The 270,061-nt window shown below is 43.3% G+C and overlaps 2 protein-coding genes across 2 annotated transcripts; one reads left to right on the top strand and one right to left on the bottom strand.

Annotated features, from left to right (window-relative positions):
• Window positions 1–7,501: 7,501 nt before the first annotated feature.
• LOC131592471 (coiled-coil domain-containing protein 3-like) lies at window positions 7,502–43,114 on the top strand (the record flags this gene model as incomplete). The annotated part of the gene is made up of 3 exons (XM_058864002.1): window positions 7,502–7,899; window positions 8,896–9,070; window positions 41,032–43,114. Coding segments are annotated over 3 exons (849 nt in total), but the record flags the coding sequence as incomplete, so codon positions are not given.
• A 16,267-nt stretch (window positions 43,115–59,381) lies between these two features.
• LOC131592469 (calcium/calmodulin-dependent protein kinase type 1D) lies at window positions 59,382–268,703 on the bottom strand. Its single transcript, XM_058863999.1, has 11 exons — window positions 268,376–268,703; window positions 177,523–177,654; window positions 138,276–138,350; window positions 98,694–98,832; window positions 94,737–94,863; window positions 87,680–87,755; window positions 79,463–79,575; window positions 77,648–77,726; window positions 68,676–68,763; window positions 68,026–68,164; window positions 59,382–64,647 (listed from the first exon to the last, which is right to left on the bottom strand). Exons 1-11 carry the CDS (start codon window positions 268,465–268,467, stop codon window positions 64,526–64,528), a joined length of 1,182 nt encoding a protein of 393 aa, XP_058719982.1. The 5' UTR covers window positions 268,468–268,703; the 3' UTR covers window positions 59,382–64,525.
• Window positions 268,704–270,061: the final 1,358 nt, after the last annotated feature.

The raw sequence follows: 270,061 nt of genomic DNA, 5'->3' as shown, positions 1-270,061 counted from the left end.
ATAATCAGGTACTCCATTGATTAGTGCAGTTTGAGAGAAGAGAATTGTGCTGAAACTTAAGCATCTGTTAGTTTATAATGGAAAAGATTTTAAACAAAAATGCTTTAAATTATATAGAGGTGTTTTGTAATAGAACTGTCATATACTATGAGACAACTTTACTGGAAAGAGCATCTGTAATGAGAAACAAATCACACTGACCTTTGCTATAGGGCTTGAAAGCAGGTTTCTTTGGGGTTGTGTGGACTCATTTGCCCTCCAGCAGTGGAAGAATTGAGATGTTATGTTTAACATAAACAAGAGAGGTTTAATCCCAAATCCTTGTGGGAGAGCACTTTGTGTTCTCTTAAAAGTTCAGTAATTCCATAAGCAAGATGGACAGTTGGGTTATTTTAGACTCAATGAAAGCAGGGGAGGGACAGAAGGGACGTCAAAGGGAATTAACTCATCAAAGTAAGAACCCAGTTGTGAAAACTGAGCAGAGTGAGTTCAATTGCATTAACCATCCATGGTGCCAAGGTCCCTCATTTTAAGATGCCCTTTTCCCCTTTTTGTTCTATCCAGCCAAACTGCAAGAAATGTTCATTTGTGTGGTATCATCCCAAGCTGGGGCTGGGCAGCCTCCTGTACACAAATGCCCATTGCTGTTCAGACAGTAATAGCATGAGGATAATGATTCTTATTTCCATTTGGGCTCTACACAAGACCCTCTGAGACCAGGTGCTGATTTCTGAGTAAAGAAGGAAGATAGGCTGCACAGGGATACTTGTCTCTGATGACCTGTTTCTGCTGGATCTACCTGCACATCTTCTCTGCACTCACAAAGACAGAGTGGGCTTTGTTTGGGAGCATCTTAGTCCTTTTGAAAGCAAACCCCTTCCACAGCTCTGGTGTGTCCTGCTTCTCTTCTGCTGGGGGCACAGAGGGAAGTCAGCTCCAGCAATCTGTTACCATTTAGGCACTAAATTCACTCTAGAAGAAAACTGTGTCAAACATGTTACCTCCAGCTGTGATTTGAAAACTGAAGAAAATTCAACTCTCAGGAAACATAGGAGGGACAAGATAAAAATCCAGAAAACTTGAGCAAAGACAAAACATTTCACATCTCTATCTTTTTATTTCTGGACAAGAAACCAAAATATTACAATATGACTGTTACATTAGGACTTAGATATGTAAGCATCACTTTCTTCATCACTCTCTTGTGCTGAAAAGAACCAGTGTGAGTGACTGGGTGCTGGAGGGATTATTGCCCTGGCTTAAAACCAGGCCAGAATTGCCTTCACTTGATAAGTGAAGCTTGGATTGAAGGGCAAGTTTTACTTTGCCAATACAATTTTTTCTTCAGGAGTGACAAATGAAAATTGTTCCATACTTGTGTAATGCTGGCTAGCAGAATAAATGTGGTTCTTGGATAAAAGAGCAGAAAACCAAATAGATGTGGTGATGCTGCTCTCTCCCTGGCTCTTTGGAGGCTAGGCTTGATTATTGAATTATAAATGCCAAAACTGGGTGAGAATTTCTAATAAGAGGAGTTTTTTTTTTCACATAGCAGATAACAGCATGGCATGAACCTATGGATGGAATCTGAAGCCAGGGAGATCCAGAAGGAGAAAAAGTATAAGATTTTAGCACTGGGACAACTGACCAAGGGATGACCTATCTTCTCTCTACCACCTGAGATTTTAAAGTGAGAGTTGTGTGTCTTCCACTTCCCTCTAAATTCAGTAATGATCATGACGCAGGAGTCCCTGGGTGACATCATCAGTGTGAACAGATTAGAGTTTCCTAGCAGTCCCTCTGCCTTCAAAACCTCTGATGCTTAAAAAGTGCATTTACCTGAGCCAGGGTTCACCCCAGGGACAGGGAAATTATGTGTCTTTATTCCTTTCTCCCCAGCTGTGGGAATGCTCTGTTTGGATGTCTTTCCCACCGCTGGTTGTGTCAGTGGTGTGTTATGCAGATGTGTGTCTACTGGGAGCTACATTCAGACAGCACATTTACACTGATTTATGAACAGACTTATGAGTGGAGCAACTTCTGGCCTCTCCTGACTTGGGCTGGAATCAGCTTGTATGTTGTTGCTATTCTTGTTCTTGGACCTGTAGTCACAGCTCACGATCCAGATGCTGCAGAAATGTGGAGCCAAGGAAGTCCTTGCCTCAGAGCTCTTCTGTAAACAGAGGGTGGAGGAGGTAGGTAGCCAAGGGAATCCAGGGAAAAGATGGGAGGTGAACATGCTCAGTCATGATGAGCTGGAAGAGGACTGGCTGTGGCAATTAGTTGGATAAACAGTGGTGGGCCAAGGCTGGATCTGCTCAGGAAAAGATGCTGCAGCATTCCAGGTATGAGGCAAAAAAGCATCTTTGTTTTGTGAGTGGCAGGAAAGGGAGAATGTCTGGGAGAGGCTACAGGGAAAGTGTCGACCTTGAGAATACAGAGGGAAGTCTAAAGTGAAGATGTCATCCAGGTTGTAAGTCCAAGTGGTAGATAAGAGAAAAACAGTTCCCCTTTAGACACAATGGATCTGAGATGAGGACCAGATGTCCTCAGATGTCAGGGAACCAGGCTAAGGTAGGAGCTAACAGGACAGAGGTCCAGATCCAAAGGAAACTGCATTTGAATTGGTGAGGTTTGTCAGAGATCAGGGAAAGGGAAAGGAGAGCAGGATTCAGTGACCACAGTGAGGGCAGAATGGAAAAGGGGAATTAGTTTCAAACTAAAAGTAGGTTTATATTAGCTATTAGGAAGAAACTCTTTACTGAGAGGTGATGAGGCACTGGAACAGGTTGCCCAGAGAAGTTGTGGATGCCCCATCCCTGAGCAGTGTCAGTGTTCAGTGTCAGGCTGGATGGGATTTTGAACAACTTGGTATAGTGTAAGATGTTCCTGCCCATGACAGGGAGGTTGGAACTAGGGAATCTTTTAAGGTCCCTTCCAACCCAACCCATTCTATGATTCTGTCTAGATGGACAGGGGAAAAGGTAAAGGCCAAAAGAGACAAGAAAGATACAGTGAAGGTATAACCAAAGACCTCCATCTATACCAACTACCTCATCCTTCTAATCACTTTTCCATTTGAATTCTCATTGATTCTACAGAAAGTCTTTTTACTGCTGTGCATAAAATAAATCTTTCCAAACTCTTTGAGACAACAGTGTATTCCCAGCTGATCCCCGAAGACAGGTCCAGTTTCTTCAATGTTGTGATTACTCTTCAAAAGAAAAAACATGAAGAACTATGGCCAGGGAATGTGATTTTTTTTTTTTTTAATAGGAATCAGCCAGCCTAGTGTTGGTACAAAAATAGTTAACTGCAATGGACCAAATGTCACACTGTGAGAAGAATGACTCAAATTAGAGAAGCATAGATAGAAGAAACTAACAAAAAACATCTCTTCCTGTGGGGACACTAGCACAGCCAAATACTCATCTTTGTAGGTTACCCAATTTAAAGAGTGGTGGGAGGGGGGAAAAAAATCTGAGTTTGATATTTTGTACCCTGGACTGCAAAGGAATCAGTGCAGATATATAAATAAAAGACAGCTGAGCTGAGGTTTCAGATCACCTATACCCACCAGAAAGGCAGGCAGACTGAGCACCATGCTCTCCAGTTTGATACCAGGACTAACACTCAACTCAGTCAATACTTTAGAGGCAAAGAGAGCAGAACAATGTTTTAATAAAAGGTTTCAATCATCCACATTGCCACAGAAACAGCAAAGAAAATTACATAGCCCAGGGAGAGAAACCTTTGATTTAAATATCTGTAAAAATGTGTGGAAAAAAATTGAAGAGCTCCTGCCTGGGAAAATCATGAGCCTGTCTCAAAGTCTAGAAGACTATCTAAGCAGAGGAAGTGAATGAATAACTGTGGCACATGCATGAGTGGCTGAAAGTGCAGCCTGAGCAGTAATTGGCTCTATTGGTGCTCCTCTGATTAGCTGGTTTTGGCTACAGCACTTGTCAGACCCATGCTGAGTTCACAGTACAAAATATTCACACTGCACTGAAGAATGTCTCAGATCAGCCGGTGGATCCCTGCAGAGAAACAGCAAACACAGATCTGAAAGATGTGGTCTCCAGGGAGGGCTTTAAATCCTTACTTCATGTCACTAATTCCTCGTTATCTAGAGCTGGAAGAGAAAGGACTCCTGGAACAGATTCAGATGCTCCTGTTACTTTTCACTACTTCAGAAATGAAGGAAGAGAGAAGAAAATTGATGATGCTTCTGTGGAGTGAAATTTAAGAACAAAATCACTGAATGTAGGTGGTTTGAACTCTTTATCAAAATATCCATCTGAAAGCTGCTAATGAACTGAAACAGCAAAGGGATTAGCTTGTTGGTATGGTCAGGAAAGGTTACACACTGATGAATCTCCAGAGAGACTCCTGACAGGGAGAGGTCTCAGCTGGAGACATGTCACAGAGGGCACAGGAGAAGATGAGTCACCTCATGTCCTTACAGTGACAGTGGCACAACATCAGCAAACATGAATGGAAGACACCAAGGAAATCAGGCATTTCCAAGGGAGAGGTATTTTTATGTGCAGACTTGCCCACCTACTGTGTCTGCTCCAGAGTTATGGCTAGAGCCCCCTTCATCTCATCCAGCTCTGAAATCAGCTCCATGGATGCCTGCTATATCCTCAAAATGCTGACATGACCACTCTGCAGAATGACAGAGAAATTCCACAGAACATTAATTATTTGCATCCACACTCTGGTGATCACCACCAAAAAGCAATTTGGAGACCATCAGCCAGCATCAGAGTATGCCAGCAAATGCTGTTGTGCTTTCTGAGCTGGCTCACTGATTCAAACACTCTGGTCAAATACAAGCAGTTTAGGCTATTAATAGTAGCATTAAGGAAAGACTTCCATATTTTGCTTGTGAGCTGCCTGTCCTTTCTCACCCTGTCTTCCCTCCCAGCTAAATTATATGGTAGCTAAATGAAATGTGAGGAACAGCAGAACAGATCACAGCTTAGATCAGATATTTCCAAAGTGGCTTGAGGACAGTTGACCATTACTTACTTGCAACACACAGTAAACAGAGATGAAGGTTAAATGTGAGGCTTTGCTAGCCAGAAGATATCAATCTTTTATGTATACACAGAGGAAATAGCAACTGCATTTCACACAAGCTGAGAATTTAGTTCCCAGGACAAAACCACCCAACCTATGGTTTCAAACATCTCTTCAGATTCTTAGAGCTCTGCCTCCAGAGCAATGGCACTGAAGTCATAAACACTCGCATGTTGCTGCCCACACTGAACACAAGATTTGTGTGGCTGAAGCTGCCAGGCTCTGACACCAGTCATAACACTTGGAAAGACATGGACAGACATGGAGAGAATGTCTTGGATGGGCTGAATGTCTCTCCCACCCCTTGCAGCACTTCTCTATTTATTCTTTGCCAGTATTTCAAGATACCATTTCTCAACAGAAACCTGAGGTTCATATCAAAGCCTCCATTTACACTGGATTGCACAAAATGCCTCCAAAACTGCCTCAGCTTTATCTGAAGTCAACATCAGCCTCAATTCTTTGTTTTACTCTTTATTCTTTATTTATTTATCTAAAACCTACTGAAAGAGCCTCTGAAACCTTGTGTACCAGTTTTGTCCCTTCAGGTTCCAAAGCAAAAAGCAGTTTTTCATAATAGTTAACGTTAAAGAAATACTGAGCCTGTTGGTCTTTTAGGATTTCTTGAGGGTATTTTCTTTAAAAAATTCAAAATTGTCCTTTAAACTTTTTCCTGAAAGTTGAAAGCAATTTGTTGACCTTTGAGAAACAGAGGAAAAATTTAGAAAAACTCTATCTACCATTCTGAATTTTTTTTTAGGGAAAAAAGTCAAAATCTGTTTCTCTTAGCAAGAACCAACTTTGCTGTTCATGCATAAAGCTATGATGAAATATATTGTAGCATCTTGCCATCATGAAATATGAATACTACTTTGTTAAACTCTTCAGCACACAGATGAGACTGATGACCAGAGGAAGTCACTTGTCACTGAAGATGTTTTGTCTCACTATTATGAAGTTGACTCATCAATATTCAACTGATGATTCATTATTTTGCATATTATTTCAAACCTCAGTCCTACACAAGGATCCTCCTATATCAGGTGCAGCATGAGCATAGAACAAAGAGCACCTCCTGCTTCCAAGAGCTCCTAGTCCTTGTAGAGGGCTGGAGAGGCAGATGGAGACAGATGGAGGGTGAGACTAAAGGAACCAACCAGGACATGCTGACAGACTTCAAGTAACCTTTACAGCCAGGGAGAGATTTTAACTGTGACTGTGCCTCCATGATACTCATACAAAAAATAAAGCTCCAAAAGATTTTAAGCATGCCCATTCCTGACTATTTTTCCAAGTAAGATCAGATGTGGGAAAAGGAGAATACTGAAATAAAAAGAGGTTGTTGGAGGCTATGAGTGGTGCAAGGCCCCCAGGGATCCTTGGGAGAAGCTCCACAGCAGTTTGTATGTGGGGAGAGGGTCAGTCTTTGAGCTATCTGCCAAAAAGCTGGAGAAGCCCTAAGCTGCATCAGACTGTTCTAGGACGAAGCAGTGGGAAGTAAAAATGTATTGAAACCTGGTCTTTTAGTTTTACCTTGCTCATCAGATGTATTTTGGAAAATGAATGCAGGCTGCCAGGAAGATCTGGTCTCTTACACTTGCAAGTTTTTCTCCAGCCTCATTTGAAGTGGGAGAAGTGGATGACTAGAGTTACAGGTTTCTACACAAACACATCTTAAGTTTCCCAGGATTTTCTTTCCCAGCGGAGCTGTGCACAGCCGCCTGCTCCACTGGGACCCTTGCACTTCTAAAACCCTACGCGCCACACCTTCACCTTCCAAAGCCCTGGGTGCCACCAAGTGCTCACCCCGGGCCCGGAGAGTGTTTGGCAGCAGCTGCCCTCACCCCGGACTGTGCCTGCCTTTCCTATCTCTGCTCTTCTACATCTTCCCTCTTTGCAGTCTCCGTCCTGTCCACCTCTTCCCTTTGCATTCCTCCTCTTTGCAACTCTGCCTTTGCATCCCTCCCCTTTGTATCCCTCCCTTTTCACCTCCCCCTTTGCACCTCTCTCACATACATCCCTCCCCTTTGCCTCTCTGCCCCCTTCTCATCTCTGCCTTTTCCCATCCCTCCCCTTTGCATCTCTACTCCTCGCATCTCTGCCCCGGTACATCCCCTGCCCCTCTGCATCTTCGCCCCCTCGCCCCCTTGTCTGCTCGGCTCTCAGCCCTCTGGGCATCTGCCCCTGGCGCCCTCCACTCCTCCCTCCCTCCCCTTTGCACCCCCAGCCCTTCCCATCTCCCCCTCGCTGCCTCCCTGCGCTCTCGCCCACCCCCGGTCCCCCGCAGCCTCCGGGGCAGCCCGCAGCCCCTCTGGGCCGTCCAGCCCCAGCTCCAACCCCCCTGACCCCCGGCCCGGAGCCGTCCGTGATGTCGCCTCTGCCGGTGCCGGTGCCGGTGCCGGTGCCGGTGCCGGTGCCGGTGCCGGTGCTGGTGCTGGGGCTGGTGCTGGTGCTGGGGGGCCGGGCGGGCGGCGGGGGGGGCTGTCAGCTGCCGGCAGAGTGGCGGCCGCTCAGCGAGGGCTGCCGGGCCGAGCTGGCCGCGATCATCGTGTACGCGCGGGTGCTGGCGCTGCACCCCGACCCCTACGGCGCCTACAACTACCTGCCCTGGCAGAGGGGACCCCCCGGTGGCCCCCAGCAGGGAGCCGGGGACCTCTTTTACTCGGCCGAGATCGAGCTGCTGTGCGACCAGGCGTGGGGCAGCATGCTGGAGGTGCCCGCCGGCTCCCGCCTCAACCTCACCGGCCTCGGCTACTTCTCCTGCCACTCGCACACCGTCATGCAGGGCTACGCTTATTTCTTCTTCCTCCGGTGAGTCCGGGGTAGGGGGGTCCGGGGAGGGATTGGGATGTCGCATCCCAGCTCCGGGGCATCTCTGCGGGCGGGGGATGCGCGCCCGCTCCTGCCCGCAGGGCTCGCTCCGTCCCGCTGCCGCGCTCCGCGCAGCGCCTTCTGCTTAGCGCTGCCACTCGCAGTTTCATAGGGAAAGAAAAACCCGAAACGCCAAACTCCCATAGTATTCCAGCGCTGTCGGCCAGCACATGCACAGGGAGCTGCTGTTGAGTAGCTCGCGAGTGCTGCTGCTTTTGTTTTTACGGCGGGACGGTCACAGAGCTGGAGAGAAGCCAGCGCCTGTTTGCCGAAGTTTGGCATGGGAGTTTAAAACCCATTCCCAAATACTCACCCGATAGCTTTCCATCGACTCTCCCGAGTCCCAGCCAAACCCTGACTTTGGGCTCATCGAAAGAATAAGAAAATAAACCACAATGTGGGAACAGAGCCATCACCATGACCTTTTAATTCAGGAGCATTTGCGAAATACTGCTCAGTGGCTTGTTTTGAAATACTTGGTATATCCTTACACTGGGTGCATAACAAAACTAATTTTGATGCTGTCTAGGGCTTAGTCTGCAGCAACATCTTTAAACACATTTTATTGACACAAGTTATTTATTGACTGCTTGAAGGAGTACCTAAACTCTGGGCTTAAGGGCAAAGTGATGCAAATTCAGTAGAAACTTTGGCCCAAAATACAGATTTGCTTCCTTCACCCCTTCCTTGGGGTTTCACAGGTGTCTACAGGGTGGAAGGAGCCTATTTGGTCCTTACTGCTGCTGCCTGATCTGGTCCTTGTGGTGGAAAAAGTCATTTTGGTGACTTATGTGCTAGGAGAGCTGAGAGCCACTTGCTGGCTAAAAGTCTGTGTGACTTTTTGTTGAGCCACACTGAAGCATGACGGGTGACTTCTGCAGGAGAGAGAGTGCTGTTCATTCTCACAGTGGGCTGCGCTTGCAATCTGTGTTCCAGAATGGATGAGAACTACATTCTTCTGCCACATGGAGTCAACTTCCAGGAGGCAATTTTCCCTGATACCCAGGAGAATAGAAGGATGTTTGCCAGCCTTTTCCAGTTTTCAAACTGCTCGCAGGCACAGCATGTGCTGAGTTTCTCCAGTGACTGGGAGATTCAAGAGGACAACCGGGTAAGGGATTCATTTGCTTTCCAGTCCTTGTTTTCAAAGTGAGCACAAGCATTTCCATGTCCCTTGTGGACATATGTATATGAATGCAGAGCAGTAGGTCCCTGATTTTCCCGTTCCTTGGGTAGTATCACTAGCAAAGTAACACACTGGTGAGGAAATATTAAACTGTTTTCAAAGTTGACCTCCACGTTAACCTCTTTAGCTTCCAGTGGATTTGAGCAAAGCTCGATATCAACTTGTTCATGAGCAATAGGTTGAAAATAGTATTACTTGTGATCCTGTCCTCCCCCACCCAGATCATTCCTGGGTTTGCTATCTCTAGACTTCATTTTTTAATTTCAGCTGAAATGTTCAGGAGCAGATCTTTGCTCTTGAACCCCTGTGTTCATCTCATGTAGCAAGAGCAGTGCCTGGACCATGATAGACTGTAAGGGATTATTCTTGCCTGACTCCACATAACAGCATAAACATCTACTGAACTAATCGCCCTGAGCTGCCTTTGTAGCAGCTGGGGAAAAATAGACTCTTGAGGGCATGTTTTATGTGAGTGATGAGGGTAGAGTTCCTTTGAGTGATGCCAGCACTTACTTCTGAACAAGACAGATGAAATGTGTCTTTCTCCTTTCAAGGAAGGCCACAGAAAGCAGTTCACCCTCTTGGCAATCCTCCCTTAAGAACGTATGTAAAGTCCAAAGAGGCCCACTGTTGGAGATTTCTGAGCCCCTTTATGGGATTGTAGTGTGTGTAATAAATGCAGGATTTTAATAAATGCTTATTTGGCAGAAAGGAACAACCTGTTGTCATGTGTGTGCATGTTCTGGATGTGCATATACTTTTGAAAAAGTGGAATTTGGAAAGCTGGTTTAGTGCCAAACCTTGTTTTGTGAGGCTGGTGGTTTCCCCTGGTAGCTGAGAACATTTTAAGCACTTCTGTAGGTCAGGATGGACAGGACAGGTATCATCACTTGTGTCTTCTGTGGATTCACCTGAGGTGTGATATTTATATGTGACAGCAGATGTATGAGTGGCTTGTTTGGGAGATGGATGCAGGGAATTCAGTAACTGGCTGAACCTTTTCCTTTCACCACCTGGCCAAATGCCAGCATACACAGTTTGAGCTGCTGTGTGGCCATCTGGCCAGTGACACAGCTCCTCTCCTTGGGATGCCCCATGAGCAAGTGTTTTCTTGCTACTGATATTTTGGGGAGGGAGTGTGGAATGGTGCTGTTCAAATATATGTGAGGGGACAGCAGCAGAAATTGATGTTTAAGAGGAAATTAATTATCCTACAATTAAATTGCAGAGCTGTAACCCTGTCTGGGCAAGAAGGGGGAGGTGGAGAGCTCTGGTCCCAGCCCTGCCTCCTCTCTCCCCCCTCCCCTGCTCCCCAGTTGTCCCTTGTTGCCACAAGCAACATACTTGGCAAGTAAAGGTGCTGCTGCTGCCAAATACACGGATTTTTGTCCAGGGTAGCAAAGTGGCATTGAGGGACCACCAGATCCAACTGCTAGTGTCTGCTTCTGATGCCTCTGCAATGTTTATTTCATCATGCTGAGCTAAATGCAGGGGATCTTGATGGGCTGGTGCTTGTTTATGCCAGCAGTGAATCTCACTGGTCAGCTTTAATGGAAATCAGCAGGCAGAAACCCCCAGGGTAAGTTGGGACAACCCTCAGCATATGTATCAAAAGTGCATTTCAGCTGTTGCACTCTTTGACCCACGCAGCTGTGAGCAGACTGGGGGGGATTAGGGCTGCTGGTCCCACAGACAGGGGCTGGGGGCTTTACATGCTTCAACCCCCACCCGTCAAGTGAACAAATTCAGCACAACTGATGGACACTTTGTTTCGCCTTCATAATGAAAAGTAAAAGCTTCCTCTGCACCAGTTAAAAATAGTTGGGGCTGACTGTGCTCCCATTCAGCTCCTGCATCTGTGTTTGCCCAGCCGAGCGCCGGCTCCCGGCGCCTGTGTCCCCCAGCCTGGGAAAGGGATGACATTTCTGGCTGCTGCAATATTAGAACTTTGTTCCTCAGCTCTTCCCAGGTACAGCTCTCTTTAGTGTTTCCCTTCTTTCTCTGCCTTGTTACATGTAGTGGTGGCTTTCCCAATTGTCACCATGTCTTCTCACATCCCGTCACAGGGTGAACAATTTGTTTCCAAATATGCTCAGCTGAGCTGCCCCATGCTGACTCCTAAGCTGCAATGTGTGGTGTGTGCCAGCTTCATGGCACAGACAGTGAACATAACTCAGAGCATTATTCTTGAAGTTTTTGAAAAATAACAAATATAATAACAAAATAAATGTTTGGGAGCCTGGGTACATCCAAAGCAGGGGTTCTGTGATGGTGTCAAGTTGGGAAGAGCTTGGACAGAGAATGAAGGGTTGTCTGATGAGGCTTATACTATAGTGAGGAGTCAGGGATCTCACTAGCTGCCATGTACTGATATAAATTGTTGCTTAAAATACATCATGGATGTTTTGTGCAGTCAGAGAGGAGAGGTGAGGAGAGATAGTCAGAGCAGAAGGCAGTTGGGATGAATGTCTCATTCCAGTTCATAGGTAGGGTCCTGCCTCCAGGTGTTGGAACAGCTGCATGCAGGGACAGCTTAGAAAGTAGTAGGCCAGAGGAGGTTTGGAATAAAGGAATAATGAAATTTTCTTTTTACAGCCAAATCTCATACTCTAGAAGTCTTTTGGAATCCTGCTCTTTACATATTTCTGGGGTGGACACTTTAAGGGAGATTTTGGTGCTAGAAGTATGTGCAATTGCAATGGATGATTTGTATTTGCAGCTCTGGCATGCTCAGCCAGAAAATCCCATGGTGGATGAATGTCTTTGCCTTATGTCACTCTACTCCAAGCAAGAGGTCCCTTCTGCAGGGTGTGCTTAAGCTGGCCATGGGGCAGGTGACCCAAAAGTGACCACTGACATTGTCTTCCTGCTTGATCTCTTCTGTCTGCAGTGCTCCTTGCATGCAGGCAGCCTTGTCTGGGCTGCCCAAGGGGTTAAACTAGGGAAACTGACAGCCTTTTCCTCCTTCTAGCAAATGTGTCTGGTGATGCAAAAGAGAGCAAAGAGATGTGCAGGAACTTTTTCATGCACTGGGATGTGCCACCTGCCTTTTCCATCACTGTAAAATGCTTTCAGCTTTTGGAAAGCCCCATGGCATGTGATGAAAAGAGGTCAGACCCAAGGCACATCTCATTGAGTATAATACTTCCCTCATCCTGGGCCTGCTGCTTTTGCTGTAAGCTAATTCCAGCTGCATTTTTAAGCCCCTTGCAATCTGGGCTAAGAGCCAAATACTGCTTTCCATAGTTTTCCAATAACCCCACAATCTCATAAATTCACTTAGGCGCTTGTTCTGGCCGTTTCAGAATGCAATGATAGCTCCTGCTGTTATTTCTTTAGGCACTTGCATTTTGGCCTCTGTGTTTGCAGAGGCAAATACTAATGTGGCTTCATCTTGACTTTTTCATCTTGTCTCAGCCCTTAGTGATGTTTGCAGGTCTCTTGCTTTAATCCAGCTTGTTATTACAGAGATTTCCACAAGCTTGTTTCTAAAACCAAGGGGTGTTACAGTACATGGTGTTTGAAATCTAGCCCCCTTGCAGAGTTTCACCATTTTAGTGCAAATATAGGAGCTGTAATTTCTCCTCCTGGCCTTCTGCAGGGTTGTGTGATCTCATAAAGAGGACCTTGTTGCTTTGTTTGCACACAAGGGATTGCACAAGAAGCGACTTGAGGTCTGGTGTCAGTAAGGACTGTAGAAATCTGTAGCAGCACTTGTATTTATTATTCAGAGGGGCTTGAACTGGTTTTGTCAACAGGTTGGTAAGGAAATTTGTTCTTTTGGCCTCCCCCATTATCTGTGCAGGAGAGCTGCAAAATGACCCCATGCACACCACAACAAGGGACTGGCCCAATTGTGAGCAACAGCAAGAGCACTGAGATAAAGCTCATGGAAATTAAGGAGTCTGATAACTTCAATTGAGCTCAGAGATTGCAGGAGGAGACTGTACCTTTTATTAAGCCTGTCTCCCTGCATTGACTCAAGCAGCAGACCCACAACCATGCTGTTACCTCAATTGATTTAGATGAATGGACTTGTCTTCTGAGAGACCACCAGAGCTTTTTCTGGGTAATAATAGAGCTTTCATGAGAGTAGTCAGTGTCCCAAATAAAAAGCAAGGTAATTAGTGGGGTAGCCTGGCAGTCTACAAGCATCTGTTTAGCATCTTTGGGTTTGGATCTTCTCTGGTGGCACCACGGCTGCTGTAACAGACTAATGACCTGACTGGGACACCTGGAAGACTTTGGAGCAGCAGAAAAGCTAGCTAGATAAGAAAAGCAATGTAATTGCATAAATGGCCTTGCCATTACTGTGCAAAGCAAAAATTAAATTAAATTACATTCTTCCTCTGTGGAAGTAGAGGACAGAGTTTCAGAATTATTTGTATTTTAGCAACTCCTGTGTGCATGTACTGGGACCCACTGAGTTGGGTGAATCCCTGAGTCCATCTGCAGGCAGCAGCACATCTGCTGGTCCCAGCCTGTCTCTTCCCTGATGCTCTCAACCAGGTCAATGCTAGAGGGTCTCCATCACTGACACTTCACGGCACCACGAGGGGACAAGGCACAGAGAAATAGCCGCTTGTACTAAAGCTCTTTGCCTACTAGAGAAGAGCTTGTTCACATGATGTTTGCTATGGGGACTTGTTTTCATCCATCTCTCAAATAACATGCCCCCAGAGATGATGAAGAAAGAAGGAAAGTTGGGGAAGTCCCCATAATTTTTCAGGCCAGCCTGCTTTTGGAAGTGATTAAATAGTATCATGTCCTGAGAGAGCCTCAGCTGCCTTGGATGCATGGGCCAGAGGTCTTCCTGTGGTAGCTGTGATGGACATTGCTGATGCCGAAAGTGACTCTGCTCTGTGAGTCTTGCAAATCCTGGCTACTAGGAAAAACAAGCTGAAAACTGTGCTATCCAGGATAATTAATGTTATCCACAAAATTAAAATGAAAAAGTAGTATTTTTTTCTCTTATTAAAGTTAAGAGCTTCTGTGCTTGCAGAGTTCCCTCTCTGCTCTGAGTTCTGGGAGATGAATTTAAAGACTGGAGAATGCTGGTCATAGAGTCCAGAGTCAGCAGTCTTAGGAGAAGAAGCAGTCTGAAAAAGAGCAGGTAGCATCTGGGCTTGGTGGAGACAGTTCTCTTTAATTCCCATGTCCCAAGTTTTTGTGTTTGCTTGTTGTATGATCTACATTAGACATTCTCCCTTCTCTGGTCTTAAGACACTAGGGAAATACAAAATAATCTCAGTTAAAAACAGTGCTACATGGCAAGGGAAGTACAAAAAGACCTCAAAATAGAATTAAAGTGAAGTCCAGTATCTGGAGGTTTGAAAATCTTCTTTTAAATGTGGTTTCTTGCCCTGGCATTGGTTAAAGAAGTTGTTTCTCCATGAGCCTAATAGCATGATAGAAAATGCCATCACTTCTGGATTGTTTTTGTAGTGATTTACAGTGCTTTTGTCTTCCTCCCAGAAACCCACCCAGGGCATATCCCCTCCCTATGATCTGTGTTTAATTTGAGTACATGTAAGCAATATCAGATGAAATGGAGAACTGCTGACGAGTGTCTGGGGCAAGGGAAGACCACGAGACAATTGATACACTTGGGTAACATCCCCAGGAGCCTTTTGGCACAGAAATTGCATTGATTCTTTTCTGAATTTTCACACCCAGGCTGTGATAGAGGACTCTTAGAGTTCTGATTGGCATATCCCTATCAGTTTTCTATTTTTCCACATGCATACAGGCTGATAAAATGCAGAGTAAAAGAGCACAAAGGAATACATAATAACATATCCACAGAATGTTTCTATAGCGTGTGGTCTTTATCATATTTTTAACACCCAGTAGGTGATCTGAGCAGTGCTTCCCAGGAGAAAAATAAGGTGATTTCTCTGGTTTTCAGTTGTTTATTAGAGGCACATTATTTCTGTTGGGGGTAGGTTGAATGGTTTTCATACACAATGCAGGGGGCATGATGCGGCATAACGGAGCCTTGGATTTGATATCATTTGTGAACAGTTAGAATTTAGGATTGAAAATGGAGCTTTTTCCCACCCATCTGAACTCTGGTCCCCATGGCAGCCGTGCTGGCGAGAAGGTGCCGAGGTGAGACCCCCACTCAGCACCCTCCTGGTACCAACAGGGGAGCCCCAATGTGTGCTACAGCTGCTGGTGAACGTGTCTGGACCAACTTGCTGCCTATCAGGCAATGTAGACTAGTCCAGAGCACAGCTCTCTCTGACTGTGTCTCAGGCACATCCAAGTACATAATATCCTTAAAAATATCCAGTTTCCAGCTTGCCAAGCAAGGAAATGCCAAAACAACCAGGGGTGTGGGGGTGTGTGTGTGTGTGTGTGTGTGTGTGTGTGTGTATGTACTGCTGCCTCCTCGAAGGGTGAAGCAGCAATCCTTCCAGGAATTGGCAGGGAAAGGAGACCCACATGGCTTCAGGCTGCTTTTAATTATCCAGAGTCACATTTTAATGAAGTTCTGCCAAACGCTCTAAATCATTCCATATTTTGTGGCACAAGGCTATCTACTGCTGTACTTGAACTTGGTGGCCAAGTTCAACTTGACATCTGACCCCAGCCCACAAGACACCTTTCAGGTTCTTCATTTGGCTGGTGGCCACAGAGACAGTTGATAGTTGTAGGCTGAGCTCTGCATGTTGAGAGACACAAAGGTGGGGCTGAAGAGACCTGGTTGTCCCTCCTCTGTTTCACATCCAAGGCTGTCTGCAGGGATGCCATACCCTTGGGCTTTCCAGCCCAGACATAGTTGAGAGACTTGCAGTGATGGATTTGGGCTGCTGGGCACAAATCCTGCTGCAGTGCTTTCTTAGCTGGATGGAGAGTTTTTTGGGAGCCCCTGACCTTTGGAAGCCTCTTAGCCAAGGGCAAAGGCACTGTGTAGGTAGGAGAAGTGGTCATGAGCTTTCACTGAGCTGGTCATGTTCCCTCTGTGCTAACACAGAAGTGGCTGAGGGGGCTGATACCTCCTTCAGAGGGGGCAGTGGGAAGGTTGAAGCCCACCCTGAGCATCCATATCTGAAGGTGGGCTGAGAATTGCAGCATTGTAGTGAGCAGTGGCCCTCTCATCCACCCCCTCTGGAGATGACACTGTCATGGGAAAAGTGGCAACTAGAAGATGTGAAGAGGCTGACTTCGGTCCACTGTCTCCTTCCCTGTGTGTGAGTGATACCTCTGCTTTCCTGCCCTCCTGTTCACAGCCTTCCCAGAGTGGGAAAGTGAGAAGGGACATCCCACCACATGTAGACTGTGAAAGATGAAGGGAGAGGTACAGGGAAAAGGTTGGTGGGGATCTGGACTGTGAAATTGAGTGGTGCTGGGCAATGGATGCTTGAGAGAGCTTGTGTTCACAGCCAAATCCCCTTCCTCGACAGTGATTTGTGTACTCAAGGTGCTCCTCAGATACCTGGGACATGTTCTCCAAGGAAAAGAGTGTTCTTAAGGTGGGTGTATCATTTTACTAACCCTAGGCAAAACAGAATGTGCCGTCCAAAGAAGCAGATCATGGGGTTTTGGGGGTTGTTTTTTTTGTTTAATTATGATTATGATTATGATTATGAATATTTATTAACTATTAAGTATCAATTATAAATATATTATTATTAATACTAATACTAATACTAATACCAATACTAATACTAATACTAATACTACTAATAATTTTTGGTGTTTTGTTTTGTTTTTTTTTAATACAGTCATGCTTGCAAGTCATACTTGTCCCATGACATTTCAGTCTCAGAGGGTGAAGGTACTGACTTTGCCTGGGAGCCACTGAAAGATGATTTGATGCTCAAATCTTAGTCCTGGCATCCTGATCACAGTAACACACTGTGGCTATTCCAGGGCTTTTGATTGGGTTGGGAGCAGGAGGGGAAAGCAAACATTATAGCTGGCTGCACATGGCTCTCCACCTGTTTGGATTTTCTTAGACCTTTCCTAGAGCCAGCTCTTGGGGAATGCATTCAGAATGAGTTTCAGGCGAGTTTTCTGGAACAAGATCTGCCAAAATTAATGATGGAAGTACACACGTTATGTGTTGTTCAACCCAGTTATGCAAGCCACCATGCCCTTCTGTAAATCTGTGAGTCTATAGATGAGTTGTGTGGTTTTTGTGTGCAAATTGATACTTTGTGTTGGTCAGCAGGTGGAAAGGATGATTCATGTAGTTCAGTAGTGTTGCACCAGGATCTCTCTTTGATGAATGTGATGCTCCTACAGGCACTGTGGGCAGACCTGTCCTTTGGTTTAGTTGCTGGATCCAGTTGACCTTGAATCAGGGAAAGTATTTTCTTTCAAATCCTCTTTCTCTCCTGACCCACCTGTGAGATAGATACAGAAAAAGATGGAGCAAAACATTTATTAAAATCAACGGCCACCAAAATCCAGCTGGCAGCTGGCAGACAGGACACCTGTGATGCTGTCTGTAACCAGATCAGCCATTGTGGCTTGAAGGGAGATCTTTTAATTTGGGACATATTTTCTCCCAGCCCATGCATTTTGATGTTTAGTTTCACAAATGACAAGCCAAGTTGGCTCTGAGGCAGCAGGAGTTCAAGTCCCTAATGGAAGCTGCAGATGGAACCTTTTAAACTGGTCCTGCCTCTACCAGCCAAGTACCTTTCCAAATTCCCCTGGAGAAGCGTCCTTGCCCTGTTGTGCTCAGCCAGGAGCAGCCATGTGGTGCCAGGCTTGGCTTGGCTGCTGGCCCTGGCAGCACTCAGCCCCTTGCAGCAGCTAATATGAAGTGACAAACCTGGTTTCAAGGGACTGGGAACATATGGTTTTGGTGGACCAATTGCAGCTGATTTCTGCACAAATCATTGCAGATGCCTCTGGCAGCTGATGCAGTGACTCCCTCCTCTTGCTGCCCCAGTCTGTCAACTTTTTTTGGAACAAGGCTGCTGCAACTGTTAGTCAAGTTATCTGTAAAAGGAATGACAGCAGGAGAAAATACACTGAGGGAGAAGCAAGTTTCCATGACACTGTAAAATACAAAAAGAAAATAATATGACAAAGGTCTAAATTTCTGCCCAAAAAATTTATGAGCAAGCAAGGAAAAACAGTATTTCCTGAGATCTGAAAGCACTTAATGGACTTTTTCTGCAGTATTTTTGCATTTCTTAGATCAGTAAGGAACCAGTAGCAACTGCAAGGGGGAATGTTGGTGCAATTTTTATATTGAGACAAGATGTGAGACTAAAATGCAAGCTGATATTTACATCCTCTATCCTCAAACTGACCTATCTTCTTCACTATGCAGGGGCAGCAGGAGAACTCTCCATTCTGCAGAGGTAAAAGCAAGGCAGGTGTGTTGGGCTCTGTGTCCCAGTCCAGTGGAGACAATTCTTTTTGATCCCAGATTCCTGCCCTCTGGGATTAGAAACAACTGTCTGAACTATTTTTTTGCTGGTAAACTTATTTGTTGAAATCCTGTGCCCTTCACCTCCCATGATTTCCAGCCTTATTGCACAGGTAGTGCTGTACTTTGAGTAGGGAGTTTTTTTCAGCTGGGTGACACATGAGAAGCTGGGGTTTGGTTGTTTATGCTCAAAAAGAGCATGTTGGTGGTATGAAGTCTGGCTTCCTTCTTCAGGTGAATAGTATCTCATATCCTCTTCATTTCCTCAAAATGCAATGAGTTTATTGCCTTCATTTGTCTTTGCTGTACACTCATTTCAGAGCACAATTGTTTGTTTGGCTTTCTTTATGTGTTTCCAGAGCCTTTAAACAGGGTACAAACACAAATATGTTCTTCTGGATGTTGTTTATTAGATTTTTTTATTGTGGAAAATGATTTAATTGCTTAACTAGATGGTGGCTGGGGAGTGAAAGGAGGGAAAGTCAAAGTGGAGGAACAGCTTGTATTGACAATGGCTCAAGATAGAAATGGAAATTCAGATGCTTTAAGTCCTGATTTCTCTTACATGGGGGAAGAAGGATATCCTGTTTCAGAGCCTTTGAAGCAAAAACACAGCAGCCACATCCACTCAAAATGTTCCATTTTGTTGCAGAGTGGGGAAGCTGTTTTCCACCTTTAAAGCAGCATCCTTATGTGTGGATGATGAGCAGTAATGAGGAAGGGGCTTAGTCACAGTAATCATAGGGCACCTTTGCCACATGCTCATACTTTAAAAGAGTTCTGAGTTCTGGGTTGGCTGGGAGAGAGTTTATTTATGATCTATAAATGTTGCCTTTAGTGAGAATATCTATGTACATGGCTTATCTAGGGGGAAAGAAACTTACTTAGTCTGTAAGTACCTCTGCTGGAGAGTTGTCTGTGAGTAGAGACAAAGCAAAAATAACAATGTAAATGAGAGGAAATTAAAATAACTCATGGAAATAGTAAATGAAGAAATAACCCACCAAAATGTGTGACCCACTGATGTGGTAAAATCTCCATTATTTACAAAGCTTGGGTCAAGCTGTGAGATTTAGGTGGGTCAGAAGAAGTCATTCCTCTCTGCTGTCTGCTTCTGGAGGAAGAGTCATTGCATGGCTCATGACATGGCTCTGGGAGGGGCTGTATAGGCTTTTAGAGCACCCTGTCCCTGTCCTGTTACTCTTGAAACTGGATGTCTGTGCTGCTCTCCTTGGAGAGGGTTTATTTCCCCCACTCTGAGCAGCTTCAGAAGGAACCAGGTAGCATCCAAAGCCCAACTCCATCAGCTGGATTAAAAAAGACAACCTGGAGTGAATATTTTTAAAAATCACTTCTAAGTTCTCTGTGCCATGCTGGACATGAGTGCTGGTGTTGTGGAAGCCTCTCAGGATTGGAAACAAACACTTAAAGAAGACTCTACAGAGGGGTTGTTACTACCATCAATGATTTGGTTTTTGTCCTTTTATACATTTTAAGTTCAGGCACGTTTTGTTTGGGTTGAGTGAACACTTCACAATCTGTCCCTTGAAATCCTAATGGAGCCTGTGTTTTCTTAAGCCTTGGTTTCAAAGGACAGAGGAACAAATGTGAGTCTTGATTCTTTTCCCAAAGGTGTAGAATCATCGATTAAATGTGTCCTGGAAATAATACTTTGTGCTCAAATCATGCCTGCTGTAATAAAAATGGCTCAAAACCACATCCAGTGACAAAATCCTCCTATATTTAACCCATATCTGAAAGCACCTGAACTACTGATGGGAAATGTCCTGGTGCTTCCAAATCAGCGGCACAGTGGAGCCACTGGAATGCATCTTGTCCTTACAGACAGTCATTGCTCATGAAACACATTACAGATGTTGAGGATATGAAGGAGCAGACACTTTCCATCAAAGCATCAGGACAGAGAAGGGCTAAAAACAAAATCCCAGACTGGATGCATTTGCCTGCCTGTTCTGTGTCCGGACATCAGGATTGACCTCTGGTTCCTGCTCATTGTCAGAAATGTCTGAAGCAGGAGAAGCCTCCTGTGGTCTCTGCTAACGAAGTGGTGTTTATCACGCTCTGGTAATTGCATTTGCTATGGTATTTACAGCATTTCCTATGTTTTGAAATGGAGAAATCTCAGGCTTGCCCAGGGCTCATTGTGTACTGTAATCTGCTCCTAAACCCACACGTATCTTTAAACATTAACTTACACATGGCAGTGTCCTGGGGCGGCCTCAACCCCACAGCTATCGAGCTGGGAATGTGGCTACTGAAGTGTTGATGTTCGCTCTCAATATTTATCAGACACAATATCCTTCCTCTTTTCCAGGTCCTAGGATTTTTCTTTTTCTTTTTCTTTTTCTTTTTCTTTTTCTTTTTCTTTTTCTTTTTCTTTTTCTTTTTCTTTTTCTTTTTCTTTTTCTTTTTCTTTTTCTTTTTCTTTTTCTTTTTCTTTTTTTTCTTTTTCTTTTTCTTTTTCTTTTTCTTTTTCTTTTTCTTTTTCTTTTTCTTTTTCTTTTTCTTTTTCTTTTTCTTTTTCTTTTTCTTTTTCTTTTCCTTTTCCTTTTCCTTTTCCTTTTCCTTTTCCTTTTCCTTTTCCTTTTCCTTTTCCTTTTCCTTTTCCTTTTCTTTTTCCTTTTCCTTTTTCCTTTTTCCTTTTTCCTTTTTCCTTTTCCTTCCCTTGCAGTTTCATCTGCAGTCAGTATTCCTGACATCTCTAAAGCAGCACAGGGATTTGGAAATCCTTGCCCAGCACAATATGGGAGTAGAAAGATCTCCTAATGTTGCACCCAGATGTTTTCAGATTCTGCTGGCTTTCAGGGCAAAAACAATATATCAGTTGCAGGAACAGAGGTCATTTGAGCTCAAATTGTGGTCTGGCCTTGGCCACATATGAACTTATTTGTGTCTAAAAGGGACTGACATGGTCCTGGGCCATTTATGCCACAACACCTTGACCACGACTGTGGCTCTGTCTTACTGGCTTCTTTTCCTGGGTATAGCAGTTCCAGTTTAGATTCAGTGGATGAGGAAAAATCCAGAACTTGAATCAAGCACTGCAGCATTCCTGGAGTCCTCCTTCTGTATCTGTTGCTGTGTGGAGCAGGTGGCTTGAATTTGGCTGGAGCTTATGATGCATTTTGGAGTCTTTATCTTCTAGCTTATAAAACCTTTTGGATAAAATTTGCTGAATGCATGAAGGATGTAGAGTTTTGTTTTGTGAATTTAAATCCAATCTTCTAAATTGTTTAAAGCAATTCCTTGTGTTTTGAAATTCTGAAACCTCTGTCTCCCCTTTTTTTAGGGCCTGTGGTCAATCACAAACTGATTTAGGAAATGGTGCAAAATGTGTAAAATAAATAAAAAACACTTTAAAAATAATGTTAGGAAAAGAAAAAAAAAAAAAAAAGAGAGGACACATATGTTGTCAATACCAAAAGGGAACATTGTCTCTGACACAGAAAGCCTTTAACTCTAAAGCTTGCAGAATAACTGGAATAATCTTTCTAATGCAGTCAACATTATTGGAGCAGTCATGAGGCTATTTGAATTAATTCAACATTTATTTTAGAGCTTTTTCTGTTTGAACTTCAAGTATACACTGTAGATGTGACTCTGGACATATTTCTCCTATGCATTTAATGATAAATATTCTGGCTTTGGATTGTCTTCTTGACTGGGTGTATTTAAGTATTAGCTGAATGGAGTTAAGGAGCTTGTCTACTTCAGTATTGATCTTACAATGTGAGGAAAGATTGAATTTCATTGCATACAACATGTATGTTGTATGTAATTCTTACAACAACTAGAGTGCTTCAGCCAGCAGTGGAGTGGGGTACAAGAGTCCCTTTGTTAGGTGCTTTATTGTCAGAAGTCCTGAACTGGTGCAAAATGGCAGTTTTCTGAGGAAGTAAAGTAAAAGGCTGTCAGCATTCTCCCATGTCCCAACCCCAAGACCCACAGTATGCCAAGAGATACCTAAGTCAGGTATCAATGGAAGCATACAGGAAGAGAGTTCTAGCTGACGCTCTCCCATTCTTCGGTGTTTTCAGGTAAAGAAGTCTCTGTGGTGAAGTGATTTCTATATATTTGTTTCTATAGATTCAATGACATCCAGTCAATTTAGCTCTCACAAAGCTGTCCAGCTTTTTCTTGAGAATCACAACTTTTTGATTGCCTTCAACCTGTTTCCTACTTTATTATCTGATACTCTCAGTTCTTCTGCTGGAAGATGTTATCAGTCTATATTGTCCCTTCATAGCATTCATGGTTGTGTAGACCTTTATCTTCCACCCTCTCACAGGACTCAAAATTACAGACCAAGCTTAATGTCTGAGCCTCAGAGAAGGTTGTTCCTCCCCTATTCTGGATAGGAATCAGGTACCACTAACACTCTGCAATGCAAGTTCTTGAGAAAAGAGCAAGTAAAACCCCTTCCCTGGCTGTCTGAGACCTCCCACTGCTATTGCCACAGGGAAATTTCAAAGTTTTGCCTAGACTGTTGGAAGTGCCAACAGGGAAAGCAAATATTTGTGTGTAAGACTTAACCCCAAGAAGATTAAATGCAGATGAATGTCAATAGTGCCAGCAACCTGTGAGAGAAAGTGAAAACTGAGAAGGATGTAAAAAAAAGAGCATGGTAAGGAAAAAAAAAAAAAAAGAGAGAGAGAGAAAAAGAAAGAATAAAATGCAAAACAGATTAGAAGCAAATCAGGGAGAAGGAAAATTTCAGTGGGACTTTTTGCTTTCCCAAAAAGGGTAACATGAGGACCAGCAAGACAAGAACTGCAACAGGGGCTCATCACTGTTAGCAGGTTGAGAAGTTCCAGGGGTGAGCACAAAGTAGGGAGGGGATAAAAATGAGGGATGCAGCTTGATGGGATGCTACATGGACATTAGATGCCTTTGGAAATTGGGATGTGAATATCTTGCATGGTCTTTAGTTCCTACCTCTTCAGTTCTGGAAGTTAATTGCTAGCTGGGGAAATGGTGATCCGTGGGAAGAGGTTTGGTTTTGTGAAGCTTGGCCCATGTTCTGTGGGAGGAGAGCTGTACTGTTTGGAAAGCATCCATCTCAGGAAAATCATAAGTGGTAGGACTGTCTAGACTAGTCTGGAAGGCGTGAACAAATAACCAGAGTAAAATTGAAGAAGAAGAGAAAAAGGTTTGATTCCTCACCTAGAATTAAATTAGGATGTCAGGAAGAAAAATGGCTCAAGGCTTCAAAGGATGCAAGCAGAAGATGTTCTTAACTGGCTTTACTCTAAGGTTAACAAGGAGAGGAAGTTAGACATGCTCATCTTTGGATTCACGTGTTACTGCTGGAAGCGGGTGGGGAGATGCGTGATAGGAATGCTACAATTAATTATAAATCTCTTTGTAACTACTGTGTGGGCAGCGTGCAGGTGTGTGTGAGGACCTTGGCAGCCTGACAAAAATGTAATTATTGGTTATGGAGGTAGCAGTGCTCACTCTTTGGCACTTTGTCAATCAGCAGAGTGGTAATTAGCCATTGCTAGAGGCCACTGTGTTTCTCTGAAGAGGAAAGTAGAACCTCCTCAAACACCTGGATGTGGTCTGGGTGAGAGCACAGGGGGGAAGTGTGTCTTACCTGGGAGACTGCAATTACAGCAAGGATTTCCTGACTCAGAAATCAAACCGGAACTATTCTGCCTTAAATATTTTTCTTTTTTGACCTGCAGCTTGAAACTGCGTCCATATAACCCAACCTAAATACAGTGGGGTTTTAAAGTGAAGTAGATCATTAATCTTTAGTTTGCCAGGGGTCATGATGGATTTTCTATCACTGAAAAATAGGCTGGATCTCTTTTCTAGGAAAGATATGCACCTGCTGAGGTCATTTGGTGAGCAAAAGGAATGACTTCCAACAATTTTATACAGGAAGTCTGATACAATCTGGTTTAAAGAGAATTGATTTTTTTTCCCCTCATTGCCTCATATTGGACAGTGGGTTATTTCCCAGTTTGTCTGGCAGGAAATATGGGGTTTGGGATTACATGTAATGGAGAATTCAGTGTCCTTGCCCCAAGCCCATTCTTAGGGATTTTCCTCCATGTGGGTCATAAGAAGTCATGTACAGCTATGTTTACAAAGAAATCTGAACCACGGGAGTGAATAAGAAGCAGCCTTGAGAGCAGGGTCAGAAGCTGTCCAAGGCACCATCTTTCCAATTTCTACTACAGCTGAGGAGTCAGGGTGAGAAAAAGCATTGCTGTGTGGAGCCTATTAAAGTTCCCCATCAAATGCAGTAAAACACACTATAGAGCAGCTTTAAAAACAAGGGGAAAACAAAGGCAAATAGATCTCTGACACAGCAGTGACAGCCAAGAGGAGCTTGTCAGGCCTGGGTTCCTTCAAAGATGTGCACTGAGCCCTTTCACACTCTTAGTGCTGTTTGCTGAAGTATTAAGGAAGTGGGAAGGCATCCAGAAAACTGGTTCAACTCAGCTGACATGGTGGAGTTTGAAAAGGAGCAGGAAGGAGATGTAGATCTACAGCACACTGCTGACCTGCCAGCAGCTGGGGACACAGTGATGCATCATGCTGGTCCTGCTGCTGCAGACTGTGCTTGGAAGTGTCCAGTAGTCGTTGAAAGGGATGACGGAATAACATCTTCACACAGCTGCTACAGGGTCAGGGTTTTTTGGTCCTGATGAAATAAGGAGACAGATTTTTGGGGTAGCCTTCAGGAAGCTCTTGACCCAGCTGGCTATAAGGAGTGAAAGTGCCCCACAATACTGTATTGCCCTGGAAGACATGGACAATCTGTAACAGTGACTTGATTGTAATTTGTCAGAGCTGATCAGAGCTGTGTCCTCTTCCTCTGAGCTTCTGCAAGCTTTGAAGATGCTGTGTGAGAATTCCTTGTGAGCCGTAATGCCTGTAGTGGTAAAACTCATAACAGGGTGAAGATTGAGGAGTGCTCATTTGTGGTTGCTACAGACATTCTTTGTCATGGCCATTACTGTAACTTTACTGTAATTTAACCACATTTGTCAAGTCCAGGCAACCCACAATTATAACCACTGTGTCACCACCCAATATTCAAAACTCAGCTCAGAATCAATGAGTTTATAACTGCATATAACCCCTTCCTGCAATTTAACACCAAGGGGAGCTGGCACAAGAAGACACTTACCTGTCTTCTCAGGTAATGCAGAATTTATTACAGCACCCCTCCCTTTCCTCTTCCCTTTTATGTGGTTTTGTATAGCTCTTACAAACTACAAGTTATACATGGAAAGTAAAGCAATAAATGAGTTTGGAATAGGAAACCACATTCAGAAATTTTTTGGATGAAAGTAGCTTTGTTAGTTTAGAGTATTGGTCTACTTTGAGAAGTGGTAGAGGTGGAACATTGCTTGTGAGATCTTCTTTCATCTGAACTTTGAGGGCTGAGCCCAGTAATTGAATCAACTCATGTTTAAGTTGAATTATCCCTATAATTTTTGTGTTTCTTTATTATTGTTTTGTATGCGTCAGTTCTAGTTGACTGAAAAGTTTTTCTAATAATTAAACTTTGAAATACCTCATAAATATTACCTCAGCAATCAAAGGATGTGGAATGCATTTTCAACAGTCTTCCTTAAATTTAAGTATTTAAGTCGTTAATGTAAAACATGATTTACACCTCCCCAGCAATGACACCACTGACTCCAAAAGGCATGACCGAGCTGTCATGAGCTGTTGGACAGATGGCAGCTTCTTTATCTGCTACCACATTACTTTTGGTCTCCTTTCTGTTGCCATATTCAGATTGCTGTCTGGTCATGTAAGCAAGTCTTGGACTCACAGCCTTGAGTCCTTAGTAAAGTGTCTTCTCCAGTCTGTCACTCTCCAGCCTCAAAAACAAAAGGTCAGCCACATTTCTTGATATTTTTTAGTGGATTTGAACATCTGGTGGAACTCAGTCCAGCTCCAGCCTCACAGTTGTTCTGGTGATATCTCAGCAACTCACTTCAGCAATTTTTACCTGGCTCTAAGGCATGGACAGTGATTAGCAGAACTGGGGGGCAATATCCTTGCATCTACTGAGTTCTTTTTGCTGCTAGACATCTGCCTTCCTTCCCACATAACTCTGAAACCAATATGCCTGTCTCTTTGCTTGTATTTCACATGTGGTATTGTGGAGAGAGTTCATTACAGACAACCTCAAGTGTAGCCAGCACTTAGTTGCAAGTACAAACATATCATAAATGTCTGTGTGGCATTAGGATCTTTCTAGAAGAATTGAAACAGCCAAGGTGGCTTCACAGGCTCAGTGTTCTCCCAGCACTTGTTCAACTGTTCTTAAAAAATGTAGGAGTTTGAGAGAGCATGGATGTCAGCACCAGTAAAGTTTTGTGGTGCATCAAGTGGCAGGAAATAGGTGAGCTGTTTTAGAGCTCAGCTAGCCTCCTCTTTGCTTGAGCCTTCTAGAGGGACTTCAGGGAGAGAAATGACCTGTGGTAGGAGATGACGCTGGGGAGCCACTAGCTGCTGTTTCTGAGTTATAATTGGATTTCACAATCCCAGAGCTTCACTGCACATCTATCCCCACCTCCCGTCCTCAAATGAGTTGTGAGGGGCCTCCACCCCAAACACCTCCAGAGCCTGGAGCTGGCCCATCAGGAAGGATGAGAGGCAAATGTGAAACCAGTTGCATTGCAGGTTTTGCAACGGTTGTGAGGTCTCCTGTTTGAAGTTTCCCAAGCCACGGAGCTCAGGCAAAACACCCGAGTGAACAAGAGCTGTTTTAGTTTGCCAGATGTGCCAAATCAGTGCAATCTCCATCATGACAGGGAATGGGTCTGGTGAGTAGGAGACACATAACTTTGCTTGACAACTGTTGGTTCAATTCACAGAGAGGTTTTGCTGCACAATGAGTAGATTCCTCCTGGGGGAAACACAGCCAGACTGCTCCTGATGCCTGTATGATGTGCACCAGCTCCTAAGGGGAACATGAGGGATCCACAGCTGGTCCTTCACAGACCTTCTGATGCCTTTCCCTGTCTGTTTGCTCACCCCAAACACATCTAGATTTTCAGTCTACAGATACATTCCTCTTGCTCAAATTAACTTGATCTTGTGGATGCAGCCGACAGTCCCAGTCTTTTTGGGGTGTCTCACCTGAGACCTTCATTTTTAGGCCAACAAGTCTCACTGTGGGTTTCTGGAACTTTCAGTTACTTGTCTCTTCTTCCTCTCTATTCTTTCCTTTAAGCCTGTCCACTGACACGTGTTCTGGCCACCTTACTGCTCAGACATAGGTCAGCCCATCAGGGTCTGACATGGCAAATGTGACAGAAGATGTGGAGAAGCAGAACATTATCCTTGGCTTAGTGAGGCGTTTCTGTGTCCTTTTGGTAGAAAACATGGCCATAATACCTTCCAGATGACCAGCACTGATTTTAATAATCTCAGGAATCTTTAGAGTATCACATCAAGTGTTTGATCTTGAATTTCCAAAAGCCTGATATCTTAGGCAAAACTCAGCTTTGTTTTGTCCACAGGCAAGTGCAACCTCTGCTTCACTCTCAGTTTGCATCCAAAGCACTAAAGAAACCTGGGTTTGTCAATAATGGTCATGAGTTTTTAGTAAACTGGGATTCTGCTTTCTGACAGCTCTGCTTAGGCTGACATATGTTCCTGCCCTTTCCTTCTGTGCAGGAATGTGTCTCTTCATTTCCATTAAAACCTCCATGGTGAGGAGTTTCTTTTTATTCCTGTACATATCCTGAATTGCTTCATAAAAGTCACTGACGATGAGAGCTGGAATTATCTTCAGATTTTATAACTTGGCTAAAAAAAAATCTGGCTGCAAGCTAAATCTTGACGCATAAATCTCAGCCAGGAAACAATTTTGTTTCTCTCCATCAAAACAGCAAACAACTCGGCCCACTCCAAAACAGTTGCAAACTTCTCAATGGTGAAAGAGTATTTTAGGAAGGGATTAAATAAAGAAATGTTACTAAGTGGCAGAGTCTCTAGGGTGGGGAGAATGTGAAAGGAAAAACTTTTGAAATTATGCAATTTCCTAGGATTCTTTTTGTTTGTTTGTTTTTCTAGACTTGAAATGCCTCACAAATATCTGGATGGAGCAGGATAGATCATCAGTTTAATTGGCTTTCAGTAACACTGACTGCCATGAGAAGTGCAGGTGCTGTATGCCAGTACAGGGATGTACTTATTAGCAGGATTAAACAGAGCAAGGCAGAACAGAGAAATCACCTGAATGGGGCTCAGATTAAACAAATTGGTCATCCAGTTTTATCAGCTGAGTTTGTGTTGCACTTTACATGTCCTAACCCTAAACCACATCTGGCTGATGAAGAGAGGCCTCAAATAGCTGCAGGAAAGGGTGCTTACCATTCCCTCCAGAGGCTTAGTGCCATGTTCTTGCTGTGCTGCTCCAGATTACCTCGCACACCCATTAATTTCTGACCGAGGTAATGGGTGAGAATAAAAGTTTTCTTTCATTCCTGTAAAAACCCCTAGTGTATTCTTCTGCTGGCTTTTCTGCTCGTTTACTGACCCTTAGGTCCAGAATGATAAGAGGAATGACCATTACTATGTTGTTGCCTAACCACTCACACCCATTTTGTTGGTGAACCGTGCCTAAGGAATAGTTTGTTTTGTTTTCCATGGCCCAATAAATGCAGTTGCTGGAAGTTGTCCCTTTGATCATACTTGAAATCTTGGTCTTGGGACCATGGACATTGCTCCTGTATCTGAGCCATATCTAAGCCATGTTCACAAAGCCTTTTTCCCCTTCTTGGATAATGTGAACTTAAATGCCTTGATCAATGACACAAAAAGATACAACTTTCATATTGCAAACTTGTATTGACTAAATCCCTCAATACTGAAAGTTGAATCTCTCACATGGTCCAGTGATGGGCAATTTGTCCAGGATCCTTACTGAACAATATGTTTCCAGATTGCAGGAAACAAGGCTGCTGTTACGGGCAATGCCTACCAACACTTAAGGAAAAACCTGGTTTCTGGGCTCATAGTCTGAATTTGCACAGAGAAGCACTGTGGCCATTCAGTATGCAAGTGAAATATCTGCCCATGAGTCCTGGCTCTGCTATTGCTCCTGTCCCATACACACTGCTCAGGCTTTGAATATGGACCTTTGTGGATTAGATTATAATGACTCAGAAACTCTATAAATCACAGATGTTCTGTAATCCCCATTTTTGGAGACAGGGAATCGAAGCACAGGGAAGCTATTTACTGGACTTAATATCCCCTAACTGGTTATTGCCCTCACTGTAGTGGAGACCTCCAGTCCCATTCCTCTGATAAGGAAGAGTGTTTTATCTGCCCTCTTTGATGAGGTGTGAAATGCACGTGCTGCTTAATGAGAGCAAGCTGTTCAGATAACACAGAATGATAGAGATTTTGTTCTTCCAACATTATAATTGCCAAAAGATGTCCTAATTATGGGGCTAGACTGGAGCCCAGGTCCTGAATTCCTCAGAGTGGGTTTGCTATCTTTTTTTGGGTTTGTTTTGTTTTGTTTTAAATTCTATCATGTTAGGCAATTTTTGTGGAGTTGTGTGGATGGTGACTGGTGTGGGTACTGTGATTGCTGCTGCAGGAGGGGTGTGAGGCAATACAGATCATCTGCTCTTCAAGGCTGTCCATTCCCTGGCCATTACTATTGCTAAAGTTATGCAATACAAAGCTGGTGAAAGTACAGATAACTTCTGTGTCAGAGAAATATGGAAAAAGCATAACAAATTCCACAGAAGAATTTTGGACTGATAGAGAAAATTAATTTCATAACCACAGTTAAAGTCCATGCATACACAAACAGTAATGCAGACTTACAGGCATTTGCTGTCTGTCCCTAAGTATTTGGCTAGGAACAATAGCAGATTTTACAGGTAAAAAGACATAACAGCAGGATATGATGAGATTTTTCAGACCTCAGTGCAGTTATTCACAAAAGAGCCAAACCCCAAGGTAGTGCATGATTGTACTGTAGCTCAAAGGTATCACCATGTGCTCACTGTGAAGTGGTGTGGCACTTACTATGTAATTATCTCTCTCCAGCACAATTATTAACATAGGATTAAACAGTTGAGAGCCACCACTGCAACATTAACTAGCAGTGGGATGCGTGCTCTATAATTTAGATGCTTGCAGGGAAGAGTTCACCACAGGGCATCCACCAGCCCTGTGGGCATTTTGTCCTGTGTAGCTGTGGCTGCAGACCTCCATCTCCTGAAATCAGGCTGGAAAGAGTGCTCCAGGCTTGTGTGTATGGGGAGGCCTGACTCATGCTTCCCTTATGACCTTACTTTCCATGGGCATTGTAGCCAGCCCTGTGTGAAAAGCTTTTCCTTGTATAAAGCAGTAAGATGTGCAGCACATGGTGGGAGTTTCTGGTGCTTCTGTGTCTGTATGAAGTGCAGCAAAGCAGCAGGGAGAAATTTTGGCCACTAAATACAACATTGGATTTAAAATATGACCTTGTATTTCCCTGACCCTGTGTTTCTGTTGAGAATTGAAATACTGGCCCAGGAATAGAACCTGATCTGAAGAATTATACTGGAGTGAAAACAGCTTTTGTCTCCTATAGAAATAGCCATTAGTGCCCCGAATGCTTAGGGCCATCTCAGTACATGCAAGCAGGAGGGTGGTCCTCTAAATATCGTATCTTTCCACCTTGAAAATTGTCTATTTGCCAAATCCTTCCATCTTCATAATACCCTGTTGCCCATTTATCTCACCCAGGGTGGTCTGGGGCCCTTTCAGGATTTATAGCCCACGCAGCAGCGGGAACAGTGGACAGCCTGCTCTGGGCTGCCTGGTGGGACAGGAATATCTGTGAGTAGCAGTGAGCTCCCGTCAGCCAGATGTTAGTACTTGGAGCTTGTTGTTCAGAGATGCTGATTAGTCTCTCAGGCACTTGGTCCCTTTCTCAACACTGACATTAGTCAGAGAGCCCCCACAGATCACAGATGTTTGTTTTTCCCTCCCTTTGTCTTTGCTTCTTCAACCTCACTGAGGCTTTTCCACTTCATGCTGTGGCAACCTGTGGTACTTCCATGTTTGAATAAGGGCTGGACCTGGTCCTCAGCCCTGCTGGCTCGGTCACCTCTCCCAAGGCTGCTGGCACAGGGCACAGCAAACAGCTCCTTGCTGAGGTCTCCTCTTTGCTCTGGGCTTGCAGAGCAGATGCAGACGCCCTTTGTCAAGCCTGTGTGTTTCACCCAGCCTGACTTCAATGCTGCTGCCATCACTTCCATTCAGGTTTCACAAATCCCTTACTGCTTGCAGGAAAAGGCTTCATTAGGGCCTCTTGTCCTGCTCCTGCCATCACAGGGGCATCTCCACCATGTGCGTAAGCACCGTGTTGGAGTTGTTTCCGTACTATTCAACTCGGCTTTAGTGCCTGATTCCCTGCTCTAAATTAATTCCTCTGACTCATCCTCCCAAGGAATTTCTATCTCTGTAAAGACTGTAGAAAAAGATCAGAAAGCCTGCTAAAATATGTAACCTCAGTCCTGAGTAGGAAACATTTCCACAGAAGGGACCCCCACCAAACAGAGATAAATACAAGTCTGAGTGTTGTCTTTTCAATTCCTGTGCTTTTCTGGACCCAAATAGACCCGGGAATTAAAGTGAAATGTCACCAGAAGTTCCTATGGATGCTCAGGAGAGATGTGAACATTCCCCCTCCCCAGTGGCACCGTGGGGCAGCAGGTTGCCATGGGGCACCTTCAATTTCTCTTTGAAATCCAGAAGCCGTGCACAGCAGCAGGGCACGCTCAGGGCTTCCAGCTGAGCCTTCAGCCAAGGAAATCCTATCTGTTTGTAAAGGCAGCTGAGCTGCAGCAGCTTGTGTGCAGTGTGAAGCCAACACATCCAGAGCGGAGGGATTTATAGGGGAACTTGACTTTTATAGATGTTGCATTAACTTTAAAGATTTGCCTTTCTCAGCATGGGTTCTGCCCCTGTGCATACAAACACCCCTGGGTATGATATATTTTCTGGGGAGGAGACATGGTCTCCAACTACAGTAAATGTCTATTTTTTTGCTTTCTTGAGAGGCAGCATTCAGTGCTTTGCAGTCACACTGTGGCCATTTGCCAGTACTCACCCACAGCCTGCTGGGATTTGCTTGGCTTCTCTCTTTCCCCATTTTGACTTATAGGTGACAGAGAAACAAAGGTTCTCTTCATATTATACATAACATTAATTTTGTTATATATTTACTGATCCAAATTCTTCCCTCCTCAGTGGCAGAGGATGTGGGCTCTGAACATTTGCACTCTGAACCTGCTGAGGGGTACAGGGAGGTCTGGCATGGCCTTACCCCCAGGTGGTTCTGAATTCCTTAAGAGCTTAATCAACCTTGTTTCCATGTGTCCCTTGTTTTCCCACAGTCCATGTCTCCCACCTGTTCTTTTGTACCCCTTACATCCATGTTTAAGTATACCTCAGCTTACAGGCATTCCTGCAGCACCTGCCACACCAAAACATCCGTCACCTCTGTCAGGACTGCCAGGGAACTAACTCTACAAGCTGTAATACATCAGGCTGAAATAAATCACACTTGATGTAAAGATCCCAGACCAGGTATAACGCTACATTAAACCAATGTTATTCTCATGCAAATTAATACTAATAAAGATAAATAATTTTCTTCACCATCTGATGCTGGTGCTCAGCTTCAGCTGCATCTGGGGATGGTATATTTGGATATCCTATACTTCCCTCACTGCTACAGTGCTATAAGGTGTATGCCCTCTTGTCGCTCTATTAGGAATGGCTGGGAAGAGGCGACACAGACTCTCTAGGAGTTACTCAGGAGAATTTCTTGTAGTTTATTACTTTAGCTCTGTTTTATAGACCGATACATGGAAAGTACAGAAAGGAAACTCTTATTGGTTAGTAAGCTACTACATTACCCATCATTGGTCAGTGGCACACTACCCCCTGGCCTTCTCCTGCAAAGAAAACAAGGGACAGACAAACAGCACTTGGCAAGGCTGTTTTCTGTCTGTGAGGATTGTTTTAAATCTTCCCCTGAATTTCTCAGGCTAGCTTCTCAGGCAAGACTGAGAAGCTATATGGCCTGCAGTTTCACAAGCTCTCTGTTACAGAGTTAGTATCTACATCCTCTACTTGACAGGACTACTAAAATAAAGGAGGTTTCTACAAGCTGTTGTAACGCAAGATAAAGGTCAGTTCATTAAAAAAAATTCAGTAAATAGGAGCAAATCACAAGATACTATGCTGCAGTGATCAGAAGTTTCTCCTTTCCCTGAGTTCCCACCAATGAAAAGAAAGGACACAATACACTTTGATTTTGGGTCTTGCTGGTTTTATCCCTTCCTTGGTATTTAATTAGCTCTCTGTGTGTATGCGTGTGGGGAATGGTGATCTAATCCTATTGAAATACAAGCCAAGTAAAACAAGTTTAGATGGAGCAACTTTCAGTTAGAGAACAATACACTTGGGCTAAGGTATATTAGCAAAGTAGTTTTAGGCATATCAGACCTAATTGGTTTTATTTTGACAATAGTAATACTAGGTGGGGAAAAGCTGAGTTGAAAATTAAAGTGGATAGCAAGTTTTGGTAATTTTAGTAGCTGTGGTAATGGAAAGGTTCTGTACATATTGTTGGGAAAAAAAGCCTCACACAGAGACTTCTGAAGCTCTGCTGAAACTGCAATCGGCTCTGAGACCAAAAAAAAAAAAAAAAAAGATTCTGTTATTTGGACATTTTCAGTGTTCAGGCAGAGCAAAATGCAGAAATCTCTGAAGCAGCCTGTCTTGTAAGGTAGACATAAACACACATTTTCCCATTGAAACTGTGGAGAAAATATTTTGTTTGTCCTTCCTCAAAACATTTTCATTTTAGCTCAGCTGGGTACTGCATTTTAACATTCAGAATCATTTACCTATAACCGAACAGCTTAATCCAGACCTGCCCCGTGTGCTCCTGACCAGAACAGGACAGAGGTGTACCGGGAATACCCACCAGCCACGCGTGGTGCTTATAAGGAGCGAAGGCAGAGGCTGCGTTTGCTTGGGTTGTGTTTCTGCCTGGCAAACAGCTGTGCTGCAGAGCTGTGAGCTCGCCGCCCTTGCAATGAGCTCTGTACATCCCCTGGAACAGGGGGGAGAGCCAGGAGTGGTGTCCCGGCTGCCGTCTCTGCTTTTGTACGCCACGGAGCCGTGTGCCACCCCACGGCTCCTTATTCCACTGGCCACGCTGAGAAGTTCTGGTGGAGGGAGTCCGAGGAGGGTGATGCGAGTCTAGGCAAAGAGGCTGGCAGAGTTGCACGGGGGTAAAGCCCTGTGAGGGCTCTAAGACTCTCTGCCTCCCCAGCCGTGGCCCATCTCAGCAGGTACACATTGCTGGGAAGCTCCTGGGAATGCAGAAGGCACAAGGGATGGGGCAGGTGGGGCTGAGCACGGAGCTCAGTCGTGGAGCAGGAGTTCGGCTACTCCTGTTAAACAGCTTAGACCGAGACTTCCCTGCAGATCCCCTCCCAGTTCACCACCGCATTCCTGCGGCATCCAGGGCGAATCGCTCGGAGGAACGTATTCAAAGGAAACAAGGCAAGAGCGGCGTTCCTCCGCCTCAGTGCCGGGGAAAAGCAGCGGGCTGGCTCCTGTGTGCCTCCCGTGCTGACTGCGTGCTCAGTGAGCCTAGGAAAGGAACTTGTTGATGCCCCAGAATGAGCTCGCACCCTCCTGATTTATTTTTCTCTTCCTGGAGACCTTCTGTCTCCCACTGCCTGGGCAGGGAATTTAGGGATTTACTGTCAGGACTGACTTATCTGCTCACTTGGCACGAGTGAGGTGCCTGTGGTAGGCAGTCTGGCTCATACCCTACACATTTTTTTTTCCCTCTTTCTTGTCTTCATGATTAGTGTGGTTTCTATACTTGCTAAACTATTGACTTTTATCCTACACAAGTATAGGGGATAAGGTGTTGATCCCTTCCTGGGCACTGGTGGTGACTGTGATGATGTATTCCCATCCCCATTTCCAGTCCTGGCAGAGGTGTCTTGATGCGACTGTCACTTGGTATCTTTGTTTCCATCCTCCCAGCAGCATCTCAGGCTTCAGGGCTCCAAGTGCCAGGGGAAAGCAATGCCTCAGGACAAGTTCTAGGTGTAGTTTTGGGGCCGGAGACCTCTCTTCAGGTACCTCCATGTCTGAAGCTCTTTTCACCAGTTCTCAAGTGCCCTGTAATGACTCTGCATCCTGTAAAACCACTGCCAGCCAGAACAGAGGTGTAAGGGCTGTGAGCTTGAAGGGGAAGTGTGGGGTTTTGCAATGGATGCCAGCAAAACCCACTGCAGGTGAGAGCCACCAGCAGTTCAAATACCTTCACACCAAGCAGTGGTTTGATGCAGATCAGAAAAAAGCTCGTTTTAAAGACCCCCAAGTGCCTATGGACATGGATTTGTGTCTGTTTCCAGGGGAAATTTCTCCAAACTCCAAGAAAATTATCTGTATCCTGCCCTTGCAGCCTGCCCTGGGAAGTCAGTGTCATTCAGATGGCATTTGATAGGACTCACAGTGACATGCATCCCACTCTGAGATAGTTATCTAGGCAGGAGTCTCCAAAGCTTGTCCACTGAATGGAAGTGTCTAAAGTGTGCAAGATACCTCCTCTAGGATGTGCCCATTCCTCTCTGATGACTGTTGAGAAAGATGACTTCCCTTGACTAGCTGCATCTAAGGAGCTTAAAGAGAAAATCTACTTTTAGTGAGGAGTGAAATGAGGAAGAAAAACAGTGCTGAGATACTTCTGGGTGGGTGTGGCCTGGCAGAGGCTTCCTGTAGGTAGTGTTTCATACCCCAAAGAAATTCCTATCTCTAATATTTTGAATGAACTGGAGAGTTGTGCTACAACCATTACATTTCTTGTGGCAAATGCTGACCCAGCACTCAGCAAGGTAACAACAGCCACAACAATTTCTTTCTCCATCCAGGAGATGGGATATGCATTTTGCTGATTCATATGAGCTCCTAGGATGAAATCCCAGCTCATGTCCATTAATGTCAGTGGTGCTGGATATGTCCTTGGGACCCCAATTCTGTACCTCTGAAAATGCATTTCTTGCAGCAAGCAAAGGTGGTTTAATTCACCACTGCCATGCCCCCAGCACTTCACCCAACACAAGGCTTTAACAGTGCTGACAGGGACTTTTCCACACTTCAGCACAAGTGTTAGTCTTGGCTGAAAAATCCCAGTAACTGGAGGTTAAGTCACTCCATCCCAAACCCAATACTCCCCTCTGCCAGACCTCTCCCATTATTCTTTGATTCCTTGTCTCTCTTTCCATGCAACACACTCACTCCCACAGGAAAGACTTTTAGGTAGTGGGACTCCAGTGGTTTTTAGCACTGTTGCCATAAGGAGCGTGCATGAGGAGATAGCTGGGACTCAACATGAGTCCCTTGGGTAAGTGAAGAGCAAGACTTGGGTGCCACTGCAGGGTTTTGAGTGACTTGAGTTCTGTAACACTAACTTCAACCACTTTTGGACATTTTGTGGTGGCTGAACACTACCATCACACCCTTATCCATGGCACCTTTATCCACTGGGCCACTCAAGCTTGTAGAAGACAAGTGTGTATCTGTCAATAAGTGTATATACATACACATATATATATATACACATATATACATATATACATATATACATATATACATATATACATATATACATATATACATATATACATATATACATATATATATACATATACACACACACATATCTATATCTATATCTATATCTATATCTATATCTATATCTATATCTATATCTATATCTATATCTATATCTATATCTATATCTATATCTATATCTATATCTATATCTATATCTATATCTATATCTATATCTATATCTATATCTATATCTATATCTATATCTATATCTATATCTATATCTATATCTATATCTATATCTATATATCTATATCTATATCTATATCTATATCTATATATATCTATCTATATATATATATCTCAGTTCAGGGTGTTTGGTAAGGGGCGCGCATGCCTCTAATGTGATGCTCCAAAATCAGTTTGTTAGATTAGTGATTGGACTGGATGATCTTGGAGGTCTTTTCTAACCTCAATGATTCTGTGATTCTATTCTATTTATTACATGCTGATTTCTTTGGCAGACTTTGTAAATCTCCTAGGTATGGTGAAACTTTAAACTCGGTAGATTTGTGATGTGGTCTCTCAGATGAATACTCAAATATATTTATAGGTGTTTCACAGCTGTAGATTGTCTGGGATAAATCCTCAGGATCTGTATGGTTCTTGTGCCACCTTTCTCATGACATCTCCTGGTACTGCTCTGAACCTGAGTGTACCACTGCTGAGGATGCCTTCCTAACAAAACTGTGGAACAAGGAGACATGCAGACAGATCTTCAGACCAAACAACTCTTCTGAATTATGGGTCATTAAGGGATTCAAATTTTGAAGGGAATTTGGAAAATTACCTATAAGGTTTGCCTTGTCCTTCTCTTCATTTCCCAAGCATCCAAGTAGCTACTTGGACTGCTTAACTTCTCACCAGCTTGTTCAGCAGCTGGGTTGGTTATCCAGGCTGTCCTGAGCTCTCAGCTGTCACAGTAACACAGTTCTCAGCATAAGTTTAAGGATAACTTGGTTGCAGTCAGGTGAATCCCAGCCCCAGGCAGTAACAGCAAAGACAGGACAGCAGTCACACTTAAACATCATCATCATTATCATCATCCTCATCATCATCTCCACTGCAGAGTCCTGTGAAAAATGCTGCGTGTAACCTGCCAGTGAGAATGAGAGGACTCCACCTTGTTATTTTTCCCCATGTAGAAGGAACAAAGTATTTATTTTCCAGCTGGTAGTGTTAGAGTTGCAGGCAGGCATCCAGTTATCAAGCTGGGCTCTTCTTATCACCTATCCTGTTGGCAAACAAAGCTGTGCATGTCACAGAGTACCTCTGTTTTTTAGAACTGTGCTGTTCCCGTGATGTCTCTGTATATCTCCAGATAATTTAAGCACTGAACTGTGTGTTTCAGACTGGAGAGTGAGGACTGTATAAAAACAGTATAAGCAAATGAGCTGGTTAGCTTTTTGATGGTGTTTGAGAAGTTTCTGAGTGGCTCTGTAGAGCAGTTCTACCTCTGCTGACAGAGGACCAACCTTAAAATGTTTGGGAGTGTCTCTGAGATGAGGATAATACCATCCCTGATGTTTGCTATTCCCCCATCAGCCAGCCCAGACAGAAATGCAGTTGGGTTCACACAACCTCCCACTTCAGCTGCATGAAGTGTTTGTTCCTCTGCACTGGACTCTGGCATAGGCCATACCTATCACTGCAGCCATGGAAAATACAGGAAATCACTTGAGAAGCAGAGTTTCCACCTCATGTCTTCCCAACAAACATATTTCCCTAACTCAGTGTCCTCCTTTATGGGGATTTAAATTCAAGAAGTGTTCTGCTTGAGGTTTTGCAAGGGTTTGGCAAACACAAAAGCCAAGATGTGCTGGCTGTTTTCAAAGAGCTCTTGGAATGAACTGTGATCAAAACCAAACTCTCCTTTTCAACACAATTCCTGGCCCTCTATCTGTGAGCTCCCCATCTCGCTAGCATTCATTTGTAAAAGAACCCTAGTGAGAGAACAGTTGGGATAAGAATTTGCCATATAGCAAAACCCTGCAGTGCTTTTGCTCAAGGAACAAGAGCTTCCAAGGGAGTGGAAGCAGTTGCTATTTTTGTGTTGACTGGCCATGGTTTCCCACTGCTGGGGGTTTCCAAAGCAAATGAAATGTTATTCATCAAGGCAGGCTCCCTCCCCAACTTTCAGTTGTTGAAAATACTACAAAGTAAGATGGAAAGAAACATGTAATCCTTCATCATCACAGTCAGGATTTACTTGTTTATTTAGATTCCCTGTCTGTTCCAAATGTTCTGCCAGAGAAAGCCCATCCAAACTCCAGGAGTGCTTGACACACATAGAAGAATTTCTAGACATATTTTGAAGATAAATCCAGCAGAATACTCTGCCTGTCCTCACAGTGCAGCAGCAAGATGAAAGTCCCACAGGCACAATAAAATATCTCAGGGTGTTTTTTGTAGGAAAAAAAAAAAGCAGGAGGCACCTGAGGAGAAATGAATTTTGATGTGGATCTTCTAAATCAGAAATTTTTTGGTGGAGCTGTCCTTGAGCTCATCTTTTTCTGCCTGGAAAATGTGTTCCAGGTAGAAAAAAATGGAACTTGGTGTCTTTGCGGTCAGTAAAAGGAGATGGTTGTGTTCAGAGGGTGATTCCTCCCTCTGCCCTAGAAGGTGCAAGTCAGCCCCTGGAAGGGTGTCTCTCCCTGCAGACATTACAGGGGAAAAATGCAAAGAGAGGAGCCCAGACCTGAGTCTCACTTTTAGCTGCTTAAGAGAAGGCAGCTGAATCCCATCCCAAGTGAGGCTGTGTGTCAGAAACTGAACTTATTTGAACTGAAACTATTCAGCAGCCCTTTGGCTGGTGTTTGTCATCCCACTCCTGTTGCTGCACCTACAAGCAGGAAACAAGTGAGACCATAAACATGCCCATGAGATAAGTGACATCTTTTGGGTCATCCTAGGATGAGGTAGTAGAAGATGAATACTTGTCCAACAGATCTTTTGCAATTGTACCATCACCCAACCCAGTGGATTTGAAAATGCCCTGTGAGGTATTCTTCTAGTGATGCCTTGGGGACAACATCTTTGAAACCACCTCTCTTTTTTATTTCGTATATAAGAGCCACTGGCATGAGTGAACATCAAGAACTTGATGTCCCTTCTGGGGGCAAGATTGCAGTAAGTTGTATAGGGTAGAGTGGAAGGGGAACTTTTCAGGCAATGACCCCCTAAATAATAACTTCTGTTAAAGTTCTGGGATCATGGATGCTCCTAGAGACTGCTGAGATCTTACCCTCTAGGGATTTTTCTTAAACAAGACAATGTAATGGGTTGTTGAAGATACCTCTGTTCTTGGAAAGGCAAAAGAACAAGTTCTGTGTTTGGCAGGTGTGGTTCTCATTTCACATGTTGACACAAAGAGCAACGGGCAGGCTCTCATCAGAGTCTGGGGTTTCTGAAGGGCTAATGAGCTGAATCAAAGCTAGTTTTCCAAAAGTGACACCTCTTTACCCAAGTTTAATACCAGGGCAGCCTTTCTTCATAAACTCAATGTAGCCTAAGTGCACTGGACAGGTCTGAAAAAACAGTTCATAAAAGTAATTTTGAATCACTGTTATCATTAAGATTTACAATTTTTGGTTTTAACTAAATCCATAAGTGAGAGAGAGGATTTTACTTAAAAATATATAAAAATAAAGTAAAAGTTACTCCAGATAAGCATTTTGTTTTTGAGAAGTTGTGAGGTGTTTTCTGCAGTGTCTGAATTAACCCTTGTTATGATAACTTTTTTGTGCAAAGCTCACCTCTGCTGTCCCCACAGCTCATGTGCTCCTCAGTGCAGAAGGCCCTGTTTGAGGAGGAGGATAGAGTGAAGAAGCTGCAGCAGAAAGTGGCATCGCTGGAGAAGCGCAACAAGCAGCTGCGGGATCGAGTGAAGAAAGTCAAGAGGTCTCTCCGGCAAGCCAGGAAAAACTCCAGGCACATGGAGCTGGTGAACCGAAAGCTCAGTGAGAAACTTTCCTCTGCAGGTGGTCAAATCCCCTATATTAACTCTTTGAAGCAGGAGAACTCCCATGGTACCTACCTTAAAGTATAATGCAAGGGTAAGTGCTCAGGCCAGTGGTAATGGTGAATTTTGTCTGCATTAGATCAGGGTCTGGCCCTCACACACTTTGTCTACGCTGTGCTTCAAACCTTGCATGGAAAATGAATCTGAACTTGCTTTAGACACGGTGCCAGTTTAAACAGGAATGCCATCTGGATTTGGAACTGCCCAAAGCCGTGTCCTCGCTGTTCTCAGTGGACACAGGACCAGACAGTCATCTGTGCTTCTCCTTCCTCACCCACCTCCACCTCCAACACCTCCAGGTTGTCTTTGATGGAAGTGCCAGCCCAGCCCTCTGGGCCATTGCAGGCACTTGACACAGGAGTTCTTCCTGCCAGTTTACCTCCTCCTCATGGGCTGGGCAAGCAAGGCTTGTGATCTAGGGATGAATGCGGTGGGAAGGAGGAAGGCATGGATGTCCTTTGCTCACCCCCAGGCTCTCAATCCTGCTTGAGCTTGACTGAAGTCTACATCCAGTGCCTGGGCATAGGCTACAACTGAGACTCAGGCAGTTTGTGCCTCTCTTCAGCACGAGGTATAGATGTGCCCAAACTGTCTTAAGACTGTTCCTGTATATCCTTAACTATTCTAAATCAAATATATAACAACTTTCATTTTTCCAAGAAGTGCCTCAAGGCTCTCAGTAACTCACTCAGGTGCCTTTATCATTGGTCAGCCAAGCAGGTTGGAAACTACATAATTTTGGGACTCTGTCTAAGACCTAATCCTGCAGTCAGGAGTGGACTTAGCCTATGAGTGGGTGCTGGATCAGGTCCAGCAGGAAATTTCAGATCCCATTCTCAAGCAGGTTTAAGTTACAGTGTGGACAAAGCTTCAAGTTTTGTAGTCACTGTTTGAGGTATAATTGAGGTTGCTGGGCAGCCTCACTTAGTTACACTTAAAACCTGTAGAGACCACATCAATATCAACAGGGCATTAAAAATTTAGGTAGTTTATATATGTATATATTTTAAAATCCTATAGAAAATATTTTTATTACACATTTGATATAGTTAATTTCTTAAAATATGAAGTAAAATCTGTTTCTTGATTATCTCATTAAAAAAGAAAAGTCCATCATATCCTTTATTAGGCATTTACAAACTGACTTCTGCTCAAGCAGTGGGGTTTTAGGCATCAGTATCCGTAGCTGATAATGTTAATGCTTGAAACTATCCCTGCACTTGGAAAAGCCCATATCAGCTTTCAAATGTGAGCTTCAGTCCAAGCAGAACACAGAAGCTGACTCTCACTACCTTCCACTCTTGGTCCTTTTGGAAATACATTTTTTTTTCCCCCTTTAGAAATAATGTTGGCATTTCTTAAGGTTCTGACTCCTCCATAAGCTCCACCAGTTTCAAAGGCTCTGCCTCCCACATCACCACAATTTGAATTGTTTTCTGCTGGAGTCAGCAATGCTGTTTCCTAAGAATTATTACAGAACTTAGGCTTCCCTAGAAGCCATCAAGAGATTTTTAACTCCAAAATTCAAATCCATAGGAAAGTAACTACTTTTTATTGGTTTATTTTCTGGTTTCTATAAATAAATGAACTGGTTTTCCTGGGATAGGTATTAAAAGCTTGTGTTTTAATTTTTTGTTTAGAAAAATATTCCCTCTGGTATTCATTCATGTTTTATAAGTGTTTGTATAAAGCTGAGAAAGTATAACTAATATAGTTACATCTTTGCTACTCTTAAAGATTTTCCAAACACAGTGTTGAATATATTTTTCTTTTGGCTGGTATTTTTGTTGCTTGATGAAAAGATTGGAATTTTCTTCCTGATTCCCCCTCTGTCTTCCTCAAAAAAAAAAAAAAAAAAAAAAAAAAAAGTAAAACATTTTGTTCTCCTTGTAAGTTTTGTGAGAATTTTGTTTATTCTGCAAAGAAAACAAAAAGAACCTCCCCAAATGCAACCCCAAATGGTATCACTGGGTGCAAAACCTAAAAAGATTGTTTCCTTTCATTCCTGCTTGGGTGTGGATCATTTCCAGAGATAAGGACTAGCAGTCAGATCAGGTCACAAGTTAACCCTCTCTACAAGTAACAGGGGATGCCAAACCTAAATAAAAATGCCATTAAAGCGTCAACATTGATTGCCTGTCCCTGCTGGTGACAGTATCCAGAGAGTGACCAGAAAGGCTGCACAGGCAGGAAACACAAGAGGAATGAGGAATTTGGGTTGTGTCTACCCAGGCTGGTACACGTCACACAGGGCCCACCTGACACATGCTATAATTTTTAGACCAGTCCATGGCAATTTCAGGGATCAGCTCATCTGGAGACCTGCAAAAAGGATAAAATTTCATGTCATTTCCAAGAGTAATGGGAAAGACATGATTGAGTATGTTCCTCTTGAAAAGCTATGAGGGAGAGACTGAGATGCAGAAATGAAGAGGTGGTTGGCATAGCTGGATGGGTTGTCAAGAGATGATATAGAAACCCAAAAAACATCCTGGTGAAAAACAGAAAGACAAAAAAAAAAAAATCCCCATTTGGTTAGAAACAACACTAAATGTGTCAGCCCCCCCTTGAGAAGTTCAAAGATGCTTTACAAATTAGTAACATCTGCTTTTGCAAAACATATCAGGATCTTGAAGGCTGCCAGAACTTCTGCAGGACCAGTGCTAGGGGTTTCCAGAGCAGCTGGACACAACTGGAGACAAGGATGGGAATTTTGGCATCTGTGTTCACTGTGGGGATGTTTTTGTGGACAAATAAATTTTTCCTAATGGATGCAGAGGATGACAAGAAGAAGTGAAAGAGCAAAACTCATAGTAACAGGATAGAGTAATTGTAAGAGAGGAGAAGTTCGGAGAGGAGAGGAGACTCGAGGAGAGGAGACTCGAGGAGAGGAGACTCGAGGAGAGGAGACTCGAGGAGAGGAGAGGAGAGGAGACTCGAGGAGAGGAGACTCGAGGAGAGGAGAGGAGAGGAGACTCGAGGAGAGGAGACTCGAGGAGAGGAGAGGAGAGGAGAGGAGAGGAGAGGAGAGGAGAGGAGAGGAGAGGAGAGGAGAGGAGAGGAGAGGAGAGGAGAGGAGAGGAGAGGAGAGGAGAGGAGAGGAGAGGAGAGGAGAGGAGAGGAGAGGAGAGGAGAGGAGAGGAGAGGAGAGGAGAGGAGAGGAGAGGAGAGGAGAGGAGAGGAGAGGAGAGGAGAGGAGAGGAGAGGAGAGGAGAGGAGAGGAGAGGAGAGGAGAGGAGAGGAGAGGAGAGGAGAGGAGAGGAGAGGAGAGGAGAGGAGAGGAGAGGAGAGGAGACTCGAGGAGAGGAGACTCGAGGAGAGGAGAGGAGAGGAGACTCGAGGAGAGGAGACTCGAGGAGAGGAGAGGAGAGGAGAGGAGAGGAGACTCGAGGAGAGGAGACTCGAGGAGAGGAGACTCGAGGAGAGGAGACTCGAGGAGAGGAGAGGAGAGGAGAGGAGAGGAGAGGAGAGGAGAGGAGAGGAGAGGAGACTCGAGGAGAGGAGACTCGAGGAGAGGAGAGGAGAGGAGAGGAGAGGAGAGGAGAGGAGAGGAGAGGAGAGGAGACTCGAGGAGAGGAGACTCGAGGAGAGGAGACTCGAGGAGAGGAGAGGAGAGGAGACTCGAGGAGAGGAGACTCGAGGAGAGGAGACTCGAGGAGAGGAGAGGAGAGGAGAGGAGAGGAGAGGAGAGGAGAGGAGAGGAGAGGAGAGGAGAGGAGAGGAGAGGAGAGGAGAGGAGAGGAGAGGAGAGGAGAGGAGAGGAGAGGAGAGGAGAGGAGAGGAGAGGAGAGGAGAGGAGAGGAGAGGAGAGGAGAGGAGAGGAGAGGAGAGGAGAGGAGAGGAGAGGAGAGGAGAGGAGAGGAGAGGAGAGGAGACTCGAGGAGAGGAGACTAGAGGAGAGGAGAGGAGACTCGAGGAGAGGAGACTCGAGGAGAGGAGACTCGAGGAGAGGAGACTCGAGGAGAGGAGAGGAGAGGAGAGGAGAGGAGAGGAGAGGAGAGGAGAGGAGAGGAGAGGAGAGGAGAGGAGAGGAGAGGAGAGGAGAGGAGAGGAGAGGAGAGGAGAGGAGAGGAGAGGAGAGGAGAGGAGAGGAGAGGAGAGGAGAGGAGAGGAGAGGAGAGGAGAGGAGAGGAGAGGAGACTCGAGGAGAGGAGAGGAGACTCGAGGAGAGGAGACTCGAGGAGAGGAGACTCGAGGAGAGGAGACTCGAGGAGACTCGAGGAGACTCGAGGAGAGGAGACTCGAGGAGACTCGAGGAGACTCGAGGAGACTCGAGGAGACTCGAGGAGACTCGAGGAGACTCGAGGAGAGGAGAGGAGAGGAGAGGAGAGGAGAGGAGAGGAGAGGAGAGGAGAGGAGAGGAGAGGAGAGGAGAGGAGAGGAGAGGAGAGGAGACTCGAGGAGAGGAGACTCGAGGAGAGGAGACTCGAGGAGAGGAGAGGAGAGGAGACTCGAGGAGAGGAGACTCGAGGAGAGGAGACTCGAGGAGAGGAGAGGAGAGGAGAGGAGAGGAGAGGAGAGGAGAGGAGAGGAGAGGAGAGGAGAGGAGAGGAGAGGAGAGGAGAGGAGAGGAGACTCGAGGAGAGGAGAGGAGAGGAGAGGAGAGGAGAGGAGAGGAGAGGAGAGGAGAGGAGAGGAGAGGAGAGGAGAGGAGAGGAGAGGAGAGGAGAGGAGAGGAGAGGAGAGGAGAGGAGAGGAGAGGAGAGGAGAGGAGAGGAGAGGAGAGGAGAGGAGAGGAGAGGAGAGGAGAGGAGAGGAGACTCGAGGAGAGGAGAGGAGACTCGAGGAGAGGAGAGGAGAGGAGAGGAGAGGAGAGGAGAGGAGAGGAGAGGAGAGGAGAGGAGAGGAGAGGAGAGGAGAGGAGAGGAGAGGAGAGGAGAGGAGAGGAGAGGAGAGGAGAGGAGAGGAGAGGAGAGGAGAGGAGAGGAGAGGAGAGGAGAGGAGAGGAGAGGAGAGGAGAGGAGAGGAGAGGAGAGGAGAGGAGAGGAGAGGAGAGGAGAGGAGAGGAGAGGAGAGGAGAGGAGAGGAGAGGAGAGGAGAGGAGAGGAAGGGAAATTGCTCTCTTAGGGATTGTCCTCTTTTAACCATCAACACATCTCTCTTGTACTACTTCTGTCACAACTTTTGTAGCGCTTGTATGCCTCACCAGAGCATAAGTGGATAATTCAGATGGTGATCTGCACCCAAAAACACCTTGCATTTTTAGACTTTACAACTGAATTTTTGGGGTTTTTTGAAAGTGGATGTTTATAGAACAAAATGCATCAAATAAATTATTCTCACAAATCCCAGTATCATCCTGATTAAAAACCCCTACCTGAATAATTGGGGAAAAACCACAAAGTGAGGGAGGATTTATGGGGAGCAGACACTGTTAGCAGCTCTCTTTGCTCCTTAACACCAAAACCATTGAGAAAAAAAAAATTACTTCCTTATGTTTGAATAATAATTTAGGGAAATAGACATGCTATTCTGCTTGGGTTTTGGCAGAAGGAGGTTTTGGAACTAAAGAGCACATCAGTGTTTCAGAGTTGTATCAGTAAAGCCCATTTCTAATACACAAAACCTCTTGCCAAGCTAGGTAATCTCCCATTAATGAGGCAAAGGAGCCCAAATTAATTTCTGAAAGTAGGAGAAAAACATAGAGGCAAAACTGTAGAAAGAAGATAAAACTGAAAACATATGTCATTCTTTCTTATAACAAATCCAAGTAATTGCAAGGAAATTTCATTTTCCTCCCTATTTAACCCCAATTATTTTCATTTAATCACAGAAATGTACCTATTTCCCTCCAAACCAGCCTGCTTTGCGTGTGAAATATCATTTCCAGCATGTGCTTGGGTTCAGGCATGTTTCTAGTCCCCTGAAACAAGCACAGAAAGCAGGACAGCACGTCCAGCACATGTGGCACTGCTGGGAGGGCTCACTGGCTGTGCAGGAAACCAGGCCAAGCCATCCCATCAGGGATGTCTGGGAAGGCAGGCACAACAGGGATTTGGTGGGGCAGGAGCAATGCTCTCTTTGTGAGGAGTCATCTTTTTGGGAGATCAAAATTTGGTGTAGATAATATCAAGCTGTGTGAGAGTTGAGAGTGTTGATTTGCTTGAGGGGGCTGAGGCCAATTGCATGAGATTAAATAAGGTGAAATCCTGCACTTCAATCTCAGCAACGCCATGCAGCACCACAGGCTGGGGGAAGAGCGGCTGGAAAGCTTTCCAGTGGAAAAGGACTTGGAGGTGCTGGTCAACAGTGACTGAATATGAGTCAGTGTCCAGGTGGGAAAAAAGGCCAACGGCACCTGACTTGTACCAGCAATAGCGTGGCCAGCAGGATAAGGGCAGTGATTTTGCCCCTGTGCTGGCCACTGGTGAGGCCACACCTTGAACCCTGGGTTCACTTTTGGGCCCCTCAATCACAGAAAGACCTTGAGGTACTGGAGTGTGTCCAGAGAGAGGAATGGAGCTTGGGAAGGGTCTGGAGCACAAGTTTAATGAGGAGAAGCTGAGGGAGCTGAGGGCCTCAGCCTGAGAAAAGGTAGTTCAGGGGACAGCTTATGGTTCTTTACAACATCCACAAAGGAGGCTATACAAAACTCTTCTTGCAGGTAACAAATGAGATTACAGGAGGAAACAGCCTGAAGTTGTGCCAGGGGAGATTTGGCTTGGATATAAGGACAAATTTCTTCACCACAATGGCAAAAAAAAGCTGCCCAGGGAGAGCAGAGTCACCGCGTCACACAGAGTGGTTGAGTCACTGTCACTGAGGGTATTTGTAAGATGTGTAGATGTGGTACTTGGGGACGGTTTAGTGGTGAACAAGGCAGTGCTGGTTTAACTGTTGAACTAAACATTCTTAAGGGTCTTTTACAACCTAAATTATTCAATGATTCTATTACTTGGTTTTCCATTATCTGGGTTTGGTGGCATCACACCACTTCTGAGGTGCCTGATGGTTTCTCCTGGTGAGAGTGTTCCAGCAATCGCTGGCTGCTTTGGTTAATGCTGATTGCATGCAATGGCATCTGTCTCTTTGGTTATCTGCCTATGGATAGTCATTTTTCTTTTTACTGAAATTTTCCACAAACACACAGCTATTTCTGAGAACAAGTTTTAGGTGGTAAATAATTGTTTTGCAATGTTAAAATATAAGCAGTGAAGTGACATTTTCATTGGCAAACTCCCACTTTGGAGTCATAACAAAATTTGACAGAAGTCCCTTCTATGTATCCCTTGCCCCAAGAAAAAATAAGCAGGAAGTCTTTGAAATGTTTTGGGTTAGCAATGCACACATGCTCAGCAAAAACTTGGTAGTGCTGCACAGCTGAAACCACAGCAAATGCACTAAATGAACCCTCCTGAACCTGTCCTTCCCTGGACAGTCCAGCTGCCATAGGTGGCAGCACAGACAGCCTTGCCAGGACTGATAAAAGCAGATCTTTATTGCATCTCAATCTCCTGGATGCCCAAGGGTTTGTGTATGTGCTAGGGGTGGTGCCGTAAGGATGAGAATGCTCCAATAAGCTCAGAAAGAACATGAGGAGTAGTTACAGGAGAGACACTGGAGCTGGGAACACTCAAAGGGCCAGAAATGCTCTTAGAGAAGTGGCCACCAGTACCTGGATTGGAGACATGGAAAAGGCCCTGGAAAAGGGACAGCCATTTGCTATGCACTGTCCATCAAGAGTCTGTGTAAAGGAGCCCAAGGGTCCCCACTGGAAGAAGAGACAGCCTCTGTCACTCGTGTTTTGTATCAGCAGATGGCCAGGAGCTGCACAGCTCAGCTTTAGCTCCAGGTAAAGGACCAGGTTGGAGAGCAGTGGATAAGTGATTCCTTCTGTGGTGGGAGCAGTTCAGGCAAGTTGCTGACCTAGAGACATCACTTTTGGGTGGCAACCTGGCAGCATGGTGAAGAATAGAGGTAAGCTCAAGCCATTGCTGTCAACATCCAGAGCACACAAAGTGGTCTGTCTCCTTTTCTTCATTTCTACTTACAGTCTCTTACAGACTCATGAGATCTTTTCTGCAAGAAAGGCAGTCAAAAGGAAACCGAAAGCCATGTGGTTTTGGAGGGTCACCAGCTGCCAATGTGCAGCCTATATATCACAGTCTGGGAACAAATGCAACAAAATACTTCATCCTTCTGCTGAGTACACTGCATCTTTAAAATGCTCTAAGCAAGACTTCGCATGATCCCTCTCCACTCAAAGTCAAGCAAAGGCATCAAGATGCATGTAAATCACTCAAGCCATAAAGCAGTTCAGTGGCAGGTCTGTATAAGAGAATTCAGGGGTCCTTGACTTTTTGCATCTGCTCCACTTTCTAGAACTGTCACCTTCTTGAGTGGGGACAGGAGGAGAGGTTCCCGCACATCAGAGATGTAGAGCCTTGCACAGTGTGAATCAGAGCAATCTGCATTAGGTGCCAAAACTTGGATTGTTTATTTAGACAGGAAAGCAAAAGGGAGGGGACAAATGTCCTCTTGGCTGGAGCAAAGCCCAGAGAGATCTCTTCTGTTTTCCAGTGTCAAGAGCTCTTTTGATGGCCTTTGACTATTCAAAGTTTTTACACTGTCCTTATATAGAACATGAGTCCTTCCCCAGGACTGCCATGATCTGGCACTTCTTACACACCCAGACTGCCTAGAAGAAGGCAAACTGGGAAATCCTTCCTGACAGGAACCATATAGCCATGCATGGAGGATGAGGAACACTTGGGCAGGAAAACCAGCACTCCAGATGGAGTTTTAGAACAGCTGACCAGAGGGGCAAAACCACTTCTTTTAACTTCCATAGCCCAATTTCTTCATCCCTTTCTCACCCAGAAGGTGAGAGTGAGACTGATGGGCAGATGCTCCCATGGGGTCACTTGGGAAGTGGTCAGAGGGATCCTTATGTTGACCTGTGCCAGGATCCACCAGGGAAGGGCTGGACCAACCAAGAAGGAGGAGGAAGGTGCAGACCAGCAGCTTGTTCCAGATGACATTTCTGTTCCACTTGCCCTGCCCAGAGAAAAGCAGAGAGCCTCCAAGGTCAAAGGCATTTATTTATCTGCCATGACAATAGACCCCAGGCAGATCACAGAGAGGATGAGCTGCCTGATCTCTGCTCACCATCCAAGGACAAACACATGGCCACATCAGAAGGGGTGCTTGCTTGAACTCTTCCCATGCATTTCCATGGGAACAGGGCCACTGTTTTGTTTTCCTCTCTTTAATACTTCTCTTATGATTATTTCTGAAATACTGTGCTTGCTGGAGACTTGGCCTAAAGAGATAAGGAAGAGAAAATGTCACAGACTGTTGTCAATGAATTATTTTTCCCATTTCTTGGTGCCAGAAAAAGCAGTTTTTTCTGTAGGAAAGCAGATCATGGGTTATGCTGTCTTCCAATTATTTGTTTCAGAGATGTTAGAAATTGCAATATGCACCTATAATTACAGTGTGTTAGTTGGAAGCTGGTAGCAGTGAAAACCATTTTTTTAGTGAAAAGAAAATATAACCTGATAACTCTTTTCTTGTCCGTACATAGGTGATTCAGGCTCATTTCAGGATTACAGTGTATTCTTTTTTACACATACAAAACATTTTGCTCCCCATGAACCCAAGATGAAGAGCTAACTCCCACCTTAGGAAATGTAACTTAAAATTGTGTCTGGAAGCAGCACTGCTCTCCAGGAGAGCAGGGCAGTTGTGACTTTACAACATTTTCAGTAGTGGTATTGACACTGTTCAGGTTGAAAGTTTCTGTGCTGTTGCTGGTCTCTGCTGCAGTGCATGGAAAAAGTATTTTCCAAGCTGTAAACTGTTTGCAACTGGAAAACATTTTCTTTTTCTCTAAATATCTAGTCTTTTACTTCTGTGGAAAATCCATTGCAATTCAGGCAGGTTACAATGAATGGCTGAAAATTCTTCAGCTGCAGACAGTCAGCCAAATCTCCTTTTAACCACTGGTCACTGGTGGATCCCCAGCACTGTACCATGGCTGGGTAGTACAGTGCAATGTGATGGTCCCAGGGCTGCCAATTGCTAACAGCCTCCACCAGAAATCACCATCTGTAGTCAAATCCTGATGTCACCTGGGAAGTTCATTCTGCAGCCACATATTTGATACCTCACCCTATAGAGACAAAACCCACCATCAATCTGAAATTGCTCCAAGACAGGGTGCATGAGAATGTACCAAAAAATAAGGAAGAAATTCTTTATTTGTGAGCTTAGTGACACATGGGCACAGGTTTCCCAGAGAAGCTGTGGATGCTCCATCCTTGGAAGTGTTAAAGGCCAGGTTGGATGGGACTTTGAGCAACCTGGTCTGGTGGAAGGTGTCCCTGCTCAGAGCAGAACTGGAAGTGCAGTCCAAGCTGTGGGTAGCCTGGGGACAGGTATTGGGATTCCAGATCCAGCCCTGATCAATGGAGAGTGGTTAGTGCTGCACTCGGAGCGCCTGTGACATGTACTTCATTCTGTGCACTCACTCGGGGGCTAAACAGGCTGGAGAAAGCAAAATGTAATCACAGTGTTTAATTAAAAGATAATGGAAGCTTTCCAGCCACATCATTACAGCCCATGCAGAGACAAAAATCCCTGTTCTCCTAGAGGGATAAAGTAAAATGCATTGTCACGCTGGGGATCAAGCTGATCTGAACTTCATATTCCTCATCTGCTGTATTCTTAATTCTCATTGCTTTTAATTGACTGCAGATTTTCTTTGGATTTGCAAATTCAGTTTTGAAATAGATTCTTTGTATTTATGGAACAGGCTTCAGGGTATATGAGCAGGGCTGGTGGGGGGCTTTGCACTGCTGGTAAGTAATGATATTTTCTCTGCAGCAGGAGCCAGGGTCAAGTGAGATGCAAAGCAGAGCGTTCACTGATGAGCAAGGAGCGGGAGGAAGCAGCATATTTCCATTCATAAACCAGGGGGACATTAAGAAGTTCCAGGCAGCTTTGGCAACACAGAGCTCATTAGCCCAGTGGGTAGAAAATGCATTGCAGATGCAGCAGCCTTGCTGGAAAACGAGAAGGGAAGAGGTGGAAAGGAACAGTGTGGGCAACAGACAGTTGTCAGTGGTGATGGAGGGCAGCCACACCCATGCTTCTCATAAATGTCACAGCACAAAATAGGGAGAAAATCTTCCTTCTCACAGGTAGTGCTGAGTCCTCTGCCTAAAATGTCCATCTGGGCACCAAACTGATAGCAAAGAGAATGGGGCATGAGTCAAAGTTTTGGGGACATGATGAAAGACTTCAAAATCCAGAGAAATTTGGTCTCTGAGAGTGGGAGAGATCCCAGCATGTACTCTAGCCACTGGGCTGAAGTTTAGTTTTGGGATATAAGTAGGTCTCTAGATCTTCTCCTAAATGACTTGCTTGCAAACTTAGAGGAAATCTGAGAAATGGGAACTGGAACCAGCTTTTAGCTTCACATTTGACTGTTTTCTTCTGCTTGTTCTTCCATGGGGATGTTTGCTGAGGTGCTGAGTTTTCTCCTTCTGAAAACATATATTTGGTGGAAGAGCCAAGGACACTGCAGATTGATTTTCTGTGTTTTGCTCAGACTCCATAATACAAGTGGCAGTTTAGTAGGATAAGCTCATTCGTTTTTTCACTTTTATGGATTTCATTAAGAAGCATGAACAGGCAAGAATTCCTCTAAGCAATCATATTACCAGCCTAATTTGCTAGACTTTAATTAAAGCAATTAAAGATAGAATGATGCAATGACCCAGCTCAGGACCCAATTAAGACTGAATCAATAAATCAGTAGGTTTAAATCACCACCATAAGGCCACAGATAATCAAAACAAGTTATGAGGCTGAAGCTGAACAGAATTACTGTATTACATTGCCATAGGAGAATTTAAGGAATTAAATACTTTGTAGTTGAGGTGCTCAGCTCATCTTACTACAACCAACTTAGCGGCAACAGGCACAACCTGGTACAGGTCCATCAGCTGCTGGGGACCATGGCCTGGGTGCACAGCACAACAGTCCTGCCAGGCCAGCCATAGCTGTAGGCATCCTTGGACATGGTGACTTCCAGGAACAGGTGTCAGGACCCTGTCCATCTGTTCAGCCACATTTGGTGCTAGATCACCTCATCAGTCTGTCACCACCTTCTTTGCACAGATAAGTGAAACCACCCAAGGTGTCCTGGTAAGAAACACAGCTCTTTCCTAAAAGTCTCTGACTTTCTTCCAGAGGAATTATTGGACCATTGGTTCTTTCCATACATTTAATGGGAACCATCAGTAAACTCAAGCACACGGTGTCCTCTGCATGCTGCAAATACTTAGAGAGTGAAGAAGTTCCTCAATTCAAGCCTCCAAGGTAATTGTCAGTGGACTCAGAACTGAACCTGATGTTTGGTGGCAGCAAAGATGCACATTGTCTTCAGAATTCAGCCCTAGTCTGATCACAGATGAATTTCCTCTTTAGATATTGTGACCAAAAGGTAATTGAAATACATGGTAAAATCCTATAATTTGAGTAGTGACAAGGCACAGCAGAATAGTACCAAACCTTCCATTAATGCCATGTTTTCCTCTGCTTTGGTCTGATAGAGACACTGTAATAATATAATACTGTATAATATAATACAGAAAATATAATACTGCATTCTATTGCATTGTATTACCATATAATATAATTCCAAGTGTGTGTCCATCATGTGCCTGTGTTCTATTTGTTGAGAACAGAAGTTCATCTGTCAGCTCCCGCTGAAGGTCAATATGGGCTCACCATGACTATAATTTTGTTTTTTCTTTGTAGTGGAACAGGGATCTGATCTAATTAGGTGCTACACAGAGCTGCATTGGGTCAAAGACTGGGAGGGAAGGTTACATTTCAGATGCTCCTTTGAACAAAATGCAAACTTGAAGATGTAATATGTGATTCTTAATATGGCTGGTACCTGCCCAGCTGGCCTGCAACAAAAAGAAGCTTTAGTTTGAGATTTATTATGCATTTCTGGTCACTGTTAGACTGCAAGCTGAGGCACAGATGTGAGCACAGCTCTTGCTTCTGCCCTAAAGAAAGAAAATGAAAAATATACAAGAGTCTATACGGCGCCAAGGAAAGCACAAAGTTCATGAGTTTGATGGGAACAACAAATTGCCTCTCAGCTCTATTATTATTAATTTCCCTAAACAAAACACTTTCATGAAGAAGGTAAATGAATTATTAATTGACCGTAACTTTATCAGCATATTGAAATTATAAAAAGAAAAATCCTAAAGATTAAAAAAGAAAAGAAACTCTTGAATTCAGGATAAGCAAACAAAGTTTGGAAGTCAGGAATTTATCCCAATATAATCCAGAAAGCCCAAATGCTGAACAATCTGGAAATACTCAGTTGAATACTTGTAGTGATAATCCAGATGGTTCCTCTTCCCCATCCCCATGGATATAAAAGATGTTTATCACCACAGTAATTCAGCATGGTTGAGAAGGCCCACCAAACAGGGACTCAGATGTGCTAGGCAGGGCACACACCAACAGTGATATAGGTGGATTTTCTCCCTGAGGGATGTCCAGAGCTGGAAGGAAGCATAACACGGTGGGAAGAGCATGTGTTCTTATCCATATCACAGCTTAGAGTGTCCTGGGATTGCTTTTGGGCAAGGCAGGCCCATGTTGTCTCCCCATGGAAAGCTGCCCAAAGGGATCCTCACAAGACCAATATGATTTTGTGGATTCGCAGAACTGGGAATGTTTGGCCTGAAGGAAGAGATTCCATGTGGCCATGATGAAAGAGGGTAGGACTGTTTACACTGCACAAGCACTGATTTTAAAGCTTTGCGCAGAACGTATCCTTCTAAGCATCACCTGCTCCTGAACCACAGGGGTCTGTCCTTACTCAGGTTGGATGGTCCTCAAAGTTGTGCACCTGCACTTTCTCTGCTTCAACAGGCATCACTCATTCAAAACTCCTCTTGGGTGCAAAAGAAGAGCTGTTACAGCCCACTGGAGCCTTGGTTCTGAGAAGGGGTCATTCTAGAGAGCAGGAAATGGTGTTGGTCTAGCACAAAGAAAGGTTGATGTATGGCATAAGCCAGACCTCAGTGCATACCAACACTCTGAAAGCCTTCAAAGGACAGTCCCCTTCCCTCCAGTGCAAACATAGTTGTGGATTTTGGCAAGGTTGCAAATAAAATATTTTCTACAGATGCATCTTGGTCTTGTCCCTCTGGCTTCTCTGTACTGATGTTTTATCTCCCTTGTTGCAAACAGCCAAGAATATGTGGCTGAGCACATAGCAGCAAAGAAAATGTACAAAGATTAAGTGAATATTGACATGACATCATCAGGATGTCACGCATGAGGATTTCAGTGGTCTTGGGGTGATATTCTGCCCAGTCTCACTGGGAGCTTGGAAGAGCCTGGTGCACTCTGAGTGACCACTGAACCTACACAGGAACCCATGACTTTAAAACCAAAACATGAGAAAGTTTTCCTGGCTGAGATTTCAATTCCATGGTAAAATGTGGCATAGACCTTTATCTACCGTAGGTGCCAAATTTGAGCTAAATCCAGATAACTTACACACAGGAGGGAGTGAGGTCCTTAATATGCAAGGAGTGTCAGAGTTCAGGCTTATGTCACCTGGGAAGACTGAAGTCTTTTTACAGGATCTGCTGCTCCTCCTCACATTGCAAATCATGTGTTTGTGCCTCAGTGTTACACACCACCTCCAAAAAACTTCCAGACAGCATTTTTGTACATAGATGTACCTTTCCAAAGACATATCTTGCCATGGATGTCCTTTTTCCAGTGCACAAATCAGGTTATCTCACCTGTCCTGGTACAACCCACCATCAGAACCTAATTCTGAGAACAGAGCTGCTCACCACAGCTTTCAAATACTTACCATGTTGGTTCTGGGGGTTGTTTCTTTGTTCACAAAATAAAAGCTTTATAAGTAATTTGCCTTTCTCTTTATATTGCTGTGAGTTGGCCATCATCACTGCTGTTTGTTTCAGCTCTCTTACTGAACCAGGTGTCTAAAACCTCCTAGCTCTAAAGCCTCAAGCACAGGCCCACCTCCCTGCTGAGCACATTGGTTTTGCCACCTATTTCAATGGGGAAGAATTTCTTGGGTGCCAGTGAGTGAAAACCAGAAAATAAGAAACAACAGTGGAGAAAAATAGAGGGAAAAAATTAAAAGCAAGTCATAACACACACCATCTGGAAGAAAATTAAGCCAATGATGGAGCACACTCAACAGCCTTTGGAGAGCACAGCTGACTGCAAAGGGACTCAGAAATTCTCACTGATGAAAATCCTCTCTCTGCTGATGATTCCCACCACAGAGTGTGTAAGTCACCAGGACCAATTCAAAGGTAAGCAGTCTCCAACAAGCACATGTCCTTTCCTGAGCCCTACACAGATATTCTCAGTGCCCAGGAGACAGCCATGTCTCCATATGTTGACATTCAACACCATTTGCATTGACAGCTTTGGGAAAAATCCGAAGGACAAATCATCCTTTTTATTAATTTCCCTATGGAGTAAGCTGGGGAAAAAGAAAATATTATTATTCTCCTTTGGGACATAAAGGAACATCATTGCATAAACCACAACAGGGCAGTGGAACAGCCGCAGAAATTATTCACTCCCTCTCTTGCATGTGGGTGGAGACTCATGCACTCAAAATCACCAGACTTCACATCAGGCCGATTTAATTGGATTTATTGGAGGAAAACAATTAGTCATCCCTTTAAATTGTCATTATGATAGAAATCTCGATATGTATACATGATTGTCAAGGCAAAGAACCACTTGCGATGTAGCCCCATTAACAATTTGCAGAACTGCAAACTCATTACGCAGATAAAACTTTTGCGATGCCTTAATACATGCATGGAGTAAATACACATTCTTCCTTCTTTTTGGACATGGATGCTGTTATGAACTTGTTATCAATCACAAGACCTGCAATATTAGGCACACTGACATTCCTTGATTAAGATTTAAGCCTTTGTAGAAAACATGCTTGCATTTTCATTAGAAGTCAACTGAGGGATGTTTTACAGTTGGGGATATTTGGGGAGTCACTGTTCTGGGCAGACTAGTGTTTTGGGTTTTTTTTTCCCACTGTTTTCTGACTCAAATAAAATATCAATCTAAAAAAAAGGCCCAAATGGGCCAAAGTATTGTTTCTCAGCTAGAGGTCAATGTACAGCAGGTCACTGATGTTGTGTTGACCAAAAACATGAGTCACACCAACTGAGCTGCAACCTTCCACACTCTTCACTTTGGGGGTCATGCTTGATCTAGTAAGACTCAGCATTTGTGATGCCATGCTGGGCTCAGGGGATGCAAGATGAGAGATGGAAAAGCTCAGAGCTGCTCTGAGCAACCCCCTAGGATCTCCCACCCACCAAGAACCACAGCACACACCCAGCTCCTCGTGGAGCCTTGCACCGTGTGCTGCCGCAGCAATCTGAACTCAGGCTGGTTTACGTCTGTAACTGATGATTTGTTGTGCTGCCATACAGTGATTCGCCAGTGGCACAGCCCTGGCCAAGCACCAGCCTTAAAGGGAGGCTCATGACTTCATGGCATTTTTGGCCACCATGGAGAATAATTTCCAAGGACTATGCCACCAGGATGGTGCTTCCACCCCAGGCCTGGCCTTGCCAGGAGCACAGAGCAATTTCCCAGTCCTTTCACACGACTCCGCTTTGAGTGTTGTGAACTTGAACATCTTCCACACAGCAGCCACTCAGGAGTTGGGACCAAAGCCTTGCTGATACCCACAAGAGGTTTGGGCTGGAGCTAATACAAGTACCATGGAGCCATCCTGTACCCTGCCTTGGAAAGAGCAGCACAGATGAAAATGGGTCAATGACTAAGGGAAGAGAAGGCAAGGGCATGATTTCCATGTGGAAGATGGAGAAGTACCACACCAAACTCTTCTGTGGATAAATGCTATTACTTGGAGGTTCAGGGATTAAATGGTAGTAGTTAGGTGGTGATGCTTTGGAAAGGATGGGATAATTTAGCTCAGCCCTCTGCCCTATTTTGTACAGGCAAAGAATCACAGCATCTTGGTCCCCAAAATGCAGTTCATTCTGCAACAGGTGAGAAAGAACTATCTTGTAGGAAGAGAAAAATACTAAGATTTTGAGTCAACCAATCTGAATTTTCACTAGGAAAAACAAACCAAAAGGAAAAAAGAAAAAAATAAAGAGACAATTTGCACAACAAAACCAATGTGTTCCTTGGTAGCTCTGAGCGTTAGTGACCCAGGGAAGGAATTTTTGATGCAGGTCAAAGTTGTAAGCATTGTATTAAGAAAGGGATTCTCACCTCCCCAGCTCCCTGCTTCTACACCTGTGTGACTGTTGCCTAATTTTAAGCTGCTCTGGATGGTGACTCTTCCTATACATGCTGCAGGGCACTCAACAGAAGGACAAAATACATTACCAGGCTTTGCAGTATCTTGTTTACAAAACATCAGCTTTTGCATTTACTTAAACTTAACAATGGATTTCGAGTTACAGATACATTGAGTCATTTAAAAGCAATACATAGAAGTAATTCCCTCAGAGAAAAGGTTGGGTTGAATGTGCATAAAGAAATGCTTGGGAAATACAGAAACAGTGAACAGCAGTTTAATACATGCAGTGCAGTATCATGCATTTATTGGACAGTTGATGCCATCATTAGTTCAGCAGTGTTTTTTCACAACATTTGTGAGCGCACATGCCCTGATTCCACTCTGGAGCATGGAAAGACTGTATGAGCCATTTGACTGACCTTAGCATTTATGAAGAGGAAGGGGGAAAAAAAAGCTACCTGGACAGATAAGTGGCACTATTTGTGGTGGTGAAGGGGACCTTGAAAACCAGAGTCCAGGCTAAAGAGCCTCCTGCACTACAAACACTATTTACACAGCTTTGACCCAACCGTGCAAAGTTAGACCAAAAATCCTGGACCAACTCCTGATCACCCACCAGAGGGATCTGCGATGCCTGGGACCACAACACGCCCGTGCACACACAAACACACACGTGTGTCACAGAGACCAGAGCACCTCGCAGACAGGGTGGGAAGGCAGGACCTGGCCTCAGGGATGTGAGGGAAAACAAAGGGTGAAACTTGCTGCTGGGCATGAAATATGGGATGACTGGTTAACCAGGGGAAGCAAGAGTTCATGCAGTGTTTGTGAGCGGGTTGCTGTTCCCTCACTCAGCCATTGCTGACAGAGATTTGCCAACTAATCCTCCCCTCTTGGTCTTGATGCTGTTTTCCTTGGATACTGTAATCTCCCTGTGTGTTTCTGCTTTTTACTTGAATGAGTGTTCAAGTTTCTGGTACAAATAAGCACAATATAGAAGGCAAAACTCCCTTCCCATTAATAATTTCTGGGATGCATTCAGGCCCAAATTCAGAGAGGTAAATATGCACAGGAGCTAGAACAGGAATAACTGCATCAAATGAGAATTTCCATATGCCAAATGGAATCTACTTCTGTACCTTGGGGCTCAGCCTAGAAACTTATTTTGCCAGTAGATTAATCCCCTGATTCTTTGGAAAGAGCAAAAGGAACAGGCTACAGCCTGCACGATCTTACTGGCAAAGTCAATCTGGTGTTTTTATCTGGTGCTCATTCAGTGCTGCTCAGGACTGGAGCTGCTATCACAGGAGGAAGTAATAGTGCAGGTTTCCCTAGAGCTGATCTTGTTAATGCCAAGTTCACATCAAAGGGCAGTATCCTCTCTGCTTGCCAATGGCTGAAAGCTATCTGGCTTTCTCTGGTGGATTGCTTCCCTAAAAATAGGAAGGGGACAACCTTGGGGCCAGCTGCAACTGCATTTCATGGCACCCTGGAGGCCCATGTTCTGGTATGCAGAGGGTTTGGGAAGAAAAGCCTGAGATCAGGGGTTATGCTGGCCCTGGGACAGAAAAAACCTTAGGACAAGACCTGAATTTCATCAGAACCAGGCAGGGACCCAAAACAATTGGTAATAAATAAAAATACTGTCAATAGTCATGGAGGTATGCAGGACACATGCACAGCAGAAACCCGTATCCAGTGCCTACTGTAGAACTATATGGAGATGTCTGCCAGTGGGATCACACCCCTCTTTGTGGTTTGATTCACATGAGGAATGAACCAAATTTCTTGGTTTTATTTCAGCACCACAACCATAACAGACACACAAAGCATAGGTAAAATCTTATTTTTTTTTCTTTTTTTTTTTGTACCCACTACTCTAATGGCACCTGTACAGCAGCAACCAGGACAGAAGAGACAGCAACAGCAGAGTGACACAGTCTCAGGAAAGCAACACTGCCAGGTTTTCCCCCACGCTCCTACTTCCCCACTAGCCGTGTTGCAGGGCCAATATCCATTTCATGCTGCAGAAGGGGTGATCCAGCAGAAAGTTAGGATGCACTGAGAATGAAGTCACATGCAAAATCATCAGCAGAAACCCTTGCCACTGCAATACTGACTTTCAGCTTGCAGAGTTCATGGGCAGCCTGTCCTCACAACTTCTTCTGCAGGCTAAGGGGCCAGCTGGAGCTTTTCTGGATTTTTTTTTGTTTTGTTTTGTTTTCCCAGCAAGAGCACTGATGTTGGCATCAGAGATGGCCTCTGTGACTCTGGAGGTAAAAATCAACAATCAAAGCTGCAAGCAAAGAAAAAGAAGGGGAAGGAGCTGAGGAAAACAATTTACAAAGGAAAAACACATTGGTACCAATAAGGTAAAGCAGGAAAGGGTAACAAACAGAGTCCAGGCTGAAGTCCTCATGCAAGCAGCAAATCACAGATTGTTTAGTGGGACAGTTCATTGGAAAAGAGCCCAGAGTGATTTTTCTACCTAGTCCTTCATGGCAAGGCCAGCTGGGGATTTGTTTTGAAGCTTCTACTGTGGGGCTATGTGGCCATTCCCCTCATGTCCACATTATTTATGTCACCTTTGCATTCTCCTGTGAGAGTGGCTGAGCAGAAGCAGGCTGGGGCAGAGGAAGGACATGCAAAAGCCACTGGAGCATCCCTGGCAAGCAAGGCTGGAGTGTTTGCCCTAACAGGCTGTGCTGCCAAGGGGCAAATGTCTCCAGCCCCCTCCCACAGATCTGGCCTGGCTGCTGCCAAGTCACCCCTGTTAACAGATTTACCCAGATTTAAACTGAGACATTTTAACCAAGTGATGCTTCAGGAGAGATTTTTAAGCATTTGGTGAACCTAGGTCAGGTCTCCAGCTGTGTTTCACTGATACCAAAGAAGAGCTCCCCACCACCAAAACTGCAGCAGAAAGAAACAATTTTGCTCTTAAGTGCTTCTGTTTCTTATCTTATGATCCCAGCAGTTGATAGCAAGCCAAAGAGAATGATAAATTACACAACCAAGGCAGAATATTACTTGCAGAAACAAAACCAAATCACACTAATTCCAAAAACGAAAGGAAAAATACCCCTCCCAACAAAAAAACCACAGAAAGCACCCAGCAAGGAGGGGCAGCCAGCTTATGGGAACCCCCCCATCTGCAGGACACCATGTCTGCTTTTGCTCCTGTCACTGCTCTTTGTTTTGGAGATGGAAATCCATTTGCTTGTCTTTTTTCTACAAGATTCATTTGGATGCTGTATTTTGATCAGTGGCCACAGCAACTGCTGAGGTCACGTTCAAACCAGACCTCAGGTTTCAGAAGAGGAGGCACAGAGGGAACACTTGAGCCCTAAACTTTAAAATTGCTCTACAGAGACAAAATTATTCCCTATTTTATTTTTTTTCCCCTAAATTATTCCAGAGACAATTACTCCCTAACTAAATCCTGCTTTTGGTTGCATGTGTGTAAATATGGGGAACTCCACTGATGCCAGACTGGGAGACTGTTTATTTACAACCTGCAACTGCAGCAGAATAGAGCCAACCGTGCTTATGAAATCACAGGGGTTTGAAATACCTTGAATTTCTTTGGGGTTGGAGTCTCTCAAAACTAAAACCTCCTTACTCAGGCTGGTCAAATAAAGTAGCCTTAGACTGAGTTTGAAATGTGTTCTATTCATGTTTTAATGCTTTTGCAGCAAGACATAAAGAGCTCAGATGCAAATGCTGATAAAAAGTGTATGATGGCAATGGCTGGGGTACAGGGACAGGAGTGTGATTTGCAGCAAGGAGATCCCCTGCCCTTCAGTCTGCCCAAATCTTGGTCAGGAGTCTTCACTGTGGAAATTATACGGAGTTTTGATATAAGTCCCCAACAATTCAGTATCTGCTATCTTTCCTAAAATGAGAAGTTGATATCTTTTCTGTGTGAGATCCACGGCAGCTGCAGCACCCGGGGCTCCCTCAGATGTGCCACAGCCCTCTGAAAACAGGGAGCAACTTAACACAGAGGAAACTAGAGATCTGGTGCAACAGCTCTAAGTGCCACTGGAGTGGCTACTTCAAACAGAGGCAGGGCTCACTGCCACCTGCTTTTCCAGGTTTCTTTTTTCCTTTTTTTTTTAGAAAGATGGATGAAATCCCGGCTCTGCTGTGTGAAGCCAACCAGCTAAAGCTGGAGCAGGATATAGAAATCTTGATGAAAAATACCTATCTTATGGCTTTTCCCAGCACAGGCACAATTGCCTGATACATTCAGCTCTGTCTGTGACTGGATTTCACAATTTCTTGTGCAGGACAAGTGAGGCAAGTGTGGCAACAGAGCACCCTGCAGGGAATTGTGCCTCTGGAAGGGATGGACCTGTCTGGGATGTGAGGGGCTCAGAGTGCCCAGTGAAGGGCATCTTCCTCTGCCACCTGGCTCCCCTCTCACCTCCTCAAAGCAAAATCAGATGGGAATTTCATTGAGGTAACCTGGAGGGAGCCTTTTAGCAAATTAGGAAAATTTGCTCTCTTCTCTGTTTCAAGCTGCTTTAATGCACAGCAGCACAACAGTTGTGGTGGCTATTCCTGAATGATGCACCAGCACAAAGAGCCTGGAAAGTGCATGCATTCAGTAATTAAAAAATTGGTAAAAATTTGGCTTCCTTTGGTATGAGTCTCTGGGGAGGAGGGAGAGCCAGTGCCACCCCTGCCACCAGCTGTGCCTGTGCCTTCCAGCAGGGTCCTGCTTTCCCAGTTCAGCACTCCTTGTCAGCCCTCAGCCTGATCATGATGGAGCTACACTACACCACATCCTGCAATTTGCACCCAAGAACCTGCCAGTGCTTTCCACAGGGCTTCAAGCACCACTCCTCTCCCCACTTTTGGCTACTCTGGGAGGTGCTGAGCATCAGCAATGCCAGGCAAAGCCCGAAGGAGCTGTGGGTGCTCAGAATCTCATGAAGCCCTTGGGCTGGATGCACCCTATGCCAGAGGCCACACTACAGGGAGGCTGGTGAATTAAATGTCTTGCTTGAGGGCAGCACAGCAAATCAGTGGCAGAAGATGATGATTCCCACCCCCGTATCTTCCTTTTCTTTCCCTCTGCTCACAACACACAGCAAGTCAAAGGAGATGGGAGCTGCAGGATGAGACTGTGCTATCATTTCCCTTGCACAGCTCTGGTCAGCTCCTGCCTGACTCCATCTCCCTGCCTCTCCTCTGAAACAAGGGTGCTGATCCCTAGCACAACAGGAATGAGGCCAAGGATGAGCTAACTCCCAGCTGGTGGCAATTTAATTCTCCCCATGGCTTTCAAGGAGGAGGATGGAGGGGAAAGCAGCAGTTTCTCAATCTGAGCAGTAACAGCTCTGCTAAAGCCAGACAGACTTGCAGTCCAATTTGAGGAGCAAGAAATGGCATGCCATTGAAATCCTCCCGTGTTGCAAAGTTAATGCCAATTCCTACCTACAGAAACAGCCTATCCCCCAGCAAACTGGAAGAGGGACATTACTTGAAGTAATTTTTAAAAGAAAAAAAAAATGCTCAGAAAAGTATTTCTATTTAAATAATCCAGTTGAGATGTTTGTAGTTAATGGAAAAAAATACAACATATACTGTTACCTACACTGAGAAGAGAGTAAATCACTGGGGGAAAGAATGAGTGTTCATTAGTTAGAACATTGCTAGACTCACATACATATATATATTTATATATATAGATATATATATATGTATATATATATGTACAGCACCAGAGACTGTTAGATTCCGTTCCTCCTGGAGTCATTGCAGTTTGTGATAAATGAAACATTTCAGAATTGCAGTATAAAATATGGCCATAAAAAAATCTTCTTTCTTCTAGTCCTTGGCCGAGCAGGGTGGGACGGCTCGAGGCCGCCTGCCCGCTCCTCGCCGCCCCGGCGCTCACTTGCTCCCTGTGTGCACTGTGGTCACTGTGGTGGGTCTGGGTCTCCGGTCCCCTCCTACCGCAGAAACGCCTGAAGAAGCAGATGAAACAAAACTACAGAGAGTGGATGGAGACATACCTAAAAGGAAAGCCAGAAACACAGTTAGAAATGTTATTTTTGGAGGCGGGAACTTGGGCAAAGCTGAGTTTGTTTCGGAGCACGCTATGGAGCAGAGAGGATTGCAGCTGGAGAAGGGGCTGCTGCTCTTCCTGAGGTGGTGGGTTGGCTGGGTACCTCCACAGGGCATCTTCTGCCCATGGTCATTCACCTACTGCCACCAGCAGCAGTGCACACACATCTCACAGGGACTCAAGGTCCAGTTTCAGAATGGGTTCGGCCACACCAATGCCACAGTTCCAGGGCTGAAGACAAAGAGTTGTGAGATTCAAAAATCCCTCCAGCATTGAACTTGGTCAGAATAATTTCCTCTTGGGCATCTTAAAGATGATTAAATGTCTCACCATGGCCATCTAGCTAAACCAACAGACTGCACTTGGGCTAAACATGGTTCCTCAGACATCTTGGGAAGCTGCTGATAAAGAGGTAGAGTGGGTCAAATTCAGTGCTGATTTCCAGTAAATCTAGAGGGAATGTAAATTTGTGTGACTTGGACATCACTCTAGTGACAGCTCACATTGCTGCAGGCTCTGCTGGGATGTCTCCAGGACTTCCAGTGAGGAGGTTGATGTGAGGTTGAGTATCTCTTGAGTACCAGTATTCTGGTGCATCAGAAGCTGTTAGGTGGGGACCCAGCATGGTCACCTTGCTCTGATAAGATGCAGGCTCAGAGTGATTAGAAATACAGTTCATTTTTCCAGGCTGGTGAATAAAGGATGGATGAAGCCTATATTAATATATTCTCAAACTGAAGTTTGACATGGCCTTTTGACTCTCCAGAATCATTTTGATACTTGTTAAGACTTTTGACTACTTTTCCATGTTTCAAGGAGGTATTTCAATCTCAAGGATGACTATGCTGTACGTATACTTGGCCACATTCCATTTCCCATTGACATTTGACAACTTGGCATCACACTGCAATTTATCTAGTATCTTAAAAATACAGAGCTCTAGGACCTAAATAATCTAGGCAGTCCAATCATGACTGAATTGAATAAACTAGCCATGGACTGAGAATCAGGCCAATACACTTGAGAAATCCTGACTGATTCCCTTAGGAATCCCTTCCTGTTTCCTGACAGGTAGCGTAATCCAGGCTAATGCCTGATCTCTGTTCTGCCCTGCTACAGAGGTTTCAGATGCAGCCTGACATAACCTACTCTCAGGTAAAGGCCGTACTTGTCTTCAGTGGTGTGAAATTGCTGCATTTGAAACAATTTGGAGAGTTCATAAAGTGATTAGTAATAGCATCAGGCAGCATTCTGTTGTGTAATGGTGGCACAGCTGGATCATGTAACTTGCTGCATTGGATCTTTCTCATGCAAGGAATCTGTTCCCAGAGAAAACTGCTGAGAAATAAAGAGGTAGGACAGAGATCTCAGAGATTTTCTTTTTCCTATCTGGAGATATTGGGTGAAATGGATATGATATGTCAGCTCCCTCTTAACTCCTTGTATTTGCTGCTGGCTCTCCTCATTGGTTCTCTGGGGCTCCAGCATCTCCTAACTCTTTAAATTATTTCTTTGAGGAAGGAAAGCTCTTCTGCATTGTCTGCCAAGCTAGACTTAACCTGGGATGCTTGGAATCTTACAGTATTTTTCTGCCTCATATTTCTGGCATGTAAAAATTCATCCTATTTTAACACATCTAGTTTAATCCTTCATGTCCTGGTTGACTGCACCACAGTAAAATATGGTTGGATTCTGCACAGGAACCTGCTGGTTCTGTAGTGGTTGAACAGCTTTCTTTCTCTTCTCACCCTTCCTGTTCACACATGTCTTAACACTTTTCAGACTACTAATTGCCTTTAATTAACACCATTTGAGATTAATCAAATGGATGGATGGAGATTAATCACCCACCAGTTTAACTGCATGAATCACCACTAGTTTAGCAGCAAAGAATTAATCAGATGCCCTAGACCTGACTGGGGTCCAGCACTGCCATAGTGCAACAGGCACCAAAATCAAGAGATATTTCTTCCATGCAAGAGGTTTTCTACATTGCTGCATGGCCAGTGCATGGTTGGAAGTGTTTTGAGGTTGGTCAGCAGCACTGCTTTGCAGGTGCCAGGTGTGTGCCAGGAGCACTGTGATGTTTTTTTGGCAGCAGCTATAGGATTTGGCACTGGGCATCACAAACTGGACACCACGTATGAATTCCCACCAGGCCCAGTATGCAGAGGGAAGGGGCTCTCCCCTGGCTCAGCCATAGCACAGGCTGAAAAATATCTCACAGTGTACCCAGAAGGCAGAAGCCACCCCACAGTTTGTGGGGGAAACCGTGCCCATGGCAGCAAGAGGAAACAGCTTCCACACAGAGCCATGGGGACTGTGGCTGGTGGCATGTCCTTGTCAAGGAGCAGGGGCAGGCAAGCAGGGGTGGCAGAAGCAGAGAGCAGCATTATCCAAAATCCATCCTAAAAGGTGCTTTCAGCTCCAGAATAATGCGAGGTACAGTCTAGAAATCACTACTTCATGTCCACAGCAAAGCATTCCTTTATAGTGCTGCATTTTAAAAGTAACCCCCTCAACTGTAAAGTCCACATCCCTCCACTGCAGGATACAAAATATCTTCAGATGGACAGGACAGAATAAAAGAAATGCTCAGAAGCCAGAGAATAAATAGGCTTTACTACAAAGGATGCATGTCTGTCTTCCAAATAATCCCTTTGCTGCCACATCTCCTTCCCTGGCATTGAGAAAAAATATATATCCCAAACATCTGAGTCCAGTGTGCAGCTTGCAAATATCAATTATAGCACAAAACAAACATGGCAGAGGGCCAAGTCCCGTGATGGTGTACAGAGTCTGAATCCCGCTCAGAGAAATCAACCTCTTTGTGCAGGAGCTTAACTTGGTCCAGGAAGAGAGAAGCTGGGTCTGACTGGCAGGATCAGTCTTCTCCATGGAAATGGAAAGGCAATTTTTACAGAAAAATTCCCTATCATAATACTGTAAACTCAAACATAAAAAAAACATTGAGTGAACTTTTTCAAATTTCAACCAAATGCAAAACTTTGTTACTGTGGAGGTCTGGATCTTTTTCCCAAGCAAAAGCCCTTTTTCTCCACAAGAAACTGTGGTTTTCTCTCAAAAATCACCAAGCTAAAACATCTCTTTTTTTTTTTAGCACATAGGCTTTTCCAATTGAAACACTATTTTCCCGGCCAGCCAAAAATGACGTCCAGTTTCAAATCCTAATTTTAAATGCCTGCTTGCACAAAGCCAAACCTATGCAGCGAGGACTGCAGCCTGGGGCCCAAGGGAAGACGGGGATCCCGTGGATTTGCTCGGCTGCCGTGGTGGGAGCTTTCCTGGGATGTTGGCTACTCACAATCTTTCCGTGTGGCTGCGTCGGGGAGTGGCGTGGCGAGGCTGAGGGTGCTGGACACGCTGGCACTGGCACTGTCCAGGCTGCTGCCGAGGTGTAGCCGCCTCATGTGCCGCACGACTGCCGTGGCATTGAACGCTTGCTGGAGAAAAACAGACAGAGAGAAATCGAGCATAAAAAAAAAACTGGAGATGGAAGGGTTATTTGTGCTCCTCTCCTGGCTGCTCAGAGTGTCAGAAGGGAATAAGCCTGTTATCTTTCAAATTTTTCCCAAATTCTGAACTAGAAAATGCATTATCAAACCTTTGCTCTCCTAATGCTCAGCTGGGATGCAGCAGCCTACAAGGAAGTTATATTTGACAAATCCATCCCTCTCCCAACATTTCTTCAAGTTCCTGTGTGGTGCTGACCCCACTCCACCAAAAACCACGGGTGCTTTAGCTATGAGCAGCCCTGGCCTCGTTTCTCACACTCCTTACATTTGGTGCTTGGCAAACACCATCCTGGATAACAGGCCCTGCAAGGTCATGTAACCTAAGCCTGGACCAACCATTTTGACCACAATTTTGGGCCACAAAAGCACCACCCTGCGGCAGGGCTGGCCTTATGGCAGAGCTGTGTGTTGGTGTCACCCCTCAGGACAGGTCACTTACTCTCCATTTGCTTTTTGCAAAGTTCTTCCGGATCTGAGCGCTGACCGACTCGTGGATGTTTTTGTTGAGTGCTGTATCTCCAGCGATCCTGAAATGAAAAGAACAGGCACATTTTAAGAAATCTTTTCGCTCTCTTAAATACTCTTACTTTTTCCTCTCAGCAGAGAGGCTGCTTCCAGGTGTGACTGCACCTGCAGTGACAATGATTTCATTCACAGACCGGCTCAAACTTCCCACGGCTGTCTCTGCTGGCAGCTGTGGTGGAAAATCTGGGGCAATAAAAGCCAGTGTAGATAAGGCCTGTAGGTCTGGCAGCTACACAGAGGTATGGGCTGATTTTGTTGGTGCATGGCTGCTTTCTATCACCACTACAGCCCCAGATGAAAACATTCTACCTTTTTTTTTTCTCTATATCCCAAGACTTAACATCAACAGGCTGAGACTACTTTTAGCCTCAGCTATGCAGAAGCTTCCAGAGCCACTCCAACCTGTCTGATTTCTGTCTGCACTGGAGATTCTCCTGTTACCCTGCAACGTACATAGCCATTTATCATGATTCATGTAGATTTACAGTAAAGCAGAGACATGGACACTCATTGAAGCAGCACAGGCTGCACAAAGAGCTTAAGCTGAGCAACACTTAACCTAAAATAATTGATTGATCTTGCATAGTTTCTTTAACAGATAAAGACGCACTCAAGTCTTCACTAAACTCCATTATACCAAGGGGATTTTATTGATTCATTTAACTCCTCAAGGCATGAGATCTGTTGGAAGAGCAGGCACTGCAGTGAACTGACATTGGGCCATGTGCTGGAGAAATGAGTGCTATCTAATGTAGGTGATGCAAGGAGCCAAAGATTACCTTGTATGTTGGATGTGATACTTTCAGAAATCAATTTTTTTAGCCACAGTTTAGAAAAACAGTGTGCATTAACAATAAAAAATTATAGGAAATGTAATAATCTACCAGGACCAGAGTCTCCAGTCTGGGGAGCTCCAACAGTATAATCAGAAGGTCTGGGGGACTCAGCAATCATCTAATCCTTCTGCCCACCCCAGCTCTGTTAAAACAATTTTGACAAATATTTGACAAACGAGTCCCTAAAGATCTCTGAAAGATGGAGACTCCTCAGGCAACTGATTCCAGTGCCTCACTATCTCCTAGAAGACATGGAAAATATTCCCTTTGTCTTTGAAGCATCCTTTCACATATTTGAAGACTGTTATCATGACTTCTCTCAGTCTTCTTTTCTCTAGACTAAACAAACTGATTCTTTCACTGTTTCTTCATAACTCATGTTTTCTAATCCTCTGATCTAGTGAGCTCCTCTGGATTTTCTCCAGCTAGTCCACATCTTCCTTCGAGGGCAGCACCCAAACTTTCTCTGTTTTCCAACTAAGGCAGCAGAATGGCAGCATTGCTTTGTGCTTTTAAAAGGCAAAACTCTGCTTACATACCCCAGCCTGCTGCTTCCATTTATGTGTCCCATGCATTGGAGACACCCCTTTTGCTTCATCCAGATCATTCCAAACTGTAACCCTGTTATTCTAAGGACATGCTGCTTTTTCTGCCTTCATGTCCTTGGCACATGTAAGAAGTGCTGAGACCAGCCTTCTCCAAATTGCTGTCTGCCTTCCAGCTGACAACAATCTCCCAGGATCTTCATCAGAGAGATGAGAGGAACGACTTACCCTTGGAAGGAAGGACTAAACCCTCATGTCCCAAGAGTGGAGACCAGCCAATCTCATCCTGTTGCAACTGAGCTCATCTCTATTGGGTTATTCAAGAGTGCTGGAGCCAGTAGGATTTTGGGCAGGAAGGAGCAGGGTTCTGCTCAGGGTAACTCTCACCCAGCTGGGAAGGGCCCTGTGTCACTGACACTGCCATGTAGCCTCTGCCTCAGGCAGACAGAACTGGGCAAAGCACAGCTCCCAGATGGCACCTGACTTCCTCTCCTGGGTCCCTGTGCTTTTGACAGAGAAGGGGAGGTGTTTGGCTGAGAACTGGATGATCTTCATATATTTCTTTGATGATTCCTTCTAATCACCTTTCCCACTGACAGTAAGGCATGTTGGATTTCCTGGATTTCCCACTGGGACCAGGTGACCAAAATCTTTGTGAGGCACTAACTGGGTTAAGCATCATGTTCACTGCTCAAGCCTCTGTCCTGCACAGTGAATTTTGCCAGGCTCAGCACAGGCCCTGATGGACCCCAAGCAGTCCACACTCCTGGACAAGCCCTAGCAGAGTTTCCTGGTGGGAATGCAAACTGCTCTTCAGAGTCACTCCAAAATGTCATGAGCATTCTGCTCTGTCCAAGAACATCTCCTTGGTGAAGGCAGGTGCCCTCAACACACACCAGCTGGGAGCACTGGCTGTCACACTGCAGATCTCAGAAGAAATTACAAGCCAAACCATCCCTTCAGGAACTGATCAAAGAGACAAAGACAGAAAATTCACTTACACTCTCATAGGACATTTTTCCACCAAAGCTAATGACGCATTTTGCTTTATAAACAAGTTGGTTAACAAACTCTGTAAGAAGAGATCCTGTTCCCCACCTGTCAAATCTTATTTGGGAACATAGATAGGAAAAGTTCTTGGGGCATGATGTCCTTGCCAGCTGTTCCAGAAAATTGTTCTTGCCAGTTTCCACAAGGATTTGAAAATACATTTTTGTCATATGAAGCTTTTGATTTGGTGTGTAGCTTCAATAGAGGCTATATTTTTTAATATTATTATTTTTAGTTTAGGGATCATTTTCTGAAATGCTGGTGGTTTCAATAAGAAACTGCTGGTTCCAATAGTTCACAACTCCCTGCTACCACCTCTAACTCTATGCTTGCTGTGCAATTCTTGCAATTCCAGGAAAAAAGTCTTGGTATTTGGGTGTTTTCCAGATAGGCAGAACAGTATTTGTTTACTTCACAAGGGAAGGACAGACATCCTGTGAAGCTCTCAGATGCTGCAGCAGTGGAACCATCCTACATCTTAGGGCTCTTCAGCAACATAAGCACCTTGCAGATGATATTTTCTAATCAGGGCAAAATAACAGCACTGCTGGGGCTAATTTAGTGTAGCAGGAGCTGTTCCAACACGTGCTGGTATGCTGAATGGTGTGGCTCAGAACGCAGCCCCAGCTGCCAAAGTCGGGAGCGGGATTGTTCTCCAAGCCGCCTTTGAAGAACCACCCTGTTAATCCTGTGATGCTGTAACACGAGCACTGAGCTTTCAGACTGCATTCTGCACTTGGAAGATTCTGTAACTTTTATGAAATACTCCTGGTGTTATAGTGTTTATAGTATAGTTTTACTTCTAGGAAAACGAGCAATGTTATCATCCCTTCGCTGTTGGTGCTGTGCTGGAGGTGGGGGGTTTCAGGACGTGGAAAAGGTGGAGATGAGCAGGGAGAACTCACATCCTTTGTACTCTCAACTAGATATGAAAAATGAGATATGCTTTGGGCACACAGATCTACTCTGTGGTGGTTATCATGAGCATCCTCACATTTATACCAAATGTATTTAATCATAAACTTTAGTTCCCTTGCTGAGAAGAGAAAAAATGAAATTACCAGAGACTGGTTTTAGTGCATTTATAATTTCCCACCCACATTTCCCTAACTCTCCAAATCCACAGGCTATAAACCATCTCATTTTTCCTTTTAGGACAAAAATACCTTAGTATCTTTGTTTTTTTTTTTCTTTCTCCCTCCCTGTCAAGCACAACATATACTTTGCCACTAGAAATCAGCTCCATTTTCACTGAGAAACTGCAATCAACTTGAGCTAATCAGACTGATGCTTATCTAGTCCTGAACAATAGTTTCTGCCTTTGCAGTTAACTTTGAAGTTAACTACGTCAGCACTGAATTTTTTTTTTACCAACTGTCCTACTTGGCCCAGTAAAAAACATTGCTTCTACCTACCACACACATATTAAAAAAAATACAATTAAACAAATCAGAATAGTGCATCATCTGTTATCCTGCTGAGCATCACCCGGAACCAAGCAAGGACTGATTAGTCTAAGTGGAACCTGGATTTTCTCTCAGGATTCCCATCTTGCAGCACCTGAAAGCAGCTGCACCCTAGCAATGCTTTGGGGAACTTCATGTTGAAGCTGGTTTTACATCCAGTTCTAAATATGTAACATCTCAATGCACAGAATTGGACACCAAGAGACCAAGAATGATGGCTCCCCATCCCAAACACATCCACTGAAGCTAAGGGTATTTCTCATGAATAACCATAACAAATCTAATCCTGCACATGAGAGGAATCTAATCTAATGATCAAATACTATTTCATAGTATCTAATTTATTTTAGCTCTCTAGCTGACTTCAGACTTATCACACCAATTTATCTGGCTATACCACTTCTAAGCTTTGAGAGGAACCTCCAACAAAGACTAAACCAGCAAATTTCCTTTTGGACAGTTCTTCATTAGCATGCTGCAAGCAAATGTCTCTCTCATCATCCCTGCCCACAACTGCAGGCAGAGCCTTTCATCTACCATTATTGTCTGAACCTTCCTTCTGAAGGCAGCCAACTCAAATGCTGTGCTGGCCAAAAAGTGCTTGGAAATACTCCTGAGTATGATGACAGGAAACATGGAGTTAGCTGTAATGGATAATGCTGAGGGATCATAACTCTTCTATATGTACACACACACACACACACACATATCCATGCATGTATATACATATATACACACACGGTATCAGTGATGTTCCAAAATAAATAGAGTGTGGGGATGAACTCAATAAGAGTTTGATTTAATATTGTAAACATCAGCAGTTCCCTTCAGGAAGGCCTTTTCACACTTCAAACAATATTGTCTGAGAACTGAGCTCTTTGTAAATCATGTCCTTTCCCTGTGTGGAAATTATTATCTGGCTTGTGCTCTCTGGCACATAATAAACACTTGGAGTCATGGTCACAATTTGCAGAGGCTCAGTCCTTGCCAGAGCTTTGTAATTCCTCAGCGTAGGTGTGGCTGGACGTTGGCACATCCCAAAGATCCTCTCTCCCTTTGCACAAGCAATGGGGAAAGGCCAGGACCACACTCCTACCTGCAGACACCTGGGTCTAACTGGTGCCACAAGCTCCTTTTCTCTTCTACAGTCTCTGTATTTACAGTCTCTATATGGAGGCAATTAATCCATCATCCTTTAATTTAGATGTCCCAAATTGCCTTTGATGCTATAAGTGCCTTCAGCACACTCAGCCTTAAATCCCATTTAAGTTCACTTGGTTAATGCATGATGGAGTGAATAAATTCATGGCAGCCCTTCTAACTTCTGTATTAGCTTCCTGACTGTTGGACTTTGTCCTCACCCTCTGAGCTGTTTTCTTTGCCTCTGATCTGAGACTGGAGGCTGAATTAGGCTCTGCAGGACCTAGTTTGACCTGATGGGGAGCACACTTTGATAATCCTTGTGGGTCCCTTCCACCTTGGGATATTCTATGTTTCTATGAATCTACTGGAAAAAACAGGTCCTCAAGTTTCTGCTGCTCCCCCCTAATCACTGCCCTAAACAGGATGTGAGCTCTGACATGGCAATATATTTAATAAACTTAATTGCTGTCTTTAATATGAGCCAGGGAAACATTAAAATGTACCAAGCTGCAGCAAAATCACCCCATTCTTTTGTTACTTTCATTTTCCATGTCCTTTCTGAAAAGTCACAGTGGGAAAAACTAAGCAGAACATTGCACTTTTGCAACACACCATAAACAGTGCAAACCTCACTGAAAAATACATTAAAAAATAAATAACTCTGCCAGTGGAAAGCATAAGTCACCTGTATGTTAAACTGGAGAAGTCTGTATAAATGGACACACAGGGGTGGAGTCATTATACCAAGTCTCACATATTGTACTGTTTCTACTAACATACTTCACTGCAATTATTAGCCTCCTTTTCTGCCAACTCCAAGTTGAACATACCATCCCCCTACCAAGGCCATTTGATTATAAATAGCAAGACATCACGTAAATGCAGGCATGTGGCGAGCAGATACACTGCAGAAAAGTGGGCCATTGGGAAGAAGTATTTACTTTTTTTAGGGTCTGATCCTGTGCAAACATTTAGTCATGCAAATAGCTGTCTATTCTGGAGCAATTTCCCAAAATTCAGAGATATTATTAACCTTAAAGGCACAAATAGAATATCTTGCAAGATCCAGTTCCTACAAGCTCTGTTTGGAAGGTTTTAATGAAAACATGGTGATTAAAATAAAAGGTATGTGTTTTAGAATCAGTTTGTTCTTCACAAATACTACATATTGAAACAACAAAAACTCATGGCCTGGTAGCCATATCATGCAGAGTTAACTACTTCCAGCACAATCAGATTATAAAATATATGTTAATTATTCATGATTCGATTGATTTCTTCCTAATTTGTGAAGATCCCAATGATCTGATACTGCAGTGGAAGATTTCACAGGAGGAAGAAAAAGGGAAGGCTGGAAAATGTTACTACATGGCACCACCTCACCATATATATATTAATTATTTACCATTTTCACAGCAACAGTGACCCAGGGAGGCCTGGGTTCTGCTGGTGAAACAAGGAGACAAACCCCAGCTCTCACTGAAATCTGGCAAAACTCCCATTAGCCTCAGTGGAATCAGGATTTCTCTTCATGAGAACTCTAGGGTTCAAAGATGCTTCTCCAGTCATGTTGCTTGTGCAGACAAGAAAAAAACCACTTTTTATGAGATGCCATCAAGGGCTGCTTGCATTGCAAGCACTCTGCAAAAGCATATAATTTATGGGACCACTTCAGCCTGCTCTGATCATCTCTTCCCACTAGGCCAACAGTCCCATGCACCTCTGTCCTTCTGAAAACACACAGAGAAATGCTCCCTTGGCACTATGGAAGGTGATGTAGCTGAGGGGGATTCGTGATCAAAAATCCATGCTCATCTGAAAAGGGGGTGTGGGATGATACAAAAGCTGTGGTAGCCTCTCTCTGCTGGCTGCACATGGGCACCCCTGTCTCCAGCTGCTGCAACACTGAATGCAACCATGAGAGAGAGGAACCCAGGCCTGGAGCTGTTGGAAACTTAAATATGCCCAAGGCTGAGAGGACACAGCTGACCACTGAGACAAAGCACAGAACCCTCTTCCTCCTCCACTGAAAAAGCCTTCCCTCCCTTCCAGGAGAAGAAAAGGATGTCACTTCCACAGATGAAATGACTAGAATGAGAAAAGAAACAGTAAAACCCTCACCATTTCCTGACATAAGGAATCTGGGTGGAAAATGCTCCTTGAGCAACGCTTTGGCAAAAGGAGGTCCTATCACTAACTCCAAAATAACATCTGGGTGAGCAGCCATGATTATCCAAAAAGGCATTTATCACTACAGGATCCAAACCTTCCAAAAAAAAAAACACTGCACAGCTCTCCAGAGAGGTCCATAACTGCAACATCCACGTTACAGGAAGCTTTTCAGAGCAAGGGGGAATGAGACATGGAATGTTGCTCAAGAGCACACTGGAGAGGGCAGAGGCAGATCTGAAGCCACAGCTTTGGAAACCTCCATGCTTGGCTTTCAGCACAACTGTCCTGTAATCCCCTGGCACATGCTGTCTCTGTGTCAAAGGGAGGTGGATTCAGGATGTGAAGTGGAAACATGGTGAATATTTTCAGCCTCCCTTCTGCAGTGCCATTTGCATGTCTGACATTTCAAATGCTGACCCTGAGCTGTGCTGGGAGCTGGGTCAGAACTTGAAGTCTTGAAAATGAACCACTTTGAACCACTTTCTGCCAGGCTGACTTTGATGGCAAAGTCAGCCTGGTGGAAGAAGACCCCCTGCCACAGAAATGGGGAAAAACCTTTTTGGGGGGTTGTTTTTAAATGGAAGATTGGATTCTGTGGAAAATAGTACGAATTATGTAGCAGTCTGTGAGTTTCCACTGGCCCTTGGCCATGACATGCAAAAGAAAAAAAACAAAACAAAAACCACACAAAGAAGGGAATGAAAACACTTTTTATCATTTTGTTCCTTTCAGAGGGCCCAGAAGCTCTGTGTGTTACAAGTGCCACGTTTCTTTGTTACACTCCAGCCACCAACAAAGACGTAGCAGGGCCAGGAGCTGGATGCTTACATTTTGTTTATATTGGATGTAAGGCTTTGGAGAATCTGTCTCTGAGTTGTACAAATGGTCACCTCACTCCCTGCTGGGAGTTGCACTCCCATTGTTTATTCTGTATTCCTAATACTGACTTGTTTAATTTCCTGAGGCTCAGGTCAGTATCATTAAGAACCAGTTTGGGATTCTTTTTCATCTCACAAAGAGGGATTTCATTTCTTAAATTTCCTTTTTGTCGCACAAACAATGAAAAAGGAAGTGGCATTTGGGGCAATTGTGATAGTATAAAAACAGAGTCTAATGCACACCTGGGGTGAAAATGTCATGCCATTAACTCTTTTCTGTTGCAGCAATTATAACAAAATAATAATACCTCACCTTGCTTATATAATGTCCTCTGCCCTAAAAGAGTTAAATTCATGTTAGAGCCCACATGTGGGTACAGCTGGTAGTGTGGGATGATGCTCTCAGTCACTCAGGGCTGGGCAAAAGTGCATGAGTCACCCTTGTTCCAGCTACACAAACCTTGGATAATGTTGGTGAAGTCACTCATATGCAAAGGCATCATTTAACTTAAAGCACTTTAATAATTTTGTACATCCCACTTCTGCACTACAGTCAGCATACAAAATTCAGCATTTTACTAATCTTTACACAGGTTGGTGCACGAGACTGAAGTCCATTACAGTTTTCCAGGAAAATCTGGAGGACAAAGGCAAGGGTTGTAAGAATAAAAGCAGAGAGTTATGTAGTAGAGGTCAGTATATATGACAATATATGACAGAAAAACCACTTCCACGCAGTAATGTAAAAAGGTGCTCTGTGTCCTGAGGGTTTCTCAGAGCAGTGAGTGCTGCTTACCAAGGGTGCCGTGCTGCCTGCTCACAGGTGTATCTTTTATTAGGGTCCTTCTCCATCAAATTCCGAATGAAGTCTTTAGCTGAAAAAAAAGAAAAAGAGGGAATTATTGAAAGCAATAGAGTTGATGCCCACTTCTACTGCCACATGATGAGCCAACAGCACTGATCAGCCTACCAAGTGCCATCTGGCCACAGCACAAGAAAATGGCCCTGGGCCATTTGCCATTTATTAGGATAGATAGAACCAAAGTGATTTAGGACCAAATCCAAGCTATTTAGTGTACCAGATAAAAGCTGAAGGCACATACTCCTGCAGGTATATTTAGGAGTGGGATGGATAATTCAGAATCAGCAGAGTACAACCCTGCCAGCTCCTGGGTCCCTGGTCAGCATGTGCTGCATCATCTTAGTGGTCTGAATGTGGCCACATCCACGGGATGTGCTGGTCTGGTCAGCTGAGTGGAGAGAGGGGAGGTCAGATGCCACCGTAAGAGGAGCTTCACATTGCTCATTCCAAGCAGTCTCACACACAGACAGCTGTAAGGACATGTTGCCTATTTAAGAGGAATTCAGCAAGGAAAATGGACTCCCTGGAGCAGGAGGCAGTGTGTTTTTAATCGACACTATAATGGAAGGAATGGAGATTGCAGCGTGGCATGCATCCAGCAGTTTCAGGACAGTGGAGCTGAAGGAGCCACAGCAAAGCCAAATATGGCAGGAAAATCTTTGTGCTGATTTAGGTGATGGACTTTCCCCCACAAGGCAGAAGGGTCTGCCAACAGACCTTCATATTTTCTCTGAAAATCCTTATTAGTTTAAAGAAACTTCTCATCACATATATTTTTGAGCAATCCATCACAATGATATCTGGACTGCAGATGTAAGCAGCATAAAATGTTGCTCTTCATGGAGATAAGAGAATATATAATCATCATTGTAATAGAAACACTCAATTTTTATCTCCCTTGCCTCAATCAGTAGCACTAATAAATCAGTAAACTGCATTTCTAGGGATATTTTTACAAGATGGAATATTCATAGAATTAATTTCTCCTTCTGCATGAAATAGCAGATGTTTTCCTGGGTTGGACAGAGCAAGGACACTGAGCTTGGGTGACCTCTTGGAGACTACACAGTGTGTCAGGGACACATGCAGGTGCAAGGCTGAATGTTCCCTGCTGTCACCCCTAGACACAGACCCACACTGGAGCCAGAAGCCCTTAGGAACATCTGCCTGTAACACATTTGGTGTACCTGCCCCTCTGCCAGGCTGACTGGGCCAGGTGGGTACTATGGGTTAAATGTCTCCTGCACTGGGTGGGGAACATCCACCCACATGGACAGTCCTTCCAGTTTCTTCACCTGCCTCATTTGAAAGCCATTAATTTCTTCGGGTTTTTTTGCTGCACAGACTGAGGCCTTGCTTTGGAGCTGCAGGGAAGTGTCAGCAAGAGTGCCAAACTTGTTTGCTGCTGATTATTAATGACACATTAACAATCTGCTTTTCATTTGGATACAATGAAGAAATTAAGCCGCTTTTTCTTCTTGGGACAGTCTTCTGCTGTCTTTAATCTGCTGTTTGAGCTATGTTTTAGTGCTTTGTGTGTGGCTGGACAGAATAGTACCTAATTTATCTCCTGCAGAAACAAACTCCCATGACTATTTGAGCCAAATGAAATGCACATTCCCACTGGTATTCAGTTAAAAGGATCTCTGCACATGATGGAGGCTGCATTTTCATGCCCCAGGGGGGATGCATGCAATAGGCACACGTGCATGTGTGGTTGTTGCAATTTAAAGAGCAGTAGCTACTTACCAGACTCGGAGATGTCATCCCAGTATGGAGAGTCAAACTCATATTCTGCCTTAAGGATCTGCTCAAAGAGTTTGGAGTCGTTTTCATCATAGAAAGGGGGATAACCACAGAGCCTAAGGAAGAGCAGGAAAAGAGAGAGGTGACTTCTCTGTCCATAAGGTAAGGAGGAGGGAGGGAGAAGAAGAAACTCTCACTTAAGGCTTGCCCCAGTAAGTTTTCAAGCAGGCAAGTGCTACCATGAGAGAAGTTTCTTCAGGGACATGTAAACCCACTTCTGAAGATTGACACTGTCCTGGACAAAGTGGAATTCTACCTGGAAACCTGGTGCTGTTGATCCCATTCTGACTCATGCAGATATCCTGGCCTTTCTCTGCATGCTTTTGAGTGCTTAACCAGAGGAACAGTTTTATTACACAGACATGACCCCTGCCATGATCTCCTGTACAAGTGCTAAGAGGAGATCTCATGAGCTAAACCCTACACCACAGAGCATCCATCCCTCTAATCCCTCAGCACATCCAGAAGACCTGGTGCAAAGCAGGACAAGGAGCCCTGCAGAGCTTTCAGGCAGAGGGTATAATGCATCTGCAGGATGTTCTGGGCTCTGTGTCCCCAGGCACAGTGAGGAGGATGCCCAGGAGCCCATCCACCTCTGTAGCAGAGCTTGCAAGGGCTGCACATGGACCTGCAGCAGACACAGGGAGAGCCTCTCCCTTTCTCTCTCCTGCAAGTGATTTTGCTGACCACATCCATTTGCCTGCCTTGCCTGAGGCTAACAACAGTCCTGTCCTGGTTTTCAGTGTTTATAATCAGACTTCTCAGAAAACCTAGCCCCAGGACAAGCAGGACATCGAAGGCATTATTTGCCTAGTTTGAGCTAACACATTCAGGGTGCACCTTCCCAGTGCTGCAGAGCAGGACAACCATGATGCTGAGGCAGGGCTGGATGTGGGAAAAGCACATCTAGCACTGCATTAAGCAAGTGCAGTGATAAAACTTGTGTGTCAGAGATCCCTCACACCCAGCTGGTGCTGCAGGCAGTATTCTGTCCCACTCTGCACAGACATGCCAGCAGAGACAACCCTTCTTCCAGCTTTAACACCAATATTGCAAAGTGCCAGATTTACCTCTGAGGCTGGCCCTAGGTTTTAGCAAACCCATCCTGTTCCCAGTTAAACAGACCTTCCTGCCTCTCTGTAGAGATGATACATTTTTTTTCCTCTTATTGTTGGTCTATGGTGTAAATCATTCTTTCACATACTTTGCTGGTATTGAAATGATATTTTTCCTACAGTTTTTTATAACTCTGAGTCAATCAACCTCAATAAAGCATTTAATTGCAGAGAGCCAGCTATTACAAACAGACTGTAGATCTAGCTTAGAAGTAAAAACAGAGCAAGGGGGGGAAACTGCAAGAAATTAAATACTTGAGTTATTTATAACCAAAGCCAGTCGGCTGCCCTGGAGGTTATTTGAACCAACTCAACACTTGAGGGTGAAAGGAGCAATGTTTTGTTAGCTCTGAAGAACCAGTGTGCTTGATAAATAATTTAAATACTGAGTGAGATGTTGATCTGCATCACATCCATGCTGACCTGGGAGAACTCTACTGAAATTTGCAGCATGATAATGGACCCTCTGTGGTTCAGCTGAACCTGAAATCTCTCTCTTTATTTCAGAGAGCAGATGAGCCAGTCCTCATTTGTGTCCCACTGGGTGACTGCCATTATCAAGACCAGTAAGATAACCTCATGCCAGACAAGCGTGTATGTCCAGAGCAGGACTGTGCAGCTCCTTAATGGGCATGTCCCTGTGCGTGGGGCTGGGTGCTCCTCTTTGAAACCCTGGGGTGCAGGTGGTGTATGAGAAGGGTCCTTAAAAATGCTTAAAAATGCCAAAAAGCCGCTATGTGCACCGACAACAGAGGAAAAACATCTGATAGCTTAATGAAGAAACTGGATCCGCAATCAGAGTCCAGCTCCACAGGTATTTGTGAAGTGCTTATAAATTACTTGTTTTGCTTTAATTATCAGTGCTCACATCCCTCAGTCTTGGGTTGGGATGTGCACAAAATGATTTTCACCTTCCTCCTCTTTTGTCACAACCTTCAAAATTTTGGGTGCTTTACTGAGGGGAAATGATGGAGCTGACAGCACCAGCACTGCAACTGGTAGGATGAGCACTGGTGTAGAGATGCACAGGCTGGAGTAAAAAAACAAAAGAGAAAAAACCCCCAAAAACCAACCAAACAAACAAAAAACACTTGAAGGCATTCCTCTGTCCCCTCTTCCCTGTGAGACTCAGGGGGCTGCATGTAAGAAGCCTGACAGCCCCTCATTAATTTTTTGCCTTCCTCAGCACTTTCCTTAGACAAGCCCAAAGTGCTCCAATAAAGCATTTTAAGGCGAGCAGACAGCACTGTGCATGCTGAGGCACTGGCAGGCTGCTCTGGAGAGAGAAATAACTCTCTTCAAATGTGCACTGTACTAATTACCTTGGCAAAGGTACAAGAGCTCAAGTTAGGACTGCTGTGATTTATACACACTTGTGGCAGCAAAAGGTAGGAGCAAACTGCTGAGCAGAACAGAGCTGGAGGGCAACAACCCTGCAAGGGGGGAGCACAGAGACATGAGTCCCAACAAGAGCCCCTCCAAAGACTTTCAATCCATCTCCTCTGCATGGCTTGAGTATCTGCACATCTGGGGAATCAGCTTCAGTGTCCAGGGGGTCACTGCAGCCACTGCGGATGCACAAGGAGAAACAGGGTCATGCAGGAGGGCACCAGAACTGCCAGGAGCTGCGCACAGGGCAGAAAACAGCCTCTTTTGGCACAGCTTTTCCCTTGTTAGGAAGAGGTTGAGAAGCGTTAGTTGCTACTACAGGTCATGAGATGCCCCAAATCATCCCCTTGCCTGAGAGCCGAATGAGCGCAGGGCAAGGGCTGATCCTGGCTTGGCCAGGGATAGGATGAATCTCCTGCACAGAGGGATTGAAGAACATTCCTCTGGGAGGCAAATCAATGAGGACCTACACCAGGAAGCACGTGAGAAGGGAGCAAGCCCTGTAGGTCAGAAGAGGTGGCATGTGGGGAGCGAACATCGGGGCACCCTGGCACATGGATGGGTTTTTGAGAGCCAAAATAAAGGCCCCTGTATTTTATGTACAGCCTTGCTGTTCTTTCCCTTAAAAACAGAGCTTAGGAAGACATGGAAGTTTTAATGTTCCTTAAGGTTTAACATGATTGTTCTTTGCAGAAAGGATGGGAAAGCCCCAGCACATCAGCCTATCTTGCAATTTATGGCTGGAGGAAATCTTGCTGGACTTCCAGCAACTGGGCCACTTTCCAAAGTCCATAATGAGTTTTTTGGTTAATTCTTACAGAATCAAAATCCCACCAACTTCATTTCCATCTGCTGGGACATTTCTGTGTGAAAAAAATGACCTCACTATCAGATGTTCTGCTGCTTTTCTTTAGATTTTTGCAGAAATGCAAAAATAACCCTTCTGTCTTCGATGTGAAAAAATCCTGCACTGTCCTGGGGGAGTTTCAGGCATCTATTAGTTGTCATCATTTTCTTGCAGTTTCACCAAATAAAAGGTTTTCAGAATTATTTAGCAACCTTATCACATAAGCAACAGATTTCCCCCTAAACTCCTATTCCCAGTCTTGCCTTAAAAATAATGGGATGCAGATAAGAAAAACACAGGTGGATGCACAAGAGAAAGATACTGCCAGAAGTAATTTCTAAAAGTGATCCTGAGAGCACAAGAGGAATAGCAGGAACATCTTGTCCTCACCAGGCAGAAAAAGCAAACCCCTCCAAGCTCCCATTACATATTGGGGGTGATACTAAAGGCCAAATAACTCATTCACATGGTCAGTGTCCAATTTGTGACAAAAGAGGCCCCAGGGTTAGTTTTACAAACAATTTTACAGTTAGATTAGAACAAAGAATTCAGTAAGTGCTCAAAGACCTGAGATGTATGATGTGGGAAGTCATCCAAGTGCTATTTATAGGGATAAACACATGTATTTCTTCTGTATATTTTGGGAACAGTCCTTCATATTGTCTGCCGCTGGTGCCCCCACAAAGCTGTGGACAAGGAATATGGGCATAGGGAATCACAGACAAATTAGGAAGCAAGCAATGAGGAATGATTATTTGGGGTTGTTTTCCCAATGTTAGCTGAGTTTTCCTGAGCAATCCAAAACGCTCGCCTGTGTCCTCTGCCACCGCTGTTTCTCCTTCCCGTGCCAAACAAGTAAGTTATTCCTCACTTTTTTGCTTAGGCTTGTGTGTGATGCCAAGCAGGCAAGATGACTGACCACTTTTTCCCAATGGATGGCTCCTAGGGTGATGGTGGAAACTTCTTTTGGCAGAATATACTTTGCACTGTCCCTGGTTAATCCTTCTCTACAAACATCACTGATGATTCATGCACATGTACTTGAAAATCAAAAGCAGCTCAGCAGCAAAGTGTGAAAGTATGATCCAAGATTTATCTCCAGATAGGTAATTGTTTATAGACAACAACAAACCAGTAACTCTCTGTCCAAACAGTGAATAGAAACAGAAGAAAATTCAAGGCAAAATGTGTTTGACCTATTGCAGAAGACTATGAATAACCAGAGCCTGACGCAGAGCATTCTCTGTCCCCAAGTTCTTTTCCAGCTTCAAAACATGATTTCCTATTTTTTGCATAAATTAACCTAATCTTCTCTATATAAGGTATGCATGTGATCAGTATTTAGTTCCCCAATCTTTTATAATCCCTTATCTGACCCAGAAAGGTCCCAAAACCAATTGCTGGGAATCCAGTGAAATCTCTTGCTCTTCTTATGCTTTATATTTTTAAGCTGGACACATTATCAAAACTACCTTGTGATAAGTGGGAGGCCAAGCTCAACAGTGAGGCTGTTTCAAATTGAGAAATACTACAACTGGAATAACAGGAAATTTCAGGCTCTAAAATTAGTTTTTGCGAATAACGACTTCTCATGCAAAACAGGTTTTGATAAAAACTCCTCTGGTGCGGCCTCTGCAATCTGGCTGTCATTAATGAGAAGCATTAGAGACTGGCACTGAAACAAAGGTATTCTTTCCCAAGACATCCTTGCATATCATGGAAACAAATATTTCTCTACAGCATTGGTGCCACAGAAACAGTTTGTTCTTCCAGTGTCATAAACTGAGGGCTCTCAAGTGAGACTGAGCTTGGGTCTGGAGGCACTCAAACCACTTGCAGTAATATTAGCTCAAAGCATCTTTAATTTATGCCTGGCTTCTGTGTTGGTTTCCTTTGAGTTTCCATCTTCTTAAATGATGACAGTCTGCCCAGAGTGGCAGTGAGGATCTGCAGGAGAGTTGAGGAGGTGAGGCAGGACATTGTGCTTGGATTGCCTTAGGCAAAAAGGCATCTCCAACTGGTTTAAGCATGTGCAGGTAGCTCCAGCTGTGCTGATTGTGGAGCTGGAAATGGCATATCCAAATGGGTACAGCTACATATTGGAGCTAGTAACTCCTGCTTAGGGCAGCTTTAACTCCCAGCATTTCACCAGGTCCTTGTGCTGCTGGTCCTTGTGGCAGCTCAGTGCCACGTCCCACTGGAAGCCCCTGCTGGCACTGCTACCTCTGGTGATGTGGCACTGCTGAGACCACAAACCCACGTGTGAAACCCGTGCCCATCACTGGTGGTATCAGACACCCCACCAGGGCTAATTCCCTCCAGCTTAGGGAAGGACCCTCCTCCTCTCTCTTTCTTAAGAGACCACATCTGCAACTTCTGGCTCTTCCTGGAAGCAAGGATGAGATCCAGCCCAAGACAAGGACACGCGGGTTTCTGAGATCACACTGCACTTAGCAGAGATGGAGTCAAGGGAGGCTGGAGAGTGACATAAATATACCACAAAGCAGATGAATTCACACTGTGAAAGCAGTGCTTTGAGCAGGGAGCAGGGTGTGATCCAGGCACCTCAGCATGAGCATCTGGTGCTATTTCACATAGTCCATTGTCTCCAACTTAGATCCATCTGCCTCTCCAGAAGGAAGGTCTCTTCAATGTATTGTATTTTCCAAATCCATGTGGCTGCCCTGGACCCCCCAGCATGGCACTAGATGTGCAAGTTTAGGCAACTGAACAGCCCACCCTGGTGAAATGGCTGCTTGCATACACTCAGGCTGGGCTGAGGTGCCCAGTGCCTCTGGAGAAGCTGGAGTGCACAGAGCCCCTGATGCCATGGGCTGTGGGGGGCTAACAAAAGGGAGCCCTGGAGTCCTGCTGACTGCTACAGGAGCTGAAGGATGTGGCTTACACATTGAAATAACTGGTTTGGTCTCAGACCCAATCCCACCCAAGCTGTAACAGTCTGGCAAAGACATTAACAGGCTCCTTCTACAGCAATGCTTTATTGCTGCTTATTTGGGCTGTACAAAATACAAATCAAGACCTTATTACCTGAAGCATAGAAACCCTGAAAAGGTTTCCTTGTCCTGCAAACAGGAATTCATAGAGGCTAATTCTTACTGAGATGATTTAAGCCTTCTGGGTTGGGAATTCCCTGTACAGCGAATAGGGACTTTAAATTTGAGGAGTGTGCATGCCGGGCTCGACAAGCTGAGGATATGCTGATTTGGAAAGCAGAGCAGGAAACAAGAGCTGAACCTTGCAGAAAGAGCAGCCTTGCTTAGGAAGGGGAAAAGATTATGGAGGTGATTAAAATCTTCCACCTGTTGAAGAAGTGTTGATAAACTGGGTGTGGAGGACACATTGCTTAGCACTGCCCCACTCCTATTCCTCAGTGAAAGCATCAAGTGAAATAAGACCACAGGTCTGCCAGCACAAAAGACCTTTGGTGTATGAGCCATTGACACATGGGACTGACAGCCTGGAGGAAAGCAGCTATCTCCAGGCAGCCAGATGCAACAGTTCACAGCCCACCCATGGGCTGCCAGATGGACACATTTTTTCATAGTAAATATTTGGCAATAAAGTGAAGCCAGGCAGTGGCTGAGCCTGGATGTGAGGCAGACTGGTGCTATCTCCTGCCTGCATCCTCCTTTTCCCACTCTCTGAAGCTGGTACTCAGCAAAGTGCTGAAAAAGCATCAGAAAAGATTCCAACTGTGTCCTGCAATGGCTGGCAAGGACTGACAATGTCAGAAAGCCCAACCCCTAGGACTTCCATATCAGATTTGTTTGGGAAAAAAGGTAACTTTGAGTCAGCACCATCCTCATCTAAAAGAGCACTAAGGAATGGTTTGTGAAGCAGCCTCCAAGGTATTTTGGCATGCCTGTGCTCCTCCTCACTGCTGTAGTAGGTCCTGCTGGGCTTTGAAACAAAGTCAGAATCAGGACTGTTGATTCTTGCTTTGTGTAGCAAAAGCTTTTTGCATCCTGCTACTGATGGCTGCTCCAAGAAAAATCTATTCCCATGTAAGTTTTGTACTCAACAAGTTTTCAAAAAAGTCAGCTATAAAACTTATGTTTTCAGGCAGGATTTTGGTTTAAATAAATAAACACACACTAAACAATGCTGCCTTCCTATACTATTTAATATAAAACCTTCCTGTTTTGGGTAGTGTATAAGTTATTCAAATTTAATGCAAATGTAAAGAATGAACATTGCACAAAGTGGATAGCACAGCAATGAGGTATGATCTGGCAAAAATAGTTTTACAGCACCATCAAAAAGTTATTCATGTTGACAAGCCATGAAATGTCTGCATAAGGAAAAGAGGAACAAAATGCTTTAATGCTGTGCTTCATTGGAGCTGCTTTTTCCTTCAGTCTTGTATAACTGTGACAGTTGTGTAAAAGGGAAAAGTAAAAAAAAAAAATTAAGCAGTGGTAATGTTGTCAAGTAAAGACATTTGTGGCAGCTCAGCTGGGCACAGCCAGATTTGTTTCTTCTCAAAGCCAATTTGAGCAGGGAACAACAAGAACTTCAATAATGTCACAACCTGGAGAAGCCCACACTACTGCACACAGTGTAGCTCTGGTGGGAGCAAAGATTTTGGCAGCTGAAGGGTAATGGTCCATTTCCTACCACTTTTGCTCAGATTTCAGCCTTTATGTATAGAGTACCTAAATGTACCCTGGAGGTGTCCAAGTGCCAGGAATTAGTTATTTTGCCCCAGGCTAAGATGGTAACTCCATGATGGGAGAGCAAGCTGCAGGTCTCAAAGCTGCCAGCATTGGAAACTGGAGAGGTACTCACAGGATGTAGGCGATGACCCCGATGGACCAGCAATCCACGGCTTTGCTGTAGGGCTTCTGGGCCAGCACTTCAGGAGCTGAAAATAAAAACCCAAACAAGCACATGTGTTAAGACCAAACATTTGAATATGGTCAAAAGGTAACTTGAAGACCCCCAAGACCTTGTTTTGCTCTCCACATAGAGCCCTTGTGTTTGCAAATGTGTCTTGAGTTTTTTGAAGGTCATATTCTCATGAGAAAGGATGACTCCTAAAGTAGAGTAAATTCACATTTTTTTTGTCTCCAGGCACAGAAAACAAAACAAAGCACAGAAAAATGCATGAGAGGCAGAGGGCCATCACCTCCCTGTTTAGAAGGAAAATGAGGCCAAGCTTTGCACTTTTCTCCCTGACAGCATCGCAGCTCCACCACATCGTGCTGCTGGAGAGGGAGTTCCAGAGGCAGCTCAGAAAGGGCAGCGAGTCAGGGAGGAGATAAGCTACATCTGCAGGAGAGGAAGGAGAGCAGTCACCACTTCTTTCAGCAGCTGCCTTCCAAAGCCTGCTGGATGTCAGAGTCAGAGGGTGTCATTTGTCCTTCTGCCTCTGGGAACACAGACACCTCCGAGGGAGAAGTGAAAAGCAGCAGGAACTGGATATGTGCACAAAGGAACTGAGCCTCCTGCCTTTATACAGCCACCATAGTCTGAATTTTGCTAGAAGCAAGAGCCTGGGAATTTATCAAAACTCTTTGTGGATCTGTTTTACTATCTTATACTACTGAGACTTTAAAAGATGTATTTTTTGTTTGGCATCCTGAAGTATTATGTTTTCCCTGTTGGGACCTTGCAGTGCAAATGCTTAAACGGAAATTTTAAAACCCTGTGACCCTAATCTTTTTGATGTAAAGAAGCTTTTGCCTTTTCAAAGCAAAACGTCCACAATAACACAAGAAATCACTGATTGTGGCATTCCTAAAGCAGACTTGCCATGCTGGGTTTTAAAAAGTATAGTATTTCTTTTGAGTAATTTCAAATTCAAATGCTGGGAAAAAAAGTAATGAAGTGACAAGTCCCAACAAAAATGTTTCTTGGGAGTCACACCTTCCTCTGCTAGGAGTCTCACCAACACCAAAACACTTTGCTACTTGAAGAAGGGCAAAAAAATTTTGAAGCACAGAGATGCATTCAAACTTGAGCCCCACATTTAGTTGCTACCTATCCTCTGTTGTACAGGTAGGACTCTTCAAAGACTTATCTTCTTAATCCAGACAAGCCAACAAAACTAAGGTCAATACTGCCAGCAAGGTATGGAACAAGAAGAATGTATATGAATTAGAAATTGGGACCACAGCATAAGAAATGAGACTTTTTGTTTTGTTACATCCTTTGTAACTCTCATTTTTGACAAAATATGAGGAAGAAGGGAGTTAATGTTCTCCTGTCTTTATGTGCTTAGATGCCTTCCAACTCTCCAGTTCTTCCAAATTTCCAGTATTTTATTCATATTCTCTTCTACCTTTGGCTGTCTGCATCTGTTTACATAACTTTCAAGACTGGTAAACATTACACATCTCATAGCTCCTAAAGAAAATATTATGCAAATAGCTGCTGTGCACCAGCGAGCTTCTGACATTATACAGATATGCCACATTAACATAACAGAAAACAATTCTGAGATGAGGGGATGTGAACTATATAAAGATTTTTCCCTCTTAAAACATCAAAGCTGTGCTGGGGCATCTCTGTTTTAAAGGAGTGAGCAGCACTGATAGCTCTGAAACAGGTAAGAACAATACAGGGTAAGCATTAGTGAAGAAAGGTAGGAGGTTTAAATATTTCTTTTAGGCCAAATGGCTGCTTTTGGGTTGTTTTTTTTTTTGTTGCAATAAGCAGACATGCAGCAGGAACAGGAGGACATAGCTCAGCATCATCTGGCTCTGATATACGGAAAAGACGGAAATATTTAATGAGCTGAAAAACAAGTCAGAGAAGCTCTCAGGAATGATGGCAGATCAGTGCCAAGAGGCAAAAGCAGGAGACACAACGAAAAGAATCCAGGAGCTGACAGCATTAAAGGATCAACACAGACAGCTGGGGAGACAAAACAGCAGAAAGGAGAAGGGGAAAGCCAAATCTCCCATTTCTGGTCCTGGGGAGATGGCAGCTGAACAGAGGCTTCCATGTTCACACATCCCCAGGGAGTCACCCTGGGCTCAAATCATATACAATGGTCATCCAGACAGGGAAATTAGTGCAATAAACCCAGACCCTTCCTTCACATCCAGGTAGGTGTTTCAGACCACATCAGCATTGCCACAGTGCTGGGTACAAGCTGGAAGCTCATTCCACCTTCAGGTGCATGAAGATGTTCCTAGGCCAGATGATCCTGATAGGTTTTTTTTGGTTATGTTTTACTTCTAATAAGAGAAAAAATCCAAAGGCTTGTTTCAAATGGAGGTTTTAAGAAAAAGTACAGACCAGACCATTTGGAACTCTTTCAGAACACTCTGCCATTACCCTCAGAAAGCACAGCTATGCTAATAAGCTCCCTAAAAATGCAGCTGCTGGGTGCCAAAAACAGCATGCCATGTTCCTGCAAAGAGCTCAGGTGATGGGGATTGCTCTGGCAATTTAAGCCTGTTGATCACACTGTACAAGTCATGAGGGTGCCTGTTCCCCATAACAGTATGTACTGCACACGAAGGGCCAACCCAGCCTCTTTCCTGAAGTCAAAATCTACAAAGTACCCTCCTCACAGAGCAAACAGGCTGAGCTGCACATGAAGCAGCCTCACCACAAGACCAGAGTCCTTCTTTCACTGACTCCTGGGGTAAAAACAACTTCTTTCCCATTTTTTCACACATTCCTCCAGTGTTCATCTTGTTCTGGTTGGCCAAGAATTTGAAGTGTGAGGCTGATTCTGAAGGAGAGCAGGGTTTTCAGTGCTGTATTGCTGACTTTCTGTGCTCCTGTTCTTATTTCATGTTGCTGAGTCAGATTTAGATATATGCCATGGGTAATAATGCAGTTTATGTTTAGCAGAGGGTAACACAACTCTGTCAGGATTCAGCAACAGAGCTGAGAAATTGCCTGTCACATGCTTCTGCCTGAGCAAACCCTGTTCAGAGTGATTCCCCTGCTTTATTTTTACTTGATTACTCATGATACTGCCTAAAAGCTCCTGAGGTAGCTTACTGCTAATAAGCATATTCTGAAGGCTTATTGAATATTTTCCAACCTTTGAATCAAAGGATACCAAATAGGTCAAAATTCAGCATGGAAATCTATTGCTTACTTAAATGCTGTGGTCTTGCACAGGGCTAAGAGTAACACATGGCTTTGGTGAGATCTGGAACTACTGGATTTTTGGCAGAGCAGAGATGAAAGTTGTGAAAACTTTCATAAAAGCACTACAGAAAATTAAAACAGTGAGTGAGGTGGGGTGTACAGGGACCAACCACATATCCAGGATCCAGCCCAATTTGTATGACAGGGAAGTACAAGAAAGTTTTACTTGAAGAGGGATTGGGACTCAGAGCAAGAATTTTAAATCTCAGTAGGATTAAGATATTAGTCAGCCACAAACACAGCTCATAATTCAGTGTTTCTGCAAAAGCAGAGCAGATTGCTGCTGCAGAAAGCAGAAAGGCTTTCTAACATTTTTTCCTGAATTTTCAAGCATCTCAAAAGTCCAAGTTCCATCGGCAGAAATAACAAAAGCTTTTGAGGGATCACCTCTCATGGAAAGTCACTCAGTGAGACCCAGTTCCCAAACATCCAAAATCTCTTTAGAAAAATCTGCTGAGTGTCTGGAGTCACCTCCTGGTATGTGCCCAGCTTCACACACCTCAGGGATGGCTCATTTTCAGGCAGGTTTGAACATCTCCTACATCAAAACTGAGTTATTATATAAGGTCAAGAGCTGTTTTGGGTCAGACCAAATCCATGATGTTTAAAATTATAAATCAATAATGGCTTATTGGGATCCTGCCCATAATCACACACATCATTCAGGGTTTTGAAAACACCACTTCTTCTCCACATTAGACAGTGGGTTCAGACCCATTCAGGTCAGTCCTCACACCTAATTTGCAGGGAAATGAGCCACACAAGCTGCCTCACCTTTCCCAGTTCAGGTGATATCTAAAAGTTAGTCTAGTCCCAGCTCACCACCCAGACTCTTTCCATAAGAAATGGGGATAAGAATGCTAAGCAGATAAGAAAATGCCAAGACCTTCTTAAAGAGGTTGTATTGACAGATCCCCTTTTCAGTAAGCAAACATTTTGATTGGCCTCTTAAGAAAAGTGTCTCAGATAATTGGGTTAAATTATCTTAACCATCAGCTTTTCATCACAAGTCCAAAATCTCTGAGAAAATTCCTGAAAAATATTAACTCGGAACTCTTGACAGTAATTTAATCTGTAAGGCAGAGCTTTAACAGCTGAAGTGCTAATGCACTATTGGTCATGCACAGTTTAGATACAGTCTAACTTGAGATGTAATATTTTGATTTTCAGAAAGAAAACTGATATTTGTTAAGGAGTTTAATTATAATTATACCCTTCCTTATTCAATAAATTTCCAGACCACATAAACAGTGTCATGGATACTACTGTTCTTTGCAGATGAAAATAAGAAAAATTGAGACAAAAAATGAAGCACAAGGAGTTGAAATGATATAATGATCAGGGAAATTAGACAGAAATGACAGGGGGGTTGCATCCTTGCAAATATTTGGGCAGCAGACATGAGTTAAGAGCAGGTCTGCTTCTGAGTCAGAAGCTTGTCCAGCACTTTGCAAAATGGAATCTGACTGGACCCATTTCTGGAGATAAAGTATAAATAGTAACAGATGCCAATGACTTCTTAACAGAGCCCTGAGTGCCTCTGACATGTGATATGTGCCTAAATCTCTTCCAGCAATTTAAAAGCAAAGTGGGGAAACTGATAAAAATAAACAATTCTAGTAAGATCTTAGAAAATAGGGTATTCTACCTATCTCTGTAGAAAAGCACCAGGAAATGAGTTTTAAGTGATGGATCTCTGAGTATTACTTAACCTGGGGAAGAAAAAGCAAAACACAAAAAGAGGAAGCAGACAGGGCACTTCATAGGTTGGGACTGTGGCATTTGCCTACCCATGCCAGGCTGAGGACTTTTATTTCTGCTGTGCCATTAGGAGGAATGACTCCTCCATTGATTTGAGGGCAGTTGGCAGGTGCTGCAAGGAGTGACACAGGAAGACATGAAAGCTTTTGGGTGTGGGCAAATTGCAGAGAACCACAACATCAGGTGTAACACTCAAGGAGGACCATTTGAACAGGACCAGCAACAAAAATATTCTCTGCTTGGAAAACATTGTTTGAACAACCTATTATCTTTTAAAAAAAGGGTACAGTACGAAAAGGGAGGTGAGCCCTGTGCAGGAAAAAGAAAAAAGAACAAATATTTAAAGCTGTTTTCTTTGTGAAGGAGGGGGAAAAGTCCTGTCAGCACTTCAGAAATAAGAGGCCATGACCTCTTGAACCAGGATGAATAAATCCTGTGCTCAGCAAGGTAACAACCTAGAGGAACTTGTGCAGCCATCAGAGGCCAGACCATGGGTAATGAGAGCTCTCAAACATCTCTCAAAGCACTACAGCTCCTGCCACAGGCTCCAAGAGCTTCCTCTACAAACCAGCAAATTTTCCAATGTAAATAACAACGATGAGAGGCTGCAGGAGATCACTTTGAGACAAAGCAGTCACTCCCTCATTTTCACCAGCACTTCAGCAAACATCATCTAAGCTCTCCTGTGTCTTGAGACTCATTCTAGTCAGTGCCCATTCCCGAGCAAAATAAAACATGCTTGATAAGGACAGAAGAGCTGACAGCAAAAGTTATGGAAATTGCTGTCTCAGCTCAATTCCTGCTACTGCTCTGGAAGAAGATTTCCGGTCTGGTGTGATTAAACAAGACTGCTACTCACAGTGCATCCTGGCCCATGTCTTAAAATAAAACAGTTATGGGCTGATGGCTCCACAACAGGAAAGCACAGAAATCTGTTCCTTTTCTCAATTTATTGGGATAGAGTGTGTCTGCACAGTGTGAAGATAATGCCCAGAAAAAAGTACCTGTGACAAATCCGTATCACTGTGTCATAATCACCTAATCTGAGTTGTTTACCATGATATCATCAGAACTACTGAAACAGGTGAGGTGGCAGCTGCAAAGAAAGAAGAGGTTCTGACAGCTGGAAAACATCCTCTCTTTTCTGCTGGAAAGATCTGAGACAAATCTATCCACTGTCAGTTTCATGGATTTCATGGATACCTCAGAGTTTAGTTTTCCCAGCTCAGCTGATGATCCTGGAGTGGCAGGAGGCACAGGTTTGCTGGATGTCTCATACACAAAAGGAGCCTTTCAAATAATGTTTGCTCAAACAGACCTCATCACCACCTGCCATCTAATGCTCACTTTCAGCTACTTCAGCTGTTTTTAAAGGCTGCTGGTAAACAGAGTGCTAATAGGTAGCCTTGTACAATCACTACCAAATGGACAGAAGAGCACAGAATAAATGATAGAAAAAAATGTGACACTGTTCAGGAAGCCCCAAGGATCTAAATAAGTTTTTGCATTTTGACAGCTGAGTCAGTAACTTAATGTGATTGTAAAGGTGGATTACTGAGCATGTTTGAATAAATGCTGTTCTTTAATTTTACTGTCTTCTATCAGGGGAATCTGGCAAATGCTATTCCTTATGATTAAAATTATATATTTCATTAGGTAAAGCTTCTTGGTTTTCTAGGTGCTTGCAGAAGCAATACATTTGAGGCTATTCCTCACATGCTCTTGGTGTAGCTAGAGCAGTGTCAGTTTGAGAACACTCATTCCACAAAGGACTGAAAACCTGAAAGTGAATCCCACAAACCCAGAGCTGGATTGCAGGATTGTAACCCAAAGGGGAAGAGCACACAAGACAGAGCACAGACAAACATTAAAATCTAACAAATATCTGCAAAATCTCATGTGCACCATGTACCAGCACCAGAAAATTAGTATTATTTCATTTTCACTAAAATATAAGCAAACCTCTTACCAACATAGCCAGGAGTTCCACAGGCTGTGGACATCACATCTCCTTTACCCTCCATCTTCGACAATCCAAAGTCACTGATCATGATTTTTGACTCTTCATCCTGGCTGTAGTAAAGCAGGTTCTCAGGCTAGAAGGGAGAATAAGCACAGTGAGTTTTGAATATGTGGATTCAGTAACAACACCTGTTGACCCATGCATTGCATTTAATACAATCCCTAGTCACATCATAAAGAAATATAATTTGGTTGCCCTAAGCCTGAAGAGTAAAACCTTACTCTTAAAACCTACATGGAGATCCTCTCCAGACTCCTGTATGGCAAAAAATGGAACACTCTGACACCCTGAGCTTTAAGGAACTTTTATGGGGTAACAAACTTCTCCTCTAACACTTCAAATAAGACCTGAAGCTCATACCTTACTTGTGAGACACGTCTGACATATTATCCCTTCTGAGTGGGTAAACAGAAGGATTCATTTGAAAGCAAGTAAATATAGCAAATACGGGTAGTATACTAAAAAAAATTTATTTAGTATTTGAAAAAAGAAGGGAAACGGGAGATATTAGAAATTTTTTGTATCTTCACTGGAAACAAACTATTTTGAGAGAGGAAATGCCTTTACAGTTAACAGACTTGAAGCAAGGATATTTCAGCTAGAGCTGATTAGGAAAAAATGCTGAAGGGAAAATGTGCTATAGCACTAAGCACATCAACTTGTTTATGGCAAGAGAAAACAAGGATCATTCCACAAAGCCCTGTGACTTTTTATACCAGAGTCAGGCGGTTTGGAGAGCCCAGCCAGCCTCCATCTGCTCCAGCCAGTCCTACATCCATGTGTTTTGAATATGCTGCTGCTGCACAGCAAAGCTCTTGCTGGGTGCTGTGACAGCCCAGCTCTTCCCCTACTCAACATCTGGGCTCATGAAAGGGTCCACACCTGCAGCACTCAGCCTGGTGGCAATGGGTCCTGGACCTTTGGATCTTCACCTATAAAAGTGATGGGTGCCCAAAGTTTCCAAATAGCCTTGGTGGAGTCTTTTGCCCAAAGCTGGTACAAATGCTGACACAGCCTGCTGTGTGCTCCAGGAAATAGTGAGGAGCAGCTGCGGCCACACAACATCCTCAGACTCCCTGGGACACATCCAAGCTTGCATTTGTGAGGAGGAGAAACTGCAGTTCAGCAGCACCAACATCCATCTTCCTTTCTCCATATGCTCTGGGGAAAGGGGGGATGAGAGTGCTGGAGGGTGATGTTCCCATTCAGGAGGTTAAAGCATTTCCTGGCTCCCCATGCCCAGCACCAAGCAATGGCTTTACCCATGGGACATGTGGAAACATGGGACACAATGGCCATGAGAGGATCTGCAAGCCACAGCCACAGCTGTGGGCCAGCAGGGCTGAGGTAAAAAGAGAAACAATTTGGTTCCAAAAAATATATACACAGTTTTACCATTTATGTTTCTTTCTCATGATACCTTGCAAGTCCAGTGCTTTAGTGAGACTTTATAGTGTTTTAGGGACTGCAGTTTCATACCATGTTCTGTCCTAGGCTGGAGTCACTCCTAATTTTTACTACTGCCCTTATGATCTGCTGAGGGGCTGGTAGACTTGGAATTAAGGAAAAAGCAGTTATTTCCTAACCGTTTCTGCTAACTCACCTCATGTTCCCACATATTCACATTCAGTAAAGCCAAGAAACCCACATATTTAAGGGTCAAAGTTCTTTAAAAGAATTCTGTTTCCTCAAGCTGGTTAATTCAAAAAGCATTAACAAGGTGGCTCTGTACCAAGTGGAGCTACTTGAGCCTTTCAGTTCTTTTGTGCATCCTGGACTTCCCCTGGACATCACCTGCTGCCATCACTTCTAATCTGCTGTTGCATTACTTAGATCATAGGCTTGGAGCCCAGACCTGCTTTTACCACCTACAGCAAGTACTATTTTGGTATCTGAATAAACTCATAATTACAATAAATAATTGTTATGGATGTTTCATGGGTTGTATTTTTGTAGAGTGGATTCTTTCCTATAGTTTCATTTTGAGCCTTACACTTATTTTGATATTTTGAGACCATAAAAAACCTTATTATATCCCTGTTTTTCTCATCATAGTATGTTTTTGCTAACAGAAATTCACAGCAGGTGTTCCTCATATACTGTATTTTATGAGTCATTTTGACAATTGGTATGGTACTGACAAAAACCTGCAAACAAAAGAGAGAAAGAGAAAAAGAGCTACTCTGCTACGAAATACCACTGGAGAAGGTTGGTTTGATCTAAATTCAGCTTGGCCTTACATAACCTCTGAAAGAATTTGTACATTAATTTAATTCCCAAGTCACCAGATCCCATATTTTATTACAGGAACTTTAAAATAAGATTATTTTTTAAAATGAGAGGTATAACTTGCTTTACGTTATAAAGAAAAGAATACCCAGACCTTGTACAATGGAATATCTGAAGGAGGAGGTCTTGGACCACCCTCCAAAAATGCTGGTGGCAAAAAGAAGTCTCAAGTTATTTCCTAAAAGTTGAATTTGGCAGTAACATGCTCATGTTAAAATACAGTACTTCCATATTGGAATTCTGTGAGCTCTTATAAATATGAGAATGTTTCTATGTACTTCAGCATAAAGTCAAGAAATTGACAGGAACCAAGGGCAAGATGTGGAGACTGTAGGAGATGGAAGCCTAACCAGTGCCTCCTTACAGGAAACCCATTATTTGTGACTGTCTGGACTGGACTGCAGCGCCTCTTGACTCCACTAATGTTCATCAAGCCTTTTTATAAGGCTTATATAAGGCTCATAACATGGAGCCAAATTCCACTCTCTTTACAGGGGGAAAATACAAACTCTGCCTGAACATCCAAGGAAACTGCCGTTTGGAGCAACCCTCCAAAACACAACCAGAGGTGTTATTTCCATCACTGAAGTCTTCATTTCTGCAAGTAAACTTTGGCAGAATTAACTAATTCAGGAACTGAACCCAGAGCTTTCTTTTGAAATTTGTATCTTTTTCTAGTGTCTTCTTCTAATTTATTATTTAAAACACTGAAGTCCTATCAAATCCAAGCCTTTCTGTATGTCTTAATGACAATTTAAGATAGTGGAAGAAAACAATGAAACAACAATGTTTAGGGTTTGTTTTTTTTTACCTGAAAAGCTGAGAGGTTTAGATGTGACAATATGGTGCAGCTGAAAGGAAAATCATCCAAATATCACACTGGCACACAATGGTCCTTAGAAGAACCCTTGCTGTTAACAGTGTCTCCAAAAACACTGTTCCAATTGATAAGAAATTCCTCAACTTTACCCCACTATTGTTACCAGTTATTATGAAGTAAAAGTAAATATAGCACAGCAAACCTGTGAAATACTTTACAGCAGTGAACACAACTCAGCTGAGATGGGGTTTCTGCCTTAACGTAACATTTTGGATCTTAATGGCTTTTCCTCACATCATATGTGCAAAACTCCAGCTAGAACTGCCCCGATTGCAGAGTCGTCATTAAAACCAATTACACGGGAAGGCTCTGGAGCATCTCTGCTAGGGTAAAACCTTACTGAAACAGCGTGTTTGTCAGGCTCACACCTGTTGGGTTTTTCAAGCAAGGCAGACACCCTGGTTCAGAAGCCAGCACGGTGGCCCCCCCTTTGCCACCGGACCACTCTACCCACAAGACATCAATGTGATGGATGGCGAAGCAATGGCGTTTATTGCAGGAGAATTTGACCTTTTATAACCTAGGGTCATTGTGTTACTCCCATCTGCTTACATCACAGTTAGGTGCTATTGGCTAATTGCAGGGGGGCCTTGCTATCCGAACAGAGAGGGGTGGGTTACTAGCTTTCCGTTACATCCCGATATCTTCCACAGCGCAAGGCCTTAACTACAACACACACCATTACCCAGCCTTCACCAGCCCTGCCCAGGGGCTGAGCAGCGCTGTGGCCGTACCTTGAGGTCCCTGTGCACGATGCCCATGCGGTGCAGGTAGTACACAGCGTCCAGGACCTGCCGGATCAGGGTGCTGGCGTCCTTCTCCGTGTAGAACCCCTTCTCAACAATGCGGTCAAAGAGCTCTCCGCCAGACACTCTGGAAAACGGGAAGCAGAAGCGTGAGGATGTGCTTGGTAATGCTCTTTCTGCATCATTAAAGGATGGTCAAGGCCATGCACTAGACACGGGCAGCCAGAGCAGATCTGCCTGCAGCCCTGGGGCTCCTGCACTGTCCCAAGGAGGGCCACGAGGATGGTGAAGGGTCTGGAGGGGGAAGCTGTATGCATAGGGGCTGAGGTCACTTGGTCTGGTCAGCCTGGAGGAGACTGAGGGGAGACCTCATTGTGCTCTTCAACATCCTCATGAGGGGCAGTGGAGGGGCAGGCACTGGTCTCTTTTCTGGTGACCACTGACAGGACCCAAAGGAATGGCCTGAAGCTGAGTCAGGGGAGGTATCAGGAAAAACTTATTCCAGAGAGTGGTTGAGCACTGGAACAGCACTCAGCACTGGAACTCCCCAGGGAACTGGTCACAGCACTAAGTCTGTCTGAGTTCAAAATCATTTCGACGATGCTCTCAGGCACAGGGTGTCATTGGGGTGTCCTGTGCAGGGCCAGCTGGACTCAATGATGCTGATGGGTCCCTTCTAATTCAGTATATTTTATAGTTCTATTAATTGAGTTTTTCTCCAAGGACTGGTCAGGCTAGAATGGAAAATAAAATCCATCACACATCAGGGAGTGGTCAAAGACTCACTAGCACTTGCAGAGGGAATCAATTCTACCCCAGCAAGAGCCAGGGGAGCAGACCCTGCCTTCCATGCTGTCCCACCCTAAATAGCTTTGCATAGGCAGTTCCATCTGCTGATGCTGGCACACTCAGGCTGTAAAGCTCCCACCTTTTATGATCCCTTAAGGTTCACTTTTCACTCCACTGACCAAAGCTCAGGGTTTGCCCCAGGGAAATGGTCCCATTCTTTCCCCACTAGCAAGGGAACTGCATTCACGAGTTGCTGCCACTACCTATAGAGCATTAGCTTATTAAAGGAGCCTGCACCTCTGACAATTTAAAATGCTCTCAGAGGTCCCATCCTTTACTCACATATGTATGTTCATTTATTTGCAGTGACAAGCTCTTTAGGCAGTGCACAGCCTCTGCCTGGCACTGGTAGGAGACAGTTATTGATGAGGAACACAGATTATCAGTGCAATTAATCACCAGGTGACACAAATGAGGAAAGGATTCCACAACTCAAAGAGGCAAGAAAATAAAACCTTTACATCCCACTATTTAATGTCTGCTGTCTTGCACTTTTTCCCTGCCTTGCTAGAAATAACATGTTCTGAACCCAATCTTAAATAAAGAATGGCACATTAAAACTCCCTGGAGGAGTATCTGAGAAAACAAAAGAGGAAAGAAACGTCTGAGCTATTGAAATAATAAAACTGTCAGCAAAAAACTGCCCTACTAGGGTAAATAAAAGATTTCCATTTTAGCAAGCAAAACCTATTAAAAAATAAAATGTATGCAATATGTTTCTTCAGCAAGTTGCACCACTTAGCATATCATAAATAGCACAATAAAACTTTCTTTAAAAACAAACCTAATAAAGGGAAAATAACAAATGATTACAGTCATTAAATGCATATGGACTGAGAGCTGGCCATTATACGAACACTAGGTAATTCAGCCACTCCAGGCAATAATCTACTTGAATAATAACATGAAGTCACTTCCTAGGGAAGTTTGGAGCCTGAATGGAAGAGAATGCTACCACTAAAAATGAACACATTCAGCTTAGAAAATAAAAAGCAACCTTGGAAGAAAAAGAAAGAAACCAGATAATCCTTCTATTAAGTGCTAAGCAAACAAAACAAACAGCTTACTAACGTACCGGCACTAAATTGAAACTGCAGGAAAAGTGAAGTTCACCCTGGGTCTGAAGTCCACCAGCAGCCTGAATTAAATCCCCTTCTTTCCTAGTTTCTCAAAACAGGAGTTGTATTTCCCACATATACATATTTTTATACACATATGTGTGAATACACAGTGTTGCTCCAAACCCCTCTTGGCCCCACACCCACTGCCCAGCCCATCCTGTGTCCTGCCACAGGAGAACACTGAAGACAGATACAATTTTATTGAATATGGCTCCTATTAGCTGACTGTCTTTTTATATTTCCCTTGCAGTACCTTTGTTTCCTGTGGATTGATTGCACTGAAAATTGATCCACACTGTAATTAATATCACTGAATACAGCACATTGCCCATGAAAATGCAGCGTGTGCTGTTTTGTAGTTTCATAAAGTTACTTTTGTTACATTCAAGCAACAGACTGCTTTAGTAGATACTAATTTACAATTCCTCTCCTGCACAAGGAAACTCTCCTTCAATCTTTGCAGAGTATATTTCCACAAAATATTTTTTGCTAAATTGACAGAATTTCCCTCCATGCCAGCTCATTCCCCATCCCCCTTAAGCCCCATTCTTTAACTGAAAGCTTTTCTTAGTCAGATTTAGTCCAGTGGATCTACTGTACCCAGGCTCAATCTGTTTATAATTTAATTTCAACACACGGAAAATATTTGCAACCCCTTAAATGATGCACTGCAAACCAGAGCTTAATCCAAGCACTCAGGAGGAGCAGCCCTTACATTTGCAGGCACTTGCTTACTGAGATTGTTGACAGGTACATGCAGAGAGCCAAGGTCTCGTGCTCCTATTTATTAGGGTGGTGACTCTGTGTTATGGTGCATTACACATCTGTGCTCACCTCCAGTCTCCCTGCTGTGAGCAAGGCTCCTGGCTGAGGTCCACCTCCCCAGGAAACTCTTCAACTCAGCACCCAAGGCCATGGCTGCTTTGCATATGGAGCCCATGTCCTTATGGCTTTTCTCCTCTGAGATGGGGTTAACCCTAATGTCACTGGGAATGCTGCTCCCTGCACGGCGCCCAAGGGCTGACAGAAGTCACGGCTGTTACAGGAGCAAACCAGCAAAGGCAGCTGGGGGAGACCATCTGAGCTCCAAAGTCATAGTGGAGATGTAGCCTGTTTTCTGGTCTTGATCCCAGCCCCCTCTGCCCTGCTGAGATGGGACTTGGCATCTGTCCTGAGCAGACCTGGGCATTCACAAAGTGTTATTGCAATTTGTTCCAGTCTTTAATACTCTGGAATAATTATTTTCTTTTTAATGGCACCATCCAGCTTTGCCCTCTCTATGGTAATTTTGAGGCAGAATTAAAACTGCAGGCAGTAAAAGCAGAATTAGGTCTTTGTTTTAAAGGAATTTAAGACAGACTTTTCTGTCCAGAAAGAGAGAGTAGGAGGGGTTTCTCAGTGAAAATTAGAGGACTTCTCCTGTCCTGCAGCTGGCACTGGCTCACAGAGCTGAACACACAAACAGCAGAAGGAACCCTTTTCCCCTGATGATATCAATCTTGGTTCCCAGCAAAGAAAAAAATCCAAGGACAGCTAGCCAAGTTCAGGTACTTGAAAAGCATTTAACTCTGGAGCAGCTCAAGAGTCACACTGTGATCCAGAGTACCAACAGCTCTGCCCAGGGACTCAGAGCTGGGCAAAACTCAGCAAAGCAGCCACAACTGCTTCTTCTGTAGGGATGTGACTGCTGGGACTGCCTGGAGGGAACGTGTGTGGCTCCAACCCTTGGTCCTTGCTCAGCCACCGAGAAGTGGCTTTCCCCTGGTTCTCCAAGCAGCACTTGGGAAAAGCCCAGCACTTGGAGAAGGAGCTGAGCCAAGTGTCCCCATGGCACATGGACACCCCAGCATGTGCCTTGCCTGCCTCCAGCAACAGGAAACAATTTCAAAACAATGACCAGAAGAATAATTTAGTTTAGGATGAAAAAACTGCAACCAAACCCAGTCATAAATATGAATAGTTCAGCTTCTACTATATCTTTTACCCAAGGCTACATGCTTTTAGTACGTATTACTGACTAGCCACATGAAAAAGGCCAGAACAAACCTTGAGGTGAAAGGAAATAGGATTTGAGAGGAGGCCTCACCAGTGCCCAGTACAGGGGGAGCTCACTGCCCTGGTCCTGCTGGTCACACTGTTACTTGTACAGGCCAGGATGTAATTCCATTAACACCCAGTTTGAATAGGGATAGTAAAACCCAATCACATGATAATATGATAATAGGACCATATGATAAAAGAGATATTATCTCCAATTCCACTGGGGAAACATAGATTTCACTCAGGATTTCCTGAGACAAAAGCTTCCAGATCTAGTGTTTCATTAAGGAGACTTCTTGTATCAATCATGCAGATGATACAAATCTTTCAGAGGACTTACCCTGGTGATGGAGTTTGTAATAAATTCCTATATTTATATTTATAATCTTTTATTTTCCTGACAGGATTTGGGGGTTTTGCTTCTTGTTTCTTCCCAGTTTGATGTTTAAATGCAGAACTAAACCTCTAGCACAAGCTGCCACACTGAGTGGCTCAGTTTCGGACAGGTTTCAAACAACTTTGAAAATACTAGTGGTTTTGTACACGGACAAGCTACCTTGTTAACTGGGCTCTCAATGTGTACACTGTTGGCTGAACACCCTGCACAGACATTAAAAAAGGACCCTGAAAGACCTTGCAATGCTCATTAGAGGCAAAGGAGAGGTCACTCTAACAGTGTCCTTGTAATTACTCAGGCTCTGTTCAAGGATTGGTGTCAGTCCTTCACACTACAGTTTCCATATTTGTGCAATTTCTAATTTACAGATATAACTTGAGAGAGAAGAGGACTCATATCAGCATTACTATTACTCCTTCCCTTTACATGAACCCATTTCACCATCAGTTCTTCAGGAAAGAACCAAACTGGCAAACAAAAAGAGAACAGCCCATGCTGCAGGTAAAGAGTAAAGGCATTATCAAGCTCTTTCCAAAGCATCTGATTCCTCTGCAACACCATCAGGAAAGCAGAACGTGAAAAGCTTCAAAGAAGTACTTTGATGAAAAATGAGAACCAAGCTAAAACTCCCTTGTAATTTAAGACCCCTAAACTCATAAACAGAAAACAAGAGCCCATCTCTCTGAATTTCTGGTGTTTTTGCCAGCAGAGTGAAACCTGCACCACCCATTGCAGGTCACGGTACCAGATACCTGCCAGACTGCCACCACAGTGGGGCTGCCTGGTGGGGGATGTGCCTACATATGTTAGCCTTCAGGTGAATAAATACATGAATAAAAGAACAAATAAACAATGTAATTAAAAATAAGTTAGTCATATTAATGTATTCATATTACCCTTTCTTTCTCTTGGTGGGACTGTGTGAGCATACAGATAAATCCTCTCATTTCTTCACCCCTGCATCCCCCACTGGGTTCCACTAAGGAACCTTTCTGCTTGTTTTAGGAGCTTGAAAAATAACACCCTTTGAAATATCACTTTGACTTCTTTGCCATTTGGCAAAACATTGATGCTTTTCTGCCTCTTTTGTACTACAGGCTGGAATTGCTCTGGATCATTTACTGCTTGACAGTTTAATTGCTTTTTATCAGGAGTCTTATTGATGAACTCATCAGTGGTGGATTTACATGAAGGATTCTAGCAAAGCTATTCAGAGCTCGTTGGCTTTTCCCTCCAGAAGGGTGTTAAGTTCACCTGATGCTTCCATGAAGTTCAAGTCATGATCCATCCTTCATTGGACAAGTCACCAAAGAACCATACATCACTCTGGGTTAGAAGAACCACCCTGCAAAGGCAGACACATCCCTAGGGATTCACTAATACTGCTTAAACTTGCACATTAGGGATGCCGAACAAAAAGAGGACTGATTTCAGAAACTGGAGCAGGAGGCCTCCCAAGACAGTATGAAAAGTTAAACATGAGCACTACCCTAAAATTGTGAGCAGCTTATTGATCAGAAGTTATACATTCGCAGTTTCCTACAATATAAATCAGAAACAGCACAGAACTCAGCATGAAGCTGAAGTGTGATGGGAGATAAAGACTGAAGGGACTATTCCTGAGTAGTTCTGCCTTTGAGTATTACATTTCTCTAATGAAGGAATTCTTATTAACACAAACACTTCCATTTTTATAATGTATTTTGTTTTTAATGGAGGGCTTTTCTGTTTGGCTTTAAACTTCCTCTGCATTGTGAAAAATGCATGAGAACCAGAAGGCAAACCTGGCCAATGTGGTGTTTGAAAGGAAAGAGAAATTGGCCACCCTCATCTCATTGTGCAAACGAAGCAACACATAAAAGGAAAAATGAGTAAACAGATTAATAGATTTTAGACCCAGAAAGGAACATTATGATTATTTTGTCTGACCTCTTGCAAACAGAAGTACGTGATAAAAATTCTCATTGTACCAATAATCTAGGATGTTAATCAGGCAGGGACAGATATTGCTATAGAATTACTGTATGGCCTACAGAGATTTACTTTATTCAGTAAATATGTCAGAAAACTGCCCTGGCTTTCTCATTTGCAGCACATCATAAAATCTACAGCTTGAAAATGGCGAGGACTTTCCTTGTTATTGTATCTTTAAATCACCTAGCTTAAATTCTGCTGGTAACATAAATATATGCTCCAAGGCCACCAAAGAAAGCACACAGGATTAGTTTTGGGTTGTTTTTCTAGAATGCAGGTGTGTGCATGTGTCAGGGAGGGATGGGTAGATGTTAGCACCCTCTCCTTTGATACTTCTGTTCAAACATAGAATCATCCAGGCTGGAAAAGACCTTCAAGAACATCAAGTACAACCTTTGGCCAAACATCACAATGCCCACTGAAAAATATCCCAAAGTGCTACATCTACTCCCTTTTTGAGCACTATCTGGGATGGCAACTCCACTACCTCACTGGGCAGCCTTTTCCAGTGCTTGACCACTCTTTGAGCAAAGAAAATTTTCCTCATCTCCAACCCAAACCTTTGCTGGTGCAACATGAGGCCATTTTGTCTTGTCCTATCAACAGTTTCCTGGGAGAAGAGACTCCCCACCTCATTACAACCTCCTTCCAGGTTGTGTAGAGAAAATACAATGCAACATTGCCACGGTATTTATTCTGGTCTTTCAGCCCTTTCCCTACTGTGATGATGGCTGCTCCAAAGGGATGCTCCCCACCCTGAGAGGTTGTTTGGGAAACAATTGGGCAAAAATGCTGTGGTCATTTTTCTGAACCAAACTGAGCAAACTACCTAGTTTTCCCCTACATTAAAAGTTTCATGCGACATTTGCTGAGCAGCTGTAGTGAGGTTGTGTTTTGGAGAACAAACCTCTGTTTCCACTGGGGCAAGACTGTTAAGTCTCTGGAAAGCTCTGCTCAGGGATGTAATACAATTTGGCAGTTAAAATCTTTGGAGACAGCATTTTCCTTCACAGAATCCCTACTGCAGAGATCTTTTGAGGTCCACGATTCTACCAGGTCAATGATGTCTTGTTTTTTTCAAAATTTTATTCCATTTTCAAAGATTTGACATATATTCAAAATTTCCCCTGGTCCTATTAGCTGTAAAAAGTGTGACTGAGCCAAGGGCAACCAAATGACAAAGGACATCAGGTTTTTAAGTCTTTTGTGATTACACTGTTCTAAGTGACAGCTTATGGCAGCCCTTCAAATGCCAGCAGCCCACTCCCTCGGTGCTGCCATCACTATGAGGCACAGGAAAGGAACCTGTGCTTCCACTGAAAACATCACCACACAGTCAGATCCTAAGAAATATCATAGCAAAATTTCACATTTCCAGCACTCTGCTGAGGTCTGGAAACACCATGATGGGCAGAAGATGGACACATCCTTTATTCTGCTCTTCTGAGCTCCTACAGTTTGATTGGTACCTCCACAGGAATCAGTGAATCATCCCAGGATTAGCAGGTGGATCACACTCAAAGGGGCTCCTTGGCATTTGAAAAAGGACCTGTGGAGGGTGGTGAAACACTGGCACAGGTTGCCCAGACTGGTGGTGGTTGTCCCATCCCTGGAAACATTAAAGGTCACGTTGGACAGGGCTCTGAGCAACCTGATGTAGTTGAAGCTGTCCCTGCTCACTGCAGGAGGGTAGGACTGGGTGACCTTTGAAGCCCCTTCCAACCCAAACTGTTCCATGATTCTATGACAGAGGTTGGCACTTCAGCCTGTTTATCTTCATGGTTCTGCATTAAATGGAAAGGCAAAGCTGAAGCTCAGAAGTGGTGACTTTTACCTGTGTCAGTCAACAGTTTGGTATCACCACATCCCTGAAAAGAGTGTATTCAACAGTGGAAATACCAGCATTTTAAAAAATGTCATAAAAAATATACAGTATGTATTAAATACCTCAAAAGCATAGTTTTAAGAGAAGAAATTGCTCACTGGTTTATTCACTTCCTTCAGTGGGATGTCAGTAAATCAGACCACTTTTGCTCGTTGTATGTATGTGTGTATATATATATATATATATATATATATATATATATATATATATAATCTTGTTGCCTCAATCTTTTTCACTTTGCTTCTGGGAAACATAAAAGTACAGCTCTGTAGACAAACCACTGCTCAAAATACAAAAATACAAATTTTTCCAGTATCTGAGGGCTGGAACCATGTATTTCCTAACTGCTGTCTTATTTCTCCATCTCTCCATAAAATAAGCGGATAGTTAAAATCTGGAGGAGATTCCTCACCTGACAACAATTTAAAACTAGGTCATGTTTCAGCACTAATAGGTTTGGTTTATTTTCCTTTTGACTTGTTTTCCAATGGAAACCAACCTCGATGTCCTGCCAGCACTAACTAGGAAGAACAGACCTAAAAATACTGAAAATTGATGCAACCAAAAACAGATACTATAAATTAAGCAATGTATAGTAAACAATTTTGAAATACAAGGTGAATGCAGACAATTTAGGAGAATTGTCCTAAATAACGAAAAGGAGCACAGGGAAGTGCAATAAAGTCACTCTCAGCTGGAGCTTAAACAGCTCAGCTTTTCAGTGAAATACAATTAACAGAAAGCTGGGGTGGTGAGTATATTCCTCTTTCTGAAACTGAATTGTTTTCCACTTGCTTTCTCTCAAGTAAGTTTGCAGGCAAATGTCATCATAGAAACAGCCAATGTAAAGATAGTATTGACTAACACTTGTCTCAGTGCAGAGCGAGCTTTGAAGATTCTTACGTCCCCTGTATCTCACATAAATTCTACTTTTTTCAGCTTATCTGTAGGATTTACAATACTGAGTCATCCCTTTGTCCTAGAGAAATACAACCCTGGAAAATTTATTTTGAACAAAAACAAAAGGAGAAATGCTGTCAACTTATCAAGATACATTGTTGCAAATATCAACTTGCCAAGCAGTTTGTAGAAACAATAAATTGAGCGCTAAATATTAAAAACAAACAGATCAACTTAATTCTAAGTTATATAAGTATCTTTTTTTATCAAACTGTTGCAACAACTATCTGTTTATATTTATATATATATAAATATATTTAATATGTCATTATTATGCTCAACGAATTTTGAGTGTCAAGAAAGCTGCAGAGAATTGACAAAGAAAGCTTCAGAATTCCAATTGCTTATAATGAAGTATTTCTGAAGAAATGTGCAATTCAAGTACAAGGAAAAACCCATTTTATTCTATATGCATTATTTTAGAATATACAATTTCTATAAACATTGGGAAATACACACTGGAGTTGAAATATATGTTGGAGTTATCAAGGGCAATTCCCTGAAATACTCTGTGGCCATGAAAAATCAAGCAAAAAGTTTAGGAGAAAAATGAGTGCAAAACAGAAAAAATTTGTCCTCCAAAACGTTAATGGAACTCTCCCATTTTCAATGCTTTTGACAAAGTTCATCTCACCAAATCTTGCAAGTCTGGACAATAAGCACCTGTGTGAGAACTACCACGCTCATTTCCTCCAGCCAGCGCAAGGAAGGGAGCACGTCTGGGGTGTGAGGAGCAGAAATGTCCATTTCTGTGTTCATTTGGACAAATCCCACCTTGATGATCTTTATGGAAAGAGTCCTCAAGATGCTTTGGCCAAAGGCACAATCAAACTTGGGGAAGTAGAGAGAAGGAAAGCAAGGAGGACCAGAAAGCTTCTCTGTGAACAGAGAGCATGTGTTTTACAAAGAAAAGAGATGGCAGAGGAGAACACTCTACAGAATCATAGCTCCACAGAAACATGGGATTATTTAGGCTGGAAAAGACCTCTAAGATCATCAAGTCCAACCATTAACTCAGCACTGCCAAGTCCACCACTAAACCGTTCATGAGAAGGATGGAGCATGGGCAAAGGAAATATAAAGAATTATTTCACACCACAGATGAGAAATGGGGGACCTAATGGAATTAGCAGGTGGTGGATTTAAGACAAAAGCCTTTGTCATCTGAAGAGCCATCCTGGAACAGATGAATCTCTGGTATGACCCAATAAAACTGTGCTCGTGTTCTTATGTTTGTGCTCATCAAAGTAATTATTGAATTATTCACTCAGCTCAGGTCTGAATGTGCATACCTACATTAAGGGAGTCTTTTGATTCATTCACTTAAAATCAAATATGACAGATTCACAGATTTTAAAGCCATTACAATAATCTGATCTGACCCCAGACAAAACAAAGACAGTATGATTTTGCCTCTGATCCATTGCTCCTGGATGGACAAAAGATTATCATTTAGCAGTGTAGACAGGCTTGACTTAGAAGACACCACTAATCCCTTATCTGCTTTGTCCAGTAGTTAATTACACTGACTAATTACGCTGAGTTTTTTTTCCAATGATAATTTCGGATGCTTTGTCACTGGAACCCTTTCAACACTGCCTGCAGATTCTTAGCTGTATTAGAGACCTTTATTTAGGTTTTGGTAACCTCATTCTTTTTGCTTCTATCTGAAGTTTCCCTCTGAAAAAGTTATATTCAACAGCCACCTGAGAAGATATCCATTGAGAAGAGCTAACTAGAAACTGGAAATGCTCATTTCCAGTTCTCCATTTGGAATGTTAAATTATCACGTTAAGTATCTTCACTTACATATACATCAATAATGAACTAGCTGTTCCTGAACAGGATATTGACCAATATTAGGTACCTGTATTTCAGAATTGAATCAAATATAACTGTAGTGGTTTAGATTTGCCAATTTGAGTTTCCCAGCACAATAACCTAAACAGAATATACAGTTTCAAATTACTCACTTCTCAACACCATTTAATCACTTCATCTTGTGAGTTTATCTCACTGCTGCTCAATCAAGATATTCTTGTTTTCCACAGCAAAGAGTGAATTTCTGCAATTTAGAGTGGTGTAGAGACACATCAATCTAAGTTCTTGCAGCTTGGATGAAATCTCAGCTAAATAAAACTTACATGACTGTTAAGAGAATTTTAGTACTATGTATTGAGCCAGTAAATTCAGTTTCAAGAGGACACTTTGTAATGTCACTGAAAGAACAGGAGATGGAGGTATTGAATTTGGAAACCTAAGGATTGTACATAAATTGATTGATCTCCTGTCCAGTCACCTCTATAGGGGGACAGTGGACACAGGCCATGGTGAATGAGGATGAACTAAACACAGAGCCAGATCAAACCTGTCAAAAGCAGTTTATGGCAAACACACTGGTCTAAATCTCACTGCGACCCACGATTGCTGAGCTCTCCTTGGTGTGTCCCACTTGAGGCCTTCACCTACGTATGAACCCAAATTTTTCATATCACCCACTCCTTCCCAGCTCCCTCCATGCACAAAGCCTGTGGGTGGGTTCATGATGCTGCCTGTGCATGGCTGATGGGCCAGGAACAGCACAGGCTACGAAAGCTTCGTGTTTATTTGCAGATGGCCAGCTGCCCTCTCCCATTAGCAACAGCTAATTTCCAAGCTGAGCCCTTTGCACAGATAAGGCACAGCAGAGACCAGCAGGACCCACTGATTTATTGTGGTTTGGCTGGAGGGTGGGCAGCACAGATATTCTCTCACGGCCTTGAGGGAAGATTTATGATGTATAAAAGAGGCAGTTTCTTTTAAAAAAAAAAGAAAAAAAAAAAAGGCATCTGGTCCTAATTCTCGATACTCTCAAAAACCCCTCAGAATTCAGGCATGTGAAACAGGATGGCTCATGTAATTTCTGCTCTTTAACTACCATGGGATGAGCTCCTCAAGGAAATGCTGTCCATGGCATCCCCAGGAGAGATGGGAGGAATGAGGCACCATCAGCAACAAATGAAACAAAGGCAAACCTGGCCTGCAGAAAGGACAGCCTCCAAAAATGCTGGGAAGTCATGAGGGAAACCATCTGGGCATGGAGAGAGCAGAAAGGGAGATCCTGCCTACACCCTGTGCTTGCTCAGTCTGCGTTGACTGCCTGGCACTAAAACTAGGTGTCACAGCCACATATTTACTGCTTTGATTCTATGCAATAGCTGAATGTACTGCCTGTAGAAGGAAATAAATCTCAGCCTTCCAGGAAGGCAAGTATTTATTGAAAGATCTAGTAGGAGCAGAGCTCACAGAAGAGAAAGTTTCCAGAATATCCTACATAACATAAATGTGCCTCAGGGTTTATTTTAATAATTCTTCAATTATTGCCTTGCTGGTGTCTGTTTTAGTCCAGGCCATGGAGATGTTTCTAATGGAAATCATCAATTCATCACAGAGACAATTTCCAAGAATATAATCACAGAGATGAAAACAGACACATGCTCATGCTAATAATGAAGACTACAGAAAAAATGGGTAGATTTTATGGTTCTGTTATTTATAATGACGGCTATTTGCTCCTGTGTTTCAACAAACCAGGTTGGACAAGTGCCAGGCATTCTGTTTTTTACTGGGACTGTCCCTTGGCCTGGGGAGAGATTTTAAATATCCATTTATACATTATTGCTCCAAGGCTGCCATCTATTCTAACACGTTACATTTTCCTTGACACAGAAAATGCAAGGCTCCAGCTATTTCTTCGTTAATCAGCACAAGTAGTGTAATTTTATTTTCAAGACAGAAGAGTGAATCGATGCCAAGAAGCCAACCCTCACAGGTCATGCTCAGTATTTTAGGAGTTTGTGTTACAATTGCCTTGTCTATGTCTGTAATAATTTTTAATGGATGGATTAGTGACAAGCTGTAAAAGCTTATGTTTGTAAAAAGTAAACCCATGATTGATATAACAAATAATCACAGTTAGCTGGGAAAATGGAGAAAAGCTTAACCAGACTGTCTCACATGCAGAAATCTGTGGGAGTTACATCCAGCACTAGAAGTCCAATACAGTGATGTTCAAAGATTCTTCTCTGTCCCACAGCAAACACCTGGGTCATCTGCTGGGGCAGGGCACAGTGACACTCCTGCCCATCCCACATGACAGAATCCTAAACATCCCTCTCCCAGGAGTGGCACCCCACAGGCAGCTCCTGGCAAGCCTGATCCCAAGGCAGAGTGGGTAAAAAGTGAAGACATGAACCTCATTCCCCTCAAGTTCCCCAGCCTCCTAAGCATCCAACAGGATTATCCCAAAGCCTCAAAGAAACTTTGCTGATGCCTCCTGTTAGCCATGCTCTGTGCAAAGTTCTTCCTTGAGCCCTACCCCCTGGGGATCGTAAAGGGTATAATTTCCCTGAGTTTCACATTTCATACTTAAACTGCCCTGTAAAATCCCATTCATGAGCAAGCCCCAACCAACAGCAGAAATACAAGCTGTAAAACTGCATCAGCTTCAGGCTACAGCCATGGAACCACTTCTCCCAGCCCAGCCTTGCTGCTCCTGGGGAGACCCAGGGCAGGACATGACTCCAGGAGGGAGCTTTCTGCCAGGCACGCTGGCCACAGATGAGCTGTGTGCCAGCACAAGTGGTTTGGGGCCTGATCCCACTTCTGGAGCATCCAAAGGGTCGTGCTGAGCTGGTCTGAACTGCCACCCCAACAGGTCAGTACATCCCATAGGGAATCCTTGACATTAATATTTAATTGCTCTCTACTTAGTAAGTATGGGATATATTAAGATCCTGGGCATTCCTGGCAACAAAACGACATGATCTCATAATTTCATGGATTTGGTAGTGACTTAAAAAAATAAGTTTGCAATCTTCCTTTTTCATTTTGTAGGGATACTCCTAGGCCCTGGAGTATCCCAATATCTTAAATCCTGGCTCCTAAGCATCTGTTGTATATGTTAAATATACAGAAATGTGAAAATTAAAATCAAAACCTCCTCCTCCATTCCAAACTGATCAAACCTAAAAAATAATCTACCAAATAAAACCCTGGATGTGTGATTTGTACTAAGAACATTAGGGAGTTAATAAAATGGATGGACACAGGGTTTTTTTTTTCCCCTAATATGGTAGCCAAAGCACATTGCAAAAAACTCATGGACAAAAATAAAATGCAGACTTTGGTTACAGGGCTCATCAGCCCTGCACAGCAATCCTGAGTGTCCAGATTTTGGCAATAGCATCTGAAAAATTATGCCCAACACACTTAGCTGAAAAATAACACTATTTTAACCTTTTTTTTTTTTTTTTTTAAGACTCTATGCCCTATATGTGCATATAACCCATGAGAGCTTTTTTATGGTCCTTACTTTTGTCAAGCTGTTGCCTCCCACCACCTTGGAGCCTCCACACTGATGCATAAGTATTAGAATAACATTACTGTGCAACAAACATGAAGGCATGGCCAAGGCAAGAGCTTCACCTTGGGGATCTGCCTTTAACCTTTGCTCTGCCACACGTTTCTTCTGCAATTTTGGGCAAGCCAGTGAAGGATGACTCTAAAGAGGGGTTTAGGTCCTTGGAGAGGGAAACAGGGTTTGGATAACCCAGGTGTTGCTGCTGGCAGCAGGTCAAGGTGTGACAACTGTGAGCAGCAAAGCTCCCAGGACTTGGGGCACAAGCTCTGCCCCCTGTTCCAGATGTAAGAGAGGAGAGGGGAATCAAGTCAATAGATTCAACTCTTGGAAAGTGCCTTAAACCACAGGATGTTTTCCATACTTCTGAAATATTTCACTTCTCAGAAAATAACTCAAGACTCCCTCAGCACGGTAACACTTCCTCAGCATCATGACTGCTGTATTGATGCCAATGTCATGGAAAGTTACAGGGCCCATTACAGTGACTGTCAGTTGTTCCTTTAACCTTTGGGAGAAAGATTAGTCCCTTTAAGAAATATGTTCATCCTGTCATGTTCTTATGAGATGGTAATCTTAGTCCACATCTTCCATAACCAAAGGAAAAGTCACCATGCTGAGTTTGGCCTTGCTGCCAGAGTGTGTCCATCTCTCCAGCAGGAAAACCAGGTGTATTTATGCAATGGAAAAAGCCATTCACTCTCATCATGTGCTACAGACCAGTATGGAAAACAGATTTCACACTGATTTATGAAGTGCTTTAGGCAGCCCTTAAATAATGAGAGTTACAGCCAGGTATGAACATCCAAAGCCACTGATGAAAATGCTCTCCTGCTCTTGCTGTGTTATTTCTGCTGCTGTGGCTGCAAGAGCTCAGCTCCCTGGTCCAGGTCCTCAGCCTAGTGCCAGAATTGACCCGTCTCGGTGCCACAGATGTCTGTTTTCTATTTGGCCTGTGGTATTCCCTGTGCAATATTAAAATGTCATCAATTCAGTTTAATAGGCCAAGTAAAGGCCTTAGTCAACCATTTAATAGCTAAGTAAAACATAGGGCAAATGCATATCAGTCCAGGGACTGCATTAAAAGTTTAAGGGTTCAATTAAGAGGAATCTCGTTGGTGTGTTCTCAGGAGGTTAGGAAAACAGAAATGCCAAATGTTTCCCCTGTTGCAGCTGTTAAGCACCAGGCTGGAAACCTCTTGTTAAACTGCTTTTTGTTACAGTGTATTCCAGTGCATTAAAAGCACCTCTGTATAATACTCCATTAAAATAAACTATTTATTGCAAAAATGGAGCTGATATTTTTATGATTTGGGGTTTTTTTAATAATTGTTCTTATTATTGTTGTGCTGCAAGGTCCTTCCTTAAGGGCCACCTGAATGCAGAGGTGTCCAAGCCTCCCACAGGGCAATGCCTGAGAGCCCAGTGCTCCCAAGGCTGAAAGTTCTGACACAAAACCAGCTGAACTTGAGTTTCAGAGCTGCCCAAAGCCCTGTCTGAAGATGCAGAACCAAGCTGCATTATTACAATTCTTTCTGCAGTTCAGCATCCTTAAGGACACGGTCACCCAGGAGAGAACATGTTAATTAATGAGTGTTTTCAGATTCAAGCAGACACTGACAATATAATGGACTAACAATATTGTTGTAGAATAACAACCACATCCCAAAACATTTCAGCTTGCAAGTACAGATATCCCTTGGGTCGAGTACAAGAGATTCCAGGTTCTGGGCCTCAGTCTGATGTGTTCATCACACAACCATGGTGTGCACGTCCCACACAGACACCACCACAAACCTGGCCCAGCAGAGAAAATGGCATTGCTGCTGCAATAAGGTTGTCCCTAAAGTGTTAGACCCACCTTGGGACTCACAAGTTTCTGCACTGGACCTCTTGGCCACCCTGAGATCAAGACCCCCACAAAATATCAGGCTGGAATGCCACGCAGAGACTGCGAAGAAAAGCAGCAGCTCCTTGGTGGAGCAGTGAGATCACAAGACTGGGCTTGCTCCAGAGACAGACAGCACAACAATAGTCACAATTTCTGCTGTCGTTGTTATTTATAGGCACAAAAATATAGATCATTTAGAAACCCAGAGTGAGCTGCCAAACTAGAGAGAGCAGCTGAACCCACTGCAGAACAGTCAGCCATGGTTCAGGATATTCCCTCCTGCTGCAGCAGATGCAAACACCGCAGGGCAGCAGCTCTGGGTAGGGACAGTGTGGTTCTGACAGCATCTGGTCCAGGCTGGCACATGAGCCACCAGCCAATGCAAGACAGTAAATTTCAATATCCATACTGAAAAAAGCAGTGAGATGCTGAGCTTTGAACCCCTGCAGTCAACTGGCATTTTATCCCCTGACTAAAAAGAAACTTTGATTTTGGCCTTGAGGTCCTCATACAACATATGGGGTACAGAATAAAGATGTGATCCCACAAATACTCTGTGAAGAGCCCCAGCTGCAGGGAAAGACAAATGCAACCACCTAGATAAAATAGATATGAGTGATTTCAGCAGGCCCCAATACAGTGAGTGTGGTATTACAGACTTCCCAGGTCTCCTCTCTGCTGTGCTGCTCTGCCCTGTCACTCTGATGAAGGTTTCCTCTCCTGCTTTAGGGTACTGATAATGGGCAGAGCTTATCCCTCTTCTGTACTGTGCTCCACCTCTCCTCACAGATCACTGATTTGGGGAGTTCACCTTGCCCCCTGCCCTTATCACCCCTCTTGGGAAATACCCATCCCACATCCTGCAGTGCTGCAGGGTTCAGACCAAGTTCTCCGTTCTCATAATGTTGTCATAATGAACACAACATTGAAATAGAAAATTGGAAGAATTAACTTATTTTTTGTTTATTTTCCATAATTTGGTACAACTAAACCCAAACATTAAAAGAATTTTAAAACAGTCATACTGGGAATAGATCACAGGGCACAGTGTGAAAGCAACCAGTAATTCAAACATTAATGTTTTCATTAAACAAATATAATACTGACAAATGCCTCAGAGTCTACCAATTATTCTCACAACTATACAGAACTACTTTATGTTTCAGCTTTGGGGCATTGTTTAAAATTTACTCTAGCACTGTTTTTAAGAAAAGTCAATTTATTTCACCCAAGTGTAGATTTAAGACATCAGAGAGCCATCTGGTGGTTTGATTGCCTTCTAATTAAAATTCGTCTCTTGGGCTCTTGACTTCCTCTTATGCAGAGCTAAGTTGTCTGCCCCAGAGCACAACAGCAGAAAATTAAGAACAGTAAGATGTGTGAAAGTTAAATTTATACAGAATTTCAGAAAATATCTTTGCCATTGATTTGCAAAAGTGAGCAGTCCACAAAGCACTGGAATGTTTTCTCTCTGATTTATCTTTTTTACAAGATTAGAAGTGGAATAAAGTTTCACAAAAATCATCCTATAATGTAAAAAGAAAAGTATTAAGTAAGCTTATGCTGCATTCCTATGGAATGGATGCTTTGTTTCTTTGAAAGCTTCACTGTTTTCCCCTATGACTTCATAAGTCTTGAAAGAGAACTGTATCTGTGGCTTTGGCAATACAGTAAAGAAAAAGGAAAAAAAGAAAGAGAAAAACCTCAGATACTAAAATTAAGCATTAAGCTGGTTCAGGCAACCCCTGGCATTTTTTCCAGGAGGGAATTAAGCCCCCATCAGTGTCTGGATGGGCACTCACTGTGGAAGTTGCTGTGGGAAGGGTGGGGGTCCCAGCCTGGCACAGTCCCTGGGCACAGAGGTCTGGAAGCAGCAGAAGCTTCAGCTCCTGTTCCTGCTGGACCTGACCAGGTCTGTGCTAGGTGTGCAGGAGTCTGGCTGCCAAACCCACCTCGCCCAGGGCTCATCAGAGGAAGGACTTGATAATTTATCTAATTAAGTTAGTGCCGAGCTCATTACTGGTCAGAGACTGGAGTAAATAACAACGGGCAAATCAGGAAGCTCTTCCCACCCTCAGGGATGGCAGCAGCTGAGTGTCTTCATTATGGAAGGTTGACTGTCAACCCCTATACTCCAGCTAAATGTAATTTGGGATGCCCAAGTTCCTCCTGGCATTTGGCTCTTACCTCTATTCCTGCACAGCCTAGTCCTTACCTCTCCATTGTTGTACAGACCAGCCTCTGCAAGTTTTATTTCCAGATATGAACCTCTTAAATGGAAGTTCAGGCAGAGCCTGGATGTGCAATACCACTCCCATGATAAATCAACCCTCATGATACATCCCAATCTGGATCAGGGTCACCACTGTCACTACTGGGGTTATGACAAGCTAATCCACGTGCTTTGGTGGATACTGAGAAAACCCAAATTTGCAAAGCTTCATTGCCTAGGTCTGATGAGTAACTGTGAAAACCTCCCCTGCACTATGGAGAAGTGTTAAGTAAGAGTGGGGAAAGATGGTGACCAGGCAGTGTGGCCTCTCCAGGAGGACACAGCAGACATCATTCCCAGAAAGGGTGGCAGGAGTCACACCTGAGCCACAGCAAAGCAACTCTGTGCTGCCTTCTGGAAGGCAGCAAAGCCTGAGCTCTGGGATGCCACGGCTTTCCTGGAGCTCACACATCATTAACCTGACTGTGTTTTCCTGTAAAAAGACCCAAACCAACACAATCCTGATTTCAGCCTGAATCGGTGATACTGCTTCCAACAAAAAGCACAAAGGAGAAAAGTTACCTAGAAACAAACCAGCAACTTCTGAGGGTTTGTAGCAAGAGAAGGACGGCTATTGGGTTTGTTTTATACATTTGGCAGAGATATTGAGTGATTCATCCATCCTTCAGTGTTTAGCTGGTGTTTCACTTCCTTCCTCAGCCACTTTTTCTCCTTATTTCTAGTATTTTCATCCTTTGTATTTCTCCCTGATCCCCACAGGAGGAGCCTCAGTACCACGTTAGCAGGCAGAATTTGAGACTGCCAAAGAGCTCCTGCAGTCTCACCCCATACACACGGCTGTCCTTCCAGTTATTAGCCAGGAAAGATTTATTTTAAATGACTGTGAAAGAGCACACTGATCAGTCTGGAAAGATTTTCTAGGGATATTTTCCATGGACTGAGATCCCTTTAGTCAGAGGCACTTGACACATCAGGAGCTATAATTTGAGAATGTGATTCTCAATTCCATGCGTAGGGGTTATTTATGGGGGCAAAGTTACATCAGAAAGCACTTTCAGGATCAAAAGATGAAATATACCTTTAACACCTTCTCTTCCAGCAAATCACAGGAGATTTCTGAACTGTTGGAGAGTTATACAGCTTCAGCCTGGAAACAGGCAAATCTAGGTTTTGAAAACTGTGTCTTTCTGTTTTGACACCACCACAGGCTCCTTCTGTGCCCTACAGCACATTTTTCCCTTCTGAATGTTTCCCATCATCTTCTGCTGTTTTTTCTGATCTGTGAGCTCTGGGACTTGTGAGATCTGCAAGGTTAGAGCAATGTATCCATGCCTTACTAACCTCTCAGCACAGAGTATCACACCATCCCCACAGACAGGCTGGCAGCATGGATGGATCCTTCCCTGCCCGTCCTCTCAGGTTTGCCAGTCAAAAGAGGATGGGATGCATCACTCCACAAACCAGGATCCACCTAGAGCACATACATGGGCCCAGGATGCTGGAGATGCTCACAGGGTGCCCCCTTAGATTCAGCCTTTGTGCTAAGAAAAATCTCAGCTGGCCTCTGGTTTCTGTTCTGGAACAGAAAAACAACTAAACCCTATTTCTCCAACTAAAATTTGCTGGTAGTAGAAACAGTTGCTGGAGCAACTGCTTCTCCGTGCCCTAAGGCTGATTAATTAGAAATCTATTGATTGACGTTATATGAGATATAACAGATCTTTTATTTTTCAAATGTTTAATTATTAATAAATTAATGAGATGGAAACTGAAGTGCAAGGAAAAATGGTTCTTAGTCTGAAGGAAGTTAATATAAAATCTAAAATGCATTCTCTTCCACCTTATTAACTTTGATGTAATATCCTCGAGAGGTTTAGTTGGTCTCTTCTCTTAAGTTTATATTCATATTTGCACAGAAGTAGTTTCTATATGCAGGCTAGATCTTGAAAGAACTTTCTTTCACAGAGTGAATTTTCCTATTTGGAGAAAGGAAAGCAGAACAAAGCCGTTTATAAAATGTGGTAAAATCTGAAGACAAATGTTACTCAGAAAATTTTTTACTCCAGAGGAGAATCAGCCTGAGCTAAGTTTTCCATCACTAAAACACAAAATGTACTATGCAAAATTTTAGGAGGAAATTCACTAAATGGCCTATTACAGGTCTCGGGGAACCAGACCCAATGCATCAGCAATGTCAGCCAGTTTCTGCTGTAATTTTCTTGGCATTAGATGCAATTTCAAATTGCACTAGACAGAAGCAGGGAGAAAAACTCCTACATCATTCTGTCCATCAAACTTTTAATTGTTGTCTCTGAGTTGTAGAATTGCTCTCCTCTGTACTGAGTGATAGATCTGCTCACATTTCATTCAGAGAGCTTCAACTACTAGGAAAGGGTATCCTCATACTCATAAAAAATTTTTCCTTTCTTTCATGCTTTTCTTCCTTTCACATCATTCCTACCCTCTCTCAGGAGGATGTCCCAAACCCAGTACCATCATGGAAACCTCAGCTTTGATGTCCTTTTGGAGTGTGGCTGTTCCCTAAAGTCTTGCACGCAATGGGATGCTTCCCAAATTCTCCTGCTCTTCCTGTGTGAGCTACCATTGGAATCACCACTGCTGCTGTATCACAAACCCTGTCAAGATCTCCTTCCCCTTCTGAAGGCATCTGGAAACCCCATCACTAACACCCAAACCACAGACACTTCTTCTCTGCCACTGGGAAACTCTGAGCTGTTTATGGAGCACGTATTACTGTCTTCTAAAATTCAAAAAAATATGTTAAAATTACCATAACTTAATGTCACAGGAGAGATGAGCTCCAAAGTTTTCTTTGGAATTTCTTGCCGAACAGAATTTTCTGCAGCCGGTATTTTCCCTGAAAAAATTGATACTTCCTTCTCCTCACCTCAGTAAGAGCCTGAATCACAGCTCACTGAGCATATGGAAAAACTCACTGTGACTTCAATGGTTTTGAGCAATGTCCCACATGCACACGTAAACTTTTAATCCAAATGCCCTCCCAGTGCATGGTTTCACAAAATCACAGAATCACTGGGTTGGAAGAGACCTCCAAGATCATCGAGTCCAACCCAGCCCTAACACCTCAACTAAACCATGGCACCGAGTGCCACATCCAGTCTTTTTTTAAACACATCCAGGGATGGTGGCTCCACCACCTCTCTGGGCAGACTATGCCAGTACTTTATCACTCTTTCCATAAAAAACCTTTTCCTAATATCCAAACTGTATTTTCCTTGGCGCAGCTTAAGACTGTCCTAGACTGGGAGTTTGCTGATATTTCTTCTTGAGAAACAGAGAGACCTGCAGAGCCATACTTGCTGCTGCAGGTTAACAGTGCCACAAGAATTGTCTCCTGGCTTTTTTAACACCTGCAGTCAGAGTTTGGAATCAGAAAAGTCTGTCACCATTTTCCAACAGCAGCCAGTTTCTCTCCCCTAGCAGCCTGCATCCACCACATACTGTGCATAACATACCCTGTATTCACTATTGCTTGGTCAAAGTAACCTTTTGAGCTCTTTTAAACTCTTCTCAGGCATTTCTGCCAGCCTCTTAAAACATTTCTGTACTTCTTGTCTCAGATAGTCTCAATATCCTAATGCTTTTTCAAACATCGTGGGTGATGCATGAAACTCTACATTCCCCTGTCAAGCCCTCAAAATAACCACTCTATACTTGGAAAAGGAAACACCCCTCTGTTTCAGTCACCAGGAAGCACTGAGCTGTTTATGGGGCACATGCTACTTTCAAACTTCACAAGAATATGTATTTCCTTCTGTTGAAGGCACTGTTGTAGGATTTCTCTTTAGCAGGGAGATATCGACACAAAATGCACAGGCATCCACTTATATCCAAGATATAACTCTACTCCTCCATCACTCTGATACATCTCTGATTAGCCACTCATTCAAAAAGCTGTATGGGGAAGGAACAGAAAAGCCCATGTTTCTCTGTGGAAAATCAGCTTGAAATGGATGCTCTAAGTAACACATGCAAATATCCTTTTGTGTCTTTGACAATTTGGTTTAGACCTTAACTGCTGAACTGAATCACTTTAAAACTGAACAGTAAAATGAATGACTGAAAACCCCAAATGTATGAGTACAAATACCTTTTAAATATCTTGAAATTTCAGTGAATCAAAGAGAAACAGAGGGATGAAGTCTTATTTTTTAATCACTTCCCTACTACTCAAATTATAAGAAACAATGAAATACATCATAAGAGACATACTGGAATATTTTGGCATGCTGCTGAACTGAAATTCAATGGCTTGACATCCTATTTTGGATGATTTAACTTTGAAGCCTTTGTTAATTCTTGTCTGAGTTACTCCTGAACATAAACTTGATTTCAAAGCTCACCCTGTTTGGCTTTGCACATCTGAACTGAGAAGGACATAAAACACATTAAGTAGCTCCTGAAGAACTCTTTGAAAGTGTTATTGATCAGAGCAGTGTTTGAGTGGTGCGTTGGCTGTGCAAGTGCCAGTGAATCCACGACATGAGGGCTGAAGGGCAGCAAGAAAGGAAAAAATCATTGGATGCTGTGCTGGAGATTGCACATCTTTCTGGGCTTCTCTCAGCAGCTGGAATGTGGTGGCTTGGTCCATGCTGAAGGCTGAGCCTCCTAACAGCCAACCATGATGTCAAATCATGATGTGTGAGACAGCACAAAACTCCTGCACACCACAGCCTTCCAGCAGTCTTCCTCATCCTTGTCCACTCTGCAACAGCAGGCACAGCCCCTCAGGCTTGAAGCCCTCTGACTGGGGGTCCTGTTGGTTCTCTCTTCCTCACTGTCTTGAAGTGTGGACTTTTCCCAGAGACCACCCGTATGTCTCGCCTTTCCCGCCAGCTCTGACTCAGCCAGCGTAGGACTGTGAGCAGCAATGAGAGGCAGATCCGTGACAGCTTCCTCCCAACTTACTCCCTCCTCCCCTCCCTCACGGCCGAGCAGCTCTTCACACCACCGGGGAAGCACAGGATGCTGCCTCAGCACTGACTCCTACCCACCAGCTGCTATGCTCAACTTGGGATCGGCAGTGTCCTCTCTGCCCTGGAACAGGAGCAACCAGCCCAGCCTCCAGGACCAGATACACCAAGTCCAGCCCTAAGACCCCCTCCTCCCCAGTTCTCAAATTGATTGGGATGGGAGACATGAAGGTCTTCTCAAGAAGGTTGTGGATTTGCCTGAGCATCTGACCATGCTGATCCACTGTCAGGACTTTGGGGTCTCCCTCTCCTTGGAGGGAGATGTAGGACACACCTACAAATGCCAACTAAAGAATGGTCAGGAAATGAGCCTAAGCACTCACTTTGGACAGAATGCATGAGGTTCAAGGATTCCCTCCTAGGTCCCACCCTGGCTCTGGCTTGGATCAGTACAATGAGATCTCTCTCCAAAACATTCCAGCTTCCCACACCGGTCACACACTCTGTGCCATGCTGTGAAAATGGATTGCAACGTGGTCCTTCTCCTGCAGTGAGACCCTCTGACCTGGAAAATGCCCAGCAGCACTGATCATATTGATCGTATTGATATGAATTTGAGGGACATCATGGCACCATTGGAGGACTCAAGGAGACGGGGCCACTGCTCTGTGCTGTGGATGTATATGAGGTGCAGAGCAGCCTGGCCACAAGTAGGGTAGGTGGAGTTTGCCCTAGGCTTACCCTGGAGTCATGAATGAACCCTTTGCCCTCTTTGTTTTGCAAACCTGAAGCAGATAGGCCTGGGAAGAATTCCTCATTGTAAGCAGCAGGTTTGGTTCACTCCTACGCTTTTATCTGCAAGTTTTGTTTACCAAAGTATTTACATCCCTAGCTTATCACAACCACTCTACCATCCCATGCAATGATGGTTTGTTTGACTTTTTTCCCCCAATTATTAAGGCTCTTTCCACAGGCAAAACTTAATCTTTCACCTACAGGACCAATTCCATCAAAGTTAGCAGTAAATTCCTAGCTGAACCCAGCCACAGCAGGTTGTACCCCTAGATGTGAGCATGGACACACAGTCTCTGCATTCTGCAGGCTTGAGAAAGCCCCAGACAGTGTCAGGGCCAATAGCAACTCCTTGGCTGGGTACCTAGAGCAAATCAGTGCTGCTCGCCACCATCCTCATCCCATCAGTCCTGTTGGTTCTCTGTCTTGCTTCCAATCTGTCCACACAGTCCTCAGAGGTCACTCTGAGGTGTTTGGTTTGTACCAAGTAAAGGTAAAATGAAGAGGGTATTTCTTGCAGAATATGAAAAGAGATTATTCAATGATCCCAGATGGTTTGATGGTTGTTAATTTTCATCAGCCTGTTGCTCAATGCAGTTTTGACAGGAGAGGGAAGACTCTGCTCAACACATTTGAGCCCAGGGGCCAGATCATGGCAGATATCACCGGGTCAAAGTCATTCCAAGACACAGCTGTAACTCCTCCACGAAACTGGTAGCAAGCACCGGATCACTGTAGCCAGAGAACAGCCATTACTTTGTTTCTAAAGGCAAAATTTACCCTAATGCAGATGTATGGTGCTTCCTCTGCACCACACAACATCTGTGGTCACTTGTCCTGGTCATTTGAGAGATGATCTTCCCAAGTGTACTACGACACTTACATCTCCAAGCATAGGAGAGTGAAGTTACCTGCCCAGGGCTTTCAACAATTTATCTGACCACACATAAGTCATCCACCAAATTAGCTGTAAATCAACTGAGGAGTGTATTTCAGAGGAAATAAAGAAAGTGCAGCTTGAGACAGTACTTGGAATAGCCAAAAATGAAACTCTGTTACTCAGATCAATTTGGTGCAGAATTGTTGTATCTGGTGGGTCTGGGGTCTCTGTTCTGTATGTACCCTACAACTCTACCAATGTGAGGTACCAATTCCCAACTCCACCTTAATTTGGTTTTGCTCTATAACACAACTGTTAACAACTTCCCTGTGAAAATCATATCCAGGGGATTACTAAACCTGCCAATCTATGATTTATGAGATTGTGGGAGTGGGTTTTTGTTTCCTGGACAGTTATATATTAACATATTGCTTGGACTTACTAACGCACACTGTAGAAATAAATCTATTCACTATGCCTTGAATCTTTAAAAGGCCCATTGAAATGATAAAGGAAATGTTTAGAAAACTGCTGGAAAAATACAAAGCCATCAGTTAATTAACATTAGCTAAGGAACTGCAGGAATAACTAAATTAGCCTATTTCCTTGCTGTAGGTAAAGATTAAAATGTATCCAATTCATGGCAGTTTTCAAGTTGCTAAGGATTATGAGAACAATGCACACTATTTTCAGCTTGCCAAGGAAAGTGAATCAAATGCAAGAGCCCAATCCTTCAAAAACAACCCTTCAGATGATTCATCTGCAGAAGCCTGGCTGGAACACCCTGCATGGCCTGACACCATCACATTGTCTCTCTGTGGGAGCCAAGGCAAAGTCCTCACCACACATTCAGACATGTAATTAAGAGACTGAAAGTGTTCATGGTCAGGTTGGATGGAGGTTTGAGCAACTTCATCTAATGAAACATGTCCCTGCTCAATGGCAGAGGTCATTGGACTAAATTTTTAAAAGTCCCTTCTGATTCAAACCCTTCTGTGATCCTACAACTTATCAGAAAATAGATTTTAGAATCTTCTAAAGAAATCCTGAACACATTGCCAGAAGTAAAACCCTATAAGAAACTGTATTTTCTTTTCACCTGTGTACCAATCAGTTCTACAGGGCAAAGGCTTCACAGCTTAATTGTGCAAGAACAACTGAATTGGAATCTGATGCTATCTGCTGAGTAAGAATTCAAGACGAAGGGAAGTAGGATACCTTTTGGTTTAGGAATTCCTCTGAAAACCATAAAAAATGTCCAATTCTTTAAAATACGTAATTACATGTAAAGTAAGACCTTGGAAAGAAAAGGTTTTTTCTGAACACAATGCTAATATTCACATTCTAAAGGGCACTTGTGTCTGCGGACTAAAGAAAAAGGACTATTTTATGTATTCAAAGTCCAAACAGAATAAAACCAGTACATATTTCCTTTGCCTTGCAAATAACCCTTCAATGGGAGCAGGAACTGGAGGCAATGAATATAATTTATTACCAAGAAGCTGTAGATTAAGTAAACAGCAAGGAAGCAAATTTTGCATTCACAGCCACATGGTGTGGTGTACGCATGACTGAGGGTACACCAGACAGTGTCTCAAACCTAGAGGCAATTTTTCTGCCATAGAGCCAATTCTCTTGCTGCTACCTGGGGTTACCTCTCCCCTTTCTTCTCCTCCTTGTCCTGCCCTTGGGAAAGACTGAATCACCAAGCAGAGGTACCTGTGGATAAATAAGGGCTGGCATCCACAGGTGGGATATCAGAATGTGACTCTGCAAACCAGTTCTGAGACCCTTGTTTTCATGCCAGTGGTGAGACTCTGGACAGGCTGAAGTTTGAATTGTCAGAAAGCTCTGAAAACAGCACGCCAGAAGGAGCTCTTGGTGCACCGATGTGTGCCACAGGGTGATGGAGAGTGGTGCCAGACCAACACTTAATGGATAGATGGAGTTGTTCCCGCTCTGAAATCTAAAAATCCAAACCAGGAGAAAGCTTTTAGATGCTTTTCTTTTCTTTTTCAATGGCTTTTTGGTGACAGTGTCCATATTTTTTGCAGAGAGGGAGCAGGATACAGGCAATTTATTTTGAGAAATCCTTTGAAATGGAACTAAATCAGCCTTTAAGCAATATCACTGTGCCAGAAGTTGTACTTTAATCCACTTGGTGTTTGCACAATATATTTGTCCGAGGCACTTACATGCCTAAACTGATATTATTATCATCTCAAAACTTCGTAGAGCTTAACACATTTATACTCACAGCATCCACATATGGCAGAAAAGGCTATTATGTTCACTTCCCAAAGGAGAAGCAGAGGTCTGGAGGCTGTGCCTGGTCTGCTCCTGAACAGAAACAGGACACTGCCCCACAATTGCCCACACTGACAAGGCTGATGGTACTCTCTTCTGAGCTGGTTCACCCTGAGCCAGCCATCCTCCTGGCCAATGCCTGCACACAGCTCAGTGGAGAGCACAATACATACCTTCTGTATTTACTGGTAGAGATAGGAGTCAGAAAGATTGTTCACATCCACCCACCGAGTGGGAATACGATGCCAAAGCACACCCAGGCAATTTTCACAGCAGGATTGGTGGGTCTGATTACACTTACATATTAAGTGTAATCTTATGCCCCCAAGCACCCTCCTCCAAAGGCCTGTCCCAGTGTTTATTATTTAGGACAATAAGTATTTCAAACATAGAACTGCTAACTGGTTTTCTTATTTGTTATTGCAATGCATCCTGGGACATCCATCACTTTGAGCTTACTCCTTTGCATGTACAAAGAGAGAGATGAGGATGAGACACAAGTATGACTTTCCTTCTGAGCTGGAGGGTACCCAGGCACACTGGGGATTCCCAAATCACCCAGCACACCTTGCCTCCACAGAGATCCAGTCACACTGCACAGGGGGAGCATGAGCAGAGGCACTGGAGCCCCGCTGTACCATGTGCTTTGGCACATTGCTCCTACATCCCCATATCTGCAATAGCCACTTCCACCTCCCTGCAGCACAAAGAAATGGATATTAAAATTCAGGATACTGCTGTTCATTTTCTGCCCAGCCTGGGTTTAAGCTGCTGCTTTATAGCTCTTTCTTACCAAGTTTAAACTGATGACTCTTTTTGTTTCCCTCCATTGATGGTATGATGCATTTGGCTGCCCCCACATCTATGCACAGTAGGTGAAATCCTGGCTTTATATAAGTGGATTTTTAACTCTGGATGTCATATGTCTGCTGCCTGAGACTTCCACATACCTACATCATAAGGATAAATAAATCTAAGCAATGATGATGGCCATCACCAGTCATGCTGTTACACTGAGTCACCAGACAGCCTGGCTTCTGTTAGCCGTAGGTTTCTGCACAGACATGGGATGGGATGGAGGATAAAGCCACTGCACAGCTACTGCAGAGTGTGGGATTAAGGCATGCCTGAATATGTTTTTTGAGACCATGAAAAGGTCCTAGCAAACAAGTCCATTCACTTTTACACAGATGGACCACAGTGCTCCTCAGTGAACAACAACAGAGGCCAGACTTCAGTACTCATTTCTTTTAACAATTTACTCCATGAAGAGCAGCACTGACTCAAGCTAAAAAAACCCCAACAAAGAAAAACACAATTAATCCTACCCAGAATTAATTAGGAAGGTATTCTCTTTCTGCAAGCAGGGAAATTAAAAGACAAAGTGATCTGAGACCACAGTGTAAATCAATGACAGAGTAAGACAAGAACTCCAGATTTTCAGATCTGTGTGCTCTAACCACAAAAATATCCTCACAAGGCTTCAAGAGCAGCAGCCACTGCTTCCTGTTACATTGTTGGTAAACAGGCTAGAATATTTTTCCATAGATAAAAAGACCTGTCTTTTACCCACTCTGCTACGTGTTTCAGCTTAGAGAAGAATATTAGAATTCCTTTAGCAGGATAAACTCAGTCTTCCCAGCACATCAGAGACAGCCTAATGAGCACCTACCACTGAGATGCTGTGTCTGCTTCTACTTTCACTTCCATATGGTTCAGCTTCTGCTTTTCCCTCCTCCTCCTCTGAGCCATGAGCTGCCTCCTCTGCCACTGTTCCTGGGGTTGCATTGGGAGCCCCTGTTCCAGGGGCTGTGCCAGGAGCTACACATCAGAATTTAGAGCCAAACAGCCCTTCCACATTCATTAAGGGCCCACTGAGGTTTGCAGTGGTCCTTCACGATGGCAGAGGCACACCTTTATGCCATTTCCTTTGCCAGAGGCTGTCACATGCCAGGAAAAGCGACCAAGCAATAAAATACACCTGTGCCTGCCTCCCACCAGCACCCAAGGGCTTGTATGTACAGATTAGCTTTAGGTGACCTAGAGCAGACATGAGACAAGTAACAAGAAAAGCTCCCACTGTCTCTGGCACACCATGCTGCTGCAGTTCTGGGGAGCAGTACCTCCACCTGTGTGACCAGGGAAACCTGTAGCAAAACACCTTGTGTAGGAAAAACCCCTGGATGAAGACACATGCCAAGTGGAGCCCGCTAAGAGCAGGCAAGTGCTCAGGAAAGCTCAGCCTCAGGTAAAAATCCATTATATGACTATCACCTGGCTACATTTCACAGCATGTGGCAAGGATATTCCGGCCAGGGAGAAGCTCTAGACCTCCAGCCAAGAACAGACACCAGCTCATCAGTTATTTTGTTATGTTTCCTTTCTTTCCCACTTTTTTTACCTGTGGTGTTATGCAAACTGTTGCCTTTCAAACATACACAGCCATGAATGTAGTAGCAAATTTCTTTGGTTAATTCAGCTCAGATGGGACCAGGATCAAAGGAGAGACTGTTCAAAAGCATCTCCCTCCATCCTGGTGTGAATCGCTTCCAGCAGCAGCCCTGCCTGCAGGAATCTGTAGGCATGAGCACTCCTGCACATATCACAAGCACTCCTCACTCCCATTCCATTAGAAAATAAATGCCCATATACATCAGAGGAATGCTCTTTCCCCAAAATGTTCCCTCTTGCTGTTTCTAGGAGCTACCATGGCTCTCCTGACATGTCAATAGCAAGAAGAGGGATTCCAGCTGTAGCCATGTTAAGCTGTGGAGGAAGGGAATGCAATAAAATGCCTTTCTCTAGGAAATTTGCCTTTTAGAATACGTTCCATCCAGTGACACAATCTTTGGTGACAGAGAGCTAACCTACATTTCCCTAGCCACCCTTCAGACAAGGCAGGACAGCACCAATAGGAAACAAAGCCTCTCTGCAGCAAATCCATCTTCAAAAGCATCTGAAAAGAGCAGATTTAAAAGTTTCTGGCAGGGAGTTTTCAGCCCCAAGAAGCAAAATGTCAGAAGCACTTTCTGCAAGTGGTCCTGCCCCACACTTACAGGAAAACAGGATGGGAAAGACCCTGAGCTGCAGTGAGATAAATGTTCCTGCAGGTAAGCCTGGTGGGCAATCAGAGCAAGGTAATTTCTCTCTTCTCTGCTCAGCATTGCTTAATTATGGTTACACCTCTCCTGTCCCATGGCACTGGGTAGTGTTTTGCAGCAGAGTGGCCATGCACTTTAGGACTGAGTTTATCTGACATCACCAACATGACAAAGAGCATCACAGTCATAGCAGAATGGATGCTTAGCTCTGTTTACTCCTAAACCCCTTTTCTGTAGCTGCAAGAGACTCATAGCAAATTTTTCATGGCAAAAACCCTAAGGCAGAGAAGAACAGTTGCATGAATTTTAATTTTCTACTTGATTTTTCATATTACGAATGCCATGCCCAGTTTTCAGTAATGCTGCCTCTGTTTATGCTAATGTAGCTCTTAAAGTCTCAGCTCCCTTTCAGTGGATTTCAAACTGTATTTCTGACTCTTTACAGTGCATTTTGGAGAATTGTATCTTCTTTCCTCAGGGACATCTGGACATTTAAAGGCTCCACTACGTCTCACTCAAGGATATCAGCGCTCCTTAGAGTATCATCAATGAGGGATGAAGAAAATACAATTACAGAGTGGTTAAATGCTCCTTGCCAACAGAATAATCAGACAGAATAAACACCAAACTCCTCCAAACCATCCTCAGAACTAGTAAAGAGAGACTTTTACAGCTAAGTCAGGATCACACAGCCCCAAATGGGAATTTTGTCTTGGAGAAGGGAAAAGATGACATAAATATTTGGGTCTCTGAACACACTTTTCCTCCAATTTAAGAGAAAAAAAATGGCATTTACAGGCTAAGATATAACCATGTGGCATGAATCAGAATTAAATGAGCACATGTTCTATAAATGCATCAAAGAAAGGCTTCACCAGCAACAGTATTTTCTTTTTCTATAAAATGCTTTAAAAAGTAAAGTTTGGCTACAGCAGACCTAACCGCTGTTTCAGGAAAAAAATAAAAAAAAGAAAAAGAAAAACACAAAATCCTCCACATTCATTTTCCACTGAATAATTTTCCAGGGAGAATGTTTAAAGCATTAACCTATGGCAAGTACTTCTGCAGTCCTATGAAAATAGTTTCTATAACTACTGAGACGTGATATTGAGAGGTTCTGTAACTATCTGAGGTAAACACAGTACTGCAAAATGAAGTCAAAACAGGGTTTCAAACAGCAACCTGTATTTCCACTAAAAATTCCAGGTTTTATACTCTCCTGTTTAAGGCCTTAATCCCCAGCCAGCCACAGAAATCTGTATGAATCAACCTGGCTTTAAAAATACACCCTATGTAGAGTTTTTGGGGCAATACAGATAAATGTGTAGTGAGAGATCTTTTCTTTCAGTGTGAATGTGAATGGATGATAATGCTCCATCATCACCTGCTATAATACAGTCTAAGTGCAGCTGCAAGTTAGCCCAGCACTGGCTCTGGAGTCGCTTACAGACTCTTGATCAGAGTCACCTTCCTGACTGCACAACTTAGAATACAGTCTGGAGCTGGGACATGAGCGTGCTTGGGAAATCGAGCTTATTTTTCTGCCACAAAATCATGAAATGTCTTCTGGAACACACTGACACGTAACACTCATCAGCCTCCTACTGTCCCCTTCACCACAGCCTGCACAACCTTCCTCCAGAAGAAAACTTTTAATAATGTTTTCCATGTAAAAGAACGGACTCGGGAACGCCCACGTTCATTTTGCATCTTGATTCAACACCGTGTTATTTCACTTCAAAGCTTTGCAGTTTGTTATGAAGGGCCTTTTCTGTTTAAATAAGTGAAACCATTTAATCAGAATGACTCCACGTCACGCCTGAGAGAGATCCTACTGTATCATAATGAATTCTCACACTGTGGCATGTATGGATTTAACATTTATTATATGCCTTGCTGCAAAGCCCCTTCCACCTGAATTAAACACCAGCTATTTAATTGACTTTGGTGCACCACAGTGTAAATTACCAGGACCCGAGAGAAGCAGAACTAAATCTAAAAGACTCATTCAGTGGCTACGTGAACATCAAGTAACTAGCAACGAAACTTCTGGGCAAAGCATGAAAAGAAGGAGATGCTTATCCAAAGCCAACAAAATGGAAAGAAAATTGGTAGGGCTCTAAATAGCCACCTTCCTGCTGCTTGGAGAGAAAAGCCTCACTCCTGCTCTCAGGGAAGCAGTGATTACTGGCAGATATGTGTTGCTGCCCCACCAATTGCCTGTTCCAGACCGAGCTATACAACACAGGCACACACAGCCCCACGCCCAGCTGTGAGAGAGCCCTAAATGGGGACATGGAGAGGCAACTGCTGCAGGGCTGAAGGAAGGAACTCAAGTTGGTGCTGCCAAAATCTATTGCTATTAAAAAACCCCAAACAATCATACTGTCACCCTAAGGATTTGGTGCCAGCCCTTGCTGGGAAGTGGACATTACACTAAACAACTCTCAGAAGGTCTTTTTTATTGTAATCACCAGCATAAGAAAACAAGCAGATTTATGAGATCTTCAAATCTTTCTGTAACTTCAAAGATTAATATATTTGAATGACAATATGATGGTTTGACATTTAAGAAAAAAAGTAAAAAAATAAAAAGAAATCCATATCTCACAGCAAGAAGTAAGTTTTCTAGTGTTTTTTTTTTAGCTAGTGCTTTAAAACCATGACAGAGTTTTATTTTGAATTTTGGCCAAACTTCTTGTTTTCTTTATTGACAACAGTAGCTTTGCAACAATAGATACCTTAAAAAAAAATCCATTATCATCTGAACTGTTCACATTTCTGTAAAAGCAAACAATGTTATAATGCTGTCTGTTCAAGGAAAATGAGAAAATTTTTCTCCATCACCTCTTTATTCTCAAGGCTACAGGAAAAAGAGATAATGAGTCTTCATCAGGAGTAGCATGTCATGTTGATTGAAAAAAAGTAACCCCAAACCATCAGTGTTGCCTTGCTAATAAGTCCTTACTGGGATGTCTTGACTAAGGTAACAATAATGAGTGCAAGCTTTGGAACAAGGATGTTGACAATTGCCTACAACTGTTGAAGGTAACAGAATATTCTAAGTGGTTTTGGAAGTCATCATGAGAAAGTTTATTGTAATCTTCAAGGTGAAGAAGACTCTCACCATTCCTCTGTTGCTGTAGGAAGGCTGGACTGCTGCCCAGGGACTCCAAAATGCCTGGTCTCAGCCAGAGCTAAAGCACAAGAAAGCAACAGGACTGCTGCTCAGGAAAAGGTGCTGTGTTTGGAGAAGACATGGGGACTAGGAGTTACCAAAAGTTCTGCCATAGCCAGAAAAAAACAAGAGGAAAAACAAAAAGTGCTGAAGGCAGCTAGGTCTAGCCAATGAGCACACTCACTTTCAGGATCACACAGAATCCACACAGTTACAGGTGCCTAAAAGCCATTCTGGAGGTCAATCTGTGGTCTATTAATCTATTACCAATAGATTTGTCCTGATCTCTACCCTGACATGAATCTTTTCTAGTCTGCTTATAACCTCTCTTCCACTGGAAAAGGGGAGATCCTCCTTCGTGTTTAGCACTGACCAGTGTAACCCCACTGATGGAATGATCTTTTTCTCTGCAAGGGAAAAGATGTTAAATTAATGCTGGATTATTAACTGCTACCTTTCTGCTCCTGAAGAACCCAGTATGCTTTTATTATTCATTCATGGAACAGGCTGACCAGAGAAGTTGTGGATGTCTCATCCCTGGAAGTGTTTAAGTCCAGGCTGGATGGGGCTTTGAGCAGCCTGGTCTAATGCAAGGAGTGCCTGCTCAGGGCAGGGGGTTGGAATTCGATGATCTTTAAAGTCCCTTCCAACCAAAATCACTCTTTGGTTCTATGATATAAATTCCATTGTGAATGCAGAGAGATTCTCTTCTGTCTTTTGCATAAAGCTTACACAAAACCCCCCAAGTAGGGGAATAAGCCTCACCTAAGGAATGTGGCATGGCAGATCTGTGTTTTGCTTTAATTAACATCCTGATGCAATACCGGCTTGGCGTGCAGATCGCTGTTTTGTAACACACCGAGCCCTTGATAGACTCTGTAAGGAACCTGGCAAACACAACACTTCCTTCCATTGTCTGTTGTTTTTCTTGGAGGCTGAATATTTTCATTGAAATGTCATTTACATACACAGCTCATGCTCGGCTGCTCTCACAGAGCACTCAGGCACTGGGCTTTCAAAAAACAAAGTGAATTCAGCATTTAATCACAGCTTAGCACTGTGCTCACTTAATAGCAAAACATGCAGTTGAAAGGCAAAATCACAAGCAGAGTGGTTCCGGTAATAACAAAAACTTGTGCAGATTTTACCACTGGTCAGTACCTGCCTGTTTGAGCTGCCTCCCAAGGCACTGCAGGGTTAGAAGGTGCTTGTGTCTGGCAGGGTAGAGCTGATAAACAGCAGGAACGGGACACTGGGACTCTGAGCCTGCAAACTTGTGGGCAGAGCTTTCCTCAGTGCGTGACTTGTACCCGGCAGAAAGGAGCCACTGTCATCTCAGCTTTTCTGTGACAGAAATCATCTGAATAATTCATCAGAGTTAAGAGACCAAGCTGGAAAAGCTTCAGGGTTGGGGGTTTCAGCTCAGCTTGGGCTGGGTTTTTTTTACAGAGTTAAGGAGAAGTACTTCAGGGTTCGGTCAAACAGGATGTTCAGCCTAAAACCTTGTTCCCAGCAGAGATGCCATAGCCTCAGAAGACATCACATAGGGAAAATACTCTGGTTTCTTTGGAGAACCAGAAACAGCAGCTGACAGGATCAAGGTAAAGCAGTCCTGCCAAGGGGATCAGATCACAGGTGCCCCAAAGAAGTGGAACACTATAGCAGGCAGGCACTAGGGTTTTCACTTTCTTTAACTAGATCCTAGTATTGGTAGGAATTCCTCTGGATTTTTCAATATTCTTGACTGCAAAAAATTGCAATGAAACTCAGAGGTGGGTCTTCAGCTACTGTCATTACTTACCTAGTTACACACTACCCTGGGCTGCTCCATAAGTTTTGGAGGTGCCACCTAGACCCATTTTTAGCCTGTTTTCCAAAGACAGTAAGAAAATGACTATCCCAACTTGCCAATCCTTAGTAATTTCTGGCCCATTGGGTGAACTTCAACCAACTTTGACAGAAGAGTAGAGGTAGCAAAAATATTAAGTTCCTACATATTTTAAGGAAATATGGATGAATAAAGGAGAAATAGGAAATTACTGCCTTAATTGATTTTTAACATGGTCTCATATTCTTCTGGAGGAGCAACAGCCCCAGATCCTGTGGCTTTGACTAGTACAGGTTACAGAGAAATCTCAGGAATCTCAGGGAAACCAAACTCTGCTGCTTCACACTTCATTGCAGGTGAACAATAGAGATGAAGTCAGAGTTAAGCCTTGGAAATCTGCTCTGATCTGCGAAGGCAGCTCTGTCAGGAACAGCGTTTGTAAATGGAACCACAAAACTCAGGCAGAAAAGACATTTAGACTGAATGATTAGGAAAAATTTCTTTACTGAAAGGGTTGCCAAGCACAGGAACAGACTGCACAGGGAAGTGGTGGAGTCACCATCTCTGGAGGTACTTAGAAGATGTGTAGATGTGGCACTTGGGGACATGGTGGCATTGGCAGTGACAGCTAATTGGTTGGACTCAATCATCTTTGAGACCTTTTCCAACCTAAATGGTTCTAAGATTACATGTGTTTATGTAAATCCATTTTTATGCATGATTTTCCAGCATGCAGAAAATGAATCATCAATACCCATCGAGGCTGATTATGCAGATGAAATATTAGTATCTGACATTACCAGCCAGAATGGATTATCAAGATCTTTCCCTATACTGACAGGTGAAATAAGGTAGATCATTTAGAAGGTACAGTAGTATAATTCTTACCAAATAGCACCAACAGCAACCAAAAATCCTGTAACTGCTCATTAACAGAGTTCACTATTACACCAAAATAGTTCAATAAATCTACTTCTGAAAGCAATTTATTTCCTCCCATCTTCTACAATATCCTCTGGGGAAGTCTCACCCAGCACCCAGAAGGAACAGAACTTTCAGTTTCATTTTAGTTTTTGTCTTTGTGGCCAGCATAGGTCTTAACAGTGCTATAGGAAATCTAAGCTTGGGAAGGAGCAGATTTTTTCATGGTTGGAAAGCACATCATCCTCATGGAAATATGACAAATGTTCTACAGTATTTTTCTATAGTGCCTGCAAAATTTTGGCAGAGTCATCACAGTAGAGGCAGTGATTATCTACATTTGTATTTGGCTTTGCAGCTGCACCAGAAACCACCTCACACCAAAGATGAGCTATCCTGCTGGGAGTGAAAGACAGCAAGGTGTCGTCCACAACCTTGCCAAACTTAGAGGCACTGGGCTGGAATATCTTCCATTTTGGGAAAATAAATAAAAGAGAAAATAGCCCAGCCCAGCCCTTTCTAAGGAGCAGTATAACTCCTTGAGAAAGCACATGAAATTCTGTGCTGTCAAATCCAGTAATCTCTAACCTGGACTTCTGGTCTACCTTGCACTAAGAGGATTGTGTCAGTTTGAACAGTTCTGTGATGGCTTGTATACAATATATGTGAGAACAAGGTGGTGAAACTAAAGCCAGGGATCTTATTTCCCCGTGAATATACTGAGAAACACACAGGGCAGATTCACTAACTGCTACATAACCTTGGAAAGTGTTCCAGTGCTGCCAGTGGGGACTGGCAGGAAAAAAATAAGTGTCAAGTAGACATGGACAGCTGCCTCTTAACCTCCCTTCTTTCCAAGTCCAGCACAGACACTGAGACATTTACGTGCCCGTATCTTTGACAGAATAAATGAGGTGTGATATTTATCCTTCAAGCTGGCCTGCTAACAAGCATGGCTTTCATGTAAAAGTAGACGCACTCAAGGACAAACATAAACAGGGAGTCTTGGTCTGCCTTCAAAAGCCTTCTCTCATGGAGCTGCTGCAAGGTGCTCAGGAGCTATAATGTGAATTTTCCACATCATACCAAGGAGTGCTTGAAAGGCTGGTAATGAAAATGCTATCCACACCACAAAATAATCCTTGGGAAGTATTAGCTAGAGTCCACTTAGCAAGCAATGACCAAGGGAGAAGGGCGTATGGATTTGATATTTGTTGTGTTCATGATACTGATCTTTGAGTGGCCCTGATTTTACCCCTTCTTTCTTTGCAATCTAAGTGGCTTTCTCAAAGCTGCTTGATCAGAACCCCTTCTGCTTCATATCAGAACCCAAGTTTTAATGTAGCCAAAATTAGAAGAAATTGTTTAGAAGAAATACACAAAAATGAGAAGCTGAAAAACCCACAGGGAATCTAATAATAATCAGGGCAGAAGTGTAAACAAATAGATGAGATACTTCGTGCTGTGAGATGGTTCACAGCCATTGTATCAACAAGTTGGTGTTACCTTGGAAACAAGAGATTATCCATACATGCCATCTCCCAAAGAGGAATCCATGAAAGGAGGCATGCAAAATGGATTTTGAGCCTCCTGGACTTTGCAGTGTTGCCACCCAGTTCTTGATACCAATTGACCCCAAGCCTAACTATTGATGAAAACTCAGAAACAATGCAGAGGTTGCACCCTCCTTCATGTAACATCCAAAGAGATGAGGGTGAGTACCTGGCCTTCTTGTCCTCTCCACCTTGAGATGACACAGCACTTTCCAAAAAAAGTGCAGAAAGGTTATTCCCTACATCCAGTTTACTGCTCTTGGTCTACCTTGTAACACAAGGCACAGCTCTTCACTGGGGCTGGGGACTGCTTGGAGCTGCCACCCCAAATGCTGTGATGGGCTCCAGCTGCTGGCTTCAGCTGGGCATCACCCCACTGGGCATCAGTGAACCTGTGTCCCCCTGGAACAGCTAAATGCTTGGCCTTTGGAAAATTAATTGGCTGGGTTTACAATTACAGCTATAACAGGAAGGATAATTCCCTAATAAGTGTTGAATAGTGAGCAAGTAGAAATTTATACCGAGATATAATCTGTGTCACCTCTCATTACAGAACTACATTTCAGATAACCCAAATATCTGGATACAATGATTTTATAAAAGTTATGGTTACAGTACATTAAAAAAGCTAATAATAAGTCAGAATAATATCTATTTATTTTTTAAAGAGATTAAACAAAACTAAGGATTGTAAATCAACTTATCACAAAATTGGTACTTCCCACAATCCAGCTGGCTTGTTGGAATTTGTACAACACTAATGCTCTTGTGCAAGTCCTTTTGCAGCACTCTGAACTGAAATGTAGGGCTACAAAAACACAGTAAAAATTTACAGGATGCTATTCTCCCCACAATGCCAGCACAGCAACTTCTGAGAACATCACCATGCCTGGACCTTACCAACAGACAAGGGACCAGAATTTCCTCCAAGGGCTTCCTCTGAGATATTTAATCCCAGAGCTGCCTCTGTCAGATGCTCTAGGCTTCCCTATGGCACACCTGGCTCTTCTCAGCTGTAATTTACTCCCCTGCTCTGTCTGTTCTGCTCTTTTTTTGATGCGATCTCACAAAACCCTCAGGTTTGATTTGGGTGAGACTAGTCACAAAACAATTTAATTCCCAATTTTACAACAACACAGCACATCACAACTAGAAATCTGATTCTGATCACCCTCCAGGGATTTTGCAGTCTGTAGCACACAAGACAAGTATCTCTTACATATCCCATCTTTTGGGTTAGAGAACAAAACCAGAACAAGAAGAGTTGGCAACTTTGATATAAAAACTTCATTAGGTTCATTACTTACAACTGCATGACCAAATATAAATGGTTCGGGCTCTCATAGATGTCTTCCAGAGCAACTATATTTTCATGCTTGATCCTGCAAAAATACAAGATGAGATAGAATGAAATAGTGATTTTATTTTTTTTTTTCACATGACTGCAAAACATAGAGCTATTTTTAGTTACATAATACTTGTCAGTGTTTTATTCAACATCATAATTTTTTGCAAGGACATGTAGTGATAGAACAAGGGATAATAGCTTTTAACTGGAAGAGGGTAGATTGGATTAGATACTAGGAAAAAAAATCTTTACTGTGAGGGTGATGAGGCACTGGCAAAAGTTGCTCAAGGAAGTTGCAGATGCCTCTTCCCTGAAGTGTTCAAAGCTGGGTTGGACAGGGCTTTGAGCAACCTGGTCTAGTGGAAGGTGTCCCTGCCCAAGGCAGGGAGAACCAGATGATCTTTAGGGCCCTTTCCACAAAAGTAAGCAGTCCAAAGTACTTCACAGCCCTGAATAGAGTTATTCATAATATATAATTAATATATAATATATTCATAATATAATACAGGCATGGTGAGAGGGGAGGAGGAATTTTTCTCCCCTTTGTCTCAGCCTCCCCAAGACAGAACAATATCTTTCAATCATCTCTGAAGCCAAAATGTTTAACAGTTAAATATCTGAGGCATTAGAGGTATACAGCTCTTGTGTCAGATGAATGAAGGTGGTTGGTTGGAGGACAGCTTTGCTGCAGGGTGCAAGGGAGTGACAGGCAGGGTGCAGGCTGGGGTCAGCAGGGATCTGACCCTGTGCAGAAGCTGCCACAGGGAACCAGCAGCCATGACAGCTCCTTCCCTCCAAATTTGTGCTGCTCTGATATTAAGCCTGGTCTCCATGCCCAAACTTCCCTGCAGCATCATTAAGCACTGTGTGCAACAGCTCCAAGAGTCTCCATGGCTGCTCTACATCCTCACCATTCCCACCAAGTCTCTTGCCAAAACACTAGCTTTAAAGAGAAAAATCATCTCTACAAGCACACATCTAATTAGCTACTTCAGCAATGCCTCTATGGGTTTGTCCCTTAAATGTTTACAAATAATTTGCAAAGGATATTTAACTTGTGCAAACCCTGAAGAGACTACCCCAGTGCAATCCCAGGGTAGAACATTAATTACACCAATTCCAGGCAATATTTTAAGAGCAAGACAAAGATGGAAAATTCTAAGAAGAGGCCACTCATTAAGCAACAGATGGGTATGTTCAGAAGGAAAGTAAACACACATTGTCAGCAAATGCAAAACTCTCTACATGCTTCAAGGTTCAAGTAGCTTAATTAAGATGCTTAATCATGTGTCAGGATCTTATCCTCTATGGTCACAAGTGTCCTAACACCTGTGTGATGACGTGGAGAGCAGAAGGTCCCTTGTACCCAGCAGGATCTTTCCTGCAAGCATGCAGACTAATTCAATTTCCTCTGAATTCATTGGAAATATTATGTCTGACCTGAATTTATGCCCATAATCAGTCATCAAAAGCTGTGTTCGTGCAAGGGCTTTCACACACAGGAAATTTAACATCAACAATAAGCAAACTCAAATGTAATACACTGCAGGATGTTAGAGCAACAAACACATGACTTGGCTCTTCATTCTACCTAAATGGCTGGAAAATCCCATGATACTTTAGCAAAATTTCCAGGTAGATTGCAACATAAATTAAATTCTTAATATTTGCAACAGGAAACCAATATGCTACCCACTTGGCTTTACACAGCAAATGTTTGGAAGCATTAATTTTGTTATGCAGGTCTAGTGCCTGGTCCCTTAAGGTTAGTTAGGACAAGGGCAGGTTTGCCTTGTTTAATTTAGTTGAAGGTATGCTAGAAATGACATTTCAAGCAAGTACTGATTTTTAATGAAAATTATTATATTTATTTATCCGTTTTCCTTTATGCACAACACACATTGACATGATCCTTTGTGCTCCTCCTACCATCATGATGATGGCAGTTTAATACAATCAATCTGCTACTACGTTTAAAGCCTCCAGTTTGGTCTGTGGTATGGTTTTCACCATGCATACACTAATGCTATGCATTTCTGTTTTTGGAGAAGCTCAGAGGTCCCCCAAAGCAGCCTCACCACACACACATGGTCACCCACAGCCAACAGCCAGGAAGGCAGAGGCCAGGAGAGAACTCATCAGAGATGCAACACTGAGCACTGGGGCTGCCGTAAGGCCCTCTCCCCTCCCTGATTTGCAAACCAAATGGGAATCAGCCCTGTGCCCTTGAAGGCAGGGCAGATAAACCTGCTCAGTGCTCAGAGAACAGGGATAAAAGGTTTAATCCACCCCAGTGGGGTCCTCTGTATTGAGCCCATCTGCCCCCCTCTGAAATCAGATGCAGGACGTGAGCATGTGGGAAGACAGCAAATACGAGGTGTAATGTGGGAGGAGACAGCTGAAGGAGCTGAATCACCCCCAAAGGACACAAGGAGCAATACCTCATAGGGATGATGGTGTTTGGAGCATGATGTCCCTTTGGAAGGCGGTGTCTGTACATATCAGCCACCCCAACTGCTGGTGGCTGCTGAACCCCAGCAGCATGGTGAGAGGGGAGGATGCATTTTCTTCCCCTTTGTCTCAGCCTCCCTGAGACCAGCAAGGCCTCAGTCGTGGTGCTATGCAGTGTTTAATATCCCTGGCAAAGTGCACTTTGCACACCTGCAAGTGAAGCAGCTTGTCCTGCACAGCATTTCTCTACTCAGAGGAACTCTCAAATGACAAGCTATTAAAAAGAAAATAAAATTCAAAGTTAAAAAATCAAGAAGGTGGAGATTACTCGGCATGAAGCCCACAGTTTAGACAAATTTGGGGGTTGTGTTGCTGGAGCTGGACCAGAGCAACCATGGGGCTCCCAGCAGAGATCACTGCTGCCAGCAGCAGCTCCTCTGCTACTCACTCCAGAAATGCACACAGAAATCCATGTGCTCCTTTCTTCTCTTTAAAGCATAAGCATGCAATCACTTACAGCCCTGATACATAATAATTAATCCTTCAAGGATGAACAATGCTCAATTCAATAACACGCTGAGGTTTGGGCAAGCAGGTGTGGCATCATCACAATGTTTTGTTGGTACCATGAAGTCCAGTGAGGATGGAGCAAATTTGTCCCACTCCTCTGCAAGCAGATCAGCAGTGCCAGACATGAGTAACAGGCAGACACTCACTTTTGGTTTGGAGGGATGCTTGGGTACATCAAGAGCCAAGGAAAGCAGTGTGAAGTGGCAGCTACTTGCTGGTCGTGGATCAGGAGGGATTTGGGGATGGGTTAATTAACTCCACTTTTATCCCCTTCTAGGAGCACCAAGTGAGTCTCAAAGGTTCAGAGGATTCATTCTGCTAAGCCTCCAAATGCCTGCACACAGCCCTGCAGAAATACTCACTGGACTGTCTGATCTACTCAAGACCTGACAGGATTTATTATTTTATAAGGTGCTGCTCTCACTTTACAGAAGGGGAAGCATTATGCAGAAAAACTACAAGTTTTTCTGTAATCACAAGAGAGAATGGAGCTGAGAGGGCCAGGATTCCTCAATCCCAGAGTAATATCTTAATCAATGGGCCATATTATTTCAGTTCCTTCTCTTTCCTATCTCAGTTAGAGAATCTTAACCCCACTTCTCTGCAGACCTTTTCTTCTTTCTGTCCTCCCTCTCCAGACTCCTCCCTTCCCAACATGTGACTCCCACCCTGCAATAGATAAATCTGCCTGATTAGCTCTGCACAAAGCAGCTCATTGATGCTTTTGGGGTATGTGATAGTGGAATATTAGGGCTGCACCAGAGGGGACATGGACATGGGCTGGGGTGACAGCAGTTCCCATTACCAGTTTCCAAAGAAAGAAAAAAAGCCCTGAAAGTGAACATCAAAGCATGGACTTACTCAAAGCAAATTAGATCCGATTACGCAAATTGATATGAACTAAGGCAAATTGCCCTTGCCACCCTTTCAACCTCCCTTTCATCACATTTGCTATTTTTCCTGATGTTCCCCCTCCATCCTGGCAAACCCCATGTGCTGCTTGCATCTCCCATATCCCAATGTGTCCCTAAAATTCCTCCATCTGTGGCACAAAGGGCAGGTGCTACTTCCAGCTACCACTGCTTTGTTCAATTTCAGGAATATTCTGAGGCCATTAGATGTTAGAAGATGTCTAGAAATAAAAATACTTAGTATTAGTAGTATTAGTATTATTATTTTATAGTATATTATATTATAAAAGTATATATAAAATATACTATATATATGTATACATATATATGTATATATATACTATATTTATATATATGTGTATATATAGAGTATATATATACTCTATATATGTATTTTATATATATATATGTATAAAATATAGTATATTTTATTATAATATTAGTATTTATATTTTATTTCTAAAGAGAAGCTTATTCCTTTTTAGACTCAGGACTTTTCACCCTACAAGTTTCATGTATTGCTGCAATCCATGGGAAAAAGAAGAGGAAAATAAATCTAGGAGTGAAAATCAAATTTAAGAGTATAAAAAAAAACCATAAAGAGGGATTAAACCTGGTAATAAACTAAGAAAAGTTTAGTGTGAGAAAGAAACTATGAAACTATGAAAAGAAAGGATGGATTCCCCCTGTTCAGAGCAGCACTGGGTTGGATGCTGTGCCTCAGGCAAACACAAACCTTGGGGCTTGATGCAACCATGCAAAATTATCAAGCTTCCCCTCCAGACTTTCAGTCTATGATTCTGCCATGTGCTCTTACAAAGGTGTCAATGATACAAATGAATGAAGGCAATGTTGCACTTGAGCAATATTTTAACACATGGCCAGCCAAAGGATCAAACTGAACTGGGCAACCAAGGACTTTTTCTGGGCATGGCAGCTGTGCAAACAAGGGCTGACAAAAGAGTGTTTGATGTGCAGCAGAGCCCCAAACACAGTCTGGCTCCCATTGCTTCCTGTGGAATCATTGCATGAGAGTGTTGATAGGGGAATTGTCATTTTTCCCTGGCTGTTACTGCTCAAACACAGAAACATCCACCTCCAAAGGGGCTGAAACACATCCCCAAAAAATGACCTGACGTGACCAGGAGTGACATTTGGCCCTGCTTGCCAGTTCCCATCATGCCAAATGGACTGTGCTGCTGCAGTGGTGATGAGCACATGGCATGGCACCCCACTGAAGCTAAAATCCTCCCTTGCCACTGACTGGCACAGAGACACCATGTCCTACTCACTGCCACCAGAAGTGCACAAGCCCCCTGTCATAAAGTTCCTTTACCTTTAAGAAAGTTAAAGTTGCTGGGGTCTCCTGGGAGTCTTTTCTCTTGACCAATTATCGGTCATTGCTGAGAATTGACAGCAGTTTTAGCCATTGGAAAGTAGAATCAACTTGTGAACCCCACCTTAAAGTGTACACCCAGAAGTCTGTAGTTGTTCTTTGTTTCTTGGCTGTAAAGGGTGGCGGAGCTCCAGGCCTCCCGTTCTCTGCCCAGGCCATGCGGCCGGGTGGGGAGCTGGGCTGAGCCTGCCGTTCTCCCGGCCGGGAGATGGGGACCGGCGGGGGCTTGCCCCGGGCTGAGCCGGGCCAGGCCGGTTCCTGGCTTAGCTGCAGGTTTTGCTGTAATAGAATTTACTAGGAAACTGCCGAGTAAAGAAGAAAAGCTCTGGACCTGCGGCAGGCTGAGACAGCAACTACACTGCAGAGCAGCCATGAAGAATCTTCTATCAAAGACAGCTTCAGCTGCTGCTCCGGCAGAGATCACAGAACCATCTACAAAAGCCTGGGCAAGATTTTAACTCTTTCTTATCCAGATGAAACTTGCAGATTAATCTTTTCATCCAGAGAGAGAAAAGGAAAGTAATCAACATGAAAAGAGACTTTATAAACTACTAGTGGCAAGAAAGAAAAGAGACTTCAAGAAAGGTAGAGAATTAAGGAGATGCTTTAATTAAGCTGAAATATCTTTCTGTTAAAACTATGGAAATGGACAATGAAGTCTTGAGAAAAACCCCTTTAATTCATAATAGAGTATGGAGAGGAATAAGGTGTTCAAAGTGTAAATTTGAGTAATAAGTGAAGTAATTGTGGTATAGTGAAGTGCTGAGAAATTTGAAGCCTTGAGAGGCAATGAGAAAAACTGTTTCTTAGTGAAGCTCACAGAAGCAGATGAAGAATACTTTTTTACCTTTGACTAACTTATCCTTAAAAATGTTATCTTCAAACTCATGACCCATAACACATTATCAGAGTGATGTGGAATGGGAGGGGTGGGCTTTAATAACAGTAGCTCTGAGCAGCTGATATCAGAGAAACGAGAAACTATAACAAAAATAGTTTTCTTGTGACAAACTCCATAAATTAACAGAAAGGAACTTCTGTTTCTCTACAGAAACTGAGGAAAAGACTATAGAAAGAATTAGAACTGTTTAAACCATCAAAATTATACAGTTTTTGTCTCTGTTGTCATGTAAACAAAGGAATAGTGAGCAGTGAGAAATGAAAAGGTTTTTCTAAAAGTTTATTCTGGTGTTCTTATTCTTGTAGTTTGTCAATAAACTCTTCTTTATTCCTTTTAAGTTTTATGCCTGGTTTGCTCTTATTTTAATCCATATCTCACAGCAAGAAATAAATAATTCCTTTTTTCCCCTTTTTGTTAATTACTGGTTTAAACCACGACACCCCCATAGGTCCAGATCTAGCTCTAATGGACAATATTCACTTCAATGTTGGCCAAAAAAAATTCTAAAAATCAATGTATTTCATAGGCTTTGGCTGAAGATCGCTTTTAAGAAGCAATTAAGAAGGGATTAAAATTTGGAAGTTGATGTACAATAAGGGAAACTAAATCCTTTAATGACTGAGCTTTCTGTACATCTCTGCTGGCTCCTGACCATCCCAGAGGCCAAAGAGCTGTCATTAAACCTGCTGCATACTGCCATGGATCATTAATTAGAGGGGCTGCACTCTGCACAGATAAAAGCAGAGAACCCAGATTTTGCTGCTGCTTTGGCTGCTGATCTGCCATGAGAGCACATGAAACACCCCAGCTACAAACCATGATTGAATCACTTACATTAATACCTATCATATTTAACACCAGAAACCAGGATCAGTTAGAAGAATACCGTACAAAAACCTTGGGCAAACACGAGAGCTGCTTAAGTAGGGCAGGTCCCCCCCACAACAACTCTTTCCAAGTCAGTGTTACATTTGCAAGACGTGACATTTAATGCTGCACCTCCACGAGCAGCTCGTGTCACGGGTAAAATGCCACCAGAAAGCACGAATAATTTTGCAAAAGCCAGAACTAACAAAGCGTGAGTCTGTAAGAATTCGTGGCTTTGAGTAACCAAATGTCTTTGAGAATCAATGTTCTATTATTCCCACACATACCCTGGAGAGAGTTTTGCCAGCAGCATGAGGGTTGATGAATTCACCAGTTGGCCAAAGGAAGTGTTTAAATCACAGTTTCTGCTGTGGAGGACACTGCACACTTACCTCTACTCAGCTGTCTTATTTGTTTGAAATGAGTCAATAATTTCAACAGATAGTAGGATAGTCTCACACTTGCTCACAGGGAGTGATCAGATCAGATTGCTTTCCACTTGAAAGAAAATCCAAAAAATCTTCACGATGGCTCAGAAGACGCGAGGATGCATGGGAACAAGCCAGCTTGATCTCAAGGAGAAACTGTGGCAATTCTGCTAAGAGGGGAACGGGGCAGAGTGAGATGGCAGGGGTTGGTATGGGGAAGGAAACTGGTGGCTGTCCTGGAAATGGCTGGCTGGCTGCAGCAGAGCTCTGCCCACAATTCCTGCTCCCAAAAGCCATTCCAGTGCTGATGCTGTGCATGGGACTTGCACTGCCTTACCTCAGTGCCATTCTAGTATGAGGGGCCCAAAACTGACACCAGGACTGGGGGTGCAGCCCCACCAGTGCAGAGTACAGAGGGACAGCCACCGCCCTGCTCCTGCTGGCCACACTGTTGCTGATGTTTGGGATGTGAAAGGGAGGGAGCAGAGTGTGGTGTCTCACATTGTACATGTCTGGTTGATTTTCAAGGGTCCAAACTGTAAGAGGCTACCAGATTGATGTCACCAAGTCAACCACCTTCCCCTGAAGTGGGCATCACTGGAGACAACTTTAGAAGAAAGGTGGAAGGTTTAATGACCCTGAGATCAATTTCTACTACTTCACATCCCCCACAATATCCTCCCACCACAGCCAACAAGAACATGGTCCAGGAGGGGTGACAGCTTCTGTGGCTGCAGAATGGGCTTTGGTCCCCATCACCTCAGGCCAGCAAGTCTCCCCCTCTCTCACTCACAAACACACATGCAAATAATGCAAAACTTAAAGAAGCCCCAGCTCATACACAGAGCACAGATGTGAACAAAACCAGGCAGATGTCAGTTTTTCAGCAAAGGCGGCTCTACAGAGTCTGCAAATCCAAAACATCTGTTTTTTCTCTCCTACTACACTTATATACTACACTATATACACTTATGCATATTACACTACACTTACATTGCTGGCGTGTTTTGAAGTTATATCCTTAATTTGCCTATTGGAAAGAGCTGGAGGAGGTTTACTGGATTCATTACTGAGTATTCCCTTGCACTAAAAATGAGAGCTTATTTTTATGAGCTGTAACATATAAATGGTACTATGTCCCCATGCTAGACAGTGTTTTTTGACCTCCTCTGATCTCCTAGCACTGTGATCCCTTTTGTTCCCACCCTTACACATCTTGCCTTGCTTGATCTAGCAACTGGGCAAGGGACAGCTAATTCCAGCTCAAAGCCAGATGGTTCAGTGCCCATATGCTGACTGCCTGGCCAAATTAGTTACATCTCTGTGGCTGGAAGACAAGGAGCTGAACTTTGGGGTCATGTGGGGCTTCGAAACACAGACTGCTCACAGCACAGGAAAGAAATTAAGGCCTTCACTAATATCTTTAAGACCTCCATGCTTCTGTCAGGTTAATTTGGTCTGCTTTGGGAAACCAGCTAGAGGAGAAAGACCCTGGATGCCTGGAAGATGGTACACAAAGGTAAACATGGGGGGATGAGTCACTTTATAACCTTCCCTCAGCTGTGGCTGAAGAGAAGACTGTGACAAAAAGCTCCAGTGTTGGTAGCAAACAGCAAGTGGCTCAGAGCAGGTGTCTGAAGGAAGTAGGAACAGTCAAAATTCAGGAGAGGGATGCCCACCAAATGACCTACTTCTATTAGCCTTACAAGAGTGATGCTTTTAAAATTCACATGGTTTCCAATTTATTTTTTTCACACTTTAACATTTCAATTAGGCATGTAATATTCTGTATGCCAAGCAATGGGCCAAGACGGGATTTGTCCAGATCCAGTGTCCTAGCAGGATGCTGAGTGATTCTGCTGTCAGTGCAGCTGCCTCCACTGGGGCCTACATGGAGGGGAAAGGACAGGGAAGTGTCAGGACACCTTGTCTCATGATTATATAACTTGACCTCTCTCCATTTCATTTTCCAGATCCTACCCATCACTATAACCTGTTACTTAGCAGTGAAGACCCAGAAATATTTCCATCCATTTCAATGGCCCTCCTTCCCTAGCACTGCATGTCCTCTATATCAAATCCCGGCCTTATGTACCATAAAATGTTCTCATGAGATTTTGCTGTGATAAAATCAAGTAGAGACATTTCACAGGTGGAAACCTGATCTGTCTAGTTAATCAGCTGGAGCACTAACTGGCTGTGACAAAACCTACCCACATACACCTTGAAATTTCTGATCCCTGCCCTACCTTGTGTTACACTTCCTAGTGAGTTCACAACAGAGCTCAGACAAAAGCTGAAAATTTTCAGCACAGATTCACAGGTTTTCACCAAGTGCTGGTGGAACTTTTAACCTCCCATAAACATAACAAATTAATTTAGGTACTTTGAGAATAACCTGGATCACACACCTAGATTTAGGTGCTGGCCATTTGCTCACTCATCTCAAGAATTTTCAGGTGAACGCTGCTCAGCAGCTGTTCAAGGGAAAGAACCCAGCCAGCATGGGTTTAGGAGGGGTAGGTAATGCTTATGGTCTCCTTTTATGACCAGGTGACCCACTTGATGGATGCAGCAAAGGCTGTGGATGTGTCTATTTGGACCTCAGCAGGGCCTTTGACACTGTCTCCCACAGCATTCCCTGGAAAAGCTGTCAGCCCTCAGCTTGGACAGGAGCACTCTGTGCTGGGTTAGGAACTGGCTGGATGGCTGGGCCCAGAGAGTGGTGGTGAGTGGGGCTGCATCCACAGTGACCAGTGGTGTCCCTCAGGGGTCTGTGCTGGGGCCAGGTCTGTTCAATACTTTTATGGACAGGGATGAGGGTATTGAGTCTTACATTAGTAAATCTGCAGACAACACTAAGATGGGGGCGTGTGTAGATGTGTTGGAAGGGAGGAGGGCTCTGCAGGGAAACCTGGAAAGGATGGATGGATGGATGGATGGATGGATGGATGGATGGATGGATGGGATGCATGGGATGGATGGGCCATTGGATGGATGGGCAGAGTCCAATGGGATGAAGTTTAATAAGTCCAAGTGCCGGGTCCTGCATTTTGGCCGCAGTAACCCCCTGCAATGTTGGAGGCTGGGGATGGTGTGGCTGGACAGTGCCCAGGCAGAAAGGGACCTGGGGGTGCTGGTGGCAGCAGCTGAACACGAGCCAGCAGTGTGCCCTGGGGGTAAAGAAGGCCAACAGCCCCTGGCCTGGATCAGGAATGGTGTGGCCAACAGGAGCAGGGAGGTCGCTCTTCCCCTGTACTGGGCACTGGTGAAGCCACATCTGGAGTGCTGTGTCCAGTTCTGGTCCCTCAGTTTGGGAAGGACATTGAGACGCTTGAGCGAGTCCAGAGGAGGCAACGAGGCTGGTGAGGGGCTGGGAACACAAACCCTGTGAGGAACGACTGAGGGAGCTGCGGTTGTTTATCCTGGAGAAAAAAAGACTCAGAGGTGACCTGATCACTCTCTACAACTTCCTGAAAGGTGGTTGTAGTCAACTGGGGGTTGGTCTCTTTCTCCAGGCAGCAGCTGACAGAATGAGAGGACACAGTCTAAGCTGCACCAAGGGAAATATAGGTTGGATATTAAGAAAAAGGTTTTCATGGAAAGAGTGATAAAGTACTGGAATGGTCTGCCCAGAGAGGTGGTAGAGTCACCATCCCTGGAGGCATTTAAAAAAAGCCTGGATGTGGCACTCGGTGCCATGATCTAGTTGAGGTGTTAGGGCTGGGTTGGACTTGATGATCTTGAAGGTCTCTTCCAATCTAGCCATTCTGTGAATTCTGTGAAATTCAGTCTCTGGGTCTTCTATTACTAAAACTTTCTACTCTAGTGTGAAGACTAGGTCCAAAAAACCTTCTGGAATGCTTGTATTCCTGCAGATCTGGCAGCCCATTCAAGAACAGGAATATCCCCTTGTCAGTGCCATTTCAGAAATATCCCTGACTTCCACAAGAAGCAGGCCAAACCATGAGAATGACGGTTTCCAATCAGTGGATCCCAAGTGGCAGTGGTAAAAAGGCTTACAAAGCTTGGGTAAAAGCCTCCAGGCTGTTTAATATGAAACACATCAAAACAAATATTAATGATTAATTAATCATTAAAAGTGAAAAAGATGAAAGCAGTATCTGGAAGGATTTATCTCAGACAAAAACAGTGTACTATCCTTTAGTTCTTGGCAGCAGTCTTGTTTTTGCAGTGTGGATGACTGTGGATTTACATGTGCAGCCAGTAATTAGGGATGATTCCCACTCCCTTGCCTGGGAGGCTGAGGAGCCACGTGCAGCTAAAGGTAGTGAGCAGCTCCTGGGCTGAGGTGGGTTGCTCTGGAGGTGTCTCATGAGCATAAAAGCAGGCTCTGCTTGCAAAACCCATGAAAAACGGGAAGACTGACATTCTTGCAAGGGTGATCTGGCTGCAGTCAGAGCAAATATCCTTGCATGTTGCCTCACAAAATGAGAAGATCTTATTAGTTTCCAGTGAATGAAGAGATGAATTACAGGTGTAACACTTTGTGTGGCCTCCTGGCTCTCAGACGAGTGCAGTGTGTATACATTCACTCAATTCTATCTGAAACCTGGCAGCAGACACTCCACCTCTGAAAAGAAATCCCTGCCATCCTTGAAATACCCATTTGACACAGACACAGGGGTGCTGCTGTCTACTGCTATCTCCTTCACTGGTTTGAATACATACTAATGAAGGGAGAATGCTATAGCACCCACACACCTGCATAGGTACAGGAGCATGGAAAAATGCCTATTCAGACAAGCACAGAGTTTAAAGATATAACAAAGCCAGGTATTTCATTCCACCATCTGGGGAACAAATGTAGTTGTCACCCAGATGTGACAGAGCTGGGACTCTCAGCTGTGACTTTTACAGCATCTGTATCTATTGGGTTACTCTAAAAGCTAATGCATATGGGTGAGGTGGAGCTGAACTGTTGATGATAAGGACAAGTAACAGCACAAAGGCAGAGATGATTTATATACTCAGAAAATACTGATGTAACCAAAAAGACACTTTGGCTCACAGCAGGAAGCAGGGTTATGCTCTATAGTCAAATCCAAAGAGGTTTATGCTTCAAAACCACATTTTCTTCACAAGAGAAGCAGAAAAGAACATGGGCAACCAAACACAAATGTCATCCTGAACATAAATTTCTTGTCCCCCAACGAAGCTGAGTCGTCCTCTGCATGCTCATCTCTGCTGATTGTTGCTGGGCAGCCTAGAAAATCACAAGCTTTGATTGAGTCTCATCAGAATGGATGTGCATGTGACAATTAAAGCAGATTACAGTTCCTCAGTGCCATGCTAGTGGCCAACAGTGTCACTTGCCCAGCTGCAGGTGTCTCCTGCAGTGAGGAACAGCAAATGCCCTCCAAAATGGGTCAGAGATCCTATGTGTGCAGGGAATACAGTAACAGCCACTTTGCTTCTCCCAGCAGGTGTGGGTTTGAGTTTTGGTCAGGTCTCGATGTGTTTGTGTCACTGGGGCCGCTGTTCATTGGCGGTGTTTGCCTGCACCTTGCCCACCTGGCTGGGCCAGGGCCACGTGTCCAGGGGACAGGGAAGCCTGGCAGCCTGGGACGCTGGAGCACAGCTTTCCTGGGGCTCCTGGGCAATCCTCAGCTAGCATCCAGGCAGTGGCTCTGACCCAAGTACTCAGTCTGCAGGGACAAGACACATGACAAACTCATCAGCAGCAACCTGTCAGAAAACCCCCTATTTCCCACCAAGCTACTGGGAAACCAATTAACTTTATCTATTGAGACAGAAGGATAAGTAAGAGTCTAGGTAGGTTTCCACATTTCATCCTCACTGTATTAGGATACTCCTACACAGAAGACTGCTCCCCCAGTTGTCTTTGGGAAGTGCCAATAGCCCTTGGGTGAGTCAGAGACATCCTGTACCATAAAAGAGTAAGTGGGAAAGTCCTGCAAAACAGGGGATCCATCTCAGAGGACAGACCTCACCACTCCATGTTCATTATGAGCTACTGTCCTCAATCACAGAGCATAGAAAACCAAACTCAAAGGCAGATCCACTTCTCCTGACACTTGTGTGAAAGCAGTGGGACTCCTGGAAGTCCCAGCACTGCTCCACTGCACAGCTGGTAAATGACAGAGGAGAGCACAGCCCCAGCCATCCATAACTGAACCTGCCACTTCAAAGCTAGGAAGTGAAGGCTACTGATGTTCAAGCCCGGATTATTTTCAATCTTCCCAGATCCCAGGGACAAAAAAAAGTCTTCTACTTTCACTCCTATTGGGTTTGCTTTGCATGTGGTCTTCAGGAAAGAAGCAGAGGAAGAGAATAGGAAAAAAAACCTTCCAGCAATGGGCAAATTAATAATGGAACCATTCAGCTGGGCCAAATCTTGGAATCTGTAATCAGGCAAGACTGCTGGGGGTCTCACTTGGCTGGATTCATGTCTTGGCAGCATCACTATAGAGTCCAAAGTTGACTTGAACTCAATACATCGAGTGGTAGAAAATTCATTCAACCAGAACCATATAATTAGCAGAAATCCTTGTTAATAAGGATGCATTTTGCTTGTGTGTAACAGCTAATTGGTTTTTGACCAGGTGAGAATAAGTTTGAGAAGCTTAATCTCCCCAGTTTTACAAAGGATATCATAAAGGGGGTCAAATTAAAAATTAAATAGTGTAGTTCATTTATTCCTGCTACATGTATCAGCGTGGAGCATAGGGACCCTATGTATAGGTTTCTATTTTTAGGAGAGAGAAACCTGGATTCACAAATGTCCCCAGAGTGCCTTTGGAGAGGTAATAGAGGAGTTTAAACCAGAAGCCAGCTCTATACTTGCAACTGCTTGCCCAGAAAAAAGTCTATAAACTGCAATTCCCTCTTTTCTCATGGCATGGAAGTATATTTTAAAAAAAACCTCTTAGTAGCCAAGGATCAGACTTCTAAAGATTATTAGGTACCATATGATGCAAGTAACTTCCTACAGTAAATAAGCATCAAAGTGCTTTCAAACTTCCTCCTGGGTATCTTCAGATAGCTAAATATATTAAAAATATATGTCTAAAATATTTTTAAGGGTGTTATAGGCACTGAAGGGCTGGAAGACTGGAATCTTTCCATGGTTTAAAATCCCTAATAACCACTGCAGAAAGAATTTATGTTTTTTAGATATGTCACTGTGGCACTGTCCTGCAACCGAGCTTGGAGGTTAACAACACCAGTATTTCAGACAGCAACAAGCACAATATTAATGTCAGAAGCAGCAATTAGCATTAAAAGACAGCAAATCCTTCATGTAAAATAAATGCATGTCTAGCTGTGGGAACAGTAGGGCTAAAGAGCAATATTGCAATGACATGTGGTTATTTTTCCATTATTCTAGCTAGGTTTTACCACTGCCCACTGACTTCTTGCAAGTCACGATGAAGCAGAACTGGGAATAAAAATACTTTGAAAGCAGGAGTTAATAAATGTACTTCAAAGGACATTGATAGCAAAATTTCTCTTTGTCAATTCCTGGTTTTCACTCATGCCATTAAGAAAAAATCAGTATGAAAAAAATGGGTTGTTTCATGGCATTCTAGAAAATGTTTTCTAACCAAGTGGCTCATAAACTACAGTTCTATAGATTTCTAATGTTTTATGTAGCCAAGTCACACATACAAGTCACACGTGGTGACTCATTTTTTCCTAAGCAATACATCTAATTAATTCAAGGTATTTAGAATGAAAGGTAGCTATTAGATGAAGACTAAAATAAATGGTGCTAAATGCAGCCTTAGTGATGATGGACACAGGGCATTCTGGTAACATCCCCTTCTCTGCTGTGCTGAAAGCTGTGTTGCTCCCCATGAATAAAGCTGAATCAATAAATGAAAGCTGTAACATGCTTAAAGAGCATCAGCCAATAGAGCTCGTCAGGATGATGCTGGAGGATCCCTAGGTCACCAAATTTTGTTTCAGTTTTGATCTGGGTGGAGCATGTGTGCGGGGAGAACATATTCTCCAGCTCAGCCTTTGAGGTGACTCAGTGTCTGGCTTCTCCCTCAAAAACAAGGATTTACAAAGCAAGGGGTGTGATTTTATAGCATTCACTCCTGCCTATTGTCTGCTTAACTGGAGTGATGCATTCATTTATGATGCATCATGAAACAGACATCAGCTCTTTCTTTTTTATCATTACCTCAGCTTTATGTGGCATCAATAAATCCAACGCCTTGTCACAAATTTCAAGTGTATCAGTGCTCCATAGATGCTGAGCACAACAAGTAGGAAATGCTGGGAAAGTAGTTGGTGATGTGATTAGAATCACAAACTGATGAGGTTAGAAGTTCATTTCTAGATGAATGTACACAGTCTCACGGGTCTTATCATCTGCGATCTGGTGATCCCTCAAGAGCTGGATTTGGAATAAAATTTACAGAATGTCTCAATTCTGAATGCAACACAAATGCAGACACAGATGTTCCTATACAATTCCTAATTTGTGCTTTAGCTTAAAACCTAGAATTGCACAGGTCCTTATCAATTATGTCTCTCCTAATGTGTCACACTCTCCTGCACAGTGGCCCTTGAAGTTCAAATCTAAACTGCATCCGAGTACCAACCTGACCAGCATCCTGTCCTAGTCTTTTTGCCCTGTTTTATTGCTTTATCCATCTAGTTATACTTCAACTTGTGAATTACTGCATTATCAGGTTACTCTGTGTTCTGGTGGGATTTTAAAATAACAACCAATTTGATGCAAATAATTATTTCCTCCAGCCAGGAGGGCATTTGTGTGCTCTCAATAGGACGGTAAGAGGGAGGAAGCTACCTGCTGAGTTAATGCTGTGGCTCTGATTTTCTATTAACCTTCTAACTTCAGCCATTTTTCATTATGAAATCATGAACTTCAAACACACAAAAAAATGTACATTTCTCCTCACTCACGTAGCTCTGAAGTATGACTGGAAATGCTGTTTTCACACTTAAAGAAAATCCACCTTTGACCTAGGATTGGAAGCCAAAGTTTGCAAAGCCAATGGAATTTGTTTAAGAAGTTTTGAGAATTTCCAAGGGGGCTGGAGTTAGCTTGGAAACATGCTCAGGCTGGCACCAGCTACCAGCATACGCTGTGAAAAATACTTTGGAAATGTTTAGGGGAAAACAAACATGAATCCATATGCCCAAAATACATTTGGGCTTCCATGTGTGGCTTCACACCAACTAATGGGCACATTGAGAGGCACAAACACAGCCAAGAAACCAGCCAGAAACCCCCAGAGACACCAGACACCAAGGAATGTCTCTCTGACACCATATTTATCTTTCTGAAATGTATAACCAAGTGGAAGCAGTCATTTGGAATGGGCAGGAAAGCGTCAGTTCTTACTCCAAGGACACACACTTGCAGATGTTTAGAAGATAAAATAACCAAACCTCTTGTCTTTATTCACACCTGAGCTGGTCCACACGCTGCTGGTGTCAGACCTCTGAGCTGGTTCTGGTGACACCATAAGGAACAAGTCAAGCAGAATCCCCAGGGGGCAGACAGGTTTCAGTGGCCGCAAACCAGGCCTGTAATACCAGTGAAGTCACACTGTTGAAATCCAATGTACAAAATCTGAGCAGTTAACATTGCATCAGCCATGTGTGTGCTCAGTTCAGACACAGCTCTGTTATCATCTTGATTAATAGACTGCTGAACTATGCTTTGCTAACTCCATACCAGATTCAGGTGGGGCAGGTGACCCTCTGTTTCTAGAATGTCATTTTGCTTTTGACAGGCATAATTAGACTTCTGAGCAGATAACTGGAGTCATCAAATCTCACAGTACTTAATCACGCACTGTGAACAGTTAAAACACTTAATCTCACATTAGTCTAATTGTTACTCAGTGTCTCTTAGTCTGCATTTCTGGTTTTGTTTCTACGCCTTATTTTCTCCTCTGCTTTGAGCTGCTTCCCCCTCCCCATCCATTTACTCTTTGTCAGAAGCCCACCTGAAGGTGAAAGCTCTTTTCCTCCCTGTGGCAGCTGTCTCTCACACACAAGTCATCTCTGTGGCTGCTGCTTGCCCCAGCCATGCCGAGTGGTGACAGCAGGTCACAGTTTACAAAGACCTGTGTTTCCATTTGTGCTGTCTGTGAGACCCTGCTCAGGGGAGCAGTCAGGAATAAAATAAAGAGAAGGGAAGAGTCACAAACATGCAGTTTCACTTGCTGCAATCTCTTCCTCTCTGGCCTTTTTCATTCCCAGACACTGCTGCAAAGCACATTTCCCAGTCCATGTTTTTGACTGGTCACAGCTATGCACTATTCATTACCTACTATCTGGACATGATACTTTCATTTGTGTTTTTAAGGATCTTCTTAGCCTATTCCCATCTTCTCTATTGTTCCTCCTGACTCTAGAATCCTGTGCTCGTGGTGCCACTGTCTCTAGGAAGGGGTGAAAACCCCTAAGACCTGGAGGCTCTGTGGCCTGGGGACAGGCAGCAAAGCCACCAAGTTAATGGGACCTGTGAGCTGCCAGGAGTCTCAAAAGGAAGGGAGTGCACAACCACAAGCAGGAAGGTCTTCTCAGCTGGATACCCACCTCCAGCAAGGACAACAGGGTCCCTGGGTGAGCAGAGGCTGCTGATGTACTGCCCAGAGGTAGATCTCGAAGCTCCAGTGAGGGACAGGAGCTCCAGCACTGCCTTCGCCTATTTCTCTGCATATCTTCATCCAACATTTGGATTTTCTGGAGGGCTGCTCTCAGGCTCCCAGCTCCCTCTGCAGATCATTTCCTCAGGCTTTGGAACACATGAAGGCAATCTGCATCCTAACCTGGCTCTCAGGGTTTCCTTTTCCTTCCAAATAACAATTCTACAATTTGAAGGTGGGACTTGGCCAAAGAGCTCTGCAGATAAACAACTTCCATCTATTTTTTTTTTTTTGCCAAAATAACTGTCCTCTTGGGAGGAAGAACACAGATGCCTAATGGCCCAAAGGAACTCAACTTGCATTTGATTAAAGTAGAAGTGGCCCTTGAAAATGAAAAAAAAATTCACCTAGGGAGGGGACTTCAGCCTGGAAAGGAATGGGGACCTCTCTCAGCACCCACTGAGAGGGATTTGCCAGCTGGAATCAGGGCCTAAGCAGAGCAGCCTGAGGATGTGCTGACCCAGCAGACCAAGAGCACAGGTCCTTTTGAAAACCTCCCCATCCTTGCAGAAACCCCGAGGAAGGAATCTTTCTTCTGAAGATAACTATCAGCTGCCTCCCAGAATGAATCCACCTGCTGTGCAAGATCCTTTCTAGTTCTAGACTTCACCTGGGTACATGTCTGCTGAGGATGTCAGCTACGAAAAGCATTTCTAAAGATGCTCAGAAAACAGCTAGAACATAACTCTCCATCAAATACTGCTAACCCCTTACAAGACTAAAACATCATTGCTTGCACAGGTTGCCGACAAAAAATACTAAAAACAACTTTCAAACAGAGAAATCTAAAATTAACTACCAAACTTTGAGCAGGTATGTGTGTGACCTGTGTTTTATAACCCCAAAAACAAAGTGATTAACACCTCTGTTGGATTTGCCAGAAACTCGCAATTTTTCATCCAATTGGTGCATTACTCAGACACTGTGGTGATGGTTTGCAGTACGAAACAAGACAGATTTGTGCACACCCTCTCTGCTCACAGCAATTCCTTGACTACATTAATCCTCCATTCCAAACAGGATTTACTTTTCATCGTTTTATAAACAGGCTGAGTGGTGTTGAGGATGAAATGTCCATCCACAGCAGGGAGTAAGGCCAGCAGCTAAAATCAAGAGGCCACTTTACTCACTGGGCTTCAGATCATGGTCCAGAATTGATGAAGTGTCTATTTCCCTCTCCCTCAGCAGGACCATCTGCTCCCATCTCAAGAAATCTCGCTTACAGCCTGACTTTTTTGGTCAAATTCTCGTGGATTTCTAACACAGAAACCTATGATGTCCTGGTGAATGCCCTTGAAATGGGGATTGTTACACATTTTACAATATAAATGCATTTTTTATGACTAAAGCATATTTCAAATGATTTCTAAGGATTCAGTATGATTAAGTACACTGCTAGATAAAGAGGATCCCTCCTATGTGTAGTGCCAATGGTGATAGCATCTTTCATCCAATGAAAAACCAAGCAATATCCTTCTCTGTAGGGATCCACGGCTCACATAAACCTGATAAGATGGTACAACAGTTATTTTAAGACATTTTAATAGAAAATATGCCTTTACTTCTCACAATCATAAGCTTCCACGTCTTCTGGCTGATCCACATAAAAACCCTTAAGAATCCCACTGGCACTGTTTGCAAGCTTCTCAATCTAATTGCTGACTATATCCAGTTAGATTTTACTTCAGAAACAACCTTGTTCAAGAGAAAAAAACAACTAAACAAATGCAAAACTATGGCAACTAGGAAGAGACTTAGAGCCCAATTCTCCAAAAAATATTCTATCAGATAATTTAAAAGAAGGTGATACAGTACTTCCTTGTGGTGTCATTTATTATTTGTTTAACTAAAAGTCAGCAAAAATAATAAAAAACCTGTTGTCTCAGTGACTACAAAGGCAGATTTCAGTCCTGGGAATCTGGTCCACTTTATAAGAAACAAATTCATGTCAACAACCAGCATATTTTGCCAAACACTTCTCACTTCTCTCTGAAGGCTGTTGGCCAAAGCCTCCTGCCCCACAACTCCAGCATGCAGATTCTTTGTTTTCCTGACACCTCCACATAAAAGGTCTTCCACTTCTGGGACCTCCCAGCTTTTTTTTTTCCCTGTAGATACTGAATGTGGTAAACACTACTTATTTCTCAACAGCTCTGTGGCAAGCAAGAGAACAGGCTGAAACCTGGAGCCCACCCACCTTGAAAACTTTCCTCCCAGCACCTACTTCTGGTGGAGATTCCTTGACAATATCATTCCCCAACTCTTCTGTTCTCTCCCCAAAGCCATGGTTATCAGATAGGCAGGAGCCCCTTTGGTTCTCCTTTTAATTTGGAGAAATCTTACCTTTGCCAATCTACTGAGAGCTGAGGAAATGTGTATTTCCCCACCAAGAGCCCCCTCTACTCCCTGTTTATTCGAGGACATTTTCTCCCATAGTGCCTTATCTTTGCCATTGTTTCATGGTCTAATTACTTCCCTTCTGAGAAATTAATTTAATTTATCTCCTTGGAGTCAGGCAGGATCATATCAAATATGTAAACTCAGCTGGGCATGACATTCATACAAACAGCAGCTCCGCCTGCACACAATTCCTGCCCTATCACAAGCAATCCCACTTAGAAAAGGGAATGAGCATTTGTGAAAGTCACCATTTATTGCCATTATTGCAGCAATCTTGTACTGTGCAAACTCAAGCTACTGCTAGCCAAAGCATGCTACAGTTTCCTCTGAGGAAACAAAAATATTTTCAGATGAAGAATAAATAATCAGCTTGGAAAGCCCTGAACAAAGAAGCCTCTGACTGAATTCTAATGGAAGGAAATTGTTTAAACAAGTGCTTGTTTTCTGAAATCTTAACAGGTTTCTGCTGGTAATCTGTACTGATCCATACAGCTGTATGTACAGTGCAGTACAGATAAAAATGGCTTTTTCCCCACCTTCTCTGCTCTTTATATTCCTGTGCTCTTTGCTGAGTGTCTGTCTAGGTTGGTACCTCAAGTGCTGTTACATTTGGCCCATTCCTGGATGTGTTGCCAGGATGTTGTGGCTGCAAGCAGTGGTAACATTCCATATGTTGTGCTAAAACATGGAAGAACAAAACAGATGACATGGACTTTAAATCTTTATTCTCTCTCTTTTACTAATATGGACTGTGGAGATCTTGCGTGTTGGGAGGTTGCCTAATGGTTGCTTTCTCCAGGCAGGTTATTTTCCTCTCAGAATGTGAGGAAGAGGGGTTTATGTACACAAAATGCATAATAGAAATGACAGAAAATGTCCATAATAAGAGAAGGAAAAAAACCTCAACCTAGATAACTAGAAGGAAATTTCATTTAATTATATAGCCAACTTTTAACTAAATAGTTTCAGATTTTTTTAAAAAAATGAAAGCAAAAAGAGCACTTGGGAAATTCTTAAAAGACATAACAAATAATACAGAGTAATTATACAGTCATAATCTCAAACATGCTGTATGTGTGATATTCTAACTCTACTAGTCAACACATGGAATAAAAAAATGAGCTCAAATTGCAGCTGCTGTTGTTATTATCCCCCACAGAGGAGAGCAGAGAACGCTGTTGCCCAGGGCCCATAACTCGCTCAACATCACTGCTGGTGGCATGGTAAAGGTAGGGGCTGGCAGCTTCAGAAGAACACACACAAGTGTTTAGCAAATGCCAACTTGTCTAGTGGTCTGCCACTGAAACCAGATTGGCTTCATTTCTATCTCACACTGCAGAAATCAAAACAGCTTATTTGAAAATAAATATGTAATCTTTGAGTCCAATTAAATTTTGTAAGCTATGACATGGAGGAGAAGAGGATCAGAAGTTTGGCTTCACAATTAAAGCTGACTGCAATCTAAATTACTAAGAGATTTTGGCTTGTCTTGATTGCACAGTCCCCAAGACAAAACTCTAATGACAGCCTGATCTGGCTCTCCCTCTGTACCTCACGTGTGGCTGTCAGGAGCCTGTTACAATCCCTCATGTAGAGATGAGGCTTCCAATTTAGGCTGTAGTGTCTCCTGCCTCTACCTTGACAGGAGAGTCCTGTTCAGTCCCCAGCTGACATTACAAGCACTCACTTGCTAAAATATGCATGGGAAAAAGGAAATAATAAAAGCAAAAGCCATAAAGCAGAGGCCAACTGATGAGCAAAACACCATTTTTGCAATTTGGGCAGACACTGATCCCTGAGATAAGGATCTTTCCTAGGAAATATCACACCCAAGATCTTACTAAATTCAGGGCAAGCTAAGCAGCATGCCAACTATAAAGACAAGTTGTTACAACTTCAGGACATTTTTTTCATGCCACTGCCAGTTTGACATGTGTCCCACCCTATAAAATTATTTTCTATTGCTTCTTCCTATGTGATACCACCTTTAAAACAGTAATTAGAGGACGTGTTTGTTTAGAGGAACACAAATTACTGCTTTGCTTCAGGGCCTGCTTAGCATGTCAAGTTATCCTGGAACCAGAATAAAATCATCAGTGAAAAATAAATATTCTGTGTACAGTTTCATACAGAATGTAACACCTCCCTCCAAGGTGCTCATGCATCATTTAGTGCTTAACACATTCCCAAGAAGCAGGAAATAATTCAGACAAGCATCAGCACTTAACCATTTGAGAGCAGGCATCCTACTGCAGTGATGTCTTGAGCAAGGTAGGACCATTTCTAGTTCCCAGAAAGGAAACAAAAAGACTTGGTGTCCCCACCTTGACTCCAGGTGAGTATATTTGCCTTGCCCATCTGAGCAAAGAGTTCACAAGAAACTGGGCTCAGTGCCTGGTTTCATTCTCACCGTGGGTCGATCAAACATCCGTGTGCTGTATCTCACCACAGCATTTCAGCCTGTGCTGGTTCCCTGCTCTCCAGAGCATCCAAGAACAGGTTTAAGTACTAATATGAGAAATTCATACACTAAGTTAAGCTTATCTTATCCCAGGGAGCATCTGCCTTGCTACCAGACTCAGGTATTTCAGCAATGGCAGTCAGATGTGAAAGGTTTGACAAGTCCAAGGAGAAGGGACAAAGGGTATCTCAACGGCTGAGCCAACACTCCTGAAGAGTTTCCTGGAGGTGAGCAGGAGGACACACAGTAATTGGGCAAAGTAATGGGTTTTTTCTATCCCTATTAAAGGATATTAGTCCAGGGTGGGGGTCTCAATCACCACCACAATCCAAAGGATTTCTAGCAATTCCTGTGTTCTTGCCACCATCAGATTTGCTGAAAGACCTGTTTTCTCATCAATGCTTTTCTCATAGACATCAATAAAACATTTCCACCTCTTCACAGGCAGAGAAGGGTTTTTTTGCACTTCATTGTTTGAAGTGTTGCAAACACAGTGCCAAGTACCATGGTGAGAGATAGCTATGATGCTTAAAGATATTTCTTTGAGTTTAAAAATGCACAGAAAAATGCATTTATAATATGGTCCATACCACAATGCCCATCATGTCACAGAATCATAGAATCACTATGGGAAAGACCTCCAGGATCACCAAATCCAACTGTCAACCACCTTCACCACTAAATCATGTCCTTGAGTGCCATATTTTTATGGTTTTTGAACACTTCTAGGGATGGTGATCAATGACATCTTCCATGTGGCTTTTCTGTTAATAGCAGACAATTCAGTTGTGTGAGGAACACTATTAACTCCCAAAAAGGCATGCAAAAATACTGGAGTTCTTCATAGGACAACATACCCAATCCTACTGAAATAATTGGGTTAGAGCAGAGTTGCCAGCCAGAGACTGGAAAAGAAGGTGTTAAGATATCTGGTGGGCAGAGACAGCTATGAAATGGCTTAGCCTTTTCTAAATCAGAAATACCACACACAGATTACAGAAATCACAGTGTTGTCTACTCGGTGGAGGATGTCTCCTCAGGGCTTTCTTTTCAAGCAGACCGAACCACGGTAAAGGTCAGCATCATTTACAGACAAATCTATTTTGTAATACATGGAGCACACTGTGCCTCACACACAAAACTCGCTGCCTTGGATTGACACAAATCCTCGTGGGCATCTCCCCGCAGAGCAGGGAGGACAGGAGGAGCTCAGTCAAGCAGATGTGCCATCCCTGCGTCATGCACGTGTGGCAAAGCAGACCTGGGTGAGTTGGTGGTACAAACACCTGAGCCCAAACTGCTCTGCAGCCTGAGGGCCCCTTGATCCCTGTTTGGCTTTCTTTTGACTTGGGCAATAGGCACTGGGGAGGTTCAAGCTCCTGTGCAAATCTTTCTTCAGCCACGACCACAGCCATACTTCCAGTCATGAGTCTCAAAAGTATGGATGCACCTCTGACAACATTTGGAAATGGCTTCCTAGAGTGCAAAGATGATCTGGCACATACCTTTCACTTGGCTGTTTATAGCTTTTAAAGCTTACCTGCAAAACTCCTCTGTCTGTGAAATACTAAAGGTAAATTTGAACAAGCTGTAAGTTTGCAAGAGGGGTCACAGTTCCTGTTCAAATTCTTGGCACTTGTAATCACTTTCAGATTTTTTTTTTTCTATTTTAAGTGAAAAGTGCAAAAATATGCAGCAGGAATTAACTGTTTGGGAACCTTATCAGCATCCAAGCTGGAGAAATTTTCTTGAATCTTCTCATCTTGCTCCATTCCTTCTCCATTCCCACTTTCTCCTGGTTTACTCAATCTCAAAAGCATCCATGTAGCCATGTGTCATGCTTAAATATATTTTCTGTTTAGAGTTATGTGTGTGTGTGTTGTGCCTCCAAGGGAAGGGGGGATGACTACAACTGTAATGATCCCAAGCAAGCAGAATTTTCAGTCTGTTATGGGACAATAACTCCTATTAGCAGAACTATGGAAAAGCTTCTGCTCCCACCACAGCAGACTCTATGCAGCTTCTTTGATCAGCAGTACAATTCTTCACCATTATCAAAAGCAAAGAGAAGAAAATGTGGGGAAAATTGTTTACAAAACAGCAAGACCAACTGCTCACGATATTCCACTTTAATACAAGGAGAAGCACAGCACTGCAAAGCAGTTTTTAATTCAGTGCTTTCTCCCAGCAATACTCTTGGCTTTGTACAACAGTGCCAAGTGCTGATATTTATATAACTCAGTAAATGGTTATGATTTTGCTTCAAAAATGTTATTTCAGTGTGGCTATACCGTCACTCAACCAACCCTGACACACATATGGCTTCAGGGAGAGTCTTGGAGAGGAGATGGTGTTTTAGGACCCTCAAATGAAAGGTTTAGTCTGGAATAGGCTCAGGAAAAAAAAAATAAATATTTTCTGAGCTTCTTCCTCCACTTTGGAGAAGGGAAACCATAGCCAGGACCAAGCACAAAACCACAGACACCAATGCTTTCAATGATACCAAATCACTCAACATCATCTTCTCCCTTGTAGAGTGGCCACAGCACAGGAATGAACAAGGACTGGATAAGAGTCCTGTGAAACCAATGAAAAGTGAAGTGAGCTCAAGTACTCAGAAAGAAATGTTAATATATAGGGATTTCCTGGAAAATGTATTCAATACTAACTCCTTCACAACTGTATTGCTACTGGTGGTGCTTTAACCTGCCACAGTTAACTTCTTCTTTCTCCTGTTTTTTTATTTGGAGGGTTTTTTCACTTCAGCACGGTGGTTTCCACCCAGGGGAGTGCAGATCCTTGGGAATCTGTGGGCTTCACAAGGTTTGTAAAGGATAACTTAAAAAGTAAATCCATCATTCAGGAGCTTCAAATTAAATTGCTGTGGAGGAGCTGGCTCTGCTACTGGAAAAAAAAAAAATTAAGTACCTGCCTATTCAAATGGCTGAAAGCCATTATTATAAAGCCATTTCCAGAATAAGCTCTTGGGCTTTTGCTCTTTCATTTTCCTAAAAACAAGACACAAATCACCCACAGCAGTCAGAGCACTGATTCCCCTACCAGAACCCCTCCTTTTGCCCCATTTCCATATATTTCATGTCCTTGGCTATGTGTCCCTGCTGTGTCTCACCCACACAACATCAGTGTGCTCCTATAATCTACCCCTCACTTAACCAAAACTTACAAGGGGAATAAAGGGATTTAATAGATTAAGACAAAATCTGGATTATCACCTGAAATTATTGCCAAATCAAGTCCTCTTTTCAGTATTATCCCACTCTAAAAATGCTTTTTTTTCTCCTGCCATGTTCCCCATAAATCACTGCATGCTATAGGAACACTTCCAGATACAGGGTATTCATGAGGAATGTCCAAAATATTCTACAAGTACCCAAGGGTGTCTGTAAAGAAAAACCCTGCACTCAAGTCTACATAGTAAAAACAGAGATTCCACAAGACCTATACAGTTAGAATATCAAAGAAACATGAGATCTTTTAATATATTGAGAAATACATCCACAAGTAAACCCAAGTTAAACCCTGACAAGTTCCCAGACAAATTAAAGTAATTGAGTACTTTTTGGAAAAAGTATATGGGATGTTTTTGCAGTTCTAGTGGAGAAGCAGGAGACTCCCACAAAGCCTGGCTACTGTTCTAACCAAGAGTCAAATCCAGTTATCAAGATCTACATAGCATAAAGAGATAAAATAAGACAGCCCACTTGCTGCAGTGGGTCAGATCAGGTGAGTGATTTTCTTCTTCCAGAATCAAATACAGTTTAAGAGTGCTGAGACACAAACTTTAGTCCAAAATGAGCCTGAACTTTTGGGCCATTTGCGTACTGTCTTTTTCTTGAAAAAGTCCTGTTGCTTTTTCACATGAGAGCGTAAAAGAGATTTCCAAGATGGTTCAGGGCCCAGACCAGCACTGAGCTGAGGGCTCCCTCTCAGGACTGACATTTTTTGGTTTGTTGTTCAGGACTGGGAGGACTATGATGGATAACCTAGGACCAGAGAACAGTCATCTCCCACATGGATGCTGTAGGCATAATCATGACACAGGAAATTATATAGCTGACTAATAAAATCTGTGAGGTCTTCTAATGCCCTCTAGACAGGGGATTGCAGTAGGATTCAGCCCACTGTCCTGTGCAGATAGTTTTAAAGATGCCACTCAGGTGTGCTTGAGATATTGTCAACACAGGATCACATCTCTAAAGCTTATAAGATTTCCCTTTGTGTAAACTGACTCAAAGAACAGCCCTCTACGCTTGCTGGCATCCTCTTTCTGTTATTTACTAAATCCTCCCCAAATCATCCCACTAGTAAGTTTACCTGTATCAGCTACTCTAGGAGTATATACAGCACTGAAATAAAACAACTCTAATTATGTTAAAATAAAATGACATAGGTGTTCCAGCTTGAGTAGTCATTTAATACTCAGAATGGGGAAAAGAAATACAGTGAAAGACTGCCAGAAATACTGACATCAATCTTCCATTTCAAGAGCAATTCAGAGTGATTCCAAATATAGTTGGTCCTATTAAGAAAACAGCTCTTGGGTAAGAGTGCAAACTACGTCACCATAAGAAAGAAAATCAGAAACACATGCTTCTAATGGTAGGAGGAATTTTAAACAAAGTCAGCAATTCAGCATCCTAATAGTAAAATCAGAGAAAAGAAGGGAGAAAATCTCTACGTGCCAATCCAATGCTTTCAGGGTGAACTTTGGTGATGAACTCTTGTTTGGTTTTTCAGTTTCTAGAAGGAAAAACAACTTAATGACACCAGCAGGAGCAAGCCCCACTAGGTAAGACACAGACCATGTTCCCCAACCTCTCACAGGAGCCACCATTTGGATTCCATTGTTCCAGTTCTGTGGCTACATGGAGTGAGGAGAGGGGACATGCCAATCCCTGGCAGATTCTCTCTCTCTGCAGCCTGAAGTTTGGCCTCAGCCAGAGTAGCTGAAATCAGCAGCAACACCACAGAACACCCACTGTTCCCAGGCATAATCCAGAGATGGCACAGAGCTCTTGCTGGGAAAGGCAGGATCCTCTGTGGGTTCAGCCAAGCCTGAGAATGGAGGACATGAAAAGGAGCAACACCTTTTGAACAGTAAATCACCATATGGGCTACGACCCCTTTCTTAGATGAGTCCATGCAGGAGGCACTGAGGAAGAGGAAACACATCTGCTGTGTAAAAGCCCTGAGTCCACACTGCACAACCACACAAGACAAAGCCCTGCAATCCACACGGGTGACCTCAGCTTGGGCTTTCTTTCCCCTTTTGCTTTGGGCCAAGATTCTCAAGGGAGCCTCGAGGAGTCATGTAACCAAGTTCAACTACTTTGAATTTTCCTATTGACCAGAATAGCATTAGATCATATTACCCATGTCTATTTGTTAATGATGAGGGCTCGTTTAGCCATGCTGGTGCTACACAGCTTGGATGTGTGTGTTGGACACCATAAATGGCAAGAATGATGCCTTCAAGACATAAGCACTGTGGGACACACAGGAGTTTCATTCAGCAGCAATTTTCTCAGGAACACACAAAAATTCACAGAACAAGAACTTTCAAAGTTCATGAAAATTTTTAGCTTCCCTCCTATCAACTGTCTTGTAGTACATATAAATCAGTCAGCCATTACTATTACTGTAACATAGGGGAGAACTGGCATTTCTATATGAATGCCAATAAAAGCTGCATCTTTTTGGATCATGTCATATCCACATATTTGTTGTGGCTTCATAAGACAGCGTATATAAAACAATGAAAAAGTCTTTTCCTCATTGTTTTCAGTTAGAAATCACTTATTATCCTCTTTAAAAGCAAAGCTGTGAACAGCAGCTGTTTTCTCTTCTAATTATCAAGTTTACAGCAGGCATGGGAGTGACCAGGTTGCTTTGGTCTGGAGAGATGTTTTTTGACAAAATGTATTATGCTGATTGCTGCTGCTGCATGGGAATTCTGCTTTTGGTGGAGGGGAAGAACAATTAAACAGCTGAGAAACAACCCCACGCCAATGTGGACTTTTCAAACCAGTATTTCAGCACGAGTTAATTATTGCACTCAGAGCCCAGTCCACCAAGGCCTGAATCCATTCTAGTGGCCTGCAGGGAATGGCTGCTTCACTGAAGCTGTAATGATATGTATGTGCAAGTCCAAAAAGGTTGCAGTTTAATCCCTGTTGCGTCAGCCAAGACAGGAGATATCACAAAGGTATGAAGATATTTGAAGCAGGTTGTTATTTTATTTGGTGGGAACCAAACAGATTATATATAGAAATTTGGATTAATCTCAGAAGGAGACACTGCTGGTGTGCAGAAATGTATCTGGCACAGTTCAGTGCTACTTATTTATCAGTTGTTTGTTTTGGTACAGTATAGACCTGTAATACATTATTAGATTATTTGCAAAAGCTTCCTACCAATATCCATTCTCAAAGTTATTGAACAAACTTTCAAGAAAAACAAATAAATTCTGCTATCTATATTTTTAAGTGCCTTCAAAGAAAAACTTATTAACCCTAAGAAGGCTTGCACCTATGTCTACTTTCCTGGACAAAAAAATTAAGGGGTAAGTCAAGGAGGCAAAAGCATTCCTGTTCAATGTAATACTCTATAATTTTCATTTGATAAAATAGCTGGCAGAGTAAAAGCTGGCTGTCACCCATCCTTGGGGAAATGATTTCATAGTCCACTTACTGATACAAATTGTCAGTATTAAAACTAACCCAAAGGTTTCTGCACTTAGAGAGAGAGATCTCAGACCTGGGCAATACAGCCCGATGCCCCTGATAGACAGAGATGAAGAAACATGGATGCAAGCAAGGAAAATGTTAGGCTTTATTTTGAAAACCGGTTTGACTAATAGGCTTAAAGTCCTATAGTTGCAGAAGGACAACCCCCTTACCAGGGACATTCTTAATTCAGGATAAAATTATCTATTCTGATGAAGCCAATGCCTTATGAATGTAAGACACAGTTTAAAAAAATGGAATTTCTAATTTTAAAAAGCTGATCAATGTTTCATTTGGAACAAAATTATCATCAGCATTTAATTGATCAAACTGATCACCAGGGCAGCCCCCAGACCTAGAAGAGAGTTTTTTATGTCTGCTTTTGTTAAGAGATAAATTCTGTAGAGATGTTTTTAAACTTTTTTTTTCCCTTAAAAACTCTTACTGAACACAAATAAAGTGTTGTATGAGTAAGCATTACAAGAAAAAAATCAATATGTATCACAGTTGACAGTTGTAGACTTAGTTGGTCAAATAGCAATTAATTTATGCAGCTGTCAGTTCAGGATATTTTGGATATATTCCAAACACAGAGGTTGATGTCAGGTTAAACCTGATGCAGCAGAACATGGGATAGAGTACAAATATTACCCCATTTTATTATGGTCAGAACCAGCCCCCTTCTGCCAAACTCTGGTTTAAGTCACCTAGAACTGTTGCATTTGTGAGACACAAAATTTAATTGTGATTCATCTTCTATAAATGAAATCAGGAGGTGTAAGTTGCCAATGGAGTTGTTTTAAATTCACACTGGAGTCTCAGAGAAACCTGCCCACTGATAACATTACTGTGTAATTTCATATAATGAAGGCAAAAAATACAGCAAGATGTGTTTACAAAGCATTTTAATATGCAACTAAGAGCAAAAAACTGCTTTGGACAAGGAGTACTCAAGAAAACTGTCATTTCTGATGAGATTTCTGTTTCTACCTTCTTGAACTGACACTTTTGGAATACTTGTTTTTCTTCCCTGTACATTCTGATCCACTTAGAAATGCATATTTGATGATTTCCATAGCAAGTGAGGCTTGAGCTTAGATGCAGCTGTGTACCTGGAGGATGCTTCCAGCTGGCCAGATGATTCTTACCTTTCATTTACTTGTTCTCTTTATGCAGTGTTTTAAAAATTATAACTCTCCTTCACCACTCCAATAGTCCAGTGTTTTATGAGTTACTGATGTGGATTTTAATAGTGTGGAAGTAAGATAAAGGATTATCCGTTGAGTTGCTTGGACTATGCATCTAAAAACTTACCCATCACCAAAGTATGGTCACCCTGAGGTTAGAAACTAACTGGTTCCAAACAGCACACCACAACAGCTTAGTACAAAATATTGAATTCTGCCAGTTGATGTTTCAAGACAAAAGTAGAGAATAGAGGCAAAATGCAGAAGGTTGATAATATTTAAACAAAGGCATCTTCACTTCCCTAATGTCATGAGATGTTTAAACAGCTTTTATACTTCTTCCAAATGAAGATACTTCCATGGGGGGAAAAAAACCCAAAGCCTCTTTTTTTGGACAAAACATTCCAGATTACCTATAAAGAATCTAGGGAGAAAAAACAGAAGAGGAACTTTGCCTAATGAAGCCACCTAGGAGTACACTGAGTACATCCTTACTGTTTTTATGCACCAAGACATCCTTGAAGTTTTGAACTGCAAGCACTGGAGAAAATGCTGTCCCTACTACCAAAGCCATGTGCCTGCAAACTAGGTAACTCTTAGGTTTAAACATGTGGCTGTAACAGACCTTATGAATCCAAATTTAAAGCTGAGTCATTTATCAAACTTTAAGATCTTATTAAAAAGGCTTTATGCATCTTAGCAAGTCTTTCCTTTTAGGTAACAGACAAAGGCAATGTAATCAGATATTTGTACCACTGAAACACAATCATAACCATCTTCCTGAGAATTACATACTGGAAAATAGGCCACATCTTCTCATTCTTCAGCTAGGACCTCTGAAAAGACCCTGTTATTCCATCTGTGCAAAAGACAGGCTTCCCAGGGAAGTGGTCACAGCACCAATCCTGCCAAAGTTCAGGAAGCATTTAGACAATGCTCTCAAGCACAGGGTGTGACTCTCGGGGTGCCTTGTACAGAAACAGGAATTGGACTCAATGATCCTCGTGGTTCCCTTCCAAATCAGCATATTTGTGCTTCTGTGCCACACAGGAGCAGACACCACCTAAGGGTGACATTCTAAACTAAAACTCATTCTGCTAATTTGGACCCTTTTTAGAACTCTTTGAGAAATCAGATGTCACTTCCTTGAAGTATTTTAAAAGTTGGAGCACTGAGTGACAATGTGCTTCCATGTCCTCCTTCTAACATGGATATGCCATTTTTTGAGATGAGTCAAGGTATGGGGTGACCTTGGACAGCAACAGTTATGCCAGGGAGATCTGGTAAACCACCACCACCACCCAGAAGAGAGGACAGCTGTGTCACCATCCAGCAATTACAGTGAAATTACTTATCATGCTATAACCTCCTTGGAGGAACACGGCTGTCTTGGTGTGCAGGGTGTGAAGTCAGGCTGAGACACAGAAATGCCACACACCATCCCTGAAGCCTGACCCAGCACACTGCACGTGAATGGAACTGTCTAAGATGAGAGAAGATAAAAAGGATTCTGTGATTACCACTTCACAGGGGATTGTTCTCTGCCATTTAATGTATTTTAAGGATTTTTTAAGATGGTCTTCATCTGTTTCCCTACATTTGTTTACATCTAAACTAGCATGAAATGCAATCCAGGCAGTCCTGGCTGCAATTCTTCCCCTGCAAAGTTTCCAGCATCTTAGTGATGAAGAATGGTATCAGCTTTGTTTCAGGTTTCACATTTTTTCACTGGGATGAATTCTTTGCAACAGAACTATTTGCTTAACACTGAGCCAACTGCAAGTGCCAAGGCAGAGCCGCCCTGTGCCATATCCACATATAGAGGGACAGATTCCCTTTCGCCTGAAACCCGAGAAGGGCAATTCATCCAGTCTGCATCGCCTTGATCCAGGAGATGATCTCATGGCTCAGGCTGATGTCAGCCTCCAGGCATGCCCAACTGCCCCCCTACCCTGAGTTTTGTAGCTCCTGGCTCCTTTCCATGCCTGCCTGCCTCCCTAGCAGGGATTCCTGCAGAAGAGCACAGCTGTAAGGGAGGCTCCACAAGCAGGCACCAGGGTCCCTCCAGGCATCCAGATCAGCCCAAAAGATGTACGGGGGCAACGATGAAGCAAATCCATGCATCATGCCAACAAATATATTCTTGGAAGGGCCCTACCCTGACACCACTGACATCAACATCATTAGTGCTACCACTGGGTATCCCACCCTAGCTGGTGGCTGCGAGTCTGAGCACCCTGAGCCAGCTTTGGGGATGCAGGGCCCCACTGAGGAGCAGGTTTTTGGATGTCCTGGATGTGCAGTTGGCAGGGTTTGGAGCATGGCAACACAGGGAGAGCAGAGTCAGCCTTCTGTCACCCCAGCACAACTGCAGGGGCATGAGCAAGCCAGGTTTTAACAAGTAAATCTACATAAAAGCTTTCTCAGAGAGTGATTACTTAATATAACAACCAGCTGTCTCTTCAATTCTTGCTGAGGCAGCCGATCTTCTCACCATTATTCACAGAAGAGAAAAAACAGGGAAAAAATAAAAAAGCAGCAAGCCTGTTTTGACTATAGAGTAAGCACCAGAGAAATTATGATACCTGACAGACAGAGATGTCAAGTGCTTTTTTGTTGTTGTTGTTGTTTCATTTCCTACCCATCTATCCATTTCTTGACAGCAAAAAAAGAGCTCTTGCTGCTGGGGTGCAAAGAGGTAATTAGTCATTAACCCCAAAAAGGTCAATCCCACAGCTTTTTTTGTACATCAACTACACAATCTAATTACTGTCACTTTTATGTTAGCACTTATCAACACAAGATCTGAATGTCTCCTCTTTAGTTCAGCTGGCCCTGTACTCTGCTGTGTAACCTTGGATGGAAAAATAGTTACCATAGGAGACCATCAGTGGGCACCAGCAGAGCCTCCAGACTGGGAAACTGGAGTATGGGACCACCCAGGCCTGCAAGGGCTGTATTTTTTGACCCAAAAACAATCGTGGCTTGAATAGATGGGTCTGTCCCACAAAGTCATTCAGGAATATTCATCTGAATTAATTAAATACCTGGATTTATGTTAAGGTACATTAAACCTCTGCATGGCAAATTTTATTCAGAATTAATGTAGCCTTTGATCCTGAGTTAAATTGCACAGAAGAATTTAATAAGAGGCAACTAATGGGTTCAAAACTAAATTTGGATTCGTCTTCCTGGAGGCTATCAGGTCAGCTCTGGAGGGATGGGCATTACAAAGATAAGAATCTGGGACAGAGAGGTTTTACAGGGAGTTGGTCAAAGGGCTGCTGAAAAGGAGCAAAGAGGTACAGTTTTTTAATTACCCCTGAAACCTTCATGTAAATCTTGAGAAGGGGTGATTCTGCCACATTTGTTATCTCTAACATGAGGAACAGCATTGCCTCCTGGCATGGAGCAAGGGGCTCCTTTGACCATCATCTGATTTATAGGAGAGCAGAAGCTCCCACACTTCCACCCACATTAGGAAAACTTTTCATTGGTGTTTTTTGTTTAGTTTTACTTTGGGTATAGCCCTGACCTCCCAAGCTTTGCAGGAGGACACTTCCCCTCCTCTCTCCCTACTCTTTATCCCAGCAGCAGCTCCTGGTTGTAGGTGCAGGCATATAAGGAGTGAGGCAGAGCCTGGGCATGAATCACTGCCTGAACATCCTGTCTCCTGAGGAAACAGGGATGGAAAGCACTGGCAGAAGTTTAGCTGACCTGCTGGGAAGAGTTCATTCTGTTTAACAGGAAAAAATAGCCTCAGACCTCAGTAAGGCATGGATTTGATTTGTAGCAAGGAATTTAAGGACACCTCTTCCAGGGGATATAGGATAGTAAAGAGGTGAGGGAGAAGGTAAGAGATAACTAAATAGGTTAGAAATTATTTTTTAAAATCCCTGTTCAGCAGAAAATAGCTAAAGCTGAGTATGATTTGCTAGCTGGACAGTATTGCTTAACAAGACACATGTGTACATTACTGCCATTAAGCAATCAATAAACCTGGGTGCAGGGCTACACACAGTTTCTGGTTCCTCCCCTTGCTTTGCCCTGACTCAGCACTGAGTCTGTACATTTGGGCAGGTATTACACAGGCAGCAGAGAATTTCTTGTGATAAGGAGTGGTGTAACCAAATGAAAAAGAAACAACACCATCCTCATAAGCAAATCAGGCATGTTTTTCTTTATTTGACTTAAAAGTTTGGGGTTTTTTTTCCCCCTCTTTAACTAGAACCTCAGACTGCTGCTTCTCTGCAGCCCAGCTCTCCACACTATGCACTGCCTTCAAGGACCCGTCTAGGAGACGATTCCTCTTTCAGCGTGTTCACACCTGCACAATTACCATAAGTGGAAGAAATTTCCTCTATTCTACAGCAAACAATGGAAAGGACTGCATTTCTCTTTCTGCTCAAACCCAGAACACAGTTTCTTTCAGAGCAGGTTATGAAAGACCCCACACATTAGTTCAGAAAAAGGCTGTGTCATACAAAGGTGACTGTGTGCTGTCGTTCCCCACAGACAGTTATTGGAGCTTTGACAGTCCAGTTCTAGAGATCCCATTTTCTTCCTCAAACAGATTCTAAGCCATTCTAAGCATGTTTTCCACATGTCTTAATGTCTTAATTGAAGATATTAAGAAAACTCCCCTCTTGATGTGGTACCAAACACAGGTGCCCACTGAGACCCTCACCCTTCTCTGAAACATCCAAGCAAGGGGAGCTCAGCCTCCCCACCAATTTCACCGAACTAATTACTGTCTGAAATTAGGCACTTGCTTAAATGCTTTGTCAGGCCCAGGCTCCTGGATTAACTGCAGACTCAGTCTCTCCCAGCACATCACTCGACAGCGAGCTCCTTCCCACTCCGTCCCCACCCATCCGAGTCTTCGGGGAATGTTGCCATGGATTTCCACGGGACACAGGAGTCCATATTGGAAGAACCCTGTTAAGGTTGCTAGGCGTAAATATTGACTTAACGGCTCTTCCGCCTTTTTTCTTTTTTAAGAACAGATTTGTTGGCCATGGCTGGAAAAATAGAATTATGGAGTATGCATGATTCACTCTGGCACTCACACAAACATGCAGATCAGTTGGCTGGCAGCTCGGCTCCTCTGTTCGCAGAACATCGCTCCTAAAATGTGTCATTTTGTTTTGGCAGCAAGAGCGTCCAAGCCCACAGACAGAGAGATAAAATCTCCTACCTTCCATGTACTTCACATGGGAGTCACTGACCTTATGCTGCTCAGAATATTGGATTAATACTCCCAACAGCTTTTTAGTCCAGACACACAGAAAGACTGACAGAAGTTTTGGTTTCACACTAAGCCCGGCCCAGAATCCTCCCCTCTCACGCCCACTCTCCTGGGTCTGCCACCACAAGAGAGGACAGGAAAGCAACTGCAGGTAAAACTGTTTATTTGAAAGTCTTTTCAATAAAGACTGTTTCACAGCCAATAAATATTGAGACAGACAATAACTCCTGTGACAGAAGGAAAGTAGCAGAGGTGAGGGGGGACCCAAAGCTTTTGGTCACTGGATTAATGTTTTCATCACCAGTACTCCATCCTCCAGCTTTTAATCCTGACTGCAAAAAATGCTCCTCAAAACATTAATTCAACACACAGCATCATTCAAACTCTCTCCCATATTGATTCTGCCAGATCTGAATGATTTGGCAGGACTGGCAGGGGGATGAACCTTCACCAGAGATGCCTGAGGGTACAAAGTATATGGGAACTGTGGACATTGATTCTGGACATGCCAGCACAATCTCTGACTGTTCCTAAAATGTGCTCACCACACACAGGGGCATGAGCAGCTCACCTGAGAGCTGGCAGACACTGCAGGGATTATATTCAGGAACCTACCAGACCTCAATTTAATATACAACTGGGGGAACTCAAGAAGAGTTGTTGCATTTCATAACACTTGGCAGAGGTCTGCCAGAAAGCACAGAGCTTGTCAGGAGGAAAACAAAACTCTAATGATTGAAGATAGGAGGAGAAAATCCAGTGTAAGACAAGAGATCCTTCTCTGAAGGATCAAGGAGTTTGCCTGTATTTTAGCCAGGCAGGGTGTCTTTGGGACTTTTATCCCATCAGAGTTTAAGCACCCTCAAAAGACATAATGCAAAACCAGACAGGGAGACTAGGATCAACACACATGCATATTTCTGTTTGCTTTGCATCCATTTTCTGTGTCTCCACACCTTCCCCTTGGGGAACAGGGACCAACTGCTCCTTCCAGGCATCCTCTGTGCACATCCTCCAGATGAGGTGGTTCAGTGCATGGTGCATTTAAGCACATGTGGCACCTCACAGCTCTGTAAGGAAGCCCAGGGCACTGGGGTCCCACCCATTCATTAGACAACACAAGAATTAGCCATTCCCACTCAGTGTTAAGCTACAAGAAACAAAAACAAGGGCACTTAGATGGAGCTTAGCAACAGCTGCTCAGGATCCATTCAACCACTCTCAAATCTATTTTTACTGACAGCTTTTGAAGCAGAGAATTCATTGAACAGAGAAACAGGTTGATATCCCTTCTCCTCAACTGTAGGCAGAATTTAGTTTGTTATTTTCTAATTGTTTCCTTGGTGGCACATACAAATTCAATAGTGCATCTGCAAGCAAGGGTGTTTATTTTCAGAATAAAGACAATGACAGGCAAAGTTTGTATTAGCAACGGCTAAGTAGAAGACACCAGGAGATAAAAAAGGGGAATTCTCATTTAAGGTCCTAATGTGCATAGGACAAAAGATTGGGTAGATCTAATTGCATGAATTAAGGAATTTTCTGCCCACTCACTCTCCTGCCCATGCAGCTGGAATAGCACAGCCCAGGTGCTGCCTCCTCGTTTCTCAAGAAATTGTTTGCAGGGAACAGAAATGTTTCACAATGCAGAAACAAGAAATAACTTAAATTATTTCTCTGCTCTACCAGCTCAGGATCAAGGCTGATGCAAGTTCTTACTGCACGTGGATATTGCCAGTATTACAACCCACATGAGTACCAGGGGACGAACACATCAACACAAAGACTTTCAAGCTGTGGTTATTGGCCATTATTGCCTGGTTACAGAGATGGCAATGGTTGAGTTTTATGACAGGTTCTCATTAACACCACACAGCAAGACAACATGCTACATTTGTCACTGGGTTTACATTGTACTGACCCAAGGCAGGCTCAGCAATAGGAAGGCACTGCTACAAATAGTTGTAGCTGTTTGGAGCTCCATTTATGTCTCTCCACTGAAAAAGACCCTCTCTGCCTACTGAGATGTCTGGATTTGCCCTTGAACCAGCTCCTTTGATTTCAGCTGCCTGAGCTCTCCATCCAGTTAGTTTTTGGGATCAGTTTGGTCATGTGGTGCCCTGATGATCAGCCATCAGCTCTGGCATGACCAAGCACTGGGGTAAGTCCCAGTCTGGACAGAAGTGCAGCAGGAATAAGAGTGTCCCAAGAGTCCAATGCAGAGTAGTTCTGTATAGCTGTGCTACCTTTAACTCAGTGAGAAGGTACTTTCAGAAGTTTAAAACACACTTCATGAACCAATCCTAAATCATGAACAAGTCTTTCTATTTCCCAGGAGGACAGTCAAGGGTGATAAATTCAGATTCAAATATCTCAAGTCAGGTGAGATGAATCCCACCTTCAGGACATAAGATGAGGAAGAGGTAAGGATCAAGCCTCTAATAACTACAATGAATTCATAGCAATTGTGAAATTCCTTTCTCTTATCCATGTATTCCAGCCAAAGTAAGGAAAAAACACATCCCCCTTCCAGAAGTACAGAGGTACCACTCATCTGCATGGTACAGATTAACCACTGTCTCTTATGACAATCCATAGCATGTCAACATTTTAGAGCAATTAGTAAACAGACTGTTTTAAACATTTAAAAATTATAACCCTGCTCCTCCTCTCCTCAAAGCCTGTGACACAACTGCTGATATTCTTAGTGGATATTTTATGGCATCATAGACTTACATTAGCCTAAATCCTCTTTTTTCCTGCTTTGCAGCTATCTGGTGGAATTAATAAGAAAGAAAAGAAGAGCATTTCTGAAAACATTTTCAACTCCATTTAAATTTGCATGATCTTGTCTGTCTGTGATGGGCTGAACAACTTTTCAGTCACATTTGTCAATCACTGTTCCTCAAATGCAAGAGTTTAACTGAAGCAAAGATGCAGAAATGAAGGTCTGGTACTCACTTTCTCAGCACTGCAATTTCATTCTCTATGCTGCTTTCCTTTCCCTTCAGTGCCTTCTTGGGAATGCATTTGACTGCGAAGAGTTTTCCACTCGCTCTCTCTTCAGCCAAAACAACTTCAGAGAATGCACCCCTGAAAGAAGGGAAGAAAAACTCTGGTTTAAAGTGGTGCTTTTTCATTGAAACCTGTTAACTGAAACACAACCACTGAATATAGTTCTTCTGGTGTCCTTTGGATGCTGCTCTTGTTAAACACAGAAATGACATTACAAACATCTTTCTATGTCTTTAAAAACATATGGAGACATTCACACTCATGGAAACATTAAAGGCTTACCAAACACAACAACTTTAATAAAGAACCATAGTCCAGCAGTGATATGAGCAAAGCTTGAAAATGAGAAAGTACCATTTCTGCATGGACCATAGTCCAGCTGCTGACTTGGTGGATGATGTACTTTTCCCCTTTCTGAGATTTTTGGAGGTTTAATTCACATAGAAGCACAAAGTCCCTAGGACTAAGTGACACACCAGTGCCAGGAGTGCTCCTGGTTCCTCAGTCACCACAAGAGGTCAGGGCCCCCACTCTGGTCCTCCCTGGGCTGCCCAGAGCTTCCCACCACTGGATCAACCCTGATTCTGACTGCATCAGAATTTCTCTATATATACAGAGTTATTCCTCAACACAAACTGATGTGTGTAACCACTAAAGCCAAAGAATTAGATTAAATCACAAGCCTGAACATTGGCCTAAGTAGCAGCCTCCCTACGGTTACCCCAGAGAGTGTTACACAAATAAAAAAACATCATCACAGCAGCCAGCCACTAATTGCCAAGAATGGGCAGTGCCTCTCGCCCATTAGGTTATTTCACAACACTGCATTATTTCTTGCACTGTCAGTGCTTCCTTCCAAACCTCTGGACCTGACTGAGAAGAGGCCGTTACAGTCAGTGCTATACACACATTTTTTTGGTTCCCAGATTTTTTTTAGCATTTGAGCATCATTCCAACTCTGCTATTCTGGACAGATTTTGCAGTGGTACATTAGGAACATCCTTATATTCTGGAACTTGTTACTGGTTTAGCAGCAATGTACTGGACAAGAGAGAGCATTGACCTGATGAGGAATAGCAAATCATTGTTCCTATTCACCAAAACTTCCTCCTGAAGCACCCACTTTGTCCAAGAGAGATCAGATCCAAGGATTTGTCTAACCCAGTAACAACTGAAGGATCATGTTGATCATGATACCTTCTAGTAGAAGGAATCCCCTGCCCATGGCAAGGGGTTGGAACTAGATGATCCTTAAAGTTCCTACCAACCCAAGCTATTCTTGAATTCTATGATCCACCAGCTGAAGGTTTGTGTTTTATTTATAAGAAACAAAAAGAGTCTTTCCTTTATTATTTCCCCTCATCAGCAGATTATTCTGCTCTCCTACATAGCTCTGATAAATGCTCAGGAGGGTGCTGAGCAACCAACCACGCTCCAGCCTGCTCTTAAAATGTTAATGTTTGGTCACAGCCTCATCTGGCTACCACCAACTTTCTCTGGCTTTCATTCCCCACAACTGCTGCTTATCTAGATGTTTTGTGGATAAACAAAAGAATTTCCTTTCCTGGACAGGCTCCTCCTTTTTAAGTCATGCACTTGGATGACACAACCAGGCTGCTGTGACCTCACCAACAGCTCCTGAGCTGCTAAACAGCCACATGAATCAAGTGGTATAAGGAAAAGGAAGAGGCTGCTGCTCTGGAAACAAAGTAGCTGTTTAGCAGAAATGCTTTTGTAGCCAGCAGATAAGGAAACAGTGATAGGAAGCTGATGAAAAAATACTTTTTCATGCTGCTATGCAGCAGATGTTTGACAGCTTGTCCACACGGGGCAGTGATCCTTTGAACCAAGAAATGTTTTGCCTCATTTTTACTAAAAAAGACAGACTATGGCTACATTTACGCCACTTGGAGTAGCAGAATGATTCCCTCTTTTCTGCTTTGTGTATAATCCACCACAGTATGTCAGAGCATCACAGACTCCAATTTAGGGTCCACACAACTGATCCAAATGGTTTGCACAAATAAGCCACCCAGAGTGTTTTTAATTGTGTTCTCTGCTTTCCTGTTGTAGACAGCCCTAGCCATTCAATTTACCAAATAAGGTTTTCATCCTCACCCTCATCCTTGGGACAGCCAGACCAAAAGTGCAGTAAAACCCTTTTGCTGGAAAGCTCTAAGAACTCTCGGTGCTTACCAGCTTTGGTTGCAGACCAGAGCACTCAGAAACTCACAGGGCTGCTCCCAGCTGTACTTCATGAAGCCCTTAAGTCCCATCTGCTTAAGATTTCAGCACAGCACTTCACTCCAGCTGTGCCTTGAACAGGCTCCTTGCCTTCAGTTTAATGGTGTTAGAAGCTGCAATATTCACACCAGTTGTTTACTGATCACACAGCTCTCCCAGTCTTTATGATATTATAAAAATACAAGGAGCTCCCATCCCAATCTGCATTTCATTGCTGATCTCAGACAACAGAATAGTGGAAATACTTTTATTTCCCCTCTATACAATATAGTTAACTTTAGGAAGAACCTCTTTTTCAGCAGGCTTTTCCAGCATCCATCATTTTGCTGGATTTCTTCCTCCACTTCTCAGGACAGATATGGTTTCCCTAGTTAGAAAGAGCCTCTGTGAATTTAATGGAATTTTTTTTGTGGAGCTCTGCAATACTCATGGAACTCAATTCCCTATCTCCTTAACAACCTCTCTCATTATAGCATGAAATAACCTAAAGCTCAGCTAAAGTGTTTGGTCTCATGTCAACCCCAGGCACAGACAGGGTGCTTTTTTACATTGATTTTTATATGAGGCCATGGCATGAAATTGCTAATGCTGGGAAGAGTTCCTGAGCAATGGGAGGGGGAGGGCTGAGATGGATCTTCTGGGAAGGCAGGAGGGAGATGTGAGGAGGCAGAAGTGAGGCACTATCCTGTGCACTATATATGCTCCTGTGGTCACAGAGCAAAAGAGGGGGGCAAAGCAACAAGTCAAGGCACAAAAGAAAGAGAAGGGAAGTGCTGGAAGGAAAGAGAAGGAAAGGAACAGATGCAGAGAGGGATCAGAGTGCTAAACAGAGACTCAGCAATATAGGGCAAGAAGAAAGGGTTTGAGGGAGCACCAGCAAGGGAGAGGCAGCAAAGATACTCCTGGAGTCTGCTGGAGTCAGGGAAGAGTCAAAAATAATATTGAATAGATGGGAAAGAAATTTTCATAATTTCAAACATGCAGCTGAATTCATCCACCCTTAATGACACAGTCCAGCCTCCACTAAACCCCTCTTGACTCAGGCATGAACAGGTAAACTTTCTCTCTGTCAGAGAGAAAGTTAGAAAGACTAGGCTGCTCATTCTCTTGCTAACAGCAATATATCCTGCAGCAAGTCCCCACCTCCTTAAAAAGTTCCCCAGAACTACTAGCTCAGCAGGCTTGCTAGACACTTTTTTCTCCCCAAAAGGAATTAATGCTGCCTTTAAAATCATTGTATTAATGAATGAAGCAATTTATCTCTACAAATTAATTACAATTCTTTATTGAGGTTTAAAATGTAATTGTGCACAAAGATTTAGAAAGAAGTTTGGGGTAGGAAAATACTGCATTTTACACCGTCAGCATGACAGGACTTTTATGAAAAGACCATGGCTTCCAATAAACATTACCAAGCAGTGTTGTATGATAAAAAGGGAAAAAAACCAAATATCACACTGTGATATAGATTTTTTTTTTTTTAAATCTGGAAAAGAGGTTAAATACTTAAAAATTATGATTATAAATGTGTCTGCAATGGCTGGGATGCACCATTCCCTTCAGCTGGGAAAGCATTAATTGCAACCTTTCCAACATGCCCAGGGACAAAGTCTTTGCCTGTCTGAAGAGGAACTTCAAAATCCTTCAGGAATTTTCCCTGTCCCGCCTGCAGACAATAGCAAACAAGTGAAAAAGTGTCATGGCTTTGAGGAATTAGGACAGTGGTGGAAATGGGTAAGCAAGAAACATCTGCAAAATGAAACCACTTCTAGCTGCCAAAATCCATGTGCGGCAACAGCCTATTTTTGAAAGTTTTGACCATGTTATCATTTACCCTGGAGGAACAGCTCCTTTCAAACTTCTAATTAAGGCATAGAATAATTTTATGATTTAGATAATTTCCATATGAATTAGGAACAACGTAAGAAAAGAAAAAAAAAAAAAGAGGTTAAAGGACTTGATGAGTGACATTGAGATAATGGTAAATTCTAGAGATTGTTTGAGATGTTCTGGCTCCTCACCCCTTTGCAAACACATGGACTATGCAGTATCCAATGAGATGCCAATCTTTGAGAGCTTTGATTAATTTAAATTATTTCTCATGCATTATTTTTCTTTCATATATATTTAAAGATCAGACTTTCAAGATTAACATTGGAATATGAACATTATTCATACCCAAACAGACTGGATTTTCTATGAGAAAGTAGTGGCTGCAAGGCTAGGCTATCCTGCAGATCAAAGCAAAATAAAGAACAAGCAAGTTTTTCCTTCTTCTGTTGGAACTATAATTTAATATGAACACTTAATTTCTGAAATACAATGAACAGCATATACTGCGACAGCAAATCTGTTCTCATTCAACAAAAAAATTGCTGTGACAAAAATACTGACAAAATGAAGACAAAGCTGATGGAGGGATAAAACTTCATTTTTTCCATTCAATCTCCATGTTGAGCAGTTTTCCACTGCATTAGCAGGTGCTCTGTCACACTAAGTCAACAGACATAGCCAGGAAACAGATATCATGTTTTCAGGCTGCATATAGCTAATGTTCTTAATTATGATACAATTGGCTTCCCATGTGTACTTTGCCCTGGCCAAACCAGGGAGGGAAAAAAAAGTGAACACTCAACATCTGAAAAATATACCATGTCCATCCACCCTGAGACAGGAGTCTGACTGAATCAAAGGGAAACCAACCAAACTAAAGCTCATTTCTGTAGTGTGGCTTTGGCAACCACACTCAAATTCTGCTTCTTGACTCTCCAAAGATGACCTTGAACTGCACCACAAACAGAGGGAAAATGTCTTCGTTAGCATTCTCACAGCTTCTTCCGTGGGCCTCAAGGAGTTAACTGTGGGATGAGCTCAGGCTCTGTTTAACACACCAGGAAGATTCTGGTCCTGCTTTTCCACAAAGCCATTTTTCTGCAAGACTCATGTTCTCTCTTTCAGTTTGTTTTTTTTTTAATTTTCTACTCAGATGTTTTTGTAAACACTTCTTCACTCTCCTCACACATCATCCAGGTGCGTCCCCACACAAACCCAACTAAAGCTGGAAATAAAAATTTTCATTCCAAAGTCACATCCATCAGTGTTCTGACAGCTGCATGAAAATGTATTTACAATTTAACTTTCAATAGATTGGTTATGTCCGAATGCAAAGTTAACACCGAAGTGTGGAGAGAGTTTTTAGCCAGTCAAGAGGAAAGAAGGACTCTGGCACTGTCCTACACATTGTACAGGAACCAAATTCTCAAGAACTGAATATAAATTCATGGCAAAAGCTGACTAATCTGGTTGCAGCCATCTATGCTTTAGAGCACAAATACTTTTTCTAGCTATTTTCATTCATCAAACACACAGTTCCAACCCTGCAGCCCCTTCTATGGCAATGCTTCCTCTGCCTGGGCAAGAGCACAACAACTGGGAGGGATCACTGTATTAACACTGGTATTTTTAGCCTCCGTACTCATTTAATTTCCACTAAGCCTCCCAGCCACAACTGAAAATGCTGTTTCCTACCTTGGGGCCCCACGAGTGCCTGCTCTAACACCAGACATGGCCCTGCCCTGGGCTGTGTCTGACCCTGGTTCCCCTCTCCAGGGCTGATCCTGATCCCTGCCCGCAGTGATGATCCCATGGAGGTGCCTGATGCCGCAGGCTGGGGCTGCTATTAACCCATTACAGATGATGAACAGCACCTCCCACTGTGCCAAAATGCTGCTGCTATGCCCTGATGGACACTTCAACAATGGCAAGGAGGGCCCACCTCTTTGCTGGTCATTCCTGCAGCAAGAAGCTCCTTTCTGGAGCACTGACACCTTGCTCTGTGCCCTGAGCCATTGCCCCATGCCCATTCCCTCTGCATTTTGTCCAAGTTAGGAAGTATCTTAGAACCACTGTGGGCTTGCAGCGAGCAGCCACAGCGTGGAAGGACCTTGGGAGTCACCGTGCCCAGGGATGGGCAGCACATCCCAACTGCAGACTTTTCTTTCCAGTCATTCTGCTGCTTCCCCTTTAACAAAATATTTGGGAAGAAGTAACCCCACCAGTACCCAGATCTCTGCTGGGGCTTGTAGCCATGACCTAAACAGAGCCACCCAACAGTATCACACCCCTGGTAGAGCTTCTTCATCCACCACCTTATGAACCAGTTTGGTTTCCACCTACCATTTCAGTCTGCAACAGGATGAGCAGCACAAAGCTTTGATCTTTGTAGCCACCAAGAATTTTCCTATTTGTGTTGATTTAACTTCTATTTTTTGGGGGTAATATTATCTACAGTTACAACAGCTTAGTGTTTTGACAGCTTTTGTCACCAGAGTTAGCTGTAAGGATTTTAATGCCCATTTGAGGCTTATAATTTCTTCTAGTTTAGCTCCTCACTATTTAATAATCTCAGGGAAAAACTAAAAAGAGCCCACCCACTAAAAGAACTAGGATTAAGATTGGAAATCCTTGTCAGCTACTTATAGGAAAGCTACTTAGAGGAAAGAGACTTCTATGAAGCCAGAAAACACCGATTTAAAGTTGCACATCATAAAGCATGAATTTATGACTGTATAATCAAGGTGGTTTCCTTCACAACTCCAGACCCCCTTCACTAGAAGGCAAAAACCCCTTTAGAGGGTAACAATCATTTTCACTCAAGGAAAACATCCCTGGAAATGATGTGAACCATTCTGTAGCTGGAATTAATTCTTTACTCTGGGATGAATTCCAAGGTGACAGCAGGGCATAGCACACACCACCAGCACCTCTTGTCACTCCAGCTCACACACCAGCAGGGTGAAGACACCAAAACACACAATCAGGGAAACTTCCAGGCAAGAAAAGCCATCAGGTGCAGAGTAGAACGACGCATGCAGGCTTCAGTGAAATAAAACTTGGGTTCAAAGATGAATGAGCTACACAAAGCACAGAAATTAAGCCAAAAAGGAAAGTTTCTGAAGAACCTCTTCCCTTTCTGAGACGAACTAATTTGTTTGAGCTGCCTGGTGTATGCTAATTTAATAGGATGCTATGCAGTCTGTTCTGAGACAGTGATGCATGGATGCTAAAAAGGGAAACTGGCCCAGCTCAGATCCCCAGTCATGTTTGTTATTACAGTCATCTTCTTTCCTGAACTGTTTGCTCCTTTCTGATTAATCCTGACCCCTATTAGAAAGGGAAGTATTGTCTTTAAAGGCCTATTACATTTACATTACATCCTCTGTGGCAGTCACAGTAAAGCTATCAAGAAAAACATACACTTCTCTGTGCTGAGACCTTCCTTCCATTATACACTTCACAAATGAGCTGTTAAGCAGGTTTTTTTCCCCACTGAGGATCACTTTCTTTCCAAAGTGAATATTTTAAGTACCGTTTTTTCCACTTTCATCTTATGAGTCAAAAGGAGCTCATCATCTCCCAGGATTTATCTGATGGAAGCATTCTCACAAGAAAATAACCTTTTTTTCTTCTAGTAATGACCTCAAACCTTTCTAGAGGCATAAGTGATCTCCATAATTTTTTTCTTCAAAGCATTTCCCTATTCTAACACTGACATATGCAGGGTCTATTATTCCTGCAGATCTTATCTGGCCATATAAAGTAGATTACACCAATTTAAAAAGCCTGGTTCTTCTTCTTCTTCTTTCTCCACACGGAAACCCAAGAAAAGATCTGGCCCACTGTGCAGTTCTCCAAGAGGCTGAATCAGTTATGGAACAAGTAGATGATATTGTAGCAAAGCAAAGCCAGGCAGACACTGCAGTTTTGCTTCCAACAATTCCCACCTTCCTTCTACAGAGGTCTGTAGTGAAGGTGGAACTATCCACCCCCTGAAGATCAAATAATTTTGCAACTGTGACTAATCTATGGGAAACTCCCATTTAGCCAAGAGTTTCACCTAAAGGTGTCTGGAACTTCACAAATCCAAGATACAAAAGTCTGCCCAGCATCTCATTCATTCAAGTGGCATTTCTATCTCTACAAAATAAAGCCACAGAGTCAGTTCTAGTAGCCTCCCCAGTGATCAGAGGCAAAGGACTGGATAACCTGAGCTGTGATTTTCAAACACCAACCCTGACTTTCATGAACTGCACTGCCCATTCCACAGGTGAGGGACTTGAGGAACAGGAACTCCATGGATTGATGTGGCACCTGGGGGCATGGTTTGCTGGTGAAGATAGCAGAATTAACAGCTGGACTCAGTGGTCTTGGAGGTCTTTTCCAACTTTAACAACTCCGTGATTCTTATTTAATTTTCGTTACTTAAAAGCTGGAAGTTTTCCATCATCTAAAAGTGCATATTCCTGTTGTACTTTGAAAAGCATCTCCAGCAGATGCTTATGTCCTACCCAAAATTAATGACAGCACACTGTATGTCTGTAAGATCCTAAGCCCTGTCAGCCAAAAACCCCCTGCTCCATTTGCTGCATGCCTTTGGTCACAGAGATCACTTGAGATGCCCAGACATTAGTGCAGATGATCACAGCATGGCTCCTGCCTATTCTAAGGGCAAATTTAGATTAGTTAACCACACCATGAAACAAGTGCACATCTCCTAGCATCTGCCTTTTCCACTTTAATCCTTCAGATCCAGTGTAGAGCCCCAGTCAGGAAGCTTCTCCATGAATGTGATGAGCAGCCAGCAAAAGAGGAGGCCACAGGGTTCAGAGCTGTCACAAGCACAGCTGAACAACTCCCATTGTCTAAAAGCCCTTCTGTGCCTCTGTGAAACTCTAATTGGCTTGTTCTCATCCTGATGTCTCAGCCAGTCCTGCATATCCATTTTAAATATCTGGACTAGAAATGATGTGCATTTTGTATCCTTGCCCACTCCAAGTTGCAGATTATAAATAAAAAAAAAATAAAAATTAAAGGAAATAAAAAAAAAAAAAAAGGAGAGAGAGAGAAAGAGAGACAATTCAGTATGGTGGAATACAAATGAATTGTTTTACAGTTCAGAACTTCGCTCTGGTAGGAAAAGGCACTGCAGAATGTTCAGAGATCCATCTGCAGCTTTACTCCCAATGGCCACCTCCTAAAGCACTGGGAAGAGCTTTTGCTTTTTTACTCCCCAGCCTCTTCACTCATGTATCCACATGCGGCTTCATGCCTGAGCTGAGGTACATAACAAAACTCAGCAAACTGGTTTGCCTAGCAACTGGCAAGCTTGAAAATAAACACTGTGGCAAAGACTATTTCAGTCTAACTGTACACAAAGTTACCAGGGCCTTTGCAACTCACAATTACTTCTGCAAAAAGAATTGCCACACACTTTCCACATGTGCCACCCTCGGTCATTGTCATGAAAGCTCTGCAAAAAGGGGGTTTCTTCCATCTTCTGCCGATGAGGAATTTCTCCATGGCTCCATTTTTATCGTGCTGTGTTGAGACTAACTGAGGTTACTTGCCAAATAGACTCAGCACCAGCACACCTTTCCTCCCATAAAGTCATTGTCACGATCCTCCACACTGCTCTGCAGGCACATCTTTTGATGTCATGGAGTTATACAGGGACTGGCAAAAATGAAACTCCCCAGGGAGATGTGAAGAGCCAGAAGCTGTACCAGCTTCCATCCAAAACCTGCCCAGCCTAAGCATGGGTCCAGGTGAAGCAGGGAGCCAACAAAGCCTGGCAGCAGTGATCCTCTGATCTCATCCCATGCTTTAACAGCAGAGAAGGGCAGTGACCCCTGTAGCAATACCATCCCCTGAGGATGGGGGCCATCACTGCATTCTGCTGCCTTGCCCATGTGATGTCAGAGGACAGGGAATGAGGGAATGAGCCCTTTCAGCATGGCAGAGCTGCATGAGAGCAGCTGAGCATGTCAGAGAATCACAACAGAGAAAAGGTGTTCCCTGCATTTCCTTTGAAAGGACAGACCTCCCTGCCCAAAGAGGTCAGTCTGGTCCATGGAAGCAACATGTTGTTGAGATGGTCCATGAAGACATCAGCAATGGGACAGACATTGATATCTCTGCCACACTGCTCATAAAGTCTTCAGATTCCTGCTTTAATAGCAACTCGCATTCTTCATAGAGAACAACCCTAATGTATTTGCCAAATTTGCTGTTAAGAAGGAGACTGAAGTCCTACAGATCTCCCAGGGCAAGCTGCTGCTCCTGAGAGCTTCACTTGACTCTTCACACTTTCAGAGTCATGAAAGACTGGGACTGTCCACAGCTCAAGCACACAGTAAAACACATGCAGAGCCACATACTCATCCCTCAGCCTTCTCCTGCCATCCTCCAGGGAACAACAGCACAGGGGGAACCATCTCAGTGCCCCAACCAGCTCACAAACACCAACCAAAGCCAACTGCTGCATAGGGATGTCCTTCTGTGTTGGAAAACTTCAGCAGAGACAATCTGACAGCAACGCTGATTCCCTTTATCTGAAATGTAATCACAGCACATTATAGTCTCGTAATACAATGAGGAGTTTCCTAGGAGATGACTGCCACGCGCCCTGACTGTTTTTAAAATGAAGTTTCTCAGATCTAATTTCCATCTCAGGTTGACAGACTACACACACACATTGACAATGCCACCACTGTGCTTCCTATCCTTCATGTGGGTCCAGATAACCCAGCCCAGACCCTGGACAGCAGGGACAAGAGGCACTGTAAAATGGCCCAAGAGCTGATGAGGGTAGGAAGAGGACAACTCTTCAAACCTGACAGCAATAATTTCTGTGTTTCTTTGGAAGCTGCTGCATAATTTCATGGACAGAAAGGAAGCAGCATATTTTCCTCCCAGGTGACCTGCACTCCAGAAGTCTAAAGGACCCAAAAGGATTGCAGGAGAACATGGGCAGAGCGACAAGGAACAAGCAGGATTGCAGGAATATCTCTCCTAATGTAAAGGTTCTCTGAGAGCCAGTTCCCAAAAGCACTGCAAACAACAGGCCACGGGCAGCAGGCTGAGGAGCCAAGCTGTGCATGGTCCAGCTGGCAAAAGCTGCCACAGGTTGTGTGGGGTACAAATGTGCTCTGGTTGATACACTAGCCTACTGAAGAGATGGGCTGCAGAGTATTCAAAACAGGTTAAGAGATGATTAAAGAAAAAAAATCAGAAAATATTTCAGAAATTTGGCTTCCTGGGGAGTTTCTGTTTATTGTCATTGAAAGGGCTTGAAGGGGAAGATGGGTTGGACACTCAATGCTGACAGCAAAGGCACAAGTTGATCCCTGGAATTTAGGAATAAATCAAAACGAGACAACATCTCTGCCCACCATGCTCATATGGGGAGGTTCACCACGAAGAAGCAACCTTTGAATCCATTAAAACATGATCAGTCAAAAGGATGTACATGAAATAGTTGGAATAGCAGAAAAAACATGGCATCTCCTTGGGGAAAAGTTTTGTTTTCTTCCAGGGGTAGGAATTTAATTTTAACAAAGAGCATAAGAAATGAAGCTCATGTAGCACAAGACTTCCTCCCACCCTGTTTATCCCCCAGCCTCCAGCAGTCAGAGATTCAGAAAAGGGGTCTCTGTTCAGGTGACAGTGGCACTGGCCCATCATGTCTCAGCTACCTGTCCTGTACTAATCTCTGTAATTCTTTTTCTCCAACCCATTTACACTTTAAGTTTCAGTCTCCTGAAGAATTAAGCACAATAAAGTACAAATTATATGAGAAAGCATACTTCTTTGTTCATTCTAAATGAAATGCTCAATAATTTCTTTCCATAACTCTCCAGTGAAAGACATTTTAAATACATAAGTAACCAACTGCTTTCCCATGTCACGTAACTGGTTTTAATCACAAATACACTGAATGTTTTTTAAACTATGACTAGAGATTGGTGCTAGAAACAATCAGAAAAAGGAGTGTGCAAGAACTGGATTCCCCCTCACTCTCCACAGCAAGAAACTCTCAGCCTATAGTAGGACACATGAGACAAACCCCCAATTCTTAGGAAGGAAAGTATTACTTTTTACCCCGTGTTAAATTCTCAGTGTTGTGTGTCATTTTAAAGGTATACCTGTAAAAATGAGTTAATTTGTTAAAACAAGAAGTGAGAAGGTCCTGGGAGACAGAACCAGGAGAGCTAAAATTTGCAGGCAGTATAAGCATTGTTTGGAAATACTGATGCTGGAAACACAGACCAAATATAAACCCCAGGTAAAGAAATTCTTGAAACAGAGAAATCTGGCAGGCTAAGCAGCTGGGCAAGAGAAAGTGTGAGAAGTAAGACAACATCCTCAAACTCAGAAATTGTGTGTCCAAATGAGGAAGCAAAAACGGATTTCAAGTTATGGTGGCTAAAATATAAGAACTTCAAAAGGCAGGAAAAAGCACCTAAAGAGCAGTTGCACCAGGCAGGGAACTCAATAAAAACTTATCCTGCACTTATGAGAAGCCAGATGTGTGCCAGATAACTGATGGATCAGGAAGAAACCAACTACAGATGCAGCATGAATAGACCCACATGATTATCACAAAAAAAATTAGGGTTTTTGTCATGTGTGATCATTGCAGGGAGGTTTGGGGAAGTTCTTACACTGGAAACCTTCTTTTCAAAGTTGGTAAAAGGGGCTAATACGCTGGACTGACCCAACCATTCCAGGGGAACGTGGGCATGAAACTGAACACGGGCTGGAATCTCCCTCTTAAAGCTTTACAGGTACCCAAAATTTAGAAGGCAGCTAATATAACTCTAGAAAAGGGATGCAAAGGACAAATTCAGGAGTTTACAGAATTCTCCAGATCAGCAAAACTGACATCAGCAGGTCAGTAAAAACTATACAGAAGCATATCCCTCCCACCAAAGATGTAATTACCGAACACTTTGAACAATCTGACAGATTGAGGCTTTAGGGAAGGAAATCCAGGCTTCATAAATGCACTGGAATACTCTGGAAGGGTCAACAACTACACAGATGGGAAAATGCTGTTGATGTGGTTTATTCAGATTTCAGTGGGGTGCCTCAATGCAGGATGTCTGGGCAGATGAGCTTTCAAGGGATAGGAGAAACTTCTTGCAAAAACAAAGTGGTTAGAAGACAGAAAACAGCACGGAATAAACGATAAATCCATTTAATATCCAATGTTAGGGGTCACTAAGAAAGAAGTTTGCCACAGCCTGAAGGCTTTGTGTTGTTGAGATCCCTCTCCTCGCCTCAGGATATGGCACCAGGAAGGGTGACAGTGATGATCAAAATTATGAAACAGCAACATTATGAGGAATTACAGGAGCTGCAACTTTGCAGCCTGGAAAGCAAAACTGAGGGGGGCAGAATAAAGCTCTGAGTGAAGCAGGGAAGATGGTCACTGTCCCTCTAAGGCAAGGATGAGGTGACAGCACATGAGGGTAGGTTGCAAGGATACACTTCAAAAGACATCATCCAGCTTCTTTCCATAGGACACAGCGGCCATTAACAAGGGTACAGGAAACAACTAGATAAATACTGGTTATAAAATTCATCCCAGACCACTAAAGGCACCATTTGAGTGTGAGAAAATGCCTGTGCACATCTCATAGAATGCTAGGGGAGTACCCACAGTATTATAATTACATTATTGCTAAATGCTGACCTGTACATTCCTCCCCAGACATGGTCTGCAGGGAGCAGGCACTGCATGAGCTGCATTTTTGGTCTGACCCAGTGGTCAATCAATGCAGCAGAGCAGCAGCAAACAGCAGCTCATAGGGATAAATGAAAAATGCATGGACAATGAAGCAATCAGAGACAGACAGCAACTTCCTTAGGGTTAAGTCATGGCAAAAAAATAAGGAAAACTGCATGTAAAATACTACCTAATTCCAACAACTTCATTTTCACCTAAGTTTCAACCCAGTTACCTAGTAGTACATCAGATGTGTAGTAATAAAGACAGCCTCTGACTTCAGAGGATTAGCAGAGAATTACCTGGACAAGAAGTCCAGGGAAAACACAGTTTTGAAAGCTGCATCAAAAATACATGGAGGAAACAGTCCCTGTGACCTTCTTGGACTGATCTCTGTGGAATAAACAGAGCCCCTGTCTTCCTTTACCTTTGCTCTAAGTGATGGGGCTTTTATTACCACTGCATATAACAGTCATGTCTTCCTTGGGGGATCAGAACAGCTAGTCAAACTAAAGTTCACATCCCAAGCTTTAAATGCCATACATCAATCTGTCTTTGCACCCCTGCAGCTAGAATAGCCCAAACTCTCACAACTTCTCATACATTTATCCTTACAACACACTCATGGGATTAGGCAGTGCTGCCACACATATGAAATACGTGGGAATTAGGGCAAGGAAGGTCATAAGGCAGATTAACCCCCGGTCTCCCCAGGCCATCACCCATTACAGAACTGGGAGACTGTCTTCCCATGCTGCCAGATCACACACAGCCTCTACTCCCTACACCTTTTGCTTTAGCCCTTCTCCTTACCACAGCCTGCTGTCCCCACACTTTTATAATCTATGATAGGACTAAAGCTCAGTTCTTCCCCAGAAAAGAGATTCACTGAAAGACTGGCATCATTTCCCCCACCCCCATCTTGCCATGAAAATTTAAAATTGCAGAAGTGTTTTTTGCTTTCTACATCACTCTGATAAAGCTGCAATAAACAAGCAGAATCATCAACCCAGTGAGTCAGATAGTAAACTTGTTTAATGGACCCCCATGTTTGGCATTGAACTTATCTTCTGAACTTTAGTAGGGTAAATAGCCTTTGGCTGAGTCGCCATCAGAGTCTTTGTAAAGAAGCAAACCTTTTCTCTTTGTTGACAAAAGCCTCAGGGTGGCACACACAAATGTTAGCAGGTGTTCATATTTAACTTGTCTTTGTGGGTTTTTTAAGCCTGAGATGCATATAGTGATTGAGAATTACTGTTTATTCATTTCTGTGTAATAGGAGAAGCAGCATTTCATCTGTCTCATCCATATTTAATAGCTCCAGGCACAACAACCATGAAAGGTCTATTTTTCTCCCACTAGGGAAAATATTATTATTATTATTACTACTACCATGACTACATCTATATTCTGAAATTATTCATCCCTAGCTTTCTATATTATTTCCATGTTATCTGTGGGCCAGGTCCTTTCCTTGTACTTATCTGAGTTACTGTGCTGATGAAGCTATACTGATTTATGTTATGCTGAGTCACATCAGCAAAGGACAGAGTCAATTCAAAGCTTTTCAAAGCTTCTTGGCAATATAAACCAGACTGAATTTTGCTGCCCTAAGGATGGGAAGGAGCCCTTAGAAAGCTACTCCTGCTTTTACCAGGAATGTTTAAGGAGGTCCACTGCTCTCCCCGAGGTCGAGCTCTACCACGTCCATTTTCACACTTACCCATCTTGGCACACACACAGGGTGAAAGGTGGGGCCAGGGATGGTCTCTGCAGCATTTCCATATGCCACCCATGCCTAGAGAACACCTCTGCTCCCCAAATGGCCATTAAATACGAAGGATGGCGCCTAATTTCCCCCAGGCATGGTAGGGCAGCTCAGGGACTATTCTGACAGCTCCAGCACAGCCCAAGCTGTGCACTGCCCTGGTTAATCCCAACTCCAAGAGAGGATGCAACTCCAATAAACTAGAGGCACCCCTCCGAACATCATCCAATAAATCACAACAGCCTGGACTAATAAATGGCCCAGAGTGCCATTTATCCAGTTAAGCAGAAACAGAGGAGGTATAACCATGCAAGCAGTTTTTTTCCTTTCCAGTGATAGAAGAGGACCTTAAAGAGCTCCAAGGAAACCTCTTCTTCCTCACCTAACCCTGGACAGCCTCCAGCACACCTAGCAACCATGCAGTGCCAATTCCAACCACAGAAGCAGTTAAGACGTGTTTTTTTCCTGGTATTTGTTCCTGGGAAAAATGTTCCCTGATACCATGCCATTAAAATGTTAATCATAAAGCTGCTGAGGGGCCCTTCTCCAGGAGGTCACTTGCTCAAACACAGACACTGTCAGCAGTCCCTGGCACGTTACCACAAGTTGTTTACCCAACAAGAAGCAAATTTCATAGATTCAACCCAGCCACATGCTGAAACTCACGATCAGGAAGTGAGTTAGGTCCCTCAGAACAGCAGCTCTGCCAGGCAGACACATAGGCAGCTTCACACAGAGGGATTGCCCTTCCCAGGGCAGGACTGATGAGTGCTGGTAGCACAAGGGTGACACTGGAGCAGCAAGATGCTTGATGCATCCAGAATCACCTGTTTAGTCTTTACTCCAGTTCGGGAAAGGAAAAAAATTCACCCAGTATCCTCCACAATTTTTTTTCCCTAAAATTTAGGCACATTTTTGCCTAAAGAAGCTAAAAAATCCCGTGTTAAACACATTCAGGGGCTGAAAGTTATGATGAAAGCAACATCACTGCAGATTATATATATATATATATAATATATATATATATGTCTCATACATATATACATACGTACACACACACGCACACACACACACATACATATATATATATATATATACATATATATATATATATATATATATACACACACACATAAAAAGAGACACATCTTTTTTCCTATAACTTGTAATTTGGAGATAGAACAAGGTTGGGGGTGGAACACTCGTTATCCCCTTTCCTCTGCATGTGTAGATCTCATTAGGGCCAATTAGGATGATAATCACATCTGAAAGGAGGCTACAAGCCAACCCATGTGATCAAAGCAGAAGTAAATGCAACTCTAGAGAGTTTAGGGAGCATATGGTTTCCTCTCCCAAGTTCTCCAAGCTCGAATCTGGCTTGTTTCTACCTGAAAGCTCAGTCCTGTGCAACATTATTTGGGAGAGCATCCCACCTGGGAGGAAGCAAGGTGATCCCATGGGTCTTCAAGGACCCACGCACCTGTAACAGATCTCAGCATGTAGAAGGAGAGAAATTAATTGCTCTTTCCAGTGTTTTTTCCATGCCTAGCACAAGGCATTACAATTTCTACACAAGGAATCAATATGTTGCTCCAGGTGAAGTTAAAGAGAAAATCCATCTGAGTTCAGTGAAAGCAGACCCTGCACTCGGCTCTCGAATGCCTTTTCCACCCTTTCTCCCCAGGGTAAAGTGGTGAGTATCATTTTAATGGAGAAGTCTGGGTGAGTTTTCTGCAGACTGGTGCTGCCTCTGTCACCCCCATCTCTAAAACCTGCAATGCCTTCCCCATCCCAGCCGCCTCCCAGGTGACTCCATGCAATTACATTCCTAATTGTGCCACAGTGGTGCTCTCTGGGATGTTACACCGCTGTTTAATTTATAAATGTCAATTTGGAAGCACAATACAATGAGAAATTGCCCACATCAGACACAGAGCTGCTCCCACTTATGAATAGGTAAGAAGACAACAAAAATAATTAAGTACTTAACAAACAGAGAAGATGAGGGAATGCAGGCATCCCTTTAGTGCAGCCCTTCCAAATTTTACACGTGCTCAACTTTGTAAAACTGTTTAAATTGAAGGGCAGAGGTAGCCAAGTGCCAGGTTTAATACTGGACATGACATTGCACAGTCTGTGCCTGTTTGGGAACCTATTTCATATTTAAATCTCAATTAAACAGTAGGATTGCCTTGACATTTAAAAATCCAAACAAAACACTTCAAGCACAGCTCTGCAAAAAGTATCTGTAAAAGCATCTTCTTTTTCCACCGACCTCCTCATTCTTTGCATCCTGAATAGCATCTTCACGATGAGAAAAATAAAAGAAAATTAAAAAATTGGGATGTGTTGATTTTTACCACCATTCTCTTTGAATACAGTCCAACTAAACAAGAGTGCATTTGGTCCCTCTTGTATATCATCAGCAAAGCACCTGCAGAGATATCTGAGCTAGTTTTGAATTAGGAAAAAAATCTGTTGTGCAGAAGGAAAAAGCACCTCATACCCAACTCTGAATCACCAATGATGATGCTTTCAGACTGTCTTGTCCTTTTATACAGTTGATCCCAAGTGACATAAAACATGAGAAGAGGGCAGATGCCAGAAGCAACAGCTGGGGAAATGGGAAAGGAGGAGCTGCATGGGTCATCCTTGATTCAGGCCATGGACTCAAATAAACAAGATTTGCCCATCAGCCATCCCAGTCTGCCACAGGCAAAGTCACAGCTCAGACTGCAGCCAGAGCTGGGTCAAGGAGCCGCCTCTTCCTGGGGTGACACCGCTCCTCCTGCATCAACCCTGAGGCAACATGGGGAAGAATGGGAAGAGCACAAGGGAAAAGCACCAGGCATGAGACAGATTCCTTTAGATCCCAACGTTTTCTCTAACTCCAAGATTATGGATATTACTGTAGCATGGACAACCTTCCGCTCCCCCTGGGTTGGGGGGCGCACCCCACGCTGCCTGCAGGCACCCACCGTGTTCCAGCAGGGCCTCCAAGGGAGCATTAACAAACAACCCCACTTTTAAGCTTTCCTACTGTCTGCTTCTCAGTGGCATCACATCAAATATGCTGGTGGCTGCCAGCCCAGCTCTGTGTGCCCAGCTCAAGGCTCCTGACGCCACGGCCAGGCTTGGAAACAGCCCCTTGAGATGCTGCTGCTTGTCAGCCACAACAATCTCAGCCTTAACTGCACAAGCACAACCATAAAGAGGCTCTGACTCTGCAGGTCTCCAGCCCTTCTTTTTTCATGTTTATCTCTAAATGCTACGTGCAACTCTGCTGCAAAGGGTTTGTCCTCTTGCCTGACTGGAGATCACCTCAACGTGCACTTGCCCTGCAAAGGGTGCCCTGTGGTGCTTACACACACACACAGCCACAAAAGTTCAACTGAGCAAGAGAGATAAAGTGGGTTCAGTGCTTTCTCTTCTGTCTGCCTGCTGTGGAAATTGCAAACACCCTCAACCACCTGTCTGTGTGGCAGGAGCCACCACACTGGCTCAGACCAAAGGGCAGTTCCAGCAAAATGCCTCCCAGCTTGTAACAAATGCCTGTATGGAAAGCATAAAAAAAAGAGAAAATATGGAGATATTCCTGATTCTCTCCCTTGATCTCTCAGGATCAGCAATTCAGAGGTTTCCTGGGTGGAAGGGTGCACTGGGACCATTGTGTGCCCACCCAAGCAATGGCCCCTTGCACACAGATGAGACATTTTCTCATACGCACAGCTTGGCAGGGGTTTCCATGTGCTGCCAGCTCTCAGACAAGCAACACACTGCAGCTCTGCAGGGAAAAGCCAAAGAAGTGCCTCAGCTGGTGCCAGCTGCGTGCCATTGATGCTAATGGACTTGTTCTGCTTTATACCAGCTGATGATCTCCCTCTTTTCCCTTTCTGCTTTCTCAACAGATTTTCTGGTGCTCAATATATGAAACATCCATCAAAAAGGTGGATCTAGTCCAGCAAGTGCTGTGACACGGGTTTATGTCTGTTACAGGAACGTGTAAGAGCACTGCCATAGGGCTTTAAGAGACCACCAGCCCTGGGAAAGCTTTGTGCTAACCCTCATTACTTAAATATTGGATTATTCCTTCAAGATGGGGCTTTCTATTCTTTGAAATCCTTTGAGTTGTTCTCATCCCTGCCAATGACTGGAAGCCATTAGGTCAGGGAAAAAGCTTGGGACATGCTAAAACCCTTCATCCCCTGAGCACACTGTCAGTCCCACTAGGGACACTGCTTCTCCATCCTGCTTTAAAGAAAGCACCTGCAATTATTCCCAAAAAAAGCCAAGTTCATTCTAAATCACTGATAAGGTCAGCAAGCTCTATTCCAGCCACGCTTTCTAACAAATCAGTGACCTCAGTGAAAGATGAAGGGAAGAGCTGAATTAATTTGGAAACATAACTCCAAATTTCTCCTTCCATCAGTTCATTACTCAAGATGACTTCAGCCCCCGGCTGCCCTCTGCCTGCATTTCCAAGTCCTGGAGTCATCAGTGGGTGCAAACCATGCAAGGGTCCTCCCCAAACTGAGGTGCTGATGACATTCCTAGGTGGCAGGAGGATTTCAGCAGCACCATCACCCCCATGGTGAGCCATCACCTTGGCTGAGCCCATCTCAAGTCCTTCCAGGTTCTGTTTGTGTCCCAGCTGTGCTAACGTGCTCAGTGGAGAGCGCGTCCCCCACTGCAGAGTGAGCCACAGGAACAGTCTGTCACAGAAAAGCAATTTTCTCATTTCCTTATGACCAGGGAAGCCGGTTCCAGTCCCCAGCTCTGATGCAAAACGTCAGCAGGAGAGCTATTAAGTATTTAGGGTGGGAAGCTCCATCATCAACCAAAAATACTTCCATGTTGGCAGGACTTTTGGGATCAGTCAGTATCTGACATCCCTATAAACCTTCTCTGGAGTGCAACACAACACAAAACCAAAGGGTTTTCCCTGAATCAAAGATTCAGAGCAAAATTCCTACTTTTGTCAGCTGGTAGGTTCAAGTTCCCACACTGATCCGTGCTTGGCAGGAGGAGAGAAAAGGCTTCTTATTTTTTCCACCGTCTTTCTGTGTGTGATAAGAGATGGGCCCAGAAGACACAGATTTGCTGGTAAAAAGCTCCCCTTTGATCAGTTTAGTGAAATCTGAGAATCTGCAGTTAAAACCTTTAAGTCTGGTACATCCCAATTAGAGATAATCCTAAAATATGAGGTTTGCCTGAAGATGTGAGCTTTTTCTGGTGCCTGGAAGGGAAAAAGGGGGAGTTTCTTGTTTTATTACCAGTGCTTATCCTGTCATATTTCATACCAACAACTGAGGTCATGTGCTGTTTGCCCTTCCCTTATTTTATGAAGAAGAAAGTAGAAAGGACGCATTTAGAACAGAAAAGAAACCCAAGTAGAACACGGGTCAAATGAAGTTTGGTGCCTATTTTTCCCACAGGAAAATTTGCCAAAGAAAAATGAAAGTAAATCCAAGAGGCAAGTACAATGCTCTACATGATGAAATTTTTTCCCAGCTACTTTCAAGGCATAATTTCATCATGCAAAATGAGAAAAAGAGATAATATGTCTCTCCTTGCTCCGTAAGTCTGTCACTAAAGAAATTTTCAGCTGGTTTATTCATTTTCAGGCTCTCTGCCCTGATCTTTCTTTCTCCCTTTTATTACCTGTGTTGAGGCTGCAGTACCACTCACTCACTGCTGAGCTGCAAAGTTGACTCACTACAGCTCCTTTTTTATTTCTCACTGATCTCATTGAATTATTGAAAAGGGTACTGTCAAGTTGAAAAGAATATATCTTCAAAAATAAAATAAATTTTCTTTCCTTAGTTCCAAATGGCACCTTAAACTATATATTTAAGGACAAAAAAAAAAAAGGTAAGAATTTGCAGGGGACTCATTTTCTTAACATTAATAATGCCTTTGGTTTTCTTCTTGCACATTTCAGTCCAGACAACCTAAGCTCAGCATCAATTTCTAGACAACTTCACTCTCTCCTTCTCCTATACTTGCAGTAATGATATTGCCAAGCGTCCTAAGTTTGTCCTCAGCCTTTGGGTACTTGTGGGCTTTTTTTGTAAAGTCTGAGTTTGTAAAGACATGAGTAATGTTGTGGCCCAGCTCTCATTTTTATTTTGTTTTATTTTGGTATCTGTTAGGTTTCAGGCTTACAGGGAACAGTCTGGCTGCATGGCTCAAGTACACCCTAAAGGCTAAAAACCAAGAACTCAATTGAAATTTTTATATAATCTCATTATTTTTAGAGAGATTTTTATGATTCCAGGAAGACTGGATGATTTCCTGGGTTTTTAACTCTGAGACTTGGCTTCTCTGCAGTATCAGATTTAGCATCTGAGTTTCTTTTACGCTGCAGGTCCTTATAACCAAAATGTAAGTACAAAATGTCCAGAGCTCAAGACCTGTTTCTTTTTCCTTCCCTTTTCACTTGGGGGCCCAACATCTCCCTGGCTGATGGAAAACCAGAGCACTGCAGATGATGCTGATGAAATCCCTCTACTCTTCTCTCCCTACTGACCACAATCTTAGTCTAAGTGTGCCCATTACCAGAGCCAAGTACCATATAGAAACACTATAATATCAGAGGAAAAAATAGGTAAAATCCACATTGTTTGTAGGGCCATAATTTTTCAGTAATTAGACTGGTATAAAATGAGCAAAACCACAGTGCTGGTGCTCAATCCTTTATCAATATTTCAACAGTGTGCTGAAATTCTGGGTTTATAGAATAAAGGTGTGAGTTTGTCACAAACATTGAACACACTCATGACAACAGTTGGAAAGATGCTTGGCATTAGCAAAAATACATTCATAAAAGCTAACAAGAACTGGTCAAGAATCTTTACATAAAACTCTTACAAGAAATTGTACAGTTAAAATACAGAACCTGAGATAAATTGAAACTAGAAAAAATCCAACGCTCTCCCCCCCCCCCCCCCCCCAAGTCCACACTTCTTTCTTTGTTAGAAGTTCTTTTAGAACCTTGTTATAAAATCCAGCAGTGCATCATCTCTCCAACAAAGACTTTTCTCACCAGACTCCAGGAATGGAAAAAAAATAAAAAATACAGTTCAATCAACCTACCTCTAGGGCATATTTACACAAAGGTTTTTATTGCCTTTCAACTTGATATATTGTTTTCAATACCTAACTGAAAGGTAAAGGTATTAAAATATACATTGCAGTGCAGTTGATTCCAGAAGAGCTCCACGGTGCATCCTGAGCAATGCCCATGAAGACATCCAATTACTGCTTGTGCCAAACCTGACCCCAGCTGTGTAACCAGGGCTAAAACTTCAGACATGCAGGACAGGATTAATTTCTTCATTTTCACTGCAGACTTGATACAGGAGAGAACACTTCAAAAATCGTTTCGCTTACCCTGATTTGAAAAACTTTGGTCCAAGCTCTTTAAATCACTTATTTGAGTTGTGGGTATGTGATATGTATGAAGATGATTGCAGACAGAAAATAAATAAACTGCACTGTTTTCAACAGGTGTGGGTTGAGGGCTGTGTTTCCCTAGGCCAGGCTACATGTCACATCTTTTGAGAATTATTCAGATACAGTAAAAGCATTTCAAGATCTTGTTTTACCTACTAATGGTAGGGGTTTCAAAGGGATAAAACTATTCTTTTAAAGATTTTAATTACAAATTTTGATAAAACATCAAGTGAGAACTGACTGAATGGATAACTGGGAACATGAGGCCAGCTTTTCTATGTTCATCTCCACCAGCAGAGACACAGCTCCACAGTAGCTGTCCCATAAAACAAAACACAGGTTCTGCCATGGCCACACACCTTCAGAGGGCATTGGTCATACCTGGGGGGCTCACCCAAAACCAGAGCTCAAGCACCCCAGGCCTCCTACAAACACACAGTTTCTCCATGAGATGCTTAAAATCTCAACAGTACGACAAAAAGGGTGAAGATACACAGTGAGGTTGTTTCTCCCAGGAGGTGGTCCACAGAACAAACTCCAGATGTGGCTGCTACTGAATTAAGACAATTAATCCCTGGAATGAATGTGATGTGATTGCTGGGTGTGGGAGATGTCTGCTTCTCTGAATCAGGAGGTAGCAGCCTGCCAGAAAGGCCCCAGAAAATGCATCTATTCTCTTGGGTACACAGACTAGACTGGCATGGACAGAATCATGTTCCCCTCAAGAATCCTAAATGCTGCACAGTAAAAACATCAATTGATTTTAATTTTTCACCCAGTTGTTTCATCTTGTTAATATCTATGTTAATATGCACTTGGTCCACTCGATGCTATCATTGATTGCAATTAGATGTTCCCAATCCAGACTTCAGCATAACACAAGTTGTACCATGTGTCAAAAAATGCCCTCTCAAGAATGAATGTACATCTCTTCTTGTGCTGTCTCCCTTCATAACCCTCCACAGCCTGTTGCCAGTTCTCATTATGTCTGCTGCTCTCATTTTAATTGCACCCACTGTACAATTAGGACCTTCCAAATTGGTTTTTCTGTAGAGCAGAACGTGTAGTCACTCACAAATGACAGAGAAAAACATGCAAACACTAAACATTTTTAAAATGTGTAGGCATCCAAAATAAAATGATTCTTTAGACAATGACTGGCTACCAACTGGATAAATCCTGTCACTGATTAAGTTAATAAAACAAATTTCTTGACAGGTGTTAGGCAATTTTTAGCAAAGTTACAAGGGTGTCACTATAGCTAATGATATTAAAAGCTTTGATTATTTATAAGAACAGACTCACAGGTCTAAATCAAAGCTGCTCACTGAAGCTGGGGAGATAATTGATGTTCACAACCAGAAAAACAGTTTTTAACTCCAATAAAAGTCCATAAGGAAGAGGACATATACACTAGAAAGTAAGGTAATATACCTGACTTTTTACATGCTTTCTGGTCCATCTTAAGCTGTGATTCCATCTGAGCAGAGACCTTTGGTGTATTCTCAGGCTGCAAAGAGAAGGCAGGATTGCTGCTCACCCAGGTGACAGCAGCTGGTGTGAGCATGCAGTCCTGCCTCACTGCACCTGGGGCATAAATCACTTCTGCTTTAATGCATTTACTCTGGATGAGGAGCTGTGTTTTCTGGGTGCTGTGGCAGCAGAAATAACACAGCACATAATGACAGAAAATAACAATAAAGAAATACATATGAAATAGGCACCTCTTGAACCACTGGCAGTGCAGAGGACGCTGTGCAGCATTTAGATGAGGCTGATTCTCGCTGCTGTATTTATGAGTGAAATTTATTTCTTTCTTTGCAGACATTTGCATTTCACCCCTTGGAGAATCTCCTTGAAACACAGAAACACAGTCTCATTTCCCACCCTTCCTAGGAACAGCCCCTGCTGTGAATGTGCACAGTGGCTGAAATCTCAGACTATATGGGGCATTCCCCGGCCCAAGGCTGGTGGTCAAGGGGATTGATCCTTGTTCAGCTGCTGACCCATCCTTCCCTGCCACACAGCCTGCCCTCTGGAGCAAAGAAAGCAAACCCACAAGCAAAGAAAGCAAGTCCACAAGGAAGAAGGAGTTATGCTGGCTTGTATTCTCAGAAATGTGAGTCCTGCTGTGACAATGCCCCTTTCTTTCCCAGAGCACAGCCACTGTGACCCTCCTCTGGGGAGAGCTGCATAGCAGGACTCCATTTAAATGTTGTCTGGAAAAGGGAAACAGAGCTGGGCAAGAGTCTGGAGCACAAGTCCTGTGAGGAGCAGCTGAGGAGGCTGGATTGCTTATTCTGGAGAAAAGGAGGCTCAGGGATGACCTTACCGCTCCCTACAAGTCCCTGACAGGAGGGTGTAGCCAGGTGGGGGTCGGGCTCTGCCCCCAGGAAATCAGCGACAGGATGAGAGGACATGGCCTCAAGCTGTTCTAGGGAAGGTTTAGCCTGGACATTGGGAGGAATTTCTTCATGTAAAGAGTGATTCAATACTGTTCCAGGGAAGGGTTAGACGGGATATAAGGAATAATTTGTCCACAGAAATTCCAGACCTTGGAACAGGCTGCCCAGGGAGGTGGTGGAGTGACCATCCCTGGAGGTGTTTAAGGGAAGTCTGGATGTGGCACTCAGTGCTGTGGTCTGTTGACAAGGTGGTGATCAGATCTGATGGTCTCAGAGGTCTTTTCCAACCCAACTGATTCTGTCATTCTGTGATCTAAAGCTCACTGGAAGGTACAACCCACGTGCTGGGTCAATGAGCTATACAGCCATACAACAGCTGAGGGATGAATTTGGCCTGAGTTAATTTTATAAGCCATTTTTAGAGTAAATAAGTTTCATTAAACCTCATGCAAAAACCATTCAACCAAAGGCAAAGTCACATCAGTGTACTTGCTTATACTTAATTACATTATTCCTTTTTTTCTGTGAAGATACACGGCTCTCAAATGCAGAGGGATAAACATGATGATGTAATATTAATTTGTAGTGAGTGATATAATTAGTTACTTTTCAGTAAATGTGAAAAGATTAGAAAAATCACATTGGTTTGTTCAGTTGGCAGGTGTAAACTACTGTTTCCTTTTACATCTCTGAAAAATTAAAGCAGGTAGCACAGCTTCCTAAACCCATTTGCCTTGATTCAAATAGACAGATTAAATAATTAACCAGAATTAGAAATAACATCTAATATGAGCAGAGTAAGGAACTACAGGTGTTCACTGCAGGCTATGTCTGCTCTCATTTTAAGACGCCCATGATATCCAAAATCCAAATTCCCATGTGAGAGTGCACATAGTGTATCTTAGGGAAATTCTCCAGGAGGCATATCTGAGAAATCAAAGAATCCTCTGTTATTCCTTACACACCTCTGAAAAAATGCTCAGCAAGCCCTCCAGGTCTAATATTTGTTTAGACAATTAAAGAGCTCGATTAACTTATAAAGCAAATTTTTGAATTCTTTTTGGAATCATTCTTAGTAGACTCAGGTATGTCTTGTATACCAGATCCTCCAGAGAGAGCAGAAGGTAGAGGTAATATCATCCTCCTGCTCCTATTCTTAGTTTTTCCTGCCTTGATTTCTGCAAGGTCTCAGGACCAGACCAAGTGATCAGACAAGGTTTACAAGCCCCTCACAGCACTGATGAGAGGCAGCAACACCTTTCTACTCTGAGACCTCTCAGACCTCTTTTGGCAGATGTAAAAATCAGTTTTCTCTGCTGTCTTAATCCTTTGTCCCTTTGTAGAGGCCTCCTACAGAGATGGCAATGTATCCTCCTGGAGATGGTAGCCCTGCCCTGTGGACATTCCCATCCTGAAATAAATTCAGTGAACAGCTGTGATACGGCCATGACTTCTCTAGTCACACAATTCTAAATGTAAATTGATATCCTAGAACAAGATTGCCAAGAAGACCAGTAATTTAGAAGAATTCAAAGCCATATACCAAAAGCAAAGACAAAACAATGTATTTAAGTACTCAGTCAAGCTGAAATCCAGTTTATGCACTGTTTTCATCTCCAGTATCACACAATGCTAAAATTTGAAAATAAATAAATAAATAAATAAATAAATAAATAAATAAATAAGTTGCTAGGTGCCAGGAGCCATCACATTTGGAATAGAATTGATTCTGTTGCTCTTAAATCCAGTGTACAGAATCAGTGCAATCAAACAATCAGCTGAAAGTCCAGAAAAAAGTTAAAGCCATCAGTATAATAAGATTATTTCAAAAGATCACTCAAATAACAGCTCATCAAATCAGCAGAACAGAGAAATATTTGTGCAGGACATTTACCCTCAAAACTACCTTTTTTTTGCCCCTTAAGGAGAGTAAGTACAACACTCCCAGTGAAAAAGACTTCTTGTGTCACATTTTGTGGAAGTCTGATTTCACAAGCCACTCTTCTCTTAACGTAACTTAAAATGCCCAAAATTGAAGCTGCTCCTTGGCCACAAGGGCAGAAAGGCATTTTTCAAATTCATTATTCATAATGTGTGTGTCTATGTCTGTGTGAGAGATATGATATATATGAATCTATAGCAGCAGGGCTAGTACTTGCCAAATGCAGTCATATTTACACCTCCTCTACTTGATTAAAATTTATTTATTTACAAAAATTTATTGCATCTTACTTCACAGAGGAGTTGAAACTGTCCGGATTTGTCAAAATTATGTATGCCTTAATAACTGAAATTCAATCACTCCAAATCACAAATTAATAAATGTAAAATATAAACACCATCAAACAGAAGCACTCTTTGCCCATTTGATAATATGCTCAGTGCCAACAGGTGGTGAGGGATGGTAGCAGGATTCATATCTTGGCACGTCCTCTCTTCTAAACCCTAGAAAAGAGCCCAAGTGATGTTCACCCTATGCAGAAACCAGCACCGATGCAGAGGAAAACCAACTTTTCTTGCCCCTGCCTCAGTTCTTCCACAGGAAACATGGGACACCCAACATCTTGTCTTGTCTGGAGTCAAGTAGAAATGGAGACTTGTACTGGTTTTGGTTGGGACAAAACAACTTTTCTTCAGAGTACTGTATATGGGGCTGTGTTTTGGATTTGTGTTAGAAACAGCACTGATGACACGGGGATTTCATTATTGCTGGGCTTACACAAAGTCAAAGCCTTTTCTGCTCCTCACACCACCCCACCAAGGAGGAGTCTGGGGCTGCACGGGACGTTGGGAGGGGTCTCAGCCAGGACAGCTGACCCCAGCTGACCCAATGGATATCCCAGACCATACAGAGTAATGTTCAGTTCATAAATCTGTGGGAAGAAGGAAGAAAGGGGGGATATTTGAAATTATGGTGATTGTCTTCCCAAGTCACTGTTCCATGTGATGGAGCCCTGTTCTCTTGGGGATGGCTGAGCCCATGGGAAGCACTGAATGAATCCCTTTTGATTTGCTTGTGTGTGCAGCTTTTGCTTTAACCCATTGAACTGTCTTTACCTCAACTTGAGAGATTTCTCACCATTTCTCTTCTAATTTTCCCCCCATTCCATTGGGGGAAGATGAGCTGTGAAAAGCTGGGCTGTCAGCGGGTTAAACCATGACAGTCCTTTCCCATGCCCAACACTGGGCTCTAAGAGTTCAAGATAACAACAAATTTCATTGAAACCTGCTAGATCGAATTTATAGCTGTTACTGCTGATTAACTATTAATTGGCAGACTCCTGTGCTTGCCATGGGGCTTGCTGCCCTCCCTGGAAATTTGAGTCTAGTCCTCGTTAGTGGCTGCTTTTTGCTTTCACTACGTGCGGTCCCGCCGTGTGGCTGATCACCTTACCCTGCTGTGCCCGGGAACATTCTGATAACAGCAGCAGCCATGCACCGGGCTGGCAGATGGCCAGGGCATCACTGCTGCTTCTGTGCTGCTGTACTGATGGGCTGGCACCCCAGCGTGACCTCCAGGCAGCGTGACCTGAGGGTGAGCACACATGGGAGCAGGAAACACCCAAGTGCTCACAGCCATGAGTGTGTCCACACCAGAGCAGGCCCTTCCCGGTTATGTCCATGCCACGGCCGCCGTGGTCCATGGGAACAGGTGCACATCAAGGTGACTGTGGCTGGGGGTAAGTCTGCAGCACAGCAGGTACAGCCCTGGGAGAGGCCATGGCTCATAGATAAGGTTCCACATGGAATAGATACACCCTCAGGGATATCAGTGTGTGGATAAGGGCAAGCCAGAGCAGGAGCAAAGGCAAGAGTTCATTACAGAGTCAAACCCTGGCCCAAAGGCACCAGGGTTGGTGGTTGTATTGTAAATACAACCTTTAATACCTTTTTAATACCTTTAAATTACTGTAAGCCATGATTTTGAGTTGTTAAAGGGATTTCTGTAGCCTTGGAGAAGCCTCACAGGAAACAATCTGACCTGAGCTGGCTTTAGTGCCCAAAAGTTCCACACAACAAATCCTCTTTCTCGTCCCAAGTGAACACCATAACAGATGGAGCCCAAAGTCATGAACCAAATTAACTCAACAGACATTTGATGGATATTTGTGCACATTTTAAGGGAATTCTATGGACATTCTAGAGGACTGGTCCATAGACTTGAGAAATGACACTTGTGTTTTATGTAAAAAGATAGAAAGGGGGTGGTGGTTATTGAATTGGATAGGGTGGTACCCGAGCTGATGTAAATGGTATGGAATAAGGGATGGAGAATCTGTTGTTCCTCCCCTGGAAAGTGGTGAATGAATTCCTTCTTTGGCTTTGCTCACATGCTCAGCTTTATTTCACCTATGGAACTGTCTTTAGCTCAATCCACAAATTTTCCCATTTTTACTCTTTCAAATTGCCTCCCCCATCCTGTTGCAAGGCATGAGAGAATGGCTGTGTGGGGATCAGTTGCCAGCAGGATTAAACCACAACACCATTATTAGTACTCTTCACTCACTTCAAGTACTTTCTCTTTCTCATCGTTCATCTTCATCATTTACCTGGTTTTGGACCGAGTGCTTTTGTTAAAGGGTTGATTACAGGATAATTTGAAACAAGTATATTAATCTCACATTATGCCTAATTGCATTAGCTTCAGATGTGTCCTCTAAGTAAGATTTACATTTTGAAAGATGTCTAAGACTCTTTTCTATCATCTCCTTTAATGAGATCCAGTCTCTGAGGCCTTTTTTTTCTTTCTGACTTCTTCATTCTCCATGAATTTTCTTTCTTTTTTTTCTTTCTTTTCTTGGAGATACTGAATTTCTTTTTTTTTCCTCTTCTTTTTTTTTTTCTTTTTCTGAAGATACTGAATTTCTACGAAACCTCCCTGAGGATCTTTGACACTGACAGTAAGATGGCACTAAATCAGTAAAACACTAAATAAAATAACCATGATTAATAGCACTTTTGATTCCTTTTTTTTTTTCCTTAAATCTCAAAGTATTTTGCAAAAGAAGGCAAATATTATTACATTTAACTGATGGAAAAACCAGAGGCAGAGACAGACCAAACATCTCATTAATTAAATTTAAATTATTAAATCCCAAATATCATAGGGACAGTGAGTCCCATTAGGAGAGAAGACAGGTTCCTGCCTGAGGTGATGGGGCTGCTCAATAAAAATACTAATAGACACCAACTTCATCTTTTTAGCCTCTAACTTTCTCAGCACGTTATTTCTTTAAGCCATTCAATAACTGTTAATAGGTGCCAGACTCGTCAAACCATTGAAATTACGTAACTTCCAAACCTGTCAGATTAAAGTATTGTTCTTCCCACAACACCATTACTTTTAGTAACTACTTCCAAACCAGCTGCCTATGTGGGAGTAATCGAGGAGTCACTTCAGCCAAACAGCTCTTCCAATACACTCCTTCAGAAGTATTAAAGTCAGCAAGGCCTGTTGGGTGACCATTTTCTGATTTGTGAGATCCTGGCTGGATTTATCAGTGTTCAGAGAAATAATATTTCAGAGAAAGGTAATATTCAGAACATATCAGGCCTCAAACATTTTCAGCAAAAGTCCAAAAGGAGAAAACATTCATATTATGGCACAGAAATTCCAAATCTCAACGTCACTGATTACACAGATTCCTCCACACCCTGTGAAGATGGCATGAATGGCAAAGAGGGATTAATAACTGGGAATGCCGCCGGCATCCACATAAGGCAACACAACACTGAAGGAGCACGAGGGAGACGCTGACAGCTCCAAAAGGAACAGCTCTATTTCACAACCCTTATCTCACTGTAATTAATTTTGAAGCAAGCTATCCTTCCCTTGTGACACTTCCTCACAACTCCCAGCTCAGAGAATGCGACCCCGGGAGCCTACCAAAGAAAATGGTAAAATAAACTATCCCGGGTCAAATTCCTCATGACACGTGGCTTGATTACACAGGAAAGATGCCTTGCTCTGCCTGCCTCAAGTTGTTTTAACTATTCAACAATTTTTTTTTTCTGGGTAGATGCTGCCAAATCAACATGCAATCATTTTACTCAAAATTTGTAAACAAACTAATAGCAAAGCAAACCATACTCACAGAGGATCTTTCAACCCTGCCACAACACCAATTTCCACATAGGTTTCTGCATCAGTCTGCTTTTGAAATTAGTTTGAGTTACCTTGTATGATGCAAAAAATTTGGACGGAAAATCCAAGACTCCACTGCAAGTCCTAGACCGTGTTCACCATGTTACTAACCCTATTTCTGCCAATTTCCAATAGCTTTCTGTTGAGCTGAGTGGGTATGCCAGACTTTCCAGGGCCATGATTCCCATGAATCACCTGCTGAGCATGAAAATGAGCATTTACTTATTATTTATGTATGCAAAACTACATTTCCTGCCTGTCTCCATGAGGCATGGTGTGACCCCTGGCAGCAATCAGTCTTTTCCAGGAGCTCCAAAATGTCTAAAGGGCAATAAAGATAATATTTTATTTATATTTTTTTCTCTTTCTTTAGATTATGCAAGAACAACTATTACAAAGCATACAACACTGAAAGTCAGTGGAGGGAAGATAAAAACAGGAAGGGAGATAAGAGCACAACTCAGAAGCCTCACATGCTACATGAGATATGCACAAAGCTCTGTGCCACCACAGCCCATCCTCCAAAGCAAGGCCCCATTAAAGATCTGGGAGCCCCAAAGAAGGACCCAACCCATGCTACCCCAATTTCCTCAGAAAATTCAGGTGATCTGTCTAATCCAGGTCTTCCTTTCACACTCATGGACAAACAGAGGCGCAGATCAGGAGAATAAATGGAAGAATATTCATGTCTGAACGAAACACCAACACTTCTCTGTTAGCAATGACAAAAACATAACATTTTTTAATGAAAATGTTTTAATGAAAACATTAAGAATGCCTGCAGAAGCTGAGACAAAGGTGTCTCCTTTTCTTTCCTTTCCTAACAAGCAGTAGCTTGTCTGGGACCAACAGGTTTACAGGCAGAAAAACACCAATCCAGATACTGAAAAAAAGTGAAGGTCAGTTTCAAGAGCAGCATCTGCAGATACACAGTCTGTGTGTGAGCTTCTCTTGGCCATGGAAAAACAAGAAAATCCAGTGTCAGCCTGGCAGCTGATGACCTTTTTTATTTTCTACAATCCTACAGAACACAGAAGTGCAAGAATGAACGCTCAGCTTCCTCAACTCGTTATCTTAAACAGGCTGTGCTGTGTCAGAATTAGCAAAGCACTCAGGGCTGCCTGCAGCCAAGCCCCCAGAAATACCAGGCAAATCAGATACAAGGGACATAAGGGGCAATGCCTTATTTTCTGCAGATTAATGAGTACAGAGGGAAAACCAGGATTCTTTACACCCTCTTTCTCCCATTCCCTTTGAAGAATGGCCAGAGAAGAGAATTCATATTTACATCCTGTAAATAAATGAGAAACCAATGAGTTCTTAGGAAACCTGCAGTATGAAATAGCTTTCCTGCACAACTTTCAGGCCTTATCAGTTTGGCAGAACTGTTTGATACACTTGGGACATGTGTTCTGGCTGAAGTGTGCCATGGGACACTGATAATTCACTCTGTCCCAATGTGTAAAACATTCTCCTCACCTCTGACACTCCACCAGTGACATCCCCTCAATGACAGATATTTGTCCAGTTGCCCTGGTTTAAAAAAAGTCCCGTCTTTCAACACATCTATTTGGTAAACACACTGGGAAAACTAAATTATCGACATCATTGTTCACTTAGGAAAAAAAATTCCACCAATAATAACCATGTAAACTTCTGTTAGATAACAATAATTTCAGAATATGTCATGCTAAGAGATTAGCCAGGATATTTAAGATCACAGCCCTGTTCACTCTTTGTTTTGCTGGGTGATTCTGGACCTTCTGGATGTCACCCCACCTGAAGACTAGAAATAAATAAAGGTACTTTCATGGATCCCTTGGATATACCCATAGTATGAAAAGAACTGGAGAAGAGCTGTGCTATTACTTTTTTGCATTGAACTTTCCTATTTTGCTTGATCTGAATTATCTTTCATTTACAAATCATTATGTGGTGTGACCTGGAGGAGGACACTGAGACTGTCTGCAGTATATCAAAGGCATGATATCAGAGATCAGCCTATTAAAAAATAAGCCAGATTCTAAGGGGATAGAAGTACAACAGAGCTGTACTTCATTAACAAAAAAAAACCTACTGACTTGTAGCTGAGAAAATATGCTGGAAATTATCAGGGTATTACCAGGAAAGTTATATTCAGTGTGTACTATTTCCCCACCCTTTCATAAAATGAGTGAGACTGCATGACCATCTCTTCTTACTGGGAACTGGTGCATGCTCAACACTTAGGAAAATCTGGCCTGAAGTTTTAAATCACCACATTTGGAAGGGAAAGATGCTCTTGTGGTTAGAAGACTGCTCCAAATCCCTTTGGGTTACTCAGAGTTCTTTGGGACACAGATTCACCTTTCACATTTATTTGCAGCAATGGGCTTTAATTTCATTTGGCTCTCCATGCACAACTTTAATTTGAGTTAAATTTGCAGGCAGTACACACAAATCTTTGTGAGCCCTAACATTCTTGAAGAAAATTTCAATCTATGTTTCCATCCCGTACATCAAAATGCCAAGCACAAATTTCTCTATTTCCGACATCCTTGGAAAGATGAAGAGTAATAGTAAGATACTGAATAATATGATTCATATTCCTGTTATTAAAAATAATTAAATATAGGGCTCTCCAAGAAGGGAAATGAGTGTAACTATGAAATTAATCAGTGAAGATTCTGAAGTAAATGGATGGGTTATTACAGAACAGCACTGAAGCAGTCTTAAGAGTTTTTTCCTCAAACCTTTATATGAAAAAAATTGATAGTTCTTGATAAAATTCCATCTTCTCTACATTTTTACAATATACAAAGAAGAAAAAAAAAGCTAGACTTTTGATAAACATTACTGAGAAAAATTCATTTTCATTTTCATTTTCAATTAAAACCCACCTAAAAAAATGAGGCCTATAAAATATTTGCTGCTCTTACTACTAAGCAGGGAAGAGTTTTCCATCCTAACAGGCTTATGCCATGGCGACAAAATTATTCCTCATATAAGCCCAATAGCACCAATAGATTTAAAGATAAACTTGCCTTCAGCTTCCTAGAAAGTTTCTGCTTGCCAAAGAAGGCTGATTTCCCTAAATGTTGTTGAACAGTTTTGCCCTGGGACTGCCCTGTTTTTGCTCAACACGGTGTCAGGTGCCCATTTCTCTGACTGACACTCCTGTCCCTTGTGCAGTCCTGCACATTCCCAGCAGCCTCCCCACATCATTTTCCACGCAGGATGCTACACCCAGGCTGATGAGAAACCAGACTTTGCAGAAACACATCACTGCTAAATTCCCTCCCTTGTACAATCTCAAGCAAGTAGATTTCCCACTGGGAATCCTGCTGGGACATGGGCATGGGCTCCTCTCCTTGACCCCACAGTGGTGGGGTGGCTGCTGTAAGAGCAGCTCATCCAGCCCCATCAGTGCTCCATGGTGCACAAAATGAGTTCCCACTTTATGGTGCATGTCCCTGCAGGTTTGATATGGTTCATACACATCAGCCTCCTGCTCTTTGCCGAAAATGCCACTTCGGTGACTCCCACACCTGCAGAAGTGTCACTCCACAGGGGAACAAAAGCTCCAAGCAGAGAAATGCCAGAGCTCTGGGCTCACAAGGACAGAGCTGCTCCTTATTATCACACTGCCAAGCTGCAGCAATTCCAGACATCCTCAGGCTTCCTACATCCATGACAGGGAAATTTGCTATTAAAGTCTTTGAGACCACTGCCAGCCATTTTTCTTTTTGCTACAGCAGACCAGGGTTCTGTTTCCCTCTTGGAAGCCACATCTCAGGGCTCATAGACTGCCCCCATTCAGGGCTCTCACATCTGCCTGCCATGGCAAAGTGCTGGCTGTGGTTTTAGTGGTGTTTTTATTCCCATCAGACTTCCTCTTTAAAGGCATTGCTTCCCACCACTGCAGCATCTCAGACCTGAAGCCAAAATTACATTAATCCTCATACAATGGCCAATGCCTGAGCTGGTAGCTTCAATCCTCCTCCTGTGGAAGGAAGTTCAGACAGAGCCAAAAGCACTGCTCCAGAAAAAACCCTCACATGCCACCAAGCCTCGCAGTGAAAACACACAGGGCCAACTCCAGAGCTGCATCCAGCAAGTGATGTGGTGGTCAAAAGGGAAGTTCTCCACACAAGACAGCTATTCAGACTCTATGTAGATGTCCAGGAAAGCCAAGGGAGACCTGAGTCTTGCCTTGAGGTGATTGATGCACAGAGACACATGTGCAGCCCTGCAGCTGGATAGATACAGACTGTGTGAGGAGCTGCAGGCAGGCTCAGTGACCACTCCTGTGTCTTGCCTGCAGCACAATGGAGCCAAGCTATTCACTATAAAGAAATTTCAGGAGCATCTGAACCAGCCCTGATCCCCCCACTGTGGCTCCAGGGTAGCCTGGAAACTTGCAGTGACTCTGATGGTATCTGGTAGTCAGGTACTGTAAATCCATCCCCACTCCTGACTGTTCCTTCCAGAAAGCGCAAACCTGTCCCCAAAGATACTGGAAGCAATCAGGCTCAAAATGTGCCAGTAGTTGAACCAGGGGAAACTCCACTGCACTTCATTAGCCAAACATACTCTTAATAGGGAAATTTATGTCCGAAGTTAAATATTTTTTCAAATCCTAACTGCTGGGGGCTGATCCAACACTTCAAAATGTATCTGGAAAAATGGGAGTTTGAAAGAGCAGCCCAAATCAGGAATCAGAGCATAGAGCTCTCCTAGGTCCTGGTCAGGTCTCAGCTGCCTCAGCCAGGAACAGCCTCACTCCCAGAGCCCAGGCACCCTCCACTGTAAACATAAAACATACATGGCAAGAAAAGGAAATAAACTGCTGTGACAGTACATTCCAACAGCTAGCATTGTCTTATGTTTTCCAGTATCAGCTTATATAAAAACAGATTGTATATATATATATATATATATATATATATATATACATGGATTTATAGACTTATATAATACATGCAGTATTTCAGAATACTCATTATCAGCAAAGCACTTTTATAAAATTCATATATGAAAGAAAAATAAAGTCATTTCAAAAGAATACAGAACCGCCCAAATATATAAAGCTCATGACTTCAGCCCTTGTGGATGGGCCCATCTGGACCCAAGATGGCAAGAGATCCTCATCAGAGGTGAATGTGGTCCTCTGTGATGTACAAAAACCTCCAGCAATCATTGTCCTCTCTGCCCTGGTACCTTGGGTGTTTTGCTGTGTGGGGCTGTTTGGCTACTCCAGACTCATTTCCTACAGTTTTTTCCAAAGCTCATTTCTCACAGAACATGTGTGGATTGAAAGTGGATCCTTGAACAATGCCAGCCCAAGGAGCACCTCTCCTTTACTCTCTCTGACCCTGAAGAAGGGAAAGCTGGCACTGCTGGCACTCTACACCCAGACAAGATCTGGCACAGCAATAAAACTCTGCAGCCACAGAGCTTTCTCTGGGTGACAAGACCTGAATGTCACTACAGGAGCAAGTCAGTCTCAAAGATAACACCCACAGGCTCCCACAACATTGGTGAATTATAAAGTCTTGCTAGGAGAGACAGAAGGAACAGATAGATAGATGCAAGTGGGCAGTTTAAAACTGCTAATACTCAGGAGTAGGGTCTGCTCTCTGCAGCAGCTGCAAAGGAGGGTATGAGGGTACCTCCTCACTGTGAAATAGCAGGATTGGGGCTTAGGCTCTCTCTTAAGGCTCAAGAGAGATGTATTTTTTCCTCATCATCCTGCTGGGCTGTTGGTTCAGGACAGAAAGAAAGCATGCAGAAATTCTCAGTTACTCAACTGAATGTGGAAGAAGCTTGAAATCCTAAGGCTTAAAAGCTCAAAAGTCACCCAGTGAACAGAGAAAATCCAAACAATATTTATTTCCCCAAACTCTTGATTTTAAATTTTTATGATGAGTTCTCTGTGAAACTAAAATTCATTATTTCTTTTCTATTTTTCAATTCCTATGCAGAGAATCCTTAAAGGAGGAAGGGAGAGCTCCAAAGTTTGCACTCATTGACAGTTTGCAGTGAAGCTGCACACACAGAATATACATGAGGAGAGACATTTAGAAGTGATTCTTACCCAGCATTCAAATCTCTTTTTAAAAGAACACAGAAAGGCTCTTTCCTGGGACACTTTACCTGAATTTTTCTGGCATCAACATGAAAAACACAAACTCTCAAAACAGTCCATGCCACAGCTCTCCAAAGGGCTGGCATGTACAAACCCACTCTGAATTTCTGCATTTAAAAATCACTGTTCACCCCAAAACACTCCCTGAACTATAGCACCTACTGCTTAAAGTGCAACACCAACAGAACAGTGATGACTTAGTGGCAGAGATCCCAGAAACTTGGTCTAACCTCTTTTACCACCTGCAGTGTCATCTTAATCTACATTTTATGGGAAAAAACTTCAACACCTTTGTTCAGCCACTAGCATGCCTAGAGAAGCCAAGCCCCCTGACCTGTGCATACACACGTGTGAGATTCATAAAGGAGGGAGCCTTGGATAAGTCTTAAAAGGGGATGCAGACAATTAGAAATAGATTAAGCACAGGTTCAGAGGGAAGGGGCTGCCCAGTGCCCCCACAAAGGCAGTGCTACAGGTAGCAGAACTCTTCAGCCCTCTTCCCAAAACTCCATTTAGTGATAGAGCCCACCTAGCAACTTGGGAGAAGGAATTGATGCTGGTCACAGTCCCTGATCTGCAGATCACCTTTTTTTGTTTGATTTTTGAACCCTCTGAGTCTCTCATGCAAAATGCATAACCACGTTTGGTCTTGCTGCATTATACTTGGCTCATTGTTTATGGGTGGATTTGTCTTTCCTCACATCAATAACCACTCACATCATGAGTAGCTATTGGTTAAATCAATGCCACTCACATCAGCAGCTCCCTTGAAGGTGGATTCAGCTGACAGTCAGCCAAGCAGGGCTGGGAGCCTGTCTCTGCTCGGGTGCTTCATGAAGTACCACAAGCACTACAGAAAGAAACGGATAATTACAAAATTTGGCAGCTCCTGGGACGTGGGGTGGTGGAAAGGAGGCTGGAACACCCACATTTTCATTTGGTTTTCCTATTCAATTACTTTGTGATTTAGTATTTGTTTTTCCACGTCCTGTCTATTTAGATCACAAGCTCCATAGGGTGGGGACTGTCTCTTACTATGAAGCTGAAGAAAGAAATAAAGGTAAAGAAAGTAGGATTCCAGGATAAAAAATAAAAACAAAGAAGATTACACCCTCAGGAAGGCTCTGCTCAGCTGCTGCTGACTGACAGCATCACAAGATGAGTTGGCAAGTTAAGAACTTGGTTTTTACTCTTTAAAGTCCCACATTTCTGTATCAACAGTATCTTCTAAACAACTGACACTACTGATTCCCCACAGAAACATAACAACTGCAAGATGAAAATAATCTTCCCATGCATATGCTATGGATCTTTTATTCTTCTTTCCCTCCTCCTTCTCTGTTCAAATATTTGTTCATCAGACTTCAGCACCAAAAGCTGGAAGCATGCCGTTCTGCCCTTCTAATATTTTATAGAATACTGCATTTATTTGCAATTATATTCTCCCAATAAAAAAAATCTTCCACTAGTAAAATTTTATGTATTCTGGCTAGTCGTTTACTGCAGAAGTTTTGTAATTAATTATTCTCACTTGCAGCCTGACCTTTGTAATTTTCATAATACAACAAAAAAAAAAGTACAGTTCTGCAAATATACATTCACAATCTGCTCATCTTCTCTTCCCTCTGTATTTTTCAGCAAACAGATGTCAGTGAGGACAGCTGCTGTACAAGCTCCTCAATACAATCATCTGGCATCTTGAATGATGACACCTGAGCCTTGGATCCCAGGGAAATCTTTTGTACTTCTTTATAGAAAACACTTTTTTTTTGACTGAGCACCAACAAGATGTCTACAGTGGAAGCTTCGATCTAAAAATGTCTCCCAGTCTACCACTAGTTCCCTATTAAAGGCTGAAGCTCATGAAAAAGTGTAAATCACAGAATATTAAAGATGCTTTTTATAGCCTACCAGTCACTGAGGCTCTATGTACCACTCCATGCACCATCCAAACTGGGAAATACAAACCAATCTTATAATTACCAGATAGAAATGGGAAGAGAAGGGGAGAGGAGGGAAGGACAGAGAGTTGGGAGCTATAGCAGTAAAGATACTTGCACTTCCCTTCTCCATATTGTCTCTAATTTCCTTGCTTCCAAGTTTCCCTCATTTCTATCTCAGATTTAAATAATAACCAATTTTTCAAAGGATACATTTCTAGAACTATGTATTTTTTCCTCCTTCAGTGTCCAATTCTTCTTCTTGGACCTTTCTACATGGGAGCTGTGCCTGCCTCTAGAAAAATGCATTTCCAGTTGACTCTCTTTGTCTCTTAAAGCTTTCCTTGGCACTAAGAAAATCCAGATCTAAGCTATGAAAACCAAACAGGATAAAATACATTGCTCAGCTCTATGGACTCTGTAGTGAATGTGTTTCCAGCCCAAGAAGAGACAAAAGGGTTAATCATGGCTCAAATCCCACTACTGACATAAATGTTCTTATCTGGGCACTCCTAGAACATTTTCCTAAGGATCTGAAAGAATTTTGTAACAAAAAGATGAGTTTTAGATTCTCATAAAATTTGAATCACTCAATTGAGGACATTTAAGATCAATTCTGGGAAGAGAATTCAGGGTTTACTAATGCTTCCTTAGGTCACACTGCCTTCCAAAAAGCAAAGTGACCCCTCAAAACCAAATTAATAAGCTTCATCATTACTTTGTTCCATGTTCGTTATTTCTGGTAAAGGAAAGGGCATTTTTCAGGGAAATCTTGGGGTTAATTTGTTATATGTATCTTCTATGTCATGTTTTTTTTGGCAAACGATCAGTGAGCTCATTAATTTCTATATCTAACTTAGTTTCCGTTTCAAAGTACTATAAAACAGAAACAACCAGACACTCATGCCAAAAATTAAACATTAAAGAGAATGAGACTATAAATGGTCCCTTTTAAAATTGATTCAGACACAACATAAAGCAAAAGGCCATCTTAAAACTAAATGCTCTTAAAATAAACAATGAAGATCTCCTTACCCCCTGCTTCGAGTAAGTATTTAAGCTAATGAGAGCTAGGAAATCAATGAGTGGATATTGAATTGCTACCCAGCCAGGCTTCAGACAGATTCTGGTAAACAAACACAAATCTAAAAATAAAAGTGATGGGGAAATAGTTTTTTCAGGAAATTGCACATTTATAAGGGGGGAGGGGTGGCTGGAAAGAGATACTGCAAAAGACAAGTGAAAAAGACAAGGAAGAGATCACACTTGAGATTTTTCCATCTATTGGAAAAGATGCTTAGATCAGTATCCAATTTAATAACTGAGACACATCACTGTCCATGCCTAATCTATGGGCTTACATGCCTTTGGCTCATGTCTGCACACTTATTTTACAGCAGGAATTTAGGACTCCAGAGAGGGGAACACAATTCTAAAAAAGAGCCTATGTGGATGCAACTTGCTGCGAGAGAAAAGTTCTAAATATCACTACTGTTTCTTGTTCCAAGACCTGCTTCAAATTTCCTTTTGCTTTATTTTGTAAAACTGGCAGCTCCACTGAGAGGCTTTGTTGTTTTAGAGAGCAGCCTGCATATATGGTATTACAGGAGAAATTCGAGATTTTGTAGCAACACCTACCATCACTACCCTCAGTGCTGCAAGGTTTTTCACTAAACTGAGAGTTTAGACACCCCACAGTCGTGCCACACATTCATAACTTCACTTGTGCCAAAATAAAGTGCTGTTCTCCTGGGTTTGTGGCCATATTTTTCCAACAGAGCAAAACGGTTACGGCTGGAGCTTCCATATATTGTCATATGCAATATACATCTGTGCACTTTTGGTACTTTCAAAGAAAGGGCAGATGATCCCACTGGAAAGTCGCAGTCACCTTCTGCCCCTCCAAACTGCAGGGTATGCAGGAGGTTTACTGCTCCCAGCCCTGCTTCTCTGCCCAGCTTTGTTCAGACCTCAGTGGCAGCAAAATGACATCAAAAAGACCCCAGCCAAAGCACAAAGTTTTGATTTAGTGTGGAAAGAGATGAGATCTGATAAACTGAAGCAATGATTCCCATGCTTTTTATTCATATCCTGGGAAAAATCTTATATGCAATGGTCTATCTCCAGTAAAGATTTTCTGCAGTAGGCCCAGGGCATGAACTGGATGATGTGTTCGATGTGGAGCCAGTGCAGAGGGCAGGAGCAGAGGCAAAATATTCACAGGCTCACATTGCTAAGTAGGAAACCTGTTGGCCAATATTGCTAGTGCACACATTACATCCCTTTTCAGTGAAAAACATGATAAGAAGTGTCCTGAATCTGCTAAATTACTTTTCATTGTGAATTTTGACTGATGCTCCAAACTGCAAACGTAATTCACAGCAGAATATCAAGTTTTACCACTTCTGACACTACTGAGTGCACATGACTTAGTTCACCACAGACACAACCAAGTACACAACTATAATATATGTTTGTATAATTTGTGTTTTATTGTATATGTATATAAACAAAAAGGGAAATAAAAATTGTTCCAGATATCAAACACACGCACAAGGAGGAATTACAACACAGCAGCCAGAACCTGAGGGAGAAAGAGTAATTTGCAAAAGAACAGGAATGGCACCAAGGAGGGCAAGGTCCACCCAAGCAAGATAGGCACTCTAATGACCCGGGGATTAATGCCTGATACTGACCTGATCTGATTCTCTGGACCATGAATCTCAATACCCAGTTCCCATAAAAGCTACTCAGACTCTCTCCCTTTCTGGGAAACTTAGTTAACAAACCAACAGAAAAATATGAATATGCAACAAATATTGGAAGAAAGAAAAACCTGAGACTGCACAGCCTCAGGCTGTAAAAACTGTATAAATACTCAGCTCTCCAAAGGACAGGCAGTGAACTTGGGGGAATCAGTGTGACAGAGGCTGATTCAGAGTTCACCCAGCGCTGATCCCAGGCTCGACACTGACCGTGATTGCGGTTTTTTCCAAAATTCAATTTTGCAAATTTTTCAATAAAATTGTTATTGATAAATTTGGCTGAATTTCATTTATAACAAAGCATGGATGAACATGGTTCATCCTGGCTCTACTGCCAGGGAACAGGAAAGAACCACCAGACCTTTTTTTTTTGAGCAACCAGAGCAGAGCTGCACTTAAAGCCCCAGTTTCCACACCAGCACTTCAGAGGGCACCAGCTGGGCTAGTACAGCCTCTTCTGTGCCCTTCATATTCTTCTCTGAACAGAAGAAACGTCTTGTCTATGTTTTATTTGATGCCAGAGATCAACTTCTGTCTGCAAACCCATTGACTGCTGCTAGACATGCAGCAGTCTTTAACAAACTACTATTCCACAGGCAATTTCAGAGAATCAGATAGAGAACAAAGAGACTACCAAACAAAAAATAAAAATTCAGATGGAGAAAACATTATAATGAATAATATTAGAATATCAGAACTGGTGTCTCCTCACCCTATAAAAAGTCCATTACTGTGTGCTTTTTTCTGAGATGTGAGGTATGCAGTATAACCCTTTCCATGATGAGATTAACAAAATAGTTTTCAGAAAACAACTGCTTCAAAACTAAGCATTTCTACATGGAATACTTTCTTGGAAACTGAAAAAGAGTATTCTTATGCTTTTAAGACAACAGTATTCTGCATTCTGTTGCAGACAAGCTACATAGACCTTGAAACAGTAGCAGTGGATCATATCTTTTTTTCCAAATAACAAGGATGATCCTGTGTAAGCAGACATATATTTTGCTCATGTGCGAGAAGAACAGATGATTCCACAATGCCTAACTGCAGAGTAATGTATTTTAGAAAAAGGAATCATGTGGTTTTACAAGGAGATAGAACTGATTAATTTGGAAGTTCCTCAACAGCCCACTTAGTGCTCTCACAGACAGATACTGGAAATGCAATAAACTGATGCTGCTATTGCAAAGTTTTACTTCCAGCTTTGCTTTTTCATAGAACTGCATGTAATTTAATTGTACGAGCCCAGATACACCCCTCTTTGCACTCTTTCCCAAAAAGGTATCAGAGAAATTGTGAGGGAACCAGGATAAGCCACCAAGGAACACAAAACTAACTTAAACCTTGGCTGATAGTCCAAAGGAGGTCCAATCCTCCAGCCATCCCTACAACTGGACAGTTTACTCAGCACAGCGCTCACATGGGCACGGACAGAAATCTTGACCTGCTACAGCAACAGCTTCATCCTCCCAAAGAGCAAATAGGAAACTAGCCAGGCACAATATTCCTTTAAAAAAAGTGTCAAAGAAACTTAATAGAAGGGATTATAAAGAAAAGAAAAAGATAACAGGATGGATTATTTTCAGGGCAGTAGCCTAGTTTGGTTGCTTGATTTTTGTTTTGGCAGCTGCACATCCTGGGGATGCCTATTTAAGGACAGATTTTACTTAAAGCTTCCACAATGTTGTGTACAGAAGAAACAGGAACAAAAACATGTCTCATGGACACGTACATTTTTAGAAACCCAGAGGAAGTGAGCCACTTGAGCAGCTCCCAGACTCATGTTGTTTGGCTTTGATTTCTTAGTTATGAACACGAGTGGCTTTTCACACTGAGTGGAAGTGGATCTAGGAAGGAAACAGTTGTGCTCTCCAAGCACAACTCACCCAGACAAGGGATGCAGAGTTTCCACTCCCAGCAACTGTTTTGGAGATCAAAGCAGCAGCAAGTCAGAGGGAGCCCAAGCATTGTTTGCTTCATAGACTCTTACGCACAATTATGTAACATCATTAAGAGGTGTAATTATGGAGCCCAACCATGCATTTTTGTTGTTGAAGCCCAAGTATGCTTAATGGTGTAATTACTTTTAAAAAAGAGCTCCCACGACTAATTACATCCACAGGGAGACAAACAGCAAAAAGCTTCGTAGTGTAATATTAGGAATGAATTATGTGTCTGGTAGTTTTACTCCTTATTCCAAGCACAGCAGTGTAAATACTACTGGCAGACCCTTCAGCTCCCTGTGCCTTCCACAGCACCAAGATTATCATAAACAACAAGACCATGAACAGCACAATCATCTGAACAGCAGCCAAGGCCAAGTGACAGGAATGATCCCACTTCACCCCAAATGAGCACGGATATGGCACTGTTGGGGCGTGCAGGTGTGATCAACCATCACAATGCCACACAAAGAAGTTCATGGGTGACTGATGGAGTCTTCAGCCATGCCCCTTGTGCCTCCCACCTTTTCAGCCTTCCTGTTTGCCAAGTCTGAGGTTGACTGAAGTCACAGGGTGAATCCCAGGGGAAGACCTTGGCAAATGCTTGCCCAGAGCCAAGCACCACCTGCAGTGCCAGTGTCGCACTGGCCACCAGCCTCTCCAGGTAACAGTCACAGGATGCTCTTGCTCAAGGAGAGCCACAACACAGACCATGTTACCTGAATCCAGCTCCTGCCAAGCACCCACACCATGCACCCATCACTTCAAAGCCAACAAAAGGAGGGGCTGGCTCCAATCCACCTCTCTCTGCCAACCCTTGCCATCCCACATCACTCATTAACTCAGGGCAGATGGGGATTTGGCCTTACCCCACCCAGGAGCCGCCCCTTCCAGCCCCGTCAGTGAAACACTGGAAAATACAGATCCATCCAAAACATTGGTCAGAAGCCAAGGATATATTACAGTATTCCTCAGATCCATTTGTCTTACTGCCTGAGATGGAGTTTATTACTAGGGTGCTGTGGCACTGTGAAATTTATGGGCAACAGACTCACTCCATCCATCCCAAAGAGACAGGGAACAATTAACACCTCCCTATTCCTGATTCTACTCCCTTCTGGTTTTGCCTTGTTCTATTCCATTTTCCTTCTTTATCCTCCTATTATAGAAATAGCAGAGTACAACCAGCATTTATCTCTTTTTTCCAGACAGCCTTTAAGAGAGCAGAAAGCCTCCCCAGGATGGACACTCGCTGTCCCCAGCTCCAGCCCCAGGCTCCAATGTTCAGCCCCACAAGCAGAGATCTGCTGCAGCCACAAAAATGAAATCTGCTGGGTTATGCCTGGAAATGCATTTCACTTTGCTAGCATGATTCCAGCAAAGTTTATAAAATTGGGAATGTGTAATGCCTAGCAGAAAGCCTGAGTGGTTTCCTAACAGAGCTTTGCTAGCCAGTGCCACGTCTCACCCAAATTACTTCTGCAAGTTCCACTTAACATCGACAGCCTCTGCTCCCCTCAGTGCTTCACAGCTCAAATAACCTCCTGCCCTTTAGTTTTGGGAAGAATATTGAAATTCCCATGATCACACAAAAAAGGTACTCTCATTTTGGGGAAACCCAGGACAATTTCAGCAGAGCTGTTTGAGGAAAAAGTGGGTCCATATAAATTGAGGAAAGCATCTTAAAAAAATGAAGGTTATGTGAAAACCCAGAGCCTCTCAATTGATGACTTCAGATCAATTTTGCTGAGTTTCAATTCTACTAGTGAGTTGAATATTGATTATTTTTTATTATTATTATTTTTATTTTAATTTTTTGTTTCAATAGGAACAAAGGATGATGCTCTTCAGAGCTACAGTGAATTAGGTGGGAAATGTGGAAAAAAACCTCTGGGATAGGAAGAAATCAGTCCAAAGGCAGGGCAGTGCTCTTTGCTGCATAATGAAGCCATTCATTATGCTGATGCCAGGCAGCTGCCACAAGTGCAGGACGTCCCACGTGGGAGGACTGGACACAGACTTTGAGGGAGCAGGGCAAGACTGAGTTTGGGATCCAAAAGGGAAAAGCAAAAAATACGGGTACAGTGGAAAAATGAAGAAAAATGTCAAAAATATTTTCCTCACAATCCTCCCTGCTTATGTTGATCATAAGTAATGGTGCAAGCTCAGTCTAGTGGTACATCTCTTTCTGATCCCAAATAAATTATTTTTAGGTTGAACTGATGGGTGTCCACAGTACTTTGAAATTTTTATACAAATCAAGTTTCAAAACTCCGGAAAGAAAACATCATGAGAAATACTTTTGCTTTTTGAAAACACGAGTTGCAAAGCTCCTCACAGCAGCTATGGAGCAGCAACGGGAGATAATAAAAGCAGGCATAAGGGTGGTAGAGAAGAAAATACATGCCAAATATTTTGGAGCACTTGGCTGAGGAGAATTGGATGGTTAAGCACCCAAATGAACTGACTGCATTTTCAAAATGTGAAAATTCAGCTTGTGGATATTAATTTCCAGGCAAGCCTGGTTCACTTCATTTCCTAGGGCTTCACTGCCTTTGAAGGTCTTTAAGAGTCTGTCCAGAAAACATCTGCTTACTTCAGTGCCGTTTTGACCATGGGTTATTTCTTCACTCTGAGAGCAAATCAGCAACACACTGACTCCAAAGAGATGCTCCAGCCTTCATTGAAAGCCTTTCCTGTTTTGCCTGCAATATTGCTTTCCTGGGCACATTTTAACAACCGCACAGCAGGACACAGAAGTGGCATCCTCCTATCAGCAAGGAAAAAACTTCCACTTTTGGTATAGAAAGCTGTGAACTTACTGAAAAAATGGATGTATTTAGCTCATGTCTCCCCTCCACACCAGGCTCTGAGGTCTCTCTTTGCACTGAGTACATCCAAAAGAGACAAGAGCCTGGGAGCAGCTGAAACAGGAAGAAAAGTTAGGGAAGCAGCTGAAAGGTCCTGGCAGGCTCAGAGATGGGTCTGGAACACCCACATGGCTCTGCTGATGGGGTGTCAATAAAACTGAGACACTGAGCAGCTGGTTGTTGTGCAGGATGGCAGCTGGAGGTCAGCTCTAAGGCTAGGGCTCAAGGAGCAGTGCTCAAAATAAACCAGAAGATGCAAGATCCTTCAGCTACCTGAAGATATCAAGGAAGCAAAAACATCGGAACAGGGTAAAATAAATAAATATCTGGTAAAATCCCATCACCTGTGCCCTCACTGGAGTCAATGTCTGCTTCAGATCACAGCAGGACTTCTCTACCTCTTCCCAGCCCATCCAGCCTCCAATCCCAAGGTCCTGACCCATAGTAGGCATGGTGCCATGTTCTGAGTTGCTCATTCCTCAGCCCATCTGTGATTTCTATCTGCCTCTGAGACACACACATCTACCCTAGTTCAGACAGTGCTGGTCAAACATGAGCCCAGACCATCAACACAAAGTGGGGGAACCAATCAGGGAAAATATGCTGTTCACCTCCTGGGCTTTGAATCTTCAGTGGGATTTGTTACTAGTCACAGGGTAATCTTGGTAACCCTGGACATCTCTAGTCTGCCCCACCACGTAAAACACATCAAACTAGATCCTGTGCTCAGGGTCATGTCCAGACAAATTTTGAACATTGCCAAGGCAGAGATGTCCCAGATGCTCTGGACAGCCTCCACCATCTGATGACTTCCATGGTAACAAAGCTTTTCCTACATCTAACTGGAATTTCCAGTCTTGCAACTGGTGCCTGTTGAACCTAAGTCCTGTCACCTCAAACCTCTGAGGAGAGTTGAGCTCCTTGTTCTTTACATCCTCCCATTAGGTGCTTGTAGAAAGCAAAAACGTCCTCCTTGAGTCATCTCCCCTCCAGGCTGAACAAAGCTGCTGCTGGTGCACTCTGTGCTTCAGCCCCACAGCACCTGAGCAGTGTCTGAGTGAGTCAATGTTTTAGGGGCACATTGACATCCATGGAGCCCAAAAATGGTGTTTTCCCTCTGGCAGCTCTAAGGCACAGATGTACACCCAGGATGAAGGACTCACTGCCCAGGAGGTACAGCTGAGCTGCAGTAACCAGCTGTGTGCTCACTTCTCCCCTCACAGTGGGAAGTGAAACCAGACAAATAAATCCTGAAGCCAACAAACAGCAAACAATGGAGAGTCACTAAACCATGGTAACACAGCCACTTGTGGTCATAAGCCAGAAACTCTAACATTTTTTTTGTCCTAAACCAAATACAGCACCTAGATCTCTGCAATAACAACCAATCTGGGTAAATCTTCCCCCAAAAGCCTTTTTGTCTTTTCTCATCTGCAACCTTTGAGCTTTTAGCTATTGTAGTGAATTATTTTTCTGTCTCTACTCTGGGGTCTATGTTTGGGTGGTGAATGTTGAATTTCACACCAAGACAAGGGGACTATATGCCAGGTAACTGTAAAAATACAATTACATAAAAGGTTTCCTCTGCTCAGAAAGGAAAAGGCTTTGGAGGGAGTAACCTGTGGCTACAGAGACTTAACTTCACTCACTAAAATTCAGAGCAGCTGCAGCATCTCTTTAAAACTGGTTCAGGCATTCAGTGGAAGTTCACATGGCACACTGGGGATGTCAGGACTTGCTGTATTGGGCAGATACGATGAAAGTTGATGGTGGTGCTCTCCAGAAGCTAATGCATCTTCATTTGCAGCACAAATGATGCAGGGACATCATTATTTGCAATAAAGATTTTTTAAGGGCATTATTAGCAGCAAGAGATTATTTGGAGATATCAGTTGTTTAAATACAGGAGGTGTGGCAGAGTGCTGGTTTGTTCATATAAGGAGAAAGAAGGGTGAGACAACTGCTCTATACATCATGTAATTACAGCAGCAGGGCTTGGCTTTTTCTGGTGATGAAAAGCTCCACAGTAACTCCAAAATGTGCTCAGCTGGTTTTTATTTATTACTGGCATCAGCACAATCTTTCTTAAAGATTAGGATAAAAAAAAGTGAGAATATTTCACAAAATTCACTTACTCTTTTATGTTTGATCATTAATGTGTCTGAACACTGACTTCTTCTCTTTCTTCTTTGCATTATTTTATGTATAAGCATCTCTGAACACGCTGGATGGAGGCCTTGAGAACACTAGGGGAGCACCTGGTTTGAAAGTTACACCAAAGCAACAGAAGTCTTAATCTTATTCTTGAAAATGCTTTGAAAAAGAAAGATAACATTCATTCTAAGAATGAATTTCACTTGATCTTGCCATGCTCAGATACATGACTCAGGTCCTTGATTCTGAGAGCATATATAAGGATCAATTCAGGGCTGAACCTAAGACTTCTTACACGTACAAAGCAGGAGAAACAGGTGCTTTATTTTTCATTTCACTGTTACTTTCTTTGGCTAACTGGTTGCAGAGGCCTCACTGGGATGGTTATTAACATTCAGTTTCTTTGCTAAAGGCATTCCTCCAAGCCCTGATCTCCTCCAAAGCTACTATAAATGGATTTAATTCAGACCCTGATATTGAGCTCTGTGTAATAAGCCAAAGATTTTAGTGGACAGAAGTTTTACAAAGTTCTGAGACTGGCACACTGTCTGCCAGAGCAAGGCTGGCTTAAACAAATGGAGCTGTTCTCAAGCTGCTCCAGTGATGGTGTACACTGCTGTTGCTCTCTGCTCTTTATCAGGAGGTAATGCTTCAGTGTGAGCTCTGCCTTATGTCAGTCAGGAAAGTTTGGCTTCTTGGGGTTTTGTCTGAGCACCCTGTGTAATCTAAATAACTGTAGATCTTTTTTATTTTTTTCTTTGCTTGGGAATCCTTTGGTCCATTTCCTGTTTGGGATTTCTTGGTTTCCTAAGAAAAAAGAACCAGATGCTCTTTATTTCCCTCCTGTAATATTCAATCTGTTGGAAATGACTGGTACAGGCCTAATCCATTGCTGATTTTCTATTTAAAAACATGGATGTTCTCAGTTTGTACAACCCTCTAAACAGGAGTAAATTTTACTCTCCTAACCCCACGCTGCGTTGTAAAAGACCCATCTCCACCTTGCCTAATGTAAAGCTATCAAGTTTCACTCTATGCTGCTTTCTTTTTTACGAGGTATGTCATCATCAAGTCATAAATAATTAATAAGCCCTGACCCTCAGTTAATAGGGAGTGAGAGTACACAGATTTATGGGTGGCTGGGTGTCTGCTCCACTGGTTCTGGCTTTGGGAATGTTTCCTTCTCCAAACTGCAATCCCTGTGACACCGTCACAGCTCATATATACCTGAGGCGAGGCTCCTTGTTGACCCATGCTCTGCAACATCACCACTGCTCTGTGCCATTGCTTCTCCCCATTAAAGTCTATTTCTCATCATTTCATAAGCAACACAAAAATTAAACTGCATCTGAGGCTGCAGAGAAATCAATCTTCTCAGAGAATCACTCTAGTTAAAAAATTCAATATATCTTTTATCCATTTAGGCACTATATATATATATATGTTTGTAAAAAAATTGTAGCAAGAATGCACTTAAAGAGAAGGCAGAAAAAATACATCCCAAGTAGCCAGCATCTACACTGCAATAATATTCTTTTTTATACACTCAGACAAGTGTTTTTAGAAAGACAGATGATGTCTAAATGTTCTTTCTTGATAATTTCTTGTGTGCTTTTAATTTTCTGCAGATAATTAATCATTGTAATAGAAGCATTTAGACTTTTAAACATACATTTTTTCACCAAAAAAAAAAAATCAGTCTGGCTGGTAATGTGATAACTGTTCTCCGATTAATTAGATTTTCAGCGTGAGGTATTCTATAAAAGTACGTCTATTCAGAGATGTGGTGTAACACCAAGCAGTCTAGTAGCTAATATTGGGTCTTTGCAGATTTAAATGAGGCTGCCGAATTTTGTCTGTGGATCTTGAGCTAAAATATTCAACTTTGTACAGAAAAACCTGTATTTAGCCCTACATTCCCACACAACTCTGCTAATGATGTGACTTGCTCCAGGAACACAAGTTTGACAATCCCAATCCACTTTAAAGAGTCAGGAGTGAAACAAAAGCAGTGGCTAACCTGATCAATGAGAGGCACAATTATCAGCCCCTATTCCCCTGCTTAATTTAAAAGTTGATTCAGGAATCCCTGAGGATTCTGCTGGAGTGAGAGCTTTCAGCAAATCATGAGCTGGCAACAGAATCGGGGGTAATTAATTTATATCCATCAAGAGAAACAGCGGTTTTAAGGACGACTCCCATGCCCTCAAAATAATGAATCCTGAGCTGTAGCATTCTCTTTCACAGCTTCACACCCCTCAGAGCTGGAATCAAGAGTTATTTGTATGAGTAAGTCTCATTTTTGCTGTAGTTCCCTGCTCTTCCCAAGTGGGATGCAATGGATTTGGGGGACTGGGGGAAAAGACCAGTATCTACAAACACACCTTAGATCCCTGAATATCTGCAGTAAGTGGTGTGTGTCCACCAGCCCAGCACCAAAGCATCCCAAAGGATACAGGGATGTGTTTTACTGCTGTTCCTTAGAGGGAACCAAGGCTGGCAGTGTCTGTGTCACTAAGACTGAGCAGTACCAGGGGCATGAAGCAGCAATGCCACAGGCTGGAGATCATTCACAAAACTCTGAGTGCATGACCATTTTCACAATTTTTGCAACACTTAGAGTTTCTTTCATGGAAACTTTACAGCTACAGAGGGACCCTTATCTTTCCTGGCAAAGCCAGAACATTTTTTAAGAGCCTGCCTAGTGCAATATGTGGGTATTTTCTCTCTTTTCACCTTGACAACTGCACACTGTCGCCCTCACTCCTGTTTCATTTATCCCACTGGGAACTCTTAGATTAAGTAACTCTTAGCTAGGAGTGGGAAATTAGTCATCATAAACACGTGGGCCCAGTGAAAAACTCCAACTTTCAAACAGCAGAAGAGCTTTTGCTGCAGTGCTAACACTGTGCTGAACTCCACAACTCCTGATGAGATTGCTATTTTTTGGTAGGGTAAAAAGCTTTCAATCAGCAAGTAAAAGGTTCTCCCAGAAAAAAGAGTTCCTGTTGATAAAGGATGGAGAATTATTTTTGTCTTTCAAGATGTGTAGGACAAAAAATAATTCCCAGAACCTGTGTCTACCATGATTTCTGAGCAGCATTGCATTATTATGCACATAGTCTGATTGGTTTCAGCAAGAGCATGGAAAGCCTGATCCTGATTGACCACTCAGCAGCAAGGGCCTGAATTCACAGATTTTCTGATGATGCATCATTCTTGATGCAGAATTTGGAAGTTAAACTGGTTTCACACCTTTCTAACCTCGGCATTCACCGCATGTAACTGTTCTCTAGCTGGAATTGTGAGTTCTTACAGAAAGGCTTTCCACCTACCATCAGAGCACTTCAGAGATACTAATTCATTCAAGCTCATAATCCTGCTGTGACTAAGCAATGCTATGGTCCCCATTTTACTGGTATGGAGATAGAGATCTTGAACAGTCATATTTTTTGGACACAGGAATGCGAGGAATCACTACAAGAAACAGCAGTAAAGCAAAAATTTTCTAGCACCCTGTCTGTGCCTTCAACCTTAATAAAACACATCTGCTTTAAACAATGAGGTTTTGGATGGCTTGTTTAAAGAAAGATTTAGGCTTCAAAGAAAGAAGATGGGGTTTGTTCTGATAACCCTCTTGCCTCTTTCACACCCTGGAGCCACAAAACTACACCTTGATTTTGTACCCACACAATATGCAGAACTCCCAGTCACTCAGTTCATGGCACTTACGTGTCAAACCTGAAGAGCTTCTCCTGCCAACCAGAACTGCTGTGTTAATGTTATTAATCTGTACAGGCCACTGGTGTGCAAGAACATCATGCTGGAAGTGCCCCCTTTTCTCCATGGCTGACCATCTCCTCTGCACCGTTGTAGAGAACTTCCAGAAGCAGAGTGAATTATGAGCTGAGTCTACTGTGCTGCCAATAACAGGCACGTGCCCGTGAGGCCACTGTATCACATTCTCCTGTTTACTGTAAATGGGAATTGCAGAAGTGGAGAGCAGCTTTGGAGATGAGCCTGCACTGAGGCTTCCACTTAAAGCAAAGGTTCAGCCTCTGGGATGTTTAGTAATTTTATAATAAAACTCAGGAGATTTCATGGTTCCACTGTTAGCTGGAAATTGACACAATGTAGGAAATGAGGAAGGGCTTTGCTCTGACTGTTGATTTCTCTGCGTTTTCCATGAGTAGAACAACAGTAATTGGTCCAGAATTTATGATGCCATGGCAGAAGTCTGTCTGCACTGTTCTGCAGGCAGTGGGCTTGTCAGCAGGGCACAGGAGAGAGAACCAGCCCCGTTATCCCCCAGAGACAAGGTCCCTTGCTGCCCTGCTGCATGGCCAACAGCAGTAGAGCATCTTCCATACGTCCCTCTGGTGAGTTTCCCGCAGCACGGACACCTGGCTGCTCCAAGCAGAGTCATGACCTCCAAATCGCTGCTCAAGGGCCACCAGCTTGGGATGACTGCTGTCCCCAGCCCAGGGCACACCACAATGATTCCAGAGACAAAAGGTTCGATATCCCAACCCCAGGCTCGCTTCCACTCCGCCCTTTGTCCTGTGGATGCGTCGATAAAACAAATGATCCACGCCCCAGTGAATCGGCACAAATGCACTAAGCAGAGAAGCAGCTTGAAGCTCAAAGAGCAAAATTTGCAGCTAAGGACACTAATGACTCAGTCTGGTTACTCTGAAAGCAGCTCTTGTGGGTGGTAAGAAATGGATGCAGGCACCAAAGAGCCTGGCAATGATGACAAATAACCCAGTATGATTAGAGTGTTTGTACTTGATATAAAAAACATAATTTTTGCATATTTTCCCATATTTTCTGGTTATAATAGAGGCAAATTCTGGTGAGACCTGATGTTTATATATCATTTTGTTACAGAAGTTAACTTTGTTTTTAAAAGTTGGCTCAAGTCACATGGAGAGGGACCTGTAAAAGCAGCCTATATGACTGGAGCTGCCATTTTTTGTGGTCTCAAAAAATTGCATACTGAAATTCTACTGGAAAATCACTATACACTTTATAGAGACAGCTCCTGGCCTGAGGGATTTGCAGAGCAAATAAATGCAAACAGAGCAAAATAAATGAGACATCAGAATGTTAGATGAATATGGAAAGACTAATGGAAGTGAGATGGGGGAATATGGCTAGTAGGAGGCAGCTGTGTGGGAGGTAGAGCTACATCCTGGGGATTGGAGCCAGGTCAAGCAGATTTCAGTAAAAATACTAGAATTTTTAGAAGAAAAAAGTGTTTTTCTGACTGACACTTATCACTCTTCAGCTCTGTTCCCTTAGCACATGCTCAAAATGAATCAGAATTCTCCTTAGACATGAGGAGTTTTTCCTCTCTCTTTCCACTCATACATCAATGTAATGTTTGAGAGGGGCTGCACCAGCCCTGGCAAAGCTCTGGAATCTCAGTTTACCTGTGATCTCTATGAGGGAAGATATCCCCAGGTGGTGTCTGTCCTGTCACATCCCTTGTGTGCAGCCTGGAGCCATCCCAGGCATCTTGGATGGGTCCTCCAGGGCAACCATTTATCACCATTTATCAACCATTTATACTGCAGCTCCTCAGAGGTGGCAACTGTGTTCTCTACACAAAGCTTGCCCAGGAAAGATCATAGAGTGAGGCATCATTTTGTGATCCTTGCCTGTAAATTTACATTTTCCAGAGATGTTCATATCCTACCGAAGACATAAAGGAAAGACAGCTGAGAATTGCTGTCTGCTGAGTGGTTGCAGTCTGAAGACTCCTCTGAGTATAATGGAAGGAAAATATTGTTCTCTTCAAGCTTATGGATCTCACCAGTCAAGGGATGAGCTTCAGGGTCAGACAATTTCATGTTTCACAGATGAGTGCCCAGAAGCCCCAGAAGAAAATTACCCCAGTGCAAAAAGAAAAAAAAACCAAAACCGACCCACAAATATCTATTCAGCCAGTGCCAGGAGGGCTGTGCAGACTCAGAGCACTCAGGAGTTCAACTGCTGCAGTGAGCAAGAGCTGGCTCCTGCTAAGTACTGGCAAAAACTTTCTCCTGGTATCCATTTGTACTGCCAGAGCTCAGAGCAGAGGTTTCCATTTCCACTCCCAGGGGATGTGAGGGTGAGATGGGACACAGAGTTGGGCCAAAGCAGGGAGCTGGCACACACAGTCCCTGCCCTGCAGACAGAGATTATTTTCTTTTCCAATTTATCTATAAAATCTGTTATGTGGGGACCACTTTTTTTGCAACTGCATTTTATATTAAAAATAGATGTCTCGGTGATTTTACAGTATTTGTTAGCAGAGGTTGATAGCAGCCTGCAACATCTCACAAATAAGGTTTGATGTAAGGGGGGGTGTCCCCAGCAGCCCAAACACATGGACATATTGACATGGTCCAATCCAGCTCTTGTCCATCAGGTAGCCACCACCCACTTTGCAGCAGTCCTCTCCCATTCAGTTGGAATTTTGCCTTTTTCTTTGGAAAGAAACACAGCTGGGCTATCAGTCTGGGTGTGTACATCCCACAAAGCAGCAAATAAGATATTTCAACAAAATAAAAAAATGCCCTGTGGTAAATTTGTGCCTCAGAGGGATGGAGGAAATTCAGCCCTGGGACATAACTCCCATTTCCATCCTGCATCCCCCTTGTGTCAGGGGTACAGCTGGAGAGGCCCTGGGCAATTATCTGAGGGTTGATTGAAAACTCACCCCATTACAGGTAGCTGAGCAGCCTGTGTTCACCTCCTTGTACTGTGCTGGGTATGAACAACTGGAAGAGCAGGACCAAACTTGGGGACTTGAGCTTGGGAGAGAGGTTTAAATGAGGTAAAATTAACTTTGGACTGTAGGCTGGGGATGAATGAGTCTTCTCTGGCATCCTGGAAGATGTAAGAGTTCCCCTGGAGAAGCATTAGGATCCCTCTCACTTGAGTGAATTTTGACTGCTTTGGACAAAATGATGGAGAATATTTTGCAGGGAATAACCCTGTGGGTGGAAGGGATGATCTCATAGGTCTTTTCCATCAGTGATTTCCAGGTTTTTTGTGCCTCTGACATAAAACCTCAAAATAGCAACATTAGTCTAGGTCAAGATAACACTAAAAGCATGTGTTTAATTTTACATCTGGAGAGGAGTAGATGTGCCACACAGCAGCTGTATGAGTCATTCCCAGACACTGTATACCACCCCCAGAGTGAGCCCTGGGATGAGAGTTGCTCTTGAGCTGATGGAAAACCGGAGCACACAACACAATGATCCCAGGTACAAATACCAGCACAGATTCTGCACAACAACCACAGAAACTCCTTGACAAAAGAGGCTTAGCAAAGCCTTCAGGCTGCCCTGCTGTCCCTCCACAATTGCTCCTACTTTCTCTGAGAGCTTTGGGAAGGCTTGGGCACGTAGTGGGATCTGAGCCCCAGCCTCATGGACCTGAGGAGATCACCAGGCCAGCTCCCACATCCAACATCAGAAGCTTAGAAATGTTACAAACACGTTCTACCAAGCCTCTCACTAACTCATGGGAAATGTGTGCCCACATAACCTCACCTCTGTCAGCTTAATTACCTCTTCTCTCAGGTTAAGCCCATTTCCCAGCAACTGCCCAGGTTAAGAGGACACCCACAGTCCCTCCAAGAGCACAGCTGAGGAGAGGGGTCATGTTGAACCACAGCACCCTGACTATACAATCAATCACTAACTCTGCAGCAGCTCACTTTATTCACCCACCAAACAGGCAACAGTTCAGGTTTCTCATTTTGAAACGAGGGCAGTAATACTTGTTTTCACCAAAACCTAATGAAGACAAAAGCACTCCAGAAAGCAAAGCCGTCACGAGAGACAACCTGTGGGTCTGCAGATCAAGCATCACAGGTCATTAATTAAACCCCTCCAAATACACAAATAACTCTTATTATGTTTAGAAAGGAGTCACAGACACAGACCCCTCAAGGAGCAGCAACCACTGTCTTACTGCAGTCTTGTGGCTCATACAAATGGCAAATATGAGAGGAGGTTGAGGCATATCAGACAAAGTCAGTCCTTGAGTGCAGCACTGAGACAGCCAGGGAAAGCTCACTAAATTTTCTTAGATGTTGCGCAAATGCCGCCCTGAACGTATACAGAGGACAAAAATGTTTATTGGAATCATTAATCCACATAAAACATGATAAAAATGCACTTTTACCATCTGGCTTCAGTTGGTGTGTTTATTAGCAGGGGATTTGAGGCAGTGCCAGCACTGCCCACTCCTGTGATTCCTGGTCCTTTTCCAAACGCCCTGGCTCCCAGAGCGAGCCTTCCAGCAAAGCTTTCTAAGCAGGGTGGGGGAAAGTGGGATGGCATGTGCTTTTCTTTTTTCAAGCTCCTGATCCCCTTCGAAAAAAACAAAATTCAAACATGGAAATCTAAGTTTCCTAACCTAGAAAGTTAATTTAAATAATAAAAATTTCTATTTTTTTTACTTTTTTTAGATCCTGTAGTTTTGGAGGCCTGTTCTGAATATTGATGATTGCCATAAAAAACCACAATGAGTCCCAGGTAAAAAATTCTCTTCTGGTTTTATTTTTTTTCTTTTCTTGATAGAAAGGAGTCTTACCAGCAAAATCTTTCATAGTGGTACAAAGAATTCTTTTCCCTTATGAGATTATGATGGAGTTGGTTTCCCATTTTAGAGCACCAGTGCATACTAATTTAGAGGATGAACAAACTAAGGAGTAAAATGTACTAAGAATTGACTTTGCAAAAAAAAAATAAATTGTTGTTTTACATACATTTCTATGGATAGGATGCAATTGATAGATCTTGTTTTAGAACAAAATCAATAGGCATCTCCTTGCAGAACCCAAGGCTTTTGTGCTGGTTCCTAGGCTTAACAGGGCTTGCAGCTGAGTTCCTGCTCTAGTCCATCCTTTATCATTGCATCTAAACATGATCCCACCTCCCACAGACAGCAGTGGACTCACCACTGTGGAGAGACAGGCTCATTTTTCCTATCAGCTCTTATGAATTTCAACAGCCCACATACACAACATTGGATTTCCACCTAATGCTGACTCACTGTTTGACTTGTTTGCAACCCCAGAGGCTCAGTACTAAAGCTCCCTGTTCCCTGTAGTGGGAGAAGCTGGCACCCCCAGCACCCATGGCAAATGAGGGGGCACCCAAGGAGAGCCAACAGGATCCATCAGCTTTGCCCCGGGCTGTCAATCCCCGAGGCTCCTGCCTCTGAGTCATCCCTTGCTCTGCACACAACAGTACAGGCTGATGCCAATTTATATAACTGCAAACCCATCAGGTTTAGTCACCCTCTCCTCGTGGCATAATCCCCACACTCCTGTGTGCTCCAGAAAATAAATGTGGCTTGGGAAATCAGTGCTGGGGTCCAGCTCACCCCAGGCACCAGGGCAGCACACGGAATTATTTTCCCTGGGGATGAGAGGGTTAAGTTCAGAAACTGACTCCAAATGCATTCCCCAGATTGTTTTGAGGATTGAGAGGAAAACAAGTATTCCTTAGAATTCTCTCACTGTTTTCTAAATGACCTCTGCTAGAGATTTTAATCTGGCTTTTAATAGTTTCAGCAAAGAAATCTCATCTCAGGGGGCCAAGGCCAAGTGCTGGAGTTAAAACCTACCTCAGATGAACTGGCAGAGAGGTCTCTGGAGATTCTCCCCGCTTTGGAAATACTGCTGCTTTTTCACTAATTAAATAAATCCAACCCCAGAGACCTAAGCTTATGAACCACCATTTAGGTGAAGGTCTACCAGACGTGTCATTGTGATTCAGCAAGGGCAAGAGTGAGCAGCACCAAATACAAAGTGATGGAGACTCCAGGACTTTTCTGTGTGTCCATGATCTTCAGGCCTGGGGAACTGAGCTGAGAGCTCAGGCTTGGCAAGACAAAACTAGGGTTGCACAGAACAGCATAGCTGAATTTCTGTTTCTAAAAACAGCAGAAAATAATTTTCTTCCAAGATTACTAACACTTTCTCTACTGAAAGCACATTTCAAGCTTCTGGTTTAGTGCAAATCTGCTCAGCTCCACAGGGAATGGGAGTGCTACCCTGGCTGGCACCAATGTCTTCTGTCTTGGGGAAACCAAGTTTGGGTCATTAAAATTTGGCTAACTGAACTATTCTTGCTCTCCCATAAAAAAAAGAAAGTTTTACATCTCTTGCCACACCCTAGAGATAAGCAGGATAATACCTGTGACAGACAAAGCAAGACTTGTACATGGTCCAGGATGAGTGTAGTCATCAGATACAACTCTAGATACTACAATCACATTTGCAATTCCATCTCTCTGCCTGCAGTTCCTGTGTAGTCTTAAGAGGATATCAATTACTTAAATAGTTCCCTACTCACTGCACCTGGACCATTTAATTTTACTGGCTGGGCACCAAGGCATAAAGAAATGCAGATTTGCTGTATCCCCCACAGGATTTCAGAGTGTAAATCCTATGGATTTATGGTGTTGCTTCCAGCTCAGGTGAAATCTTCAGTTCCATGGGATCTTTTCTCACTGTGTCCAAATGAATTCACGGTGGGGCCATTACCAGCTTAAGAACCAAAAACTGGGCCTGCCATGTAATGGCAGAACTGCCTCCAAAAGTGAAGTTAGATGAGTAAGCAGCATTCACAATGGAAGACTCTATATAAATAGATACTGTGATACATAGCTTTCTGGAGGGTGACAATTCTTCCCCAAGGTTAGGACAAGGTTAGGAGATGAGGGGTTACACTGCTGCATTCCTGTGTTTGAGGCAGTCTAGATCTCTCCACAAAGCCAGGGTGGGATGACCTCTGCAAATAGGGTGGGGGCTTTGCATGGGAACAGCTCCAGGGATGAGCAGAGGACATCATCCCCATGCTGAAAAGCAAACCAGCCTCCATCTCCCTGCCAGAGCCAAACACACGTCCTAGATTCGGTGCATGCTGCAATCTTCAAACTCTCATTCATACAACTGTTTCCCAAAATAGAGACACCATGACGCATCCTGGGGAGCAGGACCCTGGTGTGATTTCCATCGTGGGATGAGAGGCACCCACCACAGGGTTCATCCATGCACAGCTCACAGACTGACTGACAGAGGCTGCACGGGGCAAGGCACAATGGAGCATCGTCATTCTGGGGTATTTAGAGGTCCATGCAGGAGCCAGCAGCAGCAGACAAGGAACTCTCTGCACCCATATAGGAGCTATATTTTTCACTGCTCAGAGAAGCTCAGAGAAGCCAAAAAAACCTGAAGGTTCCCATGAGAGAAGAGATGCCAGAGCAAACCTCATCTGGGAAAGTTGCAGAGTTTGCTTATGTAACAATCTGATCCTAAGGTGAGGCAGAAAGAAATTCCATGCTTGCATGACTCATTAGTTTATTATGAGCAAGCTGACTCTTACAGGAGGGCTTCCACTAAAAACCAGACAGCTGACAAAAGTCTACAGGCAGCCAGATAGCAGAGACCTGAAGTCCGAGGTCAGCCACACCACGCAGGTTACAGGGAGTTAGGAGGCTCCCACCCCCTCAGTGGAGATGTGAACATCCAATTTGGACTCCTACAGATTCTAAGGTTATCCCCAACCTCAGCATTTCAGCCCTCATAAAGAATGACGGTTGCCAATAAAAATTACTGCAAACTGAGAGAAATAAAGTAAAAACAACAGGGGAAGCCAAGGGAAAATGCCGAGTTTCCTGGAGGCTTTCCATCCCTGCCTGCTTGGCCTGGTGGACTCCAAGTCCTCTGATCAAACACAGGGACAGACAAGTGGGAAATGAAACTCCTCTTGCCTGAAAACACATTTCAGAGCACTGTAACACTGATCACAGTGTAGCCACACTTCTTTCTCTCTTGCAGAGGCCAAGGAACTCCAAGCTGACCCAAATACCACACCAGCCATTGCCAGGAGTGCTGCCCTTCTGCTTTATGTGAAAAGCAACCCCTGAGGCCATCCACCAGCTGAACAGCCACCAACCAAAGGGGTCTCTTCCATCATTTGGTCTTGGTCATCCTTAAATCCCACCCCTGCCCAGCCATTGCACAACCCTTTATAACACAGCCTTCTTTTCCTTCCCAACATGGTTGCTCAGCTGTCCCAGAGCCCACTACTCTCTCCTGGCTGTTTGCTATCAAGACACCCTATTAAGAGCTTTCTCATCAGGAAATTGCTTTCCTATCTGTATTAAAATCACTTTTGGGGGTGGACAGACTTCTCATGGCTTTACCATTAGGCAGGATTCACATGTTTGCTTTCCAGATTTGACTAAGCATCAAAATAGTTTGTTTTAGGAGCCTCTAGATCAGCCAAGTACCAAAATCCTGATTTATTAAGGAATCAGCTAATGCCCCTTTACCACACAACCACATACACGATATGTATGCACCGCAGTCTAGTGTGGAAGTGAATTCCACAATTCCTAAATTCCCACCATTCTGGCTTCTTCAAACGTAGTAGAACTATCTCCATAACACACCCTCCTGCTTTCCTCCAGTCAGCTCCACACCAGGACTCTGAGATTCCCTTCCCATGAACTCCTTTCTCACTCTAGCCTTTCCAACACTATTTCAACATAATGTGGAGCATTTGCCTCCACACTGTTCTAGACACCCTGCCCCTCTTATATTGATAAATAGGGCTCTTTGCACAGCCCTACTCCAACCAGCCCCACCCTCATTTCCTTTCTGTCCCTTAGGGAAATACAAGCAGCCACATTTTAATTTGCATGAGATCGATGTGCAAAGTAAAACTGATGAGAAGGCAAATTATGCTGCAAGGCATCAACAGCTGCCATCATCTTGTAGCACCACAAATTTGGTGGCCTTTTACAATGGGGTTACAGCATTGTTGGAAAAGGGAAGAGCAACAGACATCACTTACCTGGATTTGCACAAAGCATTTGACATTGTCCTGCACAACCTCAGCAGGTTTGCTGATGTCACCAAGCTCCATGGTATGTTCAACACACCAGAGGGAAAGGACCTTCCAGAGGGACAGACTTGAGAGTTGGGTCTATGTGAGCCCCATGAAGCTCAACAAGGCCAGGTGCAAGGTCCTGCAGGGGCCATCCCAAGCACAAGCTCAGGAGATGGAGAATGGATCAAGAGCAGCTCTGTGGAGAAGGACTTGGGGGTGTTGGTGAATGAACAGCTCAGCACGGCCCATCCCTGTGCTCTCACAGCTCAGAAAGCTAAACGTGTCCTGAGCTGCACCAAAAGCAGTGTTGGCAGCAGGCCAAGGAAGGTGATTCTGCCCCCCTACTCTGTTCTCATGAGACCCCACCTGAGTACTCATGTTCAGCACTGAGGTCACCAGCACAGAAAGGACATTGACTATCTGCCAAGTACAAAAGATACTTTCTTTTGGCTTTAGCTTCAGTTGGAATAAAATCACTGTGTATTAATCCAGCCACTTACCAGTTTCAACATTCCCCTCACCTGTCTTCTCCTTCCACTTTGTGGCTGAAGACCCAGCTCATGAAGTCTCTTCACATAAGGAGCTGCTCCATCCTTTCAGTCATTTTAGTTGCTTTTCTCTGGATCTTCTCTACCTCTGTCCTGAACTGCACGTGCATTGCCCTGGCACAGGTACACCTGCAGCAGCAATACACCACCACACACCTCACTCTCAGCACCCTCCCCAACCAAACACAGGGAGTCTGTTTTGAATGCCACTGCTCACTGAACTCATGATCCCAGATCAGATAGCTGCCAACCATGATTCCAAGATCTCTCCTCCAAGATTCAACTCCCAGTTCTGGAGTTTAGCATTATGAAGGCATGGTTTAATTTTCCCTTGATGGATTACCGTACATTTATCTACACTGGAGCTTGTATGTCCTGTTCTTGACACTCAGTCATTTTTATGAGGTCTGTCTGGAGTTCCTCACCATCCCTGAGGCATCTGACTACCCAAAGGAGCTTGGCTTCATCAGAAAACCCAATTTTCTCTTTACACTTAACCTCACAGATTTTACAGCCTTCCCCATTCTCTTAATTTGAACAAGATTTCCATTTCTGAGATGCCAGTCATCTCCTGTGATATGCTGCTTAATTTTCCTACTGATTCTGCTGGCGATTTAGGGGGAAATTAAGAGGTTTTAAGGGAAGCTAGGGCTTTTTTTTAGCTTCTAAGACACTGTTATTAACAGCCTCCAGACTCCATGCAGGTTTCTTCAATTTTTGAACTGCACCCTCATATTTACCTTATCCCTCTCTTGAAACTAAATATCCACATACAGGTATGTGCCTTATGTTTTCCTGCTGTGATGTTAAAACTAATTGTATTGTACTTGCTACCAGTGAGCTCTGCCACTAATTCCACCTAGTCTTGGCACCACTTCAGGCAAAATCCAAAATAGCATCTTCTCTTGAGGGATTTAGGATTAATTGTTCTAGGAAGTAACTATGTACTTACCCCATCAAAAAACTTTCTCACTACATCTCATCCTGGTGAGGCACCGACCCATTCTATGTATGGACAGCTGAAATCTCTTTCTATTAATACCTGTCCTAAATTTTCAGCTTCTTTAATCTCACTTAATATTTCCTGGGGGGAAGGAGGGGGTGTTCCCGTAGTACAATCCTACTACTACTACTTTTATTATTAGAGCTGGAATTTCCACCCACAAGGATACCACAGAACTTCTCGTTTCCCATGACACTTCCACGCTACTGCATTTTGTATTATCCTTCACTTTCACTGTCACTCCTCCTCCTATACGTCCTACCCCAGTACTTCTATAAATCTGGTATCTTGGCAACACCACATCTCTCTAATTACCTGCTCTCCCCCAGGTCCCTAGGGTACTTGTGCTGGGTTTGGCTGGGGTAGAGTTAATTTTCTTCACTGGCTGGTATGGGGCTGTGTTTTGGATTTGTGCTGAGCACAGTGTTGATAATATGAAGATTTTTTTTTATTGCTGATCAGGGCTTGCACAGAGCCAAGGCCTTTTCTGTTTTTTTACACTGCTGCACTGGCAAGAAAGTTGTGGGTGCATGGGAAGCTGGGAGGAGTCACAGCCAGGACAGGGATATTCCAGACCATATGGAATCATGTTCAGTACACAAAGCTGGGGGGAAGAAGCAGGAAAAAGGGGACATTTGGAGTGATGGTGCTTGTCTTCCCAAGTAACCATCACATGTGATGGGGCGCTGCTCTCCTGGAGATGGCTGAACTCCTGTCTACCCGTGGGAACCAGTGAATTAATTCCTTGTTTTGGTTTGCTTGTGTGGGCAATTTTTGCTTTCTCTATTAAGCTGTTTTATTATCTCAACCCATGACTTTTCCAGATTTTACCCTTCCAGTTCTCTCCCTGATCCCACCGGCGTGGGAGTGAACCTGGGCCTGTGTGGTCCCTGGCTGCTGGCTGGAGTTAACCCATGACACTGCCACACCATGGCTGTCAGTTGTCACCAAGCCCTGTGCTTCCCCTGTTTTTTCAGGCTTCCATCACTGGGTGAGAGCACATGTGTGTTTTTTGTCTTCACTCCAGCACCTGAGAGTGTGCACATCACCCAACTGCCCCTGCAGACTTTATCTCTTTAGCAACCACTGTGGTTAGATACAAACCGAAGTCCCAAGGCTTAGATCTGGATTCACATTCAGACACAACAAAAGAGCTCCACTGCCTTATTCAAAGCCAGGCTGGATTAATATTTAAACTTCCCTAAAGGTCAGGCAAATTTGAAACCATTACTGCTACCAAATCCACCTATCCACGAAAAAAGATTATTTAGAGCGGGTGTATTATTCTACATTTTCTGGACTTTTACAGCTATCAAATGCAGCATAAGGCATCTGTAAGCTCTATATTTAATTTTTATCAATTCTACAATTCTACTGTCTTTCAAGGAGGAAATGTAAAAATGGGCCTGATATGATAAAAATTAGCTACACAACTTGTAGTAAGATACATCCAGCTACAACTTGAAGAGACTATATAAAATACACAGAACAGCTGAACTGTAACTGAATCTGCTTCATCGGGGTTTCAGAGCCAGAGAGCAGAGCCCTGGCTTTGCTGTAAGTTTATAGAGTTGTAAAACACAGCATAGTACAGCATACCTACTTGCTGAGTGGGATGGTAGGGGAAACTTATCAAAAGTCTCCCAATTTCAACCCATAAGCACAGCTTAAAGTCTCTCCTTGAAGGTCTGGTCTTTGCAATCAAATTAGGCAGTGTTAAGTGGGCAGCAGGACTGGAAGTTACTGTGGCAACAGAGACCAAAACCAGAGACTGTAGGTAGTAGTTTGCTCACCCATGACAATTTTCTGCAGCATCTTCCTGGTGCCCGAGTTCTTCCTTACAGGAATGAAACCTCTCTGACAGGCACCCCTGACTTCTTCATTAGAAAAAATAAACAAACAGAGAAAAAACCCAAACAAAACCAAAATCAGCATTAGCCATTCAGAAAATCCAGTAGGCTTAAGGATGAATGAGTTAGAGCATCCCAATTTTTCCCAAGATGCTCTCCCAAAAGGCACATGGTGATGGTTAATGTAAAAGGAAAACCTGACTGAAGGGAAATCATCCAAAAGTCTGAGCATTGTTGACAGACCCTTTAAGAGAACTGCAGTAACACAGGAGCTACAAGACTCATATCATCCAAACTGTCAGCACCTCTCCTCCTCACAATATTTTTGTCACCCACCATATAATCCATTTGGACTTAAACCCTCATGATACAAGACTTGCTTGGTTCTCTCCTAACAGAGTCCTTAGATAGCAGAAGAGCAAGTTCTTCTAATTCGGCTCCAACAAGTAGCTCTACAAAGCACGTGTGAGGAGGTAAGAAAATGCCCTACCAAACTATGAAGAAATCTCAGTGCTTCCTGAAGGGCACCTGCAACTAAAATGTCCATTGCAATCCCAACGAGACAAGGAAAGAGGCTCAGATAAAGAATCCTGGAGTGCTCCAGGGAGAAAAACAACAACCTGACTACGTAAGTCGCCAGCAAGTGACAGACCTCAACAGACAAGTCATTAACGTCCCCAGTGACTGTCTCTGCCTATTAGTATAAGCTGCATTAAGGGGAGCAGAGCTGTAGGGAAGTCACAGAGATTAACTAAAAATAGTCAAAGAGCCAGGGAGGCACACTCCTGCTCTAAACTCTTTATGAAACTTAAAATAAAACCGCCACCACTGACTGGGCGAGCCATGTGTGAAGCAATTCAGCAGCTCCCTATTACTAGAGAGGATGAACTCTGGTAAACACACCGTAACTTTCACATGCCACTGGGGTTCAGCCATGGGCTGGAGGGGGCCAGCTGGGGGAAAGACTCTTGTCTCATCCAGCCCAGAATATACAAAGGAAAATCTGTTTATTTAGAGAATCATTCATTGGTTTCAGTGGGGAGGGAGGTTAAAGCATTATTTGTGATTCTCTAAAACCACTTGCTTTTAATTCACTGCCTAATCCTCAGGAGGCATGTAAACCAAGCATTTTTTTACATCGAAATAAAAGAAGCCATTCAATTACATTCAGGCTGTGTTGAAAACAAATTGGAATGGTACAAATGAGCAAAGACTGCCAAATAAAGGAAATCTCTTCCAAGTGCAAGGCTACCAGTTAAACATAGCCCAGAGAGCAGCTAAGGCCCACTCTTACAGGTGCCTCCCCTTGTTCTCCACATGCCATGCACCTGAAAAATACATCTGTGTTGTACATGTATGCCTGGATTACAATGTGTTCAATGAGTATAAACACATTGTATTTGCAGTAAGACAGGGAGATCAAGTCCAAGCCCAACACAGTGATCAGCTAACAGCATCTGCTGGATCAAAATTCATCAGACCAAATATAAAGCAAGAGATAATTAAATATATGTACAAAATGATAGTATTCTATGATATTACTGGGCATAACAAGACAAAGCAGAGTTACAGATAATGATTAAACATCTTTTGAGTGCATTTTAAACGTCACATTCAGGGCTCATGCAAGGCTTTGAAGCATAAGAAATCAGAAAGGGCCAGCAATAAGGTGTGATGGGGAGGGATCATACCCTTCACAACTGCTTCTGGTGAAGGACACTGCCAGCAACAAGGGAAGAGGAGAGACAATGCACTGGAAATGGAATTAATGTACCAATAGCAACAAAAATCATTAGGAAATTACATCCATGGTCAGATCCTCACCTTCCCCTCATCTCATTTGTTCATGCATCCACATATAACTTTCTTCCTACTCCAGCTACAAGCAAAACTTCATACATTATCACCTCTTTAAACCTCTTTGACCTATGTTTAAAGGGGGAAATTCAGGAAGATGGCACCAGGGAGAAAATTTTTCTTGCCACAGCCCACAGCTACTGTTCCTCTGGAAGCCCAGACTGCTGCGTCCACTGCTGCAGTCAGAACGTGTTGCCACAAGCCAGGGGCCACATGCTGGCCTTCTGCATAGGAATGGCAGCTCTGCCCATTCCTTCTGCTTGGTCTTTATCACCCTGGATAGGAAAAGCATGGGTCTCATCAAGAAGCACTTGACAACACAGGGTGTCTTATCAACAGGCAGAGCTCAGCACAGAGAAAGGGCTGTTTGGAAAACAAGAACAGCAATTGGGAATAAGCCCCCAGACTCTTCATTTCTCCTTGTGGCCCTGCACGCTGGGAATGGATGGCTCTCTTCTGAAAAACAGAAACCTGGACTCACAAACAAGAATTTAGGTATCACAAAACTTGAACCTTCCCTGCAATGAGTTTGATTCTGTACATTTCACTCACTCCATCTGCCAGCACAGCACTATCGTGGCTTCCAGCCAAACTCTGTTCTCCCTTACACCATTGTAAAAATTAAAAGAATAAACTCCATTAAAGTCAATAAGCCACAGTGAGATCAGATGCCTGTGTTTCAGAAATGAGCCAGTTATGCCTGTGCAGCCCAGAGTAGAATTGTTCCTCACACAGCAGCAAGTTTGGTGGTGCACAGCTCCCAGTGCTTCTTAGTGTTTCCCAGCCAACTCTAAATTCAACAACCCCATTATTATCTCCTTGGTCATTTCAACCCAATCAGAAAAGCAGCCACGCTTCAGCACAGGGAACAGCTGAGACCCCAAAAAACTGTGTGCCCCAAAAACTGAGCAGAGACTTTCATGCTCATAAATTCCCTTCTAAATCAAATGGGAGATTAAAATTCCTTGGGAACCCATGCAAGCCTGGAACTTTAAAAGTGTAAGGACAAACCCTCTTAAGTGGTATTTCTGCACTGCTGACAAAAAGGACTTTCCACCAGGATTTACAGATAGTTATATTAATTTTAATTATTCCCTCAACATGGAAGTCCTGTGCTGGCATTTTTGTCTGCGTGCCACAAAAATAGGAAAAGATTACATAGACAAATTGTATCCTTAATATGTGGTATCCAAAACATGCTAAATCACTAAAACTGAGCTCAAATTACATAGGCAAGGATGAGGTTTTCAGATAAACATAGCCACATGCTCTAAGCAACACCAGGAAAGAAAATACAATGATGTCATGGTCCCAGCTCTGGTTCTTACATTCCCTCTCATCTCCTCCTCCACCTCTGCCCTGAATTAGCCCACCCTCCAGTTATCATGGTAGGAAACTATGGGCAGCAGACAGCCCTCAGTCATGTGAGAAGTCCTTTTCCACTGTGAACTTTTGCGCTTTTATCTTTAGCTCTCACAAGCCTCAGGTTGACCCTTGGGCATGGTCTCCTCCCCAGGGAGGTTTTGGGGTAGTCCTAGGACGTTCCAAGTGCTGCTGATCTCTGGCAGGGAGGGATTGCACACTCATACTGTGCAAGTTTGGGAGATGGTTGTGCAAAGCCTGGGTGTGCTGACTGAAGGAAACGTCACTGAACAGGGAGTAAAAGCTTTCAAGCTCTCACAGTACACCAAAGTCCTTCATGCCTCTTTGTAGGTTGGATTGGGCTTGGAGCAACCTGGTCTAATGGAAAGTGTCCCTGCCCATAGCAGGGTGTTAGGCTGATGATCTTTAAGGTCCTTTCCAACCCAAACCATTCTGTGATTCTGTGTTAGGTGGGGGTGGCACGAACCAGAGGGCAGAGGTCCACCACACTGTGCTCACACATGCAACAGGAGGTGGAGCAGACATTCAGGAAGAGCTGGTCTTTGCCAAATCCTCAGGACAGGAGATATCCCTGTAACACATCTGTATTCCCATTGCTGCAGGTAACTTCTGCAGTCACCCCATGGAGCCAGAGGACAGAGGTGAGGACACCTCTCAGCCAGCACTTGGATGAACATGTCTTTCAGACTCAAACCCATCTAAAAAACACAAGGGAGAGGGTATGATATGAAAAAGCAGATCTTTGAACACCCAGGCTGAAAGAGCAGGGCACTGCATTATCTAAAGACATGAGCAAAGGCCAAACTCCAACTCCTGTAGTTACGTGGGCAAGAGGAACCCTGACCAAATACCACGGCTTCAGTTTTAGGTTATTTCCCACCCAAGATTCCCCACAGAGATCTTCTTTTCTGTCTGGAAATTTTGTCTCAGTGCAAGAAGAGAGAGCTGGCAGTTTGTGCAAGAATTTTGAGACATACAAAACCTCAGAAGTCCTGGTCAGAATGAGCTACATACATGCAGCTCACATACATCCATAAAAAAAAAAGCCAAACAACACAACATTGTACAGTTTCATCCAGCACATGAAACCCCAGCTTCAGACAAGTGTAGTAAATCCATCATATCCCAGGTGCAGTGGATATTCTTGACACAGCAGACGGCATGTGCATACACGTCCCAAATTGAAATAGCACTGCTTTAACTTGTTATATTTGGTGTGTTCCAGGGAGAGGACAGAGGGGTTCTGAGCTGTAGTCATCTCTCTTCATTTACTAGGTTGTAAAGTGATTTTTTTTTTGTTCTATAATTGCTTCCCCTTTTGCAGAACATGTCATTCTAGGATCATTAAAAATATGGGAACAGTCTATGTCATAGCTTCTTAATTCATACCCAATAGACTGGATTTTTTTGAATCATGATTTTATAGTGAAAACCATGTGAATCCAGCTAATTTCTCTTCTTTCCCAGCCAGCTACTGAAACAAACAAAAAAAATGCAAAGACAATTTACCTTTTTTATTTTTTTTCCCAAAGCAATCAATTTAATCTGCTTTAAAGAAAAGATTAATTAAACTGAGCCTAGAGCCAGATCCAGATGAACCAGATCTGACTTCTCAGCACTGGCACTGGAGCAAAGTTGTCCTGGGGTCAGATGTCACAGCTGCTCCCAGTGCCATGGCCAGTGCACAAAGCCTTCACTCCGAGAAGATAATTCAGATAATTCAGGTAATACAGATAATTCAATCCCCACTGCTGCCAGCCAGGCTGGAAAACAAGACCTTGGAAAGCCAGCACGTTTGTGGCTGCCTGCAGCCAAGAGAGGCCATGGCCTTTCCAGGAGCTGCTTCGTGCTCAAGGGGATCGACACAGCAAAGCAGGGCTGAGTGCTGGCCCCTGACCCATGGCAGCTCAGCCATGGGCTGAGGGGAGAAGAAATACAAAGTATGGCAAGAGGCAAGCCCTGAGGGATAGTGAAAATCTCTCAGTTAGTGTTTTCATAAAGACTGACACGTAGGAGGTACCCCTTGATCCCATCCTCCTCCCACGTCTCTCACCAGCTCCAGGAGACTCAGGAGCAGGCTGGATTCTGCAGCCTCCAACCCCATCTCTGCAGGAACAGTTTGTGTCTTCAAGTCTGTCCCATTAAACGTAACAGAAGCTTCAGCAGATTCACTCCACCAACTGCATCTTCTTTGAACTCTGCCATTGCAAATCCCCAGGATACTCACACTTGCATGTGCAAGTTCCCCAGAGTCAAAACAAATTTTCCTACTCAGACAGGGGAGGTGAAGGTATGGAAAGTGCTCATCAGTTACTGCTGAATCTGGAAAACAACTTCCTTTCTTTATTTCAGCTGCCTAAAGACAGACACATCTGAGCTGTCCCTACTCCCCAGCCCCATTCCAGGAATTAAACCTCACCCCTAGAGGTGGCAACTTTGGGCTGTGGAGAGAAGGAGCCTTGGATCCACAACCACAACCTCTGCTGCAGGGTTCAAATGCTGTGTAATGGCAACACTTCTCCTCTGCTCTTTCAGAATTATTATTTTTTCTTGTTCAAAGAGCAGGCTGAGCAGTAAAGTGACAAGTTTTCACTCGGCTGGGGCACAGTGCATCTTCACGGTGTTTGACAGACAGAAGGGAGATCTCCCAGCTGTGCCCCACGCCAGCTGGACACCATCCAGCCCTGAACTGGAAACCATCTAGCAACACACTCAGAGCTTGCACAGCCCTGGAAATGAGGATGCTGATCAGTGCTTCTCACTTTTCTGTAATCCAAGAATGGTCAAGCTTCTTCCTATTCTTTTTTTTTTTTTAATAATTTTCTTTTTTCTCTTCTTCATCTTTTCCCCTTTTTTCCCTGTTTCTCCCCCCTTTAAAGTATTTTTAAATTATTTTGTCTTCAGGTTACAATATTAAATTATTTTTCAGGTTACAAAACCATTTTATGCAGTGATTTTCCTTTAAAACCACCTACCAAGCATTTAAAACTCAGCCCATCCAGCTATGACTCATACTTGCCCCACTATCCTACCGCACTCCAATTTTATTTGTCTAGTGTTGGGGGATTTGAGGCTTGGTTTTCCAATTATTGTGTGTTCTCACCCTCCAGCCCCCAACCCCACACACCATAACACTGGTGCAGTGAGGCTTTATGCAGAAAAGGACAACAATAACACAACCTCAAAGCCAACAAGGCACCAGACCAAAACCAGGCATTGCTCCTGTGCTTGATCATTGCTTCTCTCACTGCACAGGCAGGAAGATTTTGCCATCTGGAGGAGGGTTCAGACAAAAAGGGGCTGAGGCATGCCCAGCTATGGAGCTGGAGTTTCCATTTCCCACTCACCCACACTGCCGCCAACAACCCAATTTCCCTAAAGAACCACCCATCCAAAGTCGTGCAGGGCCAGCTGAGCCTCTGATCTTGCTGATTTTACCATCTGAAGGCAGAAAACAGGCTCTTCCATCACCCACTTACACAGAAGCATTAAAAATTCCTGGTTCTTGCATAACAACCCAGAAGTAATTCCAAGCAGAGTGGCCACACTGATGTGAAATTGCAGGATTCAAATCACCTTTCAGTGTAAATACCAGCTGAGATAAAGAGTGGGCAAGTGCTTTAAAAGCTTATCATCAGTATCCATACAAAAAAAAAAATTCTCAAGTGTAAAGAGTGATGATGACAGCTCTTTTCAAGCAAAGGTAGTGAATGTTTAGTTACTCTGGATGTTGTTTTTGCAGAACCAGTGGATCACACACGTTCCAGGTTACAAAACCAATACGAAATTCTCACAACAGAGCCTGTGGTACAAGTGGGGATGTGTTTTACTGGCTTTTTGCAACAGCTCCTTTTTAATCTACCAATATTAAAAGAATGTCTTATTTGTGCCAAAACCAGGGAGAGAAAACAGTGCCACAGCCACCTCAGAAGACTGACAAAGGTTATCTTAAGTTTCCAAAGATAATTTAAAATCTGGCAAATGAAGCCACAAGTAGAGAGAATAAAATTAAACCCAAGCAAATAATTTTTGAATTTTGACAACATTATTTGACGGAAGATCTTACATGCAGTAAAGGGACTGGACCCCACCAAGAAAGAAGAAGCTTCTCTACCCAAGCCATCCCTGGGACCCTATTCTGCATGAGTTAGACTGCCACAACAAATAACAGTGAATTCCTAAATTTAGGCAAATGCACCCAACTCCTGTAGGGGCAGTGAATCCCACCCAGCCTCTCCATTGCCTCTAAAGGAAGCAGTAATTCCTGGGAGACAGCAGTACTTCTCACAATCTCTGCAGACCCTGCAATGCACAGGGTGAAGGGATAATGAGTCCTTTCTTTTATTCCCTCAAGACTTCGAAAGACGGCTTAGTTTTATACTGTCCACATAAAGCACAGCCTCAGAGGAGAATAAACCCAAATTACATGCAAGAAATTGGTTTGGTTCAAGGCCCAAATTACTGTCTTGGGTTATTCTTTCTGCTACAGTCCTCTTCACAGAAAAACTAAAGCTATCTAAAATAAAAAGCAACACAATTCCTTTGTGGTGATGGAGAAAGTTACTCTTCTGAGCACTCAGAGCCTATTTTAAAGGTTTGCTTGAATAAATAGGAACCTATTAATATGTTGAATTTTCTTATTGCATTTTAAAGGGCATTTCATGAAGGCTGGTGTTCCCTTATTGTAGTTTTTATGGAATGGAGAAAAATATTTATGGTGTACCAACACTATGCTGAGCTAAATAGCTTTTTCCCTCTCACCCTGTGTTGTGGTTTCACAAGATTCTCCTGTGAGGATGTTTTGCAAAGTGGCTTAGCAGGGCTCTAACTGGTGCTGGTTGTGGTGGTGCTGGGTGGCTGCAGGACACCAAGGCCAGGACCTCACCAGCTGCAGCTGCTCCTGCCCGGACTGGGCTGTCCCATCCAGGTGGTGACTCCTGTTGGCATCGGTGTCCCAGCAGGGCTGAGGTCTCACCCACAGCTCCCACCCCACTCAGCTGCAGGGGATAGAGAGGTCTCCCTCCCAAAAACAAGGGCTTGTTTTGGCTGTTGTGATGAGCTCTGGGTGGGATTAGCAAACCTGGTCCTTTGCATTATGTAGAAATGTACAGAAATACAGAGGACAGTCACTCAGGAGAACCCTTCTTGGTCACTTCTCAGCAGTCCATACCTAGTAAAAAATACATTAAGAACTTAATCTTTTGGCTTCTGCAGAAATCCCTTTGACTTCACACCTCCAATAAAACTTTAGAGTGAACACATGGCACTATGAATGAGCAAAGTAATCACATACTAAACAGGGTGAAGCTTTAATAAATGTTACAGTGGTCTATGAATTTCCCTAGGTGACTAAAGGAAATTCACTTCAGGAAAATCTCTACACATGTAAAGTGCAGTCACTGCAAGCTTTGTAAGTAGAAGTGTCTTGCAAGAAGTATATCTTTTTAATATATTTTTATTTTTAGAATTTTAGAATTTTTATAAAGCTGTGTTAATAAAATTTGAATGGAAATATCCAGATATTGGGATCCTACCTCATGAAGATGCCAATGGTTTTCTAACATGTTTTTTGAGAACCCACATGGTTTCTCGAGTACAGCTGCTCTTTTACCCACAGCCCAGCTAAGCATTCTTTTCCCTTAGGGTTTAGAGCAGCCACAGGTTGAACAGTAAGACCTACAGCTATTCACCTTCCCTGCAAGTTTATGAGACATTTGATGGGACATCCATCATCTAGCCTGGTTCATCAAAGTTGAAAAAGACAGAGTGTTTTACCTTCCAACTATATAACTTTGCATAATAAAACTGTTTAGACTTGGAGATTTTTCTGATGAATGCCAAATGCTGTACAGCAGCAGCCTTCACCAGCAGATCTAAATCACACAACTTAAATGAAAGCCTGCTTGCCAATTTATGCATGAACTTTACTTTTTTCCAGAATCAGAGAAAAAACCTGAATGCACTGTGCCTACAAAAAGGCTTTTTAAAACAGGACTGCTGCAGTGACTGGAAACACAACTCTATTCCTCCTGCATCTCTAGGTACAATTTATTCCCCCAAGACATGGAAATGAAGACATTCCTATATTCCTACAGTTGCTTTCATTGTTTTTTTCGAAGGCGTTTCAAAAAGCTTTACCACTTCTGTATCCACTCACTCCGTGCTGAGTTTAGTTACTGAACTGATTTTCAAGAGGCACAAACACTGAGAGGCATTAAAAAATATAATTAGCAGATAACACATGGCTAATGCTACAGATGTGTCTTCAAGGCAAGACCACATTGTCTTATCATTGGAGGGCTCTTCAGGCCAGCACAAATCTTTATCCTGCTCTGCAAATCCCACTCTGTTGGCAGTGTGATGCTAAAAGAGCTGCTATTTTCTGACTCCCACTTTTGACATGGACTGCACAGGAGGGGGAAACTGCCTCACAGCTTTCTTATAGGTGTCTCCATAATGTCCATCCACCAAAGAACCTATACTACAAAACCCATCACTGGCTGGTGCTGAGTGCTCAGAGATATTTCTGGAAGGTCTTTCTGTCTTGCTGGGGTTCCCAGCACACTGAAAGAAAGGAACAGTTTCAGAAAACAAAATGCATTTCAGTCTGGTTTACCCTCTCATCCCATTTCTCGTGTTTTTGAGGTGGGACTGTCCACATCTTTTTGGAGTGGTATTTTTAGGAAGGGGATCAGATTCTGGCTTTGTGTTCCCCACAAACCATCATCTGCCAAACAAGAGCATTGCAGCTGAGTTCCCAGCGTATTTGGACAAAAGAGGAGAGATTCTTACCACATTACCACAACAAAAACAACACCTTGCACAGTACATTCTGAACATCTCACAGAGCAAGCTTTAATGAGTTAGATCTCAAAGTGAGTTACAAAGTAGGTCGGGAACTGTTTGACAGATGGGGAAACCAGGACAGTGAGGTGCTGCAACTTCTCCAAGGTCACAAAAAAAGGCCAGTGCCACAGTCAGAAACAAAACCCAAGTCTCCCAAATTGTTACCTAGTGCTCTTCAACCCAATACACATCTCCACCATTAATCCACATCATCCCTAAAGGTCATGACTTTACAAGGTCTGACTCCTGAGTGGGTACCAGCATGGGAGCACCAGCGCTGCAGATATCAGCAGTGGAAGACCAGCAGGGACACTGGGCAAAGAAAGTGGTGAATCCAAAGGAGAATCTGTACTTTTGCCATTACTTTCATGTGAGCTCTAATATACATGCCATGAAGGCTCTCCACAATTGAGTTTTCACCCAAATCCTGCCCATGTGAAGCAAATACTTCAACTCCAGCTCAAGGACAATCCAGCCCTGCTGGGACTCAAATATTTCAGACTGGTGACCCATTTCTACTGAAACACTGACACACCCCTCTCCCTGTCTTCAGTGGTATTTGGAGGACTCTCTGCATGACCCTGCTTCTCCCTGTCACCACAGTATGTATGAGGTGTGGAAAGGTAAAGGGGTCATAAGCATCTCAAAATTGGATGAATGCTGTCTCATTGACATCAAAGGCCAACTCTCACTGCTTTTATTGGGAACAAAGCTAGGCCACTACAGATAAATCCTGACCTATATAATTCTTGATGCTGCCTGCACTTGTGATGAGCAGAGACAGGGGGTGCCAGGAAATGGAATTTCTATTGCATTTCACAGTTCAGACTCAGACACGGAAACTGCAATAAAATCCACCATAAATACTGATTATACCTACTAGGAGGGACAAAGTATTCCAGAATATGGAGAGCCAAATCCAACAGGACAGCAGGCTACTCAAAAATAAGATTATTTTTCTGGACTCTCAGGAGACAGCACACATTTTCCTAGCTGCACCCTCAGCATAATTCTTATCTAGTGCATATCCAGTATTGCTTCTGCCACCAAAATCTTCACATCAGAACATATCTGGTTATGTTAAAGGCTTACAAGAAGACCACCAGCCTTACAGATACAGTAAATGATGTGTCAGCATCACTGATTTTGACTATTTGTTAGGCAATTTTGTGTAAAGGCTTCAGGAAGATCTAGAATTGTATTCCACATCTGTCCATGATCAATGGGGAGACAAATATAAAGCCAAAGACTCTTTTTTTCCCAATCTGAAACTTATGATAAATTTGCAAACACACCAACAATACATTAAGGGAGCCCAACATGGACAGGGGGCCCAATTTTTGCCTGAAATATGTTTTTTCTAATAAACTATATTAATCTAGATATTAAATTACATAGGTATTAGGTTGTCAAATGTTCAAACTCTGCTCTCATTTATTTCAGAAAAAAAAATGGGCATAATACCTTGCTGACACTGTAATTTGTCCTTATAGACCATGATGCACACAAGTATTCAGCAAGAGCCACAGCAGAAACAGATACCAGCAGATGGTATAATCCTGAACAAAATCAATTAAGGACATTTACAATATGTCAAAAGTGCAGCTACAAAAACAAAGTGTAGACCTGTACATCTGTTTCTTAATGAAGCCATGAGTATTTGACAGTTAGCCAACAAACCACAATCTAAACACTACAGCAACACCAATAATAGATAAGGAAATACCGGACATACACAGATTCTTCAACAGTCACCACAAAATACAAAATGTTGAGCAGAAACTGAATAACCAGATACTGGAAGTCCATATGTCATGCATTAACATAGCTAAAATATAAACATATGAGTTTTCAGTATCACATATTTTGTAAGGACATGGTCTGCTCAAAATTTATAGTAACAGGAGTCACATGGTAACGATAAGTTAAGAAATACTATTCTCCTCCATAACACAGTCCTCTGGTGTATTTAAAAGGCTTCTTGGAACCCTGTCACCTTGATTGAAATAAAAAGAAAAGCACTCACAATTCCCTAAAAGTTGTTATGACATCTCTGTTGAGAACGTGGGGACAATACAAAAGGCATGATGAGATACACAGCCATACACAGTGATGAGATACACAAGATTTATATAATCTTGTAGATTATATAAAACAAAAAATGGACTTTGGGCATTATTTGTGGAGGGAACAAAAATCTCTGAGGTCCCCATGAAGAAGACAAGAAGTGAAAACATTTCCTAGAGGGAATAAAAATTATTTCTTCTGTGCCACACCTTCATTCAAAGTATTGCAGACTCATTTACAGAAGAAAAGGGTAAAAGCAGTGAACACCTGCTGCTGAGGATGGCACTTAGTGTCCACTGTGACAGCTGTTATCAGTGTTTGCTGCAGATTTCCACCAGTACAAACAGGGATGGGGCCACCCCATCCACAGTCTGCTGCAGAGCAATGAAAGCTCTGGTATTAAAAGAGGTGATGGTATCAACTCCATGTACAATGGCTGTTATTTAGCTCCTAGGGAACTCATAACAAGTTTCACCTACGTTAGCTGCCAAGTGAATAAGATATTCAGAAATATTTACATTAAGTGTTAACAAGGGCTGTGGGATGGGTTTCTTTAAGGACCCTGGAAAAATACAGCCTCAGCAGTGAAAAACATACTTACACTGTACATCAGAGCAATGCATCATTCATTTTTATTGAGGCCCAGACGACAGTCTCATTAGACCAGAGATGGATTAAAGACAAATGATCTGGTGAATAATGTCACTATGGGCCATGTAGCACTTCATCCCAGCAATACCACTGAAAACAGATGACTGGGTAGGGATTGTAAGCATAAAAATTTTAAGGCTTTAGAATGGCATTCCTGGGAGGAAAAAAAAAAACAAAAAACAAAAAAACCCAAAAAAACCTGGCATATTTACATTTAATATGCGTCATAAATTGATTTTAGTCGTTACCTGTCAAACCACTGAACAAACTGAATAATTACTTAAGCAGCATTGATAGAGATGTGACAGATTATTCAAGTATTGTGATTCTTTGTTCCCATATATCACATTAAGAAATGATGATTGGTTCCATTTACAGCTCTTAAGTTGAATTCAGTAACCACTGGCAAACAAATTCAACCTGGCATCTACTAATTTTTTATTGTTCTCAAGCAGAAATTGTTCCTGGCAAAGTTGCTCTTGCAAACCATTTCAGTGTAGTGGCTGATGATTTTTTAACAATGCAACACAGGGGAAAAAAAAATGCAACTGACTTCTCCACTGATTTATAGCATCTATGGAATGAAAAGAAATAAAACTTCTTCTATTCTGTACTTCTCCTCTGCCCCCGCCTCCTTTTTAGAGAACTATTTTTAACCCGTATCATTTCATTAAATAAATTCACAGCACATCCCTGCAAACAACTGAGCTGGCAGAAGATGGGAACTGTCCTGTGGGATGTGTTCAGCCCCTTCCTCTCCTATTGAGGAGTTGTAAGCTGTTCCTTCACAGCCTTATAACTTTATAATGATGTCTGAAACCTGAGCGTAAGGAGCATAAAACACTGCCATTTCAGCCTGCTGCTGAGTAGTAGGGGCTTCTCTTGACTCACACAGGAAAACCTCCAAGCTGTGGAAATCAAAGGCAGAATTTTACAGCAACGTTGAGATGCTGCAAATTATTTAAGAGAAAATAAGAGAGAACCAGATGTGTTTTGTGTGCTACCCTCTGACTTCAGGAAGATCTACCATGACCACAAAGCCAAAACACAAGGAGACCTCTAAGTACACATTTTACAGGCACCCTCCAAAGCCAAAACTGCACGGTTTAGACAGAGATAGAAAGCAGGGATTTGCTGTAGCAGAGGTAACAGAGAGATGGAGGACAGGACAAGAGGGAAGAACCATTGTGATTTTAACTTGTTATTTGTCTAGGTTCATCCCTATTAGCTAATTGAGCACAGGGGCACCATACAGCTTCTGTCTTCACCTAAATGTAACCCAAATATGAAGAAAAATTCAAACTACAGAATAAATTAACAACAACATTCACAATGCTCTCATACAGGTTTTGCCAAATGGCACAAGTCAGTACCTATGTGTTCTTTAATGAGGCCAAACAATGTGCTGTTTGGCAAAGAAACAGTGCTATTTATTGCTGTATATCTCTCACTATATAAACAGTATTTTTAATGTGTGAATATACATACATTAATATACATCTTATATGTATTTTATATACAAACACACACACACATAGACACTGTATCTACTTATATGCATTTAGAGGCCTTCTCCACCTTCCTCACAACCACATGGCAATGCAAGACAAAGATGTCACCACACCACACAATCTCCAGGGCAAACACTGGCACTGAAGCTGCCAGTCATTTTAGTGGTCATTGAAAATGATGAAACTGTACTGGTGCAGTACAAGCTGTCCTGTCCAAAAGATCCATGTCCATGAATTTCTCCAGCTCATGAACAAGGAGGGGGACTTAAAAGTCTCTAGAGTCAATTAAGCTGCAGCTGAATCCCATTGCTCTGCTTTGCCCAGACCTCTCCTTTCATCTTTCCCCCAGTGCCACTCCCCTCACCTGCAGAACCTGCCTGTTCTCAGCTTTAGTGCCTGTTATGTTCCCTTCCAACAGTAGCAAAAGAGCACACATTTGCTTTCTGGGCACAAATCATCTCAGCTGTTACTCAAGAATCCTTCAATCACTTTCATACTTTTCCACTGAAAACACAAGATTCATCAGAGACACTTGTTCAATGGACTTGACTACAAAGCTCTGCAAGATTTTATTTTTTTTAGGGTCTCTCTCTTAAGAGCATAAAATTTATGTTTATGATATAAATTACATGGCTATGGACAGCAAAATTAGCCATCAAAATTACTCCAGATACACCTTAGCATGACCAAGAGGAGAAGTTTCCCTGCAGCCTGCAGTACCTCTATGCCCTGTGTCTATGTGCTTTAGAGAACCAATATTTTTCAGCTCATTTCTTGGTACATTCTCCCCTGACATCTAAATATATAGCCTCCTCTTTCCTAAGAGGCATAAGTCAAACCTGTGACAGGAGACATTTCCCTTCCTTCTAAATTATCCCTCTTGTGCTCCAGTGCCTGGGTCATTAGGCCAAAAGGAGTCACACTGTTTTTCTGCTCCATTAATGTTTTTATCTAAGCACCTTCTCATGGTGCTTCAAGCAACTTGGCTAACAAGCTGTGTGTTGTTTGTCCCCCTCTTCTCTCCCTAGAAGAGGTAAGAGTGTTGTGCTGTTTCATGGTGCTTTTTTTACATTTGAGAGCATTTTATTTTGGGAGGGAGAGCTTGTTTGCTTTGCAATATTCAGGTTGCTATGTAATTATGCTAGAGAAGGTGTCTCAAAACACCATGGCTTGCACCCAGAAAAGGAGGTGGTGTTTTTGTGATGCTCATCATCAGCCCATGGAAAAGCTTAACAGTGTCAGATTTTCCCATCAAAAAAAGTTGAACAAATTAATTACACCCCTGCGGCAAGAAATCCCATTAAAGCAGAGTGTGAGGCTGATGCTGACCCCAGAGCTTTAGATAGTCCTTAAGATATCTCAGGCTGCAGCTACAAAATGTCCCAAAGTACAAGACAAAGCCTTTGAATTTGTACAGGTGTTATTCAAGAAAACAGCATGGAGAGCACAAATCAAGTTTAATGAGCTCAGTGTCCTGTGCCACTGACAGCACACACCAAGCACTTTGCTCTGCCTAAATTTCCAAAACACCACACACTTCACGGCTGGGCACATCATGCAGAGCTGCTTACACTGAGAGGCAGGAGAAGACAAGAGTGAGCAGTGGGAGGAAATCTCCAAACCAACTCAAAACAACAGTGAAGGATTATCCAGAGATGCTCCAGCAATCTCTCTCAACTATGGTTGAATTTGATTAGCAACCTGTGCCTTCCCCAGAGGAGTTTTCCATGTGGCTGCAAATCCTTTAAGTGCTCTCCTCTCCTTTCAGCTCTCTTTTGTGTTTTTTGGATTTTCTGTGTAATTTTAGGTTTTTTCACAGTTTTTCATCCAATAGTTTCCATCATTTCTGCCCTTGCCCATCACAGTGGGGCAGTAGGGTCATAGTTGGTGAGTTTGTATGGAAAACATGCCTAGTTGAAGCTTGGTCCTTTGAATTATTTAAGCAGAGCTTAGGAGGATGGGATCCTGCTGGGAGCAATCCCACATCGCCCCAAGAACTGCCTGGACTGTTCCAGCTCTTTATAGCTCTGGGCAGACCTGGATTCCTCTGAGCAGCTGAAACAGCACAGCAATAAAGCGCCCACGCTGTTACCAACAGCACAGAGACAGTGCTTTGCATCTTCAAACCTTAACTAGTAAAAACGATTTATACATGATGACCCTGGGTGAATCACATACAAATAAATGTATTTTGAGGACATTGGTGCTGACACAGTGCCTGCTACTAGAAGCAGGACAGTCCCCTGCATAAGGCTGGAGTTAAGATGCAGGCTCAGCTCTGGGTTTACAAGTGATACACGTGCTTGTCTTTAACAAAACAGTGTTAGCATTTTTGTCTTATTTATTTAGATTGTAAGTTCTCCTGGGTACGAACAGTCTTTTACTCTAGTGTTTGCAGTAGTCCTCACACAACAGTGCCTGATCTCTTCTGAGGCCAGTAAAAGGCACAGTAAAAAAACCCAGGTATTTTAGACCATCCACACTTCCCTTGCCAATCTCCAACCCTCACACACGCAACAGCCTCTCAACCTTTGCAAATCTCTACATTTACATCTACATTTACAGCAGGAGTGGCTGTGCTGGCTTATTCTGTACTGCAACAGAAGCACATCCATTTCTGTGAGCAGTGCTGCAGCTGGTGGAGAGGGGCAGCCACATTTCCCAGGTGCCATGGGGCGTCAGGCAGGTTTTAACCACCCAGCTCACATAAAAACAGCAATGTCACAGAACAACTCCACAGCATTGTGGGGTTCTGTCTTCAGGGAGATACCTGTGATATCCCAGAATCTTCCCTTTGGAGCTCCCAGGAAGACCTGCAAACCTTCATATCCCACCACTGATGAGCAGGGATATATTACTCTTTTTGCTCTCTGAACCACCACCCCAGCCCTCACCAAAACAAACAGGGAGGTTCAAGGCTCGCAGAGCTCAGAAATTCCACACATCCTCACCTCACTTCACTCCCACCAGCCATGGATGAATCTCTGGGTCTACTATAGTCTGGGAACAGAGCATGAGATGGAAATCCCAACTTTTAGGTGTTCAGACTTGGAAGAACACATCTTCAAATTCTCAACCTAAATTAGTGGGAGCATGAAGAGCAGGAAAATGAGAAGGATCCTGCAGAAAAAAAGTGCAAAGGAAAGGATTTAGGGGGAAGATGCCACAATTCTTCACCCTGTTGCTGCTCATGTTCATTTGCATCATTACGTGTACTTCCGTTTTGTTCCTCCTGGAAACTGTAAGAAGATTGAAACTGTTTGGTTTATCTCCAGTTGGGGATATAAGAAAATAAAAACAAAAATAAAAATAATATAATATATGTACCCTCAATACAACTAAGCCAGCATGTTTTATTTCATGTGTTTCTTCTCATTTCACTCTTGAAAAAGGCATTTTAAGAACCAATTTTATGCAGTCCAGTTGTCCAACACTGTTGATATTTTAACAGTGACCCATGATATTGCTCAGGAAAAGATCAAGCAAAATCAGTGAGATATTGTTAGAGAGCACTGTAATCAGCTGTTCTGCACGTAGATCAGACCCAAAACAATGCTTCCTAGTAGTTTTTTCTTAGCACATCCAGTGTTTAAAAAAAATATAAATAAATAAGGCTTTTTTAACTCAGCCAAGAAATTCTGCTTAAGAGTATTATTTTGATTTAACCTTTTACAATCTGTTTGGTGAGTAATTCTGGCATAAAACTCAATATGCAGCTTTCAACATGGAAACATCAGTGAAAGGGCCTTCAAAAGTTTATTAACAATCTGTTATTTATAGCTTTCTTTTTCAAAAGTGATTGGCACAACATTCAGAGGAAAATTATAGGAACCGCCAAGTCAGATAATAAAAAAACATATTGGTGTTAAGATTTGATGGAAAGGTTTTAAGGAACACTATGATTGCTAGAAATGAGACATATTCTGATTGCTAAGCCAGCTATTTGTCATTCAACAACAGCCCAATCACACACATATGTTTGCAAATTATTGTTATTGTTGTTAATTATTATTTACAGAGAAGCACTGAAATGCAAGGTGGTTTGAATTCCAATGAAAATGACAGATCCCTGCCCCAAGGAATTTTTTATCCCTCCTTTCACTCATTACCTGTTTACTAACAGTACCCACTTATCTCCAACTTGTTTTCCTGCTATCTAAAATGACTAGAAAATTAGGTCCTATTAAGTAATCATGAATATAAACTGTGAGTCACCAGTTAAGCGAATACCATTACTGACAATAAATTCAGAATCCTATTATAAATGACTGCTATTGTCAAGCAAACCAAAACAATACTACTTTATTCAATATTAATTGCATCCTTGGATGCTTGAAAGGATTAAGTAACCCCAACTAATATTCTGCATGTAGTCAAGAGAGCCGTGTATGAAGGACAACAAAAATAATTGAGGTCAGTAACCAAGGTGGAGAGAAAAAGAGGCAAGAAGGAAGGAAAACATACATAGAGAGATATTTCAGCTCCTATGTGAAAGCAGATGGAGGGTGAAGGAAGCAGACAGGCTGCTCCAGATGGCGGGAGCGGCGGCAGAGAAGGCTCTCACACCCACTGTGTTGTGGCTGTGATGGGAACAAGAGACTTTTGGTTAAAGGATTACTGTAGGGCTCCAAAGAGTTGGGTTCAGCTCCATCCACCACCTCTCCACCCTCTGGGTTTTGCTTGTTGGGAGCTTTTGGGGTGTCAGCTACCCCCGTGGCTGCCAAAAAACACCAACGTTTTTATGCATGCTTTGCCCTACACAAAGAGAACTTGTAGAATAGATATTTGTTATATTGAAGTCCTGAGGACTGAGATTAAGTGTTGGCTGAGGCAAGGATCACATTTTCCTAAGCAAAAAATAGTGGGAGAAAATGCAAACTGTCAATTCCACCCCAAAAATCTTACTGTCACCTTGCTGGTCAAGCACCCTCCTTGGCTGCACAGGCATACAGGTGAGCAAGTATCCTCTGGCAGCAGGGAGCTCAGACAGGACCAAGATGTACTTGAAAGAGCATATCCACAGAAAAAGAGACAAGGCAGGGAAAAAATGAGGCAAGGCATCAAAACTAGTAGACAAACTGGCTAACAAAGGAAGCATGAGCACATATGTGAGCTGACAGTACAGCAACTGTGTGTCTCCAGAATTATGGTTTCACCTGAAAGCTTTTGATTATTGAGTATTTTGAAATCTCAATTTCAGATGATGAAAGAAAATTGGCCTTTAGGCTACACTGTTGCCCCAAACAAGCACTTTCCAAAATGCACCTGTGAACCACAGCTGCAGAGCTGTCAAAAATCCCTTCTCACCAATGGCTGCCAATTTTTTTCCCAATCCTCACTATCAGCCTTTAAATCCATTGGCCATCTTACTTTTCTTTCTTCCCCACTTCAATCCCAGCTGAACCCTCAAACCAGTTATTTTCTGTAACTGTTCAAGGAAGAACAACAATTTACATCAAAAGTTACTAACTCATTATTTTTAAGCCTTCAAGAACAAACTGGAGAGAAACCTATGCCAGGTGATAGCAAACAGGGTTACTTGGTTTAAAACAAAATACATCACCTTAAAGGGAGTCCTAACAAATTTTCTAAATAAAATACACAAACTAAAACATCTGAGTTGTTTCACACCACTAAGTTAAACATTAATATTTGGACCTCAGCTTTCACTCCTCCCACAGATGCGAGAGAGGTGTTACAAGCACCTTTTAGCACAAATTATCCCTGACTCCACATGGATTTGACAGTGAGATTTCCCAGAGTTATGGATTTTAAGGTCAGAAATGACCATGAACTATCTTCCTTTGTAAACATGGACAAGAGGCACTTTCCTGCTGCTTGAAGCCTGACAGCTTTCAGAGCTCCCAGAAAACTATCCCAGAGAAGAAGACTTTATGCCTTTATGGTTTGCTCCAGTGGCTCATCAACCTTGCTCCTGAAAACCTGCACCTCAACTTCAGCCCTTTGGGATACTACATTTTCTTTTTAATTTAATTAATTTTAATTTAAAAAGAAAAAAAAAAAAAAAAAAAAAGGGAAAATACTGAACTGGAGTAAATATGAAACAATCTGACCAAGCCTCACTGAGATGTCATCAAAGACAGGCAGCAATTGCTAGTAATGTCAGCAGAAACTCAAAAATCAGACAAACCCCTCAATCATCATAGGGGCACTGAGCCAAGGAAAACACAAATATCAACATCTTTCTTTATGTCTCGAGAACTTTGAAAATCAGAAGGGAAAAACCAAGTAACTTGCACGATGCCTCAAGTTAAATGGCCAAACAGGGAAGATCTGTTGTGTGAATCCAACACGAGTGCTTTTGGCGCCCAGCTGATGAAAAGGCAGGATCTTTGACCAGAGACAACCAGATCTTGAGCCCTCTGGAACCTCCCAGCACCTCCCCTCTAGAGAGGGGCCTCTGCCAGGACCTGTCCTGACCACCAGCACCTTCTCACTGGGGGCAGCCAAGGCTGGCCCAAGGCACAGCCCCCACGAGGGTCTGACCACCCAAACAGAGAGAGAGCAGGAGGTGGATCAGCTCATGGAGAGCCAGCGTGAGGCTGCACGGAGGGAAAGGCACCGTGAAGGACGTGAGAGGACAGAGACGCAGCAGACAGCACGTAAGGGTTTGTGACGATGCGTGTGTTTGTGTGCATGTGGGTGTGTGAGAAAGAAAAGAGATGTGAGAGGAGGACGAGCAGTGACTTCATTTCACAGCATGAACGAGCACGTACTGCTGTGTGGAAGAGCCATGGAGAGTGCCAGGAGCCCATCAAATGGCGTAAGAGTATGGAAGTGACACAGACAAACCAAAAATTACCGCAGAGCCCCTGAGAAAAACAGAACCGCCCATATGTTTTCTCTATACTGTATTTTAGGAAAGTACTGGAAACTTACTTGAAGCGTATTTGTCTTCCCACCCAGCTCTCACTATGTTATGGTTATATCCATGCAACTCCCTCTGTTATCCTTACTAAGCTTTAAGGAATCTACCACATCATTTTTAAGGACAGCACCAGTATTTTCATAGTTACTAAGTTTGAACCTTTCTAAATACTAGGACTTCATCATAACTCTGATGCCAATTAGGCTTAATTACAGATATATTAGAAATGTTGGGTTGATCTAATTAGGCAGATCAAGTGATGGAACCTTCCTCTTTCACTACTGGATGACATGTTTCTTATTATTTCTCTGATGTCAAAATCTAAGGTTTAAAAGGCCTTAGACATAATATACTTTAAATGTGGAGGGAAAAAGTGATATTTCTGTGATCACTCATCAGATTCCTGCTATTGTGAACCTTCCCATCTCTCAAGGGCTGGGACAGAAATCCCCCTCTCCAGGCAGGCCCTCAGTTCCCCTCTCAATTTGTCTTCCAGGGGGAACTGAGTGGAGCTACAACAGGTGAATTTATGGAAATTTAAAGACAGAAGACTCAGATCCTCGTCTTTCCTCAAGCACACCTGACTTGGAAGGGTCTCTAAATTACATTAGCTGAGGATCTGGCCCATTGCTATGATTTTATTTTATCTTTGATTTATTTTGCTTATTTTTGCCTAGCTACTTTTTCAGGATCTGTAATTTCACTGTCAATGGCTTAGCAGCAAACAGGCCCAGTTTCCAAGAAGGTGCACTCAATGAACCCATGCATATGGAGTGTGGTTCACTGTATTATTGTAATATAATAACATATAAACCTCACCAAGAATCATGTATTAAAAAATATATTAATATTGATTAGTATTATCAAAATCTTTTGTTGACATTCTGATACCAGAGAGGTTGCAAAAGAAGATTGCACATGCTTTAACATCTGCATAAACACAGAACAGGGTAAATACAGGTTTGGGTACATCTGGGCCAATCACTGCATTGCTGGAACTTCTTTAGAAAAACATTATTGTCCAACAGCACAGAGCAGAGCAAACAACACAGACCTCAGCCACCAAAGGAAACAATTCTTTGGGTGGAAAAGGGCTGCTTTCTTACATCTGGACATGACATCCAATTCAATTTCAGCATCAATGTGGCTGGACATGATTTACAGGGATGTGTAAATAATTTATTCCAGCTCTGGAAGGGAGAGCTGGGTACTCATTAGCGGTTCCTTGAAGCCCAAATGATGTAATGATTAACTGACTTAGGATCTTTTTAATAATTCCAGCAAATTTCAACTCTCCCATGTTAAAGATCCATGGAAGAGCTTTTATTCAGATGAAAGGCTCTTTTCTGAGAACAAATCATTACTAAGGTGTACACATAGATTTAACATTCACAAATCAATGCACTTGAAATAAAATATGCTTTTAAAGTTTCTTTTTCACTTTCTTCCCTGATTTGGGGGTTTAGTGTTTTCCTTTCTCTAGCCAATTTTACCACAGGCAGTTAAGACAGCTGCATGAAAAAGGGCTGTTTTTCTGTTAAAAGTGCTTTTAGCACTTTGGCATCCTGAAATGGAATTGCAGAGAAATGTAAAATACAGCTACTACAATCCAGTACATTTCATGTGACATGCCAAGTTTTTCACTCCATGCTAGAGAAAAATCTATTAGCCAGTGAGATCAAGTGCTGGCTGTCCAACATGGTTCAGCATTACAGTGCAGGAGGGATCAAAGCAGATTTTAACCCTGTTCCTAAATAAAGCCAGAGGAAAACATTTTGGTACAAATACTTTAAAGCTATTTATACTCATATAGCTTAATTCCTATCTAAATACTTTATCAATAATTGAGAAAGTTTCCCATCATTTAGGCTCCTGGACCCTGTGTATCTGCTGCTCAAGTCAGTGAACCACCCTTCCTTGCCTTCAGTGGAAATGGCACAGGCACTTTAATGATTTGCACAGCAATGGCCTAAATTCTTTAGAAGTTTCACATCCTGGTAAGTCACACCAGACCTGGTAGGGACTGCAGGTGCTGTGCTGGTGGGTGGCCAAGGACAGAACCAAAACTCAGATTCAAATCTTCTAATTATCAGCCTGCCCTTGGAAGCTAAGGAATGCACAACCAGAAGGCAGCCCACGTGTAGGCTGTTAAACACACATATATTCATAATTAAATGCAGCTAAGTCTGAAAAAGAAAATAGTTCTATTTTCTTTTTATGGGCCCAGGTTTGTAATCCAATTATTTTAATTTTCTAATATTTTCTAAATTGACTGTTAAGTCAAGTTTAAAAACTTCACAGCTTCCACTCCCATTAGAAAGGACTTACCAAACTGTGAGGCTCAGACAATGGTTAACAGTTTGAGACACTAATTGGCCATATTTAATGAATTTAATTTGCAACAGCCATGCTAATATGCATAACTATTAACTTTGACCAGCTTTACCTTCCTTGGGACCTACACCAGCTCCCACTAACTACAGTGGGATCCGGATCAAGGCCACAGCATTAATTCTTCCTGAACCTCTTCAGCAGCCCAAATTAACCCTCGCAGGTGGCTTCAATGCCACAACCACAGAGATGACAGAGAGCTGTACAATGGGAACCCCACTGAATTGTCCTGCTGCTCCAGCAAACCTCAGAGCATTGAAACTTTCCTCCCCAACACCCCTTTGCTCAGGAAGGGAGCTGGACACCTACGGTGACAAAGCAGAGCATGTCTCTCCCAGCATGAAATTCCCACAGCAAAAACTCAATGAAGGTGACAAGAATACATCACAACACTTGGCTCTTCGCTGCATTTTGCTTCATCAGACACCTGGACAGACATTAATTTGATTTACTAAGTCTGCTTTCCTGAGGGCTGTGCTATCAAGCCCATCTCGGCGGAGCTGCTGACCCACCTCCATGTTAAACCACCAGCCTGGTTCCTACTCACAGCCTGTTTATAGGAAACCAGCGAGCCCACGAACCAGAAATACTCTGTTTGTAGGGAGCCCTCCCTTGGAAGCAGAAAGAAACTCAAATATTACAGTCAAAACTTGTTCAACTGTGTTTTGGAAGTGGCACGGAGCGTAGGAAAAGCACTACTCGGGATTAACAACGCTTCGTTTTGAGACACGCTTGAAGTTTCAATGAAAGCGGTGGGGACACAGCTACGAGGAGCACTCGCAACACAACCCAACTCTAATTACAATGTGTACACACAGCAGCCCGTGCGCTGGCTCCTTCAGCACTCCCGGCTCCCTACCTTTATAATATCCTGAGTGCGAAAATTAGTTTTAACAAAAATAAAACTCTTTACTCAGCCAAAAAGACACCAGCCTGTACCCCGCTCCCTTGCACCATCTGTGCGTGTTTTTCCTCAGCCTTAAAAAAAAAAAAACAAAAAAAAAACAACTCTAACGTTTTACTAATCTTTATGCCCCGCCACTATAAATAAAACAAATAAAGCCCAACAACAGTTAAGCATCGTAGCTAAAACACATCCAATCCACTCCGATTATTTCTGCTCGTCTGTCCACGAATAGCTGCAGCCATCGGCTTTAGGGGAAGCGTGCAAGTCAGACCGCATTTATTTACAGTTGCACTATCGAGAAAAAAACCTTCCCCTGTCTCCTCGTTCTATGAATATTTTAAAACACTTGGGTTTTTTCCTTTTTATCGTTTCTTGGGGGGGTATGGGGGGAGGGTAAGGGGTGATGCCCCACAATTCTGTTTTTCTCCGTGTTCCCAGGTCACTCCGACTTCTTGCTCGGATGGATGCGCGGGGCGCGGAGCAGCACCCGCGGGTGCGCAAATGCCCGCGCAGGGACCCGCACCCACCCGCGGGGAGACCGCGCATCCCCGGGGGAAGGGACAGCACCCGCCCCCGGCCCCGCAGCCAAATCCCGCCACCTACGTCCCCAGCGTCTCCTTGAACTCGAAGATCTTCTTGATGTCCTCCGCCTGCTTCTTCCAGGAGCCGCCGCCGTCCCCGTTCTCCCGGGCCATGGCCGCGCAGCCCCGCGGATGCCGCGCCGCCGGCTCCGAGCCCTCGGGCGGCTTTTGCTTTCTTTTCTGCCGCGGCGGCAGCAGCTGCTGCTGTTTCTTCTTCTTCTTCTTTTTCCTCCTCCTCCGCCTCCTTCTTCTCCCCTTCCTCCTCCTCCTCCTCACACTTCCTGCCCGCCGCCGCTTTTATTTCCTCCGCGCTCCGGCGGGCTCCGCGAGTGTCACTTTTCCTGGGCTATTTCCTCCCAACTTTCTCTTCCCCCCTTCCCTCCCCTCCTCTCCCCTCCTCTGCGCCCCCCCCGCGGAGCCGCTGGCGGGGCTGCCCCGTCTCTCCGTCCTCCTGCGCCCCGCGCAGCAGCTGCGCGCACCCGCGTCCTGGGGTCACTTTGCTCCCTGACTGACCCACCCCGCCGAAAAGTCCCTCTTTTTTTCTTTTTTTTTTGTTTGTTTGTTTTTCTTTTCTTTTCTTTTTTTTCTTTCTTTCTTTTTTTTTTTCTTTTCTTTTTTTTTTTTTTTTTTTTTTTTTTTGGAGGGAGGTCACTGTTTGTCTTCCCCCACCCCCGTGCGGGGCCCCATGGGATGCTCAGCCTGCCGGGCGCGGTGCGGTGCGGAGCGGCCCCGCGGGCGCAGCGGCTGTGCGTGGTTGTTATGGCAATGGGAGGAGGAGGAGGAAGATGAGAAAGCGGAGGAGGAGGAGGAAGAAGGAGGAGGCAGCCCCGCCGCTGCTCTGCTGCCTGGCGCTGCCCCTCCTGACTGAATGAAGATAATTCGCATTGCACCAAAACCACGCACGTCAAACGGGAGGGGAGGGAAAGCGGCGAGGGGAAAAAAAAAATAAAAAAGAAAAGCCAGGAAGAAAAAAAAAAAATTTAAAAAGGGAAAATTAAAAAGGCACACCAGGAGCGGCCGTGCTGCCTGGACGAGCTCTGCGCCAGGATGCGCCGGGATGCGCGGAGGCGGCGGTGCCCACCTGCCTCGCACACGCACACACAGCCCTGGGATCTAAAAACTCATCCCTCAGCGTGGACCACCCTCACCCAGCACAGCCCGCGGAGCAAGGGCCAGGCTGAGAGGGGACAGGCAGCCCGGGGCCGGTGATGGGCACCGCACAGCCCCGGCCCGGGGTCCGGCCCTGGCACCGCGCCCACCCCGCCGGCACCGCCGTCCGAGCCCGGCACGGCATCGGCCTCTCACACTGTCACACACGCCTGGCTGGGATTATTATTGCTAAAAGCAGCTTTTTCTCAGCGACACTGAGACCTCTAGCGTCGTCACATCGGGCATGGGCTGAGCTCTGATGCGGGGCGACAGGCAGGATTCGTCAGACATCAGAGAAAATGATAGTCTACACTGACGGAGACATGCTTATATTTAAGATCTTTGGGATTCAGTTTTAGAATATGTAAACTAAATTGCACTAAAAAAAGTGCAATTCTTTTGGGACACCCAAGTTAGGTGACCAAATCAGAGGCTTTGCTGTTGGCAATACAGGCACTCTGGTGCCTCAGGAGCAGCCCCAAACCTGACCAACTGCAAACCTGATCATCAAATCAGGACCTGAAAACAAATCCAAATACAAGCAGCTAAATAACATTTA

Source organism: Poecile atricapillus, chromosome W (genome assembly GCF_030490865.1).
Source record: "Poecile atricapillus isolate bPoeAtr1 chromosome W, bPoeAtr1.hap1, whole genome shotgun sequence".
Lineage (NCBI taxonomy): Eukaryota > Metazoa > Chordata > Aves > Passeriformes > Paridae > Poecile > Poecile atricapillus.
This window is presented reverse-complemented; position numbering and strand designations above follow the sequence as displayed.

What these genes read in the sequence shown, in the direction of transcription:
- LOC131592469 (XM_058863999.1), bottom strand. Translation starts at nt 268,467, where the DNA reads ATGGCCCGGGAGAACGGGGACGGCGGCGGCTCCTGGAAGAAGCAGGCG. An exon ending in TCGTGCACAGGGACCTCAAG is followed by an intron (nt 94,864 to 98,693) that starts GTACGGCCACAG and finishes TCTCCCTTCTAG; the next exon opens with CCTGAGAACCTGCTTTACTA. An exon ending in GGGGTCATCGCCTACATCCT is followed by an intron (nt 79,576 to 87,679) that starts GTGAGTACCTCT and finishes GCTCTTCCTTAG; the next exon opens with GCTCTGTGGTTATCCCCCTT.